We start from the raw sequence: 288,358 nt of genomic DNA on the forward strand, positions 1-288,358 counted from the left end.
ATACTTTAATAGCAGTAAACCCTAAGACAGTGCACATTAATAGCGTATTGGTGTAGAACGCCACATGCCAAACCTTTACTGACATAACTTACGAAATATTATTGTTATTTTAACAGTTAGTTGCATCACCTTTTTGTGGTGAGTGGGCTTGTGTGGTCTAATGAACCTGAGAGCGATACCGTAGGGAGCAAGGTCAAGGGGGAGGGTCCAGGCAAACGACGATCTTAAAAGTCCTCAATGGCAGAACAGGAGGAGGATTACAAGGGTAATGTTACAATGGCTGTGAAAGCAGATGAAGGCTGAAGTGGATAGGAGACTCCCTGTTCTCATGGATCCCATGCCATTGGACCCAGGTCTTCTATCCATCAAGGATCATGTTGTGGGACCATTGCAACAGTCCCCTCCCGCCATATTAAAAGAAGTCATGCACAGGCATCTTTCTCTGCACCCTACTCTCCTAAACTTAAGCTCTAGGGTGACTGGCGAAGCTTTCAGTCATGGAACAGCATGTAGGCAGGGGATGTGTACACCAGTTGTTCAGTTTGAAGCACTGAGGTGGTAGAATGGTCCAGCTGCTGTACCCAGGACTGAACAGCCCTATTCAGGATGTGCTCTGCTTGCCCCACATGGAGAGAGGGACAGAAAAGGTGCCCTAAACATAGTCCACTTCACCCCCCCTGACTGGACAACTGTGTCCACTGGGTTCAACCTTGCCCAGGACCATTCACAGTGGAGAGCGGTACTCTGTGAGGGGATGGCACAATTGGAGATACTACCGCAGCACAGACACGGAGAGGTGGAGAAGGAGAGAAAGTAGCAAAACCTACCCTATGCCTCTGCAACAGCTACCACTCCTTGTGTGATTAAGACCTGAAGCCCCACAATCGGTCTGGTGAGCCATCAAGGGACTCACAAATAGGAGTGAGACATGAAGATGTCCTACTCATTATGGAGGGACCACCAAGACAGTGCTGCGACTTCACTTTCCCATTCTTAAAGAATAATGGATGTGGTTGGGTGAATTTTACAGTCTCGCTTGGTCTCAATACGTGTGTTTACTACCTTGTGCCAGTACTTCCCACTACCTGTCCAACTTGGCCCACATTCTGCCAAAAGCTTGGTTGCAGTGGCATAAGCACACCTGCATGTTTCCACAAATCAGTGCCCCAGTGATGAAGGGTGTTTGCGAGCTGCATGCACAGAATGGATGGCAGAGCCGTGGTGGGGACCCAGAGAAGAGGTCCAGTGAGGAAGAATTGCAGAGCTTGGGCGTTGCGGTCCTTTCCTCCAACTCTAGGGGTGTGTGAGCGTGTCTGGACCTGGTTGGGTGGGAGGGCGCTACACCGAGCGTGCAGGGGAAGGCCCATGCGGAGAGCCCCTTGAGGGGGCCAGGTCCCCCAAGAGGCGGGGCCGTGGCATAGCGCTGGTGAGAGTCCCCTGGCGGCGGGGAAGAGGGGCAGGCTGGGGCGGTTGCTAGGAGCGGAGGGTGGCTGCAGGGCTACCCCCGCTGCGGCTGGTGGCGGGGGGCGGAAGGCTGTTTGCAGCCCGTAACTCGGGGCGCGCAGGGCAGGAGCTGCCGCGCCGCTCTGGCCGGGGGGGTGGAGCCAGCCGGGGGGAGCCGCACCCCCTTTCGCTCGGTGCACGGGGCGGGGCGGCAAGCCCGGCCCGGCCCAGCCTGAAGGCGCGGCGAGCCGCCCCCGCCCGAGCAGTCAGGCGCGGCGGGAGAGAGGCGACAGCTAGCCGCGCGGCCGCCGCCGCCAGGACGCAGCCAGGGCCCCGCCGGGCCGAGGTGCCGCCGCCAGCAGGTCAGTCAGAGGCGCGGGGCGGCCGGGGCCGGGGCCGGGGCTGGGGCCGGGGCGCAGGGGCTCCAGCAGACAGGCCTGCAGCGCGCCGGGCTGGGGCCGCACAGGTAGCGCGGCGACTCTCCGCCGGCCGGCTGCGCTGTGCCGCCTCCTGCCGGCGGCTCCCGCAGGCTCCGCCGTGCACCTGTGCAGCGGAGAGTTGGCCCCAGGGCCTCTGCCCCAGCGGGGCCTTGTTGACAGGCTGTAAACACGCACTCCCCTCCCCCCCTGGCGCCCGCTGCGGGGCTGGCCCCGGGCAAGGTGTTGCGGGGGGAGCCGCGGGCCCCGGGCCCCGGGTCGGGCGCCAGCCTCGTGCGCTGCCCCCGAGCTCCGCGAGTCCCCGATTACGTGCGGTTCGGCGGCGTTGGGTAGTTTTGTGAACTCAGCATTTGGCCGGCGGCGCTTGGAGAAAGTGGCGGTTAGCACAGCTGATGTCTGTGTTGTGTCTGGACGACAAGATCTCTGATAAGCGTCATTCTTCGCCTTTCTCACTATTGTAGTTCCGTAGTGCCCAGCTCGGCTTCCCTAGATGGCTTTGCGGGAGCCACTGGTGTTTTTTTCAACGTGTTATCTAGACGTGCTGAGATTATTCTACAATACTGGGTTTAAAACATCCGTGGCCTGTCTGGATTAGCTCTCCCTTTACAAAGCAGGTGGGAATGCAACTATGGGAAGTTTGAATAAAATGCTGGACCACATGGCTAGGTCTATGCTACAGAGAACTTTCAAAAGAAGCCCTGCTGGAAGAGCTCTTCCGAAAGAACTTCTTTTGAAAGAGTGAGTCCACGCACAAAAAAACAGATTGAAAGAGTGATCTGTTCTTTCAAAAGAGAGCGTCCACGGAGCCCCCACTCTTTCGAAAGAACAGGCTAGGGATCGAAAATCAAGGGTGTTCTTTCAAAAGAGGGGCCTTGAGGAGCGTGTACACACATTTTCTTTCTTTCGAAAGGGAGTGTTCTTGAAATGGGAAAGGAGTGATTTCGAAAGGAGTGCCAAGTTCTTTCAATTTGCTTTCAAAAGAATGCTTTTTGTGTGTAGACGGTCCATGAGCTCTTTCAGAAGAGCTCCTTTTGAAAAATCTTTTGAAAGAACTTGCTAATGTAGATGCAGTCCACTTGGAAAACCAAAAATGCAGATCAAGTACTGGTTTACGTATCTCGTGATTCATTTGCGTACTCTGTTTAAGGAAGAGATTCTTTTGAAAGGAAAAAAGCAGCCTAGATTGGGCTGTTTTGAAAATAAATCCTATCTTCGAAAGAACCCTTCTTCCTGGAACAAAATGAGAAGGGTTCTTTTGCAGATCGGGTTTCTTTTTGAAAGAGCCCCATCTACACTGCTTTTTCTCATCTCGGAAGAAGCTCTTCTGAAGAGTATGCAAATGAAGCACAAGATATGTAAATCAGCACTTCATTTGCGTTTTTGATTTCCTACATTTGCATTCCTCTTTCGAAAGAGAAATGCAGGTGTAGACGTAGCCCTAGTTTGTAGGCACACCCCTGAGAAACAATGAGGCTGACATTTAAGAACCACCTCTCTTGCTGATTGTATGCAAGAAATCTTGTAGGCAGATACTGGTGTTTAGAAAAGGTGGGTTTTTTCCCACTTTTTAACAGATTAATTCTTATTTTCAGTCATTTTTTTGTTTCATTTTGTTTTGAGATGCTCTGTCAGTTTTAGACTATTCTGCTCCTGATTGACCACAGGAACAAATAGTATCAATAGGAGAGTGAGTGCGTATGTTTGTGTGTTTAGCTGTGACATGAAACAATACAGGGATAATATAACTAGTGAAAATATTTAAAATGGTCCAGCCCAAATGCTGTATTTTGAAAATAATACACATTTATATATAGATGCTTAATTTAATTTATTTTTTACGTATGTTATTCTGCTTGTAACTTTAAAACACTGTGTATATCGCGGTGTGTGGATTAAAAAATGGTTTTGACACACATCACCTGCAGTTCTTGCATTTGGTTTTCTGACATTCAATATGTATTTGAACACAAAAGTGTCACCCATGGAATACCATAAACCCTCAAAATATGTGGCTTCAGATTGCACATAACTTGCTTTAACGTGAGTTAAGCACTGCTTGAAGCGGCTCTGTGGCCCCTGTCCCTGCCTTCCCACAGCTGCAGGGCTGTCAGCCTGACAGCCACGCGACTGGGGAAGATGAGGGGAAGGAGCTTTTATCATGCCAAGTGGCTCACAGTTGCAGGCAGCTGGGCACCTTGCAAGCCTTCCACTTGCTTTCCTCCAGTGGCATGGCTGACAGCCATGCCACTGGGAAGGGAGGGAGAAGCAGCAAGGAAACTCACCAGCCCTATTGGCTTGTCAGTTTCCCCGTCCTGCAAGCGGAGGGGAGCTGGGAACCCAGTGGCAGCCTGGTTCCCTCCCCTGACCTCCCAACTTGCATGAAAATTCGAGTTACGCGAGGGCTGCAAGAATGCCCCCCCCTCATAACTCGAGGGTTTGCTGTACTGCCTTTGAATAATGGTCCTTAGCATTGTCGTGCTAGGCTGTAAGAAATCGTCTTTTACACTTGCTTTTAGAGTGTATGTTGATGTTGAAGAGAAAAAAAAATCAGCATCTGCATTGCCAGTTTTGCAAACTAAAGTGTAGCCTGAGTGTCTGTCATGGTTGTAAAATATCTGCACAGTCTGAAGTTCAGCTTGCATATGTTCAGTGCCAAATTGGCATGTGTATAAAGGATAAGAGAGGCCACAGTGGGACAAGAGACATTTTCTTCCTCTCCTGTGATAAGGTTCTTTGAACACCAAATGTCCTCTTGTTCCCCTTTGCATGCTGCACTTCTCCCAGTTAACCATGATTGCATGGGTTTGCTTCTACTGTTCCAGGCTACTGGTATACAAGGTTATTGTGCTTCATACACTGGCACTCACTACTGGTTCCATAGACCACGATCCTTTATGTATCGGTAGGTGGCCTAATCCCTTGATTTCAGTGCAGGTCTACACAGATGCAGGGGTCTGCCTATGTTGAGCTGCTTGCAGCTTCACGGTCACTGAACGGTCTCTTTGGTGTGGCAGCTTGTTTGTTTTGCTGTATTAAAATTGGCCTCCTCACAAGTGGAATGGTTGTTTTGTACATTATAGGTTCAGCTGTGCTATTATGTAAAGGTGTAGTTTCACCATAGCGTTTCTTTCTAAAGTTTAATTTTTGTCCATCATCATTAGCTTTTTCTTTGTGAAGAAGGCACATGTTTTTAAAGACAAGCAAACAGTTTGGACAATCTGTTACCTTCTCAAATCTTTGAAAATAGTACTTTTGGGATTAAGGTGCTAGAAGCTGCAAGTATTGGTGCAATATCTCATCCATCTCTGCAAAACCTTCTTCTTGTTCACAAGCACCTCGTCATTCTCGTCTTTGATCCCCATCTGCTTTAACTGCCACTTCCTACTGGCCATCTTGTACACCTTCCTGGTCTTACACCCATCGTAATACCTCTGTATATCTTCAGACTGCTCCTCTAACCATATTGCCTTATCCATTCTGGCTGCTTTTCTGACCTCGTTGCATTTCCCTCTGTATTCCTGTTCCGCCCTCATGGAAACATCCCTTCTGATCTTCAGCGCTCTCTTCTCTTGGAGCAACTTCAGTATTTACTGGTTAATCCACTTCTTATTGATCCTCTCTTCTGGAGCTGTCTGCTGAATTGCCTCTTCTATCGTCATGGCTATCCCTTCAACTCTCTTATCTAGGTCTTTCTCTGTGTCCACATTCCTGATTGTCTCTTTCAGTGCTGTTCTATCCACGTTTCCTATATCTTCCTTACCTAGCCTCGCCACGTCTCTTTGTTTCTTGAACTGTGTGTTATAGTTTCTCTTGAGTTTCATCTTGATGTTTGCAATCACTAGACTGTGGTCCAAGTCTATATCTGCTCCTTGGAAAGTTTGGCATTACTATACTGATGTTGCCCGGCACTGCTAAACTAATGTTGCCCATTTTCTTCTTATCAAAGTCATATTTATCATGTTCTTGGACTTCCTGTCATTCGATCCCCATGTCCACTTCCTACAGTCCTATTGCTGGAATCTCATTTACCGGGAAGCAACATGACATATGATGTGGATTGGAAGACGGAAATAGTGGCTATAATAGCAGAAGTGAGAGCAAGTTTGAAGGTGGTGGATAAGAATGGTAGATGGTATAATAAATTCATCATCATCATCATCATCAACAAGCATGGGCTCATGGTTTGTTGGTGTCTGATGCCTCCCTCACTATTTTCTTCATTCTTTCCCTGTTTAGTGTGGACTGGCTTTACTTCTGTAGACTAGCTCTGCACCAATCTACTATATCATCTACCCATTTCCTTTGTGGTCTGCCTCTCCTATTCGAGCTGTCCGTTATGCCGAATACCAGGGTTTTGACTTTTCGCTCGTTGTTCATTCTGCAGATATGCCCAAATAGCTGTAACTTCCATTGGATAACCTTCTGCAGTAGGTTCTCTTTTGGCTGTATCTTCCTATATAATTCCTGAGAATAGAACAGAAGCAGAAGGTCACCAATGAGGATCTTTCTATAACAATTCCTCTCAAATGCCGGTGTCCTTCTCTTTGACTCTTTCATTATCACCCATGTATCACATCCGTACAACGTACTGCTGAATACACACATTTCAAGACTCTCGATTTTTTTCCTAAGCTAATCACTTTCTTTTTCCAGAACGTATTCGTTGCCTTCAGACTCACTCTTGCTTTCATTATTCTAGTCGTTATTTCCTTTTTACAGTCTAGATCATATGTCATGTTGTTCCCCAGATACATGAATTTTTTTACGTTCAGTCCCATTTCCCTGATCTTTCTTCTTATTTCCTTATCTCCAAATACTATTTTTTTTTCATTTTATCAATGTTCATAATCAGTCTGTGCCACTTCCCTTCCTCATTTAGCATCTGCTCCATTCTCACTAGCTTCTCTTCATCTTCTTCAGTGATAACTATATCATCCGCGAACCTCAAGTGGTTAAGTTTTATTCCGTTCACTAATATCCCTTCTACCTCTTCCTTGATCTTGTCCATCGCTCTCTCTAGCTGCGTGATGAAGATACTGAGCGATATCGGATCTCCTTGTCTTGTACCTCTACTCATTTTAAACCAACTTCCCAACTCTCCGCATGTTCTCACTACTGTGTCCACGTTGTCATTGATATCCTTCAACAACCGTGTCAGTCCATACAACTCCAACACCACCCGGGTCACTTTCTGATCTATACTATCAAATGTCTTCTGAAAGTGGACGAGGCAATTGTAGATACTTTTGTTCTTTCATCAAGATTTCTCTGCTATCAGTCTTAGTGCCAATATTTGCTGTATGGTATTTCTGTCTTTCCTGAATCCCGCTTGCTCATCTGCTGGATATTCTCCTATCTGTGATCTCAGTCTCTCCATCAGTATCCTCATCAGCACCTTGCCTAGATGACTTGTTAGGGCAATTGTTCGGTAGTTCTTGCACTCCAGTGCACTACCTTTCTTGTGTATTATCATTAGCGTGGATCTTGTCCATTTTTTAGGGTTTGCCTAAAGTGCTTTTAGGTGCCTTCCCTTCTTTCTGTGCTATGTTTCATAGTCAGTGTATTTCCTGAATCATACTTTCTCCACCGTATTTGATCATCTCTCCCTGATCTTATCATTCCCAGAGCACTTGTTGTTGTTTATTCATTTCACTGGTCCTTCTACTTTCTCCTTCAAAATATCAGTGTTTTTATATAGTAGATTGGTGTGGAGCTAGTCTGCAGAAACTAAGACTGGGTCTACGCTCACCATGGCAGATCAAACATTTAGGTGTGATCTTCCGGGGAGCCATTTTGCACATGCATGAAATGGTGTGTTCTGGGGTCAGTGTTGACCCCATTTCTTCTTGCGATCGGGCAAGGATTAAGGAATGCCGACTGGAGGAGTGCTCCTGTTGGCGTTCTGCAGTGAGGAGAGGGATGGATATCGACGTCTGCTAAATCGATTTTTGGTTCGTAATTGGCGTACCTAAAATTATGTAGCAGCTGTTGACATTCAAGGAAAGTGCAGACCTACTCTAAGCCACTCTGCACTGGACAGGGAAAGATGAAAGAAAATAGTGAGGGAAGCATAGGACACCAGTGGGCACTGGTTGTTGATGATTATGATAATGAAGCTGCATGTAATTCATCACCTTCATAATGTGTGGCTTTTATAGAATGAAGCCTGTAATGGTGAAAGGTTTTTTTTTTTTTAGGCTACTTATTGGACAATATTAGTTGAAATTCCTGCTTCTATTACATTCTGTCTGTCAAACTTCTCTGCTGATTGAATGAAAACATAGTTGCTTGGGTTGTAGATAGGTAAAAGTCCTTCTATTACACATAATCTAAACTATTAACATTCCTCTTTCTCAGGGTAGAGGCTGAACAAGAGAAGTTTAAAGAAATTCCTACTGGCAGCTTACCACGGCAAGGAATGTCAAGTAAATAAAATACATGGGGATTTTCACATCTGTCTGGGGACTTGAGGTGCCTAATTCCCATAAATTCCAACTTTTCCAGGCAGCTTTGGAAACCTCAGTCATAGTACATAGTTACTATGTTACATATGCTTGCTCTGTGCTACTTATAAATGACAAGCTGTTCTGCAGTGACGTAAGAGCATGAGTATCAACTTCCATGAAGGCTGTTCAGAACCAGGGTACAACCTCCAAATTGATTGTGATTTCTATATTTCGATTTCATAAACTAGTAATCAAGAGTGAATTTCTTTGGCACTAGAACAGCCTTAAGAGGGAGTCCCAGACAGTCCCCTAGGGTACTCTGATCTGTCTTCCCACCCGCATAAGGTTACCTTTGTGATGGTCCCTTTTACCAAGGACCACAGCAATACTCACATTTCTTACAGATGTAAATGTCAGTCACAAGAAGGAAGAGTCCCAGAATCTAGGATCAGGCATGAGCTGAAACATCTATAACCCCAGTAGCCTGAGCCACGTGAGCTCACATCAGCTGATACAGGCCGGGTTTGGTTGTTTAATTGCAATATAGAGGTACCCTGTATGTCCTTCGTAAGCACTTCTGGGGCTCGTGTTTAGTAATCCTTGCCTCTCAGAGTTCAAGCAGCATGAAGATGCAAATGCTCTTTGTTACTAGTTTTTAGCAAATTCAGGTGGTGGGAGCAATTCATTTCCAAGACTCATCTTCATTTGAGGTGGCTCATGACAAAACAACAATTTTCTGTCCTTTCTAATGTTCCATTCTAGTACATCTGGTGTCATTGCCCCTTCCTTGAGGGGCAGCACATAACACATTGGGATACCAATGGTATACAGAGATTAATGCATGCAGCAGCTTACGAGCATTCCATAAAGTCTACTCATTCAATGCATTCTTGTAATTAAAATAAATATTAAAATTGTACCAAGACACAGATGATACGAGCCAGATTGGCTCCAGCTGTGTATTTGTCAGTGTTCATTGGAGATGTGAGGACCTTGATGTGAGCTGGCACACATCAAGGTCTGTGGCTATAAAATAAACAATGTGATTCTATTTTAGGTTAAACAAGTTATTTCATTAGTTGCCATCATGGCCTCATGCATTAATACCCTGATTGTATAATAAAAACTGCTTCTAAGCCATATGGAACCCCATTATCACTTTTATCACTTTTATCGCTTTTCTCTGAACCCAGATTGTTTGCAGTTTATTTAAAGTTTTTTGATGTTCCAGTGCTCAGAAAAGAGGTGAGTACAGTAATCAATAACAGAGATGAAAATAGCTGTTTTTTCAACTGTGATAGGACCCCCAGCTGGGCCTACTCCTCCCCTCTCTGGTTACTAGCTGTTTAAATATCACAGAGGTAGCCGTGTTAATCTATCTTCGAGAGCAACAAGAAGTCCTGTGGCAGAATATCTGTGTAAATGTGCCTTTCTATATATTTTCTGGAGAGGGATAGCGAGAGTTTGAGTGCATAAAGCTTTAGCATTCTTCATATTACAGTGGGGTCTCAACATTTGAAAGGGTTCCATGTTGAGAATCCTTGCAAGTGTTGAATTTCGCAAATATGGCTCCCACTTGGAGCCTGGCTGCCAGCGCTCCTACCTGGAGCCCCAGAAAGTGGCAGCTACTGACACTCCCCGCCCCAGAGCACCAGGAAGTGGTGGCTGCTGGTGCTCCTGCCTGGGGCCCCAGGGGAAGCAGCAGCTGCTGGCACGCCTGCCCATGGACCCAGGGAAGTGGCGGCTGCCAATGGTCCTGCCCAGAGCCCCAGGGGAAGTGGCCGCTCACGAATAATTGAATTTGCCAACATTAAGTTTGTGGATGTTGAGATCCTACTGTAGCTGCTTTTACGTTACATTTTTCACAAGGACATCATGTAGTATCTTAGTGAAACCACTCAGTTGTGTGTGAAATTTGTACACGCTTTCGGTGGTAAGCTATACAGGTCTGCTTCTTGTCTGTTGCTGTTAGACATTGTGAAAGGCACCCTAGAAAAACCCATATGCCACACACAGTGGCCATATCTACACTTTCGGAAGGGGCATGTTAATAAGGGAGTTTGGAAGATGCTAATGAGGCACTGACATGAATATGCAGCACCTCATTAACATAATGGCAACTGCGCATGATTCAAACTTTTGGAATGCATGCCGCTTGTGTAGACGGGGGCTTTTCAAAAGGACCCCCCTGACTTTGAAAGCCCCTTCTTCCTAAAATCAAATAGGAAGTCCTTTCAGAAGGCCCCTGTCTATATGGTAGGAGTGCATTCCCAAAGCAGCACTTTTGAATCGTGCATGGCTGCCATTATGCTAATGATGCGCCTCATATTCATGTCAGTGCCTCATTAGCATCTTCTGAACTCTCTCATTAACATGTCCTTTTTGAAAGAGAGGGGCCAGTGTAGACACGGCCAGTGTGATTAAAGTAAAGGTGTGAACTTTGTCTCTTCCAAGTTTAACAAAACAAAAATTGCTATAGTTTTCCCTTTCATTATTGCCAAAAAAACTTATGCAAAATGGTGAATCTTGCAGTGTAATTTTAAAAATATCATGCTTAGACTCTACCTTATTAATTTCAGTAGAGTTTTCCATATCTGAGTGTTTTTGACCGAACGTACTTTTTGTATCTTTCAAGAACTTCCTTTGCCTTTTGGCGGCTGGATTGTCCCAGAGGAGTGTAGTCCGGTAGATAGGTGGTTTCTTATGTAAACTGTTCCCAACACACTGACTGCTCCCAACATTAATACAGGTTGGAGCTACAAGTGAAGTTGGAATGGATGAAGAGTGTACAACATCAGTGTGATATCTTATTTAGAGGCTTTCAGCTAAAGAAGTGGGTGATCACATGCTAAAAAATTTTCATTTCCTGCATAGCTTTCACTTTCAGCTAACTACATTAGGTTGCGTTGTTAGTGTCTTGATTAGCTTTTTGCTGGTTCTCTTCTCACTAGCAACTCTCTTTCTTGAGAAGTTTTCTCTGATACGCAGTCTAATAAGTTTGTGACTGTCTGCTGAGATGAGATAAAGGTCAGTATTGTCAGAATGTTCTTGACAATGGCATCTGTTGCATTTTAGCTTTTCTATTCTATATATGTTTTTACATCTCTCTCATAATCATAGTATCTGAATGCCTTCCAATGGTGCATTAAATGACATGACTAACAGATGTCACATGCTGCTTCTCTCATCCTCTTCATAGGGGAGAAATGTGTGCAGAGGAGTATCTTGTTTTGGATTTTTTATTAATTTTTAAAAAACAAATTACATGTTGCTGTGTATTTATACTAGAGAAGAGAAGGTCAACAAAATGCACCTTGCACTTGGAGGAGAAGTGAATAAGGTTTGTGGCACCCTAATGAAGTGATGATCTGTTGGTGTTAAAGGGAAGGTTAGGTTTTAATATTCTCAGTATTGTATCTTTTAACTATCTGCGTGCGTTTTTCTTCTGCTTAGTTACTGGGATTTTAGAAGGGAATGTCCAAATTAGTGGCTCAGTCCATTGATAAAGAATTTTATTTTAGGGCTTATGGAAGAAGCAGAAAGGAGGTAGAGCCCATGATGCAGAGAAGGAATGGAGTACAACATTTCATAATACGCGTTTTGGTAGCTGTGGAGTTAAATCTTAGGCCATATCTCTCTCTGCTTCCATTTATGGACAAAAGTTGTCCTTCTGTGACGTAAGTTTCACTGGCGTAGGTAGTAGGGTACGCAGTTCTTTGTGGGCGGGAGAACTACTCTCACTGACCTAGCTACTGCTGCTTGTTGGGGGTGTGTGGCATCATTATGTTTATGGGCAAGCTCTTTCGTATTGCATAGAGTGGGTATGTCAGAGATCTTTCAGTAGCACAACTGCATTGCTGTAATTGTCCCACTGCAAGGTCTTTAGTGTAGACTTAGTCTTGTGTAAGCTGTGACCTATGCTATCATTGCAGATTAGACTCTAGTGGCTCATCTACACGAGCCCCCTCCTTTGAAGGGGGTATGTAAATGAGCCTAATCATGGGAATAGCGATGAGGTGCTGTGCTGCATATGCAGCAACTCATGCGCATAATTCTCGCTGCACAAACTTCGAAGTTGCTAATGTTGAAGCGCTGGCAAGTTGTGTAGCCACAGGCACTTCAAAGTACCCACCTAACTTCAAAGTGCCCTTTCTCCCAAAACATTTTGTGGGTAAGTACAAAATGGAACCCTGGAAAACTGACCTTAAGCGGGTTGAACTTCCGGGCTAGTGTAGACGTAGCTTCATTTTCTATTAAGTCATAGCTGTTCCTTCTGCTAGCTGAACAAACTGGGGAGGCTGTTGACTTTGTCTGGTGCACACCCCTGAGCAGCAAACCTGGGTGCAGCATAGCAGGCTCTGACTGATAACTTCAGTAGCTGTTTATAAGCAGATGTTGCCTGTTAGCAGCTGTTACACAGAAATGAGACGCACCAAAATGTATCTATATAAATTTTATATGTCAAGTCTGCTTCCCAAGTGTGTGTGTGTGTGTGTGAAAACAATAGAATAGTTTTTTAATGAGTTGAATCAGTTTGCTAAACTGAGTTAATATTTTTCTTGCTAACTGAAGGATGAAGTTCAAAGTATGGTTGGTTAGGTGTCATCTTTTCTTTTCTTTTCAGAGCTGAGTAAATAATTAGGAAAGCATGTATTTTAAATGTAATGGGTCATTTGATAATCATCCATTAGGTCACTAGCCAGAAGATTCATGTTGGCTGCTGTTGCTTGAATTTCAGGCAGGATTTCCATGGGTAAAAAGTGGATAGGTGAAACATCACATTAGCCGCATCTACACGTGCACGCTACTTTGAAGTAGCGGCACCAACTTCGAAACAACGCCCGTCACGGCTACACGTGTTGGGCGCTATTTTGAAGTTAACATCGACGTTAGGCGGCGAGACTTGAAGTCGCTAACCCCATGAGGGGATGGGAATAGCGCCCTACTTCGACGTTCAACATCGAAGTAGGGAACGTGTAGTCGTTGCGCGTCCCGCAACATCGAAATTGCGGGGTCCTCCATGGCGGCCATCAGCTGAGGGGTTGAGAGACGCTCTCTCCAGCCCCTGAGCTCAATGGTGGCCGCGTGGAGCGGCCTCTTAAAGCTCCCCGCCCCCTCCCTTCCTGTGCAGGAAGCTGAGAGAGCGTGCAGGCAGCAGCAGTAACACGCGGCTAGCCTGCACGCTCCTCCGCAGCCACACACACCCCCACCCGCCATGATGGCCGCCCCCCCAGCGCCCCCAGGGGACCCCCCCAAGGGGAGCCAGGGCTCACAGCCCAGCAGCCAGGCGGGGAAGCGGCAGCGGGGCCCCTCCTGGACGGAGGCCAAGCTTCGGGACCTGCTGGGGCTCTGGAGCGAGGAGGAGGTGCTCCAGGTAATGGGGAGCAAGAGGCGGAACGCGGATGCGTACGCTCAGCTGGCTGAGGGCCTGGCCGCCCGGGGTCACCCTGACCGCACTCCGGATCATGTCCGGAGTAAAGTGAAGGAGCTGCGGCAGGGTTACGCCCGGGCCTGGAATGCGGCTGGCCGATCTGGGGCCGCCCCCGTCACTTGCCCCTTTTACAGGGAGCTCAGGGCCATCCTGGACCCCCGGCACACCTCCTCCCCTCCGGCCACTCTTGATACCTCGGCCGAGGAGCCCCAGCAGGCCCCGGAGGAGGAGGAGAGGGACTCGTCCTCCAGTGACGCCAGCCTCCACATCATCCTCCCATACAGGAGCTCCAGCCGGGCGTCCGCCCCCCCGGGTGTCCCCTGACCGTGGGAGTGGGCCTACAGGTATGTACCCCTCCTGGTGTACGCCCCCGGGGTTGAGGGGCGGGGGTAATAGATACGGCCAGGGCCCTCCACATGCCCAGATGACCATGGCCCCAAGGACAGCAGTGGCATGTCCCTCACAGGAGTGCATCAGGCCCTGCCCCCACCCAGCACGACAGTGCCATGCCCCATCCCCGGGGCTGGGGGGAGCGGAACCTCTAGGGTCCCCCGGGGGGAGGGGGTCGGACACCCAGCAGCAGCAGCAGCATGTGATGGAGTGGGGGGGAGTGCAAATGCGAGACTCAGGCTAGATATGAGAAACAAGCTGAATAGCTCCCAATGGCTAAGGATGATCCTGGGGCTACAACTGGCAGGTTACACCTCTGCCCTGAACAAAGAGGAGGGAGGAGCCGAGCTGGGTTTGAATCGGGGGCGGCAGTTAGAGGCTAGGGGAAGGGAGAGCTGGAAGGCAGCCAGCCTGAGGAGGGGGAAAGCTACACCCCAGAGGGGCACCCCTCGCGGTCTTCTCCCCAGGATGGGTTGGAAGGACCGTCTCTGACTGCTGTACTGTTGCTTCTGTGAGAAACTGGGCATGTGTTGCCTAATAAACCTCCTGTCATACCTGCTGAGTGAGTGAGAGTCACTCCTGCCAGTGAATGGGGTCCAGTGCAGGGGGACCCCAGAACCCCATCACAGCAGCATCTCCCAGGGACGGGGATGGGGAACCTGCAGCAGAGGGGTGGGGGGACAAGGGCCACGGCTCGGGGCCCACACTAACGGCTGTCTCCACTCTTCTTCCTCGCCTCCTGTGTTCCGCAGCTGCACCATCGGAAGGACCGGAGAGCGCCGGTGAGGCGTCAGTGGTCCCGGAAACCAGGCCAGCCCCTTGGCGGAGCACTGACCGGCCCCACGGCGGGGAAGACGGCAGATGCAGCACCACCAGCCGACGGCGACGGACCCCCAGCTGCTGGCCTTCCACCGTCGGCAGCTGGAGGTCGCCGAGCAGCGGCTGCGGGTGGAGGAACGCTGCTTCCAGCTGCAGGAGCGGGCGCTGGCCTGGCGCCAGGAGGCATGGGGGGGCCTACATGCAGACCCTCAACCGCATCGCGGACTCCCTGGCCCCCCAGGCCGCGCCAGCCGCCGCAGCGCCCGCCCTGCCTGCTCCACCTGCTGCTCCAGCCGCTGCGCCGGCCGCCGTCGCACCGCCACCTGCCACCAAGGGCCATTCCGCCGAGGGGGACCTGGGGCCAGCTGACACTCGCCGGCCGTATCTCCTGGTCCGCCCAGCCCCCAGCCAGCCCCGGCCAGGGCTGCGGCCGAGGCGGGGATCCTGGCCGCCCACCCCCAGCGCTGGACTGTAGGGGCGTGGGGCCCGGGGCGTGGGCCCCCCCCTTTGTATATATTCCCCCCAGTTTATTGTTCTTTTCTTGTAAATAGTTTGTATTTGTGACCCATTGCTATGCTGATCCTTACCCCCCCATGTAAATAGTTCTCCCCTTACTTGTCTTCCCCTTTCATGTTATCCCGATTTTTATAATGTATATATATTTATCAGTTAGATTCCCCCTGTACATAGTTTGTCTTGTTCATAATATTTATAATAATAATAATAATAATAATGAGTTGTAGTAAAGAAGATGTTTGATTTGACAAACAACTGTCTGCTTTTATTTTTACAAGAAAAGTGGGGGGGATGTGCTCTTGGGTGCTCTGTGGTGTGGGCGTAGGGGCAGGGAGTGTTGTGGAGGATGGAGGGGGTGCAGTGGGGGGCCTGCCAGCATTCACCCCGCGGCCTCATTGAACTGGGCCCGCAGGGCCTCCCGGACCTGGGTCCCTTCGGGGTCTACCTGGCGACTGGGGGCAGCGGGTGGCTGCACATGGGCCCTGCCGGCTTCCACAGCCCAGCCCTGAAAGAAGGCCTCCCCCTTGCACTCCACCAGGTTGTGTAGGGCGCTGCACGCATCCACAATCTGGGGGATGTTGGTGGAGCCCGCATCAAGGCAGGTGAGGAGACACCTCCAGCACCCTTTGAGGCAGCCAAATGTGCGCTCCACCACCTGGCGTGCGTGGTTCAGGTGCTGGTTGAAGCGCTCCTGGCTGGCAGACAGGTGGCCCGTGTACGGGTGCATGAGCCAGGGCCGGAGGGGGTATGCCACATCTGCGATGATGCAGAGGGGCATGGTGGTGTCTCCCACAGGGATCTCCCACTGGGGGATGTAGGTCCCCGCCTCCAGCCGGCAGCACAGGCCCGAGTTCTGGAATACCCGAGCGTCGTGGGTGCTGCCAGGCCAGCCCACATAAATGTCCTGGAAACGGCCCCGGCTGTCCACCAAGGCCTGGAGGACCACAGAGTGGTAGCCCTTCCTGTTTATGTAGCATCCTCCACTGCGTTCCGGGGCGCGGATGGGGATGTGAGTCCCATCCAGAGCCCCGAAGCAATTGGGGAAGCCCAGGGTGGCAAAGCCCGCGATGGCGGCATCCGGGTCCCCAAGCCGCACGAGCCTGTGGAGGAGCAGGGCGTTGATGGCATGGACAACCTGCAGGGGAAGCACATGGGAGAGCACCAATGATGGATGTGCAGGGTGTGTGTGGCCCTCCCCTGTCCTCCCCTCCAGGGCCCCCCTCCCCTCCCCTCGCCTGCTACGGCTGCCTCCCCCCGCCCACGGGTCCTCTTACCTCCCCCCGCCCACGGGTCCTCTTACCACCAGCCCCGACGGTGGTCTTGCCAATGCCAAACTGCTGGCCCACGGATCGGTAGCTGTCTGGAGTGGCCAGCTTCCAGACAGTGATGCCGACCCGTTTCTCGATGCTGAGGGCACGCCGCATGGCGGTGTCCTGGTGCCTGAGTGCGGGGGTGAGCCACTGGCATAGCTCCAGAAATGTCTGCCGGCTCATCCGAAAGTTCTGGAGCCAGCAGTTGTCGTCCCACTCTCCGAGCACCAGCTGCTCCCACCAGTCGGTGCTGGTGGGGTAGCTCCACAGACGGTGGCGTGTGTGGCGGGGGGGAGCGGGCGGCAGGGTGCTGCAGGGTTGGGGGTTGAGTCCTCCTTCCCTGTGGGCAGCTCCTCCTCTGTGGCAAGGAGGTGCTCAGCTGCCTCCTGCATGGCATCGAGCAGGGCGAGCACTGCTCCTGCAGGGGCGGCTGTGTGGACCTCTGGCTGCTGCTGCTGCTGCTGGGGGTCCATGACTGCGTCGCTCGAGGTGTGCATGCCTATAGCTCTGCAGACCGCGTGCTGTGCAGGCTGCGTGTGTCTGGGAGGGGCCCTTTAAGGGAGCGGCTAGCTGTTGCCCCGGAAGCGCTAGTCCGCCCTGTGACCCTGTCTGCAGCTGTTCCTGGCACCCTTATTTCGATGTGTGCTACTTTGGCGTGTAGACGTTCCCTCGCAGCGCCTATTTCGATGTGGTGCTGCCCAACGTCGACGTTGAACGTCGACGTTGCCAGCCCTGGAGGACGTGTAGACGTTATTCATCGAAATAGACTATTTCGATGTCGCTACATCGAAATAAGCTACTTCGATGTAGCGTTCACGTGTGGACATAGCTATTAAGGTATAAGCCAGGTAAAACTAAGTAATGGAGACACTTTGGAAGTACACCCCATTTAGTTAATTCATCACCTCCATTACAGGCCAATCCTGCTCTCTTTCTCTAGCCTTGGGAGCCATCATGTGGAATCAACATGATTTTTGCTTCCCAAGATGTGGAGCTGGATTTGGGGAGCTTATGCAGAAGACACACATGCTCTGAAACCTGAGATCTTAAGGTGTATAACTAGGAGGTAAGAGCCAGCAGAATCTCATACCAAATGGATTCCTCCTCTTGTATTGGGTTTGAAAAGAGCAGAGTACCTGAGGCGGAGGTAGTCTTTCACCACCAGCTATGGAAGTACCCCTCACTAATCAAATCAGCTGTGTAGTGGGGGATCCTGAGTATAGACACTTCAGACCTTTGCATTGTTTCCAGATGTCTTTGTGGACCTGTCATAGAACAGGATAACACACACCCCAAAGGCTCAGATTCAGCTGGAGCGGCATCAGGCCTATTCTGAGAACACAACATAGCACCTAAGGGGTAAGGAGTAGTCTTTGTTTTGAGCAGACGTTGAGTGGCACTTGCTGAGTTTTTACATAGTACATGAAGGTAGCCAATAGTGCACAATGCTCATTATGTGGGGTGAGCCCTAATAATTCAGTTACAAACCCTACACTGGCTGTGTGAGTCCTGTACAGAACCCAGGAAGACGACTCTATGGGCTTGTCTATGCAGGGGGCTTAGTTTGCACTGAGTTGGTGCACAGTGTGTAGGCCGTGCTAATAGAATGACTGTACTCTTTCACATTGCATTATTGTGTACATGCGGCAGGGGTATGGTGTACACTCAGCGTTTGGGGAGGGTAGCCCCAAAATCCTTTACTAAGCTGCTGAGCTATGTACATTCTGGCATCGTGGAAGTCAGTAGACCTCTGGGATTTGGATTCAAATGCCGAAAAGCCTGTGTCCCATAATCCCCTGCTGTATTTTATAATTCTTGCCTTTTTGGGAGGGCTAGTGCCATTTTCTAATTGCTGTCCTGGAGAAGTACATGACTGGGGCTGTTATCATGCTGGCATGTGCTGCCATGCACAAGATAACGTTTCACTGGATAATGAAATTTGGTAATGCACAGGAGGGTGACTGCTTTTCATGGATGGAGTTCCACACTTGTACTCATGCAATTGATGTGCCTATCATTTGCCCCCTGCATTAGGCTTTGGAAGTTATAACCAGGAAGAGATATTTCTCCATGGTGCCCCAAAGCCTGTCTGGCCACTGTGGCAGGTTTACAAACTTAAATGTGGAGTAGTTTGTAAAGACCGATAATGCTAGGATCTTTTGGAAGTCATGCCTGTTTGCATTAATGCATAATGGAGAGTTTATTCTCAGGATCACTATGGACTTTAATCAGAGAGGTAGTCGTGTTAGTCTGTATCTTCAAAAACAACAAGAAATCCTCTGGCACGAAGTGGGTCTTTGCCCACAAAAGCTTATGCTCCAAATATCCGTTAGTCTATAAGATGCCACAGGACTTCTTGTTGTTTTTATGGACATTAATGGTGTGGAGATTGCTGTGGTTATCTTGGGAGAGCATCTTATCCTTGCTCTTGTGGCTAATGAAGTAGTTTTCAGGCCACTTGAATAGAAAGCAATAACTACTGTGTGCCTACCTACAGAATGACAGCAGAGTGGGCATTTGGCTATTTGAAAGCAAGGTGGTGCTATCAAGTGGCTAGACATTGATTTACAGCAGAATAAAGTTTGCCTAGGATTACATCTCTGTTCTATTTTTGCATAGTATTTGTGAGAATAAGAAGAAGAGTCGTAGCAGTGGGGTGAGAGGCTGAGGTACAGAGACATGGTTGGTGATATGAGCAGCCTTGAATGCTTCCACCAGAAAGCATAGTGAAAACACAGAACACAGCTTTAATGTGGAAAAAATCTGAAATGCAAGTACGGAATGGTGCAGGGGGCAATACAAAACAATGGGGGGGTGCACTCCTGCACTCCTGTTTTCAGGTGAGGGAATATCTTGTTTTGCTGCTTCATGTCTTTGTGGGATTGAGAATTGGGGTTCAAAATTGCCAAGTGCAATGAATGGCTGAAATGCGCTGGGCTCCCATGTTTTAATGTTCCTGCTTCCCTGTGGTGGGAAGGGCAATGGCTTCTGCAGGAGCACAGCTGTGGGGCCACAGGAGGGAACATCGTTTGGTGTTCCTAGTATCCTTTATTATCCAGGGGCTTCAGACCATGACTGGGTCCGAGTTGAGGGCATGATATTGTCTGAGTGCCTAATAGCAGAGTGTGTTCTACCAGAGCACTGTGCCCATGCATTGTCTCTGGGAATTACTATTTTTCATGCCCCTGCCCTTTTTCTGTGATATTTCTGGTCTTGGCAGTGCTGTTCCAAGCTACTTAATTGCTGTGTCTGGATAGTTGCTTGTCTTTCTTCAGCTCAGATTTCAAAAACACCATTTTTTGTGAGTGTGTGAGGAGAGCTCCATACATCTCACTCTTAGACTTCTGTTTCTTCCCCTTCAGGTTGGACAGCTGCTCTGCTGCTAATAAAGGCCATGTCCTGGAGGGAGGCACATAGGGAGTAGAGAAAAAGGCAAGCAGTTGTTGTTGATGTTACAACCATTTTCATTGAAGCAATCATAGAGGTTTTTTTTTTTTTTAATTTTTTTAAAGTCCTCTTTTTCTGAATTCCATTTCCCAAGGTTGGTCCCAGACTTCGGAAACCTCAAATGGTAAACGTGTGTGCATGGGGGAAAAATGGAGATGTTTCTGGTTTAGGTCTGCAGTTATTATACGAGAGATTAGTGGGGACAGGGATAGTAGTCACCTCTGTATCCCCTTTAGGTTGTCCTGATTCCCGATGACAGAGAGACCAGTGACTAAGAGGCAGAGAATGATCTTTTTCAGAAAGATTAAAAAATGCAGACCAGCAAGAGGTGCTATGAGGTTACGTACATGGTCTCCCTTCCCCTTGCTTCCACTTTAAACACCCCCAGCTCTGCGTAAAACTGGAGGAGCAGAAGGTGTTGAGCTATGCCAAGGGCAGTGCAGCTGTCCCCCCAGAATGTCTGGATTAAAATCAAGCAATTTCTAGTCTTGTATTCTGGTTCATGTCCCCTGCAGACATTCAGAAATTTCAGATAAAATAGTCTGGGTTGTGCTCTGATTGTTTAAAACCTTTATTGCTCCCAGTCCTCCCTACTCCCCCCACCCCCCAGAAGATATAAACTTGATGAGAAACCATTAAGAACTGCATGACTATGTTACGCTGGCGTAAGTGTCTTTTTCCTGTATGAATCCCTGTAACAGGTTTTGTACATACCTCAGCAGAGAGTGGTAGCCTGTATGCCGGCACCCAGGTGTACCTTACATAATCTGCAAATACTAGCTAAACTTTTTTTTCTTTTAATAACTGTCTCAATCAACATTTGAATTTCACACAGCTAACCAGTATCATTATTGAACGTTCTGTGGGATGGCACCGGAGTAGGGGTGGAGGCATTTGCCAGGAATGAGCAATGTGGCGAGAAAGAAACTAACAGACTTGGGGGTGGATGGGTTTGAAAACAGATAAGGGGTAGAGCTTCTGCACGAGATAGACGCTGATTGCTTGGCTGATCCAGCCACCATTTTGAAATTGTGTGGCAGGGTGCGGGAAAGGACAGTACAAAGGTGAAGGGAATGGAGACGAGAGAGGTGTGAACTAGAGGCCGTAGCAGTAATGGCAGCAGCCATGAAGAGCCCAGTGCTGAAGTTAACACAGCAGTATAGCACAGCAATACATGGAAAAGATAGGAATGGCGTATGTGCACAGTTCCCTCAGTAGGCTCTTCCTCCTGCGTCCAGGATTTAGGGCTGGGAATTGGATAGCTGGGAGTTCCAAAGAGAGCTTGGCTGATCACGGAGACGCAGGACCTGGGTGTCAGTGGCCAGGGGACAGGGTTCTGTCATGGTGTGGCAGCAAAAACTCCTGTCTCATGGTTCATAATATGGGCTGAAGACATGCATGCCACTGACTTTTTTGTTATCCCTTATGGTTGTTTTTTTTTGGGGTGGGGCGTTCACTCTTTATACAGTGCTGAATGGCATTCTAGCTGGGACCCTTCTGAGGCATCTACAAAATGATTCTTATTGTGGTGGTCAGTCACAAAAGTTGCCTGCACACTTGCTTGTTCTCAGACAATAAGGAGATTAAGGATTTCACCATGGCTCCAACACTGCTCAAGGCATGTTGTAAAGCTGCTGGAATAATCACCATAATGCTGATATATTTGAATCCAGGAGCAAATGGTCTGATTCTGTTTTCATGCCAGTTTTTAAACAGAGGAGGTGAGATCCGGTCAACTTGACCCAGGGCATTGAAGGCTGTGCAGATAAACAAGGCAATCATAGATACCCACAGAAGCAATGTGGTATAGCAGTTGGAGTACTGCCAAAATAGTGAGGAACAAGCATTATGTGCAGAGTAAGCCTTCATTAATTCAATTCACATCAAATTTAATATAGTTTGAAAGACAGTTCCAGAATTTGCACCATGTATGGAGTTAGTGCAGATTGAAAATGCCTGCACGCACACAATGCAAATCCTTAAAGTGCACCAGCTCAAATTAGTATGGACTAGACCCCCTGTGTTAATAAGTGCTACGTTAGAGCTAACCTGTGGAACTTCTTGCCAGAGGATGTTGGGCAGAACAAGACTATAACAGGGCTCAAAGAAAGAACTAGATAAGTTCATGGAGAACAGGTCTATCAACAGCTATTGGCCAGGATGGGCAGAGGATGTTATCCCTAATCTCTGTTTGCCAGAAGCTGGGAATAGGAGTTGTATCACTTGATGATCGCCTGTTCTGTTCACTCCATTTGAAGCATCTGGCATTGTCCTCAGTCAGAAGACAGGATGCTGAGCTTGGTGGACCTTTGGTCTAACCCAGTCTGGCTGTTCTAATGTTCAGTCTTTCTTACTGGTTTATGTTCAGTTCACATTTGAAGGGCTTTTTTGGTCACTTTGCAGTCTAAAACATGGGGCAGAGGCAAGTTTGTTTTTTCAGAATTTGTTTTAGAGTGGCACTCAGAGGCCTCAACCAGATTGTTCCCTGTTGTGCAGGGTACTATACAAACATTGAGAAGTCAGGTGGCATTTTAAAGACTAACAAATTTATTTGGGCTTAAGCTTTCGTGTGCTGGAACTCACTTTGTTAATTGCATAACTAAATTCATCTGAGAAAGCGGGTTCCAGCTCTTGAAAGTTTATGCCCACGTTGTTTTGTGACCTTTTTTAAGGTGCCCCAGGACTTCTGGTTGTTTTTGAGACAGACTAACTTGGCTGCCCCTCTGAAACCATACAAACATTGGGATAATGTGCCAGCTAATGAGGGGACTTTTCCGCTCACCATTGTTAAATTCATTTGTCTAGACCTGGCTCACTGACTTACTGTTTACATGACTGTCTTAAATAGTATTTGTTCTTCTTTGTGATTCATTGTGAGTCATAACGCTGTGCTGCCGCATAATGTGCAATGGCTGAAGATTTTGTTTTGCATTTAACTACATGGTATGGCACTAAAGAAAACAAAACTGTATTTGGAAGGGTATGCTTTGAAATGGGTAAAGGGTAACGTCTGCTCTGCGTTTTGGTAGCTCAGGGATTGATTTTTGGACTGTATTTCTTAAATTAAAAACAGCATTTCAGCTGTTGCAAAAAAAAACCCCAAGAATTGTTTTCCAAATTACAGCTCTTTTGTAAATTAGGGGTGTAAAATATCCCATTTAATTAGTTAACTAGTTAAGTGTTAATTTTAACTGGTTAACTGATTTAAAGGGGGAGCTATTCTAGCCAGTCTAGAGTGCCCCCCTGTCCATGGTGCACTCCAGGCTGTTGGGGATCAGGGCTGCTGTGGCCTCCCCATGGCACTCCCAGGCCCACTGCAGACCAGGGCTGCTCTGGCTGCAATGGAGCACCCTCCCACCCCCACCAGCTGCAGGCCTGCCCCAGGTACAGGGCTGCTCTAACTGCCCCCCCACCCACCCACTCTTTAACTGCAGCTGTGAAGCCTCATCCATTTCAGATGAGACGTACCAGTTAACCATTAACATCCCTAGTGTAAATATATTAATAATCCCTATGTGAGTTATTTTTAAAAGTTCGTTATATATTACCTCTCTTACTTACACTGTTTCTGTAAAAAAATCAGCTGGCCTGCAAAAGTTCTCCTCTTACAATTAATCTTGTAGCAAACCAGTGTGGTGTTGAACAGCTTGGAAGGCAAGAGAGTGTGCACAAATATGACTGGTTTAATTCTGCTGAATATGTGCTTCCATACTTAAAGGAACACTCACAGTTTAAAAATCAGCTGAAGTAAATGAATACACGTGTATGTTTCAAAAGTATGGGGTCAGATCCCAACGTGGTGTAAAATCCATAGTGGAACTAGACACATTTACATCAACTAGGAATCTAATTCCGTATTTTAAAAATATAAAGATTTTAAAAATTTAACCTTTTTAGTTAAGTGAATCTTCGAAATGCAAGTGTTTTTTGTTTCATTGTGATGTCTCTTCATATTTTTCATTATCTTTCATTGTGGAGAATCTCTTATAATGGAAACAGTCTGTTTCACATTAGGTTTTACTGCATGGAAAATGTTGCCATGTTTGTATTATGAACACCGTAGAGGATAAAAAGCAGTCAAGTAGCACTTTAAAGACTAGCAAAATAGTTTATTAGGTGAGCTTTCATGGGACAGACCCACTTCTTCAGACCATAGCCAGACCAGAACAGACTCAATATTTAAGACACAGAGAACCAAAAACAGTAAGCAAGGAGGACAAATAAGATAAATGAGAGATAATAAGAGAAAAAGATAATCAAGGTGAGCAAATCAGAGAGTGGAGGGGTGGGGGGGAAGGTCAAGAATTAGACTGAGCCAAGTATGCAGACGAGCCCCTATAGTGACTCAGAAGGTTCCCATCACGATTGAAACCATGTGTTAATATGCCGAATTTGAATATAAAAGCCAGCTCGGCTGTTTCCCTTTCCAGAACCGTGTGGAGGATATGTTTTGTTAACAAGGACATTTCAGTTTGAACTGTAAAACCTTTCAGAACAATAAAAATAAACCTAAGTGTTTGTTTTATGGAAATCTAAGATGTGGCAAAAACCATGAGAAGTCCAGTGGCACCTTATAGACTAACGGATTTTTTTGGAGCATAAGCTTTCGTGGGCAAAGACCCACTTTGTCAGATGCATTGGAGTGACTCTTCAAATAGATGGTCGTTACTCCAGACCAGTCTGATCTGGGACCTTGTTTATATTAGGGATCTCCTTCCTACATCTTTAAACAGTTTCTACTAACAGTTCAGTTACTGCAATGTTAAGAAAAGTTAGAGCAGCTCCTGTTGTCCAGCAATGGCAAACTGCAGCTACTTGGAATTGCAGGGCTCTGTGCCTGCATATGCTCAGGTAAACAAACAGCCGTGCCGTTTGCCAGCAGCTAACCGTGACAAACCATGTGTGGCCAGCATGTGGGCGGTTCCCTGCCCCTTTTTTACAGAGCTTCAGTAAGCAAGGATCTGGTTGCCACTGTGGTGTGCACACCTGTACAAAGTAAACTGAGTTAACACTGAGTTTAGAATGCCAGTAGCTGCTTGAAGTGTCTGAACACTCCTGCCATTGCATCGAAGGGTGACCTGCTCATTTAATAGCAGTAGAGAAATTTTAAGGTGGGGCGGGGAGGAAGATGCCTACTGACACACAGTCTTGGAACATCTTTTACCTGTAATCCTGAAGACTTCGTACTTGGTGGATGGCCTTTCATATCTTTTTATTTTGTCCAGATCATTACTTAAAAACATGTGTTCCATAACAGCCAATAGGACTTTGTGTGCTTTTATTTCTGAGGGTGATTCTTACTCTTTTTGCCCCATTCTTGACATTTGGATTTCCTCCAAACGTGCAATTAAATATGTAATACAGTTTTCTAAAATGTATAACCTTGCCTTTTTCTGCCTAAATGATGTGAAAAATGACTGAATTGACTGACCAGACCAGTTTGTTTTCTAAAATAGAGTAACTTTAAAATAAATTAAATTTTTTACCATTAGCACCCACAACTGGAATATGATGGTACTGTCTTTCCTACAAAGGCCCAAAAACAAATCAGACACTGAAGACAAGGGGACACAATGTCTAATAAAGCATTCAGGTGTTGAGTGGCCACACCCTTCTAACTGCTTTTAAAAATAGGTTGCATGTGATTAATTATGAATTGTCAGATGTGTCTATGAACATGATTTGTTATGGAGCAGTCAGCCTGGCTTTTGTAAAAGGGAATCAGGCCTTACTGTCAGCAATCTATGAGAATTCTTTGGGGAGGTTGACAAGCATCGAGTGGGGGTCCAGGAAATATAATGTACTTATAAAGCCAGTGACAGGGTCCCTTCTGAAAAGCTCTTAAGCAAATGTAAGCTGTCATGGGATGAGAAGGATGGTCCTCTCATGGATCACTACCTGGTTAAATCATAGGAAACAAAGGGTAGGAATAAAAGGCCAGCTCTCAGAATGGAGAGAGGTCAATAGTGATGTTCCCCAGGGGTCTGACCCTGGGGTCAGTAGTTTTCAACATATTCATAAATTATCTGGAGAAAGGGGTAAACAGTAAGGTGGCAAAATTTGCAGGTGATACAAAACTTGTAACTCCGCTGCCTGCTTTGGATGTAACGAAGGGATCTCACAAAACTGGGTCACTGGGCAACAAAATGACAGATAAAATTCAGTGTTGATAAATGCGAAGTAATGCACTTTAGAAAGCGTTCCAACTATAAATATAAAATGATGCAGTCTAAATTAGCTGTTACTACACAAGAAAGAAATCTTGCAGTCACTGTGGATAGTCCTCTGAAAATATACACTCAATGTGCAGCAGCAGTCAAGAAAGCTAACAATGTTGGGAATAATTAGGGAAAGGATAGATAAGACAGTAAATATATTGCTTCTATATAAATCTATGGTATGCCCACATCTTGAATACTGTGTGTATACGTGGTCTCACTTCATCTCAAAAAAGATATTGAGTGGAGAAGGTACAGAAAAGGCCAACAAATATGAGTGGTGGTATGGAATAACTTCCGTATGAGAAGACATTAATAAGAATAGGACTTTTCAGCTTGAAAAAGAGATGACTAAGGGGAGGATATGGTAGAGGTCTATAAAATCATGACTTGTGTGGAGAAAGTAAAAGGAAGTGTAAGTTACTCCTCATAACACAAGAACTAGGGGGTCACCACATAAAATTCATAAGCAGCTGGTTTAAAATGGACAAAAGGAAATAGTTCTTTACACAGTGCGCAGTCAACCAGTGGAACTTTTTGCCAGAGGATCTTGTGAGGGCCATGTCTATAACAGGGTTCAAAAAAGAATTGGGTAACTTCATGAAGGATAGGTCCATCAATGGCTATTAGCCAGGATAGGCAGGGATGGTGTCTCTAGCCTCTTATCCAGAAGCTGGGAATGGACTATGAGCTGGATCACTTGATTATTGCATGTTCTGTTCATTGCCTTTGAAACACTTGGGTTTGGCTGCTGTTGAAAGACAGGATACTGAACTTAGATGGATCTTTGGTCTAGCCCAGTGTGGCCATTCCTACGTTCTTGACATTAGTAAGGTTGCAAATTCAAGCATGCAGAAATTAGGGTATGCTGGAATCAAAGATTTCTGAGCAACCTTCACATAACTTGCTGATGCATATGTGTTACAATGTAATACTTAATTATATAATCATGTACTTTTTTTTTTTTTTTTTTGCAAAAGTGACCTGAATTCTGAAATTTTCTGTCTTTTGAGCATTTGATACAGCATATTCTTATGTTAGGAGATGTTAGAACAAGAACAAAACATGTTCTTTTAACATAGATTTGTATGGATGTGTTATTTACTACAGTTTTAAAAAACTAACTGAAAATTTAAGACATGTCCCATCATGTGGCTTCATTGACATCCACCTGTCATCAGCAGGGTTGGAGGCTTTATCTCGACTCCTCAGACCTCTGCCACTGGAGCTAATAGTAACTGATAGCAACAGTAGTGAGTAGCCATCTTATGGAAGTGGGTAAGACACACACTTTGTCAGTGAATTTCACAGCTGTTTGCTAATATCCGAAGAATGGTGAGATTCACAGATCTTTGGTTCCATGCCAGGCTTTGGAGAAGAGTGTGGTTTTCTTTTCAGAGACCTGTATGCCCCATTCCTCCCAACCTCTGTCAGGCCTGTTTCTCCCTACCTGAGGTCTAATCTCCTTAGTAACCTAGTTCCAGTTTTTGCTTCTCAGGCTTGTCCTAACATACTTCCAGTCTTATTGCCCAGCCTGTGGCTCTCCACCTAAGCTCCACCTTTTGCCAATTCCCTGGGTCCTTGTTGCAATCTCTTTGCCCAGCCAGCCCTAAAATTCCTGCCCCGCCATCAGGAGCTCAGGGATCTTCTATACTATGCGGCAGATCAACCTGCTTAGGGCTGATCTTCCAGAGTTTCGGTTTCATGCTCCAGGGGTCTGCAGTTGATGCCTGTACTCACTATTGCAAGCAGTGAGGGAGGTCAATGGGAGAGTTCCTCCTGTTGACCTCCCTTTGTGTGGACGGCCAGGTAAGTCAATTGCAGATAAGTCAATTCTAGCTACGGAATTGCTGTACCTAGAATTGTGTATCTGCAGTCGACTTACCTGCCTAATATAGTTCAAGCCTCGGTTCTTCCTCTCCGACTTTCATTTCCCAGTCCTCCTGGGTCCCTCTCCTGTGCCCTGCCCATGGTAAGTTAACCCACTTGACATCTTCTTCTCCACTCTACCACAACAGCTTTGGCTCCTGTTCCATCAAGTATTCATGTCAGGCTCCTTCCCCCTTCACATTACCTAGGTGCCAGTGTGAGGGTCATTGAGAATACACAAGATACAGTCTCCTCACCCTAGCCCTGAGCAGCGATTACAGGTAAGGTTCTGAGCATCAGTATCTTGAGGCTGGAACAAGATGAATTGCTCTATGGAGATGGCAAGTGTGCAGTACGGTCACACACAGGAGAGGTATTATCCTCTGTGTGGTTGGAGTCTTCTGAGATGATAGCTGCGAAGCTCTGAGCATGTACGAACTGAATTTGTACAAAGGTCTGTAGGTTGGCAAGTGTTCATTGGAACAGCAGAAGGTACATCCCTTCTACAAGGAACAGTTGTCTGCCAGATTTAAAGAATGGGATGCTTGCTCAGCCTTCGTAACAAAACAACAGTAAGAATTGTTTTTTACATGGCAAAACATGTTTTCCCCTCAGATGGTTCTCAGAAATGGCTGAGCCATTTTGGCTGAAACATTTCAAAGAACAAACAAAATCAAACAAATGGGGGAGAGAATGGGGTGCGGGAAGCCAACAGACCCACTACAATCTCAGGCATATGCTCAGAAGGGAAAATTTCAGCCCAACTGGTTAAAGTTTTGCATTGTTACAAGATTATGATGACATAGGCATGTGATAGGCTGTGCTGCAAATTCCACTTATGACATAGGCCAGGGTGGGGAACCTTTTTTTTTTGGGTTGGGGGAACAAACAAGTGCGAAAAAAAACAACACCTCATTGATGTGGTCCCTGACTGAAAAACATACAAAAAAGACATTCCCCTCATTCCCCTTGCACACCAGTTCCAGACCCTAGGGGATCCAGCGTTAGTAGATTTTGTGGGCTGCTCAAGTCTATAGGGTGGGGCCAAAAATGAGGGGCTCAGAGTGGGAGAGGGCTTCCAGGAAGCGGGCTTGGGCTGTGGGATCTGAGTGGGACAAGGAGCAGCTTGGGAGTCTGGGATAGTGGTAGGTTGCAGAAGCAGGTTAGGGGTGGGTGATCTGAATAGGCAGGGGGAGGAGGAGGAGGGCAGGAGCAGCCTGGGTGTGTGGTGTCTGGGCAATGCACAGCTTACCCATTGCTGCGGGCACCACCTCCCACTGCTCTGATTGGCCAAAATTGCAGCTAATCAGAGCGGGGAAAAAGTCTCTCCAGGCAGCTCTTCTTGGCACTGCCATTGGCCCAGCCAGGGAAGGTGGAGGGAGAGCATCGGTGTGCGGAGCCCAGAGCCTCTTCTTCCCCCTGTGTCAGCCAGATCTGGCCCTGGATTGCCTGGCTCTGCCTGTGAGTCTACCCTACAGCAGGCTGGATGCTGTGGAGGAGAGCCCCAAGTTTTATGGGCCAGATCCAGGCAAGCCATGGGCCTCATCTGGACTGTGGGCTGTGGGTCCCCCACCCCTGGCATAGGCTATCTTCAGCAACTCCACAGACTTCTTAGGATTCAGCTGGTTAACTCTTCTTTGCAGAGGTGGGCCTCCAGGAGCTACCTAGGTGTGGAGAACATATGTGGCCTATGAGCCTGTTCGTGAAGGATATGTTAGTTTCAGGGATATTGTGAAACAGCATGGGGAGATGCACATGGGGAAAGTGAGTAAATAAGACTTCAATGCTTTGGTCACTGACAAATTGTAGGGGCTGTTTCAGAAAAGGAACCAGGGTGGACAGGTTGGAAAGGGGGCAGAAGATGTGCCAGAAGGCTAGGATAAGAAGCTTGAACATGATGCACTTGTGGAGGGGAAGCCCCTGAAGGGGTACAAAGGGAAGAAGAGGAAGCTTTTTGGTCATATTAGCGGGCAAAGAGCAGCAGTTCTGGGGGCAGGAATGGGTCAGTTAGGGTGGTGGGAAGAGGGAATTGCAGTAATTGAGAGGAGAGGTGATAAGGCCTGAAGACAGTTTTAAGTGTAGGGCTAGAGGAGGAAAGAATTATGGAAATATTTCATTTAAGTTATACCAAAGAGTCAATAATAAACAAAGGGCCTTGGATTACAACTTTTAAATGAATAAGAGCTGTGTTTTTGGCTTGTCTGTTCATGTATTTAATCCTTTTTATACAGTTTTAAATATATTTAGCAATGTATATTTTGAAAAGGATGCCCATTGGTTTACAGTGCAGCGCTACTGGAGATTTCTTACATTTTTACGTGTTTATCTGAATAGAAAGTTATGTACCCTTTTAAAAAACTCATAACTCTTCATTCTCTGCCCCCCTTTGGTGCTGCTTTCTGTTGCAGTAAACTATAACGGCACTAGCAACATTTGTGTTTCAAAGTGAGGAAGCCGGTACATGATTCAGCACCTCCACTGCTTCATGTGGAAGATCCCACAATCAAAGCGTTAAGCATTAAGGCAATGGCCTTCTTGTAAGTCTTTTTTAGATGACATGCTTGAACCTCACTACAGATAGACAACGCTTGAATGTTAATCAAACTGAACACTGGGTCCTGCTGACCCTGACCCTCTGCCTGCCTAGTGTATTAAAATGGTAAGATGTTATTGATTTGCATTTGTGTTGCAAGTATTTGATAACTGTACATGAATCTGATGTCTTGTGGAAGATACCACATATCACAACTAGCCAGAAACACTAAATATAAATGTTATACAGTATAGAGATGTAAACCTATTTATGTTTGATCATAGATTATTTTTTTTTTAACAAAAAGAAGCTTGAAGGCCAAATTTTTTGGAATCCAGTGCATGAATAAATCTCGGTAACAAAACAGATGAAACATTGCTTTGCTTCTTCAATTCTGTTCATTTTCTGTCATTCATGTTTGTGTTAATACAAGCTTTTTAAAACAAAATCATAGCAAATATTGAAGGCAGGTGTGGTGAAGGCAGTATTGTTTCATATAGATGTCATGTTACCTCTCTGTTAATACTGCTTTCCTGTGAGAGGGAAATCTCTCCTTCATCAGTATGGGTGCATTGTTTTTACACTTTAGAAGTGCCGTGTTGCCCTGTCAGTCATCCTATTACAACCAGTTTAAGACCAGTAGAACTGACGAACTTGTGTGTGATTGGATAGCATATGCTGGGAGGGATTTGTTAGAAGGAAGGGCTGCGGTCTTTCAGCAACAGAGTTCAGGCTGTGTCTTTGCATCATCATCTGAGAGAAAATCCCTAGATAAGGCATAAGGCTTTTAGCATACCAAAAATAGAGTGATAATTACTTTACACAAAAACTATTCATTATCAGGATGCAATGGAAAAGATGTGGTCATTTGATCTATCATTCCTTTCTGTTCACCTCGTAAATATGTTGAATAGGCAGTTAAACAAGGTAAGATGAGCATTGTCTTTTATTGAATGTTTATAAAGAGTTTGCTGCAGTATGCTGCATTCCATATGTGTTGCTTGGGGGAGTCAAGGAAACAAGGTTTCTCCATGCATGCATAGTTCTTGGAGGTGAAATATGAATTTGATGTGATCTTCTTTAAGTGAAATAAATTTTAAATTGTTCTCCTAATGCGTAGAATACACATACATGTATATTTCATTTAAAAATAACATGATTTAAAAGAAAAAATAGGTCAGTATTTTTTTAAAAAAATACTGTGACCCTAATTGGATTCTTAGTGGTGCTTTCATATAGTAGTTGCTAGGTTTAATAGAGGCAGCTGGTTAAGCTAGAAATCAGTAAAGTTTACAGCTGATACATTTGAAGATTCGGAAGGAATTGGAATATGTCTGTTCAAATCAATTGCCAGTGTAAGGTCTGAACTAAAAACATGATTGTTTGTGAGAGTGGAAACAGCTTTGCAATAAGACTGATACTTCATTCCACAGTGACTTAGAAAAAAGGCTGTAGGTATTTTTGCGATACAGAGTGATTCTCTATATTCTTTAAGGCTAGCTTCTAAAGAGTTGGTTAGTTATTTTCCATTTTCCATCTCCAGGTCTTTGTTTTGGGTTTAAAAGTAGCAGCTAAAACAGGAAAAAGCAAGGTTAATAATACTTACTGCAGTTATCTGATCTTTATACATTTTTAATGAGAACACACAGCCAGCAGAATACTTGAATGAGCGGAAAGGCTTTTAAAGCAATGCTTTCACTATGTTGAACAATATCAACTTTCTTGCTGAAAGCTAGTAGGAGGAAGCAATGGAGAAGATTTATGTTAAATATTTTTTGGCAATGAGAAGAAAGGAGGTATTTGGGACAGAAGTCTAACATGTTTTACGTGGTGTGGGAAATTTATACCGTATTGTTAGATAATGAAACAAGAGTTGATGATAAATTTCATCAGAACATTGCAAGAAAGGTATGCGGATATAGGATCTAATCCTGTGAGGTGCAAAGCCTCTGCAACTTTCATTGCTTTCAGTGGAGGCTGATGTTTCTCAGTACCTTCCACAATCAAACCCATAGACAGCAACAGGAATTTAAACTCTGTCATCAGTAACATTACAGTATGACAGAATTTACTATGCATACAAGATAGCATAATTTTAAAGAAACAAGCACAAGATTTTCATTACTTTATGTGAAACAGTGAGACTTTATTTTTCTCTAATGACTGTTATATTATCTAAACATTACTACTCAAAGCACTGTTACCCTTAGATGTGAAAAAATTCAGATTGAGTTAATGAAAAAATACACGTTCAAAGAAGAAAACAAATTTAAAAAATTCTTGATGCCTATAAACATTAACAATTAGTGTAATTTTCAAATAGGTCTTAAATAATTGTCCTAGTAACAAGGTGAATTGTTTTTAAAAGGGCAACATTACAGAGATTCTTGTAATGTAGACCAACCATTTTTACCTTCAAGGAGAAGTACAGGACACTAGCTCAAAACTTCTGATGTCATCTCCCTATTGTCACAGTGTACTTACACTTTGTTTCCTTTATGGTGGAGGGGAATTTGTTCATGGCTGAAAATACCTGACTAAAGGCTGGATAAAGCTGTCGTCTTATGTTCTAAACTTGTAACTTTTTAAAATGCTTACCTCATCTGAGTGAATTTAACATTGTGTTTCTTTAAATAAAAAATGTACTATTAAATATAAAAAGATTAGCAGAAGTCTTAATGACTCTCAGTGTCACATATTGGCATTATGTCAACTTTTCCAGTTGCCTCCTAAATTTTAAATGTACTGTTTCTGTGCACATGCATGGATTACATATCCAGCAACACAGAGGAAAACTCTCTATGCAAAATTAAATAAATAGCTTTGTCTCGTCAAAACTACAAAATATAGCTCAGGTCTCACAAACAGGTTCTTCACGTAAAGACTTTGCTTTTGGGTGTATTTAAAAAAACAAATCAATTTCTTCAAGGACACATGCACAAACCTTCCCTTTTAGGCCCTTCGCACACAAAGAAGACCTGTTATGCTTTTAGGTGAGCTTTTAGTTTTATGGTATAGCTGTGAGAAAAAACTTGAAATTATTTGTAATCAACATGTAAGTACTTGATATTAAATTTATTTAGGGCTAGATTCAAATAACCTTACTCATGTTTAGTAGCTCCTTCCTCCAGAAATAGCTGCAGGGGTTTTAGTGAGACTACTAGTGGAGTAACTTATTATTTGGTATGGGTAAGAATGGCAAAATCAGGTCATTCAAAGTAGTAAGTAGTCACTTTTTATATGCCAGGGCTGTCATGAAACCAAGTTTAGTCAATTTTTTTTTTTAGTAATGTAAAGTTGTATTTACTGATACCAGAATAGATGTCCGTGAGCTTATGCAATGTTTGTTTTGATTTAAAATGAAATTAGTAATTTGTAGGGAATTTAGAATATAGTACACATGTTTACTTTTAAAAACAATATCTCCCAGTACAAATAGTAGATAATGTTGTGTGCACTGTTAGATATATAAGCATGGTTAGCCCATCACATCTCCAGATGCATATTGTGGTATGTAGCTCCTGAGCACGTCAGGAATAATCTGAGCTGAGTTCCAGGTCATTTATGGAAAAGCTCTGCTTCAGACCCCCGTTTCTTTACAGTACTCATAGACTTGAGAAGGGCTCTCGAAGGTGAACGCCTTATGAATAAATACAAAAATAATTTAAGTTTTCTAAATCCACTATCTAAATAGCTATGTAAATTACTCTTTCAGGCTCTGTTTATAGGGTTGTTCATTATCTTGCAAAGAAGAAAAAGACTCATGTTTGGGGAGGGCTCGCTTGTGACTGAAACAGATTTGTTTACAAAATTTATTGCAGAATCCATTCCTTGCCACTGGAGTTGGCTGTACAGTCTTAAGTTTTTATTTAAAGTATGTAATTTCTCATTCTTAAGGTTGTGAAAATAAACTTCCAAGGTGAACCAGTGCTGGTTTGACTTGTCTGCAAACTGCATAAAACACTAGCCTAAGAGAAATAAATTGCTGCCATTCACCTTAAAGCAAGGTGCTTACCCTGAAACCTGCTTTAAAAAGTCTGCCCAGTTAGTTATTCGACTGCTGATCATTTTAATAGAAACATTAATCTAACACTCCCCCTCTGTCCGCAAATGACAAAAAGTGCTGGTATGGATAGCACTTCGTTGGTGGGAGTCCAAGTAATGAAGCTACTGCCTCTTGTTGTATCTGGTTTTATTTTGTCACTGAGAGGCTCTCGGGCCATAAAGAGTGGCTACAACCACACATTTTATAATAGCATGGCTGCACACATAGACATCTGGATTTGAGGTACCTGTCGCAACTTCCAACTCACCCCTTGACAGCATGTCCCTAAAATGCAGTTCCATGTTTGAGCTGTCAATGCAAAATTTCATAGTACCTTTTAAAAAATGAAAATTTTAAGGCCAGGTAAATTTAAAAAAATTAGACTAAATTTAATGAAAATAACCACTACAAAGAATATGGTCTTCTCATTATTTTTCCTATTCATTAAAATGCTTTGTTTTTAATTAAAGCTTTTGTAGAAATTTCAGTAAGTTGCAGAACTACCATAGTGCAATGCAGAAATCAGGTGTGCTTCCTGCACGTTTGGACCCAGTTTATTGCAGATTACACAGGACCTGGTATATTTATCATATCATCAGCTGTTAAGAAGAAAAACAGCTGAGTGCTCATCCTCGCAGATAAAAGGAAAATAATGAGGTATTTTTGGTTTTCAGTGTATACACTTTCATTCATATTATTTTGACATATAAAGCTGGCAATTTAACTTCAGATATATGTTCTGCTTTGCACTAATCTGTAAAAAGAAAGTAGATAGGACTCTTCAAAATTCAAATTAGGTAATACTTAAAGAAGTACATCTCAGCCTTGACTTGCTTACCTCCTAGAATGGCAAATGAAGGATTTAGGGGGGAAAAAAAGTAATAGCATTCATCAAGGAAGTGGGAAGTGACAGAATAATCTGTCAACTGTTTGTATTAGTAATGTGTAAGTCAGGCAGGAGATGCAAGATATGTTTTTGTCAAATAGGAAGGAAAACAGAAAAGTTTCACGGTATAATTCCTACACAAAAAGGAGAGTGGAGTATAGGTAGAGCCCTGCAAATACACTGCTATCAGCAGCTCATTTTTGCTTATGTGGATGTGAATACAAGTTTTGTATCTAGAACCCTGCAAATTTGCTGGTATCTGTGGGTATGTATGAACCATTTTTGCAGATGTGCAGGGATCTCTAGGTACAGGGACAATGGGCTCCTCATAGGATTCTGTGTTAATATCCTTTTTTTTTTTTTTTCCATTTCTTAAACACATGTATATGTGGAAGACACATCCTGAAAGAGAAGAAGGGTGTGATACATATTACATTGCTCATAATTGGAGACAAGATAGATGCAGAGGTCTGTATATTAATAAAACGTTCCATATTATAGTTAATATTTCTGTTAAAGGCACTGTATAAGGAAAAATAATTATGTTTATTCTATTTAAAGAGGTTTACAGAGTGCAGTGCGATTTTCTCCATCTTTCAGAATTCAGTGTGAATGACAGTTACAGAATTCAGGGTAGCAAATTTATTTTTTATGGATTCAGATAACTACCATTAACAGACAGTATAGAAGATCATCTTAGCAAAGAATGGATTTTGTTTTCTCCATCTTTCTTCTGAGCTGTGCAAAATATTTCCCTCTGGGATTCTGAAGGGTTTGAAAATCTTCAGGTACTTGCTTCATGAGTAGTACATGCTGAGGGCCAGCAGTGTTTTTTCGCAACTGTCCTTAATTTTGAGTCTCTCACTTTGTCTTTCTCTTTTTGTATGTGCTCTAGACAGTTTTCTAGACTTTGAAGTTTACTGTCTGCTGATGAGAGCTGGATGGCTTCCAGGGGGCTTCCACTTCATTATCAGGTGCTCACAATTTGCTTTGCCAAGTAGAGTTCATTTGATTTGTTTTCTGGTTTAAATTTTGTAGAGAGGCCCTCGTGATGCTGAAGTTGAGCTGATATTGCAGATCTGGAGGTAGCTGCTCTGTGAAGAGTCAGGGGAAAACACAGGCTTAATATGTAGTGCTTTGTGATTGTCAGACAATTTAAATAGTTTACAGCATTATTATTAGCTCTTTATAACAAATATATAAATATTTAACGCTAAATGCTATAGTTCGTTTACAAACAGCTGTAACTCTGCATTTCTGGATTCTCAGACAGTCAGGCCCTGCTCCCTTTTGTAACTTAAGTGTAAACATGTGTTCTGCTAATGATTTGGGACTTTAGCACTGGTCGTATTTTATTGATGTGAAAGGTTGAAAGAATTATCCTGGTGGTTCTTTGACAGCAGCGCTAGCTAGCATAGTGCTCAGTAAGTGCTATGAGAATGGTTATCCTACTGCTCCCATCCTAGCCCTCATCCCATAAAGGAAGTTGGGGACATTGCCCAGTCATCAGGGCAAGACCTCCATGCTAAGACCTCCAACCTGTGTGTCTGTGGGTTAGGTGGGGTGACATCCACATCCTGTTTCCTCAAATAAAATAAAAGGCAAGTTACTTGATGGATTAGTAGGGTGCAGAACTGCAGCATCAACTAGTCAAGTAACAACCACAGCATTACTGGGCAGACTCAAGAGGTCTGTAGAAGGAGTGTCAGGAAATGTGCACTCAAGAAAATAAAGAGATGTTTTTCTGTGGATTGGCTGTGATACAGTACTGTTCTTCTAGTGGGTGTTCTAAGCACACGTGGAGTTTTATTCTAGCAGAGGTATAAACTAGTGTCCCAGGACAGCGTTACTTCAAATTCAAAAGTATTTCCTTTCTCGCTGAATTTTTCTAGTTCTTTGTGCCCTTTAGGTCCCTCTGCTGCTACTTGGCACTTTCTGAAGCTCTTTGAACTCAGACTGTTTGACTGCTTTTACTTCTTTACAAAATATGTTTATTGCCCTGGTAGATCAGTTCTGTGCAGGCAGCTTGAAGCCCCCGAAAGGGCTGTGTCTGTGCTACATCTAGGTAGTCAACATTAAACCCAAAACCTAATTTAATGCTCGTTACTCTGACTGTACAGTGAAGCCACATGACTTTCAAAGGCTTCTGCTCCCTGCACAGAACTGAGTGTCCACGGTAGCAGTAGTTCTTGGAAGAGGCCACACCACCATCCAGTCGAGCACCAAGCTTGATATTAGGTTTAATCAACCCTAAAGAGGTCAGGCGGACCAGCATACATTTTAAAGTGTGCATCAGCAGTACAGTGTATACCCAAGTCCTGGCTCATCTCTCTGCACGTATACACTTACCAAACCTACCTCTGAATGTCTATACTTGTAGCCTCACACTATCCTTACTGTACCAAGGCCACGCCAGTGCTGCAGTTACATGGGGTTGGGATTCTGTTGTTGGAGGCAGATAGCAGGTGCATAGCCTTGGTTGCTGGAGCCACTCTAGGAAATGTTTTACTCTGGTTTTGGAGGAAAACTTGTTGGGCCTCTGTGTGGAAACTGGTTTAAGCCCACTAGCAAATTCAGGTTAATCATGCTCCATCTGTTCCACCTCAGGCCTCAGCATAGGTCAGCACTGCTGGGTGAATCACTCCTGCTTGTGACTGAACAGTTTGAGGCTGAGTAGATCTTCTACAAGGCATTGGAGGATGTTTGAGCAGAGGGTTTTGAATCTTGGAAGACAGCAGTGGTTCTCAGGGAGAAGTATGTTCATGATGGACTACACACAACTGTAGCTGCCTTTGCTGTGGATTCCCATGAGCCCACTACCACTTCTAGTACAAAACAATTAGAATAACATGATAGAATTACGTTATCGTGGAAAGCTATGTTGACCAGCTATGATTCAGAACTTCTGCATTAGGAAACAGACCATCATGGAGCTCTGTGAGGTGTGGGCCCCTCTCCATCTGATCCTCTGGCCCCAGGACACACACAAGAAGTAGAAAATATAAGAACAAATCAAGCTAATCCAGCCTAATTTTCCTCTTTGATAAGGTTACTTGCCTAGTGGAAGGGAGGCGGCGGCGGTGGGGGGACGACCAGTAGACATGAGATATCTTGATTTTAGTAAGGCTTTTGACAGTCTCATAAGTAAATTAGATAAAACTACTGTCAAGTGGGTGCACAACTGGTTGAAAGGCCATATGCAAAGAGTAGTTAAAAGCAGCTTTCTGTCAAATTTGGGGCAAAGTGGAAAGAGATCTAGTGGAGTCCTACTGCTGGTCAGCCCTGTGTTTGATGCTATTTTCATTAATTACTTGAATAATGGTTTGGAGAGAGTAGTTATAAAATTTGCTGGTTCAACGGGAAGGGATTCTCATCACTTTAGAGGACTGGATTAGAGTACAAAATGACCTGGACAAATTGGAGAATTTGTCACAGTTCCACAAGATGAAATTCGGTACAGACAATTGCAAAGTACTCCACTTAGGAAAACTCAAACCCGCTACAAAATGGCAGGTAAGTAGATAGTTTGCAGTGCTGCTGAAAAGGATCAATGGGTGACAATAATTATAAACTGAATGAGTCACCAATATCATAGAGATCTGTAATGGGCTGATATCGTTCTGGGCTATATTAGTAGGAGTGTCGTATGTAAGAAATCCCACTCTGCTTGGTACAGTTGAGACCTGAGCTGGTGTATTGTGCCCAGTTATGGCTACCACAGTTCAGGAGGGATATGGACACATTAGTGAGAGTCCAGAGGAGAGCAACAAAAATAAGTTTAGAAAAACTGCCCTTTGAGGAAAGTGTAAACAAAAACTGGGCATGTTTAGCCATAAGAAAACTGGGGGTGGGGTGGGGAATAAGTTTTCAAATGTTTTAAGTGCTGATATAAATGGTACTATGATTAATTGTTCTCCATGTCCACTGAAGGAAGCACAAGAAGTAATAGGCTTGTTTTGCAGAACAGAAGGTTTTGGTTATGTATTAGGGAAAAGCTTTTAAGTATAAGGATAGTGAACCACCGGAATAAAACTCCGAACAGAAATTGAGAAATCCCCCATGATTGGAGGTTTTTGGAAATGTGTTTGGACAAACACTTGTCAGGAGTTGTCCAGAATTAGTTGTACCTGTTACTGAACAGATGGCTGGACTTGAAGGCCTCTCAGGGTCCCATCCTGCCCTCCATTTCTGTGAGTCTATACCAGTGCAGAGGTAGGTTACTCTTACTATCTGGAAGCTAGCTGCTCCTGATTTACGACAGGTCTGTCACAAATCAGTTTGGTGTTGGTGAGTCCACTCCTGATACTGTAGTGGTGAAGGTTTGTGAGATGATGAATTTTGTAGCTTTCCCATAGGTCAGGGTTGGCAAGCCCACAGCACTCAAGCCACATGTTTCTCTTTGAGCCATTAAATAGAGCGCCTCCTCAGAGCCACATGCTCTAAGTGCTGTTTGTTGCTCTGCACATGTGCCCCAGTGCTTGATGGGAGAAGCATGTGGCTGCAGCAGTGGTCTGGTGAGTCGCCAGCATTGAATTAGAGTGGGGGACTGGCTGAGGGGTGCCTGCCTCTGGGGGAGGGCATTGAGTTAGAGCGGAGAGGCTGGGGGATCTGGCTCTGGGGGTGGGAAGGGAGGTTGGGTTAGTGCGGGGAGCAGAAGGTGCCTGGTTGTGGAGGAGTGGTGGGGGATTGTGTTAGAGCAGGGGACTGGGGGTGCCTGGCTTTGGAGGAGGGGGAGAGAATTGAGTCACATAGATAAAAATAAATATATATCTATAGATTAGATAAAAATAAATGTATTATGTGTGGCTCTTTGCACTTTATCCATAGCTCTTAGTTCTCAAGTGGTTGGCCAGCCCTGCTGTAGGTGACAGGCACAATCAATGTGCCTGAAATAATAGCTGGCTTTGACAGAAACTGCTGGGGCTAATGATGGCACTCAAGTGTCCATGGTTTGGCCTGCCACAAGGAGCTTATGACTACGTCAGTTGCAAAGAGCTCTTGTTCATTGTTTTGCAGGCCTTGTCAACCAGATTGGTTTGTAAGCACTAAAATGGGGCATACTAGCAAGATGGCAAAGTACTAAGACGCTGAGCTGCCTACAGAATTGCCATGTTCCTGGGCAAGTGAGAGGTGGCTTCAGGCTCTCACCCAGGGCAAAACGTTGGGAAGAAAGTGGAGGGCTGGAAGTTCGTCTTTCCCAGACAGCCCTTCAGCACTGCCTGGCCTGTGCCACCGGGCTCTGGTGGTGATTTAAAGGGCTTGGACCTCATTTTAAATTGCTGGGTCCCATGGCAGCTGCCCCTTTTGCCTCCCCTGTCAGTGTCAGGTTGTGAAGGTTTGATATTTACATGTGAACAAGCAGGGATCATATTATCTCTAAATAACATGGCTATTGGGGTGTCGATATCCATTGTTGTTTTAGGGGTCCCCATCTGTCGTCTCCTGCAGTGGTTCATGAAACTGTGCCCAGGTCTCCGAGCACTTGAGAGAAGATTTAATTACACACTAGCTATGTCTACACTAGCCCAAAACTTCGAAATGGCCATGCAAATGGCCATTTCGAAGTTTACTAATGAAGCGCTGAAATACATATTCAGCGCCTCATTAGCATGTGGGCGGCCGCGGCACTTCGAAATTGACGTGGCTCACCGCCGCGTGGCTCGTCCAGACAGGGCTCCTTTTCGAAAGGACCCTGCCTACTTCAAAGTCCCCTTATTCCCTTCTGCTCATAGGAATAAGGGGACTTTGAAGTAGGCGGGGTCCTTTTGAAAAGGAGCCCTGTCTGGACGAGCCGCATGGTGGCGAGCCGCGTCAATTTTGAAGTGCCGCGGCCGCCTGCATGCTAATGAGGCGCTGAATATGTTTATGAATATGAATATGAATATTTACATGTCCATTTCGAAGTTTTGCGCTAGTGTAGACATGGCCACTGAGTGCCTCTGGAGTGCACATTTGATTGACTGAAGCAAGATGGCACTATCTGCCAACTCACTTGGAGGCCAGTGTGACCAAAGCTGTATGGTGTGCTGTGTCCTGCACAAATTCTGTGAGGCTAACTGTGAAAATGATCATATGGTATGGGTTCAGAACGCTGCGGGTTTAAAGTCCCAGTACAGGCAACCAGAAAGTGCATCTGTCATTGCTGGGACTGGGTCCAAGAGGGCAAGCAAGGCAAATAAGGAATGCCTTGTGCACCCACATCTTTATATTGCCGAGTGCTGTGGTTATGGAAGTATGATGCTGCCTTTGGCAGGGGGCTGCAGTGTTGTATAGTTAGTGTACATATCATTCAATTTGGTAACTTCTGATTTGCAGTTTTATGTGATTTATAAGAGTTTTAAACTTTCTCAAAAGCTTTGAATACAATTTCCTGATTCTCCTTTTTTTCACCTCAATGCATTTTAAGTCAGACTTGTTTACTAACAAAACCAAAGGTATTAAAATCTCCAGAAGACCAGTGCAGGCATACCAGCTGTCTGTTTACTAAATAAATAAATAACCCCACTATTTACAAGTGTACTGGGTGAAATAAAGTATAATTGTGTTCAAAACGGTAAAACCATGCCAGTGAACTAAAATCCAAGCTTCACAGTCTCACTGGTAGTGGACTGAATATCAGAACAGTGCCACCTGTTCTTCCTCCTCCTAGTTGCAAGTGTTGATTTGTGTTTGCTCTTTTACAGGGAAGTAGTACACAGAGCGTATCTGATTATTGCAGCTTCTGGTCATTTTCATAGCCCACCCAACCCAACCACTGTAAGAGTTTCAAATTGAATTTGTTTTTTAAAAAGTGTGTGTGTGTGTGTGTGTGAGAGAGAGAGAGAGAGAGAAGGCAAGAGGAGGTAGAAATCTCGTGGAGGGAGTAGAGTAGAGAAATCCCCCCAAGATACGTGAGGGTTATGTTCCACACAACCCTTGTGTATCCCGAAATTCGCATAAGTTAGGGGCTTGGATGGTGGGTTGGGGCGTGGGAGCAGAGCATGGAGGGTTAAGCCTGGGTTGGGTTAGGGCTGCAGGAGGCGATGAGGGGGTGTTGGAGCTCAGTTTGTGGGGGTTGGAGATGGGTCTGCAGGGGCTGGGGCCAGGGCCAGGGCCAGGGCCAGGGTTGGAGCTGGGGCATATGGCAGTGGTTTGAGCCGAGGTTTGCAGTGAAAGCTGGAGCTGGGGCATGCGGCAGTAGTTGGAGCTGAGGGCAGTGGAGGCTGGAGCCAGTGCGCATGGCGATAGTTGGAGCCAGGGGCTTCAGCAGTATCTGGAGCTGGGGGCGTGTGGTGGAGGCTGGAGCTGGGGCTGTGGCACAAGCTGCAACTGGGGCTCGTGGCAGTGGTGGTGGCTGCAGCCGGGGCGTGTGGCAGGGGTTGGAGTGCCTGTGCACCCCACCCCCAGTGGCACTCGGGGAAGAGCTGGCTGCTGCCAGCTGTTTCCCTTTGATGGGGGATTTCCTCCCCACCTTGCACCTGGGAATATCTGGAGGATTTATTGTATAAAGTACGCAGCAGGGTGAGCTGCGTAAGAGCAGGGTCGCATACTCTGGATTTGCGTACTCTGAGACCTTACTGTAGTCCAAAGTCCCTCTATCAGTTTTGGTTTCAGCTGGTAAAGGTACCCCTGATCTACAAGTCCCAAACTTGGAGAAGGAGTGGCTTTTTCCAGGTGACTGGTGGAATTCCTTCTGTGAAAAGGAGGTTTGCTTTTGTTGTTGTTTTTTATTGTTGGTAACGTGGTGAGTGAACAGCTTGTATAAGAATGGAGGGGGCTGGTGAGCTATCAAGGTTTCTGTTGGAAATTTTCCATAACAAAGTTTCTTGCAAACCATGTTGTTTTCTCTCCTGCATGAAAAGTTCTAGAGGATCACCTGCTAGGTAGTAGTAGTAGTAGTAGTAGGCTTCCTTCAGTCTGCGTAGACTATGGATCGCGCCCTTTATAGTTTCAATTGAGGACTTCCTTTACAGTGTCTACTGTGACTATGAAGACCCACAGGAGAGTGACAGTCCTTGCTGCATCTCTTGCAGATGTGGTGGGTGTCTGGCAAGTCCTTAGTGTGCTTTCTGTGCGCTCGCTTCTCCTCTGCTAGCTGTCTGATCCTCATCTCGCCCTTCTGAAGGCTCTTGTGTAACCCCTGCCTCCATCTGCTGTGGTCATCTGCTAGTTCTTCCCAGTTGTCCAGCTCGATGTCTACCTCTCTGAGGTCTCCCTTGCAGACATCTTTGTAGCGCAACTGGGGGCGTCCGGGAGGTCTTTTGCCAGAGGCTAGCTCACCATACAGGATGTCTTTTGGAATCCTTCCATCGTTCATCCTGTGGACGTGGCCAAGCCAGCTGAGCCGTCGCTGCCTGAGGAGGGTGTGCATGGTTGGGATTCCAGCTTGCTCGAGGACGGCGGTGTTGTTCACTTTGTCCTTCCATGATATTCCAAGGATGCACCTGAGGCAGCGCAAGTGGAAGACATTCAGCCTCTTTTCCTGGCGGGCATACAGGGTCCAAGTCTCGCTGCCATAAAGGAGGGTGCTGAGGATGCAGGCTCTGTAGACTTGCATTTTGGTGTGAGTGTACAGCTTGTAGTTATTCCACACTCTCTTGCTGAGTCTGGACAGAGTTGTGGCTGCTTTTCCGATCCTCCTATTTAGCTCAGTGTCCAACGACAGGGTGTCAGTGATGGTGGACCCGAGGTACACAAACTCATGGATGACCTCTAATGTATAGTTGTCAATGCTGATTGATGGGGATTCAGCAACATCCTGACTGAGTACGTTTGTCTTCTTTAGGCTGATGGTAAACCCAAAGTCCTTGCACGCTTTGGAGAACTGATCCAGCAGTTTTTGAAGCTGGTCTTCTGTGTGAGACACTACAGCAGCATCATTTGCGAACAGCATGTCTCTGATGAGGACTTCCCACACCTTAGACTTAGCTTTCAGCCTTGTAAGGTTAAACAGTTTCCCATCAGATCTTGTGTGCAGCAAGATGCCCTCTGTTGAAGATCCAAAGGCATGCTTCAGCAGGAGTGCAAAGAAGATCCCGAACAATGTCGGAGCAAGCACGCATCCTTGTTTGACGCCGCTCCTGATTCTGAAAGCATCTGAAAATGCACCGTCATATTGGATGGTTCCCCTCATGTCTTCGTGGAAGGACTGGATCATCTTGAGTAACCGTGGAGGACAGCCTATCTTGTGGAGCAGTTTGAACAGACCATCCCTGCTGACCAAGTCCAAGGCCTTGGTCAAGTCGATGAAGGCTATGTAGAGTGGCTTCCTCTGCTCTCTGCACTTCTCCTGCAGCTGCCTTAGAGAGAAGACCATGTCAACGGTAGACCTCTCTGCACAGAACCCGCACTGCGATTCAGGGTACACCCTCTCAGCAATCTTCTGGAGTCTGCCAAGGATGACGCGAGCGAACAGTTTACCGGTGATGCTTAGGAGGGAGATTCCACGGTAGTTGTTGCAGTCGCTTCTGTCTCCTTTGTTCTTATACAACGTTACAATGTTAGCGTCATGCATATCCTGTGGAACCTCACCCTCTTTCCAGCACAGGCACAGTAGCTCATGTAGGGGTTCCAGGAGTGTGTCTATGGCACACTTGATTACCTCTGGTGGTATACCATCCTGGCCAGGGGCCTTTCCTGCTGCAATGCTGTCGATGGCTCTCTTCAGTTCATCCACAGTCGGTTCTTGATCCAGTTCATCCATTACTGGTAGGAGCTCGACAGCATCGAGGGCTGCGTCACCCACCGATGTGACATCCAAATGGCAACATCTGAGGGATACAGTTTTCAACACGGCCGTGTCGGTGTTTGGAAGAAGAGCTAGAAACATGAACGACTGGTTCGAAGCTAACTCCGATGAGATGATTCCAGTCATTGAAAAGAAGCGCGCTGCACTCCTGGAGTACAAACGCTCACCGAGCCAGAGTACCCAGCAAGCACTTAGAACGGCCAGAAGAACAGTACAACAGACAGCCAGGCGCTGTGCCAACAACCACTGGCTCCAGCTATGCAGCAGCATCCAGACCTGTGCTGACTTTGGTAATCTCAGAGGAATGTACGAGGGTATGAAGAAGGCATTAGGACCCACCCAGAACAAGATGGCACCTCTGAAATCCAAATCTGGTGAAGTCATCGCTGACAAAGCCAAACAGATGGAGCGTTGGGTTGAGCACTACGTGCTAGGACTGGAGAATAAATTGGGTGAACTTTGACAGGATGCTGAACTAGGATGGAGACACTTGCCACGAACAGCAGATCAAATTCTCACCCATCTACCCAAACAACATATAATCAATAGGAAGAACTTGAGAACCAAGCACTGACGTACACAAAGTTCTTTTTCATTTAATCACCATTGAGATGTGTACTTCATACTGTCTGGGACAATAGTTTAATGCTAGCAGCTGGTGTGACAGAGGTGCAAAGACAGCATTGCAGGCAGACACATGCACTTACGCTTGCAAAGATGGAAAAAATGAACCAACAGTTGCATGCTTAAATGGTTTTTACCTACTAGGAATCCGTATTAGATCTCACATGATGCTGAGGAAGAGAGTGAGAAGAAGGGGTATGGGCCAGGGAAATGGATGGCTTTCACTCTCAATTCAAGCTAAACTGCACCCACATTGCATTGTATATCCTCCATAATAATTTTTTGAGTAGTGGCCCTATGGCTGCTGCTCTACAGATGCATATATGCCCCACTTATCTTCAACTGGAGATATTTGGTAGCAGTATCTGTTCAGTCTGCATGTGTATTCTGCACACCCTTGTGTCCCACACTGAGGTGTAGGTGAAATGCCCTCTGTTCCTTCTGAACCACATCAGCCAGAGATGGAGATTGTCTGTCCATCTTGAATGTGCCTCAGTGTAAAGGTTTCCCACCTCCCCTTAGTTTTAGTTGTAGATAGTTTGCTAGATTGTAGATTTGATAGTTGTAGATTTATTAGGTAGATGAGAGGACTAGTTTTGTGCCTCTCCTGTCTTTCCAAGGAGACTTGCATTCCTTGCAAGGACACCAGGGTCAAATGCTGCCTCACTTGCCTGATTCCTGATGGCCACTTGCCTTGCTTGAAGGCCATTCCAGTGGCGTTTGCTGTCTTGGAGAGTCACACATCCCCCAGAAGTAACTTTTGTTTAGCCCTTAAACTCAGTGTGAGGAAGAACGGGTAGATTAGGTTGTGGCTATTAATGAAAGAGTGATTTTTTTTGCCCTGTTTCTGAGCCAGGTCAGGAGAAGCACTGCTGCCCTCCCCTGCCTACCATATACCAGTCTTTCTAAGCAGATTGGGTGCCACTTTGACATTGGCTAATCTCTCCCCTATAAAGAGGAGGACTCCAGAGATGTCCTCAAAGGTCCCAGGAAGAGGAGCTCTGAATCCTTTCCTAAAGGACTTGTTTCTCAATAAGTGGACTGCCTCAGAAGATGTGACATCTTGACTCAGTACTGTGAGGCAAAGGACTCCTGAAGTGCTGGTAGGGCTAGAAAGACCTGGAGCTTTTCCAAGGGCAAACATGCCTTTGGTACAACCCATCATGACAAAGAGGGCAAGGAGAAACGGTCTTCTGGGCTGGAACAGTCAGATGCAGCTTTACCATTGGTACCTCCCCTGTTAGGTTTGCACAGTACAGAGGAGGCAAAGTGTCTGACACTCTCACCCCTTCTCCCCAGCATTTTAGTGTATTGTGATTGTATGGACTAGCAGGATTTGGCAGCTGTACTAACATTTTTACTGCTGTGTGAAGCCTGGGGCAGAATGTTTACTTGAGGAGTAAAACGCCTGAGGATTTCTAGAAACTGTGCACCATGGTGGTGAGGGTAGTAAAGTAGGCTTTTCTGTTAGTCAGAAATGTTAAACGTGGGCATAATTTGGCCTACAGAACCTTTCATCCTGGGACTGATCTTTAAAGTGAAAAGAATCCAGGCTGACTGAGAGCCTCGCGTGTTTTGGGGGCTGGCAGGTGGAAGAGATATCATCTTTTTACTTGCAAGTTAAGCAAATGTTATATGTGTATCCGTGAGACAATGAATACAAAAACTTAAAATACCACTGACTGAGTCACTATTATGAGTAGAAGCACACTTAAGCATAATCACAGCAGCCATGCTTCTTTGCTTTCTGATATTTAAAAGCTACCAGATCATATTATGTCTAGACGATTCTCTAGCGCAGCTTTTATGTTGGGCCCCACTTTTCATTACTGGAATTAGCAGCCCCTCCCTGCACAACCTGTCTTCTGTAATCCAAAATGATGGAAATTTTGGTTATGTTAATATAAAAAAAACATTTCGGCATATGTAAGAAAGTATGTCTGTAGAATGTAAAAACTTTATTAATCAGTATATAAATGTGAATACACACACACACACAAACAGTAACATATTTCAACATTTTAATGAGATAGATGAGCCTTACACTTAGCAGTCAATCATGCCATATCCCCCTTATGAAAATTTCACACCCCCCCGCCAATGGGGCCAGCCCCTCAGTTTGCACACCCCAGCTCTGGACAAATTGTTAATCCAGGTATTTTTACCATACTATGCACCTGTCTGAAAGAAATATGACCTTGAAATACAAAACCTGATTTGGAGGAAAGAAGTGCTAGGAACAGCTTAATGTTTTGCCTTAAAAATATTGTGTGGTGAATCAAGGTGAGATTTTTGTGCGCAGTCAAATTTAGTTTGTAGGTAATATTTCAGTGTAAAAATTATGAGATGAATTAGAAAGGTCCTGTATAAATTTAATGTGATACAGATTATTTGAGCTATATAGAACTAAAGCGGCAAGCAAGTTTAGTTTTTCTTTAAGTAAAGAACACAACTGTAAATATTTGCTTATTATTTTAAATTCTTATATTACCAACTGACAACACTCCTTGCCTAAAGCCATCTTTTGATTGGCTATTTTGTCCTTTTTGGTGTTGGAATCATGCATAAACTCCTGAAGATGCACAGCTGTATTTTTATTTGCACAAGCAGAGTTGAATTTCTGTGGTCATCAGGGAACCAACATACGTGCCGGGCCCCAGGCAAGGAGGGAAGGGAGCCAGCTCCATGCCCTGGAAGGGACAGGGATGGGGCATCCAGATTTCAGTACTGCTCAGAGCTTGCCACAATGTGGCCTGAGCCACCTGGAGCAGTGCTCTATTGATGATTTAAAGAGTCTGGGGCACCAGAGCTGCCACTCCTGCAGTGCAGGAGTTCCCAGCCCTTTTAAATCACTGGGCCGCGGGGCAGGGTCATTAACTAAAATGAGTGAACATTTACTTTTCTCAAAATTACTATGTAAGGCATAATTTGCAATAGTATATTTATAACTTTGCCAGAATCTCTGCCCGTTGTATCTCCTCTCCCATTGGCGGGCCTGATGGTCATTGTCAAGACCCCCCCCCCCCAAGCTTTTGAAAATTCTTTTATGAGTAAGAATATGCATAACATAAAGATGCTTTAAGCAAAATGCATCATTAAATATCAGTTTTACAGTTAGAATCTGCTGAATGTGTATATCCCATTTTTCATGTATCATTCTTGTATTAGAAGTTAGAAATATAAAGTATGACTGGTTTTAATTCTTAATGTGCTAATAAGAGCCATGAACGATTCTTCATGAATTTAATGGCTCAGTACTTCAATCAATGACTCATGAATTATTTGATTTTTCCTTTAAGTCCAAACTGTGGTTGCACCTAGAAAGACATGTGACTGTACCACCTGCTACAGGAATCTGTCTCAAATCTTGTATTTTTTCCATCAGGACAGGAAGACTAAACAAAAGGTTCCTACCCTGGGAGAACGTCTATTTTAGGGATAGAAAGCAATCAGATCTTGATCTTCAATTGATCATTGAAACTATCTTGCACACCCTAAGGCTACGTCTACACTAGAAGCATCTGTCTACAGAAGCTACTGTCAGAAAAGATGTTCCGACAAAACTTCTGTTGACAGATGCCATCCACACATAATAGTGGATAGATCTTTTGATCTGCTCTGTTGACAAAAGAGCCCTCTGGAGCATCTACACAGCTTTTTTGTTGATGATGTCTGTCAACAAAATGCATTTTGTGTGTAGACGTTCAACGAGTTTTGTCTACAAAACTCTGTAGTGTAGATGTAGCCTAAGAGAATAAACATGAAGACACCTGAAAAAAAGAACTCTAAAGGACTCTGGGGAAAGCTCATCCAAGTAATTTGTTTTTATAAGATTCAAGTGGTTCATTTAAACATTTATGATACGAGAAACAAAACTGTGCTTCAACAGGGAAGCTTTGATTTTTCTAAATTCTACCATGGGAGATGTCTACGCTTAATAACTGGTAGTGTAATTTGTTAGCTGGAGATGCAGATCTGTGCTTACTTTGTTGTAATTAGCATATAAAAAAGATTAGTTATCAGTGTTTTCCCTCATCTGCCTACCAATGGTAGGGCTAGAAGTAGTTGGTTTAGTTTACAGCAGAAAAGATGCATGTGGGGTATTATGAAAAATCTCTCTCTAACGATAATGGTGTCCAAGTACTGGAACAAGAGTCTTAGTATACTTGTGCCCAGAGGACTGAACTAGATGACCTCTTGAGGCCCCCAGCAACCCTGTATTTTTAAGACGGTGTATTTGTGGCTGAACTCAGCAACCTTCTCCATCAGTGTTTTTGTTTTATTTTGGCAGCTTTTTTGGTACAGTCAAGTTGGGGTGGAATTGAATTACAAAACATGTTTACCAACGAGTTGGAGAGTGACCACCTGTTCCCAAAAGCTTCAGTGAAATGATAAGGTAGAACATTAAGCTAGAAAATTAATCTATGTGGTGCTTGATATACAGGCGTCTCTGTCCCTCTGGGATTTGCCTTGAAAAATCATGATGATGAATAGAAAAATGGATTGGTGAGGTTCCCATATTGGGGTTTGATTCAAAGCCAGCACATCCTTTCTGCATCAGTGTGAATGGACGAGTGGGAAAGAGAATTTCATTGTTGGGCTTTTAGATGTTCATCGAAATATCAAAAATAATCAGGAGAGGTTTTTGTTTTGTTTTTTGCAGTTATAGTGGTGGAAGCCACAAGGAAGTTCTTAAAGGGCTGCATGTGGCTCTGAAGCCACAGGTTGCAGACCCCTGCCCTGGATTGTTGGCTTTATAGCTTCATCCATCAGTGACGTTTCAAGCAGCTTTCCTGGGTAGGAGAGCCTAGTGGAGTATATCAGGACAACCTTGCCTTGGCTAAGATTAGACATGATTTCAGCACATTAGTAGTAGGCATCCTTCAGTCTGCATAGACTATGGATCGCGCCCTTTAAAGTTTCAATTGAGGACTTCATTTACAGCATCTATTGTGACTATAAAGACCCACACGAGAGTGACAGTCCTTGCTGCATCTCTTGCAGATGTAGTGGGTGTCTGGCAAGTCCTTATTGTGCTTTCTGTGCGCTCGCTCCTCCTCTGCTAGCTGTCTGATCTTCATCTCGCCCTTCTGAAGGCCCTTGTGTAACCCCTGCCTCCATCTGCTGCGGTCGTCTGCTAGATCTTCCCAGTTGTCCAGCTCGACGTCTACCTCTCTGAGGTCTCCCTTGCAGACATCTTTGTAGCGCAACTGGGGGCGTCCGGGAGGTCTTTTGCCAGAGGCTAGCTCACCATACAGGATGTCTTTTGGAATCCTTCCATCATTCATCCTGTGGACGTGGCCAAGCCAGCTGAGCCGTCGCTGCCTGAGGAGGGTGTGCATGGTTGGGATTCCAGCTTGCTCGAGGACGGCAGTGTTGGTCAGTCTGTCCTTCCATGATATTCCAAGGATGCGCCTGAGGCAGCGCAAGTGGAAGACGTTCAGCCTCTTTTCCTGGCGGGCATACAGGGTCCAAGTCTCACTGCCATAAATGATTTCAGCACATTACACAAAATGAATGTCATAAACTAACCTGGATGTTACCGTATGAAATGGAATTCACAATTTGACCCACTCTCTCACAGGGAGGTGTTGCCATTTAGCATAAGAATACATTGAATCAGATTCTCCAGTGTTCCATTCCTGCACTCAGAATCGAATTGGAGTAGGAAGCAGGTCCGTGATGCACCACAGAGTAGTCTAAGGACTGTTCTGTGGTGTCCTATCTTGTAATGGCTGCATAGGGGACGATATTCTGAGTAAGAACAGTCAGAGCAGTGCATTCTAGGTATACCTCATCCCTCCTTAGAGCAGAGTTTCTTGAACTTTGAGACCACAGGACACCAAACAATAATATTTTTACGTGGAACGCTTTTGAAAATTTTCTTCAAAAAAACAAAGCAAACAGCAACATATACAGCAAAAACAAAAGGAAGTAATTTAATCAGGTATCCTGGCAATGAAGAAGTAACATTGTATCTGGTTTTAATAATGGAAAATATACACTATCACTGTATGATATCAAAAAAGCGTCAGACACTTGCAGCACACCTGTGAGTTGTTTGCGGAACACCAGTGTTATGTGGAACGTAGTTTAAGAAGCACTGCCCTAGAGAGCCCACTATAATGAGAGCCGAACTGGAGAGGCAGCATAGAGCTGTGGCAGCAGTTTCATGCTTGCCCAGGGAGAAGGTTTTTGTTGGGATCATCTTGTGGCTGCTTTCACCTCTGCCATAATCCTCCTGTATTAGGCTGGTGGTGTAAAAGAGTCAGAGCATATTTCAGAATCTGGCTGATTAGGGACTCTTCTCTAGAAATGTTTCTATGTTCCTGAAAAAATAAAGTATATATTTAGTAAGACAAAATGATCAATTTCTGTAATTTGAGTCATAAGTGGGCCCTCCTAACTTACACTGTCCTGGGACTTTGATTTTTACAGGTATCTGTTACTCCACACAGCCTGCCAAAAGAAAAGCATAGGTGCCCAAGAAAGATCCAGGGATAACCTATCACCTGGGTGATTAACTGTTGTCCACAGTTCTTCTGTCAAGTTGGGACATAATTTTACAGATGAAATCTCCACATAAGTCGTAGAAAAGCCGGGTTTCTTTTAATTTAAAAAATAGTGAAATGATACAAAACCAGATAAGGAGTAAAAAGTACAGTGGCGCATACTGTAAATATAAAATATTTGAAGGAAAGAGAAAAGCACTTTTGGGGTGTTGCATTGAATTATAGCTAAATTGGAACCAGTTTCAACAACATTTGTACAGATATCAGTGTTACTAAATATCTTTGTGGCTCCAAGTCAGTTGTGCAGACTCTTGAAATGTTTTCTGAAGCTTTCATACACGTATTCCTTTAGCAAAGAAATACAATGAAGAGCTTAAAAAATTGTGCATACATTCATTTGAATTATTACAGTGTATTATCATAAGCCTAGTTATTTCACAGTTGACGGTATACTTTCCTTCCTCTTCCCCCAAAGGATATAAGGCAATTCAGTGTAGTTATAAAGTAAAGCCAGCTTTAAAGTAAACCCAGTAGATTTTCTTAATAAGCTCATTGCTCTACTCTAAATAGCATGGGGCGTAGTAAAAAACCGGAACCTGAGTTATAATGGCAAAAGGGTCAACATATCAGATTAGTAATCTTGGCAAGGAAGATGTGACTTATTCCAGGAAATTATATTTGTAGGTCATTGACAGACAGATGTCAGAACCTTCCATCTCAGATACTTCATATAAGTGAAATTAAAGATTTCTCTCTTTTTAAATTTCTTGTTTTAGTTGTAATTTATATGACAGTGACCATCTCCTGGTTGCATAACAGACATTAAACTAATTTATAATGCCTTTCTAGGATAAGTACAATAAATAATAATTACCATTTTGCATATGCGGAAACTAATTGAGAGATTAAGTGATTTGACTAAGGCATAAAGCAAATTAGGAAAAGAATTGGGATTAGAATTAGGCAATTAATGGCTCCTATCCATTTACTCATGCCACTGTGCTGCTCTCTTACAGCTGGGTTGCCATTTCTTTCTCTTGGAGCAACTTACTCAGATTTATTCAGGCACAGTCTCAAGGCTGATTATGTGCTCCAAAATTAGATGAACAAAGAACATTTAGTTTTAATTTGTGGAAAAATAATATGTGATTGTTCCCTATTATTTAATTTGATGTTTTTTAAAAAAATATTGCAGTAGCAGCAGAGCAGTATTCCATTCATATTTTCCATCAAAAAGCTGGTAGGACTTTATGAAAGGATTTTTTTAAATGGTTCAGTTCTATCTTGTATGTCTCATGTTTTAGCAGGATCAATCAGACTAATTTAAGGTATTTTTTATCCTTTTTTTCCCCACAGTTCATTTACATATTAGTTGTTGTTCCAAGTTATGATTTTTATAACTGCATAATAACTTAAACAGCAATTAGTTATAATGCAACCTAATCCAGTTTTTAATTGTTCATTCATACACAAATGTTTATATTAACCTACATTATATCTTTTGCAAATACCAGACATCTTGGGATACATCCCATAGAGGTTAGAGAATGTTTTGTTTGGAAGATACAGCATTTCATTTGTTAGGAGAATCCCTAGATTCATAGATTTTAAGTCCAGAAGGGACAATCATTATCATCTAGTCTAAACATCTGCACATCACAGGCCACAGAATCTCACCCACCCACTCTTGTGATTAAACCCCTAATCTCCGCCTTTTACTCAAGTCCTCACATCATGATTTAAAAACTTCAAGTTACAGTTAGTCATTTACACTGACCAATAGCATTCGTCATTTAGTTTTCTGATCTCCATGTTCTAATGCAATGCAAGATGTTTGAGTTGCTTAACTGAAACAAAACACTGTTCTTTGATTTTTATATTTGTAGAAAGCAGAATGCAACAAAATATCTAACTCACAATTGTGCCAACCATCATGGTTATTTATAAGTATTCCTGTTACCCATGCTTCATCTGTTCATGCATTTTGGAGTAAGAGTCAGCACTACCATGTTGTGTGATGAACACTTGACAAAATTACTGTATTAAGTCACAGACACGGGGATTGGGGAGTTGTATCATTTGGTCATTGTATATTTTGAAAAATTACTTCAACCTTCAAAACTTTTACCAGGGCCACGTTGGTGACACCTGTTCTTCTTCGAGTGTCCCCGTGGGTGCTCCACAATAGGTGATGGGCTTGCCCGGCGCCGCAGATCGGATCTTCCAAGCAGTTTCTGCCGGACCGCACATGTGCCGGCGTGCGCCGCTCCCTTGCGCGCTCCTGGCCATGTGCGCGATCCGGTCCCCGCCAGTTCCTCTTAACCGCCGTCGGCTGCAGACGGAATCCGACTAGGCTAAGGCCAAATAGCGTATTCAACGACTTTATCTGTTTTTCTTTGAAGTTTTTTCAGGTACTTAGGCTACTACAAGTTAGCCGGTTGTTATTTTGCAAAAAAAAAAAAAAAAAAAAAAAAAAACCAACAAACTACGAGCGGGACAGCTTCAGTCCAGTCCCAGTAACAAGCGCCGGAGGCCAGGAGCTAGGGCCATCAGCCCTCCTGCTGAGGCAGGCCATCGGACGGGGAAAACGGCACAAAGAAGGTGCTAAGTACCCACTTAAAAACTCAAAGACTCACCAACAATGTCCTCTTCAGGCTTTAAAAAATGTGAGTCCTGCTGAGAGGTGATGCCAGCGTCCGATGGGCACAGTCTATGCATAAGGTGCCTGGGGGAGTCCCATGTGGCACAGAAATGCGCCTTCTGTGCTAAATTAACGACCAGAGCACGGAGAGACAGGGAGATGCGGATTAAAATGCTGCTTCTTGATAAGGCCCTCCAGCCAGACGTGCCGGAGCGGCCGCAGCAGGAGGGACCCTCCGGGGCCCTTAAAAAAAAAGCTGCCTCCCTCACTCCATCAGCGCAAAAACGGAGGAAAGTCTCTCCAGCCCGATCCCTGCCGGCAGCAACAGTGAGCGGGACGGGAGGAGCAAGCAGCCCCCACCCGCAGCAACAGCTGATCGGCGGCGGCACGGAGAGCCACGTGGAAGCGTCTCAGCCTCCGATAATCAGTCAGCCGCCCCGCACCGCAGGCAGGGCGGCGGCTAAACAAGCACCGGTACCGGCGGCACCGCAGGCAGCGGCACCGACCCCCAGGGAACCGGCGGTGCAGAGCGCGCAGGCACGTAGCCTGCAGGAGCAGAAGGACACCGCACGTGCGGCACCGCCTTCGAGCGTGCCTAGCACGGTGCCGATGGGGCCGGGATCCCCCACGCGTCAGGGGGCGGAGTTACCTCCTCCAGGGAGGGGGAAGGCTGCACACAAGAGGAGGCATTGCAGCCCCTCTCCGGACAGGGCTGTGGAGCTGCTTTCTCACAGCCCTCCCCTCATGTTGCAGACTCCAACCAGAAGGCAGGGGTCCCCCCTAGCCTACCCGGAGCCCCCTTCTCCATTTTTACAACCAGCCTCACCATGGCTGGCACCACCTTCACCCTTCCTGGGGTTTGAACCGCTGGACTATTATGCGAAATCGCTCTCTCCAGTGTCTCGACGATCTCACTCCCCCAGACGCAGAGGGTACGCACCAAGGGAGTGGTCTAGGTCACCTTCCCAAGAACAGTGCCTATACTGCCATGGTCGCCCCTACCACGCGGGGCATAGACACCACCGGCAATCTACTAGGGAAAGATCCCCACAGACTATCTCGTACCCCCGAGGGCAATTGCGACCGGGGACAGAGACTCAAGCATCTCAGGGGGGACTGGTCATGGAACCCCGAGATTTTCCCTCGCAAACCTCCAGCGAGAGGGTGTACCATCACCAGCAGGAACTGGAAGGGTCCAGAGAGACGTACCCCAGCGGTTCCTCGCTCTCCTCCCCGGACGAGGCTACGGCCCTGGGGGACGTCCATCCTACGGACGATCTCAAACAGTTTCAGGAGCTGTTTAAGAGGGTGGCCTTCACGCAAGGCATCCAGACAGCAGAGGTGCAAGAGAAACACCATAAGCTCCTCAAAAATTTGAGACCTCCGGCCTCCTCCAGAGTAGCAATACCACTTGATGAAGCGATCTTAGAGTCTGCCACTACGATATGGCAGACCCCTGCAACTATTCCGCCTGTCCAAAAGAGAGCGGATAAGAAATACTTTGTGCCGGCGAAGGGCATGGAGTTCCTGTTTAGCCACCCACAGCCAAACTCCTTGGTGGTGGAGTCCTCGCAACAAAGATCAAAAACTTCTCAATTTAAAACAGGGGGAACAGACAAAGATGCCAAGAAGCTAGAGCTGTTCGGCAGAAAGGTCTACTCCTCCTCCACTTTAACGTTGCGAATGGCAAATTACGCAGCGCACTTAGCGAACCATAATTTTGACAACTATTCCAGGTTAACCTCCCTCATGGACTCGCTTCCAGAGGACAAAAAGCCGGTCCTCAAGGCCATAGTGCAAGAAGGCTACGCGGCTGCGAGGACGGGAGTTCAGATTGCTTTGGACGTTGCGGACACAGCAGCACGTTCCACAGCAACCGCAGTGGTGATGCGAAGGGAGTCCTGGCTCCAGACCTCGGGTATACCGAGGGATCTGCAGGCGAAGATAGTTGACCTTCCCTTCGACTCGCAGAAGCTGTTTGCTGAATCAACTGACTCGGTCCTTCATTCCAGTAAAGATTCAAGAGCCACACTCAGGACCCTGGGGATTTACACCCCTCCATACACAAAGAAAAGGTACTATCCTCAGCAAAGGGGGTACCAGTACCAGCAACAGCGCCCCGAGTATCACAGGGGTTACGAGCAAGGGCGACATCACCAGCAGTACAGACCTCCCAGGCGACGCTCACAACAGAGCCGTGCGTCCTCGGGGCGGGGCCAAAGGCCACAAGTTTGACATACAGATCCAGGGCTGCGCCATCACTACCATCACACAAGGTCATCCGAAGCGGCTATTCCACCATCGCCTCCGACCATTCTACGACCAGTGGCAAAGGATCACCACAGACAAATGGGTGCTGGAGATCATAGCCACGGGGTACGCCATCCCCTTCCAGTCGCTCCCACCGTCGCGACCTCCACCCAAGCCCCGCCTCCAGGAGGCCTCCCATGTAGCCAGGCTCAGGCAGGAGGTGGCCCATCTCGTGCTCATAGGGGCGGTGGAAAGGGTGCCGGAGCAACTGCAAGGAAAAGGGTTCTACTCCCGGTATTTCCTCACGGAGAAAAAGACAGGAGGCTGGAGGCCCATCTTAGACCTTCGCAGCCTCAACAGGTACCTGCGCAAGCAGCGTTTTCGGATGACCACGATCGCCTCCATCCTTACAGCACTGGACGATGGAGACTGGTTCGCACCCCTCGATTTACAAGACGCGTACTTCCACATAACCATCCATCCGGCTCACCGGCGATTCCTCCGGTTCATGGTAGGCAACGAACACTTCCAATACAAGGTCCTACCGTTTGGCCTCTCCTCAGCCCCCAGAGTCTTCACCAAGACCTTGGCAGTGGTGTCAGCCTACCTGCACAGACAGGGGGTATTTATTTTCCCATATCTGGACGACTGCCTGCTCAAAGGGGCCTCGAAAGGGGAGGTTCTGCTCATGATACGCGTCACAGCAAACACGTTCTCCTCACTTGGCCTGGTTATCAATCTGGCAAAATAAAAAATAGACCCCACACAGGACATAGAGTTCATAGGGGCTCGCATAAACTCGGTTACAGCGAGAGTATACCTACCAGAGGCTCGCTTTCGGGCCATCGGTTCCCTCGTGCAAGTCATCACCTTCAGCCCTACGGTGCCGGTCTTGACGTGCTTGCAGCTGCTGGGCCACATGGCAGCGGCGACGTTTGTAGTGCAGAACGCCAGGTTACACATGCGCAGCATGCAGCACTGGCTGGCGAGTGTATACAAACCGGCAGTACACACCGTTCACAGGGTGGTGTCGCCCACAGCCGGAGTGCGCAAATCCCTGCAATGGTGGGTAAACACCAGGAACTTGCTAACAGGGGTACCCTTCCACCAGCCGCAAATATCAGTTTTTCTCACTACAGATGCCTCCCTCATAGGGTGGGGAGCGCACATGGGCGAAGAGGTGACTCAAGGACTGTGGTCACCCACGGAACAGTCACTACACATCAATGTACTGGAGCTCAGAGCAGTGTTCAACACCTGCAAACACTTTCGAGACCACATACAAGGCAAAGTCGTCGGGATCAGTACAGACAATACCTCCACCATGTTTTATATAAACAGGCAAGGAGGAGCTCGATCCCGTGCCTTATGCGCGGAAGCAATCCGCTTATGGAACTGGTGCATCGCCCACGATATAATCTTGAAAGCCTCATACTTGCCGGTTGCGCACAACGTGAAGGCAGACCAGCTGAGCAGGCGTTTTGCACTCACACACGAGTGGCAGATCCGTCCCGATCTGCTACGGCCGATTTTCCACGCATGGGGTTTTCCCCAAATAGATCTGTTTGCCACTCAGCACAACAAGCAGTGCCCACGATTCTGCTCCAGGGCAGGACTGGGATGGGGGTCCCTGGGGGACGCGTTTGCGATCCTGTGGGGGGGCCCCCTGCTTTATGCGTTTCCTCCCACACTGCTGATCCACAAAGTTTTGCAAAAAGCCAGGAGGGAAAGGGCCTGGATAATTCTGATAGTCCCAACGTGGGATCACCAACAATGGTTCCCCCTACTCCTGCGCATGTTGGACCGTCCACCGATGCCTCTTCCGGTGGCGCCGGATCTGCTCACGCAAGCCCAGGGGTCCATAGTGCATCCGCACCCCCAAAGCCTGCGACTGCAAGCGTGGTTAATCCATGGCTCAGCTCCCTAGAGAGCACATGCACAGTGGGAGTACAGCAAGTCCTAGAAAGTAGCAGGAGGACTTCCACTAGGAAGACCTACAAACAAAAATGGACTCGCTTCACGGCTTGGTGTTCTACCAAACAGCTGGCCCCCCTTTCGGTGCCTATACCTACAATTCTAGAGTATTTACAGGACCTCAAGAGAGGAGGACTCTCGCTATCCTCATTAAAGGTCCACCTTGCCGCCATCTCGGCGTTCAGACATGAGGAGGAAGGGCACACGGTGTTCGCCCACCCTATGGTTACCAGGTTCCTCAAAGGGTTGGTAAACCTCTACCCCCCTCGGAAACCGATTCCACCTTTGTGGAACTTGGACCTGGTGCTTACCACACTGATGGGACCACCCTTCGAGCCCTTGGCCACGGTTCCCCTCCGCCTCCTTACACTAAAGACGACCTTTCTTCTTGCAATTACGTCAGCTCGTAGGGTGAGCGAGCTCACGGCAGTCATGGCAACGCCACCCTGCACTGTTTTTTCCAAGGAGGCGGTAACCATACGGCTGCATCCAGCCTTTGTTCCCAAAGTTTCTTCCGAGTTTCACATCAACGAACCTATTGTTCTACCCTCGTTTTATCCAAAGCCTCATAACTCCAACGAAGAGGCGTGCCCACACCTCCTGGATGTGAGGAGGGCGCTAGCCTTCTACGTAGACAGGACCGAGTCCTTCCGGAAAACGGATAGACTCCTAGTCTCCCTTGCTCCCAAATCGAAAGGAGAGGGTCTCTCCTCGCAGAGAATCTCGAAGCACATTGTATCCTGCATAAAAATGTGCTACGAGCTCAAAAAGACTCCTTTATCGGCCACTCCCAGGGCTCATTCCACCAGGGCGGTGGCGGCATCAACAGCCTTTTTCAAGGGCGTTGCATTAAAAGACATTTGCGGAGCGGCGACCTGGTCGTCCTACGACACCTTCGCCAAACATTACGCCCTTCACAGGGTATTCCAAGAGGATACCCGTCTCTCTGCAGCGGTCCTCTCGGGGACAAGCTGCACATAATCCGATTACCCACCTCCTATCTTGGGTTACTGCTGGGTAGTCACCTATTGTGGAGCACCCACGGGGACACTCGAAGAAGAAAGAGAAGTTACTCACCGTAGTAACGGTGGTTCTTCGAGATGTGTCCCCGTGGGTGCTCCACTACCCGCCCATCCTCCCCGCTTCGGATCTCTGTTAGTGTTTTGCAGGGGCACCCGAGGCGGTTGGTCGAGGAACTGGCGGGGACCGGATCGCGCACATGGCCAGGAGTGCGCAAGGGAGCGGCGCGCGCCAGCGCATGCGCGGTCCGGCAGAAACTGCTTGGAAGATCCGATCTGCGGCTCCGGGCAAGCCCGTCACCTATTGTGGAGCAGCCACGGGGACACATCTCGAAGAACCACCGTTACTACGGTGAGTAACTTCTCTTTTTGGTCTATAAATTTGTGAGACAAGGACATGCTTAGGCAGTGTCTACACTAGCCCCCTTCTTCGAAGCGGGTATGGTAATCACCTGAGCGGGGAATAGTGATGAGGTTTTGCGCTGCATATGCAGCACCTCATTGGGCTAATTCTCACTGTGGCAACTTTGAAGTTACTAACTTTGAAGCGTTGGCAAGCTGTGTAGCCGCAAGCGCTTCTGCGTATCCTCACGGCTTCAAAGTGTCCTTACTCCCAAAATTCTCTGCAGCGAGAATTAGCATAATGAGGTGCTGCATATTCATCGCAGCACCTTGTTGCTGTTCCCCACTGGGGCTGATTACCATCCCCACTGCAAAGAAGGGGGCTAGTGTAGACACAGCCTTAATGTGAGCTTTGCTTAGTGGAGCCTGTCACAGGGTTACCTGACTTTTTAAAGGGCCTTCACATAGTCCTGGACTTGGTCCACCTGCTGTGATGCAGGGAAGAGGTCCTGTGATCACAGTGCATAAAGGTAAGATTCTGAACCAGGCCTGCTGGGTATAACAGACAGCCTGAGTTCAGGGTAAGGAACAGGAAGATTCTTTCTCCATTAGGTCCTGAGAGGAGCTCTGTAAAGAGTAGGGGATGCTTGGTTTGAATGTGGAGTTATGTTACATTGTTTCATGTTTTGAGAAATGAAACTCACCAATGCAGGAAAAGGAATGAATCCTGATGTCATAGTGAAGAGGGTGCGTGTTCATTTTTTATGCAGTGGTTTAGAAAGTCTTATTATGTAAATGATAAAGAATAATGAAGTTTTAAAAATAAACATTAGGAGAATAGTTTTTAGATTTTATTAAACTTCAAAGACAAACCAAACCCAAAAAAATACAATATCTTTTGGTCTAAGCTACTTGGCAGTATTCCTTTACCCCAGTGATATTCCAAATGGTTAGAAATGAGATGTAGCCATGCGACTATGAAAAATTATATGCTCACCAAGAAGAATTAAATGACTTCTAAGTGTAATTTATCTGTAAGAGAGTTAGATGTGAGTTTCTTTGAAAACTACGACTTTGCCAAGCAGTGTTGTATAGTTGCTACATATTTAGTTTTCCTGTTCTTATTTGTGTGGGGAATTCTAGGTAGGCACATCAGATTTATTTAGGGACTCTGTCTGGCAAGTTTACAGCTCTGCAGTCACAGTCTGCTTGTTGTGTACATAAGCAAGCATTAAAACATAAGAGAGGCCACACAGGATCAGACCAATTGTCCCTCTGGCCTAGTGTCCTGTCTTCCAGCTGTGCTCACAGCCAGTTGCTTTGGAGGGAATGAACAGAACAGAGATTCTTCTTTGAGCGTCCCCGTGGGTGCTCCACGTTAGGTATCGGGCTCGCCCTGGTGCCGCAGGTCGGATCTTCCAAGCAGTTTCTGCTGGACCGCGCATGCGCCGGTGCACGCCGCGCACTTGCGCGATCCTGGCCACGTGCGCGATCTGGTCCCCGCCAGTTCCTCTTTAACCGCCATCAGCTGCAGACGGAATCCGCTCAGGCTACGGCCAGAGTTAGCGTATTTAACGTTTTTAATTGTTTTAAAGTTTCTTCAGTCTTAGATTAAGTTAGTCAGTTGTTGTTTTCAAAAAACAAAAAAACAAAGAAAGGAAAGGAATTCGCAGCTTCCAATCCTAGTAACAAGCGGAGCACCGGAGGCCAGGAGCCTAGGGCCATTAGCCCTCCTGCCGCAGCAGGCTTTATCCGAGAGGGGAACAAGCACAGAGAAGGTGCTAAGTACCCTATTAACAACTCAAAGACTCACCACAATGTCCTCTTCAGGATTCAAGAAGTGTGAGTCATGCTGCGAGGCAATGCAAGCGTCTGATGGGCGCAGTCAGTGTATAAGGTGCTTGGGGGAATCCCATGTCACTCAGAAATGTTCCTTCTGCGCCAAGTTAACAGCCAGAGCAAGGAAGGACAGGGAAATGCGGCTGAAAATGCTGCTGTTCGACAAGGCCCTCCAGACGTGCCGGAGCGGCCGCAGCAGGAGGGACCCTCCGGGGCCCATAAAAGGAAAGCCGCGTCCCTAACCCCATCAGCACAAAAATGGAGGAAAATCTCCCCAACCCGATTCCTGCCGGCAGCAACAGCGAGCGGGACGGGTGGAGCGCACAGCCCCCAGCCGCAGCTACAGCTGATAGGCAGCGGCACGGAGACGCACGTGGCAGAGGTTCAGCCTCCGATGATCAAACAGCCGCCCCGCACCACGGGCAGGGTGGCGGCCAAGCAAGTGCCGGAACCGGTGGCACCGCAAACAGCGGCACTGACCCCCGGGGAACCGGCGGCGCAGAGCACGCAGGCACGCGACCTGCAGGCACCGGGGGAGACTATCTGCGTGGCACCGCTGAGGAGCATGCCGAGCGCAGTGCAGACTACGGGGCCGAGATCCCCGACGCGTCAGGGGGCGGAGCCACCCCCACAGGGGAGGGGAAAGGCAGCACAGAAAACACGGCACTGCAGTCCCTCTCCAGACAGGGCTGCAGAGCTGCTTTCTCTGAGCCCTCTGCTCGTGCTGTGGACTCCAACGAGAAGGCAGGGGTCACCCCTAGCCTATCCGGAGCCCCCATCTCCATTTCTACAGCCAGCCTCCCCATGGCTTGGACCACCTTCGCCCTTCTTGGGCTTTGAGCCACTTGAGTACTACCACAAATCGGTCTCTCCAGTGTCCCAGGTCTCCAGAAGATCTCGCTCCCCCAGACGTAGAGGGTATTCACCAAGGGAGTGGTCCAGGTCACCATCCCAGGAGCAGTGCCCGTGTTGCCATGGTCGCCCCTATCATGTGGGGCATAGACACCATAGGCATACTACCAGGGACAGATCCCCACAGACGGTCCCGTATCCCCAAGGGCAATCGCGAACGGGGTCAGAGACTCAGATATCTCAGGGGGAGTTGGTTCTGGAACCCCAGGATTCTCCCTCTCAAGTTTCTAGCGAGTGGATGTACCACCGCCAACAGGACCCGGAGAGGTCCGGAGAGGCGTACCCTAGCGGTTCCTCGCTGTCCTCCCCGGATGAGGCTATGGCCCCGGGGGACGTCTATCCTCTGGACGATCTCAAACAGTTCCAAGAGCTGTTTAAAAGGGTGGCCTTCACGCAAGGCATCCAGACAGCAGAGGTGCAAGAGAAGAACCATAAGCTCCTTAAAAATCTGAGACCTCCGGCCTCCTCTAAAATAGCCGTACCGCTTGACAAAGCAATCTTGGAGTCCGCCACCACGATATGGCAGACCCTTGCAACTATTCTGCCTGTCCACAAGAGAGCGGACAAGAAATACTTCGTGCCGGCGAAGGGCATGGAGTTCCTATTCAGCCACCCACAACCAAATTCTCTGGTGGTAGAATCATCTCAACAGAGATCAAAAACGTCTCAGTTCAAAACAGGGGGAACGGACAAAGATGCCAAGAAACTAGAGCTGTTCGGCAGAAAGGTCTACTCCTCCTCCACTCTACTGTTGAGAATGGCGAATTACGCAGCGCATCTAGCGAACCACAATTTCGACAACTACTCTAGGTTAACCTCCCTCATGGACTCGCTTCCAGAGGACAAGAAGCCGGTGCTCAGGACTATTGTGCAAGAAGGCTACGCGGCCTCGAGGACGGGAGTTCAGATCGCCCTGGATGTTGCGGACACAGCAGCACGCTCAACAGCTATGGCAGTGGTAATGCAAAGGGAGTCCTGGCTCCAAACATCGGGTATACCGAGGGATCTACAGGCGAAGATCGTCGATCTCCCCTTCGACACGCAGAAGCTGTTTGCTGAATCAACTGACTCGGTCCTTCATTCCAGTAAAGACTCAAGAGCCACTCTTAGGACCTTGGGGATCTACACCCCTCCATACAGAAAGAAAAAGTACTACCCTCAGCAAAGGCGGTACCAGTATCAGCCACAGCGTCCCCAGTAGCACAGGGGTTACGAGCAAGGGCGACATCAACAGCATCAACAATATAGAACTCCCAGGCGACGTTCCCAACAGAGCCGTGCGTCCTCGGGGCAGGGCCAAAGGCCACAAGTTTGACACACAGATCCAGGGCTGCGCCATCACTACCATCGCACAAGGTCATCCGAAGCGGTTATTCCACCATCGCCTCCGACCATTCTACGACCAGTGGCAAAGGATCACCACAGACAAATGGGTGCTGGAGATCATAGCCATGGGCTACGCCATCCCCTTCTAGTCGCTCCCACTGCCACAACCTCCACCCAGGCCCCACCTGCAGGATGCCTCCCACGAAGCGAGACTCAAGCAGGAGGTAGACCATCTTATGCTCATAGGGGCAGTGGAAAGAGTGCTGGAGCAACTGCAAGGGAAAGGGTTCTACTCCAGATACTTCCTCATGGAGAAAAAGACAGGAGGCTGGAGGCCCATCTTAGATCTTCGAGGCCTCAACCGGTACCTGTGCAAGCAACGCTTTTGGATGATCACAATCGCCTCCATCTTACGGCACTGGACGATGGAGATTGGTTCGCAGCCCTCGACTTACAAGACGCGTATTTTCACATAACTATCCATCTGGCTCACCGACGATTCCTCTGGTTCATGGTAGGCAAAGAACATTTTCAATACAAGGTCCTACCGTTCGGCCTCCCCTCAGCCCCCAGAGTCTTCACCAAGACCTTGGCAGTGGTGTCAGCCTATCTGCACAGACGGGGTATTTATATTCCCGTATCTGGATGACTGCCTACTCAAAGGGGCCTCGAAGGAGGAGGTACTACGCATGATACGCATCGCAGCAGGCACGTTCTCTTCGCTCGGCCTGGTGATCAATCTGGCAAAATCAAAGATAGACCCCACACAGGACACAGAGTTCATAGGGGCACGCATAAATTCTATTACAGCGAGAGTGTATCCACCAGAGACACGCTTTCGGGCCATTGCACAGGACTCCCTCGTGTAAGTCATCACCTTCAGCCCTACGGTGCCAGTTCTGACGTGCTTACAGCTGCTGGGCCACATGGCAGCAGCGACGTTCGTAGTACAGAACGCCAGGTTACACATGTGCAGCATGCAGCACTGGCTGGCGAGCCTATACAAACTGGCAACGCACACCGTTCACAGGGTGGTGTCGCCCACGACAGAGGTGCGCAAATCCCTGCGATGGTGGGTAAACCCCAAGAACATGCTAACAGCGGTACCCTTCCACCAACCACAAGTATCGGTTTTTCTTACTACAGATGCCTCCCACATAGGGTGGGGAGCACACATGGGCGAAGAGATGACGCAAGGACTGTGGTCCTCCACGGAACAGTCACTGCACGTAAATATACTGGAGCTCAGAGCAGTGTTCAACGCCTGCAGACACTTTTGAGACCATATACAAGGCAAAGTAGTCGGGATCAGTACAGACAATACCTCCACCATGTTTTATATAAATCGGCAAGGAGGAGCTCGGTCCCGTGCCTTATGTGCAGAAGCAGTCCGGTTGTGGAACTGGTGTATCGCCAACAATGTAAACTTGAAAGCCTCGTACTTACCAGGCGCTCACAATGTGAAGGCAGACCAGCTGAGCAGGCGTTTCGCACTCACGCACGAGTGGCAGATCCGTCCCGATCTGCTACGACTGATTTTTCACGCATGGGGCTTTCCCCAGATAGACCTGTTTGCCACTCAACACAACAAGAAGTGCCCACTATTCTGCTCCAGGGCAGGACTGGGACGGGGGTCCCTGGGGGACGCATTCGCGATCTCCTGGAGGGGCCCCCTGCTTTACGCTTTTCCTCCCACAGTGCTGATCCACAAAGTCTTGCAGAAAGCCAGGAGGGAAGGAGCCCGAATGATCCTGCTAGTCCCAACGTGGGATCGACAGCAATGGTTCCCCCTACTCCTGCGCATGTCGGACCGTCCACCGATGCCCCTCCCGATGGCGCCAGATCTGCTCACGCAAGCCCAGGGGTCCATAGTGCATCCGCACCCCCAAGGCCTGCGACTACAAGCGTGGTTAATCCATGGCTCAGCTCCCTAGAGAGCACATGTTGCACTTCCTCCGTACAAGTCCTAGAAAGTAGCAGGAGGACTTCCACCAGGAAGACCTACAAGCAGAAATGGACTCGCTTCACGGCATGGTGTTCTACCAAACAGTTAGCCCCGCTTTTGGTGCCTATACCTGTAATATTGGAGTATTTACTGAACCTCAAGAGAGGAGGACTCTCACTATCCTCGTTAAAGGTCCACTTTGCCACCATTTCGGCATTCAGACATGAAGAGGAAGGGCACACGGTGTTCGCGCATCCCATGGTTACCAGGTTCCTCAAAGGGTTGGTAAACCTCTACCCCCCTCGGAAACCGCTTCCACCTTTGTGGAACTTGGACCTGGTGCTTAATGCACTAACGGGACCACTGTTCAAGCCTTTAGCCATGGTTTCCCTCCACCTCCTTACGATAAAGACGACCTTCCTTCTCGCAATCACGTCAGCTCGCAGGGTGAGCGAGCTTGCGGCAGTTATGGCAATGCCACCCTGCACATTACCCTGCCTCCAAGGAGGCGGTAACCATACGGCTGCATCCAGCCTTTGTTCCTAAAGTTTCTTCTGAGTTTCATATTAACGAACCTATTGTTTTACCCTCGTTTTATCCAAAGCCTCATAACTCTAACAAAGAGGCGCGCCTACACCTCCTGGACGTGAGGAGGGCGCTAGCCTTCTATATAGACAGGACCAAGTCCTTCTGGAAAACGGATAGACTCCTAGTCTCTCTCACTCCCAAATCGAAAGGAGAAGGTCTCTCTTCACAGAGAATCTTGAAGCACATCGTATCCTGCATAAAAATGTGCTACAAACTCAAAAAGACTCCTTTACTGGCCACGCCCAGGGCTCACTCCACTAGGGCGGTGGTGGCATCAACAGCCTTTTTCAAGGGCGTTGCGCTAAAAGACATTTGCAGAGTGGCGACCTGGTCATCCTATGACACCTTCGCCAAGCACTACTCCCCTCACAGGGTATTCCAAGAGGATACCCAGCTCTCGACAGCGGTCCTCTCGGGGACAAGCTGCACATGATCCGATTACCCATCTCCTATTTTGGGGTACTGCTGGGTAGTCACCTAACGTGGAGCACCCACGGGGACACTCGAAGAAGAAAGAGAAGTTACTCACCGTAGTAACGGTGGTTCTTCGAGATGTGTCCCCGTGGGTGCTCCACCACCCGCCCATCCTCCCCGCCTCGGATCTCTGTTTAGTGTTTTGCAGGATCATCCGAGGCGGTTGGTCAAGGAACTGGTGGGGACCGGATCGCGCACGTGGCCAGGAGCGCGCAAGGGAGTGGCGCGCACCGGCGCATGCGTGGTCCGGCAGAAACTGCTTGGAAGATCCGACCTGCGGCGCCGGGGCGAGCCCGACACCTAACGTGAAGCACCCACGGCGACACATCTCGAAGAACCACCGTTACTACGGTGAGTAACTTCTCTTTTTGCTGTGACCATACTGTGTTGTGCAGTCCCAGCTGCTGGCCGTTGAAGGTTTAGGGACACTTGGAGCATAGGGTTACGTTGGTGACCGTCTTACCTAACAGCTGGTGTTTGATCTTCCATGAATTCTTTTTTAAAACTGGCTCTTCTTTGAGTAGTGCCCCAGGGGTGCTCCACTCTGGGTGTCGGTGTGTCCTCACGCTAGCGCTTGGGGATTCTTGTATAGTCATGGTTTCCCATGTCGCACATGCCCAGTGGCGGCACCTCTTGCTACCTGGCATGCGCATGGTATGAGCTCCTCAGCTCCTTCTTTACCATCCTCAGCTGTAGACAGAGCTTCATCCTCTCTGCAACGTAAGAGTTAGATAGCCTTAATTAGCAGTTCTATCGTTTCCCTTCCAAGTTGCTTTCCCAGTTTGCTCTGTTGTTCAAAGAAAAAAAAAATCTTTGTTGGATTAGTTAATTAAGGTGTGTTGCTGCATCACCACCACGCCAGCCTCCCCGGGTTTCAAGCAGTGTGAGATCTGCGGGGAACCTCCGACAGTCATGCTTCTTTGCTTCTTACATCAGACTCAATCCTGTGTATGCTGCTTCAGCTTAACTATGAGGGCTCAAAAGGATTGAGCTACTAGACTTAACACTTACTTGTATGAAAAATCTCATCAGCCAGCAGCCCTGGAGCAACTGCTCGTGGAGGACTCGGTGCCAAAACCCAAAGGCCATTTATACACAGAGTGAAAAATGCTGATGAGGTGGGGATGCAAATTCCCCGCACCTCAGTAGCATAACGTCACATGATTTGGAGTCCGGAAGACTGTTCTTCCGGACTCCAAAACGCTGTGTAGAAGCACGGCCCCGGGGGGGGCTTCCGGAAGGAAGTCCTTTTTCCGGAGGCCCCTTCTTCCCGAAAATTTTTGAAACATGTTATGCAGAATTAGATGCTGAAATGAGATTCCTCCCTAGAGACCAAATCCCAGCAGTAACACTTTGAAAAGGTATTCAGGAAGGACCATGAAACATCAATTGTCCAGTAGTTACATTATTAGATAGTCTGGGCAGTGCCATAACTAACTAAGTTTGCACCTGAGGCAAGAATATAAAACGGCGCCCCCTCATATATTCGTAGTAGTTATTTTGTAGAAAGAGGGAAAATACAACACGTTGCTTACACTGGCCGTGGGGGCTGAGTCTGGTTTCCCCTGGGCTCGTTGGCGGGGAGGGGGAGGGCTGTGTGTGGTGGACCCACTGCACCCCCATTTCCCTGCCTCAGTGGGGCCCACGCTCCTAGCGGTTACTCACAGCTGGCTGTGGTGGGGCCATGCAGGAAATGGGGGAGGGCAGGGGGTGGGTGCACGTGCTGACAACACGAGGTACAGAACCAAGATAGTAACGGGAGGTGGTGCAGTGTGTAGGTCCAGGGCCAAGGGTGTGTGTAGAAGTGCTGGTAGAGCTGTGTGCAAGCAGTGTGTGGGTGTGTGTGTACGTGTGAGATGGTGCTGTGCCTATCTATGAGCAGTGTGTGTGTGTGTGTGTGTGTGTGTGTGTGTGTGTGGGATGATGGTGGTATTGTGTGTTGGGAGACGGTGTGTGGAGATGGTAAAGTGTGTACAGACAGGGCATGAATGGTGGTGGTGCTGTACCAAGAGGCAGGTGTATGTAAGTGCTGGTGGCCCTGTGTGTGGAAGTGGGGCAGTGTGCAGGGGCAGGGTGTACAGAAGTGGGTGATGGATGGGGCAGGGTGTGCTGGTAGCACTGTGTGTCAGGACAGGTGTGTGTAGAGGTGCTGTGTGTAGGGGCAGTATACGTGTGTGAAAGCACTGCTAATTCTGTGTACAGGGTGTGCTGGTGGCAGTGGAACTGTGTGCAGAGGCAGGGATATGTGGTGCTGTGTGCAGGGGCGGGGGTGGGTGGTGCTGTTTGCAGGGAGATGGTGTATGTGGTGGCACTGACTTTGGGACCAGGGGAGGTGGAGCTGTGTGCAAGGGTGGGGACAGGGAGTGTGAGTGGTGCTATGCACCCCCAGGTCCGCACTCTAACCCAATCCCCCTTCTCTCCCCCAGAGCCAGGCACCCCTAGGCCCCTACTCTAACCCCCTCCCTTCCCCTCACCCAGAGCCAGGCTTCCCCAGGCCGCTGCTGTAACCCACCCCACCCCCTGTCCCTCCACTCTAACCCAATCCCCCTCTACCAACCCCTGGAGCCAGGCACTTCCAGGCCATGGTCCTCTCTCCCCACCGGGACCCGCTGTGGCAGTGTAAGGGGTGAGTCAAGTACAGCGCTTGCCTCGGGCAGCAGGAACTCCTCGGGCACTCGAACGACATCTTGCGCCCAAGGCGAGTGCCTCTCTTGCCTCACCCTTGTTATAGCCCTGGGGGAGCACACCTGTAGGAGTGTACACATTAGCCAGAGACTCTCCAGGTCTGTGTCTCTAGGGTTATCCTGGTACTTCTGAGAGAGTTTGTATTCCTTCGCATGCAGCTTGTTTTTATTCCGTTATCGCTAGCATTACTTCCACTAATTACTCTTAACTGTAGATTGAAGGGAATGTCAAATTTAAGAGCAATGTATCTTTCCTTAAGCAAATCTTGAACACTGGAGCACCCAACACCCTGGGATCTTAAGTTTTCATCTTTTTTTTTTTTTTTGTTCCTTTGGTTGGTTGTGCTAGTAAGTTCTCCGAGGCCGTGCTGTAAGTAGTGCCAATGGTTAAGGCCATCTAATGTTTTCTTTTGCAAACCTTGTTTTCAGTCACTTACGGCTATGATACACTTTCATTTGTTTGGTCTAAATCCTTCCATTAGAAGTTCCAATAAAACAGTTTCTAGCACCTTTCTGTTTGAAATTTGGCAAAAGGTACACCCTGGCTTCAGCCACATGCCTTTTGTTGTAGCCCTGAAAATCCATCTACTTTTGGTGGAGGTTATTTAGCTTCTAAAAATCACCACTTGCTGAGGTTAGTTTAACAGCTGAGTTCTCCAAAGATGCATCTGCACTGAGTATGCTGCCACCCAAAGCTGCTAGTTTAGATTCTCCCCGCAACTGGTATTCCCTGATGCCAACGGTTGCTTTGGCACCAACATTAGAATCTTGAGTGGGTGTAGTCGCCTCTTTGCTCTCTCTGCTCCCTCTGCTGTTGCCCTAGCAATCCCAACAATGAGCAAGTTATCTTCCCTGAATGCAGCGAAGCTGCCCAGGGGATGGGGAGATATGTGAGGTGAAGAAGAGTCTTTAACATGCACACTCACCTCCAGATCCTCAGTTCCTGAGATTCAGCATTCTTCCGCTGTCATGTTAAGGCCAGAAGGATGAGTTGACCTTCTGTGTATCACAGGCCATTAAATTTCATCCAGTCTAGTAAATAGCTTGGAAACCCATTGCTAAAGTTTGCATCTCATATACGCAGAGAGAAACTGCTACTACCAATTTGTTTTTTAATTTAGGTGGCAGCGATCTGACCAATAGGTCTCTAGCATGGGTGTCCAAACTTTTGGCTTGCCTGGGCCGCATTGAGTGAAGAGGAGTTGTCTTGGGCCGCATATAAAATATATAATATAGTTAATGTATATAAATCACATAATAATGTTAAAAGTTTGCGATCTTGTGGGGCCGCATTACTAGCTGTCCAGGGCCGCAAGCGGCCCGCAAGCTGTGGGTTGGACACGCCTGGTCTATAGGTTCCAACTCTGCTGATGACCCATGCAGGAATTAATGCAGTTCCATATGGTAGACTGTTTTTTATCAGTTTGATTTTTGAAAAACTTAGGAAATCACATACAAAATACTAAAGTAAAATAATTTTACTGTTGCCAAGTAAAAAACATTCAAAATTGACAAATGTGGCAGGTTCCACCTAGAAAAATGATATGACTATGTAACAAAAACTCTATCATCTGTCTGTCTCACACACACACGTACACAGCGGCTGCACTGAGGTGGTATGGGCAGCCGATGCTCTTGTGGGACTGCATTTACCACAGTAATGGAAAAAACCCTTCCGTCACTGGCAAAGAGTCAACGTGACATGCTGCGGAAGTGTAGCTGCAGCTGTAGTATTTGCAGTGTAAATATACTTCTATAAGGTTCTATATACTTCAGCGAGGAGGGAGGAACAGTAACAGGGAATGTGGAAATGGCAGAGGTGTTTAATGATTTCTTTGTTTCGGTCTTCACTGAGAAGTCTGAGGGAATGCCTGACACAGAGAATGCTAGTGAAAAAGGGGTAGGTTTAGAAGTTGAAATAGGAAAAGAACAAATTAAAATTTACTTACAGAAATTAGATGTCTGCAAATCAACAGGGCCTGATGAAATGCATCCTAGAATCCTCAAGGAGCTGATAGAAGAGGTATCTGAGCCTTTAGCAATCATTTTTGGTAAATCGTGGGAGACGGGAGAGATTCCAGAAGACTGGAAAAGGGCAAATATAGTACCCATTTATAAAAAGGGGAACAAGAAATAACCCAGGAAACTACAGGCCAGTCAGCTTAACTTCTGTGCCAGGAAAGATAATGGAGCAGGTAATTAAAGAAATCATCTGCAAGCAGTTGGAAGGTGGTAAAGTGCTAGGGAACAGCCAGCATCGTTTTGTTAAAAACAGATCATGTCAAACCAATCTAATAGCTTTCTTTGATAGAATAACGAGTCTTGTGGATAAGAGAGAAGTGGTGGATGTGGTATACCTAGACTTCAGTAAAGCATTTGACACAGTCTCACATAATATACTTATCAATAAACTATGCAAATACAACTTAGATGGGGCTACTATAAGGTGTGTGAACAACTGGCTGGATAACCATACCCAGAGAGTAGTTATTAATGGTTTTCAATCCTGCTGGAAAAGTATAACTAGTGGGGTTCCACAGGGGTCTGTTTTAGGACCAGTTCTGTTCAATATCTTCATTAACGATTTAGATATTGACATAGAAAGTACACTTACTAAGTTTGCAGATGATACCAAGCGGGGAAGGGTTGCAACTTCTTTGGAGGATAGGGTCATAATTCAAAAGGATCTGGATAAACTGGAGAAATGGGCTGAGGTAAACAGGATGAAGTTGAATAAGGACAAATGCAAAGTGCTCCACTTAGGAAGGAACAATCAGTGTCACATATACAGAATGGGAAAGGACTGCCTAGGAATGAGTACAGCAGAAAGGGATCTGGGGGTTATAGTGGACCACAAGCTAAATATGAGTCAACAGTGTGATGCTGTTGCAAAAAAGGCAAACATGATTCTAGGATGCATTAACAGGTGTGTTGTGAACAAGACACGAGAAGTCATTCTCCCGCTCTACTCTGCGCTGGTTAGGCCTCAGCTGGAGTATTGTGTCCAGTTCTGGGCACCGCAGTTCAGGAAGGATGTGGAGAAATTGGAGAGGGTCCAGAGGAGAGCAACAAGAATGATCAAAGGTCTAGAGAACATGACCTGTAAAGAAAGGCTGAAAGAATTGGGCTTGTTTAGTTTGGAAAAGAGAAGATTGAGGGGGGACATGATAGCAGTTTTCAGGTATCTAAAAGGGTGTCATAAGGCAGAGGGAGGGAACTTGTTCTTCCTTGCCTTTGAGGATAGAACAAGAGGCAATGGACTTAAATTGCAGCAGGGGAGGTTCAGGTTGGACATTAGGAAAAACTTCCTAACTGTCAGGGTGATCAAACACTGGAATGAATTGCCAAGGGAGGTGGTAGAATCTCCATCACTGGAGATATTTAAGAAGAGGTTAGATAGATGGCTTTCAGGGATGGTCTAGAAAGTGCTTGGTCCTGCCATGAGGGCAGGGGGCTGGACTTGATGACCTCTCGAGGTCCCTTCCAGTCCTACTCTTCTATGATTCTATGATTCTAAGGTTGCATGGGCAACCTTAATTTTGGTGTTTAGTAACATCTGAATACTTTATTTTTCAGCCTAATTTTAAATATTTTGTATATGCAATGTTTTGAAAAGCACATAGGACACTAAGATCTCAGTGCTGGTTTGGGCCTTTGTTTAACACTAATTTAAATGTCAAATAAGTGAATCTGCAGTTGTTCAGAAATGGTATTTGCTGTTGGTTTAAAATTTTTTGCTTAGTTTTTTGTTTTGTTTATTTTCTAGTGGAAAAGAACATGCTAGTGCAAGCAGGAATGCTATGGTACTTGCTGGGCGGTGTGTGAATTGTAGCCATTCATTTATTACAGTTGGAATTAGATTTAGGGTCTGAATCTCCCCTGTCTGGCACCTTGTGTAGTCATTTACATCTCTGCAAAACGGGTGTAAAATGCTGTTGGAGCACCACTTTGCTCAGTTGTAAATGACCACTAAGGTGCAAAGTAGTTGTGAATCAAGCCCTGCTGTTGACATTTTGTATGGAACAGTATAGTCGTGCATGTCGTACTGAGGGCTGGGTGGGACAGAACCAGGTTATGCTTTTTGATACCTTAGTTCTCCACCAATAACTGGAAAATTGTTCTAATTTTGAGACCTTTCCTTTGATGACCTAGCTGTGACTATGATCCTCTCCTGTGCTGGGGGTCATTACTTATGAAGATCTGTTTAGAGGATCATAGCCTAGTTCATAACCAGACAAACAGAATGTAGTCATGACCCTCCATACCCTCAATGCTTCCGAAGCAGAAGCATAGCATATCTGTGAAGCCTGACCCTTTTTCGTTACTCTGGGTTGTCACTGTGATAGAGCCAAGTTGTTGTGCCATAGGAGCTCATATTTTATATTTGGCTTGACAGTGTAAATAGAGAAGTGCTTTAAAAAGCCTGTATATTCCAGCTAAGATCTCTACTAAGGCTTGCCAGTCCACAAGTGGAAGGCCTGATCCTGTGATGTGTTGAATATCTTCAGTTCAATGAGTTTAGTTGCTCAGCACTTCTCATAGTTAGTACTTTTGGGGAGTTAATTATTAAACATCTCTACTTGTTTTGCCTTATTGAAAAGTTAAAGAGAAAGCTCCCAAATTAAATACATGAATGAAAAGCAATAATATGTTACGTACTCTGAGAAGAGAAGGAAGGTCTTGAGGTTTAAACCATAAAACTGAGGAGTCAGTGTATCTGAGATCTGGTCTAAACTCTGCCACAGACTTCCTGTGTGATACTGAGCAAGGCATTTATCTCCTCTGTGCTTTGGTTTTTCCATTGACAGATTTCCAGTGGGAATCATGCCTGCCACTGATAGGGTTGCTAGTCCTTCAGGACTGCTCTGGCGTCTCCAAGAATTGAAGATTAATCTTTCATTAAAGATTATGTCGTGATGAAATCTCCAGGAACACATCCAACCAAAACTGGCAACCCTGTCTTCCAAGGCTTGGTAAAATGTTGGATTATTTAGTGTTTATAATTTAATTTTCACTAGGCATTAATGTATTTCATTAGGCTGTGGCAACCTATGCTCATAGGCACATTTCAGTAGTATGGCTATATCTTCCAGTAAACTTAAAGGCATGAATTGGACCCAAAATGAATTAATCATTAGAAATGGGATGTACTTTGAAATAGCATGGATGCGTTACCTTTATCATGTGAAAAGTTTTCTACAACTTTGCTTCCAAGGTTTCATGTTTTGAATATAAATATGAATATATTATTGCTTGTTTAACATTTATGTTATGGTGTGCTTGGTGTGTCACAAATAGAGGATACAATGATTACATATAACGTTGCAGGCAGTGAAGTAATTTTGCTCACAAAGTGAGGAAGAAACAAAGACCTTTCCCAACAGAACAACAGTGTACTAGCCTCATGAGGTTCTCTATTGGTGATGGTTGTGCTATTTTGGTTTGCTTCCTTCTTGCACTTGGCTACTTCAGATCCACTGTGGGCGTTGTGGCACCTAATGTCTGGGGAATAGCCAAAGCACAGGACTGTGACATCTATGGACCCTCCCCCATCCTCAACACAGTAATAGTGGTGCCTGTACTGGTAGCCCTTCTGGAGGTTTCAGCAGCCACTGTGCATCTGTTGAGAGAAACCCTCCACAGAGGGTATGCTTTGAGGAAGACACTAGTGGCTGCAGCACACTTGTGAATTTCCCACTGTCTTATCTGATTCTGCATATTCATTTATTCATTGACCTCACTCACTTCTGCCTCCCTACTAAACCCCCTGGATTTTCCTTCCTCTCCCTCAGAGTTTTCTCTCTGTCCTCCCTCCCTCCCAAAATTCTCTCTCTCTCCTCCCCATGTGTTCACTTCTGTCCTATCTTTTCTCCAAACCTTCTCCTTCTTCCCTTCCCTTCCTTTCCTTTCCTTCCTTCCTCCATCCACATTCTTTCCGCTCACTTCCTGTCTAGTTCCTGCCTCACAAAGCTGTCTCAGGCTGTGTCTATACTCCTGCAGAAGATCAACCCACTCAGAGTTGCTCTTCTGAGGTTTTGTTTTGCACATGCTTGAAATGGTGCTTTTCAGGGTTCAAGTTGACCCCAGAACTACTCACGAGCAGTGAAGATTGAGGAAGGTTGATGGGCAGTCACAAGGAGTAAGGGGAGTTGAGGAGAGAGTTTCTCCCATTGACCTCCCACTGTGTGGATGGCAGCAAAAGTGTAGTGTAGACCTGGCATAACGTCCAACCTAAACCTCCCTTGCTGCTATTTAAGACCATTGCTTCCTGTCCTGTCCCCAGAAGTTAAAAAGAATATTTTTTCTCCCTCTGTGTAACAACCTGTTCAGTGCTTGAAAACTCTTGCCATATACCCTCTCAGGCTGCGTCTACACGTGCACGCTACTTCGAAGTAGCGGCACCAACTTCGAAATAGCGCCCGTCATGTCTACACACGTCGGGCGCTATTTCGAAGTTAACTTCGACGTTAGGCGGCGAGACGTCGAAGCCGCTAACCTCATGAGGAGATAGGAATAGCGCCCTACTTCGACGTTCAACGTCGAAGTAGGGACAGTGTAGACGATCCGCGTCCCGCAACGTCGAAATTGCTGGGTCCTCCATGGCGGCCATCAGCTGGGGGGTTGAGAGATGCTCTCTCTCCAGCCCCTGCGGGGCTCTATGGTCACCGTGGGCAGCAGCCCTTAGCCCAGGGCTTCTGGCTGCTTCTGCGGCAGCTGGGGATCTATGCTGCAGGCACAGGGTCTGCAACCAGTTGTCAGCTCTGTGGATCTTGTGTTGTTTAGTGCAACTGTGTCTGGGAGGGGCCCTTTAAGGGAGCGGCTTGCTGTTGAGTCCGCCCTGTGACCCTGTCTGCAGCTGTGCCTGGCATCCCTATTTCGATGTGTGCTACTTTGACGTGTAGACGTTCCCTCGCTGCGCCTATTTTGATGTTGGGCTGAGCAACGTCGAAGTTGAACATCGACGTTGCCTGCCCTGGAGGACGTGTAGACGTTATTCATCGAAATAGCCTATTTCGATGTCGCAACATCGAAATAAGTTATTTCGATGTTGGCTGCACGTGTAGACGTAGCCTCAGTGTTCTCTAGACTATACAAACCCAGGTCTTTGAATCTTCCCTCTTAGGTCATGTTTTCTAGGCTTTTAATGGTTACTCGTCTCTGGACTTCTCCAGTTTGTCCACATCGTTCCTTAAATGTGGCATCCAGAACTGGACACAGTACTTGAGTTGAGACATAATCAGCACTGAATAGAGCAGAAGAATTACTGTGTATGTCTAGCTTCCAACACTCCAGTTAACACATGCCACAATATTGTTTGCTTTTTTTTGCAACAGTGCCACAGCTGACTCATATTTAGCTTGTGGTCCGCTATGACCCTTTTCTGCAGTCATTTATATTGTTTAGGTGTGCAACTGATCATTCATTCCTAAGTGGAGTACTTTGCTTTTTTCCTTATTAAATTTCATCCTCTTTATTTCAGACCATTTCAATAGTTTGTCCAGATTATTCGGACTTTTAATCCTGTCCTCCCAAGTGCTTTATTGTACTTGCTCCATTATATTTTGAGACTCTGGACAGCTTTGTGTTCAACATGGCTGAGATTATGAGTCACCTAGTGTTGATCGCGCACAATGTCAGCCTGTGCGCACTTGTGGAAGCATTGAATATAGAAGTCCAGACTGTCATTACAACCAATGGGAGGAGTCCACGTAGAATTCTTTTTTCATGCTGTGCCTACACTGCCCCCTCCCCCAAAAAATTAGGAAGAAGGGTGCTTTCAAAAGTGGGGTTTCCTTTTGAATGAACCCTGTCTACATGGCTGTTTTACCGTTTGAAATCAGCTCTTCTGGGAGCAAGATCCCATGCAAGTATAAAAATGAGGTACGAGATATTTAAATCCATGCCTCATTTGCTTTTTCAATTGGCTGCATTGGCATGCCCCTTTCAAAAGGGAGGGGCAGTGTAGCCGCAGCCTTGGTATTGGTAGGAGAGTGTCTAGCAGGTCAGCTTGATGTTCATTGGTGTGTTGGAAGTATTCCCTCAGATGGAGATGGCAAATAAAGGCTTCAAGGTCACCATAAAGTTGTATCACGTTTGTGGGACTGGTAGGTCAAAAAGAAAGTCCCTGGAATAAAACAGGCTCTTCTGCTGGAAAGGTTAACAACATTATTCGGTTAGTTGAGATTGTCGTGGTTGTAGTATGTGGCATGAAGTAGTTTAGATAGTTTATTATCCTTTCTCTTTTGTTGGGAGTAGCAGTGTGTTATGGATGTTTTGTCTTGTATTAGTGAAGTCCCACAATGTGGCATTTTGTGTGGAAGTTTGCTTATTGATGAGAGTTTCAAGGTCAGATTCTTGATCCTCTCCTCTTTGCTGTACAGGATACTGATCAGGTGATTCCTTTGAGAGTGTGTGGCACAGTCTCTTTCTGTAATCAGTGTAATACATTAATTGTTGTTGTTGTTTCACTTTTAGTCCCTTGGGTACAATGTCCATCTTTTTGCACTTGGAGAGTTCTGTCTGGATCTGTCTGTTTTTTGATGTAGTTGGTGGATTTCCACTCCAGATGGCTAAATGCAGTGGCTGGCATAGCCGTCCGTGTTAGTTTGTATCTTCACAAAACAAAAAAAAGCAGTCCTGTAACACCTTAAAGACTAACAATATAATTTATCAATTGAGCTGCTTTCATGGGACAGACCCACTTCTTCAGATCTGGACGACCCTAATAACTGATAACTGAGATGAAAAGAATGTAAAAGAAAGTAAAAAATGAAAAAAAAAAAAAAACCTGACGCATGAGCTACATAGGACAGAAGGGAGGAGGGAAAAGGGGGAAGAAAAAGGTTTCTGTAAGTGCCTACTGTAGGGTGCAAGAAGACATTGTAACGGTTGAGAGTGCAGTCCGACCCCTCTGTGAATCCTCAGGAGAATTCCAAACAGACCAGTCTGTGCAAGGTGAAAAGCTGCGAAATAACTGCCATGGGAACTGCTGCAGAACAAGGCGCGCTTGCCAAGATTTCAAGGCTACGCTGGCAATAGGCCACAAGAGATAGTGATAAGAAATGCATTGGCAATTTTAGGCAATCTTATGTTAATGTGTTCAGCTTTATCAGCTAGTGTTAGGAGGCCTGTTACAGAGCCTCTCCCCGAGCGAAGCTCCGACGCGTCGGGTTTTCCCCCACTGGTGACTGCGGCGTCTCCGGGGCTCCTGTTGCGGGTGTCACGCGCTTTCAATAAACCAAATATAGCACTCGCCTTCTGGGTGCAGCCTCGTTTCTGGGGAACCCGAGCCTGGTTGGCTACACCTAGTAAGTTGAGGGGCCTGCCTGGGGACACTGCTAATGTCAAAGGTGGGGAAATTGTCCTTGTAATGCGGAAAGTAATTGATATCTTTGTTGAGAATGAATTCCAATTCAGATGTCTCCCTTTGTAATCTGGCGTTAGTCTCTTTGTTGTAGAATGCACACTATTAAGTCTTGGATAGTATGACCTGCTAAATTGAAATGCTCACTTACAGGTTTATGTGTATTCAGATTCCTAATGTCTGATTTGTGTCTATTAATTCTTTGGCAAAAGTGATTGTCCCGTTTGTCCAATATACATGGCAGAGGGGCACTGCTGCACATGGTGGCATATATCACATCAGTGGAAGTGCAGGAATATGAGCCCCCGATCATGTAACTGACATGGTTAGGTTCAGTGATGGCGTCTCCAGTGTAAATATGTGGACAGAGTTGGCAGTGGGGTTTGTTGCAGGGAAAAGTTCCTGGGTTAGTATTTCTGTGATGTGGCATATGGTTGCTTGTGAGAATTTTCCTGAGATTGGGTGGCTGTTTGCAGGAAAGAACAGGTCTGTCACACAGGGCCTAATGATGTGCATTCTGAAACACAGAGACTTCAACAAGAGGATCAGTTTCTCTTCTAAATACCCTCATCAAGTTATTTCATTTTCCAGGTCCCCCTGAGTCTTAGTCAATGGCAGCTACGTGGATGCTCAGCACTAGTGAAAATCAGGCGACTTACTTAGCTGCCTAAAATATGGATTTGGAAGCCAAACTTTAGACACCCATTTTTGAAAGTGTTGGTCAGTATTGGTTAGGCACCCAGTCAGGAAATACTAAAGTCAAGTTTGCATTTGTAATCTTAACTGTTTCCCCTTGTGCATAAGTACTAAAATGTTCTCTTTAATTGTATCATATTGTATGCTATTATATATTATGACAATATTTAGCTTTACTAAAAGCACAGATAAAGCTTCATATAGGACTGTGTATTACGAAATATTTATGAGTTTTTCTTGTTGATATTCTCATAGAACTGACTTACTGGATTTTACTTAGTTTAGAAAATAGCTTCATTGTTCTATAAAAGTAATCAGTTCTTTGCTCTGGTATTATCTGCATAAAACACTTATTCAAACAATGTATATGTTTTTAAAGCAAAATTAGAGCAGAAATCATGCCTATGGTACTCTTGTCTATAGATAAAGTTTATTTCTGTAGTAATGTGTGATTATTTATATTTGTATCAAACTCTTTGACCTTCAGCTTGCATTTGAAAAAAAATTAGCCATGACTACCATTTTAATTAAGAGAAAATTTAGATTCAGAATGTAAGTAAATGTGTAAAGAACATTCAAACAGATAACTGCAGCCTTACAGGAAGCTTTTTAGAAATGGTCTGGCGTTTTAAAAAATCCAATTAACATTCATTGTTAGAAACAGAGAGTTTTTTTCTTGTTAGAGACAAACCCTCCCCCCTTTCCCCACCTCTCCCAGGAAGCAAGAAAATCATTAAAATGTTACCATCTTAATTTTTTATAAATTGAAAAAGTAACAGGTAGCTGTTTACAACACTCAGTAATAAATCTGAAGAACTAACTGGTAAATTAATTGGAAACTGTGGCTCTAATGCATTGTTTTGGAATCTACTAAACACATTAGATTGAATTGTTTCAGCAGCAGCATGCCTGTTTATTGTATCTTCTACATTTATCTGTTTGTCATTTTAGTTTTTGAATTGTTGCCTAGAATATTGCTGCAGTATTTGTTTCAATCGGCTATTCCCTTGGCATGAATAACTTCATAAAAGAGGCTGATTTTTGTTTGACTTCACTAGTTTACTCAATTAACTGTACATTTTCAGTGTTCATGATAAAAAGAAAAAGTGATTGGTTTTCAAAATGTTGATTTTTTTAAAGGCTGAACATAAAATTATGTTTTATTTGTTTTTTCAGGTCAATTATTAAAAAGTGCCTTTGTGAAGTCACTTTTACGAGAGAGGACTGCGACACCTGAATGTGTTTTCAAATTATCATCTCTGCCAGCTGGACATTGCCTTGGCCTTATATGTCAGAGAAGACACCTCAACTGTCTCGGTTTGCCAATTGCTTGATGTGAAACTGGCTTTCGTTTTAAAAAGAAGCTGAAGAAAGAATTATTGCCAGGACGTGAATAAGCTGACTGCATTGCTTTTCTTGTGTAATCAGTACCAGCAAGCAGCCTGCAAAGAATTAATATTATATCAAGGAGTACCATTGGGTTGAAGTAACTTTATTTAAAAAGGTGTGCCAGCGATCCAGTCAAGGGACTCAGATATTTTACAGCTAGAGATGCTACTGAGCATGATTCTTTTGCAGCCAAAAGTCTACAAGTGGGACATATTGATTGATGAGTGACTGCTTGCTGATAAATTGTCCTTGCTCATTCTGCTTCATGTGTATTGGGCTCCATTAAGCAATTTATTACTTCATTGCCTCTAGAAGCTCTGTGAGGTTTTTTTTTTTTCTCCTGCTCAACTATAGTTCTTGGAATTGTTGCTTGGCATAATTCACTTAATAGTCATTCACAAAACCTAAATTGGTTTTTCATCATGGCTTTGAATGTTGCTCCTGTAAGAGATACAAAATGGCTGACATTAGAAGTGTGCCGACAGTTTCAGAGAGGAACTTGTTCACGCTCTGATGAGGAATGCAAATTTGCACATCCCCCCAAAAGTTGCCAGATTGAAAACGGAAGAGTTATTGCCTGCTTTGATTCTCTAAAGGTAAGAAAGAAGGCTACCTATGTTACTAAAAATACTAATACTTTATATCAAAAATATAAAGAAATCATTGTATTGCTCAGGCATTATAAATATATTTGCTCTAGGCATGCTGCCTGTTTTGCAGATTTTATTTGTCTTAAGTTTTGTTCAAGCTTTACAAGAACTTCTAACTGAGTATTTTCCTGACAGATGTAAAATGTATGTTGTTTACACATCCAAACTGTGTATGACTACGGAATGCACGATTATTGACATCTAATATGTCCATTGTGTGCATAAGAATACCTTTCATGAGTTATCATTGTTACATGTAAAATGAAAATAAGTGCCTGGCTTGAAACTTTGGTCACTGTGCTATTGATAATGAAAGAAATTGTAGTACCTTAAATAAAGGATTTAATTTAGAACCACAGAACTAAGAAAATGGAGTTATGGCCTTTACTTCAATTTTGACTCATCATATTATACTTTATCTAAGTATTGTGAGATCTAAGCTGAGTCCATAGCACTATTAATCATATGTACTGCTGTGTCTAGTACAGAGAATAGACGATGAAGTAAATTTAGAATAGAAACTTACATTTCCTAATTGCCTTATCTCTTAAAATATACTTTATCATATTTAAACAAATGAGGCATAAACTTATGGACTTTGAGACAAAAGCTTTTATGTTTACGTATATATGCATATTTTTAGCATCAGAAACAGAGAAATACAACTATTTAGAGCACTTGAGTGATAGGCATGTTCAGGGGACTCCTAAATCTTCAGAAGCTGGTCCAGGTTGCTCTTTAATGATCAGTTAGTGATTGAGAGGCAATCCATGGGAACCTGTGAGGGCTTGTGGTGATGGAGACATTCATTTAAAGAGCATTGCAAGTATTGAGTTTATCAAAAATGTGAGTTTGGATGAGGGGAAAGTGGTAAGAAAAAATGTAGTGGAGAGAAGGCAGTGGGTTTACTTATTGTTTTCTCTAGTTTGCTGAGATTTTGTCATCTCTGTTCTTTAGCTGCTACATACATCTACTCTACTCAGACACAGCGTAGGTACAAGACCCTGATCTATATCTGGTTATAGTGGGAATGAATATGATTGAGGGAAATGGGGATTGACTTTGTAGAGGACAATTGTTGCTGCTACCGTCAAAGCAAGAGGTTGAGTCACTGGACTTGCCTTGAGAGGAAGTCCTGTCTAGGTTCTGTGTGACCAGCTAATTGGCTCAGTTGAGGAAGGCTGTGCAACTTTGTATTTTCCCCATCTAAAGTCTGTTACCGTGATCATTGACTTCATTGCAGTGCTAAAGGAACTGGCCTACCCCACTCCAATTCTCTGTTTTCTTCTGGAGCAAGACACCTGGCTGAAGTTGGTTAATTTCATTTCAGAGCTTTATGCTGCAGACAGGCTTTCCTTGCCTGAATCAACCTGTATGGGGAGGGATTTGTCCTGGTACTTCTTCAGAGATTGGTGTGAGGCTACCCAAGTCTTAAACCTAGGTCCACGTGTCTCTACACAACCCATATGTTCCCTGCTGCCATCTGGCAGTATGTTGGACTGCATGGCTCATGGAATACCAACCCCACTGGAGGCACTGCCACTAAGAGTCTTGACCGGAGTGTACCCCTTCTGCCAGAAGGTGATGGCAGCAAGCAGGGCCAGGTTCAACATGTAGGGGTTCCTTTTCTTTCATCTCACATAGAACCTGCTCAAGCCCCCACCCAGTAGCCTGGGAAATTCACATACCCATGGGCTCCTTGGAAAGGCAATGCTTTCCCTCTCACAAGCACAGTCTGAGTGTAGAAGATAAACTTATTGAAAGAGGCAGAAAAGTCATATGGCATATACTTGGGAAACTACCACACCCAGAGTTCATTACCAATCATCAAGTAACTGTCCCAGCTCAAATGGATTGAGCAGTGTCCTTTGCCTCTTTGGCTTACCAGTCCAATACTGTAAACAGCCAATGCACACACCCAAACTTTCTCCCTACCCCTCTTCAGATGCCCCACTTACAACTCTGTCCAGTCTGTGCAGGCCCTGACACATCACCTGGATGCATTCCCTCATTAAACCTGAGGCAATGCCACCTTTATAGAGATATAATTGGAGATACACATCTCCTAGAACTGGAAGGGACCTCAGGAGGTCATCTAGTCCAGTCCCCTGCCTTCCTGGCAGGACCAAGCACCAACCCTGACGTCTATTTGCCCCAATCCATAACTGGCCTCCTCAAAGATTGAGTTCACAACCCCTGATTTAGCAGCCCCATGCGCAAACCACTGAGCCATCCCTCCCCTAACTGGCCTGGTGTTCTGCTTGCCCCTGCCAGCTACCCCACCAGCTATCCGCCATTCGCTCCTGCCAGCCGCCTGCTGCTTCTCCTACCGGCCACCTGCCAGTCGCACCTGCTGGCCTCCCACTGCTTCTCTTAACGGCCATCTTCTGGTTGCTCCTGCCCACTGCTTCTCCTGCCAACTGGTCACTGGTCACCCCTACCAGCTGTCCGCTGCTGTCTTGTGGGTTTTGCTGTGGGCAAAACTGCAATTCCAGCTGTCCAAAGCTTCAGCTACCAGTGATTTCAGCTCAGAGGGGCATTCAGCTCTTGGGCTAGCCACAGCATCTCAGTGTTTACCGACGTGGATTCTCACAGAATAACTATAGATCTCAGAAGGACACATTCCCCAAACCCTTCAGCAGTATTGAGCTCCTGCTGGCACATTCCTTACAGGAGATAAACGTGTCTTGTAGAACTGGAAGGAACCTTCAGAGGTCGTAGAGTCCAGTCCCCTGCACTCACAGCAGGACCTAACACCATCCCTGACAGCTTTTTTTAAAGCTATTTGCCCCAGATTCCTAAATGGCCCCCTCAATGAGTGAGCTCACAACCCTGCATTTAGCAGGTCAGTACTCAAACCATTGAGCTATCCCTTCCTCCCTCCCTGAATCCACCCATTGACCTGGCTGCAGTATTTCAACCAGAGAGAGAAACATAAAGTTGTTTGAGTGAGGTCCTGGCTGGTCAGTACATTGGACCCTGCCTTCTTGTCTGAGTCCTGCTTTGCTGTTATGTTCCCTGATCCCTTCTGTTCCCTGAGCTCTTCTCCTATCCTATGACACTGACTCTGAGTCTTGGCTGGAATTTCTGATTCAAGACTTGACCTTTTGGCCCTGGCATTCAGGCCCTGACTCTGGTTCTGACCTTTGACTCTTGTTTTCTGGCACAATTCCTGCTTTGATGCTAGAAACGTGTCTATGTGCTTGTCCCTAAAACTAGTTGCCTCGTGATCCTTGCAAGGGTTCTGAGCGAGGAGATGATGGTTTGGTGTGGGTCTTTTGTTTTTTTCTTTCCTGGATCACACCAGAAAAATACTATGGGACTAGTGGCTGAATGCAGGAGTATGTTAGAGGGCCCTTCCTTCCAGCCTCCCAGCTCAGACCCATCCCTTACAGGGGTTGGCCTTCCTGTGAAGGGCTGCCAAGATACTGTGAGGATATAGATATTTCAATCCCCCATCTTTTATCAACTCAGGTTCCTTTTCTCTAGGCCTGGATGGAACATGCTGTTGGAAGTCCTGGCTCTTGGAAGCTGACTCTCTTTGGCTGGCTGTTTTAGTGCCAAGGAACAGAAAGTATTATCCAACTCAGACTGGGCCTCTGCAGAGAATAACTTTGCATGCACAAATAGACTGCTACTTAACCCTCTGACTGTCTCCTTGACTGGGATGAAGGGAACTGGGGCAGACTTGAACTTTTCTCTGGGCCCTGGGGAGGGAGATAGTAATATAGTGTAAAGTGGATTCTAGCAGCACTTGGGCTGTTGCTGAGCTGGTGGGACGAGGTGAAGGGTAGTGCTGAAAAGCAAAAGTTCAGTGTGTGCAGAAGAAGACTGGGCTAAATTCACATTTTCTAGGTACTCTTTTATGGCGTGGCTGCTCTGACCTGTCAAGTCTTTCTAAGCCAGTGGGGACCAATCTTATTACACAGGAGAGCCATGTAAACCAAAATACAACCTTGTATGTACCAAACTGATTCTATATATTTAAATGAGTCACTTAGTTCAACTTGTTTCCTATGTATTCAGATAGACAGTTCTGTACATAGAAACAGCCTGTTTGCACACTGAGGTAAACTGAAATGTTGTAACTGTCAAATGCTAAGGAGTCAGCTGTTTGTATACTGTGTTTAATCAGGCCACAGACCATATGAAGTGCTCTGGTGGGCTGTAGGTTGGGTGTGCGTGTCCTAAGCCAAATGCAGCCTCTTCACATTCTCATTTTCATTCTGAGTGAGCTAAGGGATCCCCATCACTGCTCATCTCTCTTCAGCCTTTGCTTGGAAGCCTTATTTCTATTTTTTGAGGGATGCAGAGTCTGCCATTTCTCTGCTTTCCAGTCTCTTGCACCTAATGGACTGTCCCAGAAAAAGAAAGTTTCCTTTTCCGTGGTAAGTGCCAGCACCTTTGGGTAAGTGGCTCTCTGGAGTGTGTGGGTGCCTGGGTTTGGGGGTTCTGGGCCTGGGTTTGTCTGTTTGTTTGGTGTTTGGAGTGCTGAGCTGTCTGTTTGTTGTTTGAAAGGCCATGTGCTCAGGCTTGCCATGTGCTCAGGCTGCGTGCTGATTGGCTGAGCAGTAGTCAGAGGGAGGGGCTCTCTCAGGTAGGCCAGAGCTCTAAAGCCCTGCTGGCAAGCGACCAGGGAGCATGCGAACAGGGTGGTTGCTAACAGGAGGGAGTTTTGAGAGGGGAGTTTAGAGGGGGAGCTTAGAAGGAGTTAGTTACTACTTCAGGTGTAAGAGGCAGCATCATCCCCCAACTGCTGGCTGGAGCTGAGGGACTCGCTGCAGCATGAGGAGCGGGGGGTGGGCGGGGGCGAGATCAAGGGATGTCAGTGGTGGGCAAGTGGTTTGGGGGCATCTGGTACGGCTATGAGGATGGCAGCACCCACGGAGGCTGCTTGCGGAGTGCTGGCCCAGACTGCATGGCTTCCAGGCCCAGTCCTGCGCTCCCTGCATGCACACGCCGCATCCGATCTGTGGGGCTCCAGGGACAGCCGGAGCCAGATGAAGAGTTGGTAGCTTTGGGTGGGACCCAGGGTGCGGCTGGGCTGCGAGATCAGCACCTTCCTGGAGGATGTGGGGCTGCAGCAGCGTGTGGCCAGGTGCGGAGAGGCCAGGGGAAGGGGAACCTGGGGGCAACGAGAACTGATGGGGGCAGTGTGGTGCAGTCAGGAGACATGGGAGTGGATGGGAGAAGAGGGGACAGGGAGGGAGGATCTGGGGGGTGATGGTAGACGATGAGAGGCAGAGGGGTGGGGAGGACGGTCCTGGGGAGGCGTGGTGGTCGTCATGGGGAGCTTTGGGGACATGTGGCGCCAGGGAGGTGCAAGACGTAGTGGGACCGTACCCACGTTCTCCATGCCCCACTGCCTTGTGGGTTATCCTGGAAAGAGCAAGGCTAAGGGAGTAAACCCTGACAGAAAAGCCGGAGGGGAGTCCTATGGTGGTTCTGTGCCAACTTCTGGCATTGACCCGGCAACTCCTGCAGCTGAGCTGGTACCAGACGTAGAGGTTATCCTCTCCTTTGGACTATATCAGTAAAGCCGAGAGGGGAACACTGGCGTCTGGGCAGCCCAGGGTCCCAATAATCGCCCGAGCTCGCTCCTGGAGAGGTACTCCAGCATCGCTGACAGCGTTGAACCAACATGGGAGGTAACAGATACCGGTTATAAGCTCTTGCTCGATTGGCTTAGAGAACGAGCTCCAGGGGTTGCCTCCGACGGTGGGAGAGATCGTCACATCTCACTGGACGGTCACCGTCCGCCTCAAGCTGGGTAGCCCCCAGCCAATAGGGTATTGTCCCGCCACAGTTCACCTGCCTCACTGGGTGCATGAGGCTTAAGGTTCCCAAACCTGACAAGTGACCTGAAAGCTGAGCACCAGGCAAACCAATAAGAACATCAACAAGAAAAGGAAACCATCAAAGTTTTAAGCTTGCTTGCTGGAATGTGCGGACCATGCTGACAGGTCTGACTGAAGATCTTCAGGTCATCAGTGACACCCGAAAGACCGCTGTCATCAATGAGGAACTGAAGAGGCTCCAAGTTGACATTGCTGCTCTGCAAGAGATACGTCTCGCAGATTCAGGATCTCTAAAGGAAAAGGACTACACCTTTTTCTGGCGGGGTAAACCCCGAGAAGAACCCAGGGAGCATGGTGTTGGCTTCACCATCAGAAACACCCTTCTACAAATGGTGGAATTAGTCATGGGTGGATCAGAAAGACTCCTTCAGGTCATACTTCAAACTCGCGCCGGTCCTGTCCACCTGATCAGCACTTACGCCCCAACCCTGTACGCCGCACCGTAAGTAAAAGACAAGTTTTATGACGTGCTTAGTGCTGCCATAGCGCAAATACCTGCTCGCAAACAACTGTATATTCTGGGTGACTTCAGTGCGAGAGTTGGAGCTGATCGTGACTCGTGGCCTTCCTGCTTAGGCCACTTTGGTGTGGGAAAAATGAATGAAAATGGTCAGCGTCTTCTCGAACTGTGCACGTACCACAATTTGTGCATTGCAAACACATTTTTCCAAACCAAGCCACAGCACAGAGTGTCATGGAGACACCCATGCTCAAAACACTGGCATCAACTAGACGTGGTCATTGCTAGATGTGATAACCTCAAAAACGTCCTTCTGACACGCAGCTATCATAGTGCTGACTGCGATACAGATCACTTGTTAGTTTGCTCCAAACTCAAGGTGATTCTCAAGAAGCTGCACCTCTCTAAACCAACTGGAAGGCCCCGCATCGATGCCAGAAAGACGGCTAACTCAGAGAGAGCTGAAAAATTCAGAGAGACTCTTGAGGAGAATCTGCGCAGCAACCCTGGGGGTGCCAATGTGACATCCAGATGGCAGCATCTGAGGGGTACAATGTACAACACAGCCTTGTCGGTGTTTGGAAGAAGAGCTAGAAACACGAATGACTGGTTCGAAGCTAACTCCGATGAGATGATTCCAGCCATTGAAAAAAAGCGCTCTGCGCTCCTGGAGTACAAACGTTCACTGAGCCAGAATACCCTGCAAGCGCTCAGAGCAGCCAGAAAAACAGTACAGCAGACAGCCAGGCGCTGCACCAACTACTGGCTCGAGCTATGCAGCAACATCCAGACCAGTGCTGACTTTGGTAACCTCAGGGGAATGTACGAGGGTATGAAGAAGGCATTAGGACCCACCCAGAACAAGATGGCACCTCTGAAATCCAAATCTGGTGAAGTCATCACTGACAAAGTCAAACAGATGGAGCGCTGGGTCGAGCACTACTCCGAGCTGTACTCATGTGAGAACATTGTGGTCGACTCAGCCCTCGATGCCGTCGAACTCTTACCAGTAATGGATGAACTGGACCAGGAACCAACTGTGGATGAACTGAAGAAAACCATCGACAACATTGCAGTAGGAAAGGCCCCGGGCCAGGATGGTGTACCACCAGAGGTAATCAAGTGTGCCACAGACACCCTCCTGCAACCCCTACATGAGCTACTGTCCCTGTGCTGGAGAGAGGGAGAGGTTCCACAGGACATGCGCGACGCTAGCATCATAACCCTGTATAAGAACAAAGGAGACAGAAGCAACTGCAACAATTACTGTGGAATCTCCCTCCTAAGCATCACTGGTAAACTGTTCGCTCGCGTCATCCTCGGCAGACTCCAGAAGATTGCTGAGAGGGTGTATCCTGAATCACAGTGCGGATTCTGTGCAGAGAGATCTACCGTCGACACGGTCTTCTCTCTGAGGCAGCTGCAGGAGAAATGCAGGGAGCATTTTTCCTTCATCGACCTAACCAAGGCCTTTGACTTGGTCAGCAGGGATGGTTTGTTCAAACTGCTCCACAAGATAGGATGTCCGCCACGGTTACTCAGGATGATCCAGTCTTTCCACATAGACATGAGAGGAACCATCCAATACGATGGCACATTATCGGATGCTTTCATCATCAGGAGCAGCGTCAAACAAGGATGCGTCCTTGCTCTGACATTGTTCATGATCTTCTTTGCACTCCTCCTTAAACACGCCTTTGGATCTTCAACAGAGGGCATCTTTTTGCACACAAGATCTGATGGGAAACTGTTTAATCTTGCAAAGCTGAAAGCTAAATCTAAGGTGCGGGAAGTCCTCATCAGGGATATGCTGTTCGCAGATGACGCTGCTGTCATGTCACACACAGAAGACCAGCTTCAGAAGCTGCTGGATCGGTTCTCCAAAGCATGCAAGGACTTTGGGCTCTCCATCAGCCTAAAGAAGACAAATGTACTTGCTCAGGACGTTGCTGTTTCTCCATCAATCAGCATTGACAACTATACGTTAGAGGTCGTCCACGAGTTCGTTTACCTCGGGTCCACCATCACTGACACCCTGTCCCTGGAGACTGAGCTAAATAGGAGGATCGGTAAAGCAGCCACAATTCTGTCCAGACTCAGCGAGAGAGTGTGGAATAACAACAAGCTCTTCACTCACACCAAAATGCAAGTCTACAGAGCCTGCATCCTCAGCACCCTCCTTTACGGCAGCGAGACTTGGACCCTGTATGCCCGCCAGGAAAAGAGGCTGAACGTCTTCCACTTGCGCTGCCTCAGGCTCATCCTTGGAATATCATGGAAGGACAGTGTGTCCAACGCTACCGTCCTTGGGCAAGCTGGAATCCCAACTATGCACACCCTCTTCAGGCAGCGGCGGCTCTGCTGGCTTAGCCACGTCCACAGGATGAATGATGGAAGGATCCCAAAAGACATCCTGTATGGCGAGCTAGCCTCTGGCAAATGACCTTCCGGACGCCCCCAGCTGCGCTACAAAGATGTTTGCTAGAGAGACCTCAGGGAAGTAGACATCAAGCCAGACAGCTGGGAGGAGCTGGCAGACGATCGCAGCAGATGGAGGCAGGAACTATACAAGGGCCTTCAGAAGGGTGAGTTGAGGATCAGACAGCTAGCAAAGGAGAAGCGAGCCCACAGAAAGCACAGCAAGGACCTGCCAGACACCCATTATGTATGCAAGAGATGCAGCAAGGACTGTCACTCTCGTGTGGGTCTTCACGGTCACAGCCGACGTTGCAGATAATGATGCCAAACAGAACTACGAAGGGCGCATTCCATAGTCTACGTAGACTGAAGGATGCTACTACTACTACTCTGGTAAGTGCCACCAACACATCTGGCCTTGTCTACATGCAGGATTGAGCTGATTTAACTTAAGGTGTGGTTTAAAATGGATTCAGTCAAACTGGTGGGTGGACAATCTTCAGCCAATGTAAACCTGGTTTGCTTTGATTTATCTTAAGTTAATAAGGAACAAATGTAAACTAAACCAATTTAAGGTACCCTTAAACTGATACAAGTGTGTCTACACAGCATTTTTCACTGATTTAATTAAATGTTTAAAAGCTGGTTTGAGATGAAGTTCTGCTCTTTCAGGGGAGTGGCCACGTTAGTCTGTAGCTGCACAAAAAACTAGCAGTCATGTAGCACCTTAAAGACTAACAAATTTATTTTTGAGGTAATGAAGTTTTGTGGGTGAGACAAATCTAAAGAAGTGGGTCTTCCCCATGAAAGCTCATTACCTAACAAATTAATGTGTTGGTCTTTAAGGTGCTACAGGACTGCTTGTTTTCTGCAACTTCATTGTGTGGGCAAAGCCCCTATCTTTTGTGAAGGTTTTTTCTGGCTGGCTGCTGCACTGCTGAGAGCACATGAGGCCACCATGACTGCTGCTGGCACCCATTGCATGCTGGTGGCAGGCCTGTCAAACCTACCCCATCTCAGCTGGACACCCTCACACATCTGTCTGAGCTACAGAGAGAGACAGCAGACAGTCCCCGCTTTTTGCTGCTAAAGTCTGCTGTCATACCTGCTGAACGGGTGCTCTGCCTTGTCCTCCCTTTGTTGCTCCCTCAGTTAAACCAGGGCCAGGCTGGTACAGCCAAAAAGTGGCAGCGACTGACAGGGAAGATGGTGGTGGTGACAGAAGTACAAGGTCAGGAGACCAGTGCCGGCCCATGTTTTCTTCCTGCTGCAGCTAACTGTACTGGGCTGTCCACAGGAGCCTCTCCATCGTTCCCTGTCTCCCAGTAGGTCCCTGACATCCAGCACCTCCTGTCCCTCTAGGTATCCTTAGAAGTGCCAGCACTAGAAGAACCCTGTAGTTGCAGGAGCATCAACAGACTCCCACACAGCTACTCCCAGCTTTCTCCCATACTCCCCAAGCCAGCAAGATTCCCAGTAACCTCAAGCATCTGCCTGCCCCAGCCACAGTCAGCTTCATGTCCTTCGCCTGCTACTGCTGGGGACAGGGCTTGTTGCCATATGCTTCAGTTTATGGTTCTGTGAAAAGTCTTTGCAGATATGCAAAATATCTCATTGCATTTGCATAAAATGTCATGTGGAGGAGCAAAGAATGTGGCAGCTCTGCATGAGGCTGCATGCACTCGGGGGGGCCCTGCCTGCCTAGCTGCTTAGCATTCCTCAGCGTTTGTGGCTGCACCAGCCAGTGCTTTCAGCTCTGCTACAACAAATATGTGGGAACAGTGCAGGAAAAAAAATCAGTCAGGTACTCTGAGTCATTTCACCACTAGGTTTGTGAACACCCAATCAGTTGCCTGCTGCTCACTCCTCCCCCACATTCATTGCCTTCTCAGGTCACTTTTTGTGCCTACAGACTCTCTTTCTCTTCATTTCCTCCCTCTCACCTTATTTTTCTAAGAGGCGCTTCCTTTCTCTTAGCCTGGGTTGTCTATATGAATCTGCCAGGTGGGCTGTGAAACAGCAGTCCTTCTACTTTAACTGCTGCTAGCAAAGTTATGTCTTCTGGAGCTGTGTCGTCAGTGGGGGACGGGGAGACGTAGCTGTTCTCATGTAATAGCTTATTGGAGACAAGGTCCATATGATATGTTATGCAAATGTAATGAGGTATTTTGCATATTGGCAAAATTTCTGAAAACAATTTGCATATACCCACAAAATAAAGCATATGGCAAAGGTCCCTGTTTTTATCCAATTGGCTAGTTGAGATCACCCGCAATTTGGGGGATATGAGATATAACTTTGGCCAGCTACAGCGAGATAAAATCTACCTGGGCCTAGTCTCCAATAAGATATTTAGTGAATTAGTGATCTCAGTGCAAAAAAATTTTGCTTGTTTGCAGTGATGAGATGGCCCTCATTTTTTAAAAGAAGCAGTCTGGAGGTATAACCTAGAAAGAGAGAATCCTGGGCAACTTCTGAAGCCAAAAAAAAAAAAATGCCGTACACAGTATTTTAAAATTCTGCAAATTTTGTAAAAATACTCAATCACCCCAGTTTTAGTTATTTTGATAGTTTATTCAAACTATCTGGCGGCAAATTTTTCTGTAGCAAAACACACACACACACACCCCTCCCCAAAGTTAAAGAAACGCCAATGTTAACCCAGCTCCTGCTTCTTGGCCTGCTCCTTACTGTGAGCCCAGGGGGGAAGACAGCCAATACAATGAACCACATACACCTCAAAATCCAATCACAAAGACCCACCCAGCTGATACACCCAACCCTACAATCCCCAAGATTCTAGCTACGCTCACCCCCAGTCCACATAGCAGCATCCCTTATTCCACTTGCCCAGATTACTCTGTCTCTCCGTGCCCCTGCCCCCTCCCCCCCCGGCACAGTCACACACCATGGTCCAGGAGGGAGAAACAGCCTGATGCTTGATTTAGGGCTTGCATGGAGTTTCCTGTACACTGTCCTCTCCTTCCCTCAAGGCATACTGAGAACTGCAGCTTCCAGAATCTCTCTATATTTCTCCCCATCCACCTGACAGTGTCTTCTATGTGCAATGTGGTTGTGCTGGGTCCATCAGCCCGTAATGTTGGCCAGCAGCACTACAGTTCATTACAATAGAGGGAAAAGGAATTCTTTGCAAAAAACATTTAATTTCTTCAAAATTCTTGCATGACGCAGTGTGCAGAATTGCCCTAGGAGAAAAGGAGTTGTTAATTGGCTTGAAAGCTTTGGAATGCAGTGCCGAAGGTGCAGTAACACAGCAGGAAATCAAGGAGAGGTACAGTTGCATTTTTTTACCTGCCTTCCTTACGTCTGCTGACCAGTGGTGTCCAATACCACATGCAAAAATGGATGGAAGCAGAAGGGAAGAGCTCTTTCCCTCTTTCCTTGTCCAGCTCCCAAAATGGGCATTGTTCCTTAGCTAACCTTGGGACAGCAAAGCAAAGTGAGCAGAGTTAAAAAATGTTAAGAAACCCTCAAAAGACAAGTGGCTCCCTTGCAACATTGCCTTGGGAGGCTTTCATCTGGCACCTTGCTAAAGCAGTGTGGGGGGAGGGAACAGAAAACACAATACAGTAAACCCTCGAGATACACACAACCAATTTGCATGTGTCTCAGGTTAGCACAACTTCTGCCCTGGCAGGAGTGGGAGAACACTCCTGTTGGGGTGGCATCCGAGAGTCAGGCTGCCATCCCTGACAGGAGTGGGGAAACTGACTCTTGGCTGCCGCCTGACAGAAGCAGTTTCCTGGTCACTGGAGTGGCAGGGAGCTGGGAACAAGGTGGCAGCCTGGCACCCAGCTCCCCTCCACTTGCAGAGCCAGGAAACTGAGTCCAGGGAGTAGAGGGGAGCTGGGAGCAAGGCTGCCCCTGGTTCCAAGCTCCCCTCCGCTGGCTGGAGTCAGGAAACTGACTAAGGCTGCTTACCTGGTCAGTTTCCTGGCTCTGCAAGGGGAGGGGAGCCAGGCTGCTGCCCAGTTCCCAGCTCTCTGCCACTTGGGGGGGACCTGGGAAACTGACCAACCATGTACTTTCTTGTCTGTCTTTTTCTAGATTACTGAAGAGGTTTGTAGGGAACCCTGACAGGTCTATGGAAGGGCCTCCCTCTGCATTGCAAATAGTCTCTGCACTTAATGTTTGCTTAAATGGAGGACAGACTTCTTGGGATACCTACTACGGTAGTGCAGAGCTGAACATATGTCAGGAGAAATGCTCTGTAGCATTGTGGCTGGCAGTTGATTTGCATGGGTATTCAGTTTCTCAATTGAAGGGTTAACTTGAGTTATAACTGTACTGGAATTAACTCCTCTCAAGTTATCCTCATTTGAGTGAACATAATCGTTCCACAAAATGAGTCTTAGTTGGCACGGTGGTTGTGTTAGCTAAGAAGTTGTGCTCTCTTGAGCTGTAGCCTGTACCTTCTGAAGAGCCCACCAACTTGAGTTAAAAGCACCAGCATGCTCAAGTAAAAGGATTTTGTGTGTGGATGAGACTTACATTAGCTCTACAGTGAAAACAAACCAGTGAGTAAAAGATACATGTGAGTCATCAGAACTACTTACTAAGTTCCAGTCAGCGACACATAGTCAGAAAAAAACCTACAAAGGTACAGTTGAACTAACTTAGCATGTGGAACCTTAGTAACTGGTAATGAGCCTGAATAAAAATCCAGTTTCTCTGTCAGTGACCACCCTGAGTTTGAAAGACTGGCGGACAGATAACAGTCTTGAAGACAGTACAATTCATTTGGAAATTATCGAGACAATAAACATGGAACTCCTTGATGCTTTAGACTAACTTTTCAGAGCAGAAGAGCACTTGAAAATAGATTCACATTGTTTCTCATCTGATCTGACACATCTCTGTGCATGTAATGGGGTGTACAAAGCCTGCGCTGGAAAGGAGGAGGGCTAAAGATTTGTTTTGGGCCCAGCAGCCCTGTCCCACTTCGCCTGCAAAGTCTGCATGGACTGGGACAGGAGCTTAAAAAGCAAGCAGCTAGCTCGGTGGTAGACAGAGAGTGGAAGTATGCTGGGATGGCACTCGTGCAACTCTGAGTCCTGAGCAAGAGGAACCTGTGAGTCTCTCAAGGCCAGAGACTTTCTTTATGTTTAATTCTTTACTTTGGGGAGTGGTAGGAAATGATGCAGTGTGGCAGCTACATGAGTACCCCGGGGTATAAAACTTAACTGTATAGCCCAGTGGTGATGCTGGGTCCAGACTCCCCTTCCCAGGCTCCCCTACTAACTGCAAAAGAGGGACAACTACAGAGGCCTTATCAATGATGCAGGGAATCAAGCCAGGGCCAAAGACCCTGAAGACAGAAGGACTGGGGCTATGAAATATGGAACCAAAAGGAGGGAGCGGGGAGTCTAGAGGTCTTCTACTTACTGCCTTTTTGGATTGCTCCTACATGCCCTGAAAGACACAGACTTGAGTGTGTGATTGCCTGGATGGTAGAATCACTGGAAGGACATACCAGGGTAGGATGGAGTGCTAGTAAAGAAGGTGGACAGCTGGGAGGAAGACAACCAGCCACACTCCCAGCCAACCACTTAGCAGCAGTGGTGGTGAGTATCCATCATCACAGTGGGATAATACCATCCATCGGCATAACTTTGGGTGTATAATTTTTTTGCCTATCTTCTTAATTCTAGAAGAAAATGGAGAATAAGTATGTTTAATTGCCAATGTGATTGGTCTGAAACAATTATCCCTCAAGAAGTTGCCATATTACATCTTATGGGTTGACTGGGAATAGGGCAAGACGGCAAAAGCAGTTTCAGTCTTATAATTGTTTCATTTTACTGCTTTTTGGTAATGATACCAGCAGCTAATTGTGATTCTCGTTTAGCTCAAGAGTTAGTGTCTGGTCTGGGTCAAGTCATTTAAAAAACCACCCAACTCTGCCTCAGTTCTCCATATGTAAAATGAGGAAACAACTTCCTTTCTTTACAGGGATGTTAAGGTAATAAATTTATTAGTGTGTGTATAAAGTGCTCAAATATATAGTGATACTGTGTATATAAGAAACTAGGAGGAAATACAAACCACCATAATCTACATCAGTATCACTGCACAAATCAGAGAGGGGAGAAAAAAATTCCAATCGAAAGTTTTGCCATTAATACAGATTTGCAAATTTAACTGTTCTCCAATGAAGATTTTTTTTAAACTGGGAATTAGTTGATGATTAACACACACCACAAAATAAAGAATTTTGCAAAATATTTCAGGTTGAAAATTATGTTCAGTGACTATGAAGTAAATATTTGGAATGACTTTATATTTGTCTGTACATGTTCAGTGTATAGACGAGTACACGTCTTGTGTATTGAATGAATTTGAATTTATACACAGTTGTTATTTAATGCAAGAACATTAAAATGTGAGCCCATTTTGTTTATGAAGGAAATGGAAATGAAAAAGAGTCAATTAATTTACATTGAAATTAAAATTAGAAAATTTATTAAATGTTGTATACTGAATGGCTGTGGCCACACTTGTCCAAAACTTTGAAATAGCCATGCAAATGGCCATTTCGAAGATTAGTAATGACTCACTGAACTGAATATTCAGTGCCGCATTAGCATTCACACGCTTCCGGCTGTGGAGCTTCAAAAGCACCGCTTTTGAACGCGCACGGCTACATGGGGGTCCTTTTCAAAAGAACCCCGCACGTTCGAAATCCCTTATTCCCCTCAGCTGAGAGGAATAAGGGGATTTCAAAATGTGTGGGGTCCTTTTGAAAAGGACCCCCATGTAGCTGCACCAAGCCACGGCCACAAGCAGATGAATGCTAATGGGGCGCTGAATATTCAATTCAGAGCCTCATTAGGAAGCTTCGAAGTGGCCATTTGCATGGCCATTTCGAAGTTTTGGCCAAGTGTGGCCACAGCCAATATTTCGGAAAAGCAGAGTACGCAGTAAATTGACCTTCTATACTGCCTTGCCTGCCTACTTTATAATGTCAGTGCACTAATACTTACATATATGCAAAAAATGCAAGAACTTGATTTGTGTGTGCACCAATTTGCTCTGTGTGTGTGTGTGCGCGTGCACGTGCGCGCGCGCCCTTCACTCTATGGACAAATATGTAAGCAGGCTATTGTGTGTATGTGAGATTTTTGTTTGCATATTGTTGAATTCTGGCCTACAGTGGACTCCACTATAAATTCATGGTTTCATAAATTAGTGGAAAAATGATTGACTTCAGTGAAAGCAGGATTAGGCAGTAGAACCTCATCAGATTTCTTCTGGCCCAACCCTTCAGTTTGCCTAGCTCTCTCTGCACGCTGTCCCTACCTTCCAGCATATAAACCTTTCCTCCTAGTTTAGTGTCATCTGCAAATTTGCTGAGGGTACAATCCCTCCCCTCATCTAGGTCATTAATAAAAATGTTGAACAAAATCAGCCCCAGAATCAACCCTTGAGGTACCTTGCTTGAAACTGGCCACCAACCATTGATTCTTCTTCGAGTGATTGCTCATGTGCATTCCAGTTTGGACGTGCGCCAGGCATATGCCCAGTTGCCAGAAGCGTTTTGCCCTAGCCAGTAGCCCTAGGGTTGGTGCGGCACCCCCTGGCGTGGTGCCCATATGGCTGCCGATATATGCACTGTCCACCCCGCCCCCCTCTCAGTTCCTTCTCACAGCGCTGTCGGTTGCTGGAGCTCCCTCATTGTTGAGCGTTCACTGGTAGCCTTTATTGTTTTAATTAGTTGTAAATAGTTTAGATAGTTATCTTTCATAGGTAAATAGCTTTTTTTTAGCACCTAGTGAGCCAAGGTGGGTCTTTGCCCCCCATGGTGCCTCAGCGCCAGGGGATGCCTGGTTCCCTGGGATTTAAAAACTGTTCAAAATGTGGGAAACGAATGCCCAAAAGCGACCCGCATAAGGCGTGTTTGAGTTGCCTTGGTGAGGCTCACCTCTGGGAGCGCTGCTCTATTTGCAAGGCCTTCAGACCTAGGACTTTAAAAGATAGAGCTCAACAGCTGAAAGTTCTACTAATGGAATCAGACTTGCGCCCGAACATTTCCCCAGTGGAAACTCAGAGGGCCGCTTTGTCTGTGCAGAGCACTCCGGCACCATCAGTACCATCGCAAAGTTCCCAGCACAGAGAGCAGGACTCAGTGCCTAGCTCCTCCCGGTGCCATAAGAGCCAGTCCCCGGTGCCTCACAAAAAGAGAAGACGGGACCAGGGTCGATCTCAAGAAAGAAGGAGGTGAAGGCAAGCTTCAGGGGAGTCCACCAGATCGCACCATGACCAGGGTCATGAAGTGTGAGCATTGACTCCAGCGCAAGGCGAGAGCCTGCACTCTCCCAGTCTGCCCTCAACACCGGAGGCTTTTAGCGCTGCGCAAGGCCTCCTGCAAATTACGTTGCCGCTACAGACGCTGCACTGGGAGCCTTCATCACCCCAGTTCAAGGCACCTGATCAGGCTCCAGGGACCCTGGCATGGTTCCTGATGCCATTGAGACCCCAGCAAATGGTTGCCTCCCTTGGTGCCATGCAGATGGTGCAGAGCGCTCAAGAACCGATGGGTGCTACAGGACCCTCGGCACTGCCCTGGTCGTCGGTGTCAGAGTCTGCGTCGGAGTTGGACTCGTTTTACGCCAGCTCAGCTCAGAGCGGGAGTATGAGGTCATCTCAACACAGCGGGCATCGACACTGCTCCCAACGCCCATTAAAGGGGGATTGGCAAAGGCCCCCCAAAGGTGCCCCACAGTGGCCCTTCAGGACCCCGTGGGCGATCCATGAGGCACAGAGGCGGGATGCAGGACTCCCGTTCAGGGAGCCCAACACTCCTCAGGTGCCGAGATCAGCACCGACTGCTGCTTTGGGAGCCCTGCCGAGAGAGCAAGTGGAATCATCGGCACTGGCACCGACGATGGCACCGGCACCAGTGCAGTCAGCGGCAACCCAAGTGTTGGCACCGCCCCTGCAGGCACCAGGTACTGTGGTGCAGTGAGTGCCGGCACCAACAGACAGGTGCAGTGGCCCCATCTTCATGGCACCGTACCAGAGACCACTACGGGGGCCCTTCACCCCAGACACTGAGCACGGCACTGCAAACTACGGTGCTGGGGACTCAAACGGAAGTGCTGGAACCCCCCCACACCGGTGGGCTTGGAGGGCGTGATGCCCTCATCCTCGTCCTCCCCAGATGAGATGCTGGCTGGATCCTCTGCATCCCCAGTACTGGAGGATGTAGGAGCACACCAGCAGTTGTTGAGGAGGGTGGCCCAGAATCTAGGAGTGCAGGCGGAAGAGGTCAGGGATGAAATAGACCTTGTTACAAACATCCTCTCAACAGCTGGACTGTCTAGGGTGGCACTGCCCATTATAAAGACAATTGCCAATACAGTGAAGACAGTGTGGCAGACCCCAGCCGCAGCCTTGTCCACGGCTAGGAAAAATGAGTACTGGTATTTTGTCCCAGCCCAGGGAAATGAACATCTGTTCACCCATCCTCCCCCGATTCCCGTGTTGTGGATGCTGTGAACAATAGGGAGAGGCAGGGGGTCCAGGGGCCATCCCCGAAAAACAAAGAGGCCAAACGATTAGACCTGTACCTGCACAAACATAATGCAGTTCTGCGGTGATCTGGAAGCCTACTTTCGCCGTCTCAGACTCAAAGAATACTTTCAACACAACACTGACCAGCACACCATTACACAGACAACCTCCCAGCAGCACAAGAAGAATAACTCCACGTGGACTCCTCCTGAGGGTAGAAATAATAGTCAGGACCTATATATAGAATGCTTCCGCCGACGTGCACAGGCAGAAACTGTGGAGAGACAGCATCGCTTGCCTCACAACCTCAGTCATGCGGAACGCAATGCCATCCACAGCCTCAGAAACAGCCCTGACATTATAATCAAAGAGGCAGATAAAGGAGGAGCTACTGTCATCATGAGCAGGTTTGACTACCAGAAGGAGGCTTCCAGACAACTCTCCAATACCAAATTGTACAGGCTACTTTCCTCAGATCCCACCGAGGAATACACTAAGAAACTACACCATCTGCTCAGGACACTCCCTACACAAGCACAAGAACAGATCTATACCAACACACCTCTAGAGCCCCGTCCGGGGCTATTCTACCTACTACCCAAGATCCACAAACCTGGAAATCCTGGAAGTCCCATCATCTCGGGCATTGGCACTCTCACTGAAGGACTGTCTGGTTATGTGGACTCTCTCCTCAGACCCTATGCCACCAGCACTCCCAGCTATCTCCGAGACACCACTGACTTCCTGAGAAAACTGCAAGGCATTGATGACCTACCAGAAAACACTATCCTAGCCACCATGGATGTAGAGGCTGTCTATACCAACATCCCAGACAAAGATGGAATAAATGCTGTCTGGAACAGTATCCCTGATGATGCTACAGCACATTTGATGGCTGAGCTCTGTAACTTTATCCTCACACACAACTATTTCAGATTTGGTGACGATATATACCTTCAAATCAGCGGCACAGCTATGGGTACCCGCATGGCCCCTCAATATGCCAATATTTTCATGGCTGACCTGGAACAACGCTTCCTTAGCTCTCGTCCACTAACACCCGTCTCTACTTACGATACATTGATGACATCTTCGTCATCTGGATCCATGGGAAGGAGACTCTGGAGGAATTCCACTGGGACTTCAACAACTTTCACCCCAACATCAACCTCAGCCTGGAACAGTCCACACAGGAGATCCACTTCCTGGACACCACGGTGCTAATACATGATGGCCACATCAATACCACGCTGTACCGTAAACCCACTGACCACTACGCCTACCTTCATGCCTCCAGCTTCCATCCCAGACACACCACACGATCCATTGTCTACAGCCAAGCACTAAGATATAACCGCATTTGCTCCAACCCCTCCAACAGAGACAAACACCTACAGGATCTCTACCAAGCATTCTTGAAATTGCAGTACCCACCTGAGGGAGGAAAAAAAGAGATCAACAGAGCCAGACGTGTGCCACGAAGCCTCTTACTACAGGACAAGCCCAAGAGAGAAACCAACAGAACACCACTAGCCATCACCTACAGTCCTCAGCTAAAACCTCTACAGCACATCATCAGGGATTTACAACCCATCCTGGACAATGATCCCCCACTTTCACAGGCCTTGGGAGGCAGACCAGTCCTTGCCCACAGACAACCTGCCAACCTGAAGCAAATCCTAACCAGCAGCTATACACCGCACCACAGTCACTCTAACTCAGGGACCCATCCATGCAACAAACCTCGTTGCCAGCTCTGCCCACATATCTACACCAGCAACACCATTACAGGACCTAATCAGATCAGCCACACTATCGTGGGTTCATTCAGCTGCACATCTACCAATATAATTTATGCCATCATGTGCCAGCAATGCCCCTCTGCTATATACATCGGACAAACTGGACAGTCTCTATGTAAAAGAATAAACGCACACAAATCAGATATCAGAAATGGCAGTATACAAAAACCCGTAGGAGAGCACTTCAATCTCCCAGGCCACACAGTGGCAGACTTGGAAGTAGCTATCCTACAGCAAAGAAATTTCAGGACCAGACTCCAAAGAGAAATTTCTGAGCTACAATTCATCTGGAAATTCGACGCCCTCAGCTCAGGCTTAAACAAAGACTGCAAATGGCTGGCTAAATACAGAAGCAGCTTCCCCTCCCTTGGTGTTCACACCTCCAGATCAACTGTTGGTAGTAAGCCTCACCCTTGCTGACTGAGCTAACCTTGTTATCCCCACCCTTGCTCTGGCTTATTTATACCTGGCCCTGCAGATTTCCAAGACCAGCATCTGATGAAGTGAGTCTGTGCTCACGAAAGCTCATGCTCAGAACTTTTCTGTTGGTCTATAAGGTGCCACAGGACCCTTCGTTGCTGTTACAGATCCAGACTAACACGGCTACCCCTCCGATACGGTAGAAAAGTTTATTCTACAGGTGGCCTCCAAGTGAGAATTGCTAACCAGCAAGCCATGGTTAGCAGGTGTGCGTACAATACAGCCAGCTCCATGGACCACTTCACTGAGCTGCTCCCACCAGAGACCAAGTCAGGATTTACGGCCCTGGTGGAGAGGCAGAGACTCATATCTAGAGCAGCACTACAGGCTGCCCTAAATGCAGCTGATGCGGCCACCAGGGTCATGGCCTCAGGTATAGCCATGAGAAGGGGGCATGGCTTCAGGTCTTGGGACTATCACAGGAGGTGCAGCCGTCCCTTCAGGATCTCCCATTTGAGGGCCCCTCCCTATTTTCGGAAAAAACTGACAAGAGACTTTATAGTATGAAGGACTCACGGACCACTCTATGCTCACTGGGTCTCTATACACCAGCAACCCAGAGAAGACATTTTACCCCAAGGCCCCAGTTCAGACCGTTCCCACAACAACAACAGGATGGGAACAGGAGAAGGGGCCGCCATAATAGGGGACTTCAGGGTCGCCAGACACAGGACCAGAGCCAGCAGAAACCACCGCCGGGGTCTAAATACCAGTTTTGATGGGGCTGTTGGGAGCGACACACTGGCCATCCCCACAGTTCCAGCTCAGTGTTTATTTTCATCGCGCCAATCCCCATTCTACCATGCATGGTGCAGCATAATGTCGGACCAGTGGGTCCTCCGCACGGTAGAAAAGGGATATGCTATCCAATTTTCTTCCTACCCCCCTTCCCACCCCTCTGCCCTTTCCCTCTTCAGGGATCCCTCTCACGAGACGGTTCTCAGGCAGGAGGTAGGGGCCCTCCTACAAAAGGGGGCTATAGAGGAAGTTCCCCAGGAATTCCGGGGGCAGGGATTTTTGTCCCATTATTTCCTAATCATGAAAGCGAAAAGGGGACTACAGCCAATATTGTACCTGCGAAACCTGCACCAATTTGTGAAAAAGATAAAGTTTCATATGATATCCCTGGGCATAATTATCCCAGTGCTGGAACGAGGGGACTGGTTTGTCGCTCTCGACTTACAAGGCACGCATTTCCATATAGCAATTTATCCACCTCACAGGAGGTTCCTCCGGTTTGTACTAGGGAAGGACCATTACCAGTTCACAGTCCTTCTGTTCAGCCTCTCCTCAGCCCCAAGAGTCTTTACCAAATTTATCTCAGTAGTGGCAGCCTTCTTACTCAGGCAGGGAATGCATCTGTTCCCCTACGTAGATGACTGACTGATTGGAGGTCGGTCACAGAGACAGGTGACAAGTCATGTACAGCTGATATGAGAAATGTTCAACAAGTTAGGCCTCCTAGTGAATGAGGCAAAGTCTGTGCTAGCCCCAGCTCAGGTCATGGAGTTTGTGGGTGCAAGACTAGATGCAGAGCAAGCCAGGGCCTTTCTGCCCCAGAGCAGGGTCCAAGCCATGGTTTCTTGCATCCAAAGCTTGATCAGGTTCCCAATCGTAATGGCCAGGGGATGCCTCAGACTGTTGGGACACACGGCGGCATGCACGTTCACAGTCCAGCATGCCAGGTTACGAATGTGCCCCTTCCAGCTGTGGCTCGCCGCAGTATAGAGACCTGTCAGGGACAACATGGACAAGTTAGTTACAGTCCCCCCAAGAGTGTTAACGGCATTACACTGGTGGCTAGAAGCCAGGTCGGTCTGCATGGGAGTGCCCTTCAATCCCCCGCAACCCTCCCTCTTCCTGGTCACAGACGGGGAGGCGGACCTGGGCTGGGGAGTACACTTTGGGGACCGACAGACTCAGGCTCTGTGGAGCAAGACCGATGCCCAGCTCCACGTAAACGTGCAGGAGCTCAGAGCTGTTTGGCTGGTGTGAAGAGTGTTTCAGAGCGAACTGAAGGGGCAGTGTGTCGCAGTCAACACAGACAATACTATGGCAATGTACTATGTAAACAAACAAGGGGGCACACGCTCATCACCCCGTGTCTCAAGGCCCTCAGGCTCTGGGACTTCTGCATCCAGCACCAGATTCTCCTGAGGGTGTTCTACCTGTCTGGGGCTCACAACTCCCTAGCGGACCACCTCAGCAAGTCGTTCATGGACCACAAGTGGTCACTACATGCTGAAGTACTGAGTTCAATTTTCCAGAGGTGGGGACGTCCCCAGGCAGGCCTCTTCACCACTCATCTCAACGTGAAGTGCAGGCCATTCTGCTCTTACAAGAACCAAAGGCTGGGCTCTTGGGCAGATGCCTTCAGCATTCATTTGTTGGGTCCATTGCTGTACGCCTTCCCACTGATACCGCTCATCCACTGAACACTATTGAAGAGTCTGTTGGACTGAGCATCAGTTATCCTGGTGGTCCCAGCCTGGGCTCGACAGCACTGGTACTCGACTCTCTTGGAGATGTCCACTCGTGCCCTGGAGGTGCTTCTGTTGCGCTCAGACCTGCTGACGCAGGAGGAGGGGAGACTGCAGCACCCCAATATTCAGGCACTGCATCTCACAGCATGGAGGCTCCATGGCTGAGACTGGTCGAGCTGGTCTGCTCCAAACCTGTCAGGGAAGTATTGTTGAACAGCAGGAAACCCCCTACTAAGGTAACATATGTAGCCAAATGGAAAAGGTTTACCATATGGGCCACTCAGAAAGGGTTGTCCCTGGGAGAGGCCCCAGTACCATGTATTCTAAATTATTTGCTGGCCTTAAGCCAGACAGGGCTATCACTGTCCTCTCTGAAAGTGGACTGGGCAGCCGTTTCGGCGTTTCACCCAGGGGCTGGGAGGTCATTGGTCTTCTCAGACCCGGTGGTGAAAAGGTTGATGAAGGGAATGGAAAGAGTCAAACCACAGGTTCGGGGCCCTCTGCCCACATGGGACCCTAATTTGGTTTTGTCTAAGCTTATGACTCCCCCATTTGAACCTCTCACCTCCTGTTCTATGTTGTTCCTTACCTACAAGGTGGCATTCCTGGTGGCCATTACCTCAGCCAGAAGGGTGTTGGAGCTCAGGGCCCTGACAGCGGACCCCACTTTATACGGTGTTCCACAAAGATAAGGTCAGGCTGAGACCCCACCCTGCATTTCTGCCTGAGGTGGTCTCCCCCTTCCACATTAACCAAGACATCACCTTACCGGTGTTCTATCCAAAGCCCCATGCCTCCCCCAGGGAGCAGAGCTTACACACTTTGGATGTCCGGAGGGTGCTGGCCTTCAATACGGACAGAACCAAACCCTTCCGGAAGTCGAAGCAGTTGTTCGTTGCAGTGGCAGACAGGATGAAGGGGCACCTAGTTTCCTCTCAGTGGAGCTCCTCCTGGATAGTGGCCTGTATCAGAGAGTGCTACAAGCTGGCGGGGTACCCCCCCCCCCCAATCAGGGCTCACTCCACTAGGGCACAGGCATCCTCTGCAGCACCCTTGGCCAGGATCCCTGTCCAGGACGTCTGCAGGGTGGCCACTTGGTCCTCCATTCACATGTTTGTAGCGCATTATGCATTACTGCAGCACACACAGGAAGACGCTGTGGTGGGCAGGGCTGTCCTGCACTCCTTTTGGGGCTCCGACGCCACCTCCTAGGCATTGGCTTGCATTCACCCAAATTGGAATTCACGTGAGCAATCACTCGAAGAAGAAAAGACAGTTATCTGTTCTTCGAGATGTGTTGCTCATGTCCATTCCAAAACCCTCCCGCCTTCCCCTCTGTCGGAATAGCTGGCAAGAAGGAACTGAGCATGGGCAAGTTTGGCAGTGCCTATATTGTCGGCCATACAGGTGACGCTCCAGGGGGTGCTGCACCGACCCTGGGGGTGCCGCACCGACCCTAGGGCTGCCGGCTAGGGCAACAAGCTTTCGGTAACTGGGCGTGCGCCAAATTGGAATGGACATGAGCAACACATCTCGAAGAACACCAGTTACAGAACAGGTAACTGTCTTTTACCACTAGTTGAGCAGGATGATCTAGCCAGCTTTCTATCCACCTTATAGTCCATTTGTCCAAGCCATACTCCTTTAGTTTGCTGGCAAGGATATTGTGGGAGACCCTATCAAAAGCTTTGCTAAAGTCAAGGTGTATTATGACCACCACCTTCCCCATACTCACAGAGCCATTTAACCCATCATAGGAAGCAGTTGGCCAGGCATGCCTTTCCCTTGCTGAATCCATGCTCATCTTTCCTGATAACTTTAAAGAACGTAACTTATCTTCATATGGTACGGCTGTCAGTGAAAATTAATTTTTAGGGTTAACAATTTTAGTCATGTCTCCTCAGCTTTGAATTTTTGGGAGGTTGTTTCATTTTTAGTTTTGCTTTCTTGTCTTAATTTTCACCCCACCTCTTGAAACAGGGAATTTATTTTAGTAATTGGCTGGATCTTGCTTTAACTTCTGTTCCTACAGTAGTTTTCACTAGCACATATTTTATAGAGTTATTTTACTTCTCTTTGCTTTTCCTAACTGAAACAAAAAGCACGCTTATCTCTGTTCCTGTGATCACTCTCATCCCTCTCTCACAAAAACAAAAATCCTCACAAAACTGAATGAACTCATGCATACGAAACTCCTTTAGTTTATGTCTTATGTAGTATCACAGTGGCAGACAAACATGTGGCAAACCTTTAGCTCTGACCCACCCCGCCAGGACTCTCAACAGTTCCCTACCTGCCATAGCTACAGGCTCAAAGCAGCTGGCTGTTCCCTCCATTTGCCTCTCTGGGCCACATGCTGCGGGAGGAGGGGAGGACTGTGCACCCTACCCTCACATCATGCCCAGTCATAGCATCTCCCATTGGCTATTTCCTATTTAATAAATAGCACAATAAACCAAGCAATTAATAGCACAAGAAATCAAGAAATTAATTTTCATCACCTGACTGCCCTTATTTTTATATGTTTTGTTAAACTTTCTGCTGTATCAAAAAAGAAAACATTAGGTTCTATTGCTATTTTATGTGACTAACAATATTTTAATTCTACGTTTTGTATTAGTTATGCAGTTAATTTTAAATCTAAATTTGTGGCTAAATTTGACCACCATTTCCCTTTAAAATGTTTTTCCCATTGGCATTTGCTTTCTTTCTAAATGCACATCCATCTGCTTAGTCTATGTGAAATATGATCTCTTTCACTGGGAGGCCTTAAAGAGATTTCAGCTGTCACCAAAAACAAATGTAAAGAACCCTGGCTGTTTTTCAGTATGTCCCGTTAGTAAGTCACACATACACATTAAAGAATAATTAGACAGTTTGATGTACTGGGCAATATATATTCAGGATGACATCAGAACTGGAAATTTAGGGGGTTTTGTAGGACAGGAATGTCTGTGTATGTTTGTAAGCATGTTTGGATAGGTCTTTTCTATCTTAAACCTAGCTTTGGATTATGGAATAAGTCTCTTATTGTTATGAACACTAAATGGAGAGTAAATGGTCTTTTAAAACAAATATTTCTATAAAAAATGGTGTTTTGCCAAATTTCCCTTAAGCACCAACAATTAAGCAGTTTTTTTCTTTATCAGATATTCAGGTATGCCAGCTGTTACAGCATACACAGTGTGTTTAATGAGCAGAGGAGTTTATTAATAGATCTTTGGAAGGAGACTATTCTTTCTAATTAGTTATTAACCTTTAAATCCTCGATACTTCACAGGATCAAATGTGATCCATGTCATATGTGCCACTGAATCATTTGATTTAGTTTAAAGCAGCTGAACATCTTACAGGAAATGAGCATTTTAAAAAAAAAAGCCATCTAAATTTAGCCAATAGATATTTTTACTATGAAATGAGAAATTTTGTCAAGAGTGAATTAATTGTATGGTAAAATCAAGAACTGATATGTGTACATGTAGCCATGCATTGTAGCCTGTTTTGTTCTTAAGAACAGGCACTACAGTATCCATAAATATGGTGACTCAATAAGTAAGATAAATACATAAACCAAGCTATTTATTGTTCCTCCTAAATTCAGTTTAGTCAAACATTTTAATCAATGCAACTTTCATAATTTGCAGGACCCAGTAAGCTTGAGATTGTGGGGGAAAAAAATCTTTTGTGATTGTGTGTAAATGGAAAAGGCAAAAGGAAGGCCATGGCATTGCTGAACTAGCATAGCTCAGTTTTGTGGACAGTGAGTTCTTGGCTATGCGTTTGTTGTTTGGCGTTGGCTGTCTGCATCGCTGTGGATACCACAAGAAGAAACGTTTTAGGAAGTATGCTGACTTCTAAGTGTTTTTCAAGCGGTACTTTTAGGCACAATAGTGATTTAAATAAACAGGAATATTTTTGTAAGAAGAAAGTAGGTTACCTGTTGTAATGGGATGTGGCCACCCTTGGGGCAGAATTTTATACTTCACTGGGCACTGTATATGCAAAACACTGGAAACACTAGGGAGAATCTAGCAAAATCAAATTACTTGTGTCTTGTAAAATAATTACAAAATTAGTATAGGTAGAGAATGCAGTAGATTGAATTTGTCTTAAACTTTAATAGACTTCATCAGAAGGCATCTTACTTGAAAATTTAATTCAAATTGATCAACTTGGATAGTAGCACTGTCACGCAAAATGAAAGCTGCCTGCATGATTGTAAAAAAGATAAATGGCCATGCATCAAATTAGGGATAATACCTGTCTAATGAAGTACCACAAAGGTCATTGTTTGAACTTGTCTTATTTAACATCTTCATGATTTTGCATTCCTTATGTGAATAGTGTACATCTATAAAAGACTGGAATCAAAATGAACAGCATAATTTATCAGTACAAATTCTGTAACTTTAGCAGACTTCCCCCATGCCTCTGACTGCAAGTGTATCTAGTTTCTGAAAAGTGGCCAGATGAAATGGTGATTAAGAAATACACTTGACAAAAATGCTGTTTAGTACGCTTCCCCCCACAACTCTGAAAGTGAGCATGTCCGGTTGCAAAAGTTTCTCATTCATTTCCTGTTGAAGAACTCTGGAACATAAAATAGGGAGTATCACCTTTTCCGTGGGAGATCTTTGAGCATGGCTTCCATTTATCTACTGCTGAAAATTACTGCATTTGTTCAGTATCATTTCCGTATTCAGATATGTACATAGGTAAACATGTCAGTGTGCATTATTCACTTGTGTACCTGTATAGCTCAGATGTTACTTGATTGTCTGTATTCTGCCTGACATAATACAAACCAGTTTAGTGGTGCACAAGAAATAAACAGCCTTCAGCTGAAACTGGAGGTCCAAAACACTGGAAGAAGACTCTTTATTATAATGGTGATTCTAGGAATGATTTGCTGTATATTTTTAAGCAATCACTTACCCTGTGTGTGAAATAGAATTACTATTTATTTACTTTCTCTCCTTTCCAAAGGGGCTGTAAGGGTTATTTGGGAAATATTTATACAGGGCTTTGAAAATAGAGTTGTGCTCCTGCACCACAGTGGAACAGAGAGAACTATACCTGAAGATACTCTAGGCACCTAAAAGAATATTTGGGGATCTTGATATTCTGAGGCTGTCAGCTTTGGGTCTAGATGATTAAATGTGGGCACCCCAAAATGGAGATGGCTGTCATTAGATGCCTCTTTTGAAGACTTGGGGCGAAAGGGGTAGTACTGCCCTGCATTGTTGCCTAGCAGCAGCATGCTGTCACAGACAATAGAGCACTGAGCGGGAGTGTTTTCAGAGGGTAGGTTAAAATATTAATTTGTGTTGGAAGATACTAATGTTTACTCCTCTGAGAAATAAGCCTTCATTTCTAGCTATAAAAAAGTGTGGTTTTAGAGTCTCATAAAAATTGTAGTGTACGTAAAATGATATTGTTTGTATGTATATGCTAAAGTACCTACAGAAATTCTTTCTAGAATCTGCTTTAATTTTTGAGATGTAAAACATGCTCTTTTTGTGTCGATTTCTTGAAAAGGTAAAAACTGCCATTTGAAAAGTATAAAGAAACAGGGACCCAGAGCACCTGTACATTCATACGCTCTGCAGTATTGGAATAATATGTGTACAGAATATGCCTTGTGAGGTCTTATTTGAAAATTAATAACATTCTAGTCAATAATATTGTAAAGTGTGTGTGACAGTGCTGTATGTGGTGTTAAGGGTGTCATCTGATATTAGACTTTAGTCTGTTTTTGAACAAAGTAAACAAAAGGTCTGCCCAGCTTTAGAATACAAATGAAGCAAGTATGACTAGTGACAATGGAAATGCAATTTACTTATGAGGTAAACAGAACCACCAGAGCTCAACAGGTGACGGGGAAGTTAACGTGTCTGGATCATAAAGGAAGGACAACTCTTATTTAATTAGGATAGAGAATTGCTAAAGAGACATTTATATTGTAAAATTGCTGCAGAATGTGTAACATTAGAACACTCGAGGGGAAACCTTAGTCATGAGGGAGGCCCTCCACCATCAGAAGACAGGAGTCTTGAACTCCAGGGGATCGATTTGATGCTTGAAACAAAGGCAGAATTTAGATATAAGAACACATAGAAAGACCTTAACTTATCTTTCACCTGCGGAGACAAGGAAAGCTGGTGCCGATGATTCTGTGAGAATGCTAGCTAAGAGCTAGCCAGCCTTTGGTGGAAAAGGAAGATTTTTGTAAGGAAGGTGCCCTGAACAAAGATTGTAGCTTGTTAAATTAGATCCCAACTATTAGAAAACATATTTTTACTTCTTGTTGTTTGTAACCTTTTCTGTCTTTATTTCTTATGCTTGGTGTCACTTAATTCTTGTTTAATAAACTTTTACTATATAGCAGATTGGTGCTGTGATTGAAATGAATGTTTGTCAAATGTCAGTTAAATTAATGCGTTTCAGTGTATTAACTAGTATGTCCTTCACTTGTTTGCCTTAGCAGTTTATTCTTTTTTCACCTGCGGTTTTACAAAGGCTTTCCCTTACAAATTCCTGTACAGTATTTCATAATAAGTGTTTTGCTGAGCAGAGATAGACTTAGTGATCTGCTGTATGAATGCCCTAGTCAACAAGTACTTCCTAACTCCTGGTTTTACTCCACCCTGTTATATTCAAATTGGTCTGAAGCATCAAAAAATATGAAGTTGAACTTCATAAAAGACAAAGCTGTTCATTCCTTTGCAGCTGTGTTTTCCAGCGTAGTTATCCTCATGGTGCCATTCATTCTGTTAAATTTGATGCTAAGCCCATAGAAATGTGTAGTGAAGCTGTCATTAACTTCAGTAGGGTGGATCATTTGCTTAACTGCCCCAGAATCTCAGTACCTTCCTAAATCCAGCCTTTCTTCCTGGAGGGCCACATCTTTAACCTGTCAGGCTTACTTACTTCATGAATCTTCCAGTGCTTGGGCCATTGGTGGTGCAGGAAGCTTTCTATCCATCTCCTATTTTGTTCATAAAATATCTTAAAATTTGCCAGCTAAATACGGTGATTATTCCGAATTGTGATATTGCAGAGTAAATGCATAGAATGCTAGGTTTCCATGGGGAGAGTTTCATGGAGAAAATTCACTGACAGATTCAAAGGTGAACATATACTAATACTGCTGCATATTATTTCTCAAGTATGCACTTAGTTGTGGTTTTGATAGAAGCAAATTTAATCTGTCTGTGTCTCTTACTTTTTAAAAGTGTTTGAGAGAAGACTCTATAACACAGATCTTGCACTACATTGTGTGTTACGTTTTTGAAAAAATTATACAAGTCACTTTTTTTAATGACAGTTTACTTTCCCGGAGGTTGACAGGGCAGGGTGTTCTTGTATCAGTATTCCATTCTATGAATTTTCATCAAGACTAATTTTCAGCTACTGAATCATTTATCAGGAGGAGTGATTTCCCCTCTATCCCAGAGGTGCAGGGCTAGTGAGAAGCAAAGATTGTGGTTTACTCTCTGAGACTATAAATACAAATTCAGTGGAGCATAACAGCTTGTTTTAGTAATTACAGAAGTGTTTCAAATTGCAACCTTCTGCTGTGCACAGAGAAGCATCTTGTTTTACAATGAAGTAAGACTGCAACATGCAATAAATCTGTATATTTTAGGAGGGACTACAGAACATAACGTCACCTGGGTTCAACAAGAGTCAGATTTTTTTTTTTGCATTTATTTAACAAATGGCTTACTGAACAGTTAGATCATCAAAACTTTATCAGATTTCCTGTGTCCCTTTTGAGATAGAGGACCCACACATGCAAGACTTTCATAGATTTTTTTTTTTGCAGCTTCAGTTTTGTATAGTTATTTTGAAAACTAGGATATTGGAAAGATTCTGCTTTATACAGATATTTGGAGAATGCGACGATCCAATACATCAGGATCAGTATTTTGTCCCTGGATTAAACACTGGCCCCGTTGAATTCATTACTCATTAGTTCTCTTATTTACCTCAGTGGGATCTGGAGCTGCCCAACTATAAATAGGCATATTAAGATACTGATCCCTTTACATAGATGCTCTCATACTGATAGTGGAGCAACAGGTAGGATCATTGTTCCAGAAGCCTGAACAGAGAGTGAAAAGGCCCAAACAAAATTTATACTCATAACATTTTCACATGAATTTTCCAACTGCCAATCAAAATCAGACTACCTTTAAGGTTACCTGTCTAATTATGGACACAATGCTCTTATCTTTCATGTACAAATCCTTTTCACAATTTTTTTCAATTTAATTTTGCTATGTATTGTTGAAACAACAAGGAATCAGGTGGCACCTTAAAGACTAACAATTTTATGACATAAGCTTTCATGAGTTGCAGTTTGTTTTGTCAGCTGCATGAAGTGAAAGAAAAAGAAACAGATATAAGGGATGCATAGATAGAAGTGTTTCATCATAGCTAATTCTTAAGTGTAGTTTTTGATAAGAATACCTAAAGTGGAAAATTACTTACTGTAATGAGAGAGCCATTCTCAGTCCCCATTCTGATGGCGTCAGATTAGCTTTCTCAGTAGTTTTAGGTTGGAATCTGGTTTTGAAGTTTTTTTTTCTTGAGAATGACAACTTTCAAGTCTATGACTGTGTGTCCAGGAAGCTTAAAATGTTCTCTCACTGATTTTTCATATTAGTTGGACATATATTAGTTCATGTCTACTTGGAATTCGGGAGATATTGGAACAGCTGAATATCCATCCTAAACCCCTGTTCGTTGTGGCTCCTGTTGCTGCTCCTTTCCCTTGTGGAACCTATCAAAGAAAGGTTACTCACCGTAGTAACGGTGGTTCTTCGAGATGTGTCCCCGTGGGTGCTCCACATTAGGTGTCGGGCTCGCCCGGCGCCGCAGATCGGATCTTCCAAACAGTTTCTGCCGGACCGCGCATGCGCCGGTGCGCGCCACTCCCCCGCGCGCTCCCGGCCACGTGCGCGATCCGGTCCCCGCCAGTTCCTTGACCAACCGCCTCGGATGCTCCTGCAAAACACTAAACAGAGATCCGAAGCGGGGAGGATGGGCGGGTAGTGGAGCACCCACGGGGACACATCTCGAAGAACCACCGTTACTACAGTGAGTAACCTTTCTTTCTTCTTCGAGTGTGCCCGTGGGTGCTCCACATTAGGTGACTACCCAGCAGTAACCCAAGATAGGAGGTGGGTAATCGGAGTATGTGCAGCTTGTCCCCGAGAGGACCGCTGTCGAGAGACGGGTATCCTCTTGGAATACCCTGTGAAGGGCGTAATGTTTGGCGAAGGTGTCACAAGATGACCAGGTCGCCACTCTGCAAATGTCTTTTAGCGCAACGCCCTTGAAAAAGGGCTGTTGATGTTGCCACCGCCCTAGTGGAATGAGCCCTGGGCATGGCCAGGAAAGGAGTCTTTTTGAGTTTGTAGCACTTTTTAATGCAAGATACGATGTGCTTCGAGATTCTCTGCAAAGAGAGACATTCTCCTTTTGATTTGGGAGCGATAGAGACTAGGAGTCTGTCCATTCTCTGGAAGGACTTGGTCCTGTCTATATAGAAAGCTAGCGCCTCCTCACATCCAGGAGGTGTAGGCGTGCCTCTTTGTCGGAGTTATGAGGCTTTGGATAAAACGAGGGTAAACAATAGGTTCGTTAGTATGAACTCAGAAGAAACTTTAGGAACAAAGGCTGGATGCAGCCGTATGGTTACCGCCTCCTTGGAAAAAACAGCGCAGGGTGGCGTTGCCATAACTGCCGCAAGCTCGTTCGCCCTGCGAGCTGACGTGATTGCGAGAAGAGAGGTCGTCTTTATCATAAGGAGGCAGAGGGAAACCGTGGCCAAAGGCTCGAACGGTGGTCCCCTTTTCGCATTAAGCACCAGGTCCAAGTTCCACGAAGGTGGAAGCGGTTTCCGAGGGGGGGTATAGGTTTACCAGCCCTTTAAGGAACCTGGTAACCATGGGATGGGCGAACACCGTGTGCCCTGTCTCTCCGTGTCTGAATGCCAAAAAGGCGGCAAGGTGGACCTTAAACGAGGATAGCGAGAGTCCTCCTCTCTTGAGGTCCAGTAAATACTCTAATATCACAGCCATAGGCACCGAAAGGGGGGCTAGCTGTTTGGTAGAACACCATGCCGTAAAGCGAGTCCATTTCTGCTTGTAGGTCTTCCTGGTGGAAGTCCTCCTGCTACTTTCTAGGACTTGCTGCACTTCCTCCGTACATGTGCTCTCTAGGGAGCTGAGCCATGGATTAACCACGTTTGTAGTCTCAGGTCTTGGGGGTGCGGATGCACTATGGACCCCTGGGCTTGCGTGAGCAGATCTGGCGCCACCGGAAGGGGCATCGGTGGCCGGTCCGACATGTGCAGGAGTAGGGGGAACCATTGCTGTCAATCCCACGTTGGGACTATCGGGATCATTCAGGCTCCTTCCCTCCTGGCTTTCTGCAACACCTTGTGGATGAGCACTGTGGGAGGGAAAGTGTAAAGCAGGGGGCCCTTCCATGAGATCGCGAAGGCGTCCCTCAGGGACCCCCGTCCCAGCCCTGCCCTGGAGCAGAATCGTGGGCACTTCTTGTTGTGCTGAGTAGCAAACAGGTCTATCTGGGGAAAAACCCCATGCATGAAAAATCGGTTGCAGCAGATCGGGACGGATCTGCCACTCGTGCGTGAGTGCGAAACGCCTGCTCAGCTGGTCTGCCTTCACATTGTGAGCGCCTGGGAAGTACGAGGCTTTCAGGGTTATATTGTTGGCGATGCAGCAGTTTCACGACCGGACTGCTTCTGCACATAAGGCACAGGACCGAGCTCCTCCTTGCCGATTTATATAAAACATGGTGGAGGTATTGTCTATACTGATCCTGACTACTTTGCCTTTTATATGGTCTCGAAAGTGTCTGCAGGCGTTGAACACTGCTCTGAGCTCCAGTATATTTGTGTGCAGTGACTGCTCCATGGAGGACCACAGCCCTTGCGTCACCTCTTCGCCCATGTGAGCTCCCCACCCTATGAGGGAGGCATCTGTAGTAAGAAAAACCAATATGTGTGGTTGGTGGAAGGGTACCCCTGTTAGCAGGTTCTCGGGGTTTACCCACCATTGCAGGGATTTGCGCACCTCTGTTGTGGGCGACGCCACCCTGTGAACAGTGTGTGCTGCCGGGTTGTATACACTCGCCAGCCAGTGCTGCATGCTGCGCATGTGTAACCTGGCGTTCTGTTCTACGAACGCCGCTGCTGCCATGTGGCCCAGCAGCTGTAAGCACGTCAGAACCAGCACCGTAGGGCTGAAGGTGAAGACTTGCACGAGGGAGCCGACGGCCCGAAAGTGAGTCTCTGGTAGATACGCCCTCGCTGTAATAGAATTTATGCGTGCCCCTACGAACTCTATGTCCTGCGTGGGGTCTATCTTTGATTTTGTCAGATTGATAACCAGGCCGAGCGAAGAGAACGTGCCTGCTGTGACGCATATTATGCGTAGTACCTCCTCCCTCGAGGCCCCTTTGAGTAGGCAGTCATCTGGATACTGGAATATAAATACCCCCTGTCTGTGCAGGTAGGCTGACACCACTGCCAAGGGCTCGGTGAAGACTCTGGGGGCCGAGGAGAGGCCAAACGGTAGGACCTTGTATTGAAAATGTTCTTTGCCTACCATGAAAAACCAGAGGAATCGTAGGTGAGCCGGATGAATAGTTATGTGAAAAGACGCGTCTTATAAGTCGAGGGCTGCGAACCAATCTCCATCGTCTAGTGCCGTAAGGATGGAGGCGATTGTGATCATCCGAAAGCGTTGCTTGCTCAGGTACCGGTTGAGGCCTCGAAAATCTAAGATGGACCTCCCGCCTCCTGTCTTTTTCCCCGTGAGGAAGTACCTGGAGTAGAACCCTCTCCCTTGCAGTTGCTCCAGCACTCTTTCCACTGCCCCTATGAGCATGAGATGGTCTACCTCCTGCTTGAGCCTCGCTACGTGGGAGGCCTCCTGGAGGTGGGGCCTGGGTGGAGGTCATGGCGGTGGGAGCGACTGGAAGGGGATGGCGTACCCCGTGGCTATGATCTCCAGCACCCATTTGTCTGTGGTGATCCTTCGCCACTGGTTATAGAATGGTCGGAGGCGATGGTGGAATAACCGCTTCGGATGACCTTGTGACGGTAGTGATGGCGCAGCCCTGGATCTGTGTGTCAAACTTGTGGCCTTTGGCCCTGCCCCGAGGACGCACGGCTGTGTTGGGAACGACGCCTGGGAGTTCTGTACTGCTGGTGCTGTTGATGTCGCCCTTGCTCGTAACCCCTGTGGTACTGGGGACGCTGTTGCTGAGTCCGCAACATCCAGGGCGATCTGAACTCCCGTCCTCGAGGCCGCGTAGCCTTCTTGCATGATGGCCTTGAGCACTGGTTTCTTGCCCTCTGGAAGCGAGTCCATGAGGGAGGTTAACCTAATGTGGTTATCGAAATTATGGTTCGCTAGATGCGCTGCGTAATTTGCCATTCGCAACAGTAGAGTGGAGAAGGAGTAGACCTTTCTGCCCAACAGCTCTAGCTTTTTGGCATGTTTGTCTGTTCCCCCATATTGCGACGACTCCACCACCAAGGAATTTGGTTGTGGGTGGCTGAACAGGAACTCCATGCCCTTTGTCGGCATGAAGTTTTTTGTTTTTTTTGTTTTTTTTGTTTGGTTTTTTTTTTTCCACTCTCTTGTGGACAGGCGGAATAGTCGCAGGAGTCTGCCATATCATAGTGGCAGACTCCAAGATTGCGTCATCAAGCGGTATTGCTATTTTGGAGGTGGCCGGAGGTCTCAGATTTTTGAGGAGCTTATGGTGTTTCTCTTGCACCTTAGCTGTCTGGATGCCTTGCGTGAAGGCCACCCTCGTAAAACAGCTCTTGGAACTGTTTGAGATCGTCCGGATGATGGACGTCCCCCGGGGCCGTAGCCTCATCCGGGGAGGAGAGCGAGGAACCACTGGGATACGTCTCTGTGGACCCTTCCGGTTCCTGCTGGTGATGGTACACCCTCTCACTAGAGGTTTGCGAGGGAAAATCTCGGGGTTCCATAACCAGTCCCCCCTGAGATGCTCGAGTCTCTGTCCCCGGTCGCAATTGCCCTCGGGGGTACGAGATCGTTTGTGGGGATCTTTCCCTGGTAGATAGCCGATGGTGTCTATGCCCCGCGTGGTAGGGGCGACCATGGCAGTATAGGCACTGTTCTTGGGAAGGTGACCTAGACCACTCCCTTGGTGCATACCCTCTGCGTCTGGGGGAGGGCTGGAGAGAGCGATTTTGCATAATAGTCCAGTGGTTCAAACCCCAGGAAGGGTGAAGGTGGTCCCAGCCAGGGTGAGGCTGGTTGCAAAAAATGGAGAAGGGGGCTCCGGGTAGGCTAGGGGGGGACCCCTGCCTTCTGGTTGGAGTCTGCAACATAAGCGGAGGGCTGTGAGAAAGCAACTCCACAGCCCTGTGCGGAGAGGGGCTGCAATGCCTCCTCTTGTGTGCAGCCTTCCCCCTCCCTTGAGGAGGTAACTCCGCCCCCTGATGTACAGGGGATCCCGGCCCCGTCCGCACCGAGCTCGGCACGCTCGAGGGCGGTGTCGTAGGTGCGGTGTCCTCCGGTGCCTGCAGGCTGCGTGCCTGCGCGCTCTGCACCGCCGGTTCCCTGGGGGTCGGTGCCGCTGCCTGCGGTGCTGCCGGTACCGGCGCTTGTTTAGCCGCCGCCCTGCCTGCGGTGCGGGGCGGCTGGCTGATTATCGGAGGCTGAGCCGCTTCCACGTGGCTCTCCGTGCCGCCACCGATCAGCTGTTGCTGCGGCTGGGGCTGCTCACTCCTCCGGTCCCGGTCGCTATTGTTGCCGGCAGGGATCGGGCTGGGGAGGCTTTCCTCCGTTTTTGTGCTGATGGAGTAAGGGAGTCAGCTTTCCTTTTATGGGCCCCGGAGGGTCCCTCCTGCTGCGGCCGCTCCGGCACGTCTGGCTGGAGGGCCTTATGAAAAGCAGTTTTAAGCCGCCGCCCTGCCTGCGGTGCGGGGCGGCTGGCTGATCATCGGAGGCTGAGCCGCTTCCACGTGGCTGTCCGTGCCGCCGCCGATCAGCTGTTGCTGCGGCTGGGGGCTGTGCGCTCCTCCCGTCCCGCTCGCTGTTGCTGCCGGCAGGGATCGGGTTGGGGAGACTTTCCTCCGTTTCTGCGCTGATGGAGTGAGGGAGGCAGCTTTCCTTTTATGGGCCCCGGAGGGTCCCTCCTGCTGCGGCCGCTCCGGCACGTCTGGCTGGAGGGCCTTATCAAAAGCAGCATTTTAAGCCACATCTCCCTGTCTCTCCTTAATCGCCTCTCGGCAGGACTCACATTTTTTTAAAGCCTGAAGAGGACATTGTTGGTGAGTCTTTCAGTTGTTAAGCGGGTACTTAGCACCTTCCCTGTGCTATTTTCCCCGTCCGATGGCCTGCCTCAGCAGGAGGGCTGATGGCCCGATGCTCCTGGCCTCCGGCGCTTGTTACTGGGACTGGATTGAAGGTGTCCCGCTTGTAGTTTGTTTGTTGCTTTTTTTTTTTTTTTTTTGCAAAAATAACAACCGGCTAACTTGCAGTAGCCTAAGTACTTGAAAAACTTTAAAGAAAAAACAGTTAAAGTCATTGAATACGCTACTTGGCCTTAGCCTAGTTCGGATTCCGTCTGCAGCCGACGGCGGTTAAGAGGAACTGGCGGGGACCGGATCGCGCACGTGGCCGGGAGCGCGCGGGGGAGTGGCGCGCACCGGCGCATGCGCGGTCTGGCAGAAACTGCTTGGAAGATCCGATCTGCGGCGCCGGGCGAGCCCGACACCTAATGTGGAGCACCCACGGGGACACTTGAAGAAGAACATTTTTTACCCCAGTTGGACCTGGGGGGATATCCATTATATGTGAAATCTAGATTGTATGTGTATTTCATCTTCAAACACAGAAGATTCCCATTTATTAGTATGTTGATTTAAGTTTTTTAATAGTAGGACACACCATCTCTGATGGCCCCGTTTAGTCCCGAGAGATAGTGGCTAGCAGTGGCTGTGAGGGTCGGAAGCAGAGTCTGAGTCTGCAGCTTCTCTCGTGGCTTAGCCGTCCAATATTGAATTTGCACGGTCGACTGCAGTAACCACATGTCAGTCTATTTCTGAATTCTGGAGTCTGATGGTTTTTCCTTCTGAGATGAAGTTCTTTTGTGTGGCTTGCACATATGCTATCGAAGGATGATGTGCCCTGTCATAGCAATTGTCCCCAGGCATTTTGATCTGATGATGTAGATTTTGTATTTATGTTGAACTTTTTCATGGTGTTTTTGCATGTATCCTTGAATCTTAGCTTTCGTCTTCCTCTTGTTCTCAAACCACATGATAGTTCACCGAAGAGGATTTCTATGGGAAAACATTCATCACCCATTCTTCTCACATGACCAAGCCATCGTAGTCTTCTGCTGTTGAGGATCACTGTGAGGCTGGGTATGCCAGATCTTGACAGGACATCTGCATTTGAAACTTTATCTTGCCGGTTGATATTCATAATTCTGCCGAGGCAGCAAAGATAGCAGCTGTTCAGTTTTTTCCTCTGGTTCAAGTAAGTGGTCCATGCCCCAGAACCATATAGCAGGATACTCGGTACACATGCCTGGTAGATTAGTATCTTTGTTTTCTCTGTCAGCTTAGGATTGTTCCATGCTCGTTTCGTAAGTCTGCCAAAAATCTTAGCTGCCTTCCCAATTCTAATGTTCAGTTCTTCCTCTGTGGATAGGTTTGTGGTGAGATTAGATCCAAGGTAACAGAATTGTTGAACATCTAGTGGGCTGTTGTGCAGAATGGCATTGGGTCGCTAAGGTATACCTTGAGTGAATACAACCATTTTCTTCATGCTTATGTCAAGGGAAAACAACTTGCAGGCTTTGGATAGAGAAATCGTCAGTAACTGTAGTATGTCTTCATTATGAGCAATGAGAGCTGCATCATCTGCAAAGATGAGTTCCCTGATGAGGACTTTCTTGACCTTAGTTTTGGCCTTGAGTCTTGCCAGGTTGTAGAGAGAGCCATCTAATCTTGTGTGGAGAAATACCTCACTGTGTGAGTTTTGAAATGCGCAATTTAGTGGAACTGAGAAGAATATGGCGAAAAGGGTAGGGGCAAGAACACTCCCTGGTCTGCAAACAGTTCCACAGTAGCTCCATCATATTGCACTGTTGCTTTCATGTTTTCATGAAAGGATGTTATAAGCTTGAGTAGGGTTGGTGGGCAGCCAATCTTGGTTAATACTCTAATAGTCCTGATCTACTGCCTGTGTCAAACACCTTTGTTAAGTCCACAAATGCTATGAATAGTGTGGCTTTCCTTGTTCTCTGCATTTTTCCTGTAGTTGTTAAAGTGGTAAAATCATGTCTATTGTTGACCTGCCAGCCTGGACACCACATTGTGTTTCTGGATAGACTTGATCTGCGAGTTTTTGCAGGCGTTTGAGAATGACACAGGCAAATGCTTTGTCTGTGATGCTCACTAATGAGATGCCTCTGTAGTTGTTGCAGTCACCCTTGTCACCTTTGTTTTTATAGAGAGTGATGATGTTTGCATCTTTCATGTCATGTGTGACATCACCTGCTCTTCAACATTTTAGGAGTAAATCATAGAGGAAGGGGGAGAGCACAGCCTTGTTTGCCTTCAGGACTTCAGCTGGAATTCTGTCACTTCCTGGTGCTTTTCCATTGGAGACAGCATCAAGAGCTTGAGAAAGTTCCTCCTCTGTAGGTTTTGCATTTAGCTCAGATATTTCTGGAAGAATTGGAATGAGGTTGTCAAGTTCAGGTTGTATTGTACGCTCATGGGAATAAAGACTTGAGTATTGTTCCACCCATCTGGACATCTGTAGCTTCTTGTCTGTGATCACCTGTCCATTTAAATTCTTCAGTGGGGCGACTTTCGTAATGTTTGGGCTGAGTGCTTTCTTCAATCCATCATACATGGTTTTTAGGTTGCTCAAATCAGATGCTTTTTGAATATTAGAACATAGATAGGCCCAATACTTGTTCGCACACCACCTGGATTCTCTCTGAACAACAGATCTTGTGTGTTGAAGTTGATCTCTTGTACTTTGTGGTGGGTTCTTTCTGTTATTCAGATGTGCCTTGTGTTTTTGTTCAAGAAGAGGCCTAAGAACGTCAACATTTTCATCAATCCAGTCTTTGTTAAAGAATTTACATGTTTCAAAGGCAGATTTGGCACATTTGTATAATGCGTCTCTCAGCATGGACCATGTTTCATCAACAGTTTATTGGTCCGGTTTGTGTTCCATTTTGCGAGTAAGATCATCTGTGAAGACAAAGCATTTCAGCACATCTCTGGTATTAAAGGTATTGATTTTTGGCTTTCTGTGTTCCTTCATCATGTAGAGTTTCTTTGGGACAATTTTTGCTCTGCTCATGATCAAGGGGTGATCAGTGTCATAATCTGTGCTGTGATATGTGCGTGTAATTTTGACAGCATTGAGATGTTTCTTTTGTACCAGTACAAGGTCAAGTTGATGTCAGTGACCAGATCTGGGATGGTGCCATAGAATCATAGAATACTAGGACTGGAAGGGACCTCGAGAGGCCATCGAGTCCAGCCCCTTGCCCCAATGGCAGGAACAAGTACTGTCCAAACCTTCCTTGATCGACATGTATCTAACCTGTTCTTAAATATCTTCAGCAGTGGAGATTCCACAACCTCCCTTGGCAATTTATTCCACTGTTTGACCACCCTGACAGTTATGAACTTTTATCTAATGTCCAACCTAAACCTCCCTTGCTGCAGTTTAAGTCCATTGCCTCTTGTTCTATTCACATAGGCCAAAAAGAACAAGTTTTCTCCCTCCTCCTTATGACACCCTTTTAATACTTGAAAACCACTATCACGTCTCCCCTCAATCTTCTCTTTTCCAAACTAAACAAGCCCAATTCTTTCAGCCTTTCTTCATAGGTCACATTCTCTAGACCTTTAATCATTCTTGTCACTCTTTTCTGGACCCTCTCTAATTTCTCCACATCTTTCTTGAACTGCGGTGCCCAGAACTGGACACAATACTCCAGCTGAGGCCTAATCAGTGCATAGCAGAGTGGAAGAATGACTTCTTGGGTCTTGTTCACAACACACCTGTTAATGCATCCCAAAACCATATTTGCTTTTTTTGCAACAGCATCACACTGTTGACTCATATTTAGCTTGTAGTCCACTATAACCCGTAGATCCCTTTCTGCTGTAGTCATTCCTAGACAGTCTCTCCCCATTCTGTGTGTGTGAAACTGATTGTTCCTTCCCAAGTGGTGCACCTTGCATTTGTCCTTATTTAACTTCATCCTGTTTACCTTAGACCCTTTCTCCCATTTATCCAGATCATTTTGAATTATGACCCTGTCCTCCAAAGCAGTTGCAACCCCTCTCAGCTTGGTATCATCTGCAAACTTAATAAGCGTACTTTCTATGCGAATGTCTAAATTGTTGATGAAGATACTGAACAGAACCAGTCCTAACACAGACCCCTGCAGAACCCCACTTGTTATACTTTTCCAGCAGGATTGAGAACCATTAAGAACTACTCTCTGAGTATGGTTATCCAGCCAGTTATGCACCCACCTTATAGTAGCCTCATCTAGATTGTATTTGCCTCATTTTTTGATAAGAATATCATGCGAGACCATATCAAATGCTTTACTAAAGTCTAGGTATACCACATCTACCGCCTCTCTCCCATCCACAAAGCTCGTTATCCTATCAAAGAAAGCTATCGGATTAGTTTGACATGATTTGTTCTTTACAAATCCATGCTGGCTGTCCCCTATCACCTTACCACCTTCGAACTGCTTGCAGATGATTTCTTTAATTTCTTGCTCCATTATCTTTCCTGGCACAGAAATTAAATTGACTGGCCTGTAGTTTCCTGGGTTATTCTTATTCCCCTTTTTATAGATGGGAAGTATATTTGCCCTTTTCCAGTCTTCTGGAATCTCTCCTGTCTCCCATGATTTTCCAAAGGTGATAGATAAAGGTTTAGATATCTCCTCTATCAGCTCCTTGAGTATTCTAGGATGCATTTCATGAGGCCCTGGTGACTTTCAGACATCTAATTTTTCTAAGTGATTTTTAACTTGTTCTTTTTTTATTTCAACTTCTAACCCTACCCCTTTCCCACTAGCATTCACTATGTTGGGCATTTCTTCGGACTTCTCAGTGAAGACCAAAACAAAGAAGTCATTAAGCATCTCTGCCATTTCCAAGTTCCTTGTTACTGTTTCTCCCTCCTCACTGACCATGAAACCTTGTGCCACTCTTTCAAGTTAAAGAAAGTATTAGTGATACAAATCTGATTCTGAGAGCTGAATTTGAGAAGTCTTTGACCATTTTCACTGATTTTCCCAATACCATGATGACTGAGGCAGATGGGTCAGGACTGATGGTTGCATCCAACTCTTTCATTGAAGTCGCCAAGGATGTACATTTGTTTGTCAGTTGGAAAGGAGTCAGTAACTTTCTGAAGATTATAATAAAAGCAGCCCTTGTCTTTGGCGTATGATACCAACGTGGGTGCATAACCACTGATGATGTTGACATAGCCTTACTTGGTGTAGATCTTCAGGGATATAATACATTCCGATTCAGATGTGGGCATATTGATAGCTTTCAGCAGATTGTTCAGAACAGCAAATCCCGCTCCGTAGAGGCAGCGGTCCTCTGAACTCAAGACCTTTCAGAAGAAAGTGTAGTTGATTTCTTTCACTGATCCAGCATCTGCCAACCTTGTTTCCTGAAGAGCGGTGATGTCTACATTCGGTTTGTGTAGCTGTTGATCTGTGACTGCTGTTTTGTGTATTGAGTTGGTGTTCATAAGGTCCTGGACAGATTCAAGTCCCAGACACATGGTCCACACATTTCCGCTACCAAGCCATAGGCAAGTTGATTTATTATTTTGTTTTTTGGCGGGTACATCATTTATGTCTACTTTCCTATTTTTGGTCCATCCCAGTGCACCCAATGAGGAAGGCAGATGTGGCAGGTCAGCACCTTATTGACTCGGGGCTGCACAGCTTGAGGTGGGCAGTAGCTGACCAGTGGAGTGTGATCACTCGACTCCTCCCACTCATGCAAGTGACCCGTGGTGCCCTCCTCTTCACCAGTTGAGGAAGTCTTGTAACCCGTAACTGCCACTTCCCATGTTGTTTCCATACTATCAGCAAGGATGGAGTGTCCTGTCCATTTGGCACCCTCTTACACGCTGCATTGCCTGGGCTAGTGTTTGGAGTAAGCGCGTTGCTCAAGCGGCACTGTCCCCCTCTCGGTCACGCCAGCTGAATCCAAAGGACAGACAGAAGTCAGTACATTTGGAACTGAGGTGACTGCAAGCAAATGCCGGAAGGCAGGTTTGACGAACCCTCCCTGCTAACTGCCTGAGGGTCTCCGCTCTGGATTTTCTGTTTGGGTTTACTCTCATAGCTCTGGATCACCTGAACCTACCCACAAGGCAGTGGGGATTTTTCTGACACAGTTGTCTTCCCTGGGGTGACATAAGGAGTCACGCTCCCTTGGATGCTGGTGACCAAATCATGGTTCATACGTCATCTGGATTACCCAAAATAATCCAGGGACCCAAGTATTCCAGACCCTCGTCTCATGCAGAATAAGTGGACAGAAGCTGCTTAGTTCTCCACCCCCCATCACATTCGGGGGTCTGCGCTGCCCACGCAGTGCCTGTGGGCTGCTGGCACTGCTGCTGCTGCCCCTGCTCAGGATTTGTGGAAGATCATGTGAGCAAAAAGAAATAACGCATGGCAAATCGCAGGGAGGATTGGGCCAGCTCAATCCTCCCCGATACCACCAGCTCTCTGTCACAGAGCTCCCCCCGCCCACAGTCCCCCACACACCCTCCCTGGCCCAGCCCGGCCCGCTCCCAAAACCTCCCTGCCCATAGCTACCGCCACCCCCCTGGCCTGGCCCGCTTACAACACCCCCATAACTGCAGCCCCCCCACACCCTCCAGCCCACTCCCAATACCCCCATGACCACAGCCCACTCCACGACGCGGCCCAGCCCTGCACCCCGAGCTGAGCCTGCTAACAACACCCCTGTACCCGCAGTCCCCCCGTTCCCCCCCCACACCCTCCAGCCCACTCCCAGCACCCCCATGACCACAGCCCACTCCACGATGCAGTCCAGCCCTGCACCCCCAGCAGGGCCCGCTAACAACACCCCCGTACGTGCAGTCGTCCGTCCGTCCCCCCGCGCACCCTCCAGCCCACTCCCAACTCCCCCATGCCCACAGCCCCTCAGCTCAGTCCCCTAACCCACCCCCACCAGGTAAGTTAAGGACTTACCGCTGGTGCAGCAGAAGAGTTAGGAATAATAACATTGTTATTGCTCTTGTTAATAAACACAAGACTGAAGAATTAAGCTGGTTCAAATTTTGTGCAGAAGTTCCCAGCTCATTTACTTTTCCAAAGATAGTCAGACACCTACATGGAGGCAATATAAGCATCTATATTCAGTAATAGTTTCTTTCTCCCTAAGATACCTGTACTTGTGGAATTTTTTACAGTCTTGCTGGAAAGATGTAGACATTGGATTTCCTTCATCTCAAGATTAATTCTCTCAACTACTGTCAGAGATCTGCAAACCATTTCAGAATACGTCAAGGGCCTAGCTTTTTTTCTGGTACTCCTAACAGGCTGATGGGAAGTCCTGGAGAAATATTTTCACTGTTTCATAATGCTGTAGTAATATCATCTCACATCAAATCATTGCAAAGAATATCAAGTATCATGGCAGATGGTTTATTGTGCCTGTGTAATTTGACAGACACTAGGTCATTTTAAATAGTCTGTTGGTGGTCCAGCATGGTTTATGATGCATTCTGTGTAACTTCAATCTTAAAGGCAAAGGATGTGTGTAATCCATTCCTAGGGGTTCTCAGTGAATTTGTTGATAGCATATTGAATATTGGAGGATTCAGTAACTGAAATTGTTTAAAACAAAAAGCAGTCAAGTAGCACTTTAAAGACTAGCAAAATAGTTTATTAGGTGAGCTTTTGTGGGACAGACCCACTTCTTCAGACCATAGCCAGACCAGAACAGACTCAATATTTAAGACACAGAGAACCAAAAACAGTAAGCAAGGAGGACAAATCAGAAAAAGATAATCAAGGTGAGCAAATCGGAGAGTGCAGGGGTGGGGGGGAAGATCAAGAATTAGATTGAGCCAACCAAGAACCTTGATTATCTTTTTCTGATTTGTCCTCCTTGCTTACTGTTTTTGGTTCTCTGTGTCTTAAATATTGAGTCTGTTCTGGTCTGGCTATGGTCTGAAGAAGTGGGTCTGTCCCACGAAAGCTCACCTAATAAACTGTTTTGCTTGTCTTTAAAGTGCTACTTGACTGCTTTTTGTTTTGATAGTGTATAGACCAGCACGGCTTACTCTCTGAAATTGTTTAGTTTTACCCTGCAAATTCAATTCATCGTCAGTCCCAACATTCTTAGTCCCTTTTTCCATATATTAGTTTTAAACACATCTAAAAATAAAACCCTGCTTGGCATGGCTCTCCATTTATTTCTTCCTCTTTATTATATGTTAATATACAGCATATGGAAAAGTGATAAAGTGTGGCTTAGAATGTGGTAGACACCTGCACACTGTAATGAAGCATCTCCTGAAGTGCTTAACATAGTGAACAATTGCCCCACTTTTTCTACTCCCTGTGGAGCTCGCATTTAAAACTAATTAGAAATGTTTCATCCACTGAGATATTGAGACCTCTTACCAGTGTTAATATTTGGAAATTTGATGAATGCTGGTTTGTGGAAGGTGGTGTTCCCTAGTGGATAGAGCACTGGACACCGACTCAGGAATTCTGAGTCAGTGCTACTGATCTGGGTGGCTTTGGGCAAGTCACCTCAGCTCCCTGTGCTTCCTCATACGCTGAATTGGGTTTAATAACACAGGCCTCTTTTGTAAAGTGCTTTGAGATGCGCTGATCCAAATTGCTGTATGAGTCAAATATTGTCAATTAATGAAAAAAATTTAAAATCAGCACTAGGTAAGAATGCAGAATAAACAAAAAAAATTGAGTTGTCTTGGCTGAAGGAGACAAGTGTTCTCTAAGTCTGTTAATTCTGCAATATTCTTAAACACATTTTAATATTCATTTAAATTGCTAACACTCTTTAGCCCTTTGTTCATTTCAAGCAAAATTTCTTGCAAAAGAAGGTCGAGGTCATTCCACGGGACCTGAATAAGAAAGTAAGATGTTCTTCATTGTTCTACTTCTGATATATCTAAAAACTTAGGCTCTGTCTACACTAGAGGGTTTTGTTGACAAAACTGGCATTTTGTCGACAAACCCCTGGGGAGCGCCCAGATTCCCAAGGCTTTCTGTCAACAGTAAATCGACAAAATGCAGCACTTTTGTCAGCAGTCTTATCCTGTTTCCCACAAGACAATGCCTCTGCCAGAGAGCTGTTGACAGCCAGTCTGGACAATCTGGAGGGGTTCTCTCTCGGCAGACAGGGATTCCAGGACACTGGGCAGCCCTGTCTGCTGTACTTCCAGTTAGCTGTTTTGTCGAGAGAGCGGCCAGGCAGTCCATCTACTGTCTGTCAACAGACTGGATTGCTTGGGATTCACTTGGCAATTTGGCAACGATCTGTTCACCGAACTTCTATCGACAAATCACTGTAATCTAGATATAGCCTTACATAATGAATAGAATTAGGACTGCTAAAGCCAATAATTTGTTGTTCAAGTGGCAGATTCCTGTATGGTTAATCTCCAAAGCTGTGTCTATATTAAAATTAAATCCACATACAGTGAATTAAGTATACAAAGAGGGGGAGGGGTAGCTCAGTGTTTTGAGCAGTAGCCTGCTAAACTCAGGGTTGTGAGCTCAATCCTTGACACAGCAATTTAGGGGCCTGGGGCAAATAGATTTAAAAAAAAATCTGGCAGGGATGGTGCTTGTTCCTGCCCCAAGGGCAGGGGCCGGATCTGCCAAGGTCCTTTCCAGTACAAAGAGGTGGGTAGTTCCATATATTCAGAGAATCTGAATAAGAAGGGCAGGCTGAAGGGTTGCTGCTATGTCTGCAGCTATGTGGGTCTATTGGCAAAAGCCATGTGTAAAGATTTCTACAACAATGCCATGTTCTCTGGTCTGTCTCCAGGAAAGTGTAGGTACTATGCAGCCATCAGTCTCCTGCCCTAGCTTTACAAAGGTATCCTAGTAAGCGACCAGGGAGCTTTGCGACCGGGTGCTGGCAAACAGGGTGTGTGCTAACAGGAGGGAGTTTGGAGAGGCTCTCCTGGAGGAGGAGAAGGAAGGAGCAAACTAAAGCACCTTGGGGTAAGTGGCTGCTTATATTTGGAGGTTTTGGGCTTGTGTGTTTGTTTGGAGTTTGGAGTTTGTTTGTTTGGAGTGCTGAGCTGAGTGTGTGTGTTTGTTTGTTTGAAAGGCCGTGTGCTCAGGCAGGCAGGCAGGCAGTTGGAAGCTGATTAGGTTTGAATTGAAACACCGTGTGCTGATTGGCTGAGCTGTAGGCAGAGGGAGGAGCTATCAGGGAGGCCGAGCACTTAAACCCTGCTAGTAAGCGACCAGGGAGCTTTGCGACCGGGTGCTGGCAAACAGGGTGTGTGCTAACAGGAGGGAGTTTGGAGAGGCTCTCCTGGAGGAGGAGAAGGAAGGAGCAAACTAAAGCACCTTGGGGTAAGTGGCTGCTTATATTTGGAGGTTTTGGGCTTGTGTGTTTGTTTGGAGTTTGGAGTTTGTTTGTTTGGAGTGCTGAGCTGAGTGTGTGTGTTTGTTTGTTTGAAAGGCCGTGTGCTCAGGCAGGCAGGCAGGCAGGCAGGCAGTTGGAAGCTGATTAGGTTTGAATTGAAACACCGTGTGCTGATTGGCTGAGCTGTAGGCAGAGGGAGGAGCTATCAGGGAGGCCGAGCACTTAAACCCTGCTAGTAAGCGACCAGGGAGCTTTGCGACCGGGTGCTGGCAAACAGGGTGTGTGCTAACAGGAGGGAGTTTGGAGAGGGGAGTTGAGAGGGGGAGCTTGGAGGGAGCCAGTGACTTACTTCTGTTGCCCTTAAACTAAATCCTTTATAACAACCTCTATCTGAAACATTTAATTAACCCTCATATATAACTAGAGTAGGAAATGGAGGCAGAAGCCCAGCAGCAGAGTGGGGGCTATCCTGTTTATTGTGTCGAGTGCAGTATGTATGACTACCTACCCTGTGGGCGGGTGGCGTATGTGTGCGCTCGATGCAAGGAGCTCCTGGCCCTCAGAGACCGAGTGCGTGCTTTGGAGGCCAGGGTGGCTGAACTGGAGGAGCTAAGGAAGGCAGAGGTGTTTGTGGATGAGACTTTCCGGGACATAGTAGGGCTGTCCCACCTCCAATCTGACAGTCCTGAGGCTGTTACGGAGGATGAAAGGCTCAGGGAAGGAGAGCAGTCAAGGGGAGCAGAGGGAAACCATCCCGTAGTTGGGACCCTCCTTCCAGAGGGTGATGTTGTATCCTCTCGTGCCGAGGATACTTCTCCGGGGGAGGGAGCGCCAGCTGTTAGGAAGAAGCAGGTTTTAGTAGTGGGGGATTCGATCATTAGAAATATAGATAGTTGGGTTTGTGATGACCGGGAGAACCGTATGGTGACTTGCCTGCCTGGTGCGAAGGTTGCGGATCTCTCGAGGCATCTAGACAGACTTATGGGCAGTGCTGGGGAGGAGCCGGTCGTCGTGGTACATGTTGGTACCAATGACATAGGGAAGGGTAGAAGAGATGTTCTGGAGGCCAAATTTAGGTTACTAGGAAAGAGACTGAAATCCAGAACATCTTTGGTGGCATTCTCTGAAATGCTTCCAGTTCCACGCGCAGGGCCAGATAGACAGGCAGAACTTCAGAGTCTCAATGCGTGGATGAGACGATGGTGTAGGGAAGAGGGGTTTAGATTTATTAGGAACTGGGGACACTTTTGGGGTAGGGGGAGCCTATACAGGAAGGATGGGCTCCACCTAAATCAAGGTGGATCCAGACTGCTGGCATTAAACATTAAAAAGGACATAGAGCAGTTTTTAAACTAAGAGGTGGGGGAAAGCCGATTGGTGCGGGGGAGCACCTGGATCGGACGGAGACTTCTCTTACACGAGGCTCCATAGACAGGGATTCCCTAGAAGTTAGTCAGATAGGGAACGTGGGAAATAATATATGGGCAAGATCAGATGTAAAACAATCATGCATAAAAAAATCCACCGTGTCTGTGAAAGGCGGACATATAAATAGTGGTAGTTTTCTAACATGCTTTTACACTAATGCTAGGAGTCTGTCTAATAAGATGGGTGAACTGGAGTACCTCATATCAAAGGAGGAAGTTGACATAATAGGCATCTCAGAAACATGGTGGAATGAGGACAATCAGTGGGACACTATCATACCGGGATATAAATTATATCGGAAAGACAGAACAGGTCGTGCGGGTGGCGGAGTGGTACTATATGTGAAGGATAATATAGAATCAAATGAAGTAAAAATCCTAAAGGAATCAAAATGTTCCATAGAATCATTATGGATAACAATTCATTTCTCTAATATGAATATGGCATTAGGAATATATTACCGACCACCTAACCAGGACAGTGATAGTGATGCTGAAATGTTAAGGGAGATTAGAGAGGCTATCAAAATAAAAAACACAGTAGTAATAGGAGATTTCAATTATCCCCATATTGATTGGGTGCATGTCACCTCAGGACGGGATTCAGAGATTAAATTTCTTGATGCCTTAAATGACTGCTTCTTGGAGCAGCTAGTACAGGAACCCACAAGGGGAGAGTCGGTTCTCGATCTAGTCTTAACTGGAACGCAGGATCTGGTCCAAGAGGTAACTGTTACTGGACCGCTTGGAAATAGTGACCACAATATAATAACTTTTAATATTCCTGTGTTGGGAAGAACACCGCAGCGGTCAAACACTCTGGCATTTAATTTCAAAAAGGGGAATTACACTAAAATGAGGAAGCTAGTTAAACAGAAACTAAAAGGTAGAGTAATTAAACTAAAATCCCTGGAAGCTGCATGGAAACTGTTTAAAGACACCATACTAGAGGCCCAACTTAAATGTATACCCCAAATAAAAAAACACAGTAAGAGACCTAACAAAGAACCACCATGGCTAAACAGCCATGTTAAAAAGGCAGTGAGAGAGAAAAGGGCAGCTTTTAAAAAGTGGAAGTCAAATCCTAGTGAGGAAAATAGAAAGGAACAAAAACACTCCCAAATTAACTGTCATAATGTAGTAAGAAAAGCCAAAAAAGAGTTTGAGGAACAGCTAGCCAAAAATTCAAAAAACAATAGTAAAATGTTTTTTAAATACATTAGAAGCAGGAAGCCTGCTAAAAAAGCAGTGGGGCCCTTGGATGATAAAGATATAAAAGGAGCGATCAAGGAAGACAGTGCCATTGCGGAGCGATTAAATGATTTCTTTGCTTCAGTCTTCACGGCTGAAGATGTTACAGAGGTTCCTAAATCTGAGCCAGCCTTTTTAGGCGACAAATCTGAGGAACTCACTCAGATTGAAGTGACATTAGAGGAGGTTTTGGAATTAATTGATAAGCTGAATAGTAACAAGTCTCCAGGACCAGATGGCATTCACCCAAGGGTTCTGAAAGAACTCAAATGTGAAATTGCGGAGTTATTAACAGTGGTTTGTAACCTATCCTTTAAATCCACTTTGGTACCAAATGACTGGAAGACGGCCAATATAACACCAATATTTAAAAAAGGCTCTAGAGGAGATCCTGGCAATTATAGACCGATAAGTTTAACATCAGTACCAGGTAAATTAGTAGAAACACTAGTAAAGAGTAAAATTGCAAGGCACATAGAAGAGCACGAATTGTTGGGCAAAAGTCAGCATGGTTTCTGCAGAGGGAAGTCGTGTCTGTCTAATCTATTAGAATTCTTTGAAGGGGTTAATAAACATGCGGACAAGGGGCACCCAGTGGACATAATATACCTAGATTTCCAGAAAGCCTTTGACACGGTCCCACACCAAAGGCTTTTATGTAAATTAGGTGGTCATGGGATAGGAGGAAAGGTCCTTTCATGGATCGGAAATTGGTTAAAAGACAGAAAACAAAGGGTTGGAATAAATGGTAAATTTTCACAATGGAGGGGGGTAACTAGTGGTGTTCCCCAGGGCTCAGTCCTGGGACCGATCCTGTTCAACTTGTTCATCAATGATCTAGAAAATGAGGTAAGCAGTGAGGTGGCAAAGTTTGCAGATGACACCAAGTTGTTCAGGACAGTCAAAAGCAAAAGGGATTGTGAAGAACTACAAGGAGATCTCAGCAAACTGAGTGATTGGGCAGCAAAATGGCAAATGAAATTTAATGTGGGTAAGTGTAAGGTAATGCATGTTGGAAAAAATAACCCAAATTACACGTACTACATGATGGGGTCAAATTTAGCTACGACAGATCAGGAAAGGGATCTTGGAGTTATAGTGGATAGTTCTCTGAAGACATCCACGCAATGTGCAGCGGCAGTTAGTAAGGCAAATAGGATGTTAGGAATTATTAAAAAAGGGATCGATAATAAGACAAAAGATATCATACTTCCCCTATATAAAACTATGGTACGCCCACATCTCGAGTACTGCGTGCAGATGTGGTCTCCTCACCTCAAAAAAGATATATTGGCATTAGAAAAGGTTCAGAAAAGGGCGACTAAGATGATTAGGGGCTTGGAAAGGGTCCCATATGGGGAGAGGCTAGAGAGACTGGGACTTTTCAGTTTGGAAAAGAGGCGATTGAGGGGCGATATGATAGAGGTATATAAAATCATGAATGGTGTGGAGAAAGTGAATATAGAAAAATTATTTACCTTTTCCCATAATACAAGAACTAGGGGACACCAAATGAAATTGATGGGTAGTAGGTTCAAAACTAATAAAAGGAAATTTTTCTTCACACAGCGCACAGTCAACCTGTGGAACTCCTTGCCCGAGGAGGCTGTGAAGGCCAGGACTCTATTAGGGTTTAAAAAAGAGCTTGATAAATTTTTGCAGGTCAGGTCCATAAATGGCTATTAGCCAGGGATAAAGTATGGTGCCCTAGCCTTCATAACAAGGGCAGGAGATGGATGGCAGGAGATAAATCACTTGTCTTCTGTTCTCCTTCTCTGGGGCACCTGGCATTGGCCACCGTCGGCAGATGGGATGCTGGGCTTGATGGACCTTTGGTCTGACCCAGTATGGCCATTCTTATGTTCTTATGTTCTTATTCTAGCTAATGTAAATAGTTTTGTGGCACCTTATAGACTAACAGAAAAGTTTGGAGCATGAGCTTTTGTGAGCACAGACTCACTTCATCAGATGCTGGGGAAGTGAGTTTGTGCTTATGAAAGCTCATGCTCAAAATTTTTCTGTTAGTCTATAAGGTGCCACAGGACCCTTCGTTGCTGTTACAGATCCACACTAACACGGCTACCCCTCCGATACTTGTAAATAGTTTGTTTATTTTCTTTTTCTGTAGTAGTCTAGTAAGCTAATAGAAATAGAATTTTATTTCATAACATTTTTTCTGGGCACATAGTAGTAGAAACATAGAACAGTCAATGTGCAAGGGACTTCAAGAAGTCATCAAGTCCAGTCCTTTGCCCTCACAGTACCATCTAGACCATCCCCAATCGGTGTCTGTCTAACCTGCTCTTAAATATCTCCAGCAATGGAGATTCCACAACCTCCCAAGGCAATTTATTCCAGAGTTTAACCACCCTGACGGTTAGGAAGTTTTCCTAATGTCCAACCAAAACCTCCCTCACTGCAGTTGAAGCCCATTGCTTCTTGTCCTTTCCTCAGAAGCCAAGAAGAACAATTTTTCTCCCTCCTCCTTGTAACCCTCTTTTAAGTACTTGTAAACCCTTATAATTTCCCCTCTGTCTTCTGTTTTCTAAACTAAACAAGACCAACTTTTTCCATCTTCCCTCATAGTTGATGTTCTCTGGATCTTTATTCATTCTTATTGCTCTTCTCTGGACCTTTGCCAATTTCTCCACATCCCTTTTGACATGCGGTGCCCAGAACTGGACACAATATTCCAACTGAGGCCTAATCAGCACAGAGTAGAGCAGAAGAATTACTTCTCATGTCTTGCTCATAACATTCCTGTTAATGCATCCCAGAATCATGTTTGCTTTTTTTTTTTTTTTTTTTTTTTTTTTTTTTGCAATAATGTCACCCTGTTGACTTACATTTAGCTTTTGGTCCACTATGACCCCTACATCCTTTTGTGCAGTACTCTTTGCTAATACTTAGTAAATGCACATCTTTCGGGCACAGAGTTTTACATAGGTTACCTTACACTTTATCATGGAGGCATATGGTTCTTTGTCTTGTTTCTATGATAGACATCCAAAAACTAGCTTCTTTGGGATTCTAACACTGGTTATTTTATGGTCATCACATAATCAAACTCTGTTGAGATAGTTCTCACTATGCCGAGGAAATCAGCTATAGTAATTATTGGGCAGACCACACTGATAAAAGCTCTCTCTCTCTCTCTCTCTCTCTCTCTCTCTATTTTGTAGCATCTCAAATGGTCCATTAGTGTATGTATAGAATTATTTTAAATTAAAAAAAATTGTACTACTGTTTGAATTCCCCACTGATGAGGTGAAGGAGGTGGTTAAACCCCACTCAAATGCTGATTGGTGATAATATATTATGAATGTTCCTCCTGATAAATCATGCTCATCCATCACAATTTTCTGACGGCACACTGATGCAAAATCTGCAAGAGGAAAAGACAGAATTGCCCACGTAAATCTTTTTTTAGAAGAGCTGTAATTTCAAAAGCATTATGAAAAATTATAGTCTTGAATGTTTTAATGATTGACAATTTTAACTATATTATATTTTTAACCTAAATGCCTTTCAGATTAAATCACTTTTGAAGTATTGTGGTAATTCTAATCACTGATGATGTGCATGTCAGACAAGAAGAAAATGGAAACAAATATTTCACACTTTGTTGTTTGAAGAGGACTAACCCATGCACACTCCAATCTTTAATTTTTTTTCTTCCACAAAACTTTCTTTCTCCCTTCAAACTTGGAATTTGGTGGATTTTTTTTCAACCTACATTAGTACATAAAGACAGTTTTAAATTAAAGTCCTTTTTGCTCTTATAGTAGCTGCATATGAACTTTTCTTCTCAACCTGAAAAAGGAAGATTATTTATAGAGCCAGTATCATTCTACCTCTACCTATTAAGCTAGGAGACAAATAGTTCTTTCAATTACAGGTGATGTTATTAGACCCTTCCATTGTACTGTGTTTTGTTTGTGCTTTTATTTTTCTTTTGCCTTGTCTGGCAAAGTGGAAGCAGTGGCATTCTTGCCTTAACCCTCTGCTTCTGTCTCCTTCCCTTCACTTCTTAGCTTCCAAGCAAAAGAAAAAGATAGTGAGGAAATGAGAGGAGGAATGGGGTGTGGGAAGAGCTAAAAAGAAGACCTCAGAATAAGAAAAGTATGACTGTTCAGCAACCGGTTAGTTTTTTAGCTCCCTAGCTCAATCTATCAATCAGGCATAGCTGTCATACTCAGATTACTCCCCAGGCCTGCCAACCAGGCAGCTGTCACTTGGCTCAGTGATTTAAAAGGACTCGGTGCTCACGGTTTCCACCTCTACAGTAGGCAATGGCAGCAGCCAGAGTCCCAGGCCCTTTGATTAGCAGCCAGAGTCTTGGGAGGCTAGCCCCCAGCCCTGCCTCTTCAAAGGTCCTACCCACTTTCTCCTGGTCACACTGAGATTCACAGACCACTAAATGGAATTGCAGTGATCAGAGTGCTAGCTCTGATGCCGTTGACAAACACTCTGTCACAACAACTCTCCGAGAAGCTTCAACCTTGGAGGAACTTACTGTGCCAGGGAGCTAGTCCTTTTGACAATAGATTACATCTGAGCCTTGCACCTTTTGGTAAGTGAAAAGGGACTTCTTCATAGTGGAAGAATTGGGCTTCTTATATTTCAGACTGTAACTAGTTTTCTGAGGGCTATCACATGTAACCATAGGTACCATATTCACAGAAATGTTGTTTTTGGAAGCACTGAACTGGTAGGATTGTCGTAAAATGTAATTTATAATACTCATTTGCTTAATATTATTCTTGGACAGATTTATATTTTGCCGTCCCACCATTTTTAAAACCTTGTACTGAATGTAGTGCAACTTCTGGTTGAGTATGCTGTTCAAGTAGATTACAGAATGGACTCTTGCAGAGTGAGCTGGTAGGACCGCCTATATTTGCTGTTGCCCAGCACGTTCCACTGTAAACTTCAGTTTTCAATTGCTCATAACTGTGCTAAGTTTTTGCTATTTACAAATGTTAAGTCAAATTGGGCAGCCAAAATTAGTAGAGTTTTGTGATGTGTAGCTGGGTTGGCTCCAGGAGGGGTTCCTCACCCTCTTGGTCAGTGGGTGGCCACTCCGCTCCACGGTTGCAGATACCAAAACAAACCCCCAAGTTAATAGTTTCTTTGCCCAGCCCTGCTTCAGGTGGGTGGGGGACAGTAGTTCAGCCCCCCCAGCCTTGCGTAAAGCCAGGGGAAGGGGGAATAGCCTCAGTCAGGGGCCTAGCCCTAGGGCAGGGCGGTGAACACGCAGTCTCAATGAGCCCAGTCCCTAGCTCAGGGCGGGGCAGCAAACCAACAGTCTCAGGCTGTGTCTACACTACCACCTTCCTTCAAAGGGAGGATGGTAAGTAGGGTGTTGGGAGTTTACTAATGAAGTGCTGCTCTGCATATGCAGCACTTCATTAAGCAAATTCCACGCCCCCCCCCCCCCCCCCCGCAGCAACTTCACTGGAGGCGAGATGGTAGTTTGAAGTTTAAAACTTCAGAGTTGCCATGGGAGGGAATTTGCTTAATGAAGGGCTGCATATGCAGCCCAACACTTCATTAATAAACTCCCAACACCCTAATTACCATCCTCCCTTCAAAGGAGGGTGGTAGTGTAGACAAGCCCTCAGGAAGGGAACAGGCACTTCACCTATGTTGGTGGAAAGGGGGAGACTGCCACCCAGTGGATGGGTGGCAGGGGGGATGCAGGCCCACCCACCCCACTGCATCCCAGCCCTTGTTGCAGCAGTACAGTCTGCTGGATGGGTCAGTGGGGAATCCAGACCGCAACATGCTGCCCAAAGACCTTTAACAGTCCTCTCTACTGTAGCTGGGTTGGCTCCCGGAGGGGTTCCTCCCGCTCTGGGTCAGTGGGCAGCTACTCTGCCCCACTACAAGATGTTAAAGGCATTGAGATCTGTGAAGACCCTTAGAAGCTAGGAACCTGCTGCTCTGACAGGGCCTTGAGACGTTGCTCTAGCATGATTACATGCTGTCCAAATCTGGATCTCTCCTCTTTCTTGTGACCAAGCTTTGGCTGGCCAGTTCTACCGGCATAAACGTATCAGCAGTTTTGAAACTTTTTTTCATGGTGATCCAGTTGAAGAAAATCCTTGATGGCTTTGACCCAACAGAGCTGGGGAATGGGAGCTTGGAGTGATAGAGGGGGCTCTGGGCTGGGGCAGGAGGTTGAGGTGCAGGAGTCTGTCAGGACTGTGGACTGGGGGGTTCAGATTTTGCCAAAGGGCCAGAGATTAGAGGTTTGTGGTGCAGGAGGAAGCGCTTGGTTAGGGGGTCAGCAGCATAGGAGGGGTCCTAAAGCAGGATTCCTTCTTCTTCTGGGACTGTGGTCCATACTGTGCTGCAGAAGCAGCCAGTGGCAGATCCAGATCTTAGGTGGAGGTGCACAAGCAGCTTCACGAGCCTTCTCACCTGCAGGCCAGTGGAAGAGCAAGCTGGGTGGTCAGGGTGCTGGCCACTCACAGAGCCAGCCTGGGAGACAGTTTTGCTGGCTGCTTCTTGGTTCAGCACAGTGAGAGAACAGGTGGGGACGAGACATTTTCAAAGTGCGGCTTGTGACCCAGCTTCAGCCAGTCACCAGGGTCCCTGAGTGCTGAGCAAGACAACCCCAGGCTCCACATTCCACAACCTCATTTTTCATCAAGACCAGAAATTTGATAACCACTTTCATAAATTATACAGTTCGCTCCAGCTGCTGGCTGTTCTGGGATTTTCCTATTGTAGAATGAATAAAAAAAGAGAGATTGTTTGATAAGAAAAAATGTGCTAGTGAATAAGTTGGTTGTAGTACTTCCTTCCATCCCCGCCTGTATCCCCCCATTTTTTATTCCCTTACCCTGCCCTTCTGTCGCGGAGGGCAATGCTGTTAAGCAATGTGTGTGCACTTGGGGAAACTGAGGCACGACACCAAATTTAAATTTTTCTTGATTTTTTGCCCCCGAGACACCTAACCACACCCTTAGAGGTGCTGGTGGAGTGTCTCACTGGATTTTACCCCGCAACCCAGCACGGTGTACACGGTGGTCGCTGACAATGGGGTTTACAGGGTTGTGGTAGGATCCGCAGAAAAATGGTGCTGAACAGTGTCTGTCCTGAAAGAACGAATGAATCCCTTTAAAGGTGCAACCACAAGAGGAATTTATTAAGGGGAGAGGAATTACACAATAGGATAAACCTAAATTGACAGACTATAGGTTTTCCCTTTCCTCTACTAGTTTTTTAGCACAGAGTTTGTCTATTTATGACACCAGCCCTTGAATTATGTAAAGCTGCAATGAGCAGCACCCTCAAAATGTCCCGCTACTTACAGCGAATCCCAGGAATCCCATGACGTCTTCGCTGAGTGCTGTAAGGGGAAAGTAGTTAAAGCACAATATTACACAATCCTCTTTTATAGAGGTTCCAGTTAACGGCAAAGAATAAGAAGTAACCTGCTGCAGGGAGTTATTCCCTCACAGGCAGAGGGGAGAGCCACGAAGCTCTCAACCCTAATTCCGGAATCACCTCTTACGATGATCCGGGCGCTCAACCTCCCTCTCGAACAGGGGGGAGCAGATGGAATGGGACCGCCTCCTACGACAGTTCCTGAGGTTTGGGGTCGCCTCTTACGATGACCCCCTAGATTGGACCGCCAGTTAAACAGCTAGCCCAAGGTAAGAAACACCTTTCACGGTAGTTCCCAAATACAATATCCGTCCCTATTACGGGCCAGTCAAATTAATCCTTGCCTTTTACTGGCAAAGTAGATTATGCTTTTAGAATGCTATGAGGGTTGAAGGTATCTCGGGCTGGCTATAAATAGCGCCCCCTGTGCTATACATGGGCTAGTAGAAACAAAGGGTTACACAGTTCGGACTGTGTTAGCAGAACTGGGGCAGTCCCAGCCTACCACCTATAATGCGTTGCTGTTATTGGTTAGCACATCCAGCAGCAAGCAAAGATACAACAACGTGTAAAATACACACATTAACCAGGTCATTACAAGTACATTTGATTGTTACCTCTCCTTCCTTAGCTCTGTTTCCAGGCGCTGGGCCTGCAATCGCTTCTTTCAGGAGCTAGGAAAGTATGGCTGCACAGGCGCGTTTTTACAGTGCCGCGCTAGGCCTGACAGGAAAGAGGAGAGAAAAGAACCAGGAGGAAAAGAACCTGGGGATACAAAAACCTCCTGTAACAAATTTGCAAATAAGCAAGCAAATTTGTAGTGATTTCAGAACGGCCTTAGTTCTCCCCACCGGCCACGGCAATGGTCGAGGAGGAGAAGGGCAGGACCGCTGCTGCGGTTTGTCCCTGTCAGAGGGTGCACGCTCGTTAGGCGGCGTCACCTGCCAGAACAAACCTTCCGGGAAAAACCAGAGCCTTCAAAATGGTGGCAATCAGGAGCTCTTCTTTGTCCCTCGATGACTATGGGTGCAAAGTCCGAGTTCCTGAAGGCGTCCTCTTCGGGTCTTCGACATCCCTCGGCGGCTGGGGTACGACAACTGACATGAAGCTTGTCACCTTCTTTTCTTCTTTCTTCTTCAGCTCTTTAGTGATTTCAGCTCGGTCCAGGTCCCCAGAAGGAGTGAGAGCAAGGGCCTGTGAGGACCTGTTTGAAGTCCATGTTGCATTTTGGTTGCCATAGCAACCGAGGAAAGCTATATGTTACATATTTAGTAGGTGTCCAAAACTAACCAACTAACTATTAGGATTTCAAACTGTAACTTATACATATTAACTGCCCCTCATAAATATTTACACCAACTGTCATTTTCTGTCATTCTTGTTTACTTCATTCTAGATAGTTCTATATGGTGTTTTTCAAAGGGGATTTTTTACAGTAGATTTTTATAGAGTACTCCTGTGGGCTTGATAGGGAATAAAGTCATGAATTAAACAACATAGATGTTAAAATGCTCAGTTCCTAAGGCTTTTGGTTAAGATGTGGGGAGAAACACACAGACACCACAGCCCATGGCCAGGGACATATCAAGCACCTCAGGTGAGGATATTTCAACACCTTCTTTCCCTTAGATTTTCTTTTATAGCTGAGTGTTGGTTGGATGGTTGGTTCATTTATTTTCAGCAAGCCTGAAGCTGTATGTACTGCTAATTGTGATTGGTGTGTTCTGATTAAATGTATGCTTACACTGCAATCCGAGATGTGATGCAACTCCGGTAACACACTGATGCTAGCATTGATAAGTGTAGCAGAGTAGATGTGGTAGCACAGCTGTTAAGCAAGCTGTGAAGCAGTGTCTATTGAAGTTGCTGGTGCATGCGTACTGTGATTTTTAGCTGTGCTAGAATGGATTAACTGTCACAGGCATATCACACCTTGTACTGCAGTGCAAACATACATCCAAAGGCTGATGACTTGTTAACTTACCTGAATGTAAAGGATTCTTTATGTTGTGGACACAGTGGATTTTCTCTGGAAAACAAGATCTATCCAGAATGTGGGTCTGGAGAGGAAGGAACTCTAGGAGCAGTCAGTGCCTGAAGAGAAAGTCTGAACATCTTTTTTTTTTTTTTGGTCATCCTGTTGATTTCAGCCAAATCTCAGGAAGAGTGTGAGTTTGAATTCTGTACAGCATATGAACTGTGTTTGCAGAGCAGGTTGAGAAAGATTCTGCGTTAACTTTTTTAATATAAGCTAAATTATTTGGAAAGTTGTAACATTTGATAAATTCACATACGTTCTATATAGATGACATTATGGTATAAATCACAGAATCCTAGAATTGGAAGAGACCGCGAGAGGTCATCGAGTACAGTCTCCTGTACTCACAATACCTGTCTGTTATTTTGATAGCCTTGTTCACTGTGGTACGTGTAATTGTGGACAGTCAAAGGAGAGGCTGTATATCCATATTTTTAGAGGCACAATTATGTTTCTTTTGGGTATGTTTTCAGGTGGCTATGTAATCAGCCAGCTATGGTTCCTTTTGGCTACGTAATCAGTTCCCACTTCATTAACATTTAATTAGTTGTCTGACATGTTCGTCCTTTTTTTATACTTCAAGAAATTTCTGCACATTTTTCATCTCCTTTCCTGCCCAAATTGGGAATTCATATCAGACTCCACTCTCATTGGCAAGCACCCTCAGCTAAACCCATGATTTATTAATAACACAGCTGTAGCTCCAGCACTGTCATTAAGAGCTGGTAAACACTTTTCATTTTGTAAAAAGGCAAGATCGTTTACTTTTAACCTCTACAATTGTGTAATTTCTCCTAGACTATCTATTGAAATATTGGACTAGGATATTGCTTTTTTCCCGCCTTTTGTTAGCAAAGTAACTTTGTGCTTGGCTAATAAAGGATGAAAACTGCAAGAGTAACAGCCTTTACATCTGTTATCATGTGTGTTATGATCAGCCATTAATGGCCCCAGTTGAAGGTAATGCTCTAGCGCACAAGACAACATATGTACGTCCATAGTAAGAGGCAATCACTGCCTCAGAGTTTTCAGTCTAAGTCCAAGGGTCTCAAATTTCATTGTATCGCAACCCTCTTTGGACCATGAAAATATGACACTGCCCCAGGATGAGGGACTGAAATCTGATCCCTGATGCCATGGGACTTTGATTTCAGCCCTGGGCAGTGGGGCTTTGGACAAAGGTCTGTTAATACCAGCGGCCTTTGGGAGCCCATTAAAACAGGGTCATGACCAACTTTGGAGTCATGACCCACAGTTTGAGAACTGCTAGTCTAAGCAGAGAAGAATGACAAAGATGAGAAAAATCAGAGTCTCAGAGGGTTTAGTGACTTACCCAGGATTATACCGAAGCACAATGGAAGAATCAAAACCCAGGCCCCTGACTACCAGTTCAGTCCACTGGACCGCATTGCCCCTGTACATGTTGCATTTTGATGTATATCTAACTGCTTTTGTAGCTTGTTTTAGAATTTGCTACTATAAATATTTGTTCTGTAGACCTCCACAGGATCTGTCATGAGTTTGTTGACATCTTTTGTAATACATTAGCAGAGTTCATTGATCTGTTACCGATTTACTAAATAATACTAGTAATAATTTTCTCAATGGAGGAATTTCCTTTTAATTAAACATTGATCCCAGTTTAAACAAAGGCTCAAGATCATAAGCGGGTAACATTTTCCATAAGACTTTACGTATAGTTAAAATGGCATTTTCTTCCTTTTCCATTTTGGACATATCACAGTCAGCAATCTCACAATCAAAATGTATCTCCTAATCCTTTGATGTCATCTAATTAGTTTTACAGCTATTTGTGAAATGGATTCCAGTTCCTGCTGCATTCTTGAGAGAATTCTTTTGCTAGAATACCAATTAAGTTGTTACCTTAGTCAGAATGTTCATAAACTGCTTCTTTTCCGTTACGTTCTCTCTCCATGTTTCTTGGTCAACTGATTTACAATTGAATTTTAGACACATAGAAAAGTTAAAGAATACTCTTATTACAATTTTTTAAAATCTCTTGTTGGGTTTCTCTACACTTGCAAGTTGCTGTGCTGGAATTTTCTCACTCAGGGGTATGAAAAATCACTCCTCCCCATAAGCTCAGCAACTTTCAGTGCAGTAATTTGCCAGCATAGACAGGTTCTCAGCACTGCGAGCCATGCTACTTTTGGAAGTGGTTTTCCTGAAGCACCAGGAGAGGACTGACACACTGTCATGATAAAGTGCTGTCACGGAAGCATGGCGGAAACAGCAGTTTAATACTGCAAGTATAGACAAAGCCACTATGTCTGACTGTATTTCAGTGCAGACTATAATGAATTAAGTTACTGAGTACACTGATTGTCAGTAAAAAATTAGTACGTTCATTCTGTTTATGGGAGTCTTCATATGTCACCTAGCATCTTTAATTGTTGGCTTTTCAGGAAGGTGATCGTGTCTGTACGTACGCGTGTAGAATGACTAGCACAATCAGACATTGGTTCTGATTAAGGCCTCTAGTTCACAGTTTCCCAGACTGTGTTCCGTATGTTGTGAATAGGTGTTCCATGAAAATATTTCAATGCTAGCAATATTTTTCCTTCTAAAATATTAAATAAGAAATTATGTGTGTATCAAAAATGGTAAGGTATTTGAATAGTATTTAGATTGTGGGTATTTTAATATTTATAACACAGTCATAATAGTACAGATGTTATTATGTGACTTGTAACAAAACAAAGATGCAAAAATACTCTTCACACTAAAAAACCTGTCAAATGTTACTTATTTTTATTTTCCAGTAATTTTCTTTTAAAATAATAAATTTATAAAAACACAAAATTTAAAAATATTTTCCATACCTAATTTGTTTTGCATTTCTTTTCATAAAAATGTTTTTTAAGCTTTAAGGAAGGGCAGTCCTTTCTTTGAATAATATTGTCCTTTCTGTTTCTGAACAAAAGAACAATATTAGCCATCCTTCTTTCAGCTGTTATATTGATGTTTTGTTTTGAGTTTGTACTTAATTTTTATACAGTTGGGTTGCAGCATTCACAAGTGTTTGGGGTTGAGAACCCTTGCGAATGTTGAATTTCATGACTGTCAGTTCGTGAATATTATTTTACTCTGGCTGGGCTCCTGGGCACCTCTTAGCAGCAGTGTGAGGAGATGGAGACTGGTGGCGGGGCTACGGGGAGCTGGTCAGTGGCCGTGTCATGCTCCTGTCTGGCTTTCAGAACCCTGAGGAATCAGCCATGGCACACTTCCTAGGCACCCTGGGGAAGTGGTGGCCACTGGGACTCCTGGCCCCGGAGCCCCAGGGAAGTGGCAGCCACCAGCGCACTCAGCCCTGGAGCCCCCGGGAAGCAGCAGCCGCTCGCAAATAATTGAATTTGTGAATGTTAAACTCATGACTGTCACTACCTTACAGTATTTAATTATAGGAGGATGGTTAGCAGCCCTACCAGAAGAGCATTTGTTGTTCATTCAGATGATTTTCTCTTGTTTTTTTTTTAAATAAAAGGTATCTAAAAAAAACTCTTTTAAATCAACTTTTGAGCATTATGTGTGGCTGTTTTTCAATATGAAACCTAACACACCCCAGCCCTCCCCCAGACCAGCATGTATGTGTTCTGTCAGTATATTCCAAGCCCAAAAGTGTTCTGTGGCCAAATTAGTTTGGGAAATGCTGCTGTAGATGCTACTGTGATAGAAGTAAAATTATTAGTAACTTATATATCAGTATGGTTGTGATTTTTTTTTATACCTCCCATTTACTGACTGTCAGTTTTACAAAGCTGGGCCGCTAGTGTACCTGCAAGTGTTCTAGAGCAGTTTCCTTTGTGGTCCTTGGAAATGTCTTATATACTTGAGAATGTAAAATGTAGTTAATTTTAGTTAATTTTTCCAGAGCTGTAAAAAATTCCTGGTAATAGCTTGCTGATGCAGTATAAAAAGGATGTGGATTTGCTGGAGCAGGTTCAGCGAAGGGCAGCAAAAATGATTAAGGGTCTGGAGCACAAGACCTATGAGGATAGGCTGAGGGATTTGGGCTTGTTTAATTTACAGAAGATAAGACTTAGTGGTGATTTAATAGCAGCCTTCAACTTCCTGAAGGGGAGCCCTAAAAAGGAGGGTGAGAAACTGTTCTCAGTGGTGTCAGATGGCAGAACAAGGAGTAATGGTCAGAAGTTGAAGAGGGAAAGGTGTAGGTTAGATACTAGGAAAAACTTCTTCACCAGGCGGGTGGTGAAGCATTGGAATGCGTTACCTAGAGAGGTGGTGGATTCTCCATCCCTCGAGGTTTTTAAGTCCCAGCTGGACAAGGTCCTGGCTGGGATGACTTAGTAGGGGTTGATCCTGCTTGAAGCAGGGGGCTGGAGTAGATGACCTCCTGAGGTCCCTTCCAGCCCTGTGATTCTGTGATTCTATGCTAGTAATCAAGCAAGGAGATAAACAGAACATATTTAGTTTCTGGAAACCTTGGAGATTACAGGAATAAGTTCATGCTGGCCAAACGGAAAGGGTCCAGGTCATAGGGGAAAGATGTATTTGTTTGTTTGTTTGTTTTTAATGTTCTCAAACTATAACTATGTTAGTGACTATATAAGAAGCAGTCAGTGTCATTTTAAACTGTTTTCATTTGCGGGATTTTTCTTTGACTTGCAAGTATACTCACTTATATTTCCAAAAATATTATCCAGGTTGTTCATCAAATTTATTTACAATTTCCTATGCAGCATCTTTTTGGCATCTGCAGTGTGTACTACAGTTTTTTTTCCTTGCAGAACAACCGAAACATAATGTATGCTTCCTTTGATATTAAGGCAGATTGTCACACCTTTCTCTGTAATGACACTATGAAACCCATCCCAACATTTTTGTTTGAAAAAGCATCTTAAGAGATACACAAGCTCTCTACCTGTGTTACAAATGTATTCAGTAGAACATTTTGTTTTTCCATTTCAATAAATAACTCCTATTAAGTCTTTCATGTTTAGTATCGTCTAACATTTAGGTATGATAGTTTCCTTTTTGAGATTTTCATTATTCTCCATTATTTTATAATTTTGTGTGTCACTGAAAGAGCTCTCTTTCCCTAAGCTTCGGCCTAAATTAAGCTATTTTTGTTATGCTGATTTTTTTCAGTGATTTTAGGATTTTATGCAAAATCTACAGAAGAGTAACATATTCTTTCCTCCTTCTCTAGTAACTGAAATAATCTTTATTAATTTAAGAATTTTATTTCTTTTTTCACCATGGAGTAAGAAGGTGAACATGACCTTGATGTTTTCTTCAGATGAAAATAGAACATGGGCTCATAAACTCACATGAGTGAATGAACTTGAAGCAAATGATATGGTCCTGCAGATAAGAAATTAATTTGTTTCCCCAATTTTTCAAATTTTATATTAATATATGCATCTTAGAATAGTTTAGTTGTTTAATGTGTTCCCTTACGTCTTGTTTGTGCTCATGGTGATACAGTGAGAGCAACAGAATGCAAGCTGAAGCACTCCTACTCTTTGAATCGAAGGATAAGCATCTGTTTTTTCTAGTACAGCTTGAACCTTTCTTGTCCAGCACGCTCAAGATGTGACTAGTGCTGCACGAGAGAATATGGATGATGTGAGGTCAATTTTTTTTAAGCACATTACCAACACTTTTTTGCTGCTTATTGTGTTCATAGAACAAAAAAAGCAGTCCTGTAGTACTTTAAAGATTAACAAAGTAATGTATTAGATGATGAGCTTTTGTGGGACAGATCCACTTCTTCAAATCTGGAAAATTCTGATAAAAGTAAGCTGACATGACAAGAATTTAACAGAAAGATAGAAAAAAAATGAAAACTGATGAATCGGCTGCATAGGACAGAAGGAGGAACCATGCATGGGTTCTCAGAAGGTATTTAGAGGAAAATTACAGCTAAATAACAACACATAACACAGAGCCAGGACTGTTGACTGTAACCAAACTTTATGGGGCCATCAGAAACTTGGCCACACCCATGATAACTGGTCATCCAGCTAACTAAAATCATGCCAGCTTATGAAATTTGCCGAACAAGAGAGTTCCTGATTAGAGAGGTTCCACCTGTGTAATTGAATTTAACCCCATATAATTCTGGGCTCCCTCTTTCATGTTCTTAAAAGATATTGAGTCCAGTTATTTTTTCAGATCAATATAATTAAAACACAGTCTATTGAGATTCATCTACTTATATTTTCACAAAAATAGAAAAAGATACTCCATACACACAAGCAGCTAAAACTCATTCTTGCTTTATAGGACCTAAGGAAGCAAAAAATGGCGCAATTCAAATTTGTAAAAATTCTTTTGCAAATCACCTTGAAGTCTGAAGTCTGGGAACGTTTACATGTATACTTAACTTCAAGAATGGTACTCAGAAGCAGTTACAGGCTGAACCTCTATAATACAGACTTTCCTAGTCTGGCAACGCCTCTGGCCCCCAGTGACATCATGGGTGCTCTAGGGCTGAAACCCTCACAGGGAAAAAACAGCAGTCTGGGACAAGGAGCATTGCTTGACCAGGGAAAAATGGAGCCCTGACGTTCTGAGCACGGGAGCCCTGGCAACCAGGAATGGAGCTGGCCTGGCCTGCAGGTGAAGAGGGGCTGATATAGGCCTTCCCTGCTCTGGCAAAGTCTCTGATTTGGGATGGGTCAGGTTCCAAGGTGCTAAACAAGAGAGGTTCAACCTGTATAAGGAAGCGGGGCAGAGCTGGAGAATTTTAGTCTCATTCACCTAGCTCAGGGTTTCCCAAACTTTATATAGTTGGAACCCTTTCTTTTTTTTTCAGTACCTCTTTTTGCTGCCCAAAAATAAAAAATGAGTAAATTTTCACTGTTTAATATTTATTCACAATAATAATAGTACATAGCAATAATTTGTGTGCAATAAACCCTCATTTTACGTGGCTCAGTTGCTGGGCTGCTAGCCTGCCTAGCTTTCTTGTCTAAAAGCCCCTTTCCCCTGCCTTCCCAGAGTGGCACCAGGCACTGCTCTGGGACAGTAGGGGGAAGGCTTTTAGCTCGCCTAGCTGCCTGGTGCTGCGGGCATCCAGGTGGGCTAAAACCCCCTTCCCAGTGTGGCGCGGCTAAACCTCTTGCCGGCTCAACCCCTCACAACTCTTCAGCCCCTGTTGTCCCAGCTCAACCCTCCCAATGTGCCCCCAGCTCACCTCCCGCCGGCAGGGGGCTCCAGCCGCACAACTGGGGCTCCCCTCTAATCCCTATGCCCCAACCCCCCCCCACATGCTCGGGCCCCAACCCCCACACCTGGCCCCAGCTCATCCCCCTGTGCACCCCAGTTCAACTCTTCCCCCACCCGGTTCAACCCCCCCTGCAGCCCCGGCTCAACCCCCTGCACACAGGGCTCCGTCTCCATGCCGCAGGCACTCCTGGCCTGGAGCCCCAGGGAAGCAGCTGCTGCAGGTTCTCCCCACCTGGACCACTGGCGAAGTGGTGGCTGTGGGCGCTCCCAACCTGGAGCCACGGGGAAGTAGCAGCCATGGGTGCCTCCTGACCCCCTCCCAGGGCCCCAACCCACCCCCCAAACCCTCCCCGACTTACGCAAATTTCAAGGTATGTGAGGGCTGCATGGAACGCAACCCTGGGTGCCTTGAGGGATTACTATATTTTCTAAGGACCGGTATTTTTTTTCCAAGGACCAGTACTGGACCATGGACCACACTTTGGGAAATGCTGATCTAGCTAGAGTGGCTGTGATTTTGTTATTCTCTTTTGCTGTTGTAAGAGAAAATTTGTGGATAGGAGGAATTGCTAGAGGGTATGAGGCAGGTAAATATGAACATAAAAATCCAACCCTCAAATTGTGATTTTCAGAAGAAAAGATTTTTTACACTGATGAGCTTTAACCATTCATCCAGATTTTGTCAGAAATGCTGTTCCAAGGGGAGGAAGTTATAAATATTTGTTTGCAGAATGGAAACAGTCCCTATGTTTGCATAACTGAGTGAACAGTGATTGGTCTTTTCCTATGATTTCCAGCTTTCTGGCAACAGTATTGCTAACCTCATGAGATCAAAAATCATGAAGGAGACCCACCCTCAAAATTCTCAATGAGGTTTGGGAAAAAAAAAGAAAAACTGTGTCTCTTTGGTCTGTCTTTTCGTTTTAGAACTACCCCAGCCATTGTGTGTATGTGTGCAATAGTTAGTGTTGCCAGCTCTTTCAAATGTATTGGGTAACATGATGTTGGGCCCTGCTGCAGGAGGTCTTGTACCCACATGTACCCACCCCTGGCCTTCATTATCCTTCTTTTCTTTAGCTCCACACCCCTCGTTTTTTTACACCCCTTCCTCTCAGTTTAGTCCCCAGTCTCATCTTTGCTTCTCATAGTGCTATTCATCTCCCTCTCCCATGCCTGGAAAACCTCAGCCAGGATCTGCATGACCCTTCCCAGGAGCAGGCAATTCAAGTGGCTCCTGACAAACTTCCCCACCTTTTCCCAGGTTGGGTGCTGCAGTGGGAAGGGAAAGGAGCAGGTGGGCCATCCTGTCATGTTTCTCACAGGAGCGGGAGGAGGAGGAGGGAGGGGAGTTGTGGTAGGCTGCTAGGCCCTGCGCTCCCTCTTTCTGCCTGATCCTCCCTTGCTGTGAAAACAGTGACCATCTGGGAGGGATTCTACTGGCTTCCAGCGGGACTGAACTGGAGGAGGGAGCTGGAGCTTTTCACATCATCGTGAGATGAGTTGTAAAACCCTCCAAAATTCCATCGTTCATGGAATACATTGCTGACCCTGTGGGAGCATTGCTTTTTAAAATGACTTTTGAGTTGGGGCGTTTTAGGGTGGTTGAGGTGTGATTCCTATAACACCTCTCAGGACTTGCTGCCGACCCCTCTACTCCTCATGAGGTGTAAGGGAGGTTAATGGGAGAGACACTCCCATCGACCTTCCCCAGTACAGACAGCCAAGTTAGCCGAGCACAGATACATCGATTTTAGCTACACAAATGTGACCGTGAGTAGCTCTGTGGATTCTCCTTGCTGAGGAAGGTCACAGCAGCACAGCACTCTGTGCCCCATCCCCGGAGGCAGCAGTCTGCCCTGAGCTGCTTTCCCTGTGCAGGGCAGAATAAACAGGAACTTCCCAGTGATTTGCACTTTCATTGTTCCCCAATCAGAGCAGCTCAGTCAGCTGTCAGATATTTCTCAGAGCTTTGAAAGGGGAGAGGCGTATACCTACAGGGCATCAGAAATTAAAACACCCATCAGACGGGCATTGTGGGATACTGGTGGAAGCCAGTTGTGTTGACAAAATAAACAGCCATGTCCACAAGGGCTCTTTGTTGTCAGTAAAAGAAGGGAAGAAAAATGTCTCTCATTAGGGTCGAAAATTTTTGTCACTGAAACTGTGTATTTGTCCCGACAAAAGGCTTGTTGCGTTTCCTCTAGCAGCATGTATCCTCTCTCATTATTTTGTTGACAAAAGTTAGTTTTTGTCGATAAAACTTAGCTGCCTTGACACAGCCGTCCGTGGCTCTAAGGTGATGTCTGTACTAAGGCTATGTCTATTCTGTGTTGCTAACAGCTGCATAGGGTAGGCAAAGCAAAGCCACTGTTGTGATTTCTGCTGCCCTGCAGGCATGCGCCCCTCCTCTTTCAAAGCTCTGGAAAGTATCTGCCAGCTGCGTTGTAATTGGTTTCTCAAACGGAGCAGCACAATTATTAATGTGGAGTGCTCCTGCCCAGCACTAGGAACACAGCTGCAGCCAGACTGCTGTTGCAGGGAGCGGAGGTGGGGGGCAGCGAACTGCTGTGTTGTTTTGACACTCCTCAGCACAGAGAGCTCACAAGTGCTGCTCAGGATGCTGCTGCTGGCAGCTGTGGAGACTGTGGGAGAACGCAGAGGGAATCAGAGACCCAGAGGCCAGCTGGCAGAGCTGGCTGCTTGAGAAGGGGTTGCTGTGCCAAGCAGGGCCAGGACTGATGCATATGGGGGTGTACCCCTTCTCCTGCCTCAGGATAGGGCAGTCAGCCTGCTTCTTCCCTGCCTTATACTTACTGTTGTCCTCTCCCTCTCCCCTGTCCTCCCACCCGCACACTGAAAAAGCAGTCGACAATCTACTGAGAAGCCCCAGAAACAATAGGTTTGAGAAACCTGCATGGTGTGATGCTGTATTTGCCCCATGGGGCATTGCAGCCCCTTCCCAAAGCACTCTACCACCAGTTGTACAGTGATAGCTGCCATAGTGCATTGTTCTCTGTGCCGACACAAGAGCTTTTAGTGTGGATGCACTGTGCCGACACAAGGAGCTAGCGTGGACATGCCACAACTTCTCTAATTAAAGCACTTTTATGTAGACTTTGTAGTGTAGACAAGGCCTAAACGTAAGATGGAAGAAATACTTTAGCATAAGTATTTAGCACATATTTTAAGGTACAAGCCAAGGTGGAGTGGCACATTGATACCCTTGTGTTATTTTGACAAAAATGGGGGGATTCGTGGGGCACAGGTTGTTGTAGTAAGTCAGAAATCCCAGGTACTTTTTAAAATCATGATCCTAAATGTCCAGCAAGGTTATGAATTTAAGCTCCCAGACTCATCTTTTGAGAGTTGCACATGTTTCGTTACTGGGTTTATAATGCTACCAGTGTGCCCTGGCTTGGCAGAATTAATTTTTTAATTGTTTTTAATGCTGATGTATAATATTGAGGTTAAGTTGACAGCATTTTTACCTGATTTTAAATGTTCACAGTTGTGCAAAGTTATGGGGGCAGAGTCAGACAATAATTATTTAATGGCAGTAGACCTTACAATTAAAGACATTAGAGCTTTAAAACCATTTAAACAAATTGTCAACACTTTGTGTCAAACTATACAAAATAAATATCTTTAAATCAAACCATAAGATGTTCTCAAGCAGTATTTTTCTTTCTTTGACTGTGGGTAAATTGGGATGATCATCAATGGAAATATTTTTTCAGTATGTATGTTTGAAGAAACTGATGTGTATTATTGACATTTACTGAATGTCCAGACCTAGCTGTGAAGCAAAATATCTTTTTCCTGCTATTGTTTCAGCCTGTCTTCAGATATACAGGATTTTGTGTAGTTTTTTTTGTTTACAAACTATGTCAAACAAATATCTATCACTTATTTCCCCTTCTAACTGGAACACGTACAAGAACTCCAGAATTTGGCTAGCTGCTTGGGCTGACTAGGGTCAATAATACAGTGGAATGTAAAGAAAATGACTAATATTGAGATTCATAGTTCTACAAACATACATTTACTATCCAGTATTTAAAAGCTATATTTTGCTTTAAATTAGAATGTTAAATCTATTAATAATATTATCTATAAACATGTATATTGTGTTAACATCAGAGGCTGTGCTTAGGCTAGCTTGAAAGGAAATTCAAACAGTCTGGCTAATATTTATGACATTAATTCTGTAGCAATGTCCTGTACATACCCATTAACGTACCATCAATCATTTTCTAAAGTTAGTCTGGCTTTTTTCATTTTCAGTGGATAACATTAATGATCGACGGTTAATGGCCTGAGGCATAACTGTAAACTGTCATCTCCTCCCAGATAGTCACATAATTCCAAGGAAATGCCTTGTAACTCAATTTTTGTTGTTTAATTGATGGTGTAATATTTTGCCTTGAGATTCCTAACTGCCATTAAAAGCCATAAAGCAACTGATGTAATTCTTTGCAGGGTCGTTGTACAAGAGAGAATTGCAAGTATCTTCATCCGCCAACTCATTTAAAAACTCAGCTAGAAATTAATGGCAGGAACAACTTAATCCAACAGAAAACTGCAGCAGCAATGCTTGCGCAGCAGATGCAGTTCATGTTTCCAGGATCGCCAATTCAGCCAGTGGTAAGTGTCCTTTTTCAAATCATATGGTGGATAATTAAAGCTCAGATGTGAGACTGAGTTGACCTAAAAATGGCCTCTAAACACCTTAGTACTTTCATTGTCCTCGAAACTAAATGGCTATTTAGCGATTGAACTACAGATGCACTGGAAAAGATGCACAAATTTCGTAGAAGCCAAGGGCTGGAAGAGATCTCAGGCGGTCATCAAGTCCAGCCCCCTGCTCAAAGCAGAACCGGTCCCAAATGAATCATCCCATGTCAGTGCAGCATGATGTCTGAGTGAGGGAACAGAGCTAGACTTTCTACAGAAACACCACCCAGACTGCAGCATAGCCCTAGCTGGGTTGGGAGATGTAAGTTAACTCTGCTTTAGTTGCACACGTACTGATGTGTCGTAATTGTGGCACGTCCATATCTCATCCTCCCCTTTTCCTGTCCAAGACCCTCCGCTTTCTTTTTCCTCAGGGTTTCGAGGTCTGCATTCCCAGCAAGTTAAGTTTGCAAGGGCTTCATGCAAGATTCCCCACTTGTGTGCAATGAGCTATAACAACCATAACTATTTGAGTAGGATTGCAGTGTCGTCTTTACCAGTGTCTATGAACTGAATAATTTTAAATAAGTCTTTCATCTCAGATTGTTTCTTTATTCCCTTTTTGAAGCGAACAAGTGATCGTGTGACCATGGGTTGTGCTTGCATGGACAAAGAGGGATAACAGCATGGCATTTTAAATCTTCAAAAGCTGCTTTTGAAATTACACATAAAAACAGTGTGGAGACCTTCCTTCAAATTCAGATACGAAGCAAGCACTTTGCAGCCATGAACATCAGCTTAGCATACATGTATAAATGACATGGGTACATGCAGAGATGATCAGTCATGTTGTAGTTTTCAAGCAGGTCAGGGCTAAGTTTATAACAAACAATAAAGATTAGAGGTGAGTGGACATTACTCCTATATCTCAAGGGACTTAGTGGGAACACGTAGGGTCAAAGTGGGATTGGATAGGCTTCTTTCACATACACACACAATCACACACATGAGAGGAGCAGGGGAATGGACAGCCGGGGGGGTCACTAAGGGGACAGAGAAATGTCATATAACAGACAGAGAGATCCGATACTGGAAGAAAATTGTCTTGTTTGTATTAGCAGGTTTGGTTTTCCCAGTGGAACAGTCACTCACCTCAGGTCAGTGGAACCCTAGATGTTTCAGCAAAGACTTGTAACCAGTCTCATAATATATTGCCTAAGGATTTATTAACTAAGTAAGAAAAAGAAATTAGAGCTATGTATAAGGTTAAGGAGAGCAAACCTGCAGACACCAATTTGTTTCAGTCTTCTGAAAGCAATAGAAACTGCTGTCAATATGCAAGATCTGTATGTACTCCAGGGCTAAACTGGGCCTAGTCCACGGGAACTCTTGTTTATTCTTAGAAATCTTTGCCCCTTCCAATTCAAGCAGCTTAGAGGTACTGTCAGGTTCTTGTCAGGGATTTTTATTCCCTTCCCCCCCAGAGTCCAAGTTGATGGGACAAGTCCATCTGTACATCTTCTCTACATGGGTGTTGGGAAGAGAAGTCAGAGTTCTTATTCTTTGATTTTTCACAATGGCTTATGTAGTTTCAATTGGCCTTTTTGGTGAGCCAGACCAAACTCCTTCTATAGGAAGGTGATATTTCTGCATTGATTATGGTTCCTTTCCTGTTTGACTTGCACAGTTACAGAATATTACCATGCAAACACTGATATAACTCTATAACATGGGGTACAGATCTTATTAGTGAGATTAATGCACTCAGCATCCTACAAAACAAAAAGCAGTCAAGGAGCACTTTAAAGACTAGCAAAATGGTTTATTAGGTGAGCTTTCGTGGGACAGACCCACTTCTTCAGACCATAGCCGGACCAGAACAGACTAAATATATAAGACACAGAGAACCAAAAACAGTAAGCAAGGAGGACAAATCAGACAAAGATAATCAAGGTGAGCAAACCAGAGAGTGGAGGGGTGGGGGGGAAGGTCAAGAATTAGATTGAGCCAAGTATGCAGACAAGCCCCTATAGTGACTCAGAAAGTTCCCATCACAATTTAAGCCATGTGTTAATGTGCTGAATTTGAATATAAAAGCCAGCTCGGCTGTTTCCCTTTCCAAAACGGTGCGATAATTCCTTTCCAGTAACACACATACCTTTAGGTCATTGACAGAATGCCCCATTCCATTAAAATGTTGACTAACTGGTTTGTGGATCTGGAGTGTTTTGATGTCTGTTTTGCACAAACCAGTTAGTCAACATTTTAATAGAATGGGGCATTCTGTCAATGACCTAAAGGTATGTGTGTTGCTGGAAAGGAATTATCACACCGTTTTGGAAAGAGAAGTGGATGAGCTGACTTTTATATTCAAATTCGGCACATTAACACATGGTTTAAATCGTGATGGGAACTTTCTGAGTCACTATAGGGGCTCGTCTGCATACTTGGCTCAATCTAATTCTTGACCTTCTCCCCCACCCCTCCACTCTCTGATTTGCTCACCTTGATTATCTTTTTCTGATTTGTCCTCCTTGCTTACTGTTTTTGGTTCTCTGTGTCTTAAATATTGAGTCTGGTCTGGTCTGAAGAAGTGGGTCTGTCCCACGAAAGCTCACCTAATAAACCATTTTGCTAGTCTTTAAAGTGCTCCTTGACTGCTTTTTGTTTTGATAGTGTATAGACTAGCACAGCTTCCTCTTTGTTACTACTTAGCATCCTACAAGCATTTCTTTAAGTTTAAACACCTTCATATAAATCGAGTACCTATTTTAATAGTACTAACAAACCCGTCAGTCATTTCTTTATGTTCAGTGTAGCCTAGGGGTCTGGGCATGAGCTGGCACATAGTTGGTCAGGATTGTAATAACAATATAAAAATACTAAGTGTTCTGCAAAAATCAGACCCTAAGTCTCTCAGGTTGGGCACCCAAAATGAGTGGATCCTTCTTCTGCACGTTATGATTTTAGTTTCTCCATGCATCAAAGTGTAAAATGGGAAGAATAATGTTCTTTCTCACAGAAGAGAAGTGAAAATATATTAATTCATATTTGTGAGGTGCCCAAGTTTTACAGAGATGAGTACTTCTGAAATAATCCATAAAGCAATTAACAGTTTTTTATGTCAGTGCATGGTTTGGTGGTGTGCAGTAAATAAGGCCTAGGAGCTACACGCTAAATGATGAGGAAATGTTGATCAGCAACCTTATTCCCTCAGCACTGTCCAATCCTGTGCCCTGAATGAGGCAGGGATAACATAGGAGAAATAATATTATAAATTGAAGTATGTATTGTACTACATATGCACTAGGGGCAGAATTAAGCAATCTTAATTGACATTTCCTAGCTGTTTTGTATTTGACTTTACAACTTTAATGTTTTTTAAAATGCAAGTGTGGGGAGGGACTTGTATGTAGTAGGAATTGGTAAAACTTATCACTGATAAGAATAAAGAAATCTCAATTTCACATAAATGTTTCTTCACCTTTCTCCTCTGTATCAGTACAATCATCATTCAAACTTTTTACTCTTTCACCTACCAATCAACAGTAAAAAGCAAGCTGTTTTTCTTTGTCTCAAACTGCTAGTTGCCTGTGACAGATTATCATTGACATAGCGGAGTAAAAAGTATAAAAGCAATACCCAAACATTCTGTGAAGCTTATCGGGTTCTTCTTAAATTGTACCTAGTGCAAAGATTTTATTTTTCTATTAAACATTTTGCTTCAAAAGCATGTTTCTTTTCTAATAGCTATTGTGGGAAATAATTGAGCATAGAGCTGCTATAGCAAGAATTCTTACTTTCTTATTTTTTTCATTATTTTTATTTACAGTGTATGCATAGTATTTCATTAACATATGAGTGCATCTTTTGGTGTGCAGAGGGAAGTAATTTTTTTTTCAGCATGAGGGATAACTAGATTATTTTTTCCTGCAGCAGGGTAACTTGGCTCATTCTTCTGCTGCTCTTAACATCGGCTTGGAGGCTACACTGGACTCACTCTTCAAGTACTTTAAAACCCCTTTGGCCAAGTCTGGATGGCCGTTTAGCACAGCATTGCTGCCGGCAGCACTATGCTAATGACAGGTCACAAAATTGCAAATGGAGGACCATTTGCAAACTTGCATGGCTAATTAGCATAGTCATGCGAGATTTTACTGTCGGCAGCTGGCATGTCAGCAGTACAAAGGCTGTGTGGGCATGCCTCTGCTGGATGAGACCCCTTCAGGCATAAGGAACTGGCGACAGAGCGGGGCTTAGCCAGCAGAGGCATGTCCACATGGCCTCTGTACTGCCAGCATGCCCCCTGCCAACAGTAAAATCTCACGCAGCTATGCTATTTAACCGCGCTCACTTGCAAATAGTCCTCCATTTGCAATTTCATGACCTGTCATTAGCATAGCACTGCCAGCAGCACCACCGTGCTAAACAGTCGTCTAGATGTGGCCTCCTGAGTCCTATTCTTTTCCTTCAGGCTGTTGCATACAAGTATTGATGGCTAACTTACCCTTCCAGTAGAGCCTATAGAGGCAACCTGGATGAGAAAAAGAGGTCTGCCCTACATTTCTAAATATCTCTTCAGAGTTCTGGTACATCTTGGCATTTTACCTGCCAACTTATTTTGGGACTTGTCTTTTAGTCATGCATAACAGATCACGTATTTCTAGCCTGCGTAATGTTGTATGGGTGGTTCAAGACCTCAGTGCATTCAGGTAGTGAGTGAAAGTACACATTGTATCTCTGCAACCACTCCAGAAGCATCAGTCCAGAGGTTATACCAGTCTGAAATGTGCTGCATTTTTATGCACATTCTTTTTACCTTTGTAATTATCATTAGACTCTTTCTAACAAACATCAACTCTGCAGGCCTGTTAAAGACCTTTTCAGTTCCAACCCTGGTACTGAATTGACTCTCAACCCTATGGAACATATAGTGGCAAGTTTGTTGTCCTACTTTCTGCATCACAGAATTGCTTCTGCCCCTTGATGCAGCTTCATTGTATTGCTTTAAATGGTTGTGAAACATAATTTCAGACCCAGATCATTCCCACCCCTAAAATGATTTGATGAGATAATTTGAGAGAACTTATCTCTCTACTATAGTCCATCAACCTGAAAAGATCAAGACCTAAATATTGAGCCCAATAGTAAAGGCTCCATTTGCCACAGATGGCAGTTAAACATAACAGAAGCATGGCATAGGCCAGTTTTACTTGTCACGGGCATGGAAAGTTTGTCTATAGATGCAAAAAGTGGCATGCAAATTGATCGATATAACACGTGAAAGAGATTATATTATGTATACCAGTGTTCCCCAAACTCAAAACATTCACATGCCCTTTCCAGGACTTTGGCCTTACCAGTGTACTGCCCCTCTCAGTGCTGTCCCAACGCTTATCTCCTGATTTTTAGTCATTTATTTTCTGCCACATACCCTTGAAATCCTTTCGCGTACCACCGGTGGTATACGTACCACGCTTTTGGAAACACTGTTGTTGACTATTAGATTCAGCATACTATTGAGTAACATTTTAGCTGTAAAATTCAGTTTTATCAGGGAAGCAGGTAGAAAGAGAAAGCAGTATAAATAAGATGCACTGTATCTGTGATGAATAAATAAACCTGAAATGTAATATGAACATTATTCTCAGTAGATATTCAGACACAAATTATACCTAGCTTGTGTAGGTGCACTGGGAATCCCTTTTCTCATAATATGGTTGCAAAGTGCTGTTCCTGACCCTCAGTGGAATGCATTACAGGTTTAAGAGAAGAAAATGTTTAATGTAAATGTAAATGTTGTCAGCTCTTTTAAATTCTGATTAAGAAAATTGAGTCAAAACCAAAGAAAATGTGCAAAAGACATAAAATAAAATCCTCAAAGCTTTTAAAAAAATTCATTGTAAGATTATCTATTTATTTTCCATCTCACTATGTTTTCATTTTGTAGCCCACGTTTCCAGTAGGTCCAACAATAGGAACGAACACAGCTATTAGCTTTGCTCCTTACTTAACACCTGTAACCCCTGGAGTTGGGTTAGTTCCTACTGAAATTCTGCCTACACCGCCCGTCATTGTTCCTGGAAGTCCTCCTGTCACAGTCCCTGGTTCGACTGCTACTCAGAAACTCTTGAGGACTGATAAACTGGAGGTACTACAAACAGTGCTGTAATTGGAAATTTAATTTTTTGCAGATTTAGATGTAAGGGCTTTGAATAGCTTTGTTATCCTTAGACATTCTCTCCAAAGTAGCCTAAACTTTAGTTTTTACAAATATAAATCTCAGATAAATTGTTCTTCTTCAAGCAGTTGTTTGTGTGCATTCCAGTGTAGGTGTACACACATGCACAGGCCCAGTTCTTGGAGAGATTTTCCCCCTTGCTGGTAGCTGTGGAGTCGTGTGGTGCCCCCTGGAGTGGTGCCGGTATAGCGCCCAATATAGGCTCCTCCAGCCTGCTTCCCACTCCCACTTGCCATGGTGTCAGTTGCTGGAACCTCCCTTGGCCACTGCACTCCTGTGAACAATCTTCTCAGCTGGTGGCACTTAGATCTTGTCTGTAACTAGTCTCTAATTAGTTATGAATTAATTATGAAACTACCTTGGTGAAGGAAGCGGAAGACAGGAGAGCCCTCAGGATGATCCGTGCCCGTGATACCAGAGCAACATCTGCCTACTGCTGCTCACAGTGCAGAAAGGACTGCCACACCCGCATTGGATTGCACAGCCACAGAAGACGCTGCTCGAATCAGTCCAACTGGGGTGCAAACCTGTGATCCCTCAGGATCGAAGGATGCGCAGTACTACTCTAATTAGGTGTTAATAGTTTAAATAGTTATAGTTCTATTGTTCTTAGTAAAGTAGTTTGTCAGACCCGAGCAGGGAGGTCACTCCCCCTCTTTGAGGCCTCTGTGCCAAGGCATGCCGAGGTCATCAGGCTTCAAAGTCTGTGCTGACTGTGGGAAGCAGATGCTGAAGAGTGACCTGCACTCATCCTGCTTGAAGTGTTTGGGCAAGAATCTCCAGTGGGACGTCTGCCTGGTTTGTAAGAACTTCAAACCCAGTATCTTGAAGGACAGGGCTCAGTACCTCAAGGTCTTGTTGATGGAGGCAGCTCTCAAGCCCAAGTCCCCATCTGCAGGACTGAGCACATAATCTTCAGTGCAGAGTGTGCCAGCACTGAGCTTGGCCACGGCGTCAAAGAAGAAGAAGGGAGCCCAGAATCATGGTGAAGGGCCAGCACCTCAGCCTCCCAGGAGACATAAGTCTCAGTCTCTGGTGCATTACTACAAAATAAAAAAAAAAAAAAAAGGCATAATGGGGCTGCAAAAGAACCCTCCAGGTAATGTCAGTGGAGAAGTGCCATGGGCACACCTTGGAGGTCTGACCATCAATGCTGGTCTGGAGGTCCAGTCTCCACACCCCGGAGCTCCCATAGATGCTGTAGGCATCCAGGGCGGCGCAGAACCTCCTCTAAATCATGGCACCCTTCTTTTTGCCAAGGAGAACCATGTCCCTGAGGCAGTTGTTGATTTGTCCTCTGTCCCAGGGCAAGCCTGCCATGATGGTAGACCACCTATGCTTCTGGTTCCTCCAGTGACTACAGGGCCGACAGTCCCAGCCGGGGCCGACACAGGCACCCTCAGGACAGGCACCTTCTTGGTCTTCAGTGTTAGAGACGTCTAGGTTGGAATCTGAGGCCTACTTTGCCAGTTCCGGCAGAATTAGGAGTGCTTGCTCTTCCTGGAGATGGAGTGGCCGCTCCACACTGGGGCCGTGGCCACTGAACTGGCAGCTGGCTCTGCAATGGCCATTTTGGACTCTTCGGGCGTTTCATGGGATTCAGAGGCAGTTCATCCTCCTGCAGTCCTGGGCCCCATTGCTGGTGTCAATATTGAGAGCTCTTCTGATACCACATTCGGCACTATTGGCCTTGCTGGGAGCAATTCTGTGGGATGGCTCTTGGGAACAGCTACCCCATGGAATGGTCCTTGTCAACACAGTTAGTTTGTGGTTTGGATGTCCCAGAAGGGGTTATCTCTCTTGCAGGCCACAATCCCCTCGGTTCTGGATTATTTGTGGTACCTAAGCCGGTTGGGGTTGTCCCTGACCGCCATTAAAGTACCCCAGGCAGCTATTTCTGCCGTTCGTCCCGATCCAGGACTGTTCTCAGTGTTCTCGAACCCTGTGGTCAAGAGATTCCCAAAGGACTTGGAGAGGGTTGGGCCAGCAGAACAGGACGTCATACCTTCCTGGGACCTCAGTTTGGTTTTGGCTAAGCTCATGGGGCCCCCTTTCAAGTCCGTTGCTTCCTGCTCCCTGCTGTTTCTAATCTACAAAACAGCCTTTTTGGTGGCCATTACCTCAGACAGGAAGGTATCTGAGTTGAGGGCACTTACAGTGGATCTACCCTGTATGGTGTTCCACAAGGACCATGTTAGACTGAGACCCCATCAGGGTTTCTTGGTGACGGTGGTCTCCTCTTTCCATGTCAACCAGCATATTGCATTACTAGTGTTTTACCCCAAACCTCATGCTACCCCAAGGGAGCAGAGTTTACGTACCCTAGCTGTGCATAGGGCTTTGGCTTTTTACATAGACAGGACCAAGCCATTTAGAAAGTTGCAGCACCTCTTTCTGGCTGTAGCGGACAGGATGAAGGGCCTCCCAGTTTTGTCCCAGAAGATTTCCTCCTGGGTAGTGGCTAGTATCAAGCAATTCTACAGGCTTACAGGGTTTCCTCCTCCTCACATCAGGACTCACTCTAAGAGGGCACAGGCCTCTTCCACAGCATTCCTAGCCCATGTCCCTATTCAGGAAATCTGTAGGGCTGCCACCTGGTTTTCCAGTCGCCCCTTTTCAGGCCATTATGCTATCAGGCTAGGGAGTATGCTGTAATGGGCAGGGCTGTACGATAGTCATTCCAGGACTCCAACCTCACCTCCTAACGTCAGCTTGTATTCACCTACATTGGAAAGCACATGAACAAACACGTGAAGAAGAAAAGACAGTTACTTTGGTAACTGGTGTTCTTGAAGCTGTGTTGTTCGTGTCTGTTCCAAAACCCACCTGCCTTTCCCTGCCATTGGAGTAGTTGGCAAGAAGGAACTGAACCGGGGACAGGGCAGACGGGGCCTATATTGGGTGCTATATCAATACACTCCAGGGGGCACCACACCAACCTGATGGCTACCGGCTAGGGGAGAATTTTCCAGCAACTGAGTATGCGTGCTCACACCTGTATTGTAATGGACATGAACAACACATCTTGAAGAGCACCAATAACAAATATAAGTAAATGTCTTTTGTAGGATTTACATTTGCACTTGTTTTGATATCTTTTTTGAAATTTAATGTTTTGGATAAAAATCCAGTGAATTTGTTATCAATTTGCTCAAATTTCTATCTAATCAACATTGAAAGTAGCAAAAGGTGTTAATTTTTTTAAAATATGACTTTATCTTTATGAATGTCTTCATTGAGAAAGTAACTGATTCTACAGGTGTAGTTAACTGACAAATGCTGAGCAATATTTTTAGGGGTCTTGGTGAACAAAAATAGATTGTTTGAAATGACCGAGCTCTGTGTGAGTTCAGCTTATTACTGTATCAAACAATACAGTTATATTAATTGCAACTTAGTCAGAAAGCAGGGAAATCTAATTAACAGTTGTATAAAGGACTCTTGCAAGCTCCATGAGATGAGTCTAAAACAATGAAATATGAGCTGTGTGTGTGGGTTTTTCTTTTTTTGTTTTGTTTCTCCCAGTGAAGACTGCTGCGAACCCATCAGCTGTAATTAGTGTTGTTTTGCACGTAGGTATGCAGGGAGTTCCAGCGGGGAAACTGCGCACGGGGAGAGACTGACTGCCGCTTTGCACATCCTGCAGATAGCACGATGATTGACACAAATGACAACACTGTAACCGTTTGTATGGATTACATAAAGGGGCGTTGCATGAGGGAGAAATGCAAATATTTTCACCCTCCTGCACATTTGCAGGCCAAAATCAAAGCTGCTCAACATCAAGCCAACCAGGCTGCAGTGGCAGCGCAAGCAGCTGCTGCAGCTGCGTCAGTGATGGTAAGTGCAAGAACACATGATTACATTTTTCATAATTTTTAATTGTTGCTTTTCTCCAAATAGTAGTGTTGTTTAAATTATTTGTTTTTACACATTCTTCATAAAAGGTAGGAATTCTAAATATCCCGACATTCTTAAGGGAAAAATACTTTCTCTCAGAGTTCCTTCAGCCTAACAGGTCCCTCTTCTGAATAGAGTGAAGCAGCCAGACCCTCTGTCGTTTTCTTCTCTGTCCCATGATGATATGCTAAATTTGCCTCCCAATATTTCTTGATGAGAACTAAAACTGGTAGAACTCAGTGGTCAAGGGGAAGTACATACACATTTGGTATATAACCCCTTTGATGGCAGAAATAGGAAACAGGGAATAAAGAAAGAGGTGATTTTGTTTCCAAAACATAAGGAACATATGAGCATTCTGGTCTCTCCCACTCATTTATCATAATATTTCTGGACAGGTCATTTTAAATTGCCCCTGACTCAGTTTCCCCTTTATAAGAAAAGGAAATAAGGAGCTTAATTGTGAAGCTTAATTAATTTTTTTTCAGACATTCAGCTTTGTATCTGTGAATGCCCTGATGATAGTGCCTATGTATATAATTAATAAAACTATATCTAGTAAGCTCAAAGCAAAGAGGTTAAAGAATCTGGTTTGTTTTCAGAAGTTTTGTACTCTTACCACTGCATATTTAGAGATGTCTTTCCCTCAGTGTCCTTTTACAGAATGGCTGATATTGTTACTAGCCACTATTGATAAAGATGAACAAAAAAGCATGCAGGGTCTTGTTCTGGGGACAGTAGTGTAGTCAGCCTATAGATCAAAGCATCATTGTTCTAAATCCTGGCACTGAAAGAATAATTATACAGATGTGACTTGAGGCAAGTACATACAATAGCTGTAGACAATACAGTTACTCTCATAGTAAGAAGCCTACCAGAAGCACAATACAGTATAGTATATAACTGTTACAGCGTTTTGTATGTAGCGAATAAATAGAGAACAGACATTTAGGGAACAAAGAGTTAGCGTCTTTCAAATGTGGCAAATGTGAAAGAATTTAAATCTCCAAGCAGAAGGAAAAGAACAAAAGAAAGCTTTCCCTAATTCAGGATTTTCTCCTACAATATTTCCAGTTTCTGTTTAAAATACAGGAATTTTAGCTAATACCATCTCTGTGCTCACAGATGCTGAGAAACCAAGCTGGAAATGAAAAAGTGAATATCTCAGTTTTTGCTTTAACTTAGAGCAGAGCAAATGACTGATTTGGTGGGGGGAGGGGCACAGAATGGCCAGTAAATTCAAAAGTCAGAAAAAATACTACTTTTGATTTCAAAAATTCTGTTCCCTTCTCTGAATCAGGCAAAGGGAAGAGACACAGCCACATCTCCTATCTCCCAGGTAAGCACCTTAATCAACAGACGAGTCAAGTTCATTATCTCACTTTGATCCACTAAAACTTTAAGTATTTATACAAAGTGGAACAGTTTTAACAGGGGAGAATGAGAATAACTCATTCACAATGATTTATAGCCTGGCAGTTATGGAACTCGCTTGGCAAGGAAGGAGCTTTGCATAGGAGTCACTGTTCCAGAATGGTAATTCAAAGGTTGCATGTGGCACATTGAGAAATATAAGGATGGCCATACTGGGTCAGACTAAAGGTCCACGTAGTGCAGTATCCTATCTTCCGAGAGTGGCCAATTACAGGTGCCCCCAAAGAAGTGAACAGAACAGGTAGTCATTGAGTGATCCCTCTCCTATCATCCATTTCCATCCTCTGACAGACAGAGGCTAGGGGCATCATTCCTAACCATCCTGGCTAGTAGCCACTGATGGGCCTAATCTCCATGAAATTATCTAGTTCTTTTTGAACCCTGTTGAAGTCCTGGTCTGCACAACACCCTCTGGCAAGGAATTCCACAGGCCTACCATGCGTTGGATGAAGAAAAACTTCCTTTTGTTAGTTTTAAACCTGCTACTCATTAATTTCATTTGGTGACCCCTAGTTCTCGTGTTATGGGAAAAAATAAATATCTTTTCCTTATTCCCTTTTTCCATACCTGAAATAATTTTATAGACCTCTATCATATCATCCCTTAGTCTCCTGTTTTGTAGCCTGAAAAGTCCCAGTCTTTTTAATCTTTCTTCATATGACACCAGTTCCAAAACCCTAATAATTTTTGTTGCCCTTTTACGAACCTTTTCTAATGCCAATATAACTTTTTTGAGATGAAGCGACTATATCTGTATGCAGTATTAAAGATATGGGTGTACAATGGATTTGTATAGAGGCAGTAAGATATTCACTGTCTTATTCTTGATCCCTTTTTAAATGATTCCTAGCATTGTTTGCTTTTTTGACTGCTGCTGCACTTTTTGCAGATGTTTTGAGAGAACTAGCCACAGTGATGCCAAGGCCATGGACATAGAATTCAACCACCAATATGCAATTTTAGCTGTGCCAATTCCATAGCTAAAATTGATTTATCACTACTACTCAACTGCAATGTCTGTCTATACAGAAGAAGGTTGACTAGAGCATTTCTCTCATCTTCCTTAATCCTCATTGCTTGCGAGGAGTTCCAGAGTCAACTTTGACCCCAAAAAGCACCATTTTGCTCATGCGTGGAACAAAACCCCAGAAGATTGACCCTAAGCAGTCGATTTTACGTGGTACTATAGACCTATCCCAAAATCTCTCTCTTGATTGGTTACAGCTAAATTAATCCCCACCATTTTGCATGTATAGTTGGGATTATTTTTTCAGTGGGCATTACTTTACATTTATCAACATTAAATTTCATTTGCCCTTTTTTTTGCCCAATCACTTAGTTTTGGGAAACCTTTTTGAAGCTCTTCATAGTCTGCTTTGTTCTTAGCTATCTTGAACAGTTTAGTATCGTCTGCAAAATTTGATACATCACTGTTTACCCCTTTCTCCAGATCATTCATAAATAGATTGAATACGATTGGTCCAATATGGACTTTACGGACACAACTAGTTGCCACTCTCCATTCTAAAAACTTACCTTTTATTCTTATCCTTTTTTTCATGCCTTTTACAAGTGATCAGTCCGTGAGAGGACCTTCCCTCTTATCCAATGACAATTTACTTTACTTAAGAGCCTTTGATGAAGGACTTTGTCAAAGGCTTTCTGGAACTCTAAGTAAGCTATATCCACTGAATCCCCCTTGTTCACATGTTTATTTCCTCAAAGAACTCTAGTAGATTAGTAAGGTATGATTTTCCTTTATAGAAACCATGTTGACTTTTTCCCAAAAAATTATGTTCATCTAGGTGTCTGACAATTTTATTATTTAGTATAGTTTCAACTGCTTTGCCTAGTACTGATGTTAGACTTACCCATCTTTAATTGCCAGGATCACTTTTAGATCCCTATTTAAGTATCGGTGTCACATTAGCTATCTTCCAGTCAATGGCCACGTCTACACTTGCCCCGCTGCTGGAAGAGGAATGGTAATGAGTGGAGCGGAAGATGCAAATGAGGTGCGGATTAAAATATCTCATGCTTTATTTGCATATTCCCATGAGATCTGGCTTCTGGAAAACCTCTTTCTGGAAGCAAAAGCTGCCATGTAGATGGGGCTCCTTTGAAAGGAAACGGGGGCGGGGTCCTTCCAAAGGAAATCCCCCTTCTGGAAGACGCTTCTTCCATAAATATTTATAAAACAAATAAATAGGATCAGTTATTCATTGGAACAAATAATATGGGAGAGTGTGGGGAAAAGTGATTGCTGATGCAATATTTGTAGGCTCTCCCCACCCCTGTACCCCCAAAATGGTCAAGAATAATGGTCAAAATACTGCCTGACCAAAACAAAATAAACTCTGGTGAATCTCCTTTGGAAGGCACAATCAAGGATCCTTGAGAAAGAGTTCCTGCTTCCAGATGGGTCCAGAGTTGAAATTTTGGTCTTTCAGCAGTCTTACTCTGATGCACTGTACTTGGTGGGCAGGAATGTGGATCAAAAGGCTTGAATACATAAAGCCTGGGTTATGCAGGGCTTTATAGACTAATAATGAGAAAGGGTTCATTTACACACTTCACAAATATTCAAACAGTAAATATTTTTGCTGTAGAACATGTTAACATACATCTTCACCAGTGCAGGAACTCTTTTACCTGTTAAAAGCGCTTATTAAACTGCCTCTGTGCAAAATTCACAACCATTTTAAAACAGCCAGTACTACGCGGTAATCAGCACAGCAGATGCCCAGGGAGGGATAGCTCAGTGGTTTGAGCATTGGCTTGCTAAACCCAGTGTTGTGAGGTCAGTCCTTGAGGAGGCCACTTAGGGGTCATGGGCAAATAGATTTAAAAAGAAGATGTCAGGGATGGTGCTGGCTCCTGCCAACAGCAGAGGGGACTGGACTCAGTAACCTCCCAAGGTCTCTTCCAGCTCTATGAGATGTGTATCTCCATGTGTGTGTATAGATATATACATATAAAGATAATTCCCCAGTAGTTAGTCAAAATTCCAAAATCAGGAGTTTCCCAGCTGTACTCTGTGGGTCACTGTTGGAAAAGGGGGCACTTTCTTTTCTGTGTAAGCAATTGCCATAGTTGCAAAGGGAAGTTACGTAATAGCCAAGGTGAAGGGAAGTATGGCCATGAAAGGAAGCAGGACTGTCCATGGTACTACTGTGAAGTGGTCCACCTTATGGCAGATACCATTTCTGAACCCCTCCAAAAACAAAACACCTTTCAGTTACAAACACGAGTAAACAGGGAAGTCTTGGGTAAACTACATGCCTGAGTATCAGGAGTGAGATTCGGGCTCAAACTATGATAACTATGCTGCTGTAACCGGAGCTACTACTAAAGTCCCACAGCCAGCCCAGATGAGTTAAAGTCACCTTTGTCCCCACTTCCTCGTGCTGTCTCTTCAGTTCTGTGCCTGACCAAGAGGATTCAAGACAACTCGGGGCAATCTACCACTAGCCCCTAACTTTTAAACCTAGTAACTTTTTCTCTGATGCCTTAGCTGATCTCAGTTTTGAGGTAAAAGCAAGGCAATGGACAGTCTATGAAGTAGCCAGAACCCAATATTTTTGTAGTTAAAATGAGTATTTCCATATTATTGTGCTTTATGAAGTGAATTTGAAGTGTGATCCATTAATGTGCAGTAACAAACATGAAAAAACACACTGAGGAACATGAAAGCTGTACTAAATTAAATATTCTCCAGACCTTAAACACACGTCATAATAGTATACACATACAAAGGTATGCGATAGATAAATAGAACCTTTATGCAGTTAGTTAATTTCATTTTCATTTTCCTTCTCTCCCTCCCCACTGTCCCTTCTGTTCCTCTGCCGTGGTGGTTTTCTCATGGAAAGGCCTGGTAGAAGAAATTTGTTTTAGAGAGTGGTTTGAATGGTGATGGGGAGGTTCCTCAGCGAACAAGGCTGCAAGCATAGGAGTGAGAGGGAAGAAGGCTTTGAGGAGTTGAGGGAGAAGTACACACATGCTGTGCCAGTCCCACCCCAACTTCCCTCCCCAAAATACCGAGAACACTCCCTCCCTCAAAAAAGCCCCTCTCCAAAAAAAACAAAAACAAAAAAAACCCAAACCTCTGCCACTCACTGGCTCTGGTGGAAGAGCCATTGGAGCCTGCTGGCTGGGGGCACCTGGTCACAGGTGGCCAAGGACACCTGTAGGTTGGGTGCCTGCCCATGGGCATCCGCCCCAATGTGGCAGGAGCCACCTGGCAGCATGGTACCTGACCACGCAGCAGGAGCAGCCTGTACCTCGCATGGCTGGAGCAACCTGGCCACGGGGTGCCTGGCCCTACGTGGCTGGTGCCGCTTGGCCCCACAGGGCAGGAGGTGCCTGGCCGGGGGCTGTCTGGCCCTATGCAGCTGGAGCCACCTGTCCACAGGGTGCCTGAACCCACACGGCTGAAACTGCCTGGCCTTGCACCACTGGAGCCACCTGGCTGTGGGGTGCCCGGCCCTGTGTGGCTGGAGCCGCTTGGCTGTCTGCAGCTGGAGCTGCCTTACCGTGGCAGCTGCAGGGGCCATGATGCACATGGCGGCTCCAGCAAGGGAGGTGGCGGCATCAGAGGCTCCTTGGGCTGCAGCAGATAAGTTCGTTAATTTTTGGATAGGAGGGGAGCAGGAGAGACTTTTAAGATTTTACTGACCCCTATTTAGCGGACTTCAGGAACAACGGGTGACATCCATTGTTTCCGAAGTCTGCTAAATTGGGGTCCGTAAAACCAAGGTTTTACTGTGGCGGGGAGCTGGGAGCCAGGTGCAGCAGTGCTGTCAGTTTCCGGGGTCTCCACAGCTTGGGGGAACCAGGAAACTGACAGCGCAGCAGCTCTGGTCAATTTCCCATCTCCCACTAGTAGCGGGGACCCAGGAGCCAGGTGCGGTGCGTAGCTTTGTGGGATACATGTGGGACACTTGTGGAGGCTCATAAATTCGAATTAAGGACACGGTGCTTCCACACTAACCTTTATTTGACATTTTAAACTCGAGATGGATGCTATACCCGTCTGTTAATATCAACATTTTGTTACTGATATTAGGGCTGACTAAATCGAGCTAATGACATTTACAGTGACAAAGTGACCTATTAATGTGGAGCCACCTCCTTTAAATTTGATTTTGTCTCGCAGTGCAGACACAGCCTAAGATTAATCTATCTGTGGTGTTAGTTCTTGCCAGCGGGGGTGTAAATTTTAGTCTGTACCAGTGTATTGTACACAAACTGGCCAAAGTGGACACTATTCATGTATGCTATAAGTTCCTTACTGTGTGTTAACACAGTCCTGTTTCAAACAGTGGTATATTAAGGAGCAGTAGGAAACTTTTAGTTTGTACCAGCAGGTTGCACAAAGTCCACTTAATGCATGACCTACTGATGCAGACGAGAACTTACATCGCACTTATATGGACTACCTCACCATATAGATGAATCCCAAGTGACTTGTCCAGCATCACAGAAGTTTGTGGTAGATCAGGGATTGAATCTGTGTCTCCCACAGGCCAGGCTCATAATCTCACCACTGAACCATCCTTTTCTAATCACTAATGACCATGATCGAGCAGCTCTTGTAGACTGGAGGTACAGTAAACCCTCGATTTTTACAGACCCCGATTTAGCGGACTTCAGGAGCAACAGACATCCACCAGCCCTCCTGCAGTTCTCCAGTCCGCTTAACTGGGCCCCATAAAATCCTAAATACTGCCCCCCATGCCTCAAAAATGTAAGGCAACTTACCCAAGCCACCGGAGCAGCTGCTGCTGCTGAACCCTCCACCGTGCCTGGTCTGCCGCTGCCGGAGTTGCAATGCACTTCTCTTGCTGGGGTGGGGCGCATACATGGGCAGACCGCATTTGTGTACGCACCCCAGCCCTGGTGGGACGTGCACATGGCGGCTCCTCTGGCAGCATGGTGGGCTGGCGGCTCCAGCCCCAGGCAGCAGTGGGCTCCAGCAGTTTTCGCTACCTGCAGGGCCAGCCCCTCTGGCCGCACAGTGGCAGGGCCACTCCAGTGGCAGTGGGCTCTGACCACTTCAGCCCCACGCAGCGGCGGACTCCAGCCAGTCCAGCCCCGTATTTCAGCGGGCTCTAACCATTCCAGCCCCACGTGGCAGCAGGCTCCAGCAGCTCCAGACACGGGGCGAGTGGGGGGCGGCCACTTCAGCCCCATGCAGCGGAGCGGCTGTGCTGGCCCTGTGTGGTGGTGGGTTCCTCCCTCTCCAGCCCAGCACGACGGGCTGGCTGCTCTAACAATGACAGTAGGCCCAGGCCACTCTAGCCCCACATGGGAGACTGGCCGCTCCAGGCTCGTGCAGCAGCGGGCTCCAGCCACTCCAGCCCCTCACAATGCTGTGGCTGCTCTAGGAGCGGCGGGCCCAGGCAGCTCCAGATCCATGCAGCAACGGGCCCTGGCAGCGCCAGCCCCATGCAGCAGTGGGCTGAGGCCACTCCAGCCCTATGCAGCGGTGAGCCCCAGCCACTCCAGCCCCACACGGTGGCTCTGGTGAGTTGCTGGCATTTTTTGGGGGGGAATGGGGTTGGGGGAGCCTGGCAGGGTGGGTGGGCCATAAAATCTCTTATTTAACAGACACCCCTTCCCCCCATTAGTCCATTAAATCGTGGGTTTACTGTAGCAGAATCCAGGAGGAAGCTAGAGAGGAGGTCCAGTCATCAGGAGCAGAGAACGTGCTTAAGGACTTTAGATGCAGTGGGAGCAAAATACATAAGGTGATAATCGGAGAGACAGAAAGCAGGTTTTTGAAAGCTGTTTTAAGAAATAACAAAGCAAGGGCTATCCTGCAAAATGTTCATGTTCTCATTGACCTGTTCTGTGACCCTACATTGTCTTAGAAATGGTGCTCTAGTATCCTGTCCTTCCTAGACATGGCGCTTTCAGACCTAGTTCTTTTTAAATTATTGTTTTGTTTTTGTACCTCTGAAGCTAAGGATAGAGACAGTCTGAATATTAATTTCTCCTTTGGATTTTGAGGAGCTACTTGTTTTGCAAAGTGCAAAAAAAAAAAAGATTTCTATTTCATGAGGATATCCTCCTTGCCATGTATTTTAATCAGTGTGTTTTTGTTCCAGTACTTGCCAGTGCTCAGTACCAGCACCTTGGCAGCCCCGGCCATGGGATTGGCTGAGAGGGAGGGGCAAGGAGCTGGCTGAGTACCAGCACCTCTTTTTTTTTTTTTTTATTCCACAAAAAGGCACTGATTTTAATTAAATGCTTCCGATCAAAAAAGAACAAGCAGTCCTGTAGCACTTTACAGACTAATAATTTTATATATTAGGTAATGAGATTTCGTGGGTAAGACCCACTTCATCATGAAAGCTCATTAACTAATATATAAAATTGTTATTCTTTGAGGTGCTACAGGACTACCTTTACTACCTTTTTTTTTTTTTTTTTGTGCTGCAGACTGACACGGTCACCCCTTTGAGACCATTAAAAAGGAATTATAGATGAAGAAGATCAGTTACGCTTTCTGCTGGAATGAAATCAAGTTACCCTTCATGCTTTACCATTTTATGGAAAAATACCCAATAAAACTAAGCTCACATTATGTCAATTGTTTTACATTTAAATATTCTAAAACAATGTTATATTAGCACCATGATTCCTCTTCTAACCACAGGTTAAATACTCATATTGACAAATAGTATTGTTTTTCTACCTCTTGTTCCTAAAGTTAGCATAGATTTTCATGTACAACGTGTAAGAAAATATTTCTTTAAAAATGTAGGGCTTTTTCTCAATGTAACATGGTAAATTAAAAAGTATAATAGAAGTTATTGTCCCAACTATAAAAAAAAAAATTAAACTGATCAATTAAGCTGCATCTACACTGGCCCACCCTTCTGGAAGGGGCATGCTAAGGTGAACATTCAAATGAGGCATGGATTTAAATATATCATGCCTCGTTTGCATATTCCTGTGAGATCTCAGTTCCAGAAGAGCCTTTTCTGGAAGCCAAAGCTGCTGTGTAGGTAGGTTTCCTTTGGAAGGAAACCACGCTTCTGGAAGACCCCTTATTCCTCAAACATTTCAATGCTCTTTTGGAAGCAAGATCTTGTGGGACTGTGCAAATAAGGTGCAAAATATTTAAATCCACACCTCATTTTAATTTTCCCTTTAGCTCATTAGCATGCCCCTTCCCAAAAGGCAGACCAGTGTAGACATGACCTTAGTGATTAGACGTAACATTAATTTAGTATATTGAAAATAGGAAAACTTTATATTTTGATCCCAAGAAGTCTATTGTAATGTACATCTTATTAACTAAGGCCCTGATCCTGCAAACATACATGTGAGTAGTCATATTAAAGTATTAAAACATTATTGCTTTATGGTTTAAATGTTAGTATTGACCACTTATTTTATGCTTTTTAACTTGATACAATTAACATAATTATCAAAAAAAAAAATTGTAAGATATCCTGAAAACCTACGTGTTTCTGTGAAGAGTTATATTGTGCTTAATGGTGTCTGCCAGCTGCTGTTTTAATTAACTTTCCTAAATTTCAAACATCTATATTTTACTCTCTTATATGCTTTTAACTAAGGTATAGTAGATGCATTTTTGCTTCGGTACTAATTCAAGGTGTAATGTTCATTTCTTTAGAAAACATTTTTGTTGTTGTGCATGCCTAGTGTTTTGTATGTTGTATACTGCATTCAGAATATTTTTTTCCTTCTCACCTATCCACAATGCAATGCCGTTCCCATGATGCACCTCTGCTTGCTGTTTACCTGTATGTTAATTCGCTTGAATCCCATTGGCCCACTGCCATCATGTGCTCGCTGCCTGTTATTAAAAGACTCAGTCGACTGCCAAAGCAATGAAGCGACCTCTCGAAGCAACTGTAGACCTGGTACTTTGACCTTTCACCTTTTGCTTTGCATGTAGCTTTTCAGAGAAGCAACTAATGAAATTTTTATTGCTTTTTTAACATCAACTGAAAACTATCATATATTATAATTTACAGAAAATTCAGTATTATATTTATCCATCTCATTCTCATATGCAATAAATGCAAACAATTTAGTTTTTCCTAACACAATTTCATTTTAAAATATCTTTTCATGGAAGTTAAAATTACATGTAACTGCTTTTGTAATTGAAAATACTATAATCCCTCACTGTGTTTAATGGTAGGAAAAATATTTAACTAAGAAAGAATACTTGTAATGAAGCACAAGTGGTGTTTATTTCCTAGAATCTTTTTAATCCCAAATTTAAAGGAAATGCCACTTTCGTTGCTTTAAAGCCCTTCCTTTTCAGTAGTTGTGGTGCTACAATTTTATGTTAATAGTACCATGCTTTCGCGATCAACAACAATTTCACTCATTTTACGTTGCTATAATTTGAGTTAAGATGCATGGCAGAGTATCTTTAACTGCTTTTCTAAAAAGTATAGTACAATATTTTATTTCTATATATTAGAAAATACATATATAGTTTGAAAAATCTGTGAATGTAATTAAATTGTCTCTTTTTTTTTTTTTTTACAGGCCTTTCCTCCTGGTGTTCTTCACCCATTACCAAAGAGACAAGCACTTGAAAAAAGTAATGGTGCCAGTGCCATTTTTAATCCCAGTGTGTTGCACTATCAACAGGCTCTTGCCAATGCACAGTTGCAACAACATGCGGCGTTTATCCCAACAGGTATGTTGTATTTGCACTAAACAGAATCATAATTAAGCATTCTCCCCATAAGAAAGTGCCTGTTGCATTGAATATACTTTTAAATGTGTAGTCTGTTTCCTACACATTCATGACAGGTATGCACAAATATTTTAATACGTTGTTTTAGTTCCTTCTTTGGAATATTAACATTCAGGAGGTAAGTTTAGCATTTAATTATGCAGTTTTTTGTATGTTCTCTTATAGTCATTATTTTAATTATATCACAGTCCTCTAAATCTGTATTAAATTAAATGGGTTGTATGTTGGGTCATTTGACTGGAGCTGTGTTTAGTCGTGGGGAGGTGGAATGTCATTAACTTGGTGAAGAAGGCGTAATGCTTCTGCAATGCAAGAGGAAGTGTGAAAAGTGTTTGTAATACCTATCCTGTTCTCCAGGTGTATTTTATACTTCCACTGCTAGTGTTGTGTAGCAGTGGACATGACGCAGTACCCTTGGATCTCTAGAACTGCAGCGCTAGAAACCAAATTATAGTTAGTTCCTGCCCAGATGCATTTTAGTGACGATAAACACTCCCCACAGCTTCACAGAACTGTTTTATGTGGGAAATTTATTTTGTTTTCTCCATAATGGAATATTTTATAATCTAAAACTTTCCCCAGATTTTGCAATTATTAACTGCTGTTTTAATTTTTAAAATAAGTGATTTACCTACAGTGGAATTTTAGCAACATTAATATTCCATTGTTGTTCAGAGCTGTAGAAAACTACATTTGGAAAACTCCGCAACTCCATCAGGACTAACATCCTGGGTTCATACATGTAGCGTGAAGACTTTCTTTTAACACTGAAAAAATGGCAGATATGCTACTTAAATGTCTGATTTATTAATGAAGTGAACACTTGCAATAAAATCCTTTATATTATTCAAAAAGAGAAGGATGAAAAGAGCATCTTATAGGCTACGTCTACACGTGAAGCCTACATCGAAATAGCTTATTTCGATGTAGCAACATCGAAATAGGCTATTTCGATGAGTAACGTCTACACGTCCTCCAGGGCTGGCAACGTCGATGTTCAACTTCGACGTTGTGCAGCACCACATCGAAATAGGCGCTGCAAGGGAACGTCTACACGCCAAAGTAGCACACATTGAAATAAGGGTGCCAGGCACAGCTGCAGACAGGGTCACAGGGCGGACTCAACAGCAAGCCGCTCCCTTAAAGGGCCCCTCCCACACACAGTTGCACTAAACAACACAAGATCCACAGAGCCGACAACTGGTTGCAGACCCTGTGCCTGCAGCATGGATCCCCAGCTGCTGCAGCAGCAGCCAGAAGCCCTGGGGATAAGGACTGCTGCCCGCGGTGACCATAGAGCCCCACAGGGGCTGGAGAGAGAGCGTCTCTCAACCCCTCAGCTGATGGCCACCATGGCGGACCCCGCTATTTCGAAGTTGCGGGACGCGCAATGACTACACGGTCCCTACTTCGACGTTGAACGTCGAAGTAGGGCGCTATCCCCATCTCCTGATGAGGATAGCGACTTCGACGTCTCGCTGCCTAACGTCGAAGTTAACTTCGAAATAGCGCCCGACGCGTGTTGCCGTGATGGGCGCTATTTCGAAGTTAGTGCCGCTACTTCGAAGTAGCGTGCACGTGTAGACACGGCTATAGAGTGCAGTTTCAGTATTAGTTTGTATGTCACCTATGAATTTTTAGGCTGATTTAAAACACTTTTCTGTAGTAGGCTTTTATTTTCTATTTTTGAATATATTTACATATCTTCTATCATACTCTTTACCATCCAATAACCATCTGAATTTAATAAGGGAAAGAATTGAAGATGCTTCAATTTCTTATTATATAGCTTTGCAATAATAAAAGCAAAACTCACATGGACTCAGTGGAAGTTTGCCTGAATAAGAAGCATGTTAAAACAGTAGAGATCTCAGACTATGGCCTATATTTGTAAAAATACATTCTTGTTTTACATATAGGCTCACTTTAATTTTGAAAATATCTCCAAATCTTGTGTCATTTCCAGTGAGATTTCCATGCCTGTTTTTAACTTGCTACTATAATGGAAATTTGCATCTGTGGAAAGGTTTGAAGGAATTTGAAGAATGAGCAGAAGAGATCTGGTGCTTGCAAATGACCAAGAGTCTGAAGCAAATGTGCTTCACATCAGAGGCATAAGACCTTGTGGTGGGATGTTCATTGTTCCTCCTCTTAGGGACTGCCTTTCAGAGCTTGTCATTGTTTTATATAATTACAGTAAAATACATCAAAATGACTCTGAAAAATAATCCATTTTGAAAATACTTCAGGCAGATAGCACTCAGATATTTTCCAGACTTACAATACTTATCTTTCCTTAAGTCCTTTACTCCATGTGCCATTTGTTTTCTTTCTTCAGATTCATTATAACCACCAGAACAAATTAGCTCAGTTGGTTTATTATAAATTCAGGATGTAAAAGGATGTGGGCCTTTTTGCCACATTCTCACAGGGCTAGATTGTCCTCCAGTCCCAGCCCAGGTGCATCAAAATGGGAAGAGGTACAAAGAGCTCCTCATCTCCAGGAGACCCAGCATGTGAGCCTGGGCAGAATGGGAGACTTTCCTCATAGCAAGCCTGAGAACTCAGCAGGTCTGGGAATCATCAGTGTCTGTTAAGCAGGGTGGGGGATGGGAACATGCGCTATGACAAACACCTTTCCCATTGGCCAATAGAATGGGTCTTGCATTAGACTACAGCGCGTGCTGTTCTTACACCTGTTACACTTCCCAGGGGAACTTTGTCTTCTGGAACTTGGCTCAAAGTCAGGGGTGGGCAAGATACAGCCTGCGGGACAGAGCCACCTTGCCAAAGCTTTTTAATCTGGCCTGTGGTCAAGAGCAGTGCTGCTCTTTGCTGCAAAGGGGAAGAGCTTCATGTGCTGCCCCCGCCCCCAGCCAAATCTCTCAACTCCTATTGGTTGGAAACCAATTGGCCAGTGGGACCTGAGAGATTTTGCTGGGGGCGGGGGCAGTGCCCAAAGCCCTCCCCCCAGTGCAGAGAACCAAATGGAACAGACAGTGAGCTGGGGCTCCTGGCAGACAAGGAAGCTTGTCCGAGAGAGCTGCTTTGGTAAGCACCTCCTAGACGGAGCCTACCTCTGGCACCGCACCTCAGACCCTTCCCAGATCCTACACCCCTCCTACTGCCCTATCCTGGACCCTGCGTCCCAGTACCCTGCCCCAGGCCTACCAACAGGAGGGGTGAAGGGAAGCATTTCAAAAGGGCCCAGAGTTCCCAGCCACGGCTACTGCTACTGTGGGAGTGGCAGCAGCTGGAGCCCTGGGCCCCTTTAAAATACAACAGAAGCACCCCTCCACCCCTCCATGTGCTCTGAGGGCTGGCAGGGGAGGTCCCAGTGCTGTGCTCTGGGTGGTGCTAAGGGCTGATTGCCCTCAGTCCCACCCCTTCTGCCTGAGGTTCTGCCCCTTCCAGGGTGCGAAACAGGAGCCCCTCATACCTTGCCCTTGGGCCCATGGTGGCTGTTGGCCCCACTTCCCTCTTCCAGGTCACAACTTCTTCCAGAATTACTCTCAGACCTAACAACCTATACTGCACCCCAGTTCTCTACTCCGATGTCCCTTCTGCACCCAACCTCCACCCCAGAGCCCGCATCTCCTACGTAGAAAACTGCGGCCCTTGACCACTTACCAAAATCTTGAAGTGGCCCCCTCCCATCAAAATTTATTGCCCACCCCTGCTCTAAGTATATCCACACCTTCCTACTGTGGCATGAATATAGCACACCCTATGAAGAACTGTGCATGAAATTAATTCTTTGGTTTAAAAAGGAAAACCAATATTTTCTGAATTAGTGTCAATTTTGAGTACATCCTATGTGTTTGGTAGAAATGTTACAGCTAGAGCATGGTTTTCCCTAGGAAATATATGCCTTTTCTAACCAATGACTCACTCATTAAAGGTTCAGGGCTTGATAGTGCTGCTTATCTGTGATTTTTTGCACTGTAGTTCTCTGTCAATACAAAGCCCCCACTGCGTCAGTCTAACTACTTCATCTGCACTTTTTATTGTTTGCTGAATGGTTATTCATGATGGGAGAAGCAAGAGGGCAGTGTTCTTCTTCAGATGCTGCTTGCTAGAACTTTTAAGACCACTGGAAGAGGGGCATGTGTGTGGGGATTATTCTTCCTAAGGTCATTCATAGTTACTTTTGCTATTTGGTATTAAATAAATACATAAAACATTGGTAACAAATCTAAACAGTTCTGCAAACTTAATTTAATTTGTGTGCTGAAGGTTTAGTAGCTCCGTAACATGTTGTGTACGTGGCCCCCTTTACGCATTGTACTCACCGTCCTAAAAAGCCCTATCCTTTTACATTCACTTTAGCAGAAAGGTGAATGGCAGAATGAGCACAAAAACTAATCTCCACTGTTCGGACGCCCTTGCCACACCCCGCCTAATTTTGAGGCCCATTGGCCGGACATTATTTGGAATCCTGTATAGTTGCTAGCCACGTGCATTGGTTCAGTTTCCAGTGGTGCCATTTTAGCAATTTTTTTGGTAAAAATAACATTAATAATTTTTTTAGAATGCATAGGTTAGTATTTAAATACAGATTTAGCAAAATCTCTACTGACTATCAAGATAATTTCTGTTTAATTTTGTATATGAGCAAAATTAATAAACATTCATCTGTGTAGCTAACATAATGCTGTTTAAATTGTTGAATGTATTTAAGCAGCCATTAGAATATCTGGTGTTCAAGCAAGATTGTTTTTTAAAAATCGTATTTTTATAAATAATAAGAAAAGATGTTTCCGAAATCTGGTCCATCTTCAGCACACGTACAGATGTACAAAATGTGCATTCGTGTAATATAATAGTATTTTAATATAAAATTATTTAAAATCACTTCTGTAACATGAAAACTATGAATGACCTTAAGACTGTGTTCAGCTAACTTCTACTTACCCTTGGTTATGCTTGAATCTCATTTTGAATGTTAACTCTAAACAGCTAACCTGTTTCTTCCCTTTATTCACTTTTTTCATCCATCATTGCATGACTTGCAGGGTCAGTTTTGTGCATGACACCCGCTACCAGTATTGGTAGGTTCCAAATTTCTTTATTGATCTCTTTTATATTGTATATTGTACTTTCAGTTGTTTGGAAAATCTTAAACATGATTTGTTTGTTAGAGTTAAAGATTCATTTGGCTTTAGATTTGTTTGTAGATTAAACTAGGAGTTTAGATGTGACGTCACCTGCTATAACAACCTCACTGTGAATGCATAAAATCATGGATTCCAGTCTGCTTTTCAGTTTTCAAAATTGTGTTTCTCTCAATATATTTTATATTTTCTAGTATTTTTAAAATCATAAAATATTGGTAAATCAAGCTAATTTCATCAGTGTTTTGAAGTTTCATAGTGGTGTGCCTATTTATCCTTTTTGCTGTGTGTTAGAAAGTTTTATCAGAGTTTCCCAGAAGCATGAATTTTAATACGTTTAAGACCTAAAGTCTGAATCAGATTTCCTCATAATTAAAACTAATATACTTCAAAATTTGCAGCATTTGAATGCATATGTTATATGGTTGCAAAATTAGCAACAGGCATTTACTTACGAGTTAACTTTGTTCAAGTGAGTAGTTCCATCGATTTTGACAGAACTACTCATTTGAGTTTCAGCAGATCACTTGAGTGAATTTTGCATATACTGATAAATTTGTCCTTAAATTAAAACTGAACAAAAATGTTCAGCATCTGCTTTGCTCTTTTAGATCAAACAAATTAGTATCTATATCAGGAAAATAATTATAACAGTGCTGACTTTCTCATCAAAGCAGATGGTAACTTAACTCAAATAAAATGTGACAGTTGCACAGGGCTAAAAGAACATAAATCCAGAACCAAAAATACAAAAATTATATGTATGTTCAGAACAAAGCTCCAGATATACTCTTAAGCTATGATACTGGTAAATGAAAATAAATTATGTTTAATATATAAAAATAACTAGCTTCTTTCCTTTGAAGTACTAAAAATGAAAGATTTACCTTTTCAAGAGATGGTTTGTTAATATATTTTGGTTACTTAAAAACAGTCTCTCAAATGATTCATGAATTCTTATTTAAAGTGATAAGCTGTTTTAGTAGGTGCCCAATTTAAAACAATTTGCCAGATTCTTAAATATAATGTCAGCAATCATAAGTTACTTTGCTTTTTCTGGGAATCACTGATTATGTTGACAAACTTCCTTTAATTGTACTTGTAATAAGCTATTTTCCCTTTTTTATTTCTCTGCCACGCTTTCTTGCTTTGCATTGTGATTGCATGCCATCTGCTGGTTTAACCCATGATGGCTTGCTGCTCTGATTTTCACCATGCCAAAATACCACTTCTATTACCATAATGCTACACCCTCCTGTTCATTGCTTCCATGGTTCCCCTCCTGAAAGTACCCATGATGCACAGCGCTACGTCCGCCACTGTCTCTGCAGCAGCAACTCCTGCAACAAGTGTCCCCTTCGCCGCAACAGCCACAGCCAATCAGGTTTGCTCCTTTTAAAGCTTTCTTTCACAAATCCCGAACTCTAAATGAGTGCTGATATTTTTTAAAAAAAAAAAAATTCTCTTGAAGAATTTTTTTTTCATGTTTACCCATCAAATTTTATTTTTAAATAGTTTATAGCAAGTGTTTATGGACAGGTTGCACTTATTTAGAGTTAACATTTATTGCAAATAATGATGTAGCTATGTTTTGTGCTGCAGTGTTTGTTCCTTGTATCTAATATTGTGTAATTAACCCAACTGAAAATATCATTTTAGTAAGTGGACTTATTTTTTTAGGTTTACAACTAACTTTGGATGCCAAAACGGGGGGAAAAATCCCACATTACAGCAGTTCTAAAATGTTTATATGTGTTAATATCCTTTTCTCCATGCAGTGCATTTAAATGACGTGCTCGTTCCAGTTGTGAATGCTGACTGAAGCTCGAAATGAGCAATGTCAGCTGAAAAGAAGCTTGTGAAAAGCAAAAAATAAAATATTTTCTAAAAAATGGCAATACAGGTTGAATCTCTCTCATCCAGCGCGGTCTTGTCTGGCATCATCCGCAATCTGGCATGATTTTAGTGAGCTGGACAAGCACTTACAATGGATGCTGTCAAGTTTCCTGTCTTTTCATGAAGTTTGTTTTTCATCACCAGTCCTGGCTCTCAGTGTTCTGTGCTATTATTTAGCTTTAATTTAACTCCTAAATGTCTTCTACAAGCCCAGTAAGCAGTGGCAGTGCTGGTGATGCTGCTAGACAAGATTGATTTCCTGTGGTCCGGCAAATTCTCTCATTTGGCACCAGTGAGGTTCCAAAGGTGCTGGACTAGAGAGGTTCAACCAGTAACATAAGGAAGAACTCCCATTGCATTCTGGATATTTACACAGGAAGTTGGACTTCTGTCTCCGTTCTAGATTTAAAGGGACACTGCCAACTTGAAAACAACATTTTCTTGGCCGTGGCTACACTAGCCCCGCCTTTCAAAAGGGGTATGCTAATGAGCCATTTCAGCAGATGCTGATGAGGTGCTGCCATGAATATGCAGCACCTCATTAGCATAATGGCGGCTGCACACATTTTGAAAGTGCCGCTTTGGAAACACAAGCCACCTGCGTAGACGCGGCCTTTGGAAAGTACCACCAGGACTTCAGAAGCGCCTTCTTCCCAAAACCAAATGGCACTTTTGAAACGCACGCAGCCGCAATTATGCTAATTAGCATACCCCTTTCGAAAAGTTGGGGTTAGTGTAGCCACAGCCCTTCTGAAAATAACATATCTACTGTTGTTAGGAGCAAGCCCTAAGATGAAATAGAGAGAGTAGAGGACATAATGTTTTCTTCTTTCTTTTTCAGTTTGCTGATATTACTTGTTGATCACTTTGTGTTGTCACATTTCCTCTCTGTGCCCACTCTCCTGAGGACAGGCCTGCCAACCGTGGGGCAATTGCACTGGGGCCTGGATATTCAAAAGGGCACAGAGCTCCCAGTTGCTTCTGCTACCACTGTGGCAGCAGCCAGACCCCTAGCACCTCTCAGCTGCTGCTGGACAGCCACTCCACGCAGCTCTGATGACTGGGGTGTGAGGCATGTCACAGCCACAGTCTGGGCAGCACTAAGGCTTGACTGCCCTTGGCCCCACCCCATCTGCCCTCAGCCCCACCTCTTCCAGGGCATGGAGCCAGCCTGTCCCCGACACACACTCCTAGCCTTGGGGCCTGCAGTGGCTCTCAGCCCCACTTCCTGAGGATATGAGTCTGTTTAAATTCTTCATATGAAAGCTGGGCTTTTTATCTCTTTCTGTTGAAATTCATGCTTTTGGTTGGGGAGGTCCCCAGTTTGATCTCCCTCGTGCCAGCTGTCATGCCACATTCTGCTTTGGTCACTTCTGCTGTTTTTTTGGCAGCAAGTGCATCACTGTCATGCATGGCTCAGGAGGCACTTACATGTGTCCTCTTCCCCAGGTTTGTGAGTGCTTGCCAGTAACAGCAGCAGTAAGATGCAACTGAAGAGGTAGTAGGCAGATTAACCCATAAAGAGAAAGGAAAGAACCAATGGTCTTCGGTGTAATTGCTGCCATCCTCCCTACAGACCTAGCACAGGAGCAGAAACTCATACCAGTTTTGGGTTTTTTTAAGGATTTTTTTTTTAAATAAAATATTCAGACTATGTAAAGTTATTCTACCAGAAAGCTGTATTAAAAGAAAAAAAAGACTCAATTTCAAAACAATTCACATCTGAAGCAATAAAAAAGTCACCATAGCTGCGGATGTATGGTATTCTAGGGGAAATGTACTACCTCTGAAATGCAGCGCTTCCTTAAAGAAATGCAAATAAACATCTTCCTTGGTTTCAGGAGGGCTTACATTTTTCAGAATAATCGTGTATGCATGGCTTTATCATTTTGTTCTGCACAATATACTTTTGTGCATCCCTTTCTGATCTCTAACTCATTTTAATAAGGTAAAATGCTGATGGATGATGTTTGAGAATAGAAGACAAATGCTACAGGCGGCTGGTGTGCTTAAAATTCAGCTGTTTTGTAGTGAAGGGAGGGTACGGTTATGAATAACACCATGGTACTTCCCTGAAGAGCAGGATCATGATCCTGGAGGTTTGCTGAATTTCAGATTCTCAGATCATGTAGTTCACATTGCAGATCACAGTCTCTGCAACAGCAATTGGTTCAAAAAGTGCATAGTGAACTCCTGGGAAGGGTTGTGATCAAAAAAAGGAGGCACAAACAAGTGGAAATAAAGATGACAGGGAATAAATAAAATGGACCAAGAGTATGTTTACACTGCAGCTGGGATCTGGCTTACTGCTCTGGGTAGATAGACACATGTTAGCTCTGTGTGACCTAGGTTATTAGAAATAGCCGAGTGGTTGGGGTAGCAGGGATGGTGGCTTGGGCAAGCTGCCCAGTTGTGTACTCAAAGGAACGGGCTGTGTTCAGATTGCTAGCCCAAACTGCCACCCATGCTATCCCAGCTACACTGCAGTTCTTAATGTGCTAGGACAAGCAGAGCGAGCACATCTATCTACCTGCTCTGTGAAGAATGTGCTGAGCTGCAGTGTAAACACAGCCAAAGATTTCAGTCCGTAGTAATGTTTTCTGCATGGATTTCTACCAGGCTACCTGCCACCTGAGTAACTTATCTCGTGCCGTCTGGAAAGACAGAGCTATCAGACAGAACCATCAGCCCCTTTTTCCACCAGCAAAACAGCAGGTGTCTGTCTCCCTGCCAGAGGATGTGCTAGGATTGGGAAGTGCTGGTGTTCTTTTCCATTCATCACGGAAAATGGGAACACGTAAAATTTATAGTGTCTTTACTTTGCCATTGAAATCAATGGGACCTGCTATGGCATTTCTTCCCCTTGATATCAGTGGGAAGCATTGTTTTCCCTGGTGGGCTTTTCACTTCCGCCTTTCTCACTGGAAACACCCAGACGCCACAATAGGTGCGAGCTGTAGGTGCTTTCACCCAATTGTAGTGTGATGCCAGATTTGATTCTGAAGAGGAAGTCCTAGCAGCCCTTAGGCTGTGTCTACACTATGAGATAATTCAAATTTAATGCAGTTAGCTCGATTTTACCACGACTGTCTTCACTGTAAAGGCCATTAGATCGATTTTGTCTGCATTAATCTCAAGATTACAAAACTGCAGTTAGCTGACTGGCATAGCATCAGGCTCAAATTCAGAAGGTTGATTAAAGGCAGGTATGGAAGTGACATGTCTCTAGAATTGAATTTATTAGCCTCCAGAGGTGTCCCGTATGTAACCCATAATGCCCCTCTCACTGCTCCGCTCTGTCCACTGCTCTCCAGTAACAGGAAGACTGTGAATTTCCAAGCGGGAGCAGCGAGCCGTTAGCGTGGGCTCATGTTAGTATGACAGCCTGAGAAACGGCTTCTTTCTTTCTATGCTGTTGGCTCTATGAGTGCATCTGCCCATTCAAATAGCCCCTGCAAGGAGTTCACGGATGTGTCTGTAAACTTGCTTTTTTTTTCTGCTCTGCCTGGCGCTAGTCCATGCCACTGTACCAACAAGGCTGAGCTGGGGGCTGTGCTTTCATAAGATACTGAGAAACTTCTCAGTGGTTTACGTTTGTGTGCAAATCCCCTTCCTCCCCCACAGGTGCCACACAGTCTGTGTCTTTCCTGTACTCAGCCACATCAGATGGGTAGCCCCTAACCCAACCCATTAAAGGATATGCCTGCCGTTCAGTGCTGACCATGCTGCCAGTGGCGTGTTTAGGACTCCAAGGTCGGGAAAGATGTTCTGGGCTTAGCTGCCACTGTGGGAAAGTCTCCCCCAGCTGCTAAGATATTGGGGGCTTTGCTGCTGCCGTGGGGAAGAACCACGTAAACTGGCCATCCACTGCACGCCCCCAACCCCTTCGCCCATCCTGGGGCTTGCTGCTGCCAGGGGGGAAACCACATATTCTTTCTTCTGCACTTTTCTATCCTCTTTCTTCTCACTTTAAAAAACTGTGTGGGACCCTGTGTTATTTTCAGGGGTCACATGCATGCAATGATGGGAGGTGGGACACTCAGTGGATGGCCAGTTGAGAAGGCAGTTGTTGCATCCATGTGGGCAATGTAATGGTGGGGAAAACCAAACGTTCTTTTTTCCTAGACTTTTCTATTATCTTTCTTCTCACTTTACAAAACAGTTCGGGCTCCTGCTTTATTATCAGGGATCACAAGCACTGATGGGAGGTGAGATACTCAGCGGATGGCCAGTTAAGAACACAGTCATTGCACGGAAGCCTTATAGTGCACTGGAATACCCTTTCCAATTCTTTTTTCCTACACTTTTCTGTCCTCTTTCTTCTCACTTTCAAATACAGCCCTGGCCCCTGTGTCACTTTCAAGGATCACATGCATGCAGACATGGGAGGTGGGATACCCAGTGGATGGTCAGTAGAGAGCACAGTCGTTGCATGAAAGCCTTATAATACATGCGAAAGCCAAAGACTCTTCCCAACATCAATATAATGAATGGGGAAACCGAAAATTCTTTTTTCCTGCACTTTCCTATCCTCTGTCTTCTCATTAACGTGAGTTAAGCGCAATTCAAAATCCTGCTTCCCCCAGACCTTGTTCAACCCCCTGGCCCCATGTGGCCCCAGCTCTACACCCACCCCAGCCACACTTACCACCCATGCATGGCTCTGGCTCATCACCTGTGCCTGCACTGAGCTCTGGCTCTGGCTCAACCCCGCCCCCCCCACGAACAGCTCTGGTTCAGCCCCCCTCACCTTGGTTTAAACCCCCCCCCCCCCGCATACTGCCCTGGTTCCACCCTCCCACTCCTGTTGAACACCCACAGCCCCAGTACAACCCCCTGCAGCCTGGCTCACCACCAGAGCAAGGAAACAGGTACAAGTGTTCACCCCCACGCATGGCTCTGACTCAACCCCACCCCCACTCCAGTTCAACCACCCTCCTTCACGTGGCTCCAGCTCAACTACACCGCCCTGCAGCCCTAACCCACCCCAGACTTAACCACTGTGCCTCCCCATGGCCCTGACCCACTGCCAGGCTTAACTCCACTGCCCCCTCCCACAGCCCCAGCCCACCACCAGCCACCCTAACTGCCCCCTCCACCCCAGGACTGACCTTTCAAAAGAAGCTCCAGGTGCTCCTGCTGCTTCCCCAGCTGCAGAACAAGCGTTCCACTGGGGGAAAAGCCACCCCCCTACTTACGCGAAAGTCGGGTTCTACGAGGGTGCGTGGGAATGGAACTCTCACATAAATCGAGGGTCTACTGTATACAAGTGCAGGTAGTAATGTTGGTAGGAAAAAATTATGTGAATGGAAACTAGTTGACTCTGGCAACTCTGCACATGGGCAACAGTAAACAAAATGTCTCATGGGCCAAACACGGACCCTTGATAGGCTGCAGGTTTCCCACCACTGTTGTAAAGTGTGGGGGGAAAAAAGGCTGAAAATGAAAAGCCTCCACTATAACAGACTGTGAAATCTGGTGTTGACTGAACCTGGTGATATTCTTTAAAAAAAGAGCTCACAGGCGTTTTGTACCTGTTTCCATTGATTTATCCTGACTTGGATATTCTAGCTTCAGAGTGACACACAGAGTAACAATCCAGAAATTTTATTATAAGAATTTGAAATGTGTGTAGACAATAGCCTTGCTGATATCAGTTCCCTACAATATGGCTTTATTGTGGGTAGCATCTTTCATACAAACTGTTCTAAAATGCTTCATAGAACAAACAGAAAATATAGAGTATACATTACAGAAAAAGCTGTGTAAAGACATTATATTTTGACCATAATTTCTCTTCCTTTGTTTGTGGCCTTAAGAGGCATATACAAGAGGCATGCATCTGATGAAGTGGGTCTTTGCCCACAAAAGCTTATGCTCCAAAAATCTGTTAGTCTCTAAGGTGTCACAGGACTTCTTGTTGAATATAGAAGAGAGAAATTTTCAGATTACATTTGAAAACAGATGAAGGATCAACATGTTGTCTAATGATGCAAAGGATTGTGCATTATCCAACACCAACTGACCTAAATTACGCATCAGTTTCTGAGGCAGATTGGACAGTATACAACACTATTAATTATGAAATCATTCAGTAACCTTCATTTTTACTGAATTGTAAAATTAACATAGTAAAAAATGAAAATAGTCACACTACCTTTAAGTTAAAAAAACAAATTAGAATAGTGGTCCCAGAATTGGGATGGAAGTAATTTTTTAAACAATTAATTAAGTAACATGCTTAATCAGGCACTTTTTGAGTTGACAAGTTTAGGAAGGCAACTGCCTGTCCATCCTTTATGGCTTGTAGCACAGAAAATTGGGAGCAAGCAGTGACTGAGAACTGTATTAAGAAGGCAGCACGGGGAGGGTTGCAAGACAAGGCATTCCGGAAACCTAAATTCTGTTAGACTAAAGAATCACAGGGCAGCCCTGTTGCTCAGCTGTGCAGCTGCTAAGGCCTATGTGAGTGAATTGATTGTGTGCAGCTCAGCACCAGCACATGGCTCAACCTCATTGCTAAAGGAAATTATGAGAGAAGATGTTTCCCGTTCTGTCTCATAAGGGCTACATCTACACAGCAGCATTATTCCTGAATAAACTATTCCAGAAGAGGTGTTCTGGAATAGCATGTTCCAAAATAGCAGAGCTACACACAAAATGCATATCAAAAAAGCACTTAGCTATTTTGAAATCAAGTGTCTACATACATAGGCTGTTTCTACACAGGCCACTTCCTTCGGAAGTCGCATGCTAATACAGGGAGCGAAAGATGCTAATGAGGTGTGGATGCCAATTCCCCATGCCACATTAACATAACGTCATGTGATTTGGTCCAGAAGACTGTTCTTCCGGACTCCAAAACGCTGTGTAGAAGCTCCCCCCCGGCGGCTGCGCTTCTACATAGCATTTTGGAGTCCGGAAGAATGGTCTTCCGGACTCCAAATCACGTGACGTTATGCTAATGAGGCGTGGGGAATTGGCATCCATGCCTCATTAGCATCTTTCGCTCCCTGCATTAGCATGCGACTTCTGAAGGAAGTGGCCTATGTAGAAACGGCCCTAGAGCCTATTTTGAAACAGAGCCAATGGACGCACTATGACTTATTTTAAAATAGGCTCTATTCCCTGTCTACACAGCCCCTATTTCAAAATACTAATTTCAAAATAGGTACTATTCCTCATACAAATAAGGAATTTGTTATTTCAGAATAGTGGTTGCATCATTTAGATGTTAGCATAGTTATTTTGAAATAGTGGCTGCTCTTTCAAAATAACTTTGCTGTGCAGACATACCCAAGGAAACCAGTTAAACTCTCCAATATGTAGAAAAATGTTAAAATTTTGGGTCGATGAACTGAAAAAAATAGGAGGAAAATGGCCATTTTTGTGGATGAATTGAACATCTTGGGGAGAAAGATAACTTATGTCACCTTAATATGGGTGTAGATTCACAGGATCCTGCATAAGACTAACATTATTAAATTTTATAGCTGTCTTACAGAGATAGTCTTAAGGTTAAAAGAATTCATATGAACATTATAAAGTGACTATATTTTTAAATACTTAAGGTTTATTAATCTTTTCCTTATTAATCTCATTTCTTGTATTTTTCTCCTGCTTTTCATATCTGACATTACAAGGGTGGGGTTTTTCCTTTTACTAGAGATCAGCACCAGGCTTATCTCTAAAATCCTCCTCTTCGCTCCAGTCCCTGGAGTACACCATTTGTGTTCTTTTTGTGTCCTTGGAGCAAATGGAAATATCAAAGAACTGAACCAAGTCCTGAAAAGAAAAAGGAATTCACCCACTCAGTCTCCCCTCCTTCATCTAGTTATTCTTCCTCTGCTCTGTGCCTACTTTTTCTAGGTGATGGTAAAGATTAGGGGTGGGCAATAATTTTGATGTTGGTGAGTGGTCAAGGATGGAACTTTTCTGTGGCGGTGGGTGTTGGGGGTGGGATAGAGGTTGGGTGCAGAAGGGAGTTCATGGTAGGTGACGGGTGGAGGAGAGGTGTGGGGGGTCTGTAAAAGAGTTTTGGTGAAGAAGGGGGTTGTGACAAGGGGTGGGATATTGGGGTACAGGGTTTGGGAGGGATTACGGGTTCAGGAGAAGATTCTGACCTGGGGGAAAGTTGTTGGAAGAGGGTTTAGGGTCTAGGAGGGAGATGGGGTGCAGTGCCAGAGCCAGGCTATGGCTGGGAGGTACTTATCTAAGCAGCTTCTGGCCAGCAGCACTCTCAGGCAGGCATTCCTGCCTGCCATCAGCCCCATGTGACTCTCCATACTGTAGGGAGGAGGATCTCCTGCATTGCCTCTGCCCCCTACAAAATCTCTCAGCTCCCAGTGACCAATTTCCAGCCAACAGGAGCTGAGAGATTTTCCTGGAGTTGAAGGCAACACACAAAAGCAGCAAATGGAAGCCGAGAGATTTTGCTGGCGGGGGGGTGGGGAGACAGTAACCTAAGCACTTCTCTCTCAGCAGCCATGGGGCTGGATGAAAAGGCTCACTGAGCCAGATTTTGCCCACCGCGGTATAAACTTTAGGTTTGTAGTGGTCCTGAAAAATAGTGAGAGAGAAGAGAATCTCCTCCTCCTTCTATGGAATTACTCTTGAAAGCCCAAAGAAAACACTCCATGTGCTGTGCTGTGTTTTTATTCACAGAACAGGTGCTTTATGGGTTACACTTAGAAAGTCAGAAAAAGAGAGAGAAGAACTGACCACCCTCGATCCAGAACTATCCAAGACAGCTCTACAAGAGTACTGAGAACTATGGCTGTCCAAGCTGGTGAAAATGATTTAAAACCACAGACAGATGCACACACACACCGAAGTTAGTAGCAGTCTGTCACAGTTCATGGCAACTGCACCTGTGTTCCTCTTCTGTGATCCATTAAAGACGCATACTTTAGGCCTCTGGCTCCCTAACTGATGCATTTCTTGAGTGGAGACGCGTGTCTCTCTCTTCTCACTGGGAAATTTCCAGGCTGTACAGTTCCCAGACGATACTGTGACCTCCTCAGCGAAAGACAGACTGGCTGAGCAGGCCTGCTTCACTTCTGTTCCCAACTAGGTTAAATAGTGTAGTGGCCGCAGTTGGGTCACCACACAGCCCTTTATAAGCAAGCTTATTTATTATTAAGGTGAAAACATTACAGATAAAATATTAAATGCAATAAAAGAATCCATATGCATGCTGATGAGCTTTCCAAATATCACCCCAACTGGTCTTTGGAACCCCTCCTCACCCCACAGGTGTTTAGCCTATGGCTGTTACAGCTTTTACTCAGAACTACCTACCAAGTCTTATGGGGCCCTCAGTGGGCAAAAGAGTTTCCAGCCTTTCTTGGGGGCTGGTATTGAGGCTGGGAGCTGTCCCATGGCCTGGCTGCATGGGGAGAAGGGGGCTGGTGTTTGGAGGCTGCTCCATGGCTGTATGAGTATCTGGACTGAAAACTGCCCCTGCAGCTAGGCTCTGTGGATGGAGGATGGTATCTGGGGGCTGTCCTGTGGCTGGGCTCTATGGGGAGTGGGGCTCATGTCTGTGGTGTACTGCATAGCTGGGTTTTTGGGGTGAGGGGAGCTGGCGTCTTGGGACTGTCCCACGGCTTGCCTCCATGGAGGAGGGAGGGGGAAGGGGCTGGTGCTGGAGGCTGCTCTACACCTGAGCTCTGAGGGGAATGGGAGCGCAGGTTTCTGGGCTCTGGGGGCCCCCATATAGCTCCCTCTAACATCCCCCTACAGGAGCAGGGTTATCATAGGGGCTTCTTTAACTCTGTACTCCTGGGGGAATCATTTTTACTACTGTTTGTAGTGTTGACAGGTATTGTGAAATAAATTACCAAAATAATTGAAACTAGAGTGAATATCTTGTGTTATTTTGACAACTAAACTATACTGAATTTTTAAATACTGTGTGTAGAATTTACAATTTTAGCACAGAATTTCCTCAGGCATAATGGATGATTTGACTGGATTCCTGTTCTCCCACCATCCTCTCCCAAACCTGGGAAATGAATGTTACTTTGTAACTTTCCTTTTAGTCATTCTGGCCGTGGCCATACTAGCCACTCCTTTTGGAAGGGCTGTGGTAATGTGGCACTTTGGAATATGCTAATGAGGCACTGCTGTGAATATGCAACACCTCATTAGCATAATGACTGACATGTGGGCTTCGAAACTGCTGGTTTGGAAACACCCGCCACCCAGGTATCTGGGGGCCTTTTGAAACAGCCCCCTCATTTCGAAATCCCCTTCTTCCTATTTAGTTTTGGGAAGAAGAAACTTTCAAAATCAGGGGGGTCATTTCAGAAGGCCCCCATCTACATGGGTGGCATGCGTTTCAAAAGCGGCACTTTGGAAATGTACATGGCCACTATTCTGCTAATGAGGCGCTGTATATTCATGTCAGCACCTCATCAGCATCTGATGAAGTGCCTCATTTCCATGCCCTTTACGAAAGGATGGGCTAGTGTGGCCACAGCCTATAAGTGGCTGTATTTCTCAGTGCAGATTCAGTAAAACAAAAGATGAGATCACAAATATTGAAGAGCTAGCTATAACACTAAATATGCTTTGTCTTTTTTATCATTGTTTTGTGGAGCCCTTTAGCTTTACCTGTCACTCCAGGGAAGTCATTACAGATAAATTAATTTTAGGAGTCTTATAAAATGGGTATTAATGATGTGTAAAATATCAGTTTATAAAGGATGTGGGAGAAATCATCTTTTCCAGGAGACTGAAAAATGACTCTTTCTCCCGTAAGCCATCTAGATGGCAGTATCTTCACACAGGTCAAGAAATGTGCAAAGAAAAATCACATATTTTATTTTCTTTTTATATATAAAAATTTAGGCATCCTTCAGTCTCTTTACACTCTATATTTTAACTGTGGAATGTTTTTATGCACTTAACCGTTTAATAAAAGATAACATGCTGGATATAGCATACATATGTTTGAGGAGGCAGTTTCCTTATAAATTCCTGCTTTTATACAATTTTCCAAACAAATGTATATACAAGATGAAATTTCAAGTATGGTAAAATTCAGTGAGTGTTCTTTAATTACTGAAATATGGCAAAGGTTCTCCTAGGTCAAGTCATTTCATAAGTTAGGGGAAGTTTAACTATAACTGTCTCCCAGTTCTTGAAATTCACTCACAGATCATATCAAATATGTGTTTTTCCTTTAAAATTTTAACCATGTACTGCTGTCGAGAGCTCCAGCTGTATTTGTTTGGAGCTTGAAATAATTTCAGTTGTCTGTTTCAAGAATTTGTCCTTGAAATAAATTACATAGCTTTCTTAAATGTGCATTACTTATTCCATGAAGCCTTCCCCCCAACTATAGTGCACTTATTATTTGCCAGTGATCCTGCAGGCATCTCCCTCTGCGTATCCTGTTGGAGATTTTATTTCAAATAAACCTGAATTATATATATTATATATCATATATTAATTTGAATATAAAGCCATTGACAATTCATGGCTTCACTTTTTTCTTGTTCAACACAAAGAAAAGGCATGAAGATCTAAATCGATAAAAGTCAGGATATTGACGCAAAAACAAGAAATCCTGTGGCACCTTATAGACTAACATAGTTTTTGGAGCACAAGGTTTCATGGGCAAAGACCCAATTCATCAGATGCATTGGAGTGGAGATTCCAGAGGCTGGTCTCGTGAAAAGAAGGGAGTGCCAATCAAAAGGAAGGCCAGAGTAGATGAGGTTAATTCAGTCAAGGAGGATGTGGCCCTCTTCCAGCAGCTGATGTGGAGGTGTGAACACCAAGAGAGGAGAAACTGCATTTGTAGTTGGCCAGACACTCCCCATCTTTGTTCAGTCCTTGATGGATGGTGTCAAATTTGCAGATTAATTGGAGCTCTGCAGTTTCTCTTGGAGTCTGTTTTTTGAAGTATTTTTGTTGCAAGATGGCTACTTTTAAATCTGTTACTGAGTGTCTGGGCAGATTGAAGTGTTCTCCTTCAGGTTTTTGCAGGTTACCTTTCCTGATATCTGATTTGTGTCCATTTATTCTTTTATGTAGAGACTGTCCAGCATGGCCAATGTATATGGCAGAGGGGCATTGCTGGCACATGGTGGCATATATTACATTAGTACATGTGCAGGTGAATGAGAGCCTGATGTTTGGTTGGTGTGGTTAGGTCCTGTGATGATGTTGCTGGTATAGATATTTGGGCAGAGTTGGTACCACAGTTTGTTTCAGGCATTGGTTCCTGAGTTACAGTTATTGTGGTGTGGTCTATAATTACTGGTGAAAATTTGTTTCAGGTTGGCAGTCTGTCTGTAGGCAAGGACTGGCCTGCCTCCCAAGGCCTTTGAGAGTGAGGGGTCTTTGTCCAGGATGGGATGTAGATTACTGATGATGCGGTGGAGAGGTTTTAGCTGGAGTCTGTACGTGATGGCCAGTGGTGGTGTGTTATCTTCCTTCTTAGGCCTGTCTTGTAGCAGGTGGTTTCTGAGTACACATAAAATCAGAGGGCTGGAAGGGACCTTAGGAGGTCATCTAGTCCAGCCCCCTGCCTAAATTAGGATCAGACAATATTTAAAAAGACCTCTAGAGGTGATCCCAGGAATTACAGAACAGTAAGTCTAATGTCGGTACCTGGCAAATTAGTTGAAACCACTGTAAAGAATAAAATTGTCAGACACATAGAAGAACGTAATTTATTGGGTCAAAGTCAACATGGTTTCTGTGAAGGCAAATTATGTCTTGCTAATCTGTTAGAATTAGTGGATAAACATGTGGATAAGGGGGATCCAGTAGATACAGTGTATGTGGATTTCCAGCAAGCCTTTGACAAGGTCCCTCACCAAAGGCTCTTATGTAAATTAAGTTGTCATAGAATAAGAGGGAAGATCCTTTCATGGATTGAGAACTGGTTAGAAGGCAGGAAACAGAGGGTAAGAGTAAATGGTAAGTTTTCGGAATGGAGAGAGGTAACTAGTGGCATTCCTGAGGGGTCAGTCCTAGGACCAATCCTATTCAACTTATTCATAAACAAACTGGAGAAAGAGGCAGACTGTGAGGTGACAGAGTTTGCAGACAATACTAAACTGCTCAAAATAGTTAAGACTAAAGCAGACTGTGCGGGAGTTCAAAAAGACTTGACAAAACTGAGTGACTGGGCAACAAAATGACAAATGAAATTTAATGTGAACAAATGTAAAGTAATGCACATTGGAAAAAATAACTCCAATTATACATAAAATATGTTGGGGGCTAATTTAGCTAAAACTATTCGGGAAAGTGATCGTGGAGTCATCATGGATAGTTTTCTGAAAACATCCATCCAGTGTGCAGCAGCAGTCAAAAAAGCAAACAGGATGTTAGGAATCATTAAAAAAGGGATAGAGAATAAGACAGAGAACATCTTATTCCCTGATATAAAACTATCTTGACTACTGCATACGGATGTGGTCTCATCTCAAAAAAAGATATACTGGCATTAGAAAAGGTTCAGAAAAGGGCAACTAAAATGATTAGGGGCTTGAAACAGGTCCCCGTAAAGTGAGATTAAATAGAATAGGACTTTTCAGCTTAGAAAATAGGAGACTAAGGGGGATATGATAGAGGTATATAAAATGATGAGTGGTGTGGAGAAAGTGAAGAAGGAAAAATTATTTACTTGTTCCCATAATATCGGAACTAAGGGACACCAAATGAAATTAATGGGCAGCAGGCTTCAAACAAATAAAAGGAAGTTCTTCACACGGTGCACAGTCAATCTGTGGAACTCCTTGTCAGAGGAGTCAGTGGAGGCTAGGACTATACAGGGTTTAACAAAGAGCTAGATGAATTCATGGAGGGGTAGGTCCATTAATGGCTATTACCCAGGATAGGTAGGAATGGTGTCTTTGGCCTCTGTTTGTCAGAGGCTGGAAATGGATGGCAGGAGAGATCGCTTGATTGTTACCTGTTCAGTCCACTCCCTCTGGGACACCTGGCATTGGCCATTGTCAGCAGACAGGATACTGGGCTCGATGGACCTTTGGTCTGACCCAGTATGGCCGTTCTTCTATTCTGAACCCTAACTAAATCACCCCAGCCAGGACTTTGTCAAGCTGGGACTTGAAAACCTCTAGGGATGAAGATTCCAACACCTCTCTAGGTAGAACATTCCAGTGCTTCACTGCCTTCCTGGTGAAGTAGTTTTTCCTAATAGCCAATCTACACCTCTCCCTCTGTAACTTCAGACCATTGCTCCTTGTTCTGCTATCCCTCACTACTGAGAACAGTCTCTCTTCATCCTCTTGAGAGCCCCACTTCAGCTATCAAATTGCCCCTCTTCTCTTCTGCAAACGAAATAACTCCAATCCCTCAGTCTCTCCTCATAGGCCTTGTGCTGCAGCCCCCTAATCATTTTCATTGCCCTCCACTGAACCCGCAAAAATGCATCCACATCCGTTCTATAATGGGGGGCCCAGAACTGGACGCAGTACTCCAGATGTGACCTCACCAGTGCCGAGTAGAGGGGAATAATAACTTCTTTAGATCTGCTGGAAATGCTTCTAAAAATGCACCCCAATATGCCGTTAGCTTTCTTGGCTACAAGGACACACTGTTGACTCATATCCAGCCTCTGATCCACTGTAATCCCTGGGTCACTGTAATCCCCACATCTGGCTCTGTCAATCTGTTTTCTCACTTCTTTAGGTGGGTATTGTAGTTTCAGGAAAGCTTGCTAAAGGTCTTGTAGGTGTTTTTGTCTCTGTCTGAGGGTTTAGAGCAAATGCAGTTGTACCTTAGTGCTTGGCTGCAGACAGTGGATCATGTGATATGCCCTGGATGGAAGCTGGAGGCATGTAGGTAAGCATAGCTGTCTGTGGGTTTCTGGTATAGGGTGGTGTTTATGTGACCATCACTTTTATTTGCAGAGTAGTGTCCAGGAGGTGCATCTCTTATGTGGACTGGTCCAGGCTGAGGTTGATGGTGGGGTGGAAACTGTTGAAATCCCGGTGGAACTCTTCAAGAGCATCTTTCCCATAGGTCCAGATGATGTCATCAATGTAGCACAAGTAGAGGAGGGGCACTAGAGGACCAGAACTGAGGAAGCCTTGTTCCAGGTCAGCCATAAAAATGTTGGCATACTGTGGGGCCATGTGAGTGCCCATAGTGGTGCCCCTGATTTGAAGGTATAATTGTCCTCCAATCTGAAATAGTTGTGGGTGAGGACATCCATGGATAAATTTCTTTTGGAGAGCATGCTTTGTCCATTCTAAAATATGTGTAGTAAGTTTATAAATCTAACCATAAGTACAGTAATACAAAATACTGTCTGAATTTATGTGGGAAATATAGTTTGGATTTTCTTTATGCCTTTGAGTGTTTATGGTCTTACCCATAACATTGCATAAGCCTTAGAGTTTTTTAATCTTGAATGTAACTAGCCTTTGTTTTTCCTGTGGAATGTAGAGAAATGAAATCTGTACAGCAATCTTTATGGGTAGTGTGAAATTGTAACTCTCTTTCTCATTCTGAGTGTTTTCAACACACGTGAAATACCAGAAAAAACAAAATTCAAACAAGCATGACTTACATAAAAAGAGTAGGTGAATTTGGATATGTTGTGTTGAAGTAGCGCGCAGGTCGAGAAATACAGACTGCCACAATGAATCTTGCACTTGCCCATTACACTTTTGGTCCTTCAGCACATCTGGATAAACCTATCACAGCAGTTAAGAAAATGAGCAAGAACAGAAAATATCATAAAAATATCAGCAGGCAAATGCAATCTACAATAGTAGATCATATCTGCAAAAAGATAATACTGAGATGATCATAAGAACAGTCATCACGTGGGTGCTCCTAATATAGCCACAGTAAGGTCTTTCCCTTTGCTGCTAGTCGGTTTATTGCCAGTCCCATTAACAGAAATTATACGGTTCTTGTTTAAAGCATCAGTTTTCATACTTTTGGAACTGAGGACTGCTCTGTTGAGGTACAATTTTTGGTTCTGTTCCTCCTTCCACACACCCCGCCCCACCCCCTTATCTAGACAGAAATAGACATGTGCAAAAAGTATACTTGATACTGAACTGAGACTTTTAACACAAATTTTGTTAAATTACATGCACTTTTAAGTTTCAACTATACAGACATTATGAAGTGAAGGGTGTGCCTGTTTCTCTGCAGACAATTTATCAATTTGTGGGGAGTTTTTCTGAAACTGACACTCTGAGGTTGTCCTCCACTTTCAGTCTCAAATGGTACTTTGTCATTCGCACAGCCAGCGCAGAGAATCCAGTCTCAAAACTAACTAGTAAAAGGTAAAGCTGAATATTCTGAGACAACTTTCAATCAAAAAGACCACCAAGGATTTTAAATTAAATATCCAGTGTTGCATCACTCTGAAGTTTTCCTGACTGTCATTTGAGAGATGGGACAAGGTCACTGCCTCAGCCACAAAAGGTTGAATGGTTCAGCCATTCAGGGATGCATTTCCTTTAGGCAGTGTTTATCCAAATTGGCTCTGAAAGAAGTCAAGTGATTTCTTGATTGGCTCCACAACACTCAATAGTACAGATTGTTATTCATCAGTAGCATTACTTAATGGGAATGGAACGCTTAAATCAGTTTCAATCTTTGGTTCCCATGGAGCTAAATTTTTTTTAATGCTGATATCTTGTTGTGCAGATCAACAAAATAGTAGTTTCTGCTCCTTGCAATGAGACAGTTAGAGAATTTAATTTGTCAAAACTACCAGCAAGGTAAATGAAAAGCACAAGCCAGCCAAGATCACAGAACCTCTACCTTGCTGAAATTCAAATCCACTAGTAAAAGTTGAATTTCATATCTCAATTCCGAACACACACTGCAACCCTTCCCCCCAGATAGACACCTAATTGTGCTCCTTTCCCATTTCTGTGCAAAGAATTGGAAAGAGAGGTCTTTATAGGCTGCATCTTGATGAAGCTCATGATGTTAATAGCACACCTCAGAAAAGCCATAAGTTCCCAGTCCATGTTTTGAGTTGCAAAAGCTTCTCTGTGTATCATGCAGTGAGTCCACAATATATGTGGAGCAATTTCAAGCTCGCCCAGCCTCCAGGAATGGGGGACTCCATCCATTTAGAGTCCAATGCAGCCTTCCCACTTCAACTTGTAAGATGTTAGGAAGTTGTTGAACAGATCCAGTTGCATGCATCGTAATTGGCTTGCAGAACAAAAATCTTCTGATACTGATGATCCATGACAGTACCATACCTAAGCAATTATATAAGCTTCATATAACTGGATTTCAAATAACCTGGTTTGTAATTGGTAGATTTGCTGTGTATTGATATTTTCTTACATGTCAGGGATTTGGCGGCTGACAGTGTTGTCTGCCAGTGGGATCATTTGTAACTTCTCTGTCGCATTATTACCAAACATTTCCCCCCCCTCCACTTGTGTAAGGGTTTTATTCTTGTCAGTGTGGTATGCAACTCAATATATGGTTTTTTTTAATGCACTTGCATGGGATGGACAACTCATTTTTCGTTGTGTTCTTAATTTGTTTCTAGTAGCTTTTGTTTGAAAAAACAAAAGCTTGTTTGTTTTGTTTGTTTGTTCTTAGCTGATCACCATGCTTTTTTTCTAAATCGTGTCTTAATTTTGTTGGCTTCAGACTATCATTTGTTAAGGTTACTGCACACGCTCACACTTTCAGACCTAATCTCTCCATTAACTGCAATGGAAGTGAAAACGAAGCCCAAATATGCTTCATCCTATTTTCTTGTTTTTGAAGATTTTTTTCTCTGTATTGACTTTAGCTATTTCAGCTTCTGGCTTTTATTTCAGGACACCGTGGTCTTTTGGAAATAAATACCGAACCATTTTAAACCACATAATGTAAACAAAAAAAATGTCAAAACTCACCAGCGCACTAAACATTGCACAACAGCTTGTTATAAGGACAGGATATGTAATGCAATAAAGCAGAAGACAGGAAAGGTAGTTTTGTTGCAGTGGAAATGATCAGGGCTTTCTCTAAAACTGTTGTCTGCCAGATCACTGATAGCAGGAACCCCACCAGGTGTGGGCTCACCTCAGGATTGCCAGCCATCAGATGTCCATGGCTGATAATGGGACCCTCAGTCATCAGCCTTGGGTGGCCCCACAGTTTGAAAACCTCTGTTTTAAGGGGACCGTATTATTCAGTATTTCTAGGAAGTGTGAACAAAAGCAGATTGGCTCCTCCTAGAATGTAGCAACTTTTGTTTATCTGAAGTAAATAAATGCTCGTTAATAAACAGGAGCACATTGATGAGATAACAGCATCAGCTGTCTCAGATTCCCTTTTTCTCACAAAATTGCTGAGATTGGTCCTCTGAGACCAACGTGAAGAAGTGAATCCAGAGTAGAACAACTTCCATGAGATCTCTGATGTGAATTGTCAACAGTCCACTGTGGCTAATGGAATCAAAGGATGCTTCGTAGAGCTAACGGCATAAACATAGAGACCTGACCTTTTTCCATTGCTAGAAGGACATCTGCCTCTGATATTAAAAGATTTTGGATGCTCATGTCTTTTATCCAAAATGATAAAGGGGAGAGAATGGAAATCCAGGTTTAGCTAAAAACTGGGCTTTATCACTTCGGTATGTTTCCTAAAAAAACAAGTAAATTAAAGACATTATATTCCATCAAAGAAACAATAGTATGGGTATAGGTTTTTATGATGATGTACTTTTTAAATTATGTTGTATACGATAGGCTTTTTTTTTCAACCTTTTGGGCTAAAGGGGAACTTTGTGAACCTCTTGTCTGACCTCTGATATATTACAGGCCACAGAACCTCACCCACCCTCTTCTATAATAGATCCATAATCTCTAGCTGGGTTACTATAGACCTCAAATATTGCTTTAAAGACTTCAGGTTGCAAAGACTCAGCCCTTTATTCTGGTTTAAACCAGCAAATGATCCCTGGTTCACAACTAGGTAAAAAGAACAGTCTCTGCCTGTCTGACCTGGGGAAAAATACCTTCCCAGTCCCAAATATGGCAAGCAGTTGAACTTTGAGATTGTCAGCAAGAACCACCAGACAGATACCTGGGAAGGTATTCTCTGTAGTTGCTGCAAGTCCTGTCTTTACTGCCCCATCTCCAGTTGTTTGGGATTTTTTGCTACTAGCAGTTACAGATCAGCTAAATGTCATTCTAGGGTCTCTCATCCCCTCCATAAACTAAACTCAGTCTTGAAACTAGTTGTTTTGTTGCCCCCCACAGATTCCTTTGGAAGGTTGTTCTGGAACTTCACTCTTCTGATGGTTAGAAACCTCTAATTTTATAACCATTTGTTTTTGCATCCATACTGGCACTTAAATAATTCCTCTCATCCCTGATATTTATCCCTCTGATGTATTTGTAGAGAGCAGTCGTCTCTGCCCTCAGCCTTCTTTTGGTGTGGCTAAGCAACCAAGCTCTTAGTGTCTCCTCTCATAAAGTAGGTCTTCCATTCCTTGGTCATCTTTGTGGTCCTTCTCTGCACCTGTTCCAGACAGAATTCTCTTTTTTTCCTTAATCATGAGAGTCCAGGATTGTACACAATATTCCTGATGAGGTCTCACTGGTCCACCGTATGGCAATAATACTTCCCTATCTCTTCTGGGAATACCTTACCTGATGCACCCGAGGATTGTATTAGCCGTTTTCATGGTGACTTTTTCTGGTGGCTCATAGATATCTCAGATTCAATGAACACATCAAGGTCTTTCACCACTTCTGTCACTTTCAACTGACAAGTCCCCAGCTTGTAGCAAAAATTCTTGTTGTGAGTCCATGAGTGCATGATCTTGCACTTCATACTATTACTCCAGTTTTAAAAGTACTTCAGATCATCTTGTATCATTCCAGTCCTCCTCTTTATATTAGCAATGCCTCCCAGTGTTTTGTCATCTGCAAATTTTATTAGCGCACACACTCTTTTTATGCCTAGGTCATGAATGAAAATGTTAAGTGAGATCGATCCCAAGGCCAGTCCCTAAGGATCCACTAGTAACCTCTCTTCAGCCAGACAGCTCACCTTTCAGAATGATCCATTACAGTCTCTCTTCCCCCGCCGCCCCCCACCAGTTCCTCTTCCACCTTTCGAGTCTCATATTAATCCCCATCTTCTCCAGCGTAACTACTAATTTCCCATATGGAGCTGTATAAAATTGCCTTACTGACATTCACATAAATTAGATATACTGCATTTTCTTTAGCTTAAAAAAAAATCCCACAAAACAAAATCTGTTGTCTCAAAAAAACGTAAGGTTGGTCTTCCACAATCTGCTTTCTGTAAAACCACGTTGTGTTTTTATCCCATTTACTGCTGTGTCCTTAAACTATTTTCTCTTTTCAAAATTTGTTCCAACACCTTGCGTTCAATGGAGGTCAGACTAAGTGAGCTGTAGTTTCCAGGATAATTTTTCTTCCCTTTCCTGAATAAAGGGACTACCGCAGAGATGAAAGTAAGGCAGTAGGTCCCAGTACACTGCTCCACTAACAGCCATCTGGGGCATTCCAGTGCAGGAGGAGGAGGCGGCGGCGTGATATGCTCCTAGTCGAGTTCCTACCACGCTAAGCAGCAGCCAGGTGAAGGGCTGGCTGTGACGTGCCCCCACACAAATCCAGGACTGCCCCAGCTCCAAGCCCCCTCCCCAGGGCACCCTTTGCAGAGGATTGGGGGGCTAAAGCCTTGTCCCCATTCCTATAGATGCTGCTTGTTGCTTGCTGTTCCCCACCTGTTACTGTTGAGGGGCAAGAGGAACACACATTGCTTTCTTCTCACCCACACTGGGAGCTTTCCTCTCGCTCCCTGAGAGAGATGGAAGGGCGAAAGCAAGCAGCATTGGTAGGAGTGTGGGTGTGGCTTCAGCCGTCCCTAAAGGGCACCCGCAGCCCCAATTCCTGGACCCCTCCACACACACCCAGCTCCCTACCCCGAGCACCTCCTCACACTCCCAGCCTTGACTCCAGGACTGTCCACATGCCTTCCAGCCCTGAGCCTCCCACTCTCCATCTCACACTTAAATTTCTTACAAATACATTAAATTGCACCCACCCAACCCCCTGCTGTGACCCGGTCTCCCCAGGGGGGCCATGCAACAGTACCTGTGGGAAATTTAAGTTACTTTCATCCCTGGGCTATATTAGAACTCTCCAGTCACAGACTATGGACCCCTGAGTTCACAGATTCGTTAAGTGTATCGTGTTTCCTGTCTACTTAGCAAAGACAGTGGGACAGACGTGATGCACAGCAGCACTGAGCTGCCAGACAAAAGGGTGGGTGGCCAGAGGGGCAGAGTGTAACTGGAACTGAAAAGAGAGACCTGAGCTGACACAAGGACAAGAGAAGAGAATGGATTGTACAGAGCAGTAGACATGAGATGCCAGTCAGAGGGCAGGAAGAGGGCCTGATTGAGGTCAGTCAAACAAGGAATGTCTTGAGAAAAGAAGGTGAAGCTAGGAGAAAGTAAACTGCTGAGCATGTGATTCCATCTGAGCTTCATTTTGAATGTGTCTGGTAAAGTCCTAATCTGATATGTGTGGTGGCTAGGGAGGAAAGAGACTGGGTATGCACTTTTCATCTAGAATGAGGTTCAAAGGCAAGGTAGTGTTCCAACCAATCCCCAGCAAGACGTGTAATAATTGTCGGAGTCTTGCAAACACAGAAACAGCTGCTGCTGAAAGAGGGTTTGATCTAATTTTAAGAGAGGAAAATAAAGCTTACAACCTATGGTCTGTATTCGGGTGCTTCAAAAGCAGTTATTTTTGCTTGAAATACTCAAGATATTTATCTGATGAAATGGGTCTGACCCATGAAAGCTCATTACTTAAAAAATAAATGTGTTAGTCTTTTAAGGTGCTACGGAACTGCTTGTTTTCAAAGACGCTTCAGTTTGCCAACTGTAGGGGGAGGAATTGCTCAGTGGTTAGAGCATTGGCCTTCTAAACCCAGGGTAGTGAGCTCAGTCTTTGAGGGGGTCTTCCAAGGGTCTGGCGCAGGTTAGGTTGGGGGAAGGATAACTCAGTGGTTAGGGCATTAGCCTTGTAAACCCAGAGGTGTGAGTTCAGTCATTGAGGGGGCCTTCCAAGGTTCTGGGGCTGGTTTGATTTTGGGGAGGCAGGTAGTTCAGTGGTTTGAGCCGTGGCCTGCTAAACCCAGGGTTGTACGTGCAATCCTTGAGGGGGCGATTTAGAGGTCTGGGAGGAAAAAAAAAAAACTTGTCAGATGGCAACATAGGTCCTGCTGTGAGTGCAAGGGACTGGCCTTGATGACCTCTCAAGGTCCCTTCCGGTTCTATGAGACAGATGTGTATGTCCATATCTCATTAAAACTAAGCCAGAGTAGGCTTTGTAGTAAAATAAAATACAGTTTAATTACTGCTAACAAACAGCTATACTGGGGTCTAGGAAAGAAAGATTACCTTTCTGTAATATTTTGTTTCAGGTTTTTTTAGAATTCCAAATTTACCAAATGCTGCCAAGGGCAGACTTCTTAATACAGTCCAAGACTTGCACAGAATTTTTATTTATGTGATTCTAGCACCTAGGAACCTCAAAGACCAGGGTCCAATTCTACTATGCATGGACAAACAAAGAAGAAATTTGCTGGCCTATAGAGCTAATAGTTTTATGTCTGCAACAGATGGACAACACAGGCAAACCAGGGGAGTATGGCTTGGGTGGATGAAGTAGCAATAAAATGAACAGACATGAGCAACAAACAGAAGTTATAGCTTGCTCTTTGTTTAAGGAGGCAGCCAGGAATGATGTGGAGCAATCAAGGGTAAGTTTTAAGAAGTGATTTAAAAGGAGTATGAATTTTAATGAAATGGTTTCCCCACATACAGGGGGTGATATTGTGGAAAGTGCAGAGTTAATTAAAAGAGAAATGGGCTAATGAGTGATCAAGTCTGGCATCATTGGTAAAGCACAAGTGAGACTTGGTAGGGCAGTAAAACAGATCTTCCATGTTTCATGGAAGTTGTGTTTGGTATGGTGGATGGAGGGGCACCAAATGAGGACTATAAAATCCCGCTTAATTGGTTAAAAGCTAGGTTTAACCAGTCAACTGATTAAATAGGTTGGAGGGGGGCAGCTGGGGACCTGGGCTGCTCCATGCCCATGGAGCCAAGGCATGAGATACTGAGAACCTGAGCTAGACAGACAGTAGAGGCAGATACTTTAAAATATTAAATTAGTAAATATGGCATGATTTGGACATGACATGGCTGTCTCAGTGTAGAGAGAGGGCAGAGGTCAAAATTATGCATCTGGGTGACTAGGATGATGGTGTTTAACAGAGAAATTGGCATTGGGGAGGAAGATTTAAAGGGGCATATCAAAAGCTGAGATTTGGCCACATTAACCTGGAGTTGCTGGCTAGGTATTCAAAAGGGGTATCAGAAAGAAAAGAGATGTGGGACTGTTTACATTTTAGATAAGTCACAGGTTTGATTTAATTTAAAAAAAATAAATGATGTCTGGAACATATCTACTCACTTTTTGGACTTCAGAGAGAATAATAAAATAAAGCATCCTGAGGCAGGAGAAGGGCAAGTGTAAAGGACAGAGCGCATGGGACAGGAGTATGAAAAACTTTGATGCCGATGCATTTTCTAAAACACATGGAAAGCTATAAATCCCCCTAGCTTGTGTGTCAGAGGTTAAATGTTTCATGTAACTTTCAAAAAACCTGATAAGCTTTCAGATAAGGGCAGTACTCTTGTAAGTGCCCATAAGACCTTTATAATGTATTACCTGTATGTGCATGACTGCTTTACTGCTCATGTGAAATGCATAGAAGTGTCAACAGAAGCTCCTTTTCTGAGCTCTGCAATATGCAGTGGGGGAGAGTCAAATGTATGTTAACACCAATTACATAGTCATAAAGCACAAGTTTAGTTTTAGAGATATACCTTAAATATCCAGATATATGCTGGGACACTAATACAGCGGGGCACAGACTATCCAATAAGTTCTTAGACTGCATTGGAGACAATTTTTTATTCCAAAAAGTTGAAAAAGCCACCAGGGGAGAAACTGTTCTGGATTTGATTTTGACAAATAAGGAGGACTTGGTCGAGAATTTGAATGTGGGAGGCTGCTTGGGTGAAAGTGATCATGAAATCATATAATTCACAATTCTAAGGACTGGTAGGAGGGAAAACAGCAAAATAGAGATGATGGATTTCAGGAAGGCAGATTTTGGTAAACTCAGAGAGCTGGTAGGTAAGATCCCATGGGAGGAAAAACTGAGGGGAAAAACAACTGAGGAGAGTTGCCAGTTTTTCAAAGAGACATTATTGAGGGCCCAAAAGCAAGCTATTCCCCTATGTAGGAAAGATAGTAAATATGGGCAAAGACCGCCTTGGCTTAACAAGGAGATCCTGCATGATCTCAAACTAAAAAAGGAATCCTATAAAAAATGGAAACTAGGACAAATTACAAAGAATGAACATAGGCAAATAACACAGGAATGCAGGAGTAAAATTAGAAAGGCTAAGGCACAAAATGAGCTCCAACTAGCTACAGGCATAAAGGGTAACAAGAAGGCCTTTTACAAATATATTAGAAACAAGAGGAAGACCAAGGACAGGTTAGGGCCATTGCTCAGTGAGGAGGGAGAAACAGTAACGGGGAACTTGGAAATGGCAGAGATGCTTAATGACTTCTTTGTTTCGGTCTTCACAGAGAAATCTGAAGGAATGCCTGACATAGTGAATGCTGGTGGAAAAGGGGTAGAGTTAGCTTTTGAAATAAAAAAAAAACAAGTTAAAAACCATTTGGAAAAATTAGATGTCTGGAAGTCACCCGGGCCTAATGAAATGCATCCTAGAATCCTCAAGGAGCTGATAGAAGAGGTAGCTGAGCCGTTAGCTCTCATTTTTGGAAAGTCATGGGTGACAGGAGAGATTCCAGAAGACTGGAAGAGGGCAAATATAGTGCCCATCTACAAAAAGGGGAACAAGAACAACCCAGGAAATTACAGGCTAGTCAGCTTAACTTCTGTGCCAGGAAAGGTAATGGAGCAGGTAATTAAGGAAGTCATCTGCAAGCACTTGGAAGGTAGTAAAGTGATAGGGAACAGCCAGCATGGTTTTGTAAAAAACAAATCATGTCAAACCAACCTGATAGCTTTTTTTGACACGATAACGAGACTCGTAGATAAGGGAGAAGCAGTGGATGTGGTATACCTAGACTTTAGTAAAGCATTTGGTACGGTCTCGCATAATATTCTTATCGACAAACTAGGCAAGTCCAACTTAAATCGCGCTGCAATAAGGTGGGTGCATAACTGGCTGGCTAATCGTACCCAGAGAGTAGTTGTTAATGGTGCTCAATCCCGCTGGAAAAGCATAACAAGTGGGGTTCCGCAGGGGTCTGTTTTGGGACCAGTTCTGTTCAATATCTTCATTAATGATTTGGATATTGGCATAGAAAGTACGCTTATTAAGTTTGCAGATGATACCAAGCTGGGAGGGGTTGCAACTACCTTGGAGGATAGGGTCATAATTCAGAATGATCTAGATAAATTGGAGAAATGGTCTGAAGTAAACAGGATGAAGTTTAATAAAGATAAATGTAAGGTGCTGCACTTAGGAAGGAATAATCTGTTTCACACATACAGAATGGGAAAAGACTGTCTAGGAAGGAGTACAGCAGAAAGGGATCTAGGGGTTCTAGTAGATCACAAGTTAAATATGAGTCAACAGTGTGATGCTGTTGCAAAAAAAGCAAACATGATTCTGGGATGCACTAGCAGGTGTGTTGTGAACAAGACACGAGAAATCATTGTACTACTCTACTCTGCGCTGGGTAGGCCTCAGCTGGAATATTGTGTCCAGTTCTGGGCACCGCAATTCAAGAAAGATGTGGAGAAATTAGAGAAGGTCCAGAGAAGAGCAACTAGAATGATAAAAGGTCTGGAGAACATGACTTATGAAGAAAGGCTGAAAGAATTGGGCTTGTTTAGCTTGGTAAAAAGAAGATTGAGGGGGGACATGATAGCAGTTTTCAGATATCTTAAAGGGTGTCATGAGGAGGAGGGAGAAAACTTGTTCTTCTTGGCCTCTGAGGAGAGAACGAGAGGCAATGGACTTAAGCTGCAGCAAGAGAGGTTTAGGTTGGACATTAGGAAAAAGTTCCTGTCAGGGTGGTCAAGTACTGGAATAAGTTGCCAAGAGAGGTTGTGGAATCTCCCTCACTGGAGATATTTAAGAACAGATTAGATAGATGTCCATCAGGGATGGTGTAGATAGTGGTCAGTCCTGCCGTCGGGGCAGGGGACTGGACTCGATGGCCTCTCGAGGCCCCTTCCGGTCCTAGTGTTCTATGATTCTATGAAATTTGGCTCAAAATACATTCACACCTGTGGAATGAAAGGCTTGAGAAATAATTTGTCTTTTTATTAGACTGTCTCAAATATATAGGAAAGACACGTTTTTTCTACACTGATGGATCCATTGATAGGCCTGTAACTGAACAAGAGTAAGTGTTCATCAGATTTATGCAGCATGGGAATCCTTGCTTTACACCAGTTTGGGTTGTTCAGTCACCTGATATCACACAGTTGTAAGGATTAGGGAGGCAGGCTCAAATTGAAGCTGGATGGCCAGAATTTGTAAAGTACAGTTTAGTCTTTCAGGCTGTTTCAGTTATGCACATTTCAAGTTTAGAGAGAATACTCTTTCTATTGTCATGAACTGTCTCAACTAAAACCATGAACTTGCTATTGCGGATCTCAAGAAAGGTTATTTGAGATTGAGAAGGTTGGAATTTGTTTTGAAAGACACTTTCAGATTTTACTGTTTCATCTCAAAATTTGCCAGCAAGTTCGAATGTTTATTAATTCTTTTGAGACAACCACATGATAATTTGGAGTGATCTACCATATATGCATCTGATGCAGTGGGTCTTTGCCCACAAAAGCTTATGCTCCAAAATATCTGTTAGTCTATAAGGTGCCACGGGATTTCTTATTGTTCTCAAAGATACAGACTAACACAGCTAGCTCTCTGATACTTGTTACCGTATATGCTGGTTGCTAGTTTGCAAGGGAACTGAAGACACTGATTAAAAAAAAATTCTCACCTGGTTGTCAGTCCTTTGAAATGCTGCAGAAACTGAGTCAGGATCAGTCGTGGCCCAAGTAATGTTCATTCTTTAAAAAAAAAAAAAAAAAAAAGATTGTGTATCGCATGTTGGACTTAAACACCTTTATGGTACCTTGGTGGATCCCTTGTTCCTGAGGCTTTGTAACAACTAGAAAGTGCTGTGCTAAAACTCATAACAATGAAAGATAATGTTGGCCTTTGTGACCTAGGAGTTATTCTGAGGGATAGAAGATCTGAAGGGATAAACCTTTCTGGGATTTAAGGCAAACCTTTAGAGGCAAACCTGCAGAGAAGTCCAGAATGCTTGAAATTGTCAGTGACTGATTGACAGTGACCTACTGATACAAACCATTTGGCTCTTTATGGCAAACCTACTAGACCACTTTACACCAGTATTGAACGAGAATAAACAAGGAGAGTGTCCTAAGTCAGTGGGTGCCTCTGAAAGAGGCCCTCTGAGGTTGGGGGAGGGGCAAAGGAGGCTGCTGCACCAGGGCCTGGTGTTTCAAAGGACCTGGAGGCTCCAGCTCCTGCTGCCAAAGTTGCAGTGGAAGCTGCCAGAGCCCTGGGCCCCTTTGGACTGCTGTGGCAGCACTGCTCTGCCCCTCTACGTGGCTCTGAGGTAGGGGGGCAGCACCGCCATGTGAGTGCTGCTAAGAGCCAACTGCCTTAGGCCCCACCCCTTCTACCCTTAGCTGCCTTCTTTCTGGGACACGGAGCCAGTCCCCCTCCCACCTTGCCCTGGGGACCATAGTAGCTGTCGGCCCTGCTGCTCTAAAAGTATGTGTAAATACCATTAAATCTACCCCAATCTGACATAACTGTTTGACCATTTTTAACCATTCGGCCTTCAGTCTGTCAGGGTATATTGCTCTTTTTGGAAATACTGTTCTCATTGTCTTGTATCACTGAAGCAGCAGAATGTGCTTTTTCTGCAATACATTCAGAGCAAACCCACATGCAAGTGGACAGGAAAGCACATTCCTATGCTAGTTGTAGATTTGAATGAGTTGGCCAGATGTAGATACTTTCTCCCATCAGGCTATCATCTAGGAAAGGAAACAAGAACAAAACACCTTACTGGAAATTGTCACAGTGAACACTTAATTGCAATATTAGGCAAAAGTTGGAGGAGTAGAAAAGTGCTATTCTGTGTGAGTAGACCTATATTATTTAGGAGTTAGAATTTGTACTTGAATTTGAAATAAGTAATTATTAGAGCTGTCAAACAATTAAACAAATTAATCACACATTAATTGTACTGTTAAATGTTAGCAGAATACCATTTATTTAAATATTTTGGATGTTTTGTGAATATTCTAATATACTGATTTCAGTTACAACACAATACCCAGTGTACAGTGCTTATTTTGTACTTATTACAAATATTTGCACCATAAGAAACAGCATTTTTCAGTTCACCTAATACAAGTACTGTAATGCAATCACGTTGTGTAACTACACTCAAACACAACTATAAGGCTGCTCTGTCTTACTTCTTGTTCCGCCAATCACTAAGGCAAACAAGTTTGTTTACATTTACGGGAGATAATGTAGCTCGCTTGTTATTTACAGTGTCATCTGAAAGTGAGAACAGGTGTTTGCATGACACTTTTGTAAGCCAGTGTTAAAAGATTATATATGTGCTAGATAGGCTAAACATTCATATGCTCCTTCAAGTATCAGCCGTTCCAGAAAATATGCGACCATTTTGATGACAGGTGTTGACTGATAGCAGTCCAAAAAAGTTTGAACCCATGTGTGTCTGTTTTCATCATCTGAGTCAGATGCCACCAGCAGAAGGTTCATTTTCTTTGTTGGTGGTTTGGGGTTTGTAGTTTCTGCAGTGTAGTTTTGCTCTTTTAAGACTTCTGTAAGCCTGTTACACACCTCATCCCTCTCAGATTATGGAAGGCTCTCCAGATTCTTAAACCTTGAGTTGAGTTCTGTAATTATCTTTATCTTTGGTGCCTTAACTTTGGATGCATCTACACTACAGCAACCTTTCAAAAGATGATCTTCCAGAAGATCTTCTTTTGAAAGAGCACGTTCACACACAAAAAAGGAGATCAGACGATCAATCCTCTCTTTTGATAGAGAGAGTCCACACAGCCCTCGCTTTTTCGAAAGAATGGGCCAGAGATGGAAAAATCTGGCACCGCAAGGACTGCTTTTTTGCAAAAAGGGCACGCAGAGCATCCACACATGCTTTTTTTCCTAAGGAAGCTTTTGAAAGAAGATGCTCTTCCTGACCCAGGAGTGGAAGAGGGCTTCCGAAAGAAGAGCTGCATTCTTTCAATTTCGGATCAAAAGAGCGCATTTTGTGTGTGGACGCTCCACTTGTTCTTCGAAAAAGGTCCTGATTTTCTGAAAGAACTTGCTTGTGTAGACTCAGCCTTTGTGTTTTGTCAGATCTGCGGTGAAAGAGTTTTTAAAGTGAACAAAACGTGCTGTGTCATGAGCCTAAACTGGTATAAGATGAAATATATGGCAGCATGTGGGTAAAGCCAAGTGGGAAGGAACACATTTCTCCCCTAAGGAGTTCAGTCAAATTTAATTACAGGCTTTTTTAATGAGTGCCATAAGCATGAAAGCCTGTCCTCTGGAATAATGGCTGAACCATGAAGGGACATATAAATGTTTAGCCTGTCTGGCATATAAACATATTTCAGCACTGTCTACAACAGTGCCATGCAAATGCCTGTTCTCATTTTGTGATAACGGTGGAAAGAAGAAGGGGGAGCATTGTCTCCTGCAAATATAACCAAACTTGTTTGAGTGATTAGCTGAGCCAAAAGTAGGACTGAGTGAAGTTGTAGGCTCTAAAGTTTGATATTGTTTTATTTTTGAATGCAGCTCTTATCTGAACATAATTGTACATTTCTAAGCTCAGTGTTCATGATAAGGAGATTGCACTAAAGTACACGTATGAGGTGAATTGAAAAATAATATTTCATTTTTATAGTGCAAATATTTGTGATTAAAATAATACTACAAAGTGCGCACTGTATGCTTAGTGTTCCATGTTGTAATTGAAATCAATATATTTGAAACTGTAAGAAAACATCAAAAATATTTAATGCATTTTAATTGGTATACTGTCGTTTAACAGCGTGATTAGTCATCAATGGGTTTTTCTAATAGCAATTACTTTTTGAGTTGTTTGAATTAACTGTGATTATGTGACAACTCTAATAATGATATAGTTTTGTTCTAATTCACAGTCTCAGACTGGAATTCAAAGTGACATTAAATATATGAGATCATGAAAGTCAGGAATACTGTAAAAACAAGACAGGAAGAATTAGAAACCCTAGAATAATAATCCAGAACAGGGCAAGGGTATTGAGAAATGGTGTTGGACAATCACAGCAAACTGTTGCCACAATATTTCATTTTCATTTACTTGAGGGAATCAGGCTGCAATTTTAAAATGTGAACAGCTATCTTGTATTTAACAACCTAATTTGCCATTTTAACTTTCCACAGTCAAGCTACCAAGTTTTTTTTCCAGAGCTTGCATGAATAACATCTTATTTCTTTCTTTGTACTTGCACTTACTGGCCATGTCTACACGTGCCCCAAACTTCGAAATGGCCATGCAAATGGCCATTTCGAAGTTTACTAATGAAGCGCTGAAATGCATATTCAGCGCTTCATTAGCATGCGGGCGGCAGCGGCGCTTCGAAATTGACGTGCCTTGCCGCCGCGCGGCGCGTCCAGACGGGGCTCCTTTTCGAAAGGGCCCCGCCTAGTTCGAAGTCCCCTTATTCTCATGAGCTCATGGGAATAAGGGGGCTTCGAAGTAGGTGGCGTCCTTTCGAAAAGGAGCCCCGTCTGGACGCGACGCGCGGCGGCAAGGCGCATCAATTTCGAAGTGCTGCTGCCTCCTGCATGCTAATGAAGCGCTGAATATGCATTTCAGCGCTTCATTAGTAAACTTCGAAATGGCCATTTGCATGGCCATTTCGAAGTTTGGGGCACGTGTAGACGTAGCCACTATATCAGAAAAACTAAGCAAATAAATATATTATACCGTTATATCAATGTATTTAGTATGTGTTCTTAGTAAAGCTTGTATTTTAATAATTTTGGACCTAATTCTGCAAACATTGATGAATGAAGTTACTGGGGCTATACACAGTAATAATCAGACAACACATGATTGTTTGCAAGACTGAGCCCTTAGCAGACAGTTGGAGACATAAGTGCAGGAATGGAGGGTGGGGGTTGGGGGTGCTGTAGCAACCCCAATTTATAGGCTGTGTCTACACTACAAAAATAACTTCAAAGTTGCTTACTTCAAAGTACAAGTTCAAAGTAAGCAACTTTGAAGTTAAGTGTCTACACACACCCTTCTTCAAAGTTAAATTTTGAAGTAGGGCAGTACTCCGTTCCTGGAAATGGAGTAAGGACTTCGAAGTTGGGCTCCCTACTTTGAAGTTAACTTCCAAGTAAGGGAAAATGTGTGTAGACTCTCTGCTGGCTACTTCGATGTACTGCCCAACTTCGAAGTTAACTTCAAAGTTAGTTCCTAGTGTAGACACACCCAGAGTGTTTTCTGTTATACAGACGGTTTATAATTTGGTTCAGTGGCTCTCAGCACTCTTGGGTAGAAGTACAGAAAGGTTGTGGCTCGTGATCCTAGGTCATATTCTCAGCACAAATCAACTGCATTTGAAATGTCCAAAGTGAAATATGTTGTGCACACCTGCTCCAAGTACCTTCACCCATTCCCCCCTGCTGACGCTTAAGTGTAGAAAGATGCCCTGTCAAAACCCATAAAGCAACCATCTTGTTCTCCTCCATGTGCCTCCTTAACATACACTTCTGCTGTGGTGCATACAGAAAACTGATAAGGCAGGTAGAAAATTGTGATTAATGCCACCAACTGACTACAAATTATTTAAAACATTAATCCACATGTGACAGGGTGGGACTCATCACTGCAGTGCCTCCTACTAGCTGTCTTGGGAATTAGCCCCGTGTCCTCTTTTGGTGTATCTTGCTCGCTATCACCTTTTCTCCTCAGCCCACATCACCCCAAGAACCGTCATCTCTCGTTCAGGACTCAGTGTCACATTCAGTCCTTTCCCCTTCCAGGGAAACTGCGGTCCCCTGCAGTGGTCCCTGAAAGGTGAGCACTTGCGTGGCCACTCAGGAGAGATTCAGATGCTGACCTGCTGATTAGCAGAGTGCCCACAAATAGATTTTTCTTTCTACTGGTAGTGCTCATTTGCACATGGGTGGAAAAGAGTAGAGGGAACATTGGTCCATTGTCCAGCCACTTCCTTCAATGGCACCACAGACAGTTGTCTAGCTACATCCTCAATAACAAGGAAGGGAAAGGGGAGACCCAGGTCTTCCCACTACCGTTGGCAGGGTCCAGCCTAAGGAACGTAGCTAAGGCCATGTGCTATGTCCCCTTTAACTTCTTCATATCTTTCCCCGGCCCCTTCCACACAGCACCCAAAATTTCCTTTCCCCTTAACTCTGAGCTTCAGCCTGCCAGTCTTAGCAGCTATCCAGGAGCTCTCTCTTGCTTCCCTGGTCCCTGCTGGCGCCTCTGTTCTGTTCAGGGTGCTGAGAGTCTTTCCTCCTGCTAGGAATCTGGTCTTCTCTCCTCAAGCTCCAATCAGCTACTGAACTCTGCTCTTCTCTGAAACAATTCTTACATGAGCCTGCTGTGCCCTGATTGGCTACTCCTTTCTAATCAAATGCCTCCTGCACAGCTGCCCTAAGTCAGCTTTTAACCATTTTTCTGCCACTGAGGGACAGCCACCTCATCACACCTTATTAAAAGATCCTGCTTGGAAAAAGACCGTAAGTTACTCTGTACAGGGCCAAGAACATTGGGGTCCCAACCTGGCTGGTTTCTGGGCACTACCACATTTCAGATATTCAATAAGCATCATATCTTTGTTCCATCATCCTCTCCTATGCTCTCCCCCACTCCTTTGTTTATTTCATCCACTTATTGTGTCTTGTCTTTTTCCATTTTTAAGTCCTTGGGGGCAATAGATGTTTGTTACGGGGTCCAGGAGTGGTTGAAGCCTCTAGGTCAGGGGTGGGCAATGAGAGGCCTGTGGACTAGATGGGGTTTGCCAGGGTTAGCACTTGTTGGGCTGCTGCTGGAACTTTATTTACCTGCATGTCTGCACGTATGGCCACCTGCAGCTTTCCCATTGGCTGTGGATAGCAGTGTCCCACTCCACACTGTATCCCACAGCTCTCATTGGCTGGGAACAGCAATCCACAGCCAACAGCAGCTGCAAGTGGCTGTATATGTAGATCTGCAGGTAAACAAAGCACTGGTGGCTTGCCAGGGCTTAACCCTGGTGATCCACCTCTGGTTTACTGCCCACCTCTGCTCTACATCCTACTAGAATATAAATCCTAATAAAGATGCATGGGTTTCTTCACAATCCAAGCTTGAAATAGATAATTTAGTAACATAAGTTGGAGCTGCTATTCCAGGCCTCTAAAACAGATGGCTTCAACAGAACAACCAAACTGTAGGGGCGTTGAAATAGCAATTCAGTATTTTGAGCATCCGATTCATCTCCAGACCTGAGCACTTGCAAAGCTCCTACCTGAAAAGTGGTACAACTTGCAGATATAACACAAAACTGATGTCAGTCCAGGAATATAGTGTATTAGCAACAGTCTTCTTTTTTTTTGGAGAAATGGAACAGCTAGGTTTTCATTGTCTCCACATGTGAGGTGAGGTGTCTGGGATACCCACAGGAAGTTGGTTGTGATAGCTAAACAATCTTGGTTGCATGCTATACCTACAATAGCAAACTGATAGAGAAATAGACATACAGCAGCCAATTATTCTAGTACCCCACATTCAGTGGCTGCAGCCATTGTTGATTTTCTTTTTCAACAAAAAAATGTTAAATTTTAATCATGTACTTGGCTGGGATAAAGGCCCATCCAGGCGTGGGTCACTGTTTCTTTTTGGTGGTCTGTATGTTGGAGGTAGTATAGTGCTGAGGTTATTTTCAAAGCATCTTGAGTTTTTTAGATAAATACCACCCTAAACAATGTCACAAGTCTACACGAAGTAAATAGGTCAGAGTACTGCTTCGTGCTCTGTTATAGGCTACCTGCAAATATGGCTTGGAAATGTGTTGAATGCTCGGCTGAACATGGAAAAGGGAAATTTCAGCACAAATTGTATGCTTTCAAACCTTCCACTTTTAGCTCTGGAGTGGAAGCCTGGTGATGGTGAAACATTGCAGCATGTCCCCCAGGTGGGGATTTCATACCTGGTATGAAAAGGCTTTATAGTTAGCCAGTTTGGGCAATGGAAATCTGGTTTGTACAGTGGAGTGGGGGGTTAAAGTATCTTATACAGCATATAAAATGAAACTGTTAACTTTTGCTGTATTGGAAATAAAATGATTGACCTGTCAAAAACAGGGTTCAGCACTCTTGTGCCCTAGCCCTCTGAATGCCACACTGTCAGGATGAACCGTTACAGGGGAAAAGGCATCTCAGTTCTCTGACTTGCCAAAGGAAGTTAGTAAGAATTAGAAATGTGTGACCATGTGCCTTGTCTTGTATTGAAGTCGCCAGCTCAGTCACTTTCCTGGTTTGGTTCCAGTCCTATGAAAGTCAGTGGAAAGCACCCTGTTGCCATCATTGATTTTAATGGGAGAAGGATTTGAGCCTTGGAATTATAATAAATAATGATTCCTGTCCAAAGAGGTCACGAGCCCCTCCTGCCCAGATGTAGAGTACCCTCAATTTCTATACATTTCAAGGAATAGTTAGGCCCAGCCATTGCAGGGGCTTTTCACTTGTCACTTTGACATTTTTCTTTCACACTTTTCTCCTATTAGAAAAACGAGGAAAATGTATCTGATATTTTCAAGCATGATATGCCCTTTATCTGACTTCATCCTCTTGAGAGTCTGTAAAGGAGAGGAAAAGGACAATTTGGTTAAATGCAAAAACCTAAACCCAATATAGGTCGATAGTGAAAATCTTGTATAATCTGTGTCTTAATTTTGAAGAGACCAAACCCTAAAATGAAGTGTAGTGGTTGCCTTTTAAAAGGATAAAATCAGCAGAAAGTCCAGTAATATTTTCATTTCTTTACAGATAATCCTGAAATAATCAGCAGAAGTGGAACGGAATGTCAAGAGGCTTCATTGAGAATGGCAAAACATTATTGTACATACTATCCTGTCTCTTCCTCTCTAGAATTGCCACAAACTGCATGCTAAGTAAAGATTTTGTTCTGATGGACAGATCAGAAATTCTAAAAGCTAGTGCTGCTGTATTACATATGATTATTAAATATGGTATGCTTAATATATTTCAACCTAAAATAGTTAACTACCTGATGCCAGCTGTGATGTTTCAAGACATAGAGGGTAACATTTTATTTTTAAAGATTTTATAAACACAGTTTACTTCATAGGAATATTTATTATCTCCATAACTATAACAAATACAAATGGTCCCATTAATTTAGTATCGTAAGAGTCAAAATTTTATGAATCTCTTAAAATTTAGCAATAATTGGTTTACATGCCTAAAATATATCCCAGTTGAAGGTTTGATTTTAACCTAATTGTTGTTGTTTTAACCGAGCAGAAGAATGAGAAGTTCTGTGTTTATTTCCCTAATCAGTTGACTCCAAGACAAAGAAAGGAAGTGAAACAAAACCCAGTACCCCTACCTATTGCTCTGTAAGTCTAGAATTTTACATGGTAAATCCAGTATAAAGCACAAATTCTTTAGATGCATGCAAACTGATATTTGTCTTGTGTACACAAGTTGCATTGAATCATGGGACAGCAGAAAAAATTAAAATTTGCACAGTATGAGCTTCATACCCCCAAACAACAAAGTCTTGAAAATATTATTTTACAAATATATTTATAATGTTTATAAAAGAGACTTTGCAGAAGTGCCTAAATTTTGCCACATCAGACTTGAAGGAAGTGAGGCTGATGCCAACAATCTAATCTATAATAAGTGACTAATCTTTTAAAAACTCAGTCAGGTTACCTGGAAGAGTCAAATTGTTGTTGAGGTAACTTCTATCAAGAACAACAACAACAGGATGAGGCAATTTGGAAGATATTCTAATTTAACTAAAATCGAGTTCAGTCACTGAAAACCTGATAAGTGGCTTTAATCAAGACTATTTACTAAATATGAAAATGTAGGGAGAGTTTCAGTTTAATAAATCATTACTGTTCTTGCATTTTTAAAAATCGGGTTAAAGGGTTGTAACCGGGTTACAGCATGAATGAAAAAATAGTACTTTTAAACTTTTTTCTTTAAAAACATATTTTATGTCACAGAAATATGAAGATATCTTTAATACAACTATATACATATTATATATATACATACATGCATATATATGGATGAAATAGATTTTAATGTTTACTTTTTTAAACACATTGTTGATTTACATAGTAATTATATATGTACAATTCAGATTTCATTTAGGTTTGGTTTAAGATTTGTTTCCAGCACTACTGTACCAAATATTTCACATTTTACAATTTGTACATTGCACACATCACATATATGTAGTTTTTAAATTATTGTTTAAAATTCAAAACAGCTGTTATAAGTGAATATTATGTATAATTGTTGGCAACATCAGTTTTCTATGTGGACATTGTTAGTGATTGTAGTATTTTAACTGAACCTTTTCAAATTGATTGTAAACTATTTTAAGCTTTGGCAGCACTGCCTTTTCTAAAAGGCACTAGAAGCACTAAAAGAATGATTATTTGTCTAGGAAATTCTTTTCCATTCTAAATTTTGTTTGTCAGATATCTAATTACTAACTATTTATATTAAAGCTGTAGATTCGATCACCCAAAAGAAGAAAACCACAGTCTGATTGTAAAATTAACATAGTGGTTGTAATGTTGCATTTGTTTTATTTTGTGGGGGAAAAATGTATCTTAACTTCTGTTACTTTAGCAGTTAAGGTATCACCATTATGTACTATTAAAATACTAATATTTGTAGACTTTCTCAGTCATTATAATTAGGTAGTTGACATTGCAACTTGCCTATTTCTGTCAAAAGTTGGTTTTTGTTTTTGTTTTTTTTTAATAATAATTAATTTAGACATGTTGGTAGCTTATTGTAGAAGACTTAGATGGTAAATTATCTACATTTAAATATTTTATGTAGAGGCCTCTTTAAAACATTGTTTTGTGCAAACTTTTATGTTTCACAATAGTTACTCTATAGGTTTTTTTAGACACACACACACACATATAGATATATATATAATTACGCAGTACTACTGTTTTGCCCATTCATGAGAAAGCTTCTCAGATACATCAGGTCTTGCAGCCAGACAAACCTACAAAACAAAAGAGAAAATGTATTTTTAATATGAGAGTCACTTTCCAACTTCGTAACTTGGATATTCCTAAAAACTGTACCAATACAGATCAACAAGGAGACCATAAGACAGATGTGCAAATAAATGTACAACAGATTCTTCATTTTATTTATTAACAATTTTTAAATCGATTACAAATTTGGGAAGATCTAAAACTATTTTTCTGTATAAATATTATTTGCCAAAACTTTTTATATATTTTAAAAAGAAACTATAATGACAATGAGTAAACCTTAAATACTTATGTAATTACACTAAATAAATAAACTCCCCGGAAAGAACCATGAGATGGGCCAACATTAAGATAGTAATTATTATAGCTGAGATGTGATTTCAAGTTACTTGAGATGTCTCAGTATTTATTTTCTATAAATGAAACAGCACTTCACCAAAATACCTTATCATTTGCCTCTGGCATACAAAATGTAATTGACTGCACTTATATTGAATATTTCATTAACATTTAAAGAAATCCCTTTTCCATACCTTCCACTGAAACCATCAGCAATCTGTTCAATATCATTATATTTTTGTTGTAACATTAAGATCATTCACCCAATGTGCAACCGCTAAAATAAAAAGAAGAAATTAAAACAATTGCAGCAGCAAAGCATCTTTCATTGTTGTGACATCATGTTGAGAAGAGCAACTGAAAAAAATAAATGAAAAAACCGGGGGGAAGATGGGCATTCACCTGCCAATCCAATAAGTGTGCTCGTAGGTCATCCAAGTCCACACACAAAAATCAAAGGATGGGCATGGTATTTTTAAAACCGTTTTTTGATTGTGGCAAGTAAGGGATGAAATGTCATAAAATGACCTGGGTCAGGGCAAACAAACATCACTTGCAGCGAGATGAATTCTCCTTTTTTTCTCCTTACCCCAAATCAGCAGCATCCACAGCTGCCATGCATATCATCTCTAGCAAAGAATTTGTATGGTGTAAGTATGCAGATCTACTAGCCTTGCCCCAATGCTGAGAATGTCTCTCTCTGCCGGACATAGGTTCCCAGCATCCTGCCCCCTACACATCAGATTTGCTGTACTGAGGTTTGGATCCACAAAAATACTTGAGCATCTAACTTCCAGGTGTAGGCACCTACGTCATATTTTTTGGCATCACTGTGTTCCCCAAAACACCATCTGGCTTGATTACTACATAAGCCTGTAGGTGCATGAATGCATTTGGAGCCTAAAGTTTTGCACTAGAAGGTGGTTAAGCACCTATGTTTCTCTCTCTCTGTACATGTTAGCTGTTGCCCCAGAGAATTTCACAAACTAAGGGAAGATATGCCTTCACCTGCCAAGTCAACAGGTGTGCTCAGAGACCATCCGGTTCTACAAACTAAGCAGCTGGGGCTAAGTGAATGCCCTGCTTTGTAACATTCAGCCCAGTGGTTTGGGTACTCACTGGGGTTGTGAGAGACCCTGGATCAAGTCTTTCTTCCATGATGAGAAGACAGGATTTAAATAGGGATCTACTGCTCTCATGTGGTTACTGTAACCATTCAGATACAGAGCTTCTTCTCATGGCCCAGTGGTTAGAGCAGTCACTGGAGAGGTGGTAGCTTCCTGGAGTTCCGCAGCCAACCTGCCTCTTCCCCCCAAGTGTCCCACCAGTCCCTGCTCTTTCCCCTCCCTCCCTAAGCTTGAATGCTGCCAGGGAGCTCTTAGTGGTACTCACAAAGCTCTGGGAGGGCAGGAGAGGCATTGCTCAGTGCTGGGTCCCAGCTTTTCCATGTTTCCAGCTCAGGAACACCCATGGGGATGACAGCCCATGTTAGGACACGAGGGAAGTCCAGGTTATAGAGGTCCAACTTGTAAAGAGAAATAAAACCCTGCAGGGTGAGGAGCATTTGTGCTGTCACTAGAGCCAGACTGTTGAGAGAGGAACCCCATTCACAGATGATTTTGGAAAAGCACCTGAAAATCCTGTCCAATGGCAGGTGTCTCAAGCTCGGTGCTTTGTCAAGGAAGAGTGTTTGTATGAGGCAAGGAAGGGAACCACAGTGGCCTGCTAAGGAAATAGTAAAGGGGACAGAGTGAAGATGATTTTGGAATGTGTACAGATTCCACCTCTCTTGCCCAGCATGGCCGGGACCTGACCGGTCCTGCACAAGAGAATTTACTGGACAAGGGAAGGTTCCCTGCCATGACCCCCAAGCCACCACCCTTCACCCCTCCTCCAGCCACTGGGTTGCTCCCTTACCTTCTGTTCTAGGGGTGCCAGGAGCAACTGGCTCAGGCCCATGCTGGGGATGCAGCTCCAGGCCTGTGTGGGTGCCCCCAACCCATCAGGGATGCTGAGCAAAGCTGGCTCTGGCTCTGGCTCTGACTCTGGCTTTGCAGGGTTGTGGGAGAAAGCCCGCTCCAGTCGCAGCTCCACAGGGGAAAGCTTGCTCTGGCTCCAGCTCCGACTCCGCAGAGCTGCTAGCAGACACCACCCCCAGCCTTGCGCGCCTGCCCTCCCACAGGAGTTGCTGGGGGGATGCAGGCTCTGCTTCGGCCCTTCCCCCAGGGCTGCCAGAAGACATGGGCTGCACCTTCATGCCTGACTCTGGTCCAGGAAAATCCCTCATCTGGCAGGAAGAGGGACGTTAGACCAGAGAATGTCGGATTTAGGCGTTTCAACCTGTAGTTAATTGAATTGTTGAAATGATTCCACTTCACCTGCTTCTGAGTGCACTCTCTCCTGCTAGGTTCCATCCTGCTGTAGGTATTTGGAAAGCTGACTGACTGCTGCCACAAAGGCTCAGGAAATGTTGCTGCTTTGATTTTAATTTTTAAAAGCCCTTTATTTTCCTGTCCGTTCAGAAGTGCTTCTCAGCCCCGACCCTTTCTGAGCCTCTTCCCTTGTGCCGAGCTTAACTCTGTAACTAAGTCCTGTGTTTTGACTAGTAAACCTACCTTACCTCAGATAATTATGGGCTTTCAAAAATGAAACAAAGCACGTTAAAAAGATGAGGATTAATAATTGTTAGGTGTTTCCACTAAGTCTCATCCAAGGCAGAAGGTAATACAAATGTTTTTATGACCAGTGTAGTGTGCAGAGGGTTGAATGAGTCTTCTACTGAAGATACTTCCTCGTTTAGACTCAATGGATTTTTGAAAATGCTTTGAATTGCTTCACTGACTCCATCTTTTTGGTATCAAGTCATTTGCATGCTATGCTCCTTTTCTTTCAACATCCTCTTTTCTGAGTTCTTGCTTTCCTTTTTCAAATGCCATGTGAAGATTACATTTTTGGATGTGACTTTTTTAACAGCTCAAGATTATTTTTATTGCTTGGGTTAGAGAATACATTCAGGACTGCTCATCAAAGTGATTGAAATTTCTGATCAATGGAATGGTGGGGCAGAAAGATTGGCATGGAATTCATAACAGTGTTACCTTTCAGTGGATTCTAACATTGATTTGAAACATAAAATGAAAATGTTTCCTACAGCAAAGAGAAATAAAAATGTTCTAAAATGTCAGTGGTGTGAAATTGAGAAAGGAAATAGTAAAAGCAAGAAAGGACTATCTGTGCAAGGGTGTGGTGTTGTGATGTCTCTACCAAAGCTGCTTGAAGAATTATGCTAGAGAACGCAGTGTTTTATAAAAATGAGCATAGGGAAGCTCTAATGACCTTTCACCTCTAAAGATGTAGGTTCAAATCCAAGCTTCATGTGGAAATAAATTGTATGAGCCTTTTCCTCGTCTTAGTCCATATCACAAACCAGTATAGTTTAGCCTGAACGATGATAGACAGTCACAGGATCAAAATAACACCAGGTCACCAGATACACTGGTGATGTAAGTGTGATATAGATAGGTCAGAATTCACATACATTCGAGGAATTAGGTGTGGGGGATGGTTGCTCAGTTTCATGCCTGGTCTGAACTTGAGTCAAGCCAAAGCTAGTTCTGTACCTGCATTAGCAATGCACTTGCTTACTTTCACAGAAGAGTGTGGTGTGGAACCAGGGATGTTTTCTCCTTTGTATGAAAACAGTTCCTTAGTTAAGGGCAAACGGACTTTCCCGCAAACAGCTGCAGCAGGGTCAGAGAGCCTGGAGTTACCAGCTAACAGTGCTATTCAGAACTAACAGGTACCATTTGTAAGCTTAAGGCAAATACAGAACTTTTTTCATGAAGAAATTGGTTTGAGTTGTAGCACTGTCAATGACAATTAACCAGAAATAAAGCCAAATATTATGATGACTTTTACAGTATTGTCCACCCCCAAACGTTCAAAAATTTAGTCAATAACCAAAAATCGTTAGATTAGTTGAAAAGCCTCAATTTAAAAAAAAAATCAGAACTTTTGGGTTGTATTTGTTTACTCTCTGGGTTTTGAATGTTTGGAATACATGGGTTACATTTTACAAGCTTTTCATCCCAAACATGAGAGCCCTGAAACTTACTCACAAAACTGAGCTCCTCTTGCATTCACAGGACACCAGCAGGTGGGGCTTTAGAAAAACACCATATATCATGATGCTTACGATAAAATGTGAGAGTTGGCAACCCTGAATAATTGTATAAGGTTTGTTTTCTTCGGGATATTATGGCAAAGATGCTTGCAGTGATGATAATAGAATATCATTTATTTCAATATTTAGGAATGATTTCTATGTTTTCAAATATATTGATTGAAGTTACAACACAAAACACAAAGTGTGCAGTATTCACTTACTATTTTTGATTACAGATATTTGCACTGTAAAAAACAAAAACACTCATTTTTCAGTTTACCTCATAAAAGTACTGTAGTGCAATCTCTTTATCATGAAAACTGAACTACAAATGTAGAGTTGCATACAAAAATAACTGTTCTCAAAAGTAAATGAGCATAAAACTTCAGAGCTTACAAGTTGACTCAGTCCTACTCCTTGTTCAGCCAGTTGCTCAGACAAACAAGTTTTTTTACAATTTGCAGGAGATAATTCAGCTTGCTTCTTGTTTACAATGTCACCTGAAAGTGAGAACAGGCATTCGCATGGCACTTTTGTAGCTGGCGTGGCAAGATATTTGTATGCCAGATACGCTAAAGAGTCACATGTCCCTTCATGATTCAACCACCATTCCAGAGGACAGGCATCCATTCGGATGATGGGTTCTGTGCAATAACATTCCAAAGCAGTACAGACCAATTCATGTTCATTTTCATCATCTGAGTTAGATACCACCAACAGAAGGATGATTTTCTTGTTCAGTGGTTTGGCTTAGTTAGTTTCTGCATCAGAGTGTTCCTCTGAAAGCATACTCGATGCCTCATCCCTCTCAGATTTTGGAAGTCATTTCAGATTCTTCACCTTTGGGTTGAGTGCTGAAGCTATTTTTAGTATCAGAGAGGTAGCCATGTTAGTCTGTAGCTTCGAGAACAACAAGTCCTGTGGCACCTTAAAGACTAACAGATATTTTGGAGCATAAGCTTTCGTGGGCAAAGACCTGCTTCATCAGATGCATGAGTGGGGGGTCTGTCTGATTCCCCCTGTCTGATCTGACTTGTTTTTTCCTCTTTTGATAAGTACTATTTATACTGGGCCAGACAGACCCCCACTCATGCATCTGATGAAGCGGGTCTTTGCCCATGAAACTTATGCTCCAAAATATCTGTTAGTCTATAAGGTGCCACAAGACTTCTTGTTGTTCTCGAAGTTATTTTTAGAACTCTCACGTTGGTACCTTCTTTGCATTTTTTCAGATCTGCAGTGAAAGAGTTCTTAAAACAACCACGTGCTGGGTCAGGGGTCAGCAATCAGCAGCTCCAGAGCCACATCTGACTTTTTAAGGAGTCATTTGAAGCTCCTGGGGCTGACTTCTCCATGGCTCTGGATGCTGTAATGCGATGAGCAGCGAATGCTGGTTTGCCTTGCAAGATGTGCACGCTGCAGGGGGTCAGGGACAGGCAGCCCCCTTCCTCCTCCTGGACTGCAGGGGTGTAGGAGAAGGGGCAAAGGGCAGCCCATGTGGGCCCCAGGCTCAAGCAGTGCAAAGGCTCTGAGCCCCAGCCGGGCTGGGAAACCAAGGGGGTGGGAATGGTGGGAAAAAACAACAGGGCTGCAGGGGAGAGGGGGAGTGACAAGAGCCACGTGCCAGCAGAGAGGGCCCGGGTCTGCAGCAGCTTCCCCCCCAGCTGGCCGTGTGTGTGAGAGAAAGAGAGAGAGAGAGACATTCCTCTTCTCCTAGTATGGCTGGCAGCTGGGCAGGGGCTGGGGAGCACACAGACCTGGAGTTGCAGCTGACAGGCAGTGGGGTGAGTGCAGCCCACCCCCACACCCCCGCCTCTCTCCCCTGGCCCAGGTGCTCTGGAGCTGCTGCTGTAGCAGGAATGTGGCTGCTTTCTCCACCCCTGCCTGACTCTCTGCTTTCCCTCTCCCGCCATAACCCTACCATTATCCCTCACTCCCTCACCATAGCTGAGTGAACTGGTGCATGGTGGGAGGAGGTGGTCAGGCTGTGGTCCCTTGGGGGAACATGGCTCGTGGGTGAGGGGAGACTCCAGCCAGAGCATGCAGTGTTAGTGGGCAGCCACGCAGCAGGGGCGAGAGAAGGGGATCAGTAGCATGGGAGGCAGCTCTGGCATGAGTGGGTGAGGCAGCTCTGAGTCTGGGAGTGCTCTGTGGGGATGGGATAGTTGTGCCTGGGGAGGTGGTGACGTGAGGGATGGACTGTGCAGGGAGGACTGTCTCATATTGCGGCTCTTGAGGTATTGATTTTGTAACCAAATTTGGATAAAAGGCTCTTCTCACTATCTTGGGTGCAGACCCCTGTGTTGGGTCAGCATCTGAGACTACTATAATATTAAATATATGGCAGAATACAGGTGAAAAAGAGCAGGGATGTGACAGTTCTCCCCCCAAGGAGTTCAGTTACAAATTTAATTAATAATTTTAATGAGCATCATCAGCATTGGCATGTCCTCTGGAATGGTGGCAGAAGCATGAAGGGCCATATGAATGTTTAATATATCTGGCAGTAAATGCCTTGCAAAGCCAGCTACAACAGAGCCATGTGAATGCCTGTTCTCACTTTCTGGTGAGAATTAATTTACCTTAGCAAATGGCAGAACAAGAAGTAGGACTTAGTGGCCTTGGAGGATCTAAAGTGTTACATTGTTTGGTTTTTGAGTGCAGTTATGCAACCAAAAACATCTACACTTGTAACTTACACTTTCACAATGAAAAGATTGCACTATAGTACTTGCATGAGGTATATTAAAAACTGTTTCTTTTGTTTCTCCTTTTTACAGTGTGTATTTTTGTAAATCAAAAATAAAGTGAACACTGCACTCTTTGTATTCCATATAGTAACTGAAATCAATATTGAAAATGTAGAAAAACATCCAAAAATATTTAATAAATTTCAGTGGTGGGGGGGGCTATTCAAACTATGACGAGGGGTAGTTGTATCCTTGACAGTTGAAAATGTTGCAATGAAGGTGTTTTACTTTACTTGTCATTATTGTTACTATTGCACGCATCACAAATCCTTCAAGAGCGCAGCCAGTTCTCATTCCTTCCTAACTATTTTAACAAGCTTCCTTCCAGGTCGTTGGGATGGGGCTATTGCTCTGAGAGTATGCTTTTGGGGCCAGTTTCAAACATGACCTACACTGCTAGTTCCAGCATCTATGCAGGCCAGTGAAAAACAACTGGTTCAGCACAGAGTAACCTGACTACTAAGTGAAGCGACCTGAGAACACGCACTACACACAACATGACTGTACAAGTTACACTAGCTGCGGCACTCCCTGGCTTAAAGGTGACAGTTTGGCTCAGTGTTTGGTGCTGTTTACGTAGTTTGTGGTTTGCTTCACTGGCTCTAAGCCCCCGCGCTATGCAAGTGGCGCTAGCATGCCTTCTGGCCAGGGTTGAATGATTTGCAGTAATCCAGTTGTGGGTGATAAATGCATAGCTTATTGTAGCTAAGGTGAAAGGGATGGGTGTAGTCTCTGGGCCAGCCAAAGATGGAAGCCTGCTTTTATCTGATCACCCACAAATTAGGAAGGAGCTGTTTTGCGGACCCCTGCAATTGCAGACCACAGAGTCAGATGGTGGGGAGACACCCTCACTCGGTACAGGGTGACATAAGGGTTCCGAGTATTGGAGAGGTAGCTGTGTTAGTCTGTAGCTTCGAGAACAACAAAAAGTCCTGTGGCACCTTATAGACTAACAGATATTTTGGAACATAAGCTTTCATGGGCAAAGACACACTTCATCAGATGTATCTTCCATGTGATGAAGCAGGTCTTCGCCCATGAAAGCTTATGCTCCAAAATATCTGTTAGTCTATAAGGTGCCACAAGATTTTTTGTTATAATGGTTCCTGCTAGCTCTTCCTGCTGCTTATCTCTTCCCTTCACCATCACCTCTGTGCTAACTAAGCTGAGTATGAGGCAGCTGTTTCTCATCCTGATCTATATTTTTCTCCATGGGGCCACACGTTTGCACTGAGGGTGGCCTCTGACGGCTAAACCTTAAGCCCACAGTGTCCAATACGCTGTCCATTCGCCGCGTGTGGTGAACTGGACAGCACGGTGTGGTGAAGTGGCACATTATAGCTGCACTGGCGGAGCACCCTCCACATGCACCCCCCCACGCACAGCCCACCTCGTGGTGGGACAAGCACGTGGCGGCTGCGGTGGAGGTGGCTTCTCCTGCGGCTCAGGGCGGTGGGGCTCAGCGCAGCTCAGGACAGTTTGTGCGGCTTGGAGCAGCCAGGCTCGGGGTGGTTCGGGGTGACGAGACGGCTTGGGGTGCGGTAGCTTGTGCAGCGCAGGTCAGGGCAGTGGCGTGGCTCAGGTAGCATGGCTCCAGTGAGTCACTGGCAGTTTGCACCTGGAGAGGGTGCCTGGCTGGGGGCCGGGTGTGTGGTGGGGGCATCTGGCTGTGGGGGGCAGCTGTGATTGCTAAATTTTGTTTTGGACACCCCTGCCTTAAGTGATAGCAGCTGATTCCTAAGTGAATTCTATCTCAAAACACCTGTTCACTAAACAAACCAGATTCACAATGCAGGGCTTCTCAGCCTTTTTTCTCTCCGAGGGGCCCCTCAACGTGCTACAAAACCTCCAGGATTCAATGGAGGAGGTGGGGACTGAGGATTCTGGGCTGGAGGGAAGAGTGAGAGGGAGCTTTTCACAGAATCACAGAGCTTGATGGGACCTCAGGAGGTCATCTAGTCCAGCCCCCTGCTTCAAGCAGGATCAACCCCAACTAAGTCATCCCAACCAGGACCTTGTCCAGCCAGGATTTGAAAACCTCAAGGGATGGAAAATCCACCACCTCTCTAGGCAACGCATTCCAATGCTTCACCACCCGCCTGGTGAAGTAGTTTTTCCTAATATCTAACCTACACCTCTCCCTCTTCAACTTCTGACCATTACTCCTTGTTCTGCCATCTGACACTGAGAAGTTTCTCACCTTCCTCTTTAGAGCTCCCCTTCAGGAAGTTGAAGGCTGCTATTAAATCACCTCTAAGTCTGCTCTTCTGTAAACTAAACAAGCCCAAATCCCTCAGCCTCTCCTCATAGGTCTTGTGCTCCAGCCCCTTAATCATTTTTGTTGCCCTTCGCTGAACTTGCTCCAGCAAATCCACATCCTTTATATACTGGGGGGCCCAAAACTGACACAATATTCCAGATGTGGCCTCACCAGTGCTGAATAAAGAGGAATAACTACTTTTGGGGCACAAGTATAATTTGACTTTGAGTAGGCAAGGGCCAGCAGGCTCGAGCCAGCTCTAAACAGTGGGACCCTCCCCCTCCTGACTGATCTCAGCAAGCCAGTCACCTGGCTGGGTTATGCAGCAGAGGACAACCAAAATTATAACTGAAAGGTGGGGAAGGGTTCAGCCCAAAACATTTGAAACCCGTTCAGGTCGCAGGAGGATCGCTAGGAATTAGCTCGGGCTGTGTGCAGTGAAGAGTATAGCTCAGGGTGCAGGGCGAGGGGCTTTGTGTGGGCAGAGGAATAGCTCAGGGTACAGGCAAGGATGTAGCGGTGGCTGTGTGCAGGCAGTGAGGTAGCTTGGGGGCAGGGAGGGGTAGCTGGGGGCTGTGTGCAGGATGGGGGCTAGCTCAGGGTGCAGGAAGTGTGTTACTAGAGGTTATGTTCTGGGAGGACTCCCCTGCAGTCTCTGTTCCCCAAGGACTTTAATGGCCACACAGCCTTGTCCCTCTGCCCAGATGGCTCCTGTGGGCAGTGTGACCAAAGGAGGCTGGGAGCTGAGGAGCAGCATCAACTGAGGGAATGTGGCAGCTGCCGGTTTCATGGCACCAGCCAAAGCACAGCTGTCCCGCACTGCCAGGCTATGGCTTCCCTCCCCCAGCCTGAGCAGGGATGGGGAGAGAGGGACATGGAGTGGAGGTGTAGACCTGCCCTGAGACTGCTCTGCTCATGTGCTGCAGTTCTGTGGGGGAAACACCCTTGTGTCTCCCTAACTCTTCCCAGAAGCTCAGGGCTTCTGCCCTCTGGGGAGCTCTGGGGCTTGGGATGCGGAATTCAACCCTGCAACTTCCAGCTTCAGCTCCATGGGGGCTGCTGTGGAATGGGGGTTCAACCTCATGGCTCCTAGTTTCAGCCCCACAGAAAGTGCTGGAGCTCAGGCTCTGGATTTTATCCATCCCCTGGAAAGCTTCCTGGACCCCCTGTTGAAAACCAGTATCCTTGAGCTCTCATGGGGGAACTGGGAAAAATGAGAGGGGTCCAAAAGAGAGGTTTGGGTCTCTGAGGCAAAGTTAGGTGAACACTCTTTTCCCAGCTGGCCTGGACAATCATCATGGCAGCAAGCAAGAGAGCTGAGGCTGGAGGGACAGTTAAGAACTGACACAGTGCCCAGAGCCAGTCTCTGCAGGGAGAAGGGGCATTCAGCTCCGGGCCTGCCCAAAGGGATATATTAGGGTGATTGGCAGAAATGGTGGTGGAGTTTAGGTGGTGGGAAACACTGAGCAAAGCAGGGAACAGGATCAAGGAAGGAGATACAGCCAAAGCTGGGGTGGTGGTGTACGAATGGGTCCAGAACAGAGAGGATTACTAGCTTTTACAGGTTCGCAGTCCTCTAATGGTGAAAGCATTTTCTGCTGTAAGTTATATATAGGCTCTAAGCTGGTTAGTACAATATGCCCTATTTCTGAAAGGATTTCCATGAATTCAGATGTTTTAATTCTTCATCTTTTTCATTGCTCACAATCATAGCTGCTGTCAAACAGCAAAGACTCTTTATGAGATTTCAAAAGAAAGAAAGCAATACAATTCAAGGCCGCCTAAGGATCTAGAACAATATGTTCAGAAGTTATTTAAAGTATATGTTAGTCATGTCCCTTGAATTCAACAGCACTTACATGCAAGAATATTGTGTGGACAATTTTATGATATTTTGCAACCGTGATAATATGTTTGGGCCCACAGTTCGGAACTTGAAAACTACATTTAAGCTGAAAATTTCTCAGAGCCTTGCTGTTCTGCAGAATCTGTCACTGACAAAACCCACAAGGACCAGCTTTTGTACAGCCTGCCTTCCTGCCATTCCAAACTTAATGGATCCAGAAAGATCCCCTGATCTCCAAGTAGAAAATGTCTGTCTGTCCATCTCTTAGGAGGTTACATTTTCATTAAAACAAACATTACATTTAAAATATTGTGAGTGCACTGCTTGCAGAATATAGAGATAAAAATGGGAGGTAAACTGTGCGATGTTAGGGCATATAGTTCACCTCCTTGGCAATACAAGTTTTTTGCTATATTCTTCCTTAAATAGTAAATGAACTAACATCAGGGACTTGTTTTTTCTTATTTGGCTGGTTGGCTATTTTTTGTTTGTTTATCTTTGATCTCACCGTGCTTCAACAATCATCCTTCAAGGTGGTTTTTATCAGGTAAAACAGTGTTTGTTAAAATTCAAGCCCCATTGTTTCCTTTCTGTTTTGCATAGGAAAAATAGCCTGAGCCCAGGAAGTGAAGTGGGGTGGTACAAGGGGAGGGTGTTCTCCCCCTACCACCCCCCCAGCTTTTGACTACATGGCATTCTTTTTTGCTGGGGTTCCTTGGGGGTTTAAGTCCATCAGTTTGTAGTGGCTGGGTAGGAGCCAGACACATTCTGCCAGTCTCCTTACAAACTGATGGGACAAAGCACCACAGAGTCAACAGAGGTCAATACTACTGCTTCTTCCACACTTGAGCTGCGTCTACACGTGCACGCTACTTTGAAGTAGCGGCACTAACTTCGAAATAGCGCCCGTCACGACTATACGCATCGGGCGCTATTTCGAAGTTAACTTCGACGTTAGGCGGCGAGACGTCGAAGTCGCTAACCTCATGAGGGGATCGGAATAGCGCCCTACTTCGACGTTCAAGTAGGGACCGTGTAGACGACCCGCGTCCCGCAATGTCGAAATTGCCGGGTCCTCCATGGCGGCCATCAGCTGGGGGGTTGAGAGATGCTCTCTCTCCAGCCCCTGCGGGGCTCTATGGTCACCGTGGGCAGCAGCCCTTCGCCCAGGGCTTCTGGCTGCTGCTGCGGCAGCTGGGGATCCATGCTGCAGGCACAGGGTCTGCAACCAGTTGTCAGCTCTGTGTATCGTGTGTTGTTTAGTGCAACTGTGTCTGGGAGGGGCCCTTTAAGGGAGCAGCTTGCTGTTGAGTCCACCCTGTGACCCTGTCTGCAGCTGTGCCTGGCACCCTTATTTCGATGTGTGCTACTTTGGCGTGTAGACGTTCCCTCGCAGCGCCTATTTCGATGTGGTGCCACACAACGTCGAAGTTGAACATCGACGTTGCCAGCCCTGGAGGACGTGTAGACGTTATTCATCGAAATAGCCTATTTCAATGTTGCTACATCGAAATAAGCTATTTCGATGTTGGCTTCACATGTAGCCGTAGCCTTGGAGAGCCACTTGTATGGGATATGGACATACCTAGCACTTGGGGGAGCCATTAGAAGCACCTGCTGGAGAAAAGAAAGGTAGGTACCTATAAGGACAGGCACTTGAACAGAGGACAGGTCTCTGAGAAGATTATGCACGCTTCTTTCTAAGTCCATGCACTGATTCATACACATTAAGGACAGAAGGGATCATCGTGATCACGTAGTTGTCTGACCTTTTGCACACTGCAGGCCACATGACCTCATCCACCCACTCTCATAATAGCCCCCTAACCTATGGCTGAGTTACTGAAGTCTTCACCTCACGATTTAAAGACATAGCAAGTCTTCTGCTGCTAGTGCAGTTACTGTGATATACCTTTCACTAGTGTGGTTGCAGTCTGTCCTGAGCCTGTTCTTGTTCTGCTCATGCTCTTCACCTACCCTCTGCTGAAGGGCAGAATATCTAGCATTGGTAACTAGGCTGAAGCTTCCATAGATTTTAGCCACTGTTGTTTGCCCTCATTGCCACATTCCAGGTGTTTTCTTGCTCCTCTCTATTTATCTCAACTGTTGTTTTAGTTCATAGTGTCTCAGGCTGTTTCTGCTGCAGCACACTCCTTTCTAGTGACTACAATCAAATCTCTTGCTTCAGGGCTTCAGCCAGTTGCCAGCAGGGATAAGAAAGGAATTCCCCTCCCTTCCCCTGCCCCCGATGAACAATTAGCCAGATGTATTCTGGGTTTTTTTCACCTTCATCTGAAGCACCAGAGACTGGTCTCATTGCTAGAGACGTGACACTGGATAGGGTAGTGCCATGTTCTGGGGTACAGTTCAGACCAATGAGAGATTGTGCCATTGTCCAGAATGGCCGGGTGCTTTAAACCACTGTGGAGTTGGTGCACCCTTGTCTGGACACTCCCCGCCAGCATCCGAACATGCATTATGTGTTTGTGAGTTAAGCAACTCCGACTCAGCCCAGTTTATGCTGGCAACCTGTGTGTTATACCAGAGCCACATTCTGGCCTCCTGGCAAGCTGACATCCACCAACCCTCCTTCCCACATGTTCCAAAAGCTGTATGCTCTGTGATGTCCTGCCTTCTCCAGGATCACTCAGAGAGACCCCATGGTTTGTTTGTTTCTTTGCAGATACAGTACACAGCAGCTGGCCACATTACCTGGGGTTACCATTCACTTGAAATCAAATACAGCACTGGGCTGATTTAAATTAAACCTTTCTGAATGAAAGGAGATAGGATTTCAGATGAGTACAAGTATAAAGAATAGAATTAGAAATCATCACATGCAGATAAAAGTGGAAAATGTTTTCGAGAGGTTGAGAGTTAATACAAGCAACAACTTTTGTTCAAGTCGTTTCCTTGCCAAATTATCTTCCAGCAAATGGCGGCCCACTCCCTCTCCCACAAAGCCAAAAGTGCTCAGATCCTTTGTTGTTTTAAGTGACGGGTGACTTGGGGTTCCTTGCCCTTTGCTGCCATAGACCACTGCAACTTGGAAATGGGTCCTTATGAAGATCACCCCCCAAAGCATAGCTCATATGTCAGGAAGGTGACTTGGAGTGGTTATCATCGCCCCGTGGGGATTCTGTTTGTCTTTCCCACTGTTTCTTCTTATAGCCTGGAAATACTTCAAGGCAACTGAACCACATCTCTTTGTCGAGGTGCATGACTATAGCCCTATTGCATGCACTCGTTGAAAACAGCAACAAGTATCGGGGGGGTAGCCATGTTAGTCTGTATCAGCAAAAACAACAAGAAGTCCTGTGGCACCTTATAGACTAACAGAATCTTTGGAGCATAAGCTTTCGTGGGCAAAGGCCTGCTGCATCAGATGTATGACAGGGGTCTTTGCCCATGAAAGCTTATGCTCCAAAATATCTGTTAGTCTATAAGGTGCCACAGGACTCCTTGTTGTTTTTATTAAAAACATAATTTCCAATAAGTTTATAATTTTGAATTTGTTTTTGTTATATATGCTGCACTACACTGTTAATAAGCAGCAGGATATTAACTTTCTATTGATACCTCATAAGACAACTTTAGTTACAGGTTATAGCCACAGTGAGTTGGAGTACACTGACTTTATAAGGCTAGATGAACCTTACTGTCAGATACCAGTGAGCCTCTTGCACAGGGCTATGGTAGGTCATGTTGATCACTGCTCTGCGATGGTACAGAGAATCTTCTTCCTCTCGCTGGTGTGGTTAGTTACATGCTCAAGGTCAAAGCGATGACCTGACTGGGTCTGAGAAGGAATTTTCCCTGGGTCAGACTGGCAGGAACCTTGGGCTTCTTTCCTTTCCTTTGCAGCCTGTGACAATGATTGCCTGCTGGACAGATCTGGGACGAGCTCACCTAATCAATTTGTTGCTGTTGCAGGAGCCTAAACTATTGGGAGCACCCTGGCCTCTCCTGTTCTCTGCCTGTAGCACGCAACATTTATTCTCCTGAGTAGTGAAATTCTTTAATTTAACAGAACTCAGGGGGACCAAAGTGACAGGTAATGGCCTATGATATACAGAAGGTCTGGCAAGATGCCCTAATGGTCTCTTCTGGTCGGAGAAATACCTGAAACTTCATTTGAATTGCTCCATTGGTTTCAATGTCTTAACGTTGCTCAAGTCTGTAGACCTTTCACTTCAGAAGATGAAACTGCTGTGGCCTCGAAACTAATCTGGATTTTGGCCTGGAAAACAATCATTAAGAAAATTCCAAATTGGCTCACCTTGGTTCTTTCCTTATCTCTTCTGTCAAGGCTGTTACTCAGTCTGGCACTTCAAGTGTAGAAACTGGGGACCCGCAAGAACTTTTAATACCCTGCTGCTAAATGCTTTTGCTTAAAAAAAAGCCTGCGGTCACAGATTCCTGGCCCTTGGGAGATATGCTGCTACCACCCAAGTGTACAAACCCCTTTTGAAAGCCCAGGAAGACACACTTGGGCTTTTGCCCTGTGGGATAACCCCAAGATCTTACCCAGCCCCCAGTATAGAGGTTGAAAACAAAAAACAATTTCTTAATAGCAGGCCTTTCAGTCATGGGCAAATGTACCCAGGTGTGGAATGTGTAGTCACCTTCTTCCCATGCTGTGATGATGATAAAAGCAAACTCTCCTTACGGGTTTTAACTTTTTAAAGGAATCATTCTTTGTCCTGTAGTCCCCCTCTCCACTCTTATCTTTCTATCACTGTGTCTCAAACCAGATTATACTCTTTAATGGACTCTTTTGGAAAATCACTCTCAAATGTCTCAACTATCCTAAGTGAGGGTGGAGAGAAAAACCTTACTTCAGACCCAATTTTGTCTCTGGTACCCTCACATCTTATGGGCTCTTTATTTTCACTGCCACGAACTGACAATGGGAATTTGATACCATTTGCAGATTTTATTATTTAAGCTGAAATTTTTCCACTTCATTTAAAGAGTCTTGCACTGTTATTTTGTGTATGTTCTTTGTTTTGTCCCATTGTCTCACACTTAGGGAGAAGCTTCATTCAGACACTGGACTATAAATCCAAAGACCTTTGTTCTGTTCCTTACTCCACCACTGACTCATTTGATCGCGAGTAGATCACTTTGAGTGTGATCATAAATCACTTAATCCCACTGTGCTTCAGTTTCCCTACCTGAAAATAAAGCTAATGCAAGCTGAGGTGCTTTTATGAATCACTTAGCCAAAGACAGGCGTTACAGATCGATAAAGCACTGACTACTTTCCTCATTTATGTTATGGAAGTATTTTATATCACAGCGTGACCAATGTGTAACCGAGGGCAGAAATTGACCTTTATTGTTATATATTTGAGGCTACGTCTACACGTGCACGCTACATCGAAATAGCTTATTTCAATGTAGTGACATCGAAATAGGCTATTTCGATGAATAACATCTACACGTCCTCCGGGGCTGGTGCCGTCGACGTTCAGCGTCGACGTTGGGCAGCACCACATCGAAATAGGCGCTGCGAGGGAACGTCTACACGCCAAAGTAGTACACATCGAAATAAGGGTGCCAGGAACAGCTGCAGACAGGGTCACAGGGTGGACTCAACAGCAAGCTGCTCACTTAAAGGGCCCCTCCCAGACACACTTGCACTAAACAGCACAAGATCCACAGAGCCGACAACTGGTTGCAGACCCTCTGCATGCAGCATGGATCCCCAGCTGCAGCAGCAGCAGCCAGAAGCCCTGGGCTAAGGACTGCTGCACACGGTGACCATAGAGCCCCGCAGGGGCTGGAGAGAGCATCTCTCAACCCCTCAGCTGATGGCTGCCATGGAGGACCCCGCAATTTTGATGTTGCGGGACGCGCAATGACTACACGTTCCCTACTTTGACGTTGAACGTCGAAGTAGGGCGCTATTCCCATCCCCTCATGGGGTTAGTGACTTCGACGTCTCGCCGCCTAACGTCGATGTTAACTTCGAAATAGCGCCCAACACGTGTAGCCGTGACGGGAGCTATTTCGAAGTTGGTGCCGCTACTTCGAAGTAGCGTGCACGTGTAGACGCGGCTTGGATGTGATAAGTTGAAGGGCACACCACACACTCACATTTGTACAGTTGACCCACACATTTCAGCATCCAACGCCTCAGCTGATTTAACTGATGTACTTCACTGAAAACCATAGAGCTAGGCTGCTGAGGGTCCGGCCCCAGGACTTCCTACTTGGGAGGAATACAACAACTAGGATATTTTGGCTTTTTATTCCCTTACCTTCCCCCATAAATATCACGATTATATATAATTTATGCTTCATTACATGTATGTATGTGTACAGACACATGCAAGGCGGCGGGGGGAAGGAACAATGCTGGTAAGATGAAGGATTGAACCAATGAGACTGGTCCCAGACTTAACAGCAAAGCCTGTGTATTAAGGACTGTAATCTACCTGAAATATCCAGTGGGATAAGAAAAACTGCTTGATCCCCATACTGCATAATCTAGTAGGGCGCGTTTACACTTGCATTCCTCTTTCGAAAGAGGTATGCAAATGAGGTAGATCAAAAATGCAAATGATGGAACATTTGCATATTCCACACCTCATTTGCAGACTCTAATTTCAAAAGTGCGTCTTTCAAAAGAAGAAAGCCAGTGTAGATATTGCTCTTTTGAAAGGAAACCCATCTTGGAAAGAATCCTTCTTCCCTTACTTAATGGGGGTTTATTTTTGAAAAAGCAGAGTCTACACTGGTTTTCTTCTTTCAAAAGAAGCTCTTTTGATATTAGAATATGCAAATGAGGTGCCAAATATGCAAGTTTATGCCTCATTTGCGATTTTGACTTACCTCATTTGCATGCCTCTTTCGAAAGAGGAATGCATGTGTAGACACACCTGTGCAGTTTAAGATTGAGACTGTGTGTTTACCTTTTATTTTCTTTAGTACCAGCCCCTTTGTGCCTATAAACATTTAAAAGCTAGCTTTCTTACCTAAAATAGTGTACTTTGGTTAAAGTACTTGGGAAATCTCAGCTCTGTTCCCAAATGCTGGCATGTGTTCTAGATTTGTTGAGGGAAGGGCATAGTAAGTTATAAACTTACACTGGTCATGATTCTGATCAAGGCAAGATGGTTCAGTCCAGTGGTTCAAGGCAAAGGAGCTAAGTTCAAGGTTAACAGGGAGGGTATAGAGGAATTGCCTGGCACCTTTCTCTGTGTGACTTGTGAGTGGCTTCAGGAGCATTGATGGAAGCTAGCTGAATGTGGGGCAAGGGTCTGAAGATTGTTTTATCGAGGGATAACAGCAAATGAGAAGGTTGCCACTTGTCACTAGGATAACATTGTGGCTACATCTACACTAGCCCAAAACTTCAAAATGGCCATACAAAAGGCCATGTCGAAGTTTACTAGTGAAGCGCTGAAATACATATTCAGTGCCTCATTAGAATGCTGGCAGCTGTGGCACTTCGAAATTGACGTGTCTCGCCACTGCGCAGCTTGGACAGGCCCTTTTCAAAAGGACCCCGGCAACTTCAAAATCCCCTTATTCCTAACAGCAGATAGGAATAAGGTGATTTTGAAGCTGCTGGGGTCCTTTCAAAAAGGAGCCCTGTCTGGATGAGCTGTGCGGCGGCGAACTGCGTCAATTTCGAAGTTTTGGGCTATGGCATGGCCATTTCCAAGTTTTGGGCTAGTGTAGACATAGCTTGGGAAAGAAAACCTAGGCTGGAGAGTTATGCAGGCACAGTGATACCTAGTTCCAGGTTGTACACCAGGGATCCCATGGCAAATTGGACTATTCCATCCTATATTCGAGGAAGAGTTGCTAGATAAAGTCTATGCACCCAGAAAGTGTGTATAGAAGCCCAGAGCTGGATATAGTGACTGGATTCCATTTGGTTTCAGATGGCCAAAGAGCATACAAGTCCCAAGGTTTGGGTCTAAGATAGAAGCTTAATGAGTATCCACAAGAGGAAGCTGTAACAGTGTGAATCAAAATTTACATATTTCAGTTCAAGTCTGAGTGCAGACTCTTATTTTGGAATAAAGTGGCTAAAGATCAATAGACAAATTGATGCTAGCCACTTTTATTCCAAAAGAAGGATTTCCACAATTAGACTTGCATTGGAATAATTAAATCAGTTTTAGGAAACAATTTAATAGATCTATGTAAGTTTGTCATAGACCATGTCTGAGAAATAAGGACAATTGTCTGTTTATTACGGGAAAAAAAGACCTGTAAAAGATACACTCATCCCTCGTTTAACGAGTACTTGACTTACAAGTATATACCTTTAAAATATACCTATAAATATATACCTTTGTTCACTATAAGAGTGAACTTCTCCCGCTTATACAAGCCAGCCGTGGGGTCCCTGGCCAGGGGGCAGGGAGACCCACAGCCCTGCAGCTGGCTCTGCTACATCCATGGGGTCCCTAGCCAGGGCACAAAGAGACCCGCAGTCCCACCTGGTCCTCTCCCGACATCCCTGGCCTGCAACTCCTCATGCACCCCCCTGCCCCGCCAGCTCCCAACACCCACCCAGGCCCAGAACCCCCCAGCCCACTACACACCCCCAGGTACTGCACCTTTTCCAACACCCCCTCCATAAGGTTCACTTACCTTTCAAGCAGCATGCTGCCATTCCTTCCCCCAGTTAGAAGCACTAGGAACCAATTAGAGACTTTTATATGTATTTTAATGGTAATTAAGTGTTCCTCTTATGAGTTTTCACCTACAAGCAGAAAGTTGGGAACCAATTGTGCTCGTATAGCAAGAGATGAGTGTAGTTCACACTGTGGTTAGCTTAGCTCATCTTATTGTACATTTCCTGGAACGTAGCCAGTCCTTAAAGATTTCACTGCATTAAAACTAACATATATGTAAAGCTGGTTGAAGGAGGGGCCGTCCCCGACGCAGATGGTATGGGCCTGGGGACACAGCCATTGGCCAAGGAGCTGGGGATGGCTGTCAGCGCTGCTGGGGGGGCCATATGGGGCCATGGCCTGCCATGCGGGTCAGAAGCCCAGGAGGGTAGGGGCAGCCGCTCTAATGGACCAGCGTTGATGGACCCCACAGCAGACGGGCCATCCCAGAGCCCCTCACTACAAGCAGGGTGGGATGGCAGCGGGGACAAGGCTGCTGGCCCACGGTACCCAGGCTCATGACTGACAGGGCACCACCCTCTCCCCTTATGTCTTCACAGCCTCAGCATCTGCCAGCCACCCCAGCCCCCTGGACATGTCCGAGTGCCCCGCAGCAGCAGAGGAGGGCGAGGAGGTGATGTCTCCCTGGACTGGGCATCATGATGGGAGAAACCGCCACCAGAGCTGGGTGGACCATCTGGTGGCAGCCCACAGGGCTGCATGGCAGAAGCAGAACTGCTTGCTATGGGAATGGCTGTCCATGGAGTGGGCGGCCTGGGACTGACACCCTGACCTAGGCCGTTGCCAACCGCCTGGCCCAGCCGCCCGCCCCATGGATGGCCTTTTCTGCAGCACCCCCTCTGCCCCAGCCCCCCACGTCCTCCCTGGTACCCTCCTCTTCCCCACCATCCCCCTACCCCAGCCCCACCTTCCCCTTATGCGCCCCCCCCGCCCTTGCAGCTCTGCTCCCAGTTGACATGACCCCAGCTGAGTGGCAGGAGCTAGGGTGCTGGCTGTGGCCTGGTGAGCCCTGCCCACCTGTGCCCCCCACCCTGCAAGTCCGAGCCCCAGATACCCCAGTCAGGCCCTACCTCCCCATTCCACCTGCCCCATCCCAGCCCCACCGTGGTCCCTGGACTCGGGGTGGTTGAAGCTCCAGGGGCCATCGTGGCCCCCGACCAGCCACTCCAACAGAGGATTGAGGCCCCCTGCCTCCCCATGTATAAAGTTCACCCCCACCCCGCATGTAAATAGTCACATGTTCTTTGTGTTCCAAAAATAGCAGTTGAATTTATTTAATGGTATATGTGTCTTGCCTCGGGTGGGGATGGTGAGGGGGTGCTGGTGGAGCAGGGGTGCGAACGGGCAGGGGGGTTGCGTGGATTGAGCTGGGCCAGGTCGTGGGGGCCCCCAGGCAAAGGCCTCCCAGAGGGCCTCCCGCACGCACACCCCGTCCCAGTGCACCTGGCGACACGGGACCGCACCTGGCTGCTCATAGTGCGGCACGGCCTCGGCTGCCCAGCGTGCCACAAAGAGCTCCTGCTTGCTCTCCACGAGGTTGTGTAGTGCACAGCAGGCACCCATGACTATGGGCATGCTCGGCAGGCCCACCTCCAAGCGCATCGGGAGGCACCTGAAGTGTGCCTTCAGACGTCCGAACGCCCGCTCCACGGTGTTCCTGGCGTGGCTGAGGGAAGCACTGAAGAGGTCCTGGCTGTCATTGGTATGTCCCGTGTAGGGGCGCATTAGCCAGGCCTGGAGTGGGTAGGCAGCATCGGCGACAATGCACGGGGGCATGGTCACGTTCCCCCACAGGCAGCTCCCATGGGAGGGCGGGATATAGGTGCCCTCCACCATCCTGCGACCGAGCCATGAGTTCTGCAGGACGGGGGCATCATGGGCCCTGCCCGGCCAGCCCACACAAATGTCCATGAAATGCCCTTCAGCATCCACCAGGGCCTGGAGGATGACGGAGTGGTAGCCCTTTCGGTTGATGTACCATCCCCAGCTGTGTGGTGTGGAATCCCAGCTGTTGGAAGCCGGCCATGGGAGCATCCATGTCCCCAAGGCGGATCAGGCGGCGCAGGAGGATCCTGTTGATGGCGGTGACAACCTGTAGGGGATAGAGGGCACAGGTGCCCGTGAGTGTGGTAACATATGGGGGACTCCCCTCCCCGGGACCCCACTCCCCAGGACTGCATCATGGGTGTGTGGCCCTGGGTTCCTTACCTCAAAGAGGATGACCCCGACAGTGGCCTTCCCCACCCCGAATTGGTGGCTAACTGAGCAGGTGCTGTCCAGGGTGGCCAGCTTCCACACAGCGATGGTTACTCGTTTGTCCAGAGGGAGCACGGGCCACATGCAGGTGTCCTGGTGGTGAAGTGCAGGTGCCAGCCAATGGCACAGCTCCATAAACGTGGCTCGAAGCTGGAAGCTGCAGAGCCACTGGTCGTTGTCCCACTCTCCGAGGATGATGTCGTCCCACCATTCCCCGCCGGTGGGGTACAAGGCAGGGCTGGAACAGAGGGTGCTCCAGATGCACCGTGGGGCAGGGGCGGGGGCTGCAGGAGGCTGGCCATGTGTCGGGCAGCACATAGCCCCATGTGGCAGCCTGTCAGGATGGCCATCAGGCTGGCCACGATGTCCAAGGTGTCCCCGTCAGTGAAGCGCTGCGAGTCCATGGCAGGCAGTGGTGTGGTGGCTAACCAAGGCTCTGTTGAGCGCTGTGCTGGAGGTTGCATGATGCAAGCAGCCAGAGTCCTCAGCATGTGCATGGGGGATGTGTTTGGGAGGGGCCCTTTAAGGGGGCAGCTGGCCTATGCTCCAGGAAGGGCTTGTCAGACATTCGACCCTGCCCTCACCGTTTCCTGCCCCGTTATTTCGAAATGAAGCTGTGGCTGTGTAGCCGCTCCAATTCGAAATGATGGGGCATCTTTTCAATGTTGCAGATCGCAACGTCGATCCATGTTTTGTGTGTAGTCACTTCCAAAGGACTCATTTCGAAGCGGCTTATTTCGAAGTGACAGACAGGGATAACCCCTTTCAACATCACTTCCTAGTGTGGCCACAGCGGTTAAGTAACCTTTCCTATGTTAGACTTGGCTGTCTAGATGGGAACCAAAGGCTGGATTGCTTACAGTGAACTGTATTTTGACTGTATTACAGAAAATGTTTAGTTACTGTCTTGGTGAAATCTGATTATAAAATAAACCACCAGTTTGGGGGAATCATATGGCCTATTTGCAGTTCACCCTGATTAAGCAGTCTCAGAATAGCTCCAACAGTGACCATGGTCACACAGATGTTTAACTAACTTTGTAGGCAGATCAATATTTCTCAGCTCAATTAAATAGGCTGTGGAAGCTTGTCATTAAAACTTTTCACATGACTGAGAGTTCTTTCTTGCTTGTATGGGAAACAAAGCTTTGTTGAAAGCACCATATTATATCAGTTAGATATCCTGAAAAAAACGCTAAAACAATAAAATCGAGTCACTGGCTAATGCACTATATATTTATTTGTGTTTTAGTAGAGTTTTGAGAAATAACATAATCAAATGTTCCTACTAGATTAAAAATGGGAGGTGGGGGTAATTTCTTTTTAACATTTAACTGAGGGCTTCAATTACACACATGACCACATCGCCTGAAACAGATTTGCATTTGACTGGATCAAATGTATTTTTTCAAGCCATTGTAGTTATTTGAGCTCTGTGTTTCCATCCACTACATGGCTATTCTGTAAAGTCAAGAGCAAGCATTTATTCGGTGGTAATAGAAAGCTTTGCTGATTTGAAACAGTACTAATCTGGTCACCCCGTGAAGTAAATGATAGGCTTAAATTTGAATAGTTTATTCTGACTAGAACACTAAACTACTGATGAGGGAAAAGTCTGATGTGCCTGCTACTGCTATTATGCTGCACCTATTTCAAATTGCGCTTCTAAATATTTGTTTAAAAATTGAATAATTATTTCATCTGATACCTAGTACAGAAATGAAGGAGTCAGGATTGTGGTGTACTGCAAGACTTTACTGGAGACAGGGTTAAGCTCCAATCTAGTGGGTTCTCTGAGAAACACTGGGGAACAAAGGTGAATACCATGAGAAGAAAAGGAATAGTATCGTACTCTGGCTAGACATTCTTCTCACTCATTCCCCCACTACTAACTTTCCCATTACACACCCACTATGCCAGGAAGCATAGAGAATAAAAAATTTATCCGAGAGCAGGAGGAGGTTAGAGAAAAAAAACAAACCAAAAATGAGAAGGATCAAGGGCCTGGAAAAACTCTCTCCTGAAGTGTAGTGGTTAGGATACTCACCTAAGTGGTGGCAGATCTCTGGTCATCAGGCCTGGGGTGCAGGGGGCAGCACTTAAACAAGGACTCTTCCACATGCTGGCTGAATACCGTACTCACTAGCTTAATGGTTAAAAGGGAGACCATCCTCCTCCTTCCCTTCATCTGTTGAGTGTGAACTCACCAGAGGGACACAATCCACTAGGTACCCTCTGAGAACCCTTCTAGCATGCAGCCCTGCATGTGAGTCAGGTCGTTGCATAGTTTGTCTTCCCTTGGTTTGTGACTTGCAAATAGAATTGAGCACCTCCCTGCCACTCACACTTGGGCACCTATTTCTGCAATAAGTTAGGCAGAATCTCCCATGGGCTAGCTTATGTGGCTTACTGCCTACCATATCAACTTTGAAGATTACATTCCTACTTTCCCCTCACCCCATTCATTATATAAAAGCCCAGATGCCTATCTCAAGATTTTTGGATTGCAATTATTCCTGTGATTTTTCTGGACATTGTGTCACTCAGGTAGAAGTTTTGTGTTCCTCCTTTCAATTAAGTGTGTGTGTATTTTGGCAGTGGAGCCATTTTTAATTCCAGAAGTCAGCACCTCAACCTATGCATTAACCTTTAAAAAAAAAACTAATGAGAATACCAATTCACTCAACAAAAAGAGGTTAGGGCAATAATTACACTTTCTATTTCCTCTAACAATGTGAACTAAAGAACTATTTACACTACATAATAAAGATCCATGCTGGTACATGGCTCAGGACAATCCATGCTGGTTATGTCTACACTAGTTTTGTAGACAAAACTGGGGTTTTGTTGACCAAACTCACAGAGCATCTACATGCAAAATGCATTTTCTCCACAGAAACTGACGCAAAAAAGCCATGTAGATGTCTGGTGAGGCCCTTTTGTTGATAAGGGTGAATCAAAAGATCAATCTGATTATGCGTAGATGCGATCTGTCAACAGAAGTTTTGTCAGAACATCTCTTCCAAGAGTAACTTCTGTAGACAGCTGCTTCTAGTGTAGAGATAGCTGCTGTGACAAATTTGATTGCCAGCATGGACAGAAAAGATACACTTGTTCATCTGTGTGTTTTTTGTTTTGTTTTTCATTTTTTGTCCTGACTAAAAATCTACATTTTAACTGCGTGGAAAAGAACAGAGTGCAAGCATAATTCTTGTACAGAAGGTGGGCACTTTATTTTATGCAAACTTTCGTACTTTGATATTAGATGGAATTTTTCAGCCATACCTATACATTTCTTTGCTTTTTACTGTTTTCTGTGATAACCTTAATCCTTAATTTTTCTGGCATGAACGACAAAGCTGGCATGCAGTATGAGCCCGAGATATAAAGATCTTGTAGAAGAAGGAAAAAATAAGAACCAGATACATAATCTTAGATGAAGACAGGTTAATATATCTAGCAAAAAAAAGTGACGTTGTTGTCATCAGCAGAAGATAAAAAATCAACATTTGTTGAGAAACTATACTGAATAAGAGCATGTGGTTAGCCAAAGATTGCAGAAATAGACTGCCTGAAATGTGACATTACACATAAACCATAAAAAAGAATAAATGGTGAGACATGGACTGTAAAACTGCCCAAAATAAATCCACACAAAAATGTTAGCCCTTTGGAAACTAGCCAACTCCCAGATAGATATCTTCCAACAAGCTGGAGAGGCTAATAGGTTCTCTCTTTCCCAGCACATTATTCCCTTCTGCCTATATGGATGTCCGGCTCAGATTTTTGCCTCAAGTCCTGACTTTTCTCTGCCTGGGAAGGGTTTTCATCCTTCAATCTGATCCAGATTTCTCTGGCTGTTGGTTACCAGCTACTCCCTGAGACAAGGAATAAAAATGGGTGCAAGTAACACATATGAGCAGCTGAGTCCTGCAGAACTGGCACACAGCCCAAGGAACTCTATATTTATTTATTCCCATAAGGAGCGGGAGAGAACAGTGTCCTGCTAGGATAAGGAGAAGCTGAAGACCTAAGAACCGGTATATACTTCATTCCCCAAGTGCAGAACACCAGGGAGTATACGTGTTTTTGCTGAGAAGACATTATACAAGTAACTGAATACAGCATGACCAGCAACAAGTTGTAACAACTGTCTTTGTTCCCCTCTTTTCTAGGGCATGCTACATTATACGACCTCCTAATTTGTACAACCAATGGATTTTTGAAAGGGCCAAATGGAAAAGGGTTTCAGTACTACAGCTCTACTAACACTTGCTGGTAAGTGCTCGGCACTTCTGAAAATTAAGCCATTAAGTGCAGTCTTTTTATGATGCCATGTTGCAGTGCAAGACCACAGAACACAGAGATGTGCTAATATCTGCTTTCTATTAGAGCACTGGAAATCCAGCTCACTGGGCCATGGGCATCAATGCCTCATTCAGTCACTGTTGGCATAAAAGCACTACAGCTAGTTCAGGAGACAACAGTCAACATCGTTAAGTACATTTTATACCATAAACATCCACTCTTGTAGAAGAATACCTAAGCCACATGCCAAAGTGGGGCCTTTACTTCACATGCTAAATTATGTTGAGATACCATTGAGAGGCAAGCCAGGACTCCTCTACCTCTGAAAGATCTGTCCTTTTAAATCAAACTAATTTGGCCCATTGTGAGACCATGTACCACTGTGGAGCAACAAGCACAGTACTTGCCAAGTGTAATGGATGGCCAAATAATACTTTTCTGGTCTGAAGAGACGAATAGAAAAAAGAAAAAGAAAAAAAAAAGCAAATGTCGCTGTCGACTGAAAATGTTACATGACTCAGTTCTGGTCCAGTCTCAATTCTGACTGGAAGCTCCTGAGCACTTAGATATCTGCACAAGTCCAATTGTCACTGAATGCACCGAACATTTTCATTAGCTAAAGATCATTAATTAGATATCCTTCTGCCACATGAACATCACTAGATGCTAATAAGCAGTCTTCCTCCTTCTTGAGAGATCAGGGTAAAACGGGAAAGGATGCCCTAGAGAAGAGGTGGAATCTTCATCCCTAGAAGTTTTTAAGTCCTGGCTTGACAAAATCCTGGCTGGGATGATTTAGCTGGAGTTGGTCCTGCTTTTGGAAGGGGGCTGGACTCAGTGACTTCCTGACATCCCTTCCAGCCCTAGGATTCTATGATTCTACAAACCTCCTCAAAAACAATGAGATCCCTGAAGCAAAGATTTCAAAGTTCAAAACTGAGGCCACAGAAGAAAAAAGCTGCAAGGACAAAAAGGAACTGATAGATATTCAAAGTACACGAACATCTAATAAAAAGGCCTGACCACAAGACAAGGCCTCTCTGAGCTCTCCAGAGACCAAGGACTAATAAACTGACAAGGAAACAAAATTGGATTTATCTAAAAAAGGATCAGAGAGGTAGCAGAGTTAGTCTGTCTCTTTAAAAACAAGAAGTCCCATGGCACCTTATATACTAATGGATATCTCTCTCTGATACTTGTCACCATGCAAGGCACTGCATTTAGCCGTATTGAGTGGATTTTGCAGATCAATAATTTCAGAAGGTGGGGAACTGCAATTGTCTTTTTCTAGGGCAACCAAACCGCAGGAATGAGAGGCTTGCCAGAGTGGCGTCTGGAGGAAAACAGAAGTTCCAGCCAGTCAAGTATTATTCTTTTCCTGGTAGCTCCTCCCTTTGTTTTCCTCTGGTTCATTTATTCTTCCCTTCCTCCAAGACCACGCAGTGCATTTAGACCCAGAACGGAGCTCGAGGAAAGTGGGAAGTTTGCCCTAAACTGTGATTAGAAAAAAAGGCAAAGGAATGTGTATACCCCCAGCCCCACACAAACACACACACGTACGTAGCGGAGCGGCCCCGCTACCTAACACACAAGCATATAAGATCCAGGCCAGGCCTGTTGCTGGCCGCCTCTTGTCAAACACCACAACCAGACAGGGCTTCCGACTGGCTGCACCGTCCGACCACCCCTCCGCAGCCCAGCCCCGGGCAGTCTGGGCCGCCGGCGCAGCCCGGAGCCCAGTGGGGAGCAGCATCGGGGGGCTCGTACCGCCGCCCCCCGGCAAAGCCGCCTCGCGCAGAGAACTCCGCGTGCCGGGCTGACACAACCCCAGCAGCTTCCGGTCACAGAGAGCAGCCATCCGTGCCTGCCCTCTGATTGGCTCCCTCTTCCGGGCGCGTGACTACCCCCCGGCCTCCGGTTGGCCGTAGGGGAAGCCCGTGTTCGACGCAGCCCTGGAGACGGCGGGGCGGGTCGCTGTTTCCTAGGCTACAGCAGATGAGGAGGAAGCTGGTGGCACCGGCAGCTTCACGTGCGGCGCTCTCGGGTCCTGCGATTGGCTAGGCCGCTTCGCTCCGGGTCACGTGTCGGCGCGACTCGAGCGGGCTGGTTGGCGGGCTGTTGCCTGGGCGATAGAGGAATAAGGGGCGGGATCTCCGCCCCGCCGCCGCCCGAGAGCGCGCGGCTCCTGCCACCGGCAGCGCCGCCCAGGAGTAGCCGTCGCGTCGCTGCAGAAGCGTCCGCCGCCCGGGCGAAGGCGGGGCGGGGGCAGAGCGGCGCGGGGGCGCGCCCATGGCGGGGGGGTGAGCGGCTCGCGCTGGCGGCGGCGGCGGCGGCGGCGACGGGCGGGCGCCGGGCGGGAGGATGCGCGAGTACAAGGTGGTGGTGCTGGGCTCGGGCGGGGTGGGGAAGTCGGCGCTCACGGTGCAGTTCGTCACCGGCACCTTCATCGAGAAGTACGACCCCACCATCGAGGATTTCTACCGCAAGGAGATCGAGGTGGACGCGTCGCCCTCGGTGCTGGAGATCCTGGACACGGCCGGCACCGAGCAGTTCGCCTCCATGCGGGACCTCTACATCAAGAACGGACAGGGCTTCATCCTGGTCTACAGCCTCGTCAACCAGCAGAGCTTCCAGGACATCCGCCCCATGCGCGACCAGATCATCCGCGTCAAGAGGTGACTCCCCCGCACGGCCCGGCCCGGCCCGGCTTCCCGGCCCCACCCCCACCCACTCACCCGCCCCAGGCAGCCCCCCGCCCCCTGCGACTGCCGGGCCCCGCTCGCTGCCCGTGGGACGGGGGCGTTAATCGGTGTCTCGCTAGTTAGAAAGGGGCCGGGCAGGGGTTTCTTTGCCGCTGTTCCCCCTGTCCTGGGAACTCCTCTCCGGCATCGGGCCTTATCCAAACCCGGCCGCTGGCGCTGGTTCTGGGCTGCAGCTGGGCTTGTCCCCAGGCTGGAGGATGGTAGCCGCTCTGTTAGCCGATGCTGATCCTCCCCGGGGCTGGTAGCAGCGACAACTTTGCCATTTTCCTGTCTGCAATGAGTCAGGCTGCTAATCCCGGTGCAGGGGAGTGACTGTCCTTAGTCTAACCCCGAGGGCTGTGAGGAAGGTAGGTGGTACTTGGATGTCATGAACAAAACCTTTTCTTGAAAGTACTTCACTAACCCGTTTCTTAGCAAAGAGAGCTGGTACCTGTGTGTGTGCTCTGCTTACGTGTTTAGCTGAATGCAAAATTTACTCTGACAGATAAGCATTTAGCTGAAAGCAAAATTTACTGACAGGTAACTGTATAGATTTTTGTCTGTCCTCCCACATCACTTCACAATACAAACCCTTTCCTCGTTACCAAACTGCATTTAAGGCATACGCTGATGCTTAGGCCTCGTGAGCACTCTCCTTTCACTTGTCACCCCAGTAGCTTCTGTCATAATAGTAGTTTCTAGTGAGTTAGTGTATGTGGAGGCTGTGTTTTTAGCCACTGTATCATTGAGACATGTTATGAGCATAGTTGGGTGACACAGGTTGCAGTACAAGTGGCCACTGTACATTAATGCTACCACTTGCGAAACTGTGAATGGCAGTACAGCCATCTGAAATTTTTGAGATGCTAAAGTGGAGGAGGGCATAGCTGTGGCCAAACCATCTTATAGCTGGGTTTATTCTTTGTCTGTTTAGGCAGGTGTAACTGCTAGAGAACCACGTTTGAGTCAAACAAAGTATCAGTCTAAGTTAAATCATGGTTCTCACATGTGAACACTTTTCTTTCTACACATGGAAGAAAATCTCCTGTAATATAACATAGTATGCCCAAACTGTGTTTCCATCTTTCTGAATGCTGCCAGCACTTAGAGCAACAGCACTTAATCATGAATGACTATTTGCATGGGTAATGTAATGAACATACAAACTTCTGGAGCAAGGGTTAATATTATAATGGTATGGGAGATGGCATTTCAGAAAAAACAAAATTACCTATGCCAAGGGTGGTCACCCAGAAACTTGGAAATAATTTCCTATACGCATACTTTATAACCTGTCACAGACTTTTTTTCACTCTTCATTAACTGTATAGTAAACTTTCGATTTTATGGACTCTGATTTAGCTGTCTTCAGTTACAGCAGACGTCCACCAGCCTCCCACCCCCATTGTTCCCAAATTCTGCTTAATTGGGGCCCATAAAATCCTAAATCCTGCCCCTTCACTCCCCCCAAAAAAGTGCAGTGATTTACCGGAGCCACCACTGCTGCAGCTGGAGGCGTAATTCCTTCTAGCTGCTGCAGTCTCCTGTGGCTGAACCTTCCACCATGACACACTCCTCCCACCATGTGCAGAGTGCCTATGCAGGCAGATGGCCCTTGCATGTGTGCCCCACCCCTGGTGGTAGGAGCATGTGGCAGCTCCCATGCTGGCAGCAGCAGGGCCTCTCCAGCTGTGGCTTCTCCAGTGGCGTTCCAGCAGCAACATTTTTGGGGGGTGATTTTTAGGCATTTTTGTCAGATTGGGGGTGGGACTGGGGCTGGGGGAGCCTGGCGGAAGTAGGTAGGCAGTAAATCCTGGACTTCCAGGTTTAATGGACACACCTTTTCCTTCTCGCCCCCTTTAGTCCATTAAATCAAAGTTTTACTGTAGTCGGAAAACTTAAAGATGAAGGGTGAAATTTTCGGATGGACAAAGGTGGTTTGAAAGCACAAAGTTCTATTGAAAGTCAGTTTAAACTTTATTTCCATTATGCCTTTTGCTTTTCCACCACTATATGCTATTATATTTGACTTAAATATAATTAGCTATTACAGGTTTTTATATTCCTATCATATTTACTTAGCTCATCAGTCAAAAGCTGATCTTACTGTCCGTTTGGGATCTGAAAATCTAGCTGCTGTTTGTACAGCTCACATCATAACCGGTAACGGAGATTCTGCAATCAGAACTAAATAGAGAATTTGTGGCTATCTGAAACAGGATAGAAGCTAGCACTTCCTCAGTTGATTTCAATCAGCTCTGTCACCAGTAGAGCTACATACCTTTCCTTTTTTTTCCTGTTGCCATCTACTCTTACAACTTGTATTAGGCTGTGTCTACACTACCTCCCTTCTTCGAAGGGAGGATGGTAAGTAGGGTGTTGGGAAATTATGCAACACTTCATTAAGTTAATTCTCTCCTGTGGCAACTTCGAAGTGTTAAAGTTTAAAGTGCTGGCTCATGTGTAGCCACAGCTAACCCCAGGCACTTCGAAGTACCAGCGGGTTAGCCGTGGCTACACGCGAGCTGGCACTTTGAAGTCTAACACTTCAAAGTTGCCGCAGGGGTGAATTAGCTTAATGAAGCGCTGCATAGCGCTTCATTAATAATCTCCCAACACCATACTTACCATCCTCCCTTCGAAGTAGGGGGAGGTAGTGTAGACAAGCCCTTAGTGTAACATTTCACATTTGTAATTGGTGCTTTGTTGGATAGTTGTGTGAACCAGATGTCCTATTACTACAGTGCTTTACAGAAATTAAATCTAGTGCAGGTCCATAGCTAATAGTGGAAATACTTTGCTAGTCATGCAGCTTTAAATGGGGACTTGAGTTGTGGTTAACAAGGGGACACTAACTTTAAATCTTGGCTTTTTTTTAAGCTACCAAAAATCATTTTGGGTACTGCTGCCAGTCTTCAGGCCAGCCTCTGCAGTTTTATGGTCATTTTCTTCATTTTTCATTCAAATATTTAAGCTCTTTTAGTTTTAGTGATCTTAAATATAGGCTTGTAATCATAGTAAGTTGAAAAAAATCAGTTGTCACTAAATTGAATGTTGACTGTGACATACACTAAACCAACCCCCCCCCCCCCCCCCCCCGGAGTAAGTGTGTATATGCCACAAATATAATGGTCACAGAATAGTTGTTATGATGAATTTCCCCTTATGTACATAAGCCCCTAAACTCAGTCCAGTTCACAAGAGTTAGGGTTTTACATTTTAACCCTGCAAACAGTTACACACATGCTTAACTGTGTGTGTTTAGTTCCAAATGATGAGTAATTGGAACTTGAGTATACAAGAAACATTAGACTTCATGTGCGCACAGCTTCCAGTGGCCCTTGATGGATTCTGTGTTAGTGAGCAAAGAGATGCAAAATGTTACTTTATGGCCTCTGAGTAGGAGATACTAAAGTGTTAAGAAGGTGTGCGTTCTATTACATATTTTACTGAGGCTTTTTTTCCCATGAAAATGGGTGAGTAAACTTGGGCACGTGATTAACTATGTTGTTTACAATATACAAATAATCCACTTAATTTCAGAATGAGCTGGGTTGCTTCTAAAGAGATGTACTTGTTTGAACAAAGCTAAGCTCCTAGAGCAGTGCTACCAGGAGTTGGCTGTGAGGTGAAAGCACTGCAGTTCTCAGTGAAACAAAGTTTAAAAGTGACACACCCCAGCAGGTTTCAAGAAAATAAACTAGGTTAATGAGAGAGCTAGTGAGTGCACAAGCTAAGAGATATTCCCTTTGTTGAGAGGGACTAGATGAATTCTAACATTGATAGATGTATCACTAGTATGATTCCAAAGTGTTTACAGAGAAAATGTTAAAATGCAGCTCCTACAGTTTATGTATATGCCTGTATTGCAGTGTACCCATGTTCTGGCTTGCATGCAGCATATGCTAGCCAAGTCTGCCCTCGAGTGTCCACACTGCACAACCTTATGTAACCCCTGCCCTATAGCCATGTTCACACACAGTGCAATTATATGTGTTTGATGCTATCGTTTCTGGTTACGTGTGACAGATTTCTTAGTGTCTCACTATATTTGAGCTACTTTAGGAGATATATTTTCTGTCTTTCCTGGGCCACTGCACAGAAGCTGTTTTAGTCTTCCAGATTTAGTTGAAGTATTTCCAAATCTGTATGCTTCTCACGTCTGTCTGTTCCAGCTGGGGCCACATCATGGATCCATTGTAGGTGAAAGAGCTGATCCTGCTCATGCCTGAGCTGGCCATGCAGCTGGGTACAGATTCTACCAAGTGATAATAGTTTTTCACCAACAGTTGCTGAATAGAGGAAGACACAGGACATGGAGGGGAGACAGTTTGGAGGACATGGCAGTTCGGAGACTTCTGTTCCTTGCTGCAGTTGCTGCAGATTTCTTATGTATAGACCAGCCCTATTGGTACAAGACATTTTGTGCAGCACATCATCTAGGCCTAAGACAACTAGCAGTAGCTTCAGAACTTAGGCACATGGAAACAGACCTTCTTAGAACTATATGAGGAGGTTGCTCTGACCCATCAACACTAGGACATGCAAATGAGGGACGTCATGCCTGGCACACAAACCAAGTCTGTCCGTGTCCAGAAGCAAGTTGTGCAAAACTGTGGGCTCAACCATGTGCTTGGGATAGTGATGAGCACCCATTTAGAATCCTTGTAATAAGGACAGAGTTGCTGGACCTGTGGTCACTATTCTTAGCCTTGCAATAAAGGGTCATAAGGTATTTTCACGTGCTCCCTGCAGTGCACAACAGTGTCTCTGAGATGATCTCGAGGAATTGGAGCTTTTGGGCATCCCTCCCAAAATCATGCTCCTTGCTGTTCTTAAATGTTTACAAAAATGCTGGAGTGCACCGCTGGGTAGCTAGTGGTATGCTGAGTACCCATCTTCTAATGCTGTTTGGTAGAACTTTGTGAAAAATAGAACAGCCTGTGTTTGAAGTGAAGGTTAAGTGCAAAGCAAGTGTACATGGGTTGGCAAATAACTTTTGGTGCAGATGGTTGAGTGGGAAGTGAATAGATAAGACTGGGGCAAAGGTGGTGAGTGGGAAGTGAGAAGGTAGAAGAACCACAGCAAACAGGCCCCAGGAATTGTGGGATATAGCGCTATGAGAGTGTGTGTCCATGTGGAACACAGCCACATGCTCTTTCTCAGTTGTGTTGTCTTAAATTTCTCTGGGTTTGTCTACGCACATAGATGAAAGGGGTTTAACTAAATTGTTTTCTAAAACATTTCAGTTAGATCAGATCAAACTTTGCCAATTAATTTTGTTAACAAAACTGGTGCAACATCCACATGCAAAATGTGTTTTGTCAACAGTATGTCAACAAAAGTTGGCAGTTCTGCCATGAACCTTCTGTCTCTCTCAGATGAGGAAGGGCACTTTTTGTTGACAAAAAAAAGTTGTGTGGATGCTCTGGGGGACTTTCTCTCAACAGACAGGGTGCCCAGGACAATGGGCAGTCCTTTCTGCTGTTCTTCCGAATGCCTGTTTTATTGAAAGAGCGGCTGGACAGTCTGGCTGCTCTGGTGAGAGACCAGAGCGCTCTTCCGATTAGCTTTTGTGTGTGGCCATACTCTGTCAACAGAAGATTTTTTTGGAAATCTCTTCCGACAGTGACTTCTATCCATAGCTCTCAGTAGTGTAACCGTAGCCTTTGTGTTTAAGGTGCTACAGGACTGCTTGTTTTTTTGAAGATCTACAGATTAACATGGCTATCCCTCTGAGACTACTTATCAGTGAGTTTAGGTATTCTAATAATTGGATGAAGCGGAAATTAAAATATTACCAGTTGGTCTGATTTTTCAAAATGGGTAATTGTGTGCCTTAAAATTATGCTTATAGAATGGTTACATGATGGTGTAGTATGTTGTCATAAAAGGAATTGGTTAACTTTTCAGTAGAACCAAAAGGATATGATATCATCTCTTTTTTTGGGGGGGGGCGGGTAAGGCGTATAGACTAAAAATACGCAGAATTGCGTTAGTATAAAGAATAGTTCATGTAGGGGCAACGTCAATCTAAAAATTTTAAGATTTCTTAAGAGTTTCCAGACTAGAACTGAACTGTACTGCACTGAGGGAAAGAACCTAACAGAACATGGCTAAAAGCTTTGCAGAGGGGTGATCACGTGGGAGATTTTTTTAATAACCTGAATGACCCAAACCTTTGTTCTGGGGTGACTAAGGAAATGCAAGACTCCCAGGTCATGTCTACACTGCAGCAGGCAGGGAGCCTCCCCATGTGGGAGAACAAACTCATACTAGCTGGGTTCGAGCTAGTGTGCTAGAAATAGTGAGGATACTACATCTCTGACAGCGAGACAGACTGGCCACCCAAGGGGAGTCAGGTAGGCTTAAGAACCCAAATCACTCCCTGTGATATCTCCACTGCTATTCTTAGCATGTCTGCTCTAGGCCACATAGCCTGACTTTGTCTGTCTGGGCTGGGGGGCTCATTCTTGGCTGCAGTGTATGCACAGCCCCTACTGCTTTAGACAAGAAGCTCTTCTTTCTGTGCAAGGTATAAAAACCAAGTGAAACGCCTCCAGACTCCCGAATGGGTGTTGGTGGAAAACAAAACTTCTGCAAGCTGGAATAACTCTTAAACTGTTATCTTTTTTTCTTCAGATTTTAGGTGGCAAAAAGCTAGTGTCATTACAAAGAGTCCGATTCTTTAAATAAGGATCAGAAGTGCTCCCTGAAATGCAGTATGTTTTCTATCTAGCATCTGGTTCTGCAATCCAATGAGTGTCCACCAAATTCCCAGGAACGGACATGGGAACTTGGACTTGCATATATTTGCCTGGGAATCTGTATGAATACTCTTTGGAGCATAGATACTTTCCTACCAAAAAAGAAAAGATGACATCTCCATGTGCGAAAGAACCTGAATACTCCTATTCTAAATAATCTAATTTAATGATGTGACGCTACTGGTTAATAGAGAAGTCCAGTTATTTGAAAGCTGGTTGAAACAATTTACTGTACTATTTAAATCCTTGTACTCCAAGTGGAGCATACATTATCTACAAGTCTCGTCCACTTCACTCTAGCTGACTCCAGGAGTACCCCAGTTTTTGTCCTTCAGTCTCTAGATCTTCTCCACGTTGTAAGAGGTCTTCCTCTTTTGTGTTTTCCTTTGGGGTCCATTTGAAAGCTTGACAAACTATTTTGTCTCCACTGCAAATCTGTGCTGTCTTCCCTGCTTGATACATGGTCTGAATGTTCAACATACCAAACAGGATGGCTGTCCTGGCTGAGAGAAGAGTCATCTGCGGGGCAGCTTCCTTTCGGCTTTCCCTACCATACTTCATATTCAATCCAAGCGGATTGCCAACTCCTCCCAAGACTGGTGTAGATGTTTCTGTAACTTGTTTTTTTTATGGATAGGGTTGTTAACCATAAGCCAGCCCCTTTTACCTTAGGAAGAGGTGATCCAAATATGTCTGGTCTTTACTCTTTGACATGTGGAGGCTGGGGACCCTTCCAGGAGCTGTACCTCCCGCTGGCACAGCTCTCTGGGTCCTTGAGACACGCAAGCCATCTCACCACAACCATGAGGTAGGTTTGAATTAATGGTCTGGTCTAGACTTAAAGATTGTAGAAGTGTAATTTTAGTGGGCTAGAGAAAATCCTATTAGAGCACTTTTAAATTAGTTCTGTAGTAGGATTGACTTTGTATTTATAACTAAGTTAAAGGAGTATGAAAATGTTTTTACTTTGAAGTTTGAGACAGTCTTACATCTGCTGGCCTTTCATGCGATTCCTTTTTAAACAAGCTTATGTGTTTGAATATTTGCTTCTAGAGCATTCTGTTTTGTTTATTAACTAATTTTTCCATGTGTTTATTTCATAGTTAGAATAAACTAATATAAAGACAGAAATAGTTGTTAAATTAAATCTGACCAGTTCACCACACTCTGTGGAAGGGACTCCTGTCTGAGAGCATGCCAATCACTTGCACACACTAGCATGATCAGGGGCGGATATCACTGTGCCTCATGCCTACCTCAATAGGCAGGGTTGTGAACAGTACAACCATGCTGGGGGAACTACCTAGGCTGGGCCCTGGCTTCTGCGAGCAGCAGCCTACCGTTCTGCTTCTTTCACTGTCTAGGTTCTTGCCTGTAGCTCAACTGATATTCACTTTCTATTACTAGATATTGGCATCTGCAAATAAAACAAATTTGGGCTCACAGGGCTCAAATTACAGCATGTTTTTCTGCTGGCTGTTTGTGTAACTATGAGTGAGTGCTGAACAGACTAATTCTGCAGATAAAAAGCTTACCACTCCAGTGACCACATATTTGCTTTTTAAGTTCATTTAATAGAAAATCTTGATATTATAACAAATTTGCAAATGTATGACTGAAGTTATGAGCCTATCAGAGACTTTTTGGTCATCTTTCTTCTCCCACTATCACCAGTGGCCCTTGTTCTTGTCTTACCATGGCTTGCCTTTGAATACTGCATTCAAAAACTTGTGTGTAAAGGGTATTTTTGAAGTAGACTTCTTATAATGGGAAAGAAGTCTCACAAATAATACCACTTGCATGGGCTTGGGGGTTTAATCAATTTGGAGATAGATGGAAATGCAGGGCGGGGCCACTCTTCATTGTTATATTGGTAATTGCATTGAAATAAAATAATCAAGCATGATTTGTAGACTTGTTGTAGATGAAGAACGTGCAAAGGATGTTAAACTAAATTGCTTTAGAAAAATATCTAAAAACACTTTTCTTTCCAAAAATTTGAATTCTTATAGCATGAAATGCCCAAAATGCATATGAAGTCACAATAGTCAGGTTTGGCAATGGCCTGCTAAAGGGAATGTGGGTAGGGCAGAAATGAACCCTCAGTTCATGGGGTGGGATTTGCAACCTTAAGGTGCCTTGCAGCATCCACTGCAGCTTAATCATCTGGGCTGAAGTAATAAGTGTGATTCTTTTTGCCCTTGTGCCGTAGTGCTCATGTCAGCAAAGATCACAGCACAAGCCCAGTGGTTTATCCCCCATCCCTGTCCTCTCCTTCATGCTGGTGAATGTGAGAGTGTGTAACCTATATTTGGGCTTAGCAGCTTTGTGTAAAATTTATAAAAGAAAATGGAAGGATTGTAGCGGCTCACCCCCTCTCGTGAGGGTAGTTTGATTTAAGATTCCATTTCCTTTCTATGATTGGAGCTCAGCAGACAAGGGTTTTCTGTGGTGTCTATACTACAGCATTGGAGTGGCATGCAATACCCCCCATGATCAAAGTACTATGATCCCTATTTTGTAAATGGGTAACTAAAACTCTGTCTGAGCTTACCAACACCAGGGTTAAGCCTGTACTAAATTGAGTTAGTGTATGTTGGAAAAAGGCTGCAGACGTATAAGCTAGCACACCCTTTTGGAGGGGGCATGTTAATGAGGCACTTTGGCTGATGCTAATGAGGTGCTGACATGAATGTGCAGTGCCTCGTTAGGATAATGGCGGCCCCACACAATTTGAAAGTGCCTCTTTCGGAACGCATGCTGCCCATGTAGATGGGGCCTTTCTAAAGGACCCCCTAACTTCAAAAGCCCCTTCTTCATGTTTGGTTTTAGGAAGCCTTTCAAAAGGCCCTACCTGGTCTCAGTCTAGAGCCACCGCTGGCCCTGGGGCGTGGAGCTCCTGTGGGCCAGGCAGGCTACTGCCTGCCCTGGCACAATCTCCTCAGGCGGCTCCTTAGGTGGGGAGCCCCAGATGGCCTAGATAAGCAGCCACTGCTGGCCCTGGCAGAGCTGCCAGCTGCCCAGCACATGCTTCTGACTGTGCAGTGCTGGGGCAGATCGTCCAACCCACCCCCAATTATACAGCATTCCATTTCATTCCATACAGCCTCAGGCAATGTCGGAAAAAACGGAATGTTGGTAACTGGTGGTCTAAAACATGCCTTGAGCAGCTGCTTTGAGGGTGAGATCCTTGATCTCCCCATCTGGAGAGAAGCAGCAGTACAGGCTGCACTTGAGGCCAGCCAGTAGAATATGAAACCCCTGGAGGAAATGTGAAAGCAGCAAACCAAAAAGGATCACTACTATGACAAACGTATGAAGATACCAGAGCCGAGAGAAGAAAATCCAGGACTCTCCAACCTGTCCAATTTTTGATTATCTGGCCAGGATGTTTAGCTGTCATAGCACTGCGGAGCTCTGTGCCTACATAATTCAAACTCCCACAGATGAGGAAGAGTCTTGCAAATAGGAGGAAGACAGGGAAGAGATCTCCTCAAACGGCAGGATTCTTTTGGAGCCTATAGGCATGGCCAGTGTATACCCATAAAGATAGTAAGGCTACTGCTCCTTTCTGAGCCGTAAAACTCAGGTGCAAGTATTGATACTGGATAACTAGTTTAGGTTGGTACAGCAGATTTAGATTAGGTTAGTTGTATAGCTGTTAGGAGTTTTACACCGGTTTTTAAGTTGAATAGAAAAGTAATGGGAGTGGTTAGGGTTTCATACAATCTATGCAAAGTTTGATCTGTCTATTTACCTTTCAATATGCCTGAGAGGAATTTCAGTATTAGATTCTGTGCATTTGGATAGAGGAGTCTTCACTTTTGGAGGGTGGGGGAAATGGGCTTCTGGGCATTCTGAGAGATGGCTGCCTGGCCACTACCCCAGCATAGGTCACAACTCCCATTCCCTCAGCATCATCTTAATGAATAACCGCAGCGTATCTTGCAGGTCTGCTCTCTGTCTTTTGGATTAAAATCATTTTCTGCCTCGAAGTCACTCACTTCAGTGTAACATCACTGCCTAAAGGGTGTAAGCTAATCTTTCCCCCACTGCCAGTGCTGACCCTAACTCCCCCAACCCCATGTATGTATCGCCTGATGCCTAGCACTGGGGTGGCCAAACTGTGGCTCGAGAGTCTCATATGGCTTTTTCACAATTAAAGTATGGTTCCTAGAATACTCTACTTCTCTGCCCCCGCCTCCATTTTTCACATGTCAGAGTGGGGTAAGAGACAAGACTGGGACTTCTGTCCTGTGGAGGCATGGTGGAGCTAGGGGCTGCTGCCAGAGATGACTGGTACCAACTGAGAGCGGATGGACACAGTTGAAAGGATTGTGCCCCATCCAGTAGCTTCAGATATGCCCCTCTCTTATTCTCAGTGGCTTTCCTGCTGCTTCCAGGTGTGAGCTGTGTGGAGAGGCAGTGTCAAATAGCTGGGAGCTATAGGGAGGGGTTATTCCTTTAGCTCCCCAAGGAGAGGCAGCAGCAGAAGCTGCAGATCTCCCTGAAGTGCCTACATGTTTGTCACTGCATCGTTCCACAGCTGCTACGGATCCCAACTTGATTGCTTCAGCAGCTGCTGTGCGGGAAGAGGAAGATAGCCAGCCAGTACCACGTGACTGACTGGAGCCAGCAAACCCTGGCAAAAATCCCCAGCAGGGAAAGACTCAGGGTTTCAGCCCCATGAGGTGTGCCTGCTGGGGATTTTTGCCAGGGTTTGCTGGCTCCACTCAGTCACGTGGTGTTGCTGGGCTCTCGGGTATCTCCCACACATCCAAAGCCCTGGGTAAGTATGCCTTAGCTCTCAGTCCTCTAAAGATTGTCATATGTGGCTGACAGGGTCAGTAAAGTTGGCCAACTCAGGCAGCATAAACCCAAGCCCAAACTGGTAATATAATTCTAATATCTCAACGTGGCCTTCGTGCACACCCTGATGACCTTCACTGAGGTGCCTCTAAGAGTGGGGTGAACTATATATTATGAAATTAAGAAATAGCTTTTTAAAATCCTCTTTCAGTACTTTTCTGGAAATAAATGTAATATGAACAATAACCCCTTGTTTCTCATTCTCTATTCCTCCCTCCAAAGCCCTTGCAGCAGCAAGACCCTCCAGGACAGGGACTACGTCAATAGTTGAGCAGCTGTCCAATCTGAAGAGCAAGTAAAGGCGGTCTAAAGTGGGGAAATATTTTAGAGCCCTTCTTACAGACTTGAGGAGGAGGACAGGTAAAACCATGGAGACTTGGAGAGCATTTTAGATGTCTGAGATAGGGAGGGAGAGCTTTGAAGAGTTCCAGGACAGTGTTAGTATTATCAAAGATAGGGACATGCAAGAACATTTGATAGAGCCAGTTCTTGGGCACAATGCTCTGCCAGAACTCATGCTGCAGTTAGGCCCTCGGACAATGCTGTTCCCTCTGTCAGAATCCAACCATGTTCTGCAGCCCCTGCCTAACACAATATATTCGGAAATACGAGGTGTTCCCTGCTGCCGGCCTGTCGTTTTGGTCCCTGAGCCTATATCCCATCCCCAGGCAAAGGGCACATATTGGTGATAGCATCACCACATTGGAGTCCAGCATAATTGCATCACAGAATGCACCTGACAACTTTGCCCCCCTGACATTGGACCACAGAAGAACAAGACCTAAAAAGGCAAGGCATTTATTCACCCTGTATAGGAGCCTCCCCGCCATTCGTGCATGCTAACCACCCCCTTCAGTCCACTACTGAATATCAGGCTGTTTCAGCTTAAATCAGTTTTCCCTATATTTACAATCACTGTTAGCAATAGATACAATATTTTTTGTTTATTTTATTTTTGGCTGTTATGTACTGGCATATCTTGAGCAATAAAAGCCATTAGTCTTAAATAATCTGCAGCATGTGCATGGTACACACAAACACATTTTCACAGATTGTCTGCTCTTACAAAAGGATAGTGGTATATACAAGATACACAGTGCAACAAGGTGGCACTTCCCTTCACACATAAAAGTAACTCCAGTACTTGCCCTACAAAGGCATAAACCATGCCAGTTAACTACTGCACGTTTTCAGGCTCCAGACTCAAAAGAAGAACAAAAAGGAATTCTAACAACCTTGCCCTGGTGGCTTATAATTTCTGGAGAACACCTTGCCAGGTGCTCGTGCTGCTGACCAAATGGCTGTACCTCACTCTCCCACCCATTGTTAAAACTTTCACCATGACTTGTCAATACTGTACAAAATACAACATGCACTATTATTCAAGGCAAGTTTTGTTCCGCATGAGTTTTTTAGCCATAAGATTAGAGACATGGAGAAAGTTTTAACAACGGGTGTGAGGCTCAGCTCTTATAAAGCACCATCTAGTTCTGAGATGTTCAAATGCAGGCTCCGTTGTCGTTCTGCAGCTATGGATGAGATAGTTAAACCGTTCCCTTCTTCTGTCCAAGTCCCTTGTAAATGGCTTCCTTAGATGGGGAAGCAGAGGATGAACTTCCAGGATGATCAAAGCAATCTTTACTCCATTGATGCCCCTAAGACCCTATGGAGAAATGTCATGATTCATTAATGTAAGCAGATACGCATTCTGAAGGATCCAGGCAGGGAGAAGCTTTTGAGACCACCATCTGTGCTCAACCAGGCCAAGGAGCACTGTGGAGAAATATTCCTTTCTGTTTATAAACTCCAGAGCCTGAGGTGGGCAACTGAAAGACATGCATAGATCCCATTAGTTGTCACAGTGTACTTCAGAGCCCTCTGCATTCAAAGCCATCAATAATCTCATGAGCATTACCAAGTTGTATGTCCTAGTTCACCTGTACCTTCTGTATGGCAGCACAGAACTGCATGACTTGGTCCCAGCAGTTACTCTCCCTGTGCCGAATTGGTTGGCAGCAGTCTAGTGACAGTTGTGTGTGGTCAGCTTCCATTTAGCAATGGTGAACTGCTTCTCAATGCATATGGAGCACTATGTATTGGTGCACTGTCATTGCAGATACAGGATCCATTCAGCACAGATCTTAAAGCTGCATTTGCCACCCTAAAAGCCTGACCCGACTGCTAGTCAGCACAGAGCTACAGAACTACCCTTTCCTGTCCAGCCAGTTCTGTTTCCTGAGCTCAGAAACAATGCCACATTATGGCCGTGTCTACACGAGCCCCAAACTTTGAAATGGCCACGCAAATGGCCATTTCGAAGTTTACTAATGAAGCGCTGAAATGCATATTCAGCGCTTCATTAGCATGCGGGCGGCCGCTGCACTTCGAAATTGACGCGCCTCGCCGCCGTGCGGCTCGTCCCGACGGGGCTCCTTTTTGAAAGGACCCAGCCTACTTTGAATTCCCCTTATTCCCATGAGCTGATGGGAATATGCATTTCAGCGCTTCATTAGTAAACTTCGAAATGGCCATTTGCATGGCCATTTCGAAGTTTGGGGCTAGTGTAGATGTAGCCTATGTGACCCCTCTTTAAGAGGATCTCAGATAGTAACAATTCCCTGGTGGCAGTGTCATCCTCCATCTCCTGCTTTCAAAGAAGCACTTATATCCACATTTGATTGGTGCTGCAGGACCATGGAATACGTGCCTAATACAATGTATGCCCAGTTGACACCAAGCTTCCACAATATGTGTGCGGTGATGCACATGGAAAGAGAGTATTGTCCCATCTCCATGCTCTTAGTGTGGCTTGCATACCACACTTGGCTCAAGCTGAGGCTCCCATTGAGACAAGCCATACATGACTTGCTACGCTCGCCTGGAGGCTAACATTTGAGCTTCTGTGAATGTGGCTGTAAAAATTGAAGGCAATTTCAAAATTTGACATATTTAACTTTTAAAAATGTAAACAGAACCAAAAATGGCTGAATTTTAAGTTGTCTTCTGCAGCTTGTAAATTAGGTAGACAGCAATTAGTTTTGCAAGTATTCTTATTGTACTGTAAATTAAATTCACAAAATTGTATGAACTGGGCCATCTTAATGTCACCTTAATATTTTTAATTTTTGCATGGTTTCATGATCTTTAAGAACTACTTTTTTAAACTTGGTCAAAGTTTGGCCTTTAAGTGAACAGCCTAGTTTTTCAAAAGTGCTGAGCTTCCTGGTTTTCACTGGCATTTATTGGTATTCAGTAACTCCAACAGTCAAGCTCCTTGTTTAGATAGATATGTTTGAAATGTTGAATGTTTGGCTAAAAGTGTGGAAAAAATAACTTTTACCTACACCTTCTGTTCATGCTTTTCTTTGTAAATGTTTGAGGATTCTTATAAAATGTGTATAAGGAAAATATACTCAATGTGAAGAGTGACTCAGTTTATGTTGCTATAAGAAATCGAGTGTTTATGTTCTTCCTTTGAAGTCTGTAACCATTTTGTTGCATTGAGAGGAGGTCTGTAGACCTCACTGCAGGAAATCCAAGTGAAAGTAGTTTTACTTTACTTTCTAAATGTGATGTGTTCTGTGGTTACTCATGAGAGTTCTCTAACATCTGGGTACAACTTACTAAAAACTTGTGTATCACACACTCCTGAGCTTCCCTCGTTGGTCAACAGTTTCGTAATTCTGGTGAAATGTAGCTGTCATACGAAGTCATGGTTGGAGAAGGAAAGGAATCTCATTCTTGAAAGGTCCAGTCCCATAAAGGCTTTTGAATAGCCAAATCAAAAACTTGAGTGGGATTTAGTAGAGAGAAATTGCAAAGATCAAAATGCTATGTTGATATGCTCACCGTAACCCTTGTTGAGAAGAAGTTGGACAATATCTTTTGGACCACTTCTAGAATGTCTGATTATGTGTTTAATTGAGATTAAATAGTCAAGTCTTATGGTCACTAACGTATGTGTTAGAGGGTACAGGTCTGTGTCAGGGAATGGTGTGCTCCTGAAGATGACCGGAGTATTTGCTCATTGGTATCGAATGCAGCAGAAGATCAGTGGCATGAGTGTGAATGCATTTCTTCTGTCTGTCGCTAGGAGATTATCCTCCAGAATTTAAAGTATTTTCTCTGTATCATGGCCTACCTAAGAGGGAGCTTGAATATTGGCAGATAAAATGTGGCACTAGGGACTGTGTAGGTATTTGGTGGTTTTGCTAGCATGCTGGGAAATTTCACTAGAACTGAGCTGTGATTGAGTGTTGGTTAGACCATTGAATGTTAGAAGGGATTTTGGATTCCTTGTAAAAGGAGTTGTCAGTTCATTAGTATTTACATATTCCCTACTCTTTCCCAGTCGGAGGGCAGGAGTTAATCGCTTGTGGTGACTAATTCCAGGCACTGCTTCTGTGACTTGTATGAACAAGGCTGAATTTCTGGAAGGGAGGTGGTGTTTCTGGTTCTGTGTTTGGCTTGTTCTCGGCAGCACATGAGGTCATCATGCATGTGGGTGATCTCCAAAGCGAGAATTTTTGAGAGGTAAGTCCAATCCATAGGTAACTGGAGATAGTCTCCAGATGATGCAATTTAGAGTTTGTAAAGTTCTGCAAGTAGTTTTACGACTTTTTATTCCTGAACAGGTATGTGAGCTCTTTGCTGCCATTACACAGTGACCATAGCTGTGCAGAAATTCCTTGTTTAAGGCTAAATATTGAATCTGCCACTGATACCATTTGAGTTATTTTTCCTTCTTGTATTTTCTGTTGCAGACTGGCCAAAAACAGTGTCTTGTCGTGAGTGCTTTGGTGCAGTAGTGCTTTATAGTGGCCGTTGGGGAACAACTGTAATATATCACCTAAATTATCTGTTCCATGTGCTCTTGGTTGGAAGAGTTCCTGTACTGTTTACTTTGCATAATAAATACAGTGCCAAGGCATGGGCTTGCCAACAATGTATGTACAAAATTACAGCTAGTTGTGGCATTGCTTATAGTCTGTGCCAGAAAGCCAGCTGAAAACAGAAATATATGGACAATCAACCCTGATTTAGAACAAAATAATAAAAACTGAATTTGTTCCATCCTGCTTAATTTAGGACCACACATAATTGGGTGGCTGTATATGCTAGCTCTTCCAAAAATATTTTTAGTAGTCATGCCACAGTTCTTGAGGTAACTGCACCTCTGATTCCCTCATAGCTTCCTTGCAGGAGCTGTATATAAGTTTTGGCTGGATTCTACAATCCCCTCAGTCCACACTTAAGGTATAGACTGCTGGAATTCATAGTATTTATTTCAGCAGGTCTGACCTCAGTAACCTCCTTCCTATTGTGTTCATAACTCTGGACAAAGGGAGGCAGTTGAGAAATAGTTTAGAAAAGACATTTTTAGCTCAGGAAATGGGAGAGAAGGACTTGTATGTGACACCAGGAAGTAAATGCTGAGAATCGTCAGGAGTGGTGATAGTTTTGTGAAAACTACTCTAGCATTAGGGACTAGATTCCTTTCTGTCTCTCCCTCCCCCTCCCAGTTCCTCTGTACTCTTTGGAAGCTTAGCACTGTAAAAAAGATTGGTTGAACAACACTAAAGGTACAGTTGCAGCTGCCCAGGTCAGCTGGCTCTGTCTCACAAGGCTTGGGCTGCAGCATGCAAAATTGCAGTGTAGACATTCCATCTTGGGCTAGAGGGTCCCAGACCTCAGGTTCCAACCTGAGCCCAAATATCTATAAAATTTTACAGTCTTGCAGTGTGAGCCCCATGAGCCTGGCTGACTAAAATCACGCTGGATTACTGTTGTTGCCAGATGAGAGAGTGGTTAATGAGAGATACTTTGGAGCCTAAGCTTTCGTGGGCAAAGACCAGCTTCGTCAACTCACGAAAGCTTGTGCTCCAAAATATCTGTTAGTTTATAAGGTGCCACAGGACTTCTTGTTGTTTTTGAAGATACAGACTAACTCGGCTACCCCTCTGCTACTGGATTAGAGAGGTTCAATCTATCAGTTTTTCCTCCTAACTCTGAAGCATTCAGTACATCTTCGCACTCCAAGGTATATATATCAGACAAAGCCTTTGTCTTTATTCATGAACAGGACACTCCATCCTGTTTTTCTTCCTGTGAATTTCCTCCCTTTGGTTTTTTTCCCCCAAGTCTCCCAATTGCAACTGGTCCAGTATTCAAATAAGCATAAAGTGCAAGGCATATAATAAACAATGGCCAGATAGAGAGGCAGGCATCCATTATCTTCTGCTTAAAAGCAGCATCTCTGTGGTATGTTACCTCCTGGCAGCCTGCCCTAAGAACATAATATTTAAGGAGATGTGTGTACAGATAATTCTATTATAGGTGCATATTTCAGAATGATTGTGATGGCCAGTGCAGTGATCTCACATGCTGCACTTTGGTGAACTATTACGCAATTATCTAAGCACCTTGGGAGTCACAGAGCTCAACTCCCATCAGTATTAGTGTGGGACCCTTAAAATTCAGGGATCGGAGTGGACTTTTTTTGCAGAATTTTTTTCTGCTTAGCTTGTTGGACACGTTTGACTCTGTTTTGATGTATGGACAAAAATGCTAGAAAAGTTGAAAGATTTTTGTCTGCGGTGATAAAACACAAAATTAGGAAGCAAAATCATTTGTGATCTGTTTAATTTCCTGTGTGTGTTCAACTCGTTAACAGTATATTTTTGATGATACTAAGTATTTTTAAAGTTGTTTTTTTTTTTTTTAAACTAAATCTCTTTATTGTCAGTCTTTCTATATGTCGTTCTTATCTCCTTCGGTGAAGAAATTTCACTTTGTCATCTTCTGACAAGCCAGTCACATCTCCGAACCAAAGTCTGAAAAGTAGCTGGATAAAATTTTTCAGACATGGAGTCAGTCATTGGGCAGTGTTTTCTATTTCTGGGTATAGTGTGCAGGTTCAGGGATTAAAAAACATAGATACACAGCAGTCACCATGAATTTTGATTAACTTAATGGATGCTCTTTTTACATACACACACAAATTGGACATCTTGTGTCTATTTTAAGATGTGGTATATTGTGGAGTTATCAAGAGATACCATTACCATAGCAGTGGGTATAAACTAATATTGTCCACATGTTTTAAATGCCCACTTCAAAATCTTTTCATTAATTTCTCTTGGAGAGCCATTAAATTAAGACATAAAATTATAATTTCAAAGTATCACAACAATTTACAAGATAAAATAAATTCTGACAGTTTGTACAAATTTCATTAAAATGTAATAACATTGGTGACATTTGTAGTCAATATCATTATCATCTTGTTCATCATTATGATCTCTGTCAAGAGTGTATGAATTACCACAGACTTTGTTGCCTTGGCATGGAGAGATATATGCAGGGACGTTTGTTCTGACTACAGGCATAATTGATTTTCTCAAGTTCATTTTGATGGTGTTAGTGCTAGATGTGTTCTAGGTTTTTCAAAAGCTGCACACTGCCTGAGAGAGTCTGATTGTCCAGGGAGACTAGTGATTCTTTTTCTTTCCAATTTGTCCGTAATTATTTCTTGTGATGCTGTAGATGCGCTAGAGTTGTAGATCAAGCCATTGAATGGAAGGTGTTTAAATGGAGACCCATATTCACGAAGTAGCAAGGTATCCATGCGATGGTGTAGTAATGTTGGGACTGCTAAATATGCATTCCATAATTGAGAGGCGGCATCTTGGAATATCTTCTAAGGGATGATGTCCATGACTGGCTGAATTAGATGCATCTTTATTAACCAAAAGACCACCTGTGCCAACTGGGGCAGAAAAGTAGCTGTCCTTTTTAAAGTTCAATTGCCTGGCTTTGAGTAATAATCAGAGACTCTCAGTCGTCTGTTTGAGATTGAAGGATTGAAGTGGCATTATACAAAAACCACTTGTTCATTTAAAAGCAGTTTATCAGGCTCACTTGCCAGAGGAACACTGAGAAAGCATTTAGACGACTTAAGTTGTTGCTTCACATTACCAGCAACTTGGGTAACATCAGCTACTTTTACTGTGCTACGTAGAACAGTGGTAGACTTCCCTTGTCTATGCATTAGGGAGGTACTGGAGTATCCGGTTACATGACTAACCAATAAACATCTGCTTATTAGTTAGTGCTACCTGTGACTTGCAGCCCTTCCCTTCAAGTAAATAGAGAGTGGCTGGCTAAGCCTCTATTCCTGCTTGCATGGGGATTTTGTCCCCCACTCTCCACCCCAGTGCTCTGCATTTAAAAGGCTGAGCTGGCAGAATGGTGAGGACAGGGTGAAGGCCCAGTCTCCATGGTGGGAACAGAAGCTGAGCCAGCCAATGTGCTGGCTCATCCTTTTAAATTCAGAAAGGCAAGGCTGGGGGTGGGGGATAGAAGCTGAGCTAGCGTGTACGAACAGAAATTTGGGTGGTTACTTCGTTACCAGATTACTTGCTCTTTATTATCCCTACTGTGCATAGAATTAAACTGCAGAGCCATAATGACTTTTTTCCCCCAGTCTTGACTGTAATTTGCTACTGGACTAGCTTGCAATTTCTACGTCTGAGGGAAATAATTTTATGACTTTGTAGCAGGTTGTCAAAGAGAAGAGCTGCCTTGTAATATGTAAGATCATCTGATAAAATTCAGTGTATTGTTGCAGTGTAACTGGATGGTTTTCCTGTAAGATTTCATTTTACTGAAGTGAGAGTATTGTGTGTTAAACTGAATCTTCAGAAATCAAGTCTACCACAGATAACCTGCACAACTTGTCCTGTAATTTCCTCTGAAGTGCCACCTTCCATAGCTAGGTCACTCTCTCAGATGTTTCCTTTTATGAATTTTCTTGTCTCCTTTTGTGTGTATTTTCTAACTCACACAATTCAACTGGACCAATGGCTGGAAAACATACTATAGATTCAGGTGAGCATGGTGCTCTGTGATCAGATTGAGTCTGTAGTCTTTCCTGTGTTCTCTGCAGCACTGCAAAGTTCTTTTACTTTGTCACAAGGACTGCTTTCAGAAATACGGATTATTGGTGGCGCATTATCTAAACTGGAAAATTTATCTAGGGACCTTACCACCAGTACAATTAATCTCTTCCATCTCCTGCTGCTAGCATCACAGAAGTCTCTCCTGCCATGGTTGCTGCTCACAATTTTGCATTCTTTGACTTTCATGACAAATAACACATTTTAAAAAGCTTCTGAAGAGTCATCTTTTCATTTTGATACAAGGTTTAAGGGACTCTCATCCTCCATATTTTCATACACTGAAAATATTTTCATATGTACATTTTCATATCCTGAAGAGGTATAAGTCACAAAGAAAATTCTTAGTGCCACTACTGTAATTTTTCGTTTGTTACAAGTATATAGACTTGTGCTAAAATAAAACAAAAAGTTTCCAGAGCTGAAGCAGAGGGTCCTATGAAAGCTTGTCACCTAATAAATCATTTTGTTAGTCTTTAAAGTGCTACAGAACTGCTTTTTTGTTTAGTGTAGATACGGACTACCATGGCTACCTCTCTGTGAGTGTTCATTGTGCTAAAATAGATAGTTTAGTATCAAACGTGACAGTTTTGTTCAGTGAACACTTTGAAGCCCCCTTCTGACTGCCGTCTGTAACATGAATCCTGACTTGTACATCAAGCGTCTCTGAATTAACAAGTTCGTTTCTGAAATATTTCGAAGACTGTAGAGGTATAATTGTGTCACAAGTAAAAGTTATGGACAGTTCACAGGCAATTAATAAAAATTCATGGCCTGTGACCCATCTGGACTGGAAGGGACACTGAGAAGTTGTCTAGTTCAGTCCCCTGCACTCATGCCAGGAACAAGCATCATTTTGACCCAGGGTGGGCAAAATACGGCCAGCAGACTGAATCTGACCTACTAAACATTTGGATCTGGCCTCCCCTGAACCAGAAGAACCCACAGGCAAGGGAGTGAGGTCTCCCTGGCTGCAGCTGCACCATACGCTGCTCAAAACAGCGAGCTGCTGTGGCCAGCTTGTGTGTGTGCAGCGCATCCCTTTGGGGGAGGGGCATGTCTGCTCACTGTACCCACCTCCAGCATAATCTGCACAGCTCCCAGTAATCAGGGGCAGTGCCTGTGGGCATGTTCAACATGCAGAGACCCACTGCCCCCTCCCCACGAGGGGCACACTACACAGACACACATCATGACCCCAACAGCTGATCATTTTAAACAGCTTGTGGAGCTGTGTCAGCCAAAGAGCCTGCCTGAAGGTCCCACTGAGCTCCCAGTCGGAAGCCAGCTGTGATAAGCACCTCCTGGCCAAAGCCTGCTTCTGGCACCTCGTCCCATCCTGCAGGCCAGTCATCTGCCCTAAGTCACAACCCCCTCCTGCACCCAAACGCCCTTACAGACCCCACATCCGCTCCTGCACTCCAATCTCCGACCTGCCGCCTTCATCCCAGACCCTGCACCTCCTCCAGTAATTAGAGTTGTAAAATCCCATTTAATTAGTCAGCCAGTTAAGCATTAAGTTTAACCAGTTAACCAATTAAATGGGGTGGGGCAGGGTTTGCTCCAGCTGGGCTGTAGTGTGCGTGTACCCACCATGCTCCTGGGGCTGCTGCAGACCAGGGCTGCTCTGGCAGAGCTGGTATTCCCCCTCATTCCTCCCTGGCCTGTGGCAGAGCTCCATGCGGCTGGAGCAGCACCCTGCCCGTGGTGGTGTTGCTCTTCTCTGAACCTTCTGCTATTTGTCCATGTCTTTCCTGAAATATGGTGCCTAGAGCTGGGTACTATACTGCAGTTGAGGTCTAGTCCATGCAGAGAATTACTTCTTGTGTTTTGCTTACAACATGTCTGCTAAGATACCCTAGAATCATCTTTGCTGTTTTCTGCAATAGTGTCATACTATTGATTTTTATTAAGTTTATGTTCCCCTATCAGCTCCTTTCTGCAGTACTATTTCATATGTATTTGTCAAACTGATTGTTCCTTCCAGAGTGGAGTACTTTGCGTTTGTCCTTGTTGAAGTTCATTTTATCTATTTCAGGGTATTTCTGTAGTTTGTGAGGATTGTTTTGAATTCTAATCCTATCCTCCAAAGCACTTGCAGCCCCTCCTAGCTTGGTAACATCTGCAAAGCTTATAAGCGTACTCTCTATGTCATTATCTAACTCAGGGGCAGATAACCTGTTTTGGGTTGGGGGCCACTGGCCCATAGACAAATCAGTTGCAGGGGCACACAATAGAGAAGCAAAAGGGAAAAATAAGTCCCCAACTGAAAAACAAAAAAAGCTACCCCCACCTCAGTTCCCTTGCACACCAGCCTCCGAACCTGGGGTGTAGGGGAGGAGCCGGGGTAGTACATTTTGTGGGCCTCTCTAGGCTCTGGGATGGTTGCTGGGAAGAAGAGCCCTGAGCCTTGGGATCCAGATCCAGGCAAGCCATGGCCAAGTGCCCGACCACATGTTGGGGTCTCCCCACTCCTGAAATCATTGAAGATATGGAAGAGAAGTGGAACCCCGTTCATTATGCCCTTCCAGCATGAGTGTGAACCACTGATGACTACTCTCTGGCAATGGTTATCCAACCAGCTATGCACCCACTGTATAGGAACCCCATCTAGATTGTATTTCCCTAGTTTATTAATGAGAAGGTCACATGAGACTGTGTCAAATGCTTTATCCATAAGGCTTGTTATTCTTTTGAAGAACGCTAAGACCTCTAAGATACTGATTTGATTTCCCACTCCAATTCTGTCTTGTTTCTCCTTAATCCCTGCTATAGAAGTCCATGCTTTTCCCCACTGCCCCCTCCAAATTCTGACCCCTCTTCCAGGTCTCCATGTTTTTGACTCACCTGGGGGCTTTGGTCTCCTGCCCCCTTTGAACCTAATTTAAAACTCTTTTCACTGGGTGAGCCAATCTGTATCTAAATATGCTCTGCTTAATAGTCCTCCTTCCCAGAATAGCAAACAGTATTTAAGCTATAAATACCCCTGACAAAAGCTGGGGGGCAGGCCGAGGTGAGACCACTGCTTAGGGAGAGCACAGTGGTACCAGCTGCTGGGGGCCACTAAGCAGCAGCTGCTCAGGCAGTCCCTGGGGCCAGCTGCATCTTCAGTGGCCGACCGCAAGGCTGCTCCAGTGGCTGGTTGGTATGGCTGACTCTGAAGCCAGCTGCTTGGATTGCCCTAGGGCCAGCCGCAACGGTCAGTGCAGAAGTCACAGTGGCTGCAAAAATTCATGGAATCTGTTGACTTCTGCAACCTCTGTGACAGACACAGAGCACTACGCATAGGCAGTTACAAACTCGAACCTTCCACCATGCAGACTAGGCATTCTGTTGTATGTACAGAACCTTACAAATGGAAAAGCATTATGTTAGGAATTCATAAACATTTATATCTGCCTACTACGTGGTACAAACTGTTAGCTTTGCAATCTGCTGCCAGTGGTGCACTGCCTTCAGTGTGAGACTGATCTGGTCAGGAAATTTCAATTGGAAAAATAGAAACACTATTTTAACAACTTGTGAGGTACAGTAATAAGAATATGCATTGTGAAAACATTTTAATGCATTTGCAAAATATTGATATTTGGTATTTTTGCCACATGCTAATCAGCTTCATTTCTGGGAAAAAAATTACCCATGCAAAACCAATTAAAAATAGTTTGGTAGTTTTGATAAACTAATATTTATGACACTTACATTTTTATACAACATTTTTCATCTGAAATGATCCTGAAATGTCTTTAAACTATAAACAAGGATCACTTCATGCACAACTGAAATGCAGTCATATATGAGGTAACAATTGTTAACAATGCAGAGAAATGTTATCCAACAATGAAGAACGGAAAGCAAGAACACATCTTTCATCTGGAGCTACAGGAAAAGTATATGTAGAACTTACTGGAATTCTGTGAAGTATTGTTACTTCCTAATGGTACAAAGTGATGTCCATGGAACAGTAACAGAGAGGTAGCTGTGTTTAGTCTGTAGTCTAACAAAACAAAACAGCAGTCATATATTACCTTGAAGACTAACAAAATAATAGACGAGCAAAATAATAATGTCATTTTGTTAGTCTTTAAAGTGCTACGTGACTGCTATTTTGTTTTTTCTGTGGAACAGATTAGTGTTTTGCTATCTTAGATTAGTGTGGGAATGTAACTGTACAGGAGTAAAGATTCACATAGGGTGAAAATTGAATCAGTATCATTCTGTGTTGATTTAGCTACAGAGAATCTGATCGTGTAACAGCTGTAAGAAATGTCAGTATCTCTCAAAATCAAAATAGAGAGTAAACCATTTTGAGATGAACTTCACTGTGTACAACATTGCTTCTGTAAAATTCTTGGTTCTAAAGTTAGCCGAGTAAAAGCAAGGGTTTGTTCCTTTATCAAGTTATACTGTGAGTGTTTGTCCTAAAATACACATTTCATTGCATCTTCATTATAGAGGGAGCTGGTATATTGATGCTTCTCTAACAGTTTTCATTGTAAAAGACTTTTGCAACCTTATTTTAAGAACCTATAATCCCTCAAATGTTTGTCTTGTACCTTGGAAATTTGCCTGCAGAAAGGTGTGCCTCTTGCTTCTCCCATCAAATTCCATACAATTTTGACTGAGTTTCAACATGTGGAAAATCACCATTTCCCATCTCTGGTTTAAGTTGCACTCAATTTTGGTAACATGCCGAAATCTGAATAGTCTGCAGTTGAACCCCCTGCCGTACCAGCAGCATGCACAGCGATGGCAAGCCTGTGGAGCAGGCAGAGCCTGCCTGCTGCTAGAGCTGCTGTAATGGAGATGAGGAGAGTTTGGCCAGGCTCAGCCCCCAGACTTGACATGTGCAAATCTGTCCACCTGCCAGAAACCCCACATAATATAGGAGCCCCGACCCACAGGAGGCTGAAGAAGAAAGCCAGTCTGGGCTCTGTCCAGTCACCTCAGACACAGCATTTGGTTCTAGATGTCAATTTTCCCACAGCTGCTGGAAGCTCTGCAATTGCCTGCCCCCTCCACCACCACCACCCCCTTTTGTCCCACTGGCTTTCTGCTCCCATCTCTCCTCAGCATCAGGAGAAGGGATCCCTGTACAGAATGTTCTACCCAACACCTGTGTATTCAGATCCCCTCAAGCTCAGAACCCCCTTGATGAGCTCCACTCCACCTGCACCTTGAAGACCAGATGCCGACCCTCCTGAGCCCCAGCTAGCTGCATTTCAGTTCCCCACTGCCAAGCTCTGGTCCACGCAACGGCCCCTCCCCCCATGCTGAGCCCCAACACCTTCATCTCATCCACCCTGCAGAACCTCAATACTATTGCACCCAGAACCCCCAACCAGTGCCTGTGCATCCAGATTCTCCCACCACCCCAACCTAGAGCTCCCACTGAGCTGCCTGAACCAACACTGCCCCACACAAAGCTCTCTCAGCCCACGTGTGGTTCCCTCCCTTCAGTCTTTCCACATTTAAATCCTGCCTTGCTGATCCTGCCTGCCCATAGCTAGTGCAACTGGCAAGAAAGAGCAGGGCCCTGGAGGCTTCTGGGGGGCAGACCTAGTCCTTGGGCTGTGTCAGAGTTGGGTGCAGCCTCACTGCTGACTGGTGTCCTGGAGGAGGGGAGTGGAAGCTGCACAATGATCGTGCACCTCTCTCCTGTGCTCCCCACTACCTTGCCTGGAGCTTCTAAAATTGGTAGAATTTTAAAATGATCATGTGCAGTGTTTTTTGCTGCAGAAAGCCCTCTGGAGTAATTAGGGTAGTGCGATCATGTGATAAGAAACTGTTTTTCTGCAGGACTCCAGCTTGTTCCAACTCTTGATGAACTGTGTTTAGAGTTCTGTGTAGTGAATCAGGTTGGTATCTGTCTGATATTTTCCAACTACTCGACTCTATAGTGTATGTAATTAATGAAGTAGGAGAATGTAGGAAGTAAAAAGGTGGCCCCTAGCTTATGCCCATGAATGCAACACAGGAGAACTACATTCTGTTCCTACCTTTGCTACTTAGTTTCTGTGTGGTACTGAGCAAATCAATTAAACCAGACTTTTCACAGCCCCTAATTGTGTTCTTTTTCTGAGCCTCCACAGGGCCCCAGCTGTCTGGACCCTTGGAAGTGCTGGGCTTTTGTAATTAAGTCACTGGGTGCTGTTAGATGCTCAATACCTCTGGCAGTAAGGCAGCGTCATGTAAAAATGAGCACAGTGTTGAGAATTGGGATGTTCTTTATCTAATTCTGACTATCAATGAATCACTGTACGGCCTCGGGTAAACTGTTCTGAATGTGTTTCCTCAACTGTCAAGTGCAGGTAATACTCATCACCCAAGGAGTTACAAAGATAAATTCGCATATGCTTATGAGGCAACTAAACATAACAAACATGACAAATGGGTAATTCAATATTCAGAGCAGGGGTTAGGCATTGTACAATAGATAAACCACAGACATCACGTTGATTCCTGTCTTTCACTGAGCACCATCCATCCAGTGTACTGAGTGGTAGAGGTCGCATTTAAAAAAAATTTGCGATTGTCTGGTTTGAAGACTTTATCCCAATGCATTCACATAAGGGAAATTAATTTTAAATCATCTATGCAACCTTATTCTCATACTTCCTAACTTTGGAGTGTTTGACTATGCAGCTTGAATAGCTGTTTTCTTCATTTTGTCTGAACTTGGGTGACCAGCTTGAGTCTTCTCTGTTTTTAGACTTTGTGTGAGTGTGTCTGCCTTGACTGGGAGGCTTGCTTCTAGCTGCAGTGTAGATGTGTGCATGAAAGGATGTCTGAGAATCTTTCTGATGTAAATGGGAATTACACAGGGGGAATATTCTTGCTTTCCCAATTAAAACAGCAATTGCAATGCATGATATGTTGGCAGAATGGAACATAAACTAAGCAAAGTTAAACAGTGGTTTGAAACTCCAGCTAATCTGTAATACTAGTGTGAGTGAGATTAGTTGGAGTGAGAAGAAATGTTGTGCCTCACCAAAAGAACTAGGGGTATAAGCATTCCAGGCTGATTCCCTGACTGGAGAGGGAATCAAGAAGCATTCATAAGAAAATGCTGAAGGGAGGAGGGTAACAAACTTGGAACAGGAAAAAAGCTAGAGCTTGTGTTGCATTTCAAACTGTAAAGTAGATATCAGCAAAAGATTTTAAAATTATTCCTCATGGTGTGGAGCCATGTGTGAAAGGATCTATTTTAAGGAATCCTAATTTTATTTTTGTTTTGAATTATAGGTATGAAAAGGTGCCAGTAATTTTGGTTGGTAATAAAGTGGACCTGGAGAGCGAGAGGGAAGTATCTTCAAATGAAGGCAGAGCGCTAGCTGAAGAATGGGGCTGCCCTTTTATGGAGACCTCTGCTAAAAGTAAAACGATGGTGGATGAGCTCTTTGCCGAAATCGTTAGACAAATGAACTATGCAGCTCAGCCAGACAAAGATGACCCATGCTGTTCTGCATGTAATATTCAATAGCATTAAAAATTACCTAACCTGGACCTAATTTACAGAATTTTTGTAAGGTGGTAAAACTGTCTGCCTCATTTCCTGGTTTGTGGGTCACTTGGAATAAATCATAAGTGAAACAACAACATGAAATCAGCTGAACATTGAAAGTGAATCACTGTCTCTGAACATAATAGCTACAACAACTACAATTTCTCATCCAGTACCCCCAGTGCACCTACGTTTTCATGTCATAGCCAGTCAATTTACAGGGTGATTTCAGTTGAGCTATTTGTGTTTTGCGTTATGTTGGACCAGAGCAGAATATTCCTATTGATGAAAAGAGAGAAGACCTGCAACAGACCACATTCAGTTAGCCTAGTCTATACTGATAAAGGCAGAAGGAAGGGAAAGTCTTTGTCTGTTATACTGAATTTCTGGAGTAGTACTTTTGCTTGTGGCCAAGTTTACACAAACAAGTATCCTAATTGCATATGAACTGGCAGTTTTAAAGGCAGATATGAGCTACCAGATCTGTATAGTTCTTCTTTTTTTTTCCCCCAAAAATTGATGCAATTTCTACACTTTATCCCATCTTGTGAAATAGAAAGCACTGCATCAGTACTTGAAAGAAGAGAAAGATGATCTGAAAAACTAATGGCTAATGAAAAAACACAATATAGCATTGGAATGTTTTAAATCTTCCACTTTGCTGCTCAAGAATGGAGGATCACTTCAGGTTTTGGTCAGACAAAAAGCCAAACAAACCCTCTGTTTACAAAGCAGGAAACATCTTTATCACTTTACTGAACCAGGAGGAAGCAACTGTGATGAAGAAAAATCGCTTTAGCCTTACTAACAAGGAACACTTTGATAGATTAACTAGTACCATCTTGTAAGGAAAACAAAGCCATGTTGCATCCAGATGTTCCCTTTTGCAGAAACCTCATGGGACAGTATGAACATCCTGCATTTTTAAGTTTGCTGAAGAAGACAATTTCTTTCTTGCCTTCAAGGGCTAAGTGGTTTTTGTTTTTGTTTTGGTGTGATCCCTAACTAATCTTTGGAAATCAAGTTTGCTATTTCGTTGCTTAAATGTTGGCAACTTTGTTTGAATAACCATGTGAAATCATTTCGGCTCACAGAAGGAATATAGGTTATGGTTATACTGTGGGTGAGGAAGGAACAAGCTTTTGTATACTTGCTTGATTATTGGGTATCAAATAGCAGGAGCAAATATTTTGTTTTGAAAGGGTGCTCAAGCTCTGTCATTCTAATTTTCCTAGCAGTGAAGTATATATCATTTGCATGACTAATGGCACAGAAATACCTATTCTGAAGTCTTACAATCAATTATAGAAAAGTTTTCAATCAAAATGTCTGTTTTATATGTCGGAGCAATTTGTCTTGACTTGGACCTTTCTAGTTAAAATTTGGTCATCAGAATGCAATATCACTGAGCCTGTGGTCTAAATACCACCATGCATTTTATTAGTTTCTCAGTCTTGTGCAGTAACAGTGTGTAGTTCCTTGTGTGTAAATGAGTGAAAACGGGTGCATGTGTTGGGTATGTATGCGTATCCCTCAAAAATACTTCAGTTGGCATTTGGTCCTGACAGATTTGCGTCCATCAGCACAATTGCTTTAGAACTGCTCGTAATCTGTGAAATGAGAAATTTAACTATAAAATAGCTTCACAGAATTTCCCATCTAATATAATAGCTTTAAGCTTATCCAGTGGGTGACAGCTAAAGGAAATATTAGTGATGGAAGAGACCTGGCCACCACTGCCCTTAGTCCTCGAAAAGCGTTTCAAGGAAACATGGATATCAAGTGTGGTAAATGCGATGGCCTGCTATCCAGATACTTCCAAAGCCTTGAAATGTAGGTCTCGCCTACCAGCTAATTTCCACAATTTCCACCTTATATTAACTGTATGTGTGTGCTTAAGCAAAACTTGAGACTTGAATCAATAGTATCTTCACTTACTAAAATATCTAAATGGAGGAGGGGTCTAATGAAACCATACAATCCATTAATAAAATAAGGAGCTTGTTAATTTGAGACCCACTGCCTGAGAGCTTAAAAACATTATCTAATTTGATATCAAATTAGTTTGGAGTGTACATTAAGTAATATTATAAATAAAATGCTAAAATCTTATATTAAATTGATGTACGGCCTATAAAAATGGTATAAATGTAAGAAGGGCCTAAGTTGAAGTGTGTAACATAAAACAGATGGGCTTTTAATTTCGGAAAAAATGCACAAGTAAAATTCTAAACAGAAAATTTTAGTAAAAAAGATACTTCTGAGACACTTTTCCTTAGCATTTTACATTTATAATGACTAAGCAACACATGTACCATCACACAGCATTCTGGGGTGTAGGGCAGGGGGAAGTGTAAATGCTTTTCTCTTTATTATATAATTCTGAGGAGGTAGAGTGCATTACTTGTGTTTCCTCTGATGTGAATATAGTGGAGCTTGAGTCAATGACAGTTGCATTTGGCTAAGATATTTTTGAAGGCATAAGGATAGCAAGAGGGTAGTTAACTGAGCCACATTCAAGATAGATGGCCACCTGGAGAATATCTGTGGTCTCTCGGGTCACCTCTTACTTTGTACCCTGCGCAGATTAACATTAATAGTAAGTGAAAGGTTTTTATAATATGCCTTAAAATATTATGGTTTGATCCAAAGACCCACGTTTTCTTTAGCTGTTCTTGTAGAGTTTTGTACTTTTCTACAAAGACAGCAGTTTTTAAGTTTTATTGATACATTTTTTTTTTAAATGTTGCAACTTCCATTCTTTCTGGATGTGTTAGTAACTATTTTCTCCCACTTTTTAAAAATAGGCAAACAAATTAAACCAGCATCAGATCAAAAGTATTACACATGATGGAGATTTTGTTTTGTTTTGTTTTTTTTAATTAAAGCATGAAAATCACCTTTTGGTGATTTTTTCTGTTCTGGTTTGGCCAACAAGTAACTAGCCTCTCTCTAAACCCAGTGCTACAGTTGCCATCAGTTTTCTGTGGGAAAACTACTGGTATTTGCTTTCCTGTGTGAAGAATGTTGCCTAAAGATGTCAGCCATTTGGTTGGGGGTGGGTTGTGCATGTTTGGTTTTCTTTTTACCGGTGTAGAACCAAAGCACTGGTTGTGCTTTAGTGGTGAAACTCTGCAACAAAACAAATGTTTGACAACAGCAGAAGTCTTTTGTCTGCATTGTTGTGCATCCAGTCTCAAGAATGACTGCAGTGAGTTTTTGAACCAGGCTTAATGGTATTGATTTGGGGTTTCCCAGGGGTGAAAAAATATATATTTCACAGTTAATTGTTGAGCTCTAGTACAACTGGTGACTTAAAGATGGAGCAACAGTTTATTGTTTTGTAACAATGTCAGTTGTTAAAAATCGATGTTTCAAATAAAACAAATTGTACATAGAACTCAATGCAAACTCAGCAGTTGTATTTGGAGTTAAATTATTTTAACAAATAAATTTATTTAATGAAACCTGTCCTGGACTTCCTTGTATCATCCATTTTTGTTTTGCCACATAGCTTATCTAAAGTCATTTAGAACTATGTTCTTGTAAACGTTACTAAGACAGACCTTTTTTAGAACTCAGGGCAGCTTCTCCCTTCAAAATGTTCTGCTAATATTATAAACTGAATTGATGCAAGCAAACACGAAGAGATCCATTTATACATATGCATGTATACTGTAGCCTCACACACATTGCTACTGGATAAAATGTTAAGACAAAACGTACTCCAGGAAAACGCCAGTGGTTTGGAAGCATTTTAAGGTACAGCACTCATTCTGAAAAGTTGAATAAAGATTTTTCTAAAATTTACTAAAATAATATAATAAGCTGAACTTGGTCAACTTTGAAGATGTAATATTCAGTAATGCAATTACTTTTATTATATTAAAATTGCAATGAGTTAAAATAGGGATTGATCAGCACATCAACTGTCCTATTGATTAGTGGGGTTTTGTTTATTTGTCTTACATTGCTCAACAAAATACATATTACTACAAATAATTTCATTATATATCATGCAGTGATAGTTATGTTTGAACAGTTGTGATGCTAATGTTAACAGGGTTGCTCTAGATAATTGATGTTGATTAACAGTTACATCTTAGTGCTACTGACATGACTATAATATCCAATTGTGTTTGAACTTGATGGGTGTTGGGGGTGGTGAGGTGTTTGTTTTTTGTTTCCAAGTCGTGGGTTTCAGGGCGCCAGCAGTTGGCAGCTGCTGCTCTGTAAGAAGCCTTTATTCTGTGGACAACACTGTGAAGATTGACAAATTATGTTAATTGTATACAGCCTTCAGCTGCTCTGGTCACTGATAACTGGCCCATTCATTCTGTAAACCAATTTCCAGTCTATCTTTAGCTAAAACTAGACAACCCCTGGCAACATTCCATTAATTTTGTAGTATCGGGGGGTGGAAGGGAGGTTATACAAGGGAATAACCACATGGGGATTACTGAAATTTATTGGTCTTTTCTTAATTGCTAAAAAGAAAAGAAATCCATCACACTCTAGCAGTGTGTCTGTCTTTCTGGAATGCTGGAACACTTGTTTACATCATGATATTTGAATTTTTTTCTCATTTCCTTTTTTAAGTACTTACAGCTGCAATGTTCTGCTGATTCCTTGTGGGAAAACTTTACATGATTTTTCAATTTAAAAAAATCTGTCACGTTTTCCGTTCTCTAGAGCTACTCACTGGACAAGTACTTTGCTTCCCTCGCTTAGGTAATGTAGGGACTGCCAAGTCATCTTCAGAGTGCTAAATTACTCTGAAAATGGCCTGAAGGAATATTTCTTTCCATTTAGGTGCTACTTCATTTGTCTTCTTTGTGAGATCGGTCCTTTCTGACTACAAGTAAATGAGATATTCCCATTGTACTAACAGGCTTTTGTAGGCTTTGCAGCTCACAATGACACCTCAGAGCATAGTCTTTGTCACTCCTCTCTGCAACTTCTTTAAGTTTGTTTTAATAAACATCACTTTTAAATTTCCATGGGTTCAGTTTGGATATCAGAGCTGTTAGAGAGCCTTCACTCTATTATGTATCCAGAGCATAATGAGGAGGAAATGAATTTGCAAGCAGAATAAACTTTCGTATCTGGCAGCCCCAGAACTGGGAGGTTGCCGGATAGTGAAATAATCTGGATAATAGAGAGGTATACCTAGCAAAGCATAATTCTAAAGAAAAACAAGATTACATATTAAGAAACAAAAATGTGTATGCAAAGTACTTTTATTTTCCAACGACAGTAGTATTGTACGCAGTAAACTTATACTGTGTGTGCTGTATTTGTATGTATTTGCTTCCATTGTACTGTACTTATAGAAAACTTAAGTAAATTTTACTTATCATTAAAATGCTGGTTATTGGAGAATTCCAGATAACAGATTGTAGGATATGAAACAGTTTACTATATGTTGAGCTGTTGGGCCCTCTGACCTCCACCTTGTCCATGCTGAAATCACATGACACCTTGTAGTGTCAACACCTCGGGATTTTGAGCCCTGTTGCTCATCAGTTGAGTTTCTCCTTTGGTTCTGAATATTTTTGGTGCCACAGTTGTTTATTCTTCTCTTCTGGGAATTGAGAAATGAAGATACCGCTGTCAGCTTCAAGAAGTGAAGGGCTGTATGGTCTTATTGTGTTTCTTTTTTTTCATTATGATTTAAACCAAGGATGATCATACTGAGTAAGACCAAAGATCCACCTAGCCCGCTCTTATAAATTCTGACAATGGCCAATCTCCTCTGGAACACCTGCCATGAAGAGAACAGGTAGTCTTCAAGTGATCCCTCCTCTGTCACCCATTCCCATTTTCTGATAAATAGAGGCTAGGAATACCATCCCTGCCCCTCCTGGCTAAGAGCCATCGATGGACCTATTTTACGTTAATTTATCTAGCTCTTTTTTGAAACCTGTTCTAGTCTTGGCCTTCACAACATCTTCTGGTAAGGGGTTCCAGAGGTTTACTTTGCATTGCATGAAGAAGTACTTCCTTTTGTTGTAAAACTTCTATCTATTCATTTCATTTAGTGATCCCCCTAGTTCCTGTTATGGAAAGCAGCAAATAACTCTTCATTCGTTTTCTCCAGACCAGTCATGATTTTCTAGACCTCTACTATACATGCACTTAGATTTTCATTACTATGGTCTGAATATCTTTAAGTACAGCTTACTCTGAAAACGCTATTGTAAAATTACCTTGTGCAATAGACCTGTGCCCGTGTCTATTTATAATTATGCCTGTATGCATTTTTCTTGGTTTTTACTGCTGTTAGTCTGACAGATCCCACATATCACCAAAATAGGAACTGGATTCTATTCTGGCTTCATGTTGCAGACCTGGGCCATACAGAATCCAGCTGGCTCTTCAGTTACTAAGGTGTGGTTGTGGATGGGGGAGATATGAAAAAAATTTGACTTCTGATGTGTCTTGCTTGGTTGGCCGGTGAAAGAGATCAGGTGCTTGTCAAAATTGTGATGAGGAAAGGAGGCGAAGCTCTCATAAAGAAGAATCCTGGATTTCATTTAATTTGTGCGTACATGTGTTATTCTCTCTCTTTCCACCTTTACGTGTGTCAGCACCACTGTGCCCACTGGCCAAAGATTTGTAAATATTAGTTAATTGCAAAGCCCAAAGGGAGATTTGGCTAGGCTCCACCTTTTAATCAAGCAAAGGAAACCTGCAGATTCTTCCCTCTCACCTACCCCTGTGCTCTCATGTGAAATGAAATCCTGACAATCCTTTGGTAGAATGTGTATATTGATGTTATGCATAGATAGAAGTTGTCAAATACCATAACGCACCCTCCCACACACACATACGAAGTCTGGCTTTTTTACAGTTTTAGCCCTCTCCAGCCATAGCCACAAGCTAGGTGGCTACTGCAAGGACAGTTGTCTTCCTGCATTTCCCCACTGGGATGAACATCAGGCACACTATATACTCCTCCAACATCAGCTGCTGTAGAATCAGCTATTTTAACAGCCGATGAGATGTGGCCAAAATGGTGTTATACTGAAAGAATCCTGTAGGCACTGCAGCCTGCCCTGCTTTTCTGCTCTGGGGCTCCCCACCACCTAGTCCTGCTGGATCAGATTGCCTGGTCTGCCGCAGACAAGGCACAGAGTTGTTTACTAGGCGCAGAGCAGCACTGACACTGAACCAGCTCAGCTCTGGGAAGCTCAGCTCTAAAAGCTCAACATCCAGGAAATCAATCCCCAAGTGGGAGTAAAACCCTAAACAAATCTGTCTTACTCTGAGTAAAAGTTTTGCATAGAGAGAGCATATGAGGATGTCCACCCTCTTTACCAGTGAGAGAAGATGCACAATGATTGCTCACCCCACAGGTCACAATTATTTACATGGGGTTGCTAATGAAAGTATTTTTACTAGGTATAGAAAGTGGGATTTAAATGGCCTCCATGACATGTTCCCAACAGTTAAAGAACTGAATCCAGCATGGGACCTCAATTTGGTCCTCAGGCTCTTACCAGCAAACCCTATGAGCCAATAGCCACCTGTTCTCTGTTACACTTGTCTGTGAAAGTGGCTTTCCTCAGAGCAATCACCTTGGCACAAAGGGTGCAAGAGATCAGTACACTGATGTCAGAACCATGGTATGCAACTTTTTACAAGGACAAAGTTGTCCTCTGCACCCACCCTAAATTCCTCCCTAAGGTACTTACCTCTTTCCACTACAATGAATCAATGTACTTACCTGTTTTCTTCCCTAAACTGCATACCAATGACAGGGACAGAACCTTGGCCAGCTACCTGCAGAGAACTTGGCCATTCTGGAAGACTACTACAAGGTTGAAAGGTCCCATGGCATGCCTATCTCCAAACAGAGGCTGTCCAAATGGCTCTTGGGCTGTACAAGACTCACCTACAATGTTTAATGACCATCCAGCAGGCATTCGTGCCTGTTCCACGCATGCAAGGGCTGCCTCTACAGCCTTCCTCCGAGGTGTGTCCACTGAGGACATTTGCAGAGCAGCTACGTGGGCCTCTGCTCACAGATTCACTCAGCGTTGTGCCATACAAACCTATGCTGATTCACAGACTGCATTTGGCTGATCTGTTTTATTATCAGCTGATGTAGCCCATCCAAAGGTTCCACCTCCAAACCGTGGTGCTGCTCTGTAGTCACCTAAAGGTGAAGCACCCACAGGGAACCCTTGAAGAAGGAGAGATTACGCACCCTGTGCAGTAACTGGAGTTCTTCAAGATGTTGTCCCTGTGGGTGCTCCACCACCCAACCTCCTCTACTTTGCTTCAGATTTCTTCTTTGGCTTCTGGATCAGAGAAGAACTGAGGAGCCAGCTGCCCTCACAGTAAGTGCCACAGTCATCTTGTACCCGTGCCCTGTGTACGGGCAGCTGGGAGCGATGCTGCTACACTCGAATCTTCAGCCAGTGGACATAGCAGCATTGACACACCTAAAGGTGGACCCACCCATGGGGACAACATCTCGAAGAACTCCATTTACCGCACGGGGTGAGTAATTTCTACTTCTTTGTTTTCCCCCTTCTATCCCTTTTGCCCATGGCAGGAATCTTTTGTGCTTAGTTCAAAATTAACAGATGCAAGGTGGGTTTCAAACTGAGGTGGCCTGGCCATATGTCTTTCTAGTATCAGCCACAGTTTGGGCTTACAGGACATGCAAGGCTATTCACAGGATGTTGTTGCCAGGAGGGTTTTGGCTTCCTCAATCACGAGATGCTGTTCCATGAAGGACTGCTAAGCAGGGATGGAATTCACCTTTTGAGGAATGGGAAGGATGTATTTGAATCGAGACTGGCTAACCTAGTGAGGAGGGCTTTAAACTAGGTTCAATGGGGACAGGTGACCAAAGCCCTCAGGCAGGTAAAAAAACCCAGAGGCCTGGGAGCTGGGTTGGAAACGGGAGGGCCCTTGGGCTATAATAGAGAAAAAAAAAAGGCCTAGACAAAACTGGGGGATAAAAGCAGATCAGCATCTTAGATGCCTATATACAAATGCGAGAACCATGGTTAATAAGCAGGAAGAACTTGAAATCCTAATAAACACAACTGTGATATAATTGGTATCAAAGAAACTTGGTGGGATAATACGCGTGATTGGAATATTGGTATAGAGGGGTACAACTTACTCAAGAAGGATAGGCGTGGTAAACAGGGAGGAGGTGTTGCCTTATATATCAAAAATGTGCACACCTGGACTGAGGTGGTGGTGGATGCAGGAGACAGCCATGCTGAGTCTCTGGGTTAAGTTAAAAGAGGTAAAAAAACCAAGGGTGATGTCATGATAGGGGACTACTACAGACACCTAGCCAGGTAGAAGAGGTGGATGACACCTTCTCTAAACAATTAACAAAATTATCCAAAACACAGGACTTGATGGTGATGGGAGACTTCAACTATCCAGACACATGTTGGGAAATTAATACAGTGAGGCACAGACTATCCAGAAAGTTCTGGGGCTGCATGGATGAAATTTTTTTTATTTCGGAAGGTGGAAAAAGGTACTGCGGGGGGAGCAGTTCTAGATTTGATTTTAACAAATAGGGAGAAACTCATTGGGAATTTGAAAGTGGAAGGTAGCTTGGGAGAAAGTGACCATGACATCATAGAGTTCATGATTCCAAGCAATAGTGAAAGGGAGAGCAGCAAAATAAAGACAATGGGTTTCAGGAAAGCAAATTTTGGTAAACTCAGAGACCTGGTAGGTAAGGTCCCATGGGAAGCAAGATTAAGAGAAAGCACAACTGTTGGGAGTTTTTCAAAGGGACATTATTAAAGGCCCAAAAGCAAACTATACCACTGCATAGGTAGCCTAGAAAGTATGGTAAAAGACTGCCTTGGCCAGGAGATCTTACATGATTTGAAAATCAAAAAGGAGTTGTATAAAAAGTGGAAAGTATAATAAATCACAAAAGGTGTATATAAGCAAACAATACATGTATGCAAGGGCAAGATTAGAAAGGCCAAGGCACAGAACGAGTTCAAATTAGCTAGAGACACAAAAGCTATGTGTACATGGGGATGCTACATCGAAGTAGCTTATTTCGATGTAGCGAAATCGAAATAAGCTATTTCGATGAATAGCATCTACACGTCCTCCAGGGCTGGTGCCATCGATGTTCAATGTCGACGTTGGGCAGCACAACATCGAAGTAGGCGCTGCAGGGGAGCGTCTACACACCAAAGCAGCCCACATCGAAATAAGGGTGCCAGGAACAGCTGCAGACAGGGTCACAGGGTGGACTAGCACTTCCGGGGCAACAGCAAACCGCTCCTTTAAAGGGCCCCTCCCAGACAGACGCAGCCTGCACAGCACACGGTCTGCAGAGCCACAGGCACGCACACCCCGTGGAAGCAGTATGGACCTTCAGCAGCAGCCAGAGGTCCACACGCCCACCCCTGCAGGAGCAGTGCTTGCCCTGCTTAGTGACATGCAGTAGGCAGCTGATCATCTTTTATTTGTGGAAGAGGAGCTGCCCCCAGGGGATGAGGAAGCAGCCCCAGACCTTGCTGCCCTCCCAGCCCCCCGCCGCACACGCCGCTGGCTGTGGAGCTATCCCACGAGCACGGACTGATGGGAGCGGCTGCTGCTCGGTGAGTGGGACAACGACCGCTGGCTCCAGA

At 44.7% G+C, this 288,358-nt stretch overlaps 2 protein-coding genes across 15 annotated transcripts; both read left to right on the plus strand.

Annotated features, from left to right (window-relative positions):
* Positions 1–1,466: 1,466 nt before the first annotated feature.
* MBNL2 (muscleblind like splicing regulator 2) lies at positions 1,467–220,940 on the plus strand. Of its 14 annotated transcripts, none has more exons than XM_074989342.1 (10): positions 1,470–1,805; positions 81,884–82,692; positions 154,314–154,478; positions 160,459–160,659; positions 164,326–164,589; positions 165,950–165,988; positions 174,930–174,983; positions 175,624–175,777; positions 182,241–182,335; positions 218,066–220,940. In XM_074989342.1, the coding sequence occupies exons 2-10, from the start codon at positions 82,519–82,521 to the stop codon at positions 218,078–218,080; spliced, it is 1,161 nt and encodes a 386-aa protein (XP_074845443.1). In that variant the 5' UTR covers positions 1,470–1,805; positions 81,884–82,518; the 3' UTR covers positions 218,081–220,940. The 14 variants fall into 14 exon arrangements, with proteins under 14 accessions (XP_074845495.1, XP_074845443.1, XP_074845468.1 ...); XM_074989303.1 differs by lacking the exon at positions 182,241–182,335 and adding an exon at positions 36,686–36,764 and having other exon boundaries at positions 1,481–1,805; XM_074989367.1 differs by lacking the exon at positions 165,950–165,988 and having other exon boundaries at positions 1,471–1,805.
* A 28,122-nt stretch (positions 220,941–249,062) lies between these two features.
* On the plus strand, positions 249,063–281,186 carry RAP2A (RAP2A, member of RAS oncogene family). The gene is made up of 2 exons (XM_074989407.1): positions 249,063–249,561; positions 277,463–281,186. Exons 1-2 carry the CDS (start codon positions 249,248–249,250, stop codon positions 277,698–277,700), a joined length of 552 nt encoding a protein of 183 aa, XP_074845508.1. The 5' UTR covers positions 249,063–249,247; the 3' UTR covers positions 277,701–281,186.
* Positions 281,187–288,358: the final 7,172 nt, after the last annotated feature.

This window comes from Carettochelys insculpta, chromosome 1 (assembly GCF_033958435.1).
Source record: "Carettochelys insculpta isolate YL-2023 chromosome 1, ASM3395843v1, whole genome shotgun sequence".
NCBI lineage: Eukaryota > Metazoa > Chordata > Testudines > Carettochelyidae > Carettochelys > Carettochelys insculpta.

Excerpts from the sequence above, each read along its gene's own strand:
- MBNL2 (XM_074989303.1), top strand. The coding sequence starts at position 82,519 with ATGGCTTTGAATGTTGCTCCTGTAAGAGATACAAAATGGCTGACATTA. Across the intron at positions 154,479-160,458 it reads GATCGCCAATTCAGCCAGTG|CCCACGTTTCCAGTAGGTCC; the intron begins GTAAGTGTCCTT and ends TTCATTTTGTAG. Across the intron at positions 174,984-175,623 it reads TCGAAGCAACTGTAGACCTG|GCCTTTCCTCCTGGTGTTCT; the intron begins GTACTTTGACCT and ends TTTTTTTTACAG.
- RAP2A (XM_074989407.1), top strand. The coding sequence starts at position 249,248 with ATGCGCGAGTACAAGGTGGTGGTGCTGGGCTCGGGCGGGGTGGGGAAG. Across the intron at positions 249,562-277,462 it reads CAGATCATCCGCGTCAAGAG|GTATGAAAAGGTGCCAGTAA; the intron begins GTGACTCCCCCG and ends TTTGAATTATAG.